The sequence below is a fragment of the Protomyctophum bolini genome (genome assembly GCF_963924005.1).
Source record: "Protomyctophum bolini genome assembly, chromosome: 14".
Classification (NCBI taxonomy): domain Eukaryota; kingdom Metazoa; phylum Chordata; class Actinopteri; order Myctophiformes; family Myctophidae; genus Protomyctophum; species Protomyctophum bolini.
The window spans coordinates 21,147,872-21,436,229 of NC_137875.1; the positions used below are offsets into that span (position 1 = coordinate 21,147,872).

Below are 288,358 nucleotides of genomic sequence, written 5' to 3' on the forward strand. Positions count from 1 at the left end.
GAGACCGAAAATCTTAAAACGTTAATAACTCTTGATCTAAATCATCCCGTCCAATTTTCCAACCACGAAACAGCAACCAATCGGTGCGAAGAGAGGCACAACCATGGAAAGGACTTGACAAAGGGTGAATTGGTCAACCCACTGATAAAATTGACATTTTGACAAGTAAATGATATCTCAAAATCTAAGCACTTGTCAAAATGTCAATTTTGATTTTGGTGACCTAGTTGTATTTTCTCTAGTCTAGTGCCTCCATTAGGACACATTTTCCACTTGCACAAATGTTGTGCAAGTGGAAAATGTGTCCTAATGGAGGCACTAGACTAGAGAAAATACAACTAGGTCACCAAAATCAACATTAAAAAAAAAGAAAAAAGCTATTGTACAGTACAGTACAGTAAGCTGACAGATGGGGAGTGACACGCAGCAAAGGTCGTCAGGATCGGGAGTCGAATTAGCGGCTTAGGTGCCCAGGCCAATGTTCACTATTTTAAATCGTAAACAAATAATCATAGAATAGGAAATGTTTTGGACTTGCAGTACAAGGTTTGTATTCCCGACACCAACCATACACTACAGTACATATACTGTATAAAGTGTATATACTGTGCTAACTGGTGATCTGATGTAACATTAATTAAATTCTGGTCGCTGCTGTGGAGAATATGGGTCATCTCAACTCTGCCTCCTCGGTTTATGGTGCCTATGAGGGCTGAGCCGGAGATCCAATAAAGCAAGTTTGAGCTCTAAGGGCGAGGGTGGATGTGAGAGAAAATAAGTGTGTGTGTGTGTGTGTGTGTGTGTGTGTGTGTGTGTGTGTGTGTGTTTGTGCATTTGTGTAAGAGAGAGACAGCGAGAGAGAGAGACAGCCAAGTTCGGGTATTCGATGTAATTACATTCCGTTCTCATTAGCTATACCCACCTGCTTCCTTTCTTGTGAAGGCTATAGGGAAAGTTTATTTATTAGCGGGGGCTGTGATTGTCATGCCTCTCGCTTTAACCTCTAGCCTGCCTTTGAATCAGCGCGGCATACGTATGTGTCATATATATATGTGTCAGCGAGCGTACAGTACTGTACGTACGGTGGTTGGAAGGCCCAACACGGCCACCTCCTCCTTCCCCATTAAACATTCATGAACTGCAGTGCAGTCGGTGGCACCAATGCAGAAAGGTCATTGAAGAATGATGGGTTTTAGTGGGCCGCGACGTTAGAACCCACCAAAGGACCGCATAGCAGCGCATGGCAGTAATAGGTAAATCTGCTCCCTGTGGACCAACGTCTGTTGTTCCATTTTCCTATGATAGAAATGAATTAAATAATCATCAACGTCGTGTTTATGGATTCTAGTCATGGAAACGTAGAAAGGCAGTTGAAGGATTTGCCTGCATGTGTTCCCCACCTGCGTTTTTGAGCGGTGACTCCAGCTCCATTACGCAGCTATGTGTATATCCACTTGTCTGTCCCTGTGTCCGAGCACGGATAGCTGCAACACTAACTCTGTCGTTTTTCGACCGTTTCAGACGAGGAAAGGCTCACTGGAAGCCTGGAACTGTCCCGGCCCCTAGGCACGTTCTTGACGGCCTACATGTTCCGGGGACCCCCATAAGTACAGTACAGAGTACAGTACAGTAACTATAACAAAGTTGCACCGCTCAGTTCACACAGGTGTGATTTTTGAATAAAATCTGCACTGCCACAATAAACCCTTTTTTATGTAGAGAAATAAAATTGCATTTGAGATTATGTTTGTGTTTGATATACAGTAGGTACGTATAAGCTTGCACTTTTTCTGAGCAACACATTTTCACAGCATTGTATTTTATTCTATGTAATTAATAATTTGCATGTAGGATTACAGATCTGTTCATGAATCTCATGAATGTATGATGCTGTGTGATCTTTAACAAGAATGTATTGCTTATTGTATTGCACAAAATATTTGTGCAGTACAAAAGTACTTCCACAGGTGGCTCGTGGGTTGAAAAGGTTTTGGAAACCCTGATTTAGTAGTGCCTTGCTCAGGGGACAGGTCACATATAGGCCTATAGTGACTTTTCAAGCCTTGTCGACCCCTCAAATACACTTTACAATGTACTGCACATTCACACACACTGCAATCAATGTTCCAGTCAGTGGCACACATTCACACACCGACGCTGGAGGCAACCAGCCTGTTCATCATGAGTGGTTAAAGTCCTAATTCATACTCCAGTTTTTGGTGATAAGGTGACCACAACCTAGAGATGTGTTTGGATGTGCGGTGAAGCGCTTACGTTACGTCATGTTGTAGTTTTCGGTGGTCACCTTATCACCTAAAACTGGAGTATGAATAAGGGTATCTTGCTCAATAACACTCTGGAGAAGCCAGACATTGAACCAGGAACCTTTGACTCCCAGACGGCCGATCTAACTCCTTAGCCACTGCCGCCCCATAATACAGCACACGTTCTAAAGTTAGCAGGCTTAAACAGTTCATCAATTCATAAGATCTCATAGCTTATCATAGCATTACACTCATTTTAACTTTCACAGTCACAGGTTGCCTAAAGACATAAGGCCATTAGAATGTAATCACAGGGGGAACTGATTCAATCGACTGAGAAAGGACGGGGAAAAGGGTGAACAAAACAAATCACATTACACCTCAATTAACACCACAGAGGCCTCTGGAGTCCACTCCATTTCTCTGAACTATCCAATATCTCTGCCACCTCCTTATCACTCTCTCTCTCTCTCTATGACTGTCCCTCTCTCTCTCCAGCATTCTGTCTGAACGCAACATATTGAGCGATGAAACAGTGTTGATTTTGACAGTAAATTTTGATTTTAGTTTTAGCCATAGTAGTCTCTTGAATAGTTTTCATTTAGTTTGTCACCTGGAATGTTTTAGTGTTAGTCTAGTTTTAGTCGTCTAAATATCATAAGATTTTAGTCGAGCCGTAATGACTTGCTGAAAATAGTTTTTAAATTGTCAATATATTTAGTCTTAGTCACAATAGCTAATTTTCATTTAGTTTGTCAGTAAAAAAAGGTAGTCGACAGGAGAAAAATAATTGTCATAGCATTAGTCGAGGAAATCAACCCTGTGGTGAACCGAGAGCATTATACTGTAGGTCAATCAGACGACCCTACGCGGTACACAGGTGATCCATGACTCAATGGAACGAGTCACTGCACCAACGGCTCCCTGGGTGACTCCCGCAGCTGGTTTCGCTTGGTTAATTATGGGGCTGTGAGGACGTGCGTCCGACTTAAAGGGCAGAGTAGCTGGTGAGTGTCGAGCAGGAGCAGCAGGGAGTCCACTGTCCCCCAACGCAAGACAAGGACAGTCCAACAGAGGCCAACGCACCCCGCTCGGGGCCAATTATACCCACCTGCTGCACGACTGCAGCTCAGGGGGTCAGTGGTGGAAAGTAACTAATTACACAAACTCTTAAGTACATGTACTTACTTGAGTATTTCCAATTTCCAGTACTTTTACGTCTACTCCACTATACCTCGGAGGCAAATATTGCACTTTTACTCCACTACATTTATTATTATTATTAACTTTAGTTACTAGTTACTTTTATTTATTATTAAAAAAAACATACATTAAACACTTCAGCCCTATACATTTCGGTCTTTTGAGAATCGCAACACATTGTGAGCTTGTAGATCTGCTCTTTTCAAAAGATTATTATACATTTGCAAACTTATAATGGCATATTCTGCATAATGAGTACTTTTATACTTTTGGTACTTTAAGTACATTTTGAAGGCAATACTTTTTTATTGCCAGACTTTTAACTTGTAAAGTAGTTTTACATTGCATTATTGATACTTTAACTTAAGTAACAAATGTGAGTACTTTTCCCCACCACTGCTCAGGGGTGTCACATCATGCTAATGCTCAGGCCTATAATTGGTGTTGTTTTCCCAGTTAAGAGGGTTATGGAAATGAGATCTTTGTGGGTTTTAAAAGCCACTTGAATTAGACCGTGCCACTGACTCGGGTTTGTTTCCGATCATTAGATTCGGTAGATGGAGTTACTGAGCCGAGCCTCTCGTCCCCCCCACCCCCTCCATCAGCTGCAGGCATTAAACAGTCATTAAAAACAGAAAACGGCCTTTTTGGACGGCATATTAATTCAAGATTATGGTAAATATCTCCGCGCAGGGCCGAAGGCAGGGCAGAGGTTATGTTTTCACCTCTGTGTGTGTGTGTGTGTGTGTGTGGGTGTGTGTGTGTGTGTGTGTGTGTGTGTGTGTGATCTGAAAAATGACTGGCCGAGTCAAATTTCTTGTACATGCTACTGGCAGCAGGCCAATGAACTCAATCCCTGAATATGTTTTAACATTGGTCACATTCTCACAGACAACTGTTATATTTGTGACTTTTTACTTGTTAAACTCATCAAGATTGCAGCTGTACGAAAAGCTTGAATTATCCTCTATCTCACTATCTGCAAAGTTTTTGTTTCATAAAAGTCCACCATATGAACGTTATGAGCTACTTTCTGTCAAGAAATGCCCTGCATTTGATTATTCTAAGTGTCTGAGTTTGGAAATGCTTGTTTTCAATAACACAATATTTTGCTGCCTCCTGCATTATGTGACATTTAGTGTCCTGATGGGAAAATCATGCATGTGCATACTCTCTATTCACCATATTCACACGTGAGGCCATTTTGCTATTATTAAGTTAATGAAATGGGGTGGCAAATATCCCAACCTGCAAATATGGACGTGTGAGAGAAAAATGGCCGCTATTAGAACTACAGTATAGCCTACTGGGTGAAGCCGTCCATGCAGCACATTATCATCTAAATATTGTGAAAAGTAAGCAAGGCAGAAAACACACAGTAGTATAGTAATAAAGATTACTCCCTCAAACCCCATCATCTGCTTTGTTAGTGCTGTCACTATCTCAAAATGTCGGCCCCCCTATAATTTTATGGAAAACTTCTGGGGGCATGTCGCTTTTTCCTTTTTACTCAGCTGTTATTTCCCTGGGGACAACGCATGAAGGATGCTGAGAGAAGAATACAAAGCAAGGTCAGAGGAAATTATAGATGCGGGGAGGCCAGAACTTGTATCGCATTATGGCCATCACCGTCCGTGGCATTGCTATTATTATGGGAATTATTCACTGGACTATTTGGTATGGAAGAGGAAAATTATATCACACCGGGCGGAGCTTGGTCTCACTGGTATACTTCATGAAATTACCCAGCCAATTAAACATACAGCTGCTCCATAGTTGAAGGAGACAGTATTGTGCTCGTTGGTATAGAATGACTGATCCTTTCTGTACCAACAGCTAGTATATACAATATAGATATTTGTCTCTGGTATAGGGCTTTTTGAGGGACGCTAGCCCCTCCTATATACAGCTTTTGTTCTCACACGTCTCAATATTTGCATGCCATTGACGATGAAAGGAGAAATTAGGTCAAATGTCTGCCAAATATGACGTAAATTTGTGGCAACACAAACTAATTAAATGCCATTGACAATGAAAGGGAATATTTACGTCAGTGGCTAACCAATCACATAAGTTGTCATCAGTTGTTCATTAGATGATGTATAATGATAAGAGCGCCCCTCACTTCATACAGGTGTGATTTTTTTATCATGAAACCTGGAAAAAATACAAAACATCACAGCATTCCATCTGTAAGTAATGAAAACCAGAAAAAAAGAACACTATATTATGATACCATCTACATCCACAATCCCGATTGATATCTAGTCTCATGTCACGATAACAATATAATATTGATGTATTGTATTGGCCAGCCGTCATACTAGGGCGTTTTCCCTTTGTGGTGAACTGGTGACTAATAACGCTGCTGTACACTGCAACCGACTGTCTCCTAGAAGTGAAGATGATGACGATGAGTGACAGGGACTCGTACATCCCCCCCCAATTAGCTAGTCACCCCCCCCCCCCCCACCCATATTTACCATAGGAGGGGGGTTGACACATGCCTGTCACTGACCTCTTCCTCTCCACCCCCCCCCCCCCCCCCCCATCTGCTATCTTGGAGCCTGTCGCCTGCACCAGTGTCACAGGCTGCCACCATCATTCCCGAAAAGTCTCAATTTAGCTCCTCAGCGGGAGCCGTCTGCAGCCGGACACGCTCAATCGCAGCAATCAGGAATCCCCATGGCAATAGTAATTGGAGTACAGAGGACACGCGGTGAGAGCGCATTATGCTGGATATGCCTGGCACATTAGCAGAGAATTATGACACCTAGAAAAGTGTGAGGTTTTTAGCACTCGGGCGCTTTCAGCATGCAGCACCAGTGCCAGCGGTCCGACCTACTAACCACGTTTGCTGTACGAGAGTGACCTGAAACAGTTCTCGCTGTGACATGAACCAATTAAAATCACTGAGCAGACCAGGAAGGTGATGGTGATCAATGGGAGTTCTCATTGGTTCTGGTGAGGAGGAGGCATCTGGCATCTTGCCAGCCAGGCGGTCGCATGAACACAAGTTCATGCACTTCTTACATCATGCAATAATAGATAGGACAAAAAAACAACGTGTCAGACATTTAAGAAATACTGTTTTAACTGCACCCATTTATTTTATTGATTCCTCGTTCCTAGGGTGAGAGACTGAGAATGAACCATTAACTTGCTTTCTTCGCTCTGGGAGGTTCCTGCATTGATCTGTTCCCTCTCTGTGACTCTTCTGAAGTGAGAGAGTACTGTGAGGCGGGCAAACTTCAGCCACAGGGATCAGCCCAGATATGGGGACCATAAGAAAGATGCAGGGTCAGCTAATAAAGTCGATCAATGCAGGCCAGGACGCAGGATGAACATGTTGGAAGTGACTCCATGCATATAGCATTTAAAGGCCCAGTAATATGACTCACGGACTGACGGACGGTATACTAGACATTACTCCCCAAGAAGAAAAATAAATGAAATGCAATTCATTATCATCCAAAACTACAGTACCTTGAGTGCCTGAAGCCGGATCATTTATGCCATTATTTTGTTCATAATTCTTCCTGTCTTTTTGTGATTTAGTTGATTTTCAAGGAAACACTGGATACATTATGATAAACACAGTTTTAAATGGTTTCAGAAGGAGCTGATTAATAGCAGATAAAGATAAAGAAAACGTTGTCCATTAAATTGACATAAAATGGAAATTCATCTTTGGCACACCGGCATTTTTGTAAAACATTACAAAAAATACACAGGTGCATTAAAATACTATATAAAATGCATTCACATTAACACAGCAACAGTGATCATGAGCAGTGGGGGACTATTTAAAGTTGTTTTATTTAGATTTCGATTTATTTAGATTACCACCCACCCTTGACCCCCACCAATTTGCTTATACTGACAAAACATCACAGGCCACAGACAATACCATAATAGCCACAACACTCCGCACAGCCTCTCTCCCACCTGCAGAAGATGATCACAGATGACGACGAGACAGCAAACATACAGGAGAGGTCGATAAAAAACCTGCCCTTCGACGTCAACAAGACCAAGCGCTGATTTATGAAAATAAAGCATGTCCCCAATGCATCTACGTCAACGAGCGTCTTAGTGAAGAGGTTCAGTGACTTCATTGAGATGGGCTGACTGGCTGCATCACTGCCTGGCATGAGAACTGTTCTCCCCTCGACCGCAAAGCATTGCAGAGGGTGGTGTGGACAGCCCAATACAGTATACAACGGACATTGCGTCAGCAGAGCCCGTAGGATTACTAAAGATCCTAGCCACCGCAACCACAGACTGTTTCAGAGTGGTTCCACATCAAGGTCAAGGGCAGTATATGTCTCTACAGAAGCTACTTCAAGCTACTTCAGGTCTTTGAACAACAAGACCAGGACCAAATAACCTCAGGGAAGCGTGCTACCTGTCTCTGCCTACCACATGTGCGTGCGACAGACAGACTTCATGCACGCACGCACGAACGTACACACGCATGCACGCACGCACACACGCACCCACGCACGCAATGACATTCTACTTAATATTGCTGCTATGCTTCATTATGTCTGTTATTATTGATTGTTACAATGTTGAGGAAACAAGACCAAAACCAAATAATTGTATTCTTGTGTACTCAAATACCCCATTGGCCTGAATATAAGACTATGTATGTTTTCAATGGAAATATCCTAAAAAACTGGTTCTTATTATAATCGGGACTATAGACTATTTGACATACAATGTTATTTTTCCACAAATTAGTCTTGAAAAATGGGGGTCGTCGGTCTTATAATCAGAGTCGTCTTATATACGGTAGGTACTCTATATGATGTAACTGTAACACAAATCACTTAAAAATAACACCCCAAACTCTATGGTAAATAAAGGTAAACTAAAGGGGAAAATAATATATTCATAGCCGATAGAAATTATCACTTGAATATTTATTGATCTCTAACTCTTATTTGCATAAACTCTTCCATCAGCAATCGATCTTTATCCATCTATAAAAGATGCTAACTCTGTGTGTTGCAATTTGCAAGAATGGATCGAAAGGGCCAAAGGCACGTGAGGAGAGGACATGCCATGACAGAGAGGCCAGAGGAAGAAGTGATTGCATGCATGGTGGAGGAGTCACAGCAAAATGAGAAAATTGTTCCAAATGAAATTCGGGCAACAATTATTGACCATGTCATCAATCATGGTTTATCCTTAGAGAGGCTGGACAAAGAGTCCAGCCCATTCTGAATCGGAGCACTGTGGAATCCATTGTCAGACCTTTTCGGAATGAGAATAGGTAGGTCACAATTGGGGCGGCAGTGTCTCAGGAGGTAGAGTGGCCTTACCCTTGCCACATAGCGACTCGGCCGATACAGTACCAGAATTCCTAAACACATCCGTTAACTCACTGAATGAAAGGCTCAATCTGACGAGAATGAAAGGCTCCATCTGACGAGAGTGTCCATTGAAACCAAACGGACCCACAAGGGTCTATTTGGTTTCATTTTACACTCTTGAGTTAAAGATCTAGTATAAGGGTCCATTTTTGGTTACCAACTCTCCATCACTTAGCTAGGGACCACCTGTAACCCCTTCAACGACCACTGGTGGTCCCTGGACCACTGCTTGAAAACCACTGATTCAGGACAATGCTCTTGCCTTGTGAATGAATGGTTTGCTTTGCAGCTCAGCTCTGTAAGATGATGACATAATTCTTTCCAGCTCTCCTTTTCTGAACCCAATTAAGGAATTGTTCTCTGCTTGGAGATGGAAGGTATATGATCAGATGTCCCTCCTGGAGGCAATGAATGCCGGTTGCCTGGCAAGATGTTGCCAGACTGCCAGGCATGGATACACCATGCAGGCCAGGGAGATTTTTTCCTCCGGTGCATTACAAGGGAAAAACATCCATTGTAATGTTGATAATGGAGTTTTTCCACCCATACATTTCCGTTTTGTTTGCTTTTATGTTTATTTTATTGTTATTAATAACAGTATTCAGCATTTCTGCGTTTGAAAAGCATGGAAAACTGCTTGCTCGGGTTGGGATCTCTGTCGGTCGGCTATGTAAAGTGTCTTGAGAAATCTTGTTGTGATTTTACACTTTAATAAAATGTAATTGAAACAAGACACATTCAAAACCTCATAGGCTGAACCATGTATGAAATGCTAGAGGGATTTTAAATTGAAATGACTCATACAGGAAGTTGACCGAGGCCAGTGATGGTGGCCAATGAATGTTGTCACTTCGTTACTCAGTCAGTTACAGACCTTGTGGTCCAGCCAAAAGGAATGACAAATGTGTGTAAAATTGATTGATATAATGAATTAATTTGACCACAAATTGTGTCGTTTGAAGGAAATTTTGTTCCACCCTTCAAAAATGTTTTATGGGTGGAACTATTTGGGGAAGGTAACTTCTGAGTGGCCACTGGCTTTTATTCTCTCTGAACTCTCCCAAAATAAAAATGTTGATGATTTTGATGTCACTAGTGTGATTCACACTAATGCGAGGGCAGAACATATCCTTCTACCCTAATAGAAAGGGGGTACACAAGGCCGTTTATCCGTGCTCCTTCTCCTATCAAACCACTCCGTTAGCACACATCTCTCCATGCACAAAAAATCCTGCACGCCACCCGAATCCATATGCACTACATCGCTTCCCCACAACTGCCATATTATTACTGTACAAATATTACTTTTGTCAGACACACTGTTATTGCGCAACATCTCGCTTAGTTTTTCACTGACGTGCGTCAGAACCTCAGACACATAGGGCTGATCAATGCACAGCCTCAACTTGCCCACTGTGAGCTTCTCACTTGCGGGTTGAAGTTGACATTGTGGGGTGTTAGGGTAACACTCCCGGTGTTAGGTGTGTGATATCTTTTTATGGATCTTATACCAACTGCAGGATGCATCCACCACATTGTTCCATCCACAGGCTGTTGGGAGCCACTGTTTCATGTACACTTGTACAGTATGAATTTACGAGTTTCCTTACATAATATTAACTTTTGGCTGTCATATGAATGTTTTTTATGTGGAAAAGAGAGGGGTACATCTCCTTGTGCTGCAGGGAGCGCTTGAGCCTGCGTGAATAGTCCGTCTCGGTCTGTTCTTCTCCCTAGTTTTATTTTATTTATTTATTGTTTGATTTATTTTTTTCCTCTTCAAATAACGCAGCATTTTTCTGACTGCTACATGAGGGTACAGACTGCTGCTGCGCCTGTTTTGCGTGTTTCTCTCTGCAGTAATAGTTTGTGGCTGAAGTGTTGCCGGTGCCGCTGTAACATTTATGCAGCACTGCTAGTCTCATGTTGCCCGTATAGGTGCGCACGATATGCACATTTTCGGTGCAAAAACTCCTCTAATCCTGAAACCGTCCCGGCTGAGATTAAGTCCCAAATAGATATTTTATAGTCCCGGGGCCGGGACGTAGGGACCCCCTTAGTCTGGAGCCCTGCTTTTATGTGTTCGAAAGACTATAACTGGACAGTGTAGTCAACCCTGAATTATGCAGGTAAGTTTGGTAATAAATAATGACTTTGGACAAAATGTTAACACAAAATCTAGTATTCGTACCACCACTGGCAATACATCTGTTTTTATTCACTGTTTTGGCCAATAACTTTTGAACTTTTGACTACTCCGAGCAAAAACGCAGGTCTCATTGAAAATGAACTATACAGTACTAGGAGCGTTTTATTTACATTGCAAGACACAATCATCTACACTACAATTCATATTCAGTGTCGGATCAATAATTATGCCATTGTAAAAGATTATCTCATTTGAAATAAATGAATTACCTCAGGTATATTATTCTCTCAGTCAGGCCATTAAGTATGACAAAGGGCTCAGATGCCATGCAGAGTATTAACTTACGCCACATTACCACACACACTGACTGATATATGTAAACATCTTAATCATAATCTATATTCAATTGTTGGCAATTACTCCAAATCTGCCATGGTTATTACAGTATACAGTCAACACATCAGCGTTCACTACCTCTCTAACCTCTCAGCTTCTGCTGTCCTAGGTTGTCTCTTCCTGGATTCACTTGTCATTTTCTTAACGTCTTTTAACAATGTTTGCCTACTGTTTTAAGTGGTACTTAATACTGGTTGCCTGCCATTTACAGAGATTAATTCCTAGTGACTAATGTCGTTTACATGCCATTAACCGATCGTTAACGACGACAGTCTGATTTGAACTTGTAGCTCTAAGTGCACTAACTGGTTACACCCGGTTTATAGTGATTCTGAATTTCTGTGGTTTACTTGACATTTACAGAGGGAGCAGGGAAGCTTACGTTTGAACTCTAAAGATACTTTTTTTTTAAAGCATCGTGGATTAAGTCTGCAGTCTTCTGCTTGCATAAATATGTCTTAGGGACCAGTTAGTGACACGGATATACAGTACAGTAGCTTAGTTGGCTATAATAACGACAAGTATCAAACCTGACTTTTTAAACACTTTTTTTAAACTCTTCAATTTAAGGCCTCGCAGCATGTTGAAAATGGATGGAAAGACATATGCTGTAACGTGGACATTCTCATAATAACTATGCTTGGGCTGAAATAAAATTGCCCATTTCAGTCTCTCACTCTTGTCATTTCTCCCCCCCCCCCCAACGCAAATTTGATCGCATATCAGAGCAGCCCAAAGCACTAGCACCAACCCTTCTGTCCCAGACTGACAATCTGATATGAAAGGTTGTGAATGAATGCACAGTAGACTACTGTGTACATACAGTGAGTGAATGGCTGTTTCCATGTTGCAACTAGCTTGTGATGCAAGTAGCAAATAAGTAGAGAGCGATTCGAGTAACTGCATGTGACATTATGTGAATTCTTGTCAGGAATTTGGAACAGGCTCTCCCGAAAAACGACAGAAATACAATTTGAGCGACCCCCATAAGAGAAGATTTGTACTGCTCTAGCAGTGATTCTCAACCATTTTAATTTCAAGGACCCCCAGTTTATATTGAGACCCCCAATTTATATTGTAAAATAAATGATACTTTAACTCTGAGAGATACATTTGTACACTCTCAGAGTCACAGACCCATAAGGGTCCATTTAGCTGGGGACACCCTGGAACTGCCTCAAGGACCCCTGGGGGTCCCCCCAGACCCCCAGGGGTAACCACTACTCTACACAACTCTACACAGTGGCCACTATGTCAACTGTGAGTCGTGTGGGTTCAATAATAGTCCACTAATGAGAATTGGTGAAATGGGAATAAGGGATAGACATAGATCATAATGTACGTATTTAGCCGATGATTTGATCGAGTTGATAGATACACTGCCGCTGTTCCTCATCAATCTTCCCGGCTGTCAAATTCCCACCCTCCTGGTTCTCCTCAGCAGTGGTGGTGGAAAAAGTACTCACATAGTTTGTTTTTACTCAAGTAAAAGTATCAATATCAATATAAGTCTGGAATTCAAAATGTACTGTCTTGGCATGAAAAACTACCAAAAGTAAAAGAACTCTGCGTGCAGAATGTCCCATTTCAAGTCATCAAAATGTATTAAAATCCTTTGAAAATAGCAATAGCATCGCGTCGCATTGTGAGCTTGTAGATCGGCTATTTTCGAATGGCCGAAATGTATATAGGGGCTGAAGTAGTTAGTGTATATTTTGTAATAATAATCAAAATCTACAAATATTTGCCTCTGAAATGTAGTGGAGTAGAAGTAAAGGTATTGGAAATACGCAAGTAAAGTCCAAATACTATCTCAAAATGGTACACTACTTAAGTAAATGTACTTTCCACCACTGCAAATTCCCACCCTTTAGTGCTCAGTAGGACACACACACACACACACACACACACACACGTGACTGTACTGTACCACGGCGTGCACACTGCACACACACAGATTGAAGTCACAGACCGACTCGCTGTCTGCCTCCATCTACCATTATCCATTCATTCTTGTGACAGGAGAAGGAAGGGATTCACTTCTCTCTTTTGCACCAGGAAAATGGCTGTCTGCACGAGTCTGCGTCTCATCAGCAATGCCTCTGCAAGACAACAGAACAGTCTCAACCCGCCGCCGCCTGTATCGCAGCTGGACTTCTATCCCATCCCCAGGGACACAATTGCTCAATTGTGTGACAACTGACAAGGACTTCTGACCAGCATAGACTGGGGGACGGATATCAGCCCTGTAGGTCCATACATCAACCACCCTGGAGAGAACTTAAAGCTCACCTTCCTTCCGGAGGCGAGGCCCCGCCTGGCTGTCGGCTGTGATATCTGGTTGGGCTGACTGGCGACGACAGGGAGATTTAGTGTATAGAAGCCCAGTTGGTGTCTCCGTGGACCTGGACAAGACAACCCCTGTAGATAGAGAACAGTAATTACAGCTCGGGGGGGGAGAGTCTGGAACCTTGCAGAGATTACATGTCATAAGGCAGATGGATTCCTGGGTCGCCTGGAACAAATAGCTGCTTTAGTAGGCAGCACACCACAGTAATACAGCAGCAGATCCAGGCAAAAGATTTACCAATTTGATTGTATACGCAATGCTAAAGGCTAAAATGAATGTCCTGATTAGTGATTCTTCTCCTTAATATGTCATCATGGCATTATAAAACGTATTAAGTAATGCCTTGTAATTCATTGTGCTTATCAGTGCCATATCTTTGATCAAATGGTATGCATAATGAATGACCCCTGTAATTTTATTGTCAATGTGAGCCTGATGGATGGGGAGATGGGTTGTACAATGTTCGTGTGCAATAGTGAGGAGACAAAGGGCAAAGTTCAACAACTGACTAAATAAAATATTGGAATCTACCACAAACTTTCAAGATGACACAATTATGAAAAATAAATCATGATTTTTGTATGCACAGTTATACCCAGATTCATATTTTGACAGTGACTTTAGGGCTCGTCTTGTGAATTACTTATTAGGCTTAGCTTTGGCCGAGTCCATTTCACATCCACAGACGGTGCAAACAAACTAGACTAAGTACATTTCTGCAGCTTAATAATCTTAGGTGTGGGCTCGTCTGTCTGCATTCAGAAGAGGCGTACGCCACTACGACGACATAGCGCTTCAGCTACTTGCAATGCATGGATGTGAAATGTAATGAGGGGCTTATTGATTGACAGGCAGGATAGAGAGCTTGGAGGAAGAGATAATGGGAGAAACAGTGGGCAGAAGTACAAAACATAAGAGGATATTCAACTACCCCTCCCGCTTCCATTAAGCTGCAAGCGGTTCTGCACACAGCAAAATCCAGAATGTTAATTGAACGCTGAGACTGTAAATAAGTTAAATGAACACTCCGAATTCCGTGGTGTACCCAGTAAAAGACATGCAAGTATTAGATGAGTCACAAACCATATCTGCCGTAATTAAGGTCAACACTGTCAGAAAACACCCCCAGACCAGAGACACCATGTTCCACCGACCCCTCCCCCTTTTTGAAATTAGCTCCTCGCCACTCGCCCCCTATACACACTTCTACTCGGTTTGAGCATAGATATATAAATAATAGAGACGGCACCGGAATTCCCCTCCCATCCACTTGCATTGCGTTATATTATATATATATATATATATATATATATATATATATATATATATATATATATATATATATATGCTCAAACCGAGTGGTGAGGAGCTAGTTTCAAAAGGGGGCCCGCCTGGTTCCATTCAATCACCCTACTTGACTACCTACTGTATAATGGCCTGGGTTCACCCAACATCTGCCATTCCCAGTCCCCTCTTACTTGAACCTTTCAAGAGACATCTGACTGACAAACCAGCAGGCTCTTTCTGCCTTGTTCAGCCCTGGTTCCGCCTTGTTTATATTGAATTTGCTAAAACATCTTTTTTGGAGAAAAATAACTAAAAACAAACATGATATGCCCAGTCACCATGCTGCACCTGTGATGTTCCTTTTTACTACAAGTTTAAAATAAGAATTGAGTGCACAGAATATCAATATGAAGCAACTGAAAAACGTTATTCAATAGTGGATGGAGAGAGGATTTTTGTCCAACCACGAAAGGGCAACCAATAGGTGCGAAGAGGGGCACAACCACGGGCGGGACTTGACTCAAGGTTAGGCATACTGCAGCTGTTGAAGCTAACACAGGGCTCCTACTGTCAAACGACGAAAGTGGAGACATTTTGTACGGTCCACATTCATGGCCCATGCACTGGGAGAACTCATTTGTCTCTTCTAAAAAAAGAATGTGAGTGATTGAATATTCTGTCAGCCTCTCTGCCCTCCTTCAAAAAGGATGTAGTGTACTTTTCGCTCACTCATGCCATCTCTGTGAAAGCCAAACATGCATGCCTCATGCCTGTAGCAACAAATGTTCATGATTTTCTCGTTTGTCCTGCTGAGCCTAATGGGGAGTTATGTCTTACGTAGCCGGTGTAGCTTAGAACACTTATCTGACAGACAACACGGACAAAACAACGAATGCATAATAATAATAATAAAACAGTACCACAGAACACACCTGCTATTCAGCTATTCTAATATAGGACTTAAAGCTTATTCTGAAATCACAGCCATTACGATTCTCTAGGAAAAAAAGAAAAACATCCGCCACTAGTAACAGTTAGGAGGTGTTGTGGAGAACACATTTCACGTATGTACAAATGCACAGTGACAAGTACAGTACACCACCACCAGCAACTAAACAGCTAGCTAAGACTAAATTATCATTCTTATTAGTGTTCAAAACTCAATAATCTCCTCTTCTTTTTTCCCCTTTCTCCTTGATGCTTTCTGAAGTGGATATTAAAATGAGGTCAGTCAGGCCTGATGAAGAAATTACATGATTTAATGGCACCCCAGGGGTCGTTTAAATATAGCACTGCATTAGCACAGGCCTGTAACCACAGAGCATGACAGAGTTCATCCATAAACACTTAATTCCTAGATGGCTCTGTGTCTATGCTTCAATGTTACTATGAGAACACATGTAGCGTCAGGCCGTCAGCGAAGCCTGAGTTATACTTGAGTTGCACTGAAGACGGCGGAGCCAGCCGCGCACAACTAAGTATAAATTCACCTCCCAGTGTATGAATGAATGAACCACTCTGTAAAGCGCTTTGAGTACTTAGAAAAGCTCTATAAAAAATGCAATTCATCACCATTATCAATCAGGCACGAGGAACTGTGCATTTATCAGAAGAGATATGCCTAAATAAAATACTGAATGATGTATTCTATAGTGGAAGGAACGTGTGTGTGTGTGTGTGTGTGTGTGTGTGTGTGTGTGTGTGTGTGTGTGTGTGTGTGTGAGATGTATAGACTGAATAAGCATTGTACATGAGGTAATTCCGTGTGCTACCACTAGGTGGAGGAACCATTCTTTCAACAGCTGTAAGGGTTGTACTCTAAGGTTGTAACCAAAATGTATCTCATGCAATGATGCAGCGAGGCCTATTTTAATCGTTCTAATGCGACTGGCAGTGATTTTGGGTGGGGGGGGGGGGGGGCTATAAAACATCCATTATACCATATGCTATAGTTCAAACTGCAGCAATAGCATCATATTCCAGATATCAAAGTACAGCAATGACAGACACTAGCTACTACAGGCCTATACTTTATTACAGCAAGTGCTCCACAACAACAGAAATGCATGCCCACAACAAACACTCCACTGAACATTGTTTGTACAGATAGCTGCTCTTATACTGTCATTAATAATGACACACGCACACGCACACACGCACACACACACACACACACACACGCGCGCAACTGGCGCAAACGGCAAACGGCACCGACCAAAATGGAAGATGCAAGCAACTTAATTGCAACTAAGGCACACACACACCTGCACGCACGCGCGCGGCAGTGGCGGCACCGAAACAACACTGACAACACGCACACAAACACAGCCTCTCTCTCTTAGCCTGGCTCCAGCCCCTGAATCGCTAGCCACATTAATGAAAATTCAGGCTGAGTGTCAGGCTATCTCTCTCTCTCTTCCCAACTCAATGAGAGCATTCAATGTGATTAAACCAGCTATTATGTTTCTTAACTTTGTGACTTGAATGAAGCAGGCCACAATACCTTTCGGGTCCGGTGTGGTCAGCTGTCTGCGTCTGCCCCAAGCAAGAATTTCAAACTCACAAAACGTATTTTATTTTGTCTCCTTGAGTCCTTTCCTTTTGTTATATCCAAAAAAAAACAGTCACTTAACTTCATTTTCCCCTCCACGGACACTAAATAAACTCATTTCATTTAAAATACTTCCACGTACCCGCCATTCTTTCACTGTAAACAACCACACACGAGCAGGTGCTGTGATTGGTCAATAGCCAATGACCTCACGGTCTGAGGCGGGCATTAGGGCTGAGCACAAGTAAACCAAGCAGGCGTGTCTTGGCAGCTGTCAATCATTCAACGCAATGAAAGCCAATGAAAGCCTTTTGGGCTGTAAATTGTGTTTTTCTTGTAACTATTCGATGCTGTTGCTGCTTTAGATTATACCAGCATATAAAAGTATCTATTCTAAAACATTTTAATAATAATTTCTCATCTTTACTCCATAAGATAGGGAGGGCTGAGCCTGAGCCCCACTTGCCCATTGATACAATTGCCACCCTTAAATTATTAGTCAAGCCTACTCAATCTGTTCAGTACATCTGACTGCATGTGACTGTGAGCAGAACATACATTATTTACAAAAAGTATGCAGGGCTGGAATTAATGTTTAAGCCGTATTAGGGCCGATTCATACTCCTATTTTAGCGCTGTTTCTGCGCTGTAGTGCCGAAATGATTTCGGCTCGTCCCGAACCTCAAATGACGTCACATTGTACGCTCTACAGCGCCGAACCGACTTTTATTCGGCTCTAAAATAGGAGTATGAATCGGCCCTTAGGCTATATCTTGCTTACAGTAGGTCCTATACTTTGTACTCTGAATAGGCCTACCGAAAATAGCTGATCTACAAGCTCACAACGTGTGACATCATTGTGAGCTTGTAGATCTACTATCTTTGCTGTGTGTGTGTGTGTGTGTGTGTGTGTGTGTGTGTGTGTGTGTGTGTGTGGGGGGGACATTAATTATTTTCTGAATATTTGCCGATAAGGGCATCAGGGTTAAAGTGGTTAAATATGGGAAATTCAGATAATGCAGGATGACCACTGTTCTACTCGGCTAAACCTCTGCTTAGGTGCTGAAGGCATGAGTCCACATGATACAAGACATTTCTGCACACGTTAGATCTATGCAGTGTTTCACTTTAATCTCCTCCATGACATTCAGATGAAAAGCAACATGACTGGAGGCCCCCCTGCTGGGCCCTATAGGCAGCTTACACGGCTATCGCATCAGCATTCCAGGTAGGGAGATTGCTTTCATGAAGCGTTCAAAACAATTTTCCACATCACATTATATTACACGTTATACAATTACAAAGTGTGTCTAATCAAGTTAAAGGCAGTGTTAGAGCAGGCAGGGCGATAAGTAGCAATCCGGTGAGGAAATGAGAAAGCATCTATCAGTATCAAATGGGATACATTTCATGCCAAGAAATAAAACAAGTTGTTAAATGAAGGGCAACGTTAAAAGGGCTTCTTGAAGTGTAGAATTTCCCTCCAGAGTTGGGCTTATTCTACAGATCTGCCTTAAAGACCGACCAACTTGAGTTAAACCGCCAATGTTCCGGTGCCCAGCAGCAACTTCATTGGCATTAAATCAGCACTAAATCTAAACTAAATCAACTCCAGTTGCCTGATTTCCATAACAAATTGAATGGATGGATTGAGAAAACATTCTGTCACGTCGCAATGAACAGCAATTTCCTGATTGACATCGCTAATGAGGCCTGACAGATTTAGGTTACATCTGGTCCCACTAGTGGAGAACAAAGCCTGCAGCTGTGACATCCCCACTCAAGACTGCTGCTGTAAAAAGGTGAGACGTACAGTAAAATTACGTCAATCTTGATTTGACGTAACTCCTCATATCTCTGGGCTACTCTGAAATGTGCATGTTCAATGCTGACCACTATCAGGGTTGCATTAATAAATAAACAATATGTTTGATATGTCTTGAATTTGGTCTCTCTAACTGACTACCAGCCACCCAACAGCATGCCCACTGTTGCATTTGTTTTCAGAGTCAGACAGAGGATGATTTGGGCTTTATAATTCCATGCTGTTGAAAAAGAGATTATTTGCCTTGATATTGCATTTTTCATATTGTCCAGTGACCATTCATGATGAGAAATCCTGCACACTGCTCTTGCTCAGCAGCATCAATTTTATTGTATTTACACACTAACGTTTCGGTCCTTCTGGACCTAACAGAAATGACACCAAATTATTCTTCTGCCTACACATGCGTCACGTGTGATGTTTCATCCAGGACCTGGTCTGCGCCAGTTGTTGCCACTTTCTGTTGTTAGTTTCATCAAACTGTTGTTTTATCGACTTTGTCCGTTTTTAAATGTCAGCTGACTTTGAAGGGCTTGTGCTAAGCGCGTTAGCTCGGTATAAACAAACGTTGGCGGCAGAGTGTCCCTATACGCACTCCTCGGAGATGCCCGTGTGTGCCTGTGCTCTTATATTATGTCCAGTTCCATTTTCGTGGCTGGCGAACAAGGAAAAAGTCAATTTGCATTCACAGTTCCCGACACTACAACACCTAACCATAGTGTCGCTGTAGGACGAAGAAAATCCATAACATGTAACAACCTGTAGGTTCCGTAATGCAATTCCAATGGTCTTTAAACAACAATGGTGGATTTGGCCACGCCCCGCAATACGCATATGTGTGTCTCAAAGAATAGATACAAGTATCTAGGAGTAAGGGGTGGAGTAGTATCTACAGTAAGTTTACTGTATATACTACTCCACCCCTTCTGTGTTCACAGGTGTGAGACAACCACACTCTACTGTAGGAGTTTCTCCTATCCCCAAATTCCAATAGCCAAAATCTCGTCACTCCAGCATGGCGGTGTTAAGGTGGTTGCACACTGGTCATGTTTTTCGGGAAACCGATGGAGAAACGCTGCTAAAAATCCGAAAAACACGCTCTGTGTGCAGGGACCTTTACTGTGAAATTGGTGACCTGCTGAAATATGTGACAATCTTGTGGACTTCACATGGAGGTCTATTTAAATATATGGCCTAAATACCACTAGGTTGAACTCTGCTAATTAACAAACGATTATACAAACAATAACAAAAGTATTTACATTCGGATGTGATTTTCTACAAGATTGTCACATATTTCAGCAGGTCACCAATTTCACCGCCATTCTTAAGTGACCAAGTTTGAGTGAGCGAGACTCAGCGAGTGGTCGAGATTTGGGGTATTTAAGATTGTCTGTGGCCTGTGTGAGAGTAATGACCCTAACCAGACTGTTCCAGACATGAACGTAATTATGTGACACCATGACCACAATGTCAACTCAACACAACATACTTGCACACTGAATTCATAATTAACTTTCCAATTTTGGAGGTCTGGCTCATGGACTAAAAACTGGTTCTGAACTGAACCGGTTCCCAACCGGTGGAAAAGGGCTCTCAGAGTGTACACACTACAAAAGGAACCAAAATGGACCCATATGGTTCCATTTGTACACTTGGGACCCCTGGTGGTCCCCAGACCTGATGTTGAGAAACAGTGATATAGTAGATGAGCTATGGCAAGGGTTTTGGGTTATTAGACAACAGCAGCCCGCATCACCAGTTTAGCGTGAAGCGAAGGAGACAGAGAGTGAAATTATATGACGCGTCGCAAGGCAAGTGTTTACAAGCAAAACACATCCTTATCCTAACTTCAGCTACTTCTTTGCAAGTTTTTACACTTTTGCAAAGTGTCAAGTGCCACAGTAGAGACAGCCTTTGCTGTAAAGGTGGGAGGAGCAGAATTAGATCTGCATTGATCTTGCACAGAGCACTGCAATGCCAGTCACAATGGTACCACGCAATCACATTGGTCTATGGCAACGATTCCCAACCTGTGGGCTGGGGCCCACTGGTGTCCCATGAGGGTATTGCAAGTGGGTCCAAATGATATATAACATTAATACATATATATATATATATACTGTATATACTGTAAAATGTTTAAAATAATAATAATAGCCTACATGTGAATTTTCATTAAAACCTTGAAAAATATGTTTTCATTGAAATACAGATACAAAAATAACTTAAAATATATTAAGTTGGTTCCACTGATCCAAGGCAGCCAAAACACAATTGATTGATCATTCAAATAAACGATGTCCTGAAAATGCACATTTTACCACTTAAAATTGACCACTTCTATGTCTTGTTAAGTGGCCAGCTGGGTGGGCCGCGAAAGCTTTCAACATTTTCAAGTGGGTCATGGTGAGAGCATGAGACATCATCAGGGATGGGGCACGTGACATCCCTGATGTCATCAATATTAAGCCCATAAATGGAGATCCCTGATGTCATCAAACTTGGCATCAGGGATCTCTACATCTGACCTCAAACCTCTTAGATCTCCAAATATGGAGCTGACCTGTTCTGACATTCAATATTTTGATCCTTCCCCATCCAGATTCCTTCCTCTTCGATGTCTCCCTTTTGACTGATACCTGTCCATTTAAACTCTAGATGGGTCTGCCCCAAAGTTATTAGTGCAGCCACGCCCGGCAGCCGGGCCTGTTGAGAGTTCTCAACAGGCCCGAACATTGAGATGATTACCCCCTATGCCAAAGCGCCCAGCAGTCTGCTGTCACCCAGGCAACTGGAACATAGGTCAGAAGTTTTCTGTTGTTATCTTTGCTTTATAAGGAGTAGAGAGATAGGAAAGCTATAGGGCTTGGAAGTGGAGGACGATTGGAAGTTCTGCAATGTGCTTCCGCAGTTACAAATGATGCACAACACACCCACACCCACACAGGACCTGAACAGATATAGGCAGAAAACAGTCTTTCTGTATTTCCCAACCAACTGGGCATGGTGCTCAGACATGAAATTGCATTCCAAACTGTACCAGCCTCTTTTCTTTTCCCTACAGTTAAGACTGTCTACTTAACATTATCTGCTGGTACATGCCCACCACCACCATCACACAACCCACACAAGCTCACCAAAACCAACACATTCAGCAACAGGGCTGCAGTGAGTCACTCACAATGTTAAAGTCATCTCTTTCTAATGCCTGTCAGAGTGCCAAGCACAACCTGGTATATTCTGGGTCTTCAGCACCACCGTGCTACAAGACCAACTGAGTAGGCACCGCTGACATTTTACAAACAAATCCTCTCTTTGTGTGTCTGCCTCGAGGGGACAATCACAACAATGCAGGCGGGCACAAATATGTCTACAGTCTGCAAAGTTCCAAAGCGGAGCCTATGTTGATAAAACATAAATGGCAGCGTGTCGGCACGACGGCACATCAACACTCGATAAACACTGTCTGAGTGTTTAAGTCAACAAAGCTATAGTTTGCGGTTTAATTGTTGCTTAAAACTAATTAGTGCAGAGAATGCTACATCAATGCATTTCTTATTTGAAACTCAGTCTTCAGTGGCCCCATTTACATGCAGAAATTCATTCGGACTGCATGGGTTCATTCCAGTCATCAGAATAAAAATGCTCATGTAAACACCTCAATTGGAATAGAATATCCCATTCCGAATGGATTTTCATTCCAGTCTGGAGGGGTACGTGGTATATACCGTTTGAATCGGTATAGATCACCATATAAACACTTTTATTCTGAATGCTACTGGGAGTTTGGAATACATGTATTATTTTACACATGTCTGCCCTTAGTAGTGCCATATCCAAGCAGGGATGGTCATTTGGAGACATTTTATGTGCACAGTGTATGGGTGTAGAGATGCTGTGTTTTTTTTTGTTCTGGGCTGTTCTGGGTGGAGGTTGCGTGTGGTTGCAGGGACTGCGCTTCAAAATATATTTTTATTTTATTTGATCAGATAATAGCTATTAGTGTTTGTCGGTTATTAATTTCTTAAGGGATAACGGTTATGGGTTGTCCATCTCTATAGTCCAAAGTTATATTCCGAATGAATGCTTTGGGCATGTAAACAATTGAGGAATAGGAATAATTGTATTCAAGTTCCATGTTAGCCCCATATGTGCCCTCTCCCTACGCTCATTCTGTAGCTCCTACAGAATGAGCGTAGGGAGAGGGCACATATGGGGCTAGTTCCATGTAAACAGTTGGGTATGTCTCTGTTCGGAATGAATTCATTCATTCTGAATACATTCTGTGCATGTAACTGAGGCCAATGGAGTTTCATAATCATACCATCACATGTCCTATGTAACTGTTCAAATGAGGCACTGCCTCAGGACAATTATCAGTGCATACAGGATCAACAGAGCAAAAGGCATAGGCCTATATAATTTCTTTACAGTATCTAGGGCCTATACACAGTACAATGAGTATCCTCATATTATAGTGTAGACCTATGATATTTTATTTGCAACTCAAAGTGTATTTTTACTTTTTTAGGTCTAAACAACTTGCCGTGTTGGTTGCAGTTTCATTTCTAGTCTGTCTAAACGGGGAAGTGAAAGACTGTGCACTATAAGTAGCCTACGTAGCCTAATCATTTTAAGGAAGATGATCTGGGGCTGGTGGTGTATTTACTTCTCTGACACAGGGGTTAAGAGGCTGTGCCAGCCAGCAGCTCCCACAGCGACGCACAAGACAAGTAGGAAGTCACCTTTGTAATGATCCTCCAAACCGGTTTCATACCTGACTGACACAAGACCAGCAGACAGACAAACACACACACAGACGGGAGTGGAGTCGACGCGGCCGGGTCGTGTGGATATTAAAAGAGAAGAAATGGCAAGAACAGCCAGAACACCCGTCCCAATTGTGCCTATAAACGGGAATCTGAAGTCATACATGGACCAGACGGGACATATTAAAAACGACAATGCAAAGAAAAACGGCTATCACAAGGTGAGAGAGAGAGAGAGAGAGAGAGAGAGCGGTGCATGCCTGGCCGCTGTCTCTTCGACAGATAGCCTAAAGCTATTACTCGGGCGGACAATTTTAAACTTATCTACGCTGCTCATTACCCCAGGAACATTCTGTGCAACAGGAACCATGTATAATTTGTCAGATAGGCCTACACTGCAAAGTTGTGATAGTGTGAATGAGACGATTTCCGTGTATATACAGACTCAATATTGATCTGTATGAACACGGAAATCGCGTTGAAGTGAAGACAAGTTTAGTGGCCAGTGGCGTGGGGGACCCTCATACTTTCAGTACAATCCTTCTCTGTTTACCTGACTGCACCTTTCTGCGAGAGTTCATGACGCCATCAGGTTCAGGTTCGCTGGCCAGGCCAGGGGTTATCGTTGTTATTAACGTCATACGTTGCTCGGTGCTACCGTAGAGCTCCAGCCAGCCGGGTGGCTGTCAAAATAGAGGAAACACCTGACCCGAGTAAAATACCTAAAGTGACGTAATTGTGTGTGTGTGTGTGTGTGTGTGTGTGTGTGCGCGCGCGCGTGTGTTTTAACCATGGTTTTTATTAACCCAGACTACAGTACCCAGTCTATGGTTTTAAGTAACACATTTATCATAGCCAATTTATTTTGTGATATAAAAATCATAAGAATAAATCTACTGCAGTAGGCTACCTGTTTGAAAAGTAGACGGTCTGTTAATTCATGGGTTCCCAAAGTGGGGTCTGGGGACCCCTGGGGGTACTTGAGGGAGTTCCAGGGGGTACCTAGCTCAATTAGAGATAGAAACCAAATGGACCCTTATGGGTCTGTAACTCAGAGAGTGTACAAATGGACCCTAACGGTTCCATTTGTACACTCTCAGAGTTAAATTAACAGTGGTTTTACAATTTAAATTGGCGTACCAGAGATAGAAATGCCATTAAATCGGGGGTCCGTAGCATAATGCGTGTGAAACTGGGGGTCCATGAAATGAATGTGTTTCGGAATCACTGCTATAGAGCTGTAAAAATCCTCCCCATGTTTTCAAATGGGGGGTCCGTGGCCTAATACATGTTGATTCGGGGGTCCTTGACACAAAAAAGTTTGGGAACCACTGTGTTAATTGTTTTATATTAGTGTGGACGACTCTTTTCGCAGATAAGTAAGCCTGGTACCGAGGCTAGTCTGGACTTGGCTGATATTATCTTCATTTTGCTTTATTCATCCTTCCCACTTTTTTGTGTCTTTGTACTTTGAGGTGGAAAGATCATGTAGCTATTCAACTTTGAAATATATTATAATTTTAAATGTATGCATTTATCTATCTTTAAAAACATATAATCAGTGGGGAAAATGTGTTGCTCCTTGTCTTTCATATACGGCTCTGCCTCTGCCACATGACATGGCTGGCTCCCTAGCTGAATGAAAGAGGACACAGTGGTTGAAGTTTAACCCGATGACCAGGTTTTATTACCCTCAAAATACAGGCTATAAATGGGGGTGGGAGTGGGTGGGAGGGTGGCCAAACAAAAGACCAAATAGCCTAAACTAGCTGGCGAACAAATATCGTAGTGTAATGTAGGGTGTCTCTCCTCGGAGCTTCTTTTTGAGTGGTGTGCTGTACCACTCCTATAGACGGCAATGTGTGTCCCTGGCTGGCTGGCCGTCCCTCCGAGCACAGAAATTGCGTGTCACTGTTTGCATAGCCTAACACACACACACACACACACACACACACACACACACACACACACACACAGGGCAGGGAGGAGGGCGGGCTTGTAAAGTACAGTACAGTACTACAGCAGTGTGCAGTACAGCAGCACTCAGTTCAGATGGGTCTGATTTCTTTTCCCGACACACTTGTCTTTTTAGCCTCAAACTCAGACTCACCCTCCCCTTCTCAGAACTTGACTACCCAACTAACTCATAACCCCAACTTGGAGCAGCGGCTCACTCTCGTGGTCTTATACATCGAGGAAAGTTCCCCAGCCTAGTAGTCCTGGTCTTTGATAGGCATGTCATAGCCTAGCTTTTGACTATCCCTGGCAGTACGCCTGTTCTGGCCTGGTGCCTTTTGCAGCTGTTGGCCAATGGCCAGTTCGAGTCAGACCGTCCTGCAACTGTCTGGGTGTCTGGACTCTGGTGGTGCGTTGTGTGGTCATCCATACTTCAGCTCTGGCTGTGTTCTCAGTTGTCCTGTCCAAGATCAACAATGCAAGGTGGTTTCTTGGGCCTGTTGTGCACTGCAGCATGCCATGAGAAAGAGAGATATCTGCAGGTCCCAGCTGGGACCGCTCCACCACAGTCAGTCACTTTGTGGGTGAAGCGGGGTGGTCCTTGTCTTCAGGATGTCTTCAGTTCCGCCCTTGGTCTTGGTGGGGCTCGACGGTGTTCCTAAACGGCTGAACATTCCTTGTATGAAGGCCTCAACCGGTTCTTGGTCAGGCCTCAACCAATAGCATAGAAGGGTGTGTGGCCGATCTTCACTTGGCTGTTATAGGCTGTATTATTCTTAGTGAGTCAGATGGAGGCTTTGACTGTATGTTGCCGTGTCTAACCAGCCACCATTGTATGATTGCACATCTAAACTAAAAACTTTCCATTAAGACAGATGCTGCCTGGCTAGCAGTGAGTTGGGAGACAAATATCAAGCCCACATGTGTGACCAACAACCACAACCATTAAACGGACTACAAATCTGCCCCCATTCAGCATGACAAGATCTGAATTCCACTTCGGCTAGCGATGGTCATTCTCCTGCATTTGAACATTTGTGACTAGGCCCACTTGTCGCTTGTAGTTCACCACATTGGACTTGATTGACTGTCCTTCATTGGTGTAAGACGCTTTCCTGATTGTTCATTGACTAGTAGTTTTGAACCACTTCTGTGGGTTTACACAATTCTTCTAGTTGTTTATATGTAGGCCTACAGAATAAGCAGATAAAACACTACATTTTATCGTGGTGAATTTTTATCATCAGGATAATTTCAAATATCATCACATGAGTGACTTGAAAAAGCTGTCTAGCTCACTATCATACTGTAGCAGTGTTCCTACCAAGAGAGTGTGTGGTACCAGTGGGCACTGTGCACATTCTCATTTTTCACACCTACGAGGCTATGAGCATAATTAAAGCCTGAAAAATGTAATAATATGCTGACATTCTTTTGTACTTCAAACTGTGTTGAAAAGGACCACAATTTTACCTTCACTAGAAACATTTCTGTCATTGCTATTTTACCAATTACCAGGCACCTGAATGTATAATGAAATTGCTCTTATCATATTAGGAATATACTATAGGACATATTTGATTTGTTTCCCTTTTTTTCTTTCCCTTTCTACTTCTTTGAAACTGGAGAGCTAGATTGTACAACAAATCTGGATCTTATATGATTACCATTTCCCCCCCTGCTATCCTTGCTGTACCTCTGTCTTTGTGATCTGAAAACAAAGCATTTACGAAAGCATTTACGAAACATAACTACTGTAAGTGAACCATGTGGAATGCTTGGATAGCATTTTTATTAATGGATTTTTCCCACCTGTTATCTCATCTGCTGGGTGTTGACAAGAGTCTTTCCACTAAAACGATGTTCACAATGAAAAGATGAGGGGTATATTATTTATTATTATTTACAATGTATGGTCAAAAGATCAAAGAAGGTCAAATAAATAATTTCATTAATCACAATTATTTAATCGTGATTAATCCCCCATAAGCGAGCCGTCTTGTGCAGTAATATAACTGTCCTACAGCTGTAAGATAACTCTTGTACCTCTCGTGCTTGTCTTTTTCTTCAGACAAATGGAAAAGAGAATGGAGTTGCCTCCACCTCCAGGCAGACTAAGTACGAGATCTATGAACAGGCGCCCATGTATTTGGCTGTCATGACATACCTGGGCTTTGGCATCCTCACCCTTTTTGGTTACTTCAGAGACTTCCTCAGGGCTGTGGGCCTAGAGAAGTGCCATGTTGCCCAGGAGAGAGAGGAACAGAAGGTAGGAATAATATGCATACAAAAATCGCACACACAGATATGACTGCAAAAGGTGTCAATTTAAACATATACGAACCCTAGCGCCCCTATTTTGGGCAAAATTTGACGAAAATAGCCGATCTACAAGCTTGTGAGCTTGTAGATGGGCTATCTTCGGCAAGGAGATTTGGTATAGAGGTGGGCTCTAGTCGGCTAAATACATTGGCCCCCGCGGTCAGTGAAGTAAATCATGTTTACGTTTTTTTATCAGAATGTAAAAACATATCCATAAGGTTTTTGTTGTTGTTGTGTACCACACACACACACACACACACACACACACGCACGCACATGCCAGTGGCCCCACTATGTGCATGTGTGCCTTTTCTTTTGTTTTATTTCTACAGTATAATTGCTGTAAGTTTTTACCCTCCCCCTTGACTTCACTTCTATGTTGCCATGGCTGAGACAGGGTACCATAGAGGATAGCTGTTGGAAGAGAGCTAATTAATTCCCTGTGGATTCAAGTTATTTCTATGCTGCTCTGCTTTTTGGATCCTTGATGAGGTCTGAGTGGTGTTTTAGTACAGGCGTACTAGTGTAGTGTTACTGTAAATATGAGGGGTACATTTATTGGAGATTTTACTCCTTAAATCCAGAATTCACAGAATTGGACGCTTTGTTTTCTCCGTTGGATATTTGTGTTTAAAGCCATTGAATATTGAAGTATTGATATCTTTCTGTGTCTATGTTTTTCTTGACACCAGCCGAAGTAGAGCTTAGATCAGACCCAAGAAAACAAGCCCAGCACTACCCGAGCCTGTGCGCATTCTGAAACATTTTCTTAGTATGTAAAAAGTCTGATTGATTTAATGTATGTTTATATTATAGTTATTTGCTCAAGGAGACACATTCAATGCATTATAACATTGTAACTACTAACTACAGTATGTACAGTAGGCTATCGACCGATTATCACATCAAATAGCTTACTAGTATCCACCCCAATTTAGAAAAAGAAAAGCAATTATATGACCGGCCCAAGGAAATGGAGAGAAATTCTTACTGGCCCCTGCCCCGACCCTGACCGCTGGGCCCGTCCGGTCTCAGGTCCGGTCCGGGCAGAGGCTCAAACCTCTAATTGGCATGGTTGATTTATTGTGTTGCAATTCTTGGGAAGTTTACTTTGAACCCTGTTGTAGTAGGGACCTGCCGTTTACAAGACATGTTCTGCTCTCTCTTTTTATTGTATTGTATTGTATTGTATTGTCTGTCACATGACAGTGACAGCTTGGACAGTTCAATCCAATCCAATAAAACTTGGAGAGAGCGACTGGAGGCTTAGAGTGGCCATCTGGGGAGCAGAAGGTTTCCGGTTTGATCTGCGTCTCTTCATGGCTTTTTGTTAAAGTGTCCTCAAAACACTGAACCTCTCTAACCACTTGCTCCACTGATGGGTGAATGCAGCACTTTTTGTTAAGTGCTTTGGATAAAGGGGCTATAGAAATCCAGACCATTTACCAAGATAACTCGGGACCTGTGCTTTTCTAATGTCAGTCAAACATAACCAGTTTGAGGCTTAGCTGAGATGCTGGGGCTAAAACTGAGAAGAAATAAATATATACTCTGTGCGTGTGTGTGTGTGTGTGTGTGTGTGTGTGTGTGTGTGTGTGTGTGTCAGTCAACTTTATTATTATTTAAAGCGGTGCTGTGTAACTGTCTTGTAAAGAATGACGTTTAATTTAGTCCAATCTGTATGGTAAATGGTGCATTTATACACCTTTATCCAAGGCACTTTACAGAGATTGTGCATTACATTCACCCATTATGATTTGCGCACACATTCGCACACCGATGGCGGCGGAAACCATGCAAGGCACCAACCTGCACATCGAGTCTTGCTCAAGGACACTTCGACACTAACTCTGGGGGAGCCCGGGTTTGAACTGGGAACCTTGCGGTTCCTATGCGGTCACTCTACCCCTGAGCCACTGCCGCCCGATTGTACATATTATTCAACTTAAACTTGTACAATCGGGGTGGTATTTTGTCTCCCTGCTCTTAGATCGTGTCAAAGTCACGTGTCACCTATAGACACAGGATCTGACACGAACTTTGACCTGATGGTCAAGATTCAATTTATTCATGAGCAAGCAGGTCGGCTATATGAGCTCAATGGTAAAAAGGTCAGCACTTGCTGAGGTAGAAGAGGAGAGTTTCACAGTGCAGCTTTAACGTCGTAACCACAGTCAAAGGACATTTACAGTAAATAATTTGACTTTTACTATAAACTTATGATTTGGCACTAAAAGTGAACCTTTGAAGTCATTTAATGCAAACCTCCAGTCAGAGACCTTTCAAGTCACTGAATTCTCGCCTCTTTAAACTCCACCTCACCCCTAGCACTACTCATTCCTTGTATTACTTTGTGCGGCCTATTTGTGATGGATGGCATGCTATGCTATAGTTATACTGGTATGCAGATATATGTTGGTTAATTGTTCACATTATGTTGTAATTTTGATAGCCATAATGTTTGCTTTACCACAAATGCCCAGTAATGTTATTTAGTTATGTTTGCCTGGTACCCTAGATACTTTGTAGAGCTTAATTATTTGTTTTGCACTCTGATTATTTAACTGACCATTTTTACACACTTTTTGTTTGTGCCATTCTTTCTGATAAGATGGTCTGCTAATTCTAAATGCTTAAATTGTGAGTGTAGTGTTTTTTTTGTTTGGAGAATCTGGCCAGAATAGTGATACCAGGGTTAATGTGATTACTGTAACTAATAGTACCATGCATTACAATGCTCCACGGACGAAATGCATTATACTAATGTACATGTATCCATCAATTGGTCTTGATGGATATTTTTCCTTTTGGTCACAGCACTTTGTGCCACTTTATCAAGATTTTGAGAACTTTTACACACGCAACCTGTACATGAGGGTACGAGACAACTGGAACCGGCCCCTGTGCAGCCTCCCAGGACCTGTGTTCGACGTGATGGAGAGGGTGTCCGATGATTACAACTGGACATTCAGGTACTGTACACTGTACACTGACTCATTATAATCATCATGCTTTTACACAAAGTATATTGTTAAATTCAAGAACTCTGTGGTTTAGCTCGACCAGAGACCCACTGACTTCCATCAGAATATTAACAAATATTATATTCCATAATCTTGGGGAAACAAATTAGTGGACGTACAGCACCGAGTTTGTACGAAACCAATTAAAGACAACATTAAAATTAGAGCAGGTGTTAGCTCTGGTTAGAGATGAACTAACAAATTCTTATGACCTACGGCGAGCGTCAAGTAAGTATTTGGCGAACTGCAAATGTATCCGCTAAAGCAGACAGATTAATGTGTAGCGATGTAATGTATTTGGCCTGGGTTGCAGCGGGGACACGGGGTTCTCAGTAGCGGATTAAGGCTGAGCATGGCATCCTCCTGCGGAACACAATTATGGGAATAGGATATAAAAAGGAACAGAGCTATGGGGGAAAAGTGGGATCAGGTAAGAGAGATACGGAGGCTTACTCTAAGATAGAGAGATTTCAAAACCCCTTTTGTGTCTTGGCCTCTTATTGTCAGTTATGCTTCCCTTAGTGAGGAGAAAGCAGCACAACGATACTGTTTTGGTGTGCAGGCTTCTGTGCGCTCGCTGTATAACTGTAGAAATCATGTCAAGAAAGACTATCTCTCAAACCTGGCTTACAATGTAACCTTCCGGGTCAACTGATGCAGAGAACTCCAGCTGAACCTATAGAATCTCTGACACTATACAGTACAATCCTCAGTGTTTATTTAACTCTGAGGGTGTATACTTGTACACAAAATTGATACATTAGCACAGATATTTTTTGCAGTGTACGTCTGCTGGTACTTTCTGGACAGTAGAGGGAGATTGACCTCATGAACTGTTAAATTGACTTAAGGTTTATATTAAATCAGTTTAATATAAACCTTAAGTCAATTTAACAGTAACCTTAAGTCAATTTAACAGTTCATGAGGTCAATCTCTCTCTACTGTCAACTGTTCCAGTTCCATGCCAAAGGAAACCATGCTTGATTGACATTGCTGTTCTTGGAGTGGTTGCACCACTCCAAAGAACAAAACCTAAAATCTACATTGTTGTCCATTCTAGCATTATGATTAGCAGTGTTTTCATGTTGGCAGGTTAACTGGGAAGCGAATAGAGAATGTCATCAACGTGGGCTCCTACAACTACCTGGGCTTTGCGGAGAACAACCCTGACTTCCTGAAGACGGTGGCTGACACAACGCTCCTGTATGGGCTGGGGGTCTGCAGCACCCGACAGGAAGTGGGTGAGTCATCTTTTGAAATGAGTTTCTCTTTTTATGCAGCCTGAAGAACGTTATGATTTCCCTCTTCACTGTGAACCACTAATAACTGTTAATTTTCTGAAGCGTAAAGGGGAAAAGAAGTCACCCATTTTATAGTTTTAATAAAAAGGTGCTTCGTCCACTCATATAGTAAGCCCTATATACTTTGTTGTACGACAAATAGGGGAAATGGCTGTTGTGTTTGACCTATTTTTGCTCATTTGAATTAAAAACACCTTTCGCCTTTCACCTTTCGCCTATAATGACATGCCCAATAGGGATGATTATGTATTTTATCGGTTCAGGTACAGAAATGCTAGAACACTGCTGTGCTGTGCTGTCGGGATACCAAAATGCGTAACCATCAAATGGGGAAACATGCACCATCATTTATTAGCTTTCTCATGAATTATACTGCTCGAATCTTTAATTATCTTTCCAGCGGCTGCAATGTTATATGAATTATTCACCCTTTGTTAAATTATGTACAGTTTGGGGCATAGGCAGAGATCATTACATACTTGCCCACACTGAGCGGTGGGGAATGGGGGTTATCATGGTGTAGTGTAACATTACGACACGCCTCAGATATAAAAATAGGCCATGGAAGATCTGAGCTATATGGCAGAGTTAGAAGGGACCATATCTGAAAGCATGGGTTTGTGGCGTCTGATGTATAGAATTTTAAATGATATACATTTTATTCTCTGAACTTTGATCCAGCCAAAGTCTTTGTGCTCAGGGTTCTGGAGAATCGTGTTCCAGTGTCTTGCTGTTGTATAAGGTGTATAAAAAAAAAAAAGATGAATGGCTCCCAACTGTGTGTTTATAGGTCAGGACTGGTGTTGGTGTAAACAGGTGTGTAGTGTACAGGGGAGGGAGAGCACACAGTGTCATGTACTCACTGTCACACATGCTTAGCAAAGTGTACCATGTTCCTGTTTTGCTCTGTCATTGTGACTTGTAGCTGAACAGCCTAGCTAGCACACCACACACTCAGTGATATATGAGCGCAGGCTATCTGACGGTGATATATGACTTGCTGTACTTCTGGCTCTCACACAGGGGAGTGGGTTTGTTTTTTGCACTGAGAGTTGCACGCTATTAGAGAATTGACAGACCTCAGAGTAATGGTGCATCAGCAAATCAAAGTAATCGATTTAATTGATTAGAAAACAATTATCAATTTGAATAAAATAACCGATTTTCTAATCACGAGCGACACATGAGCTTGTAAATTGGCTATTTCAAATATTATATATTTGTGCGACACTGTTGTACGAGTATAAAATCGATATAGACAATTATAAAACAAATCTATTAAAATTATCTATCAATTCCCCCCCCCGCCCCCCCCTGTTGATATGTTGATAGGCCTATACACCCTTGAATATTTGATTAATTTAAAGGGTATTGGATATAATTAGAAGACGATCAATAGTTGAAGCCGTACCTCAGAAAAGGAACCCGAGGAATAAAAGTACAGACAGTACATGAGTGCAAATATAAAGTCCCCTCCCTTGCACCATCCATAATTAATTTATGTTTATTTATTTATTTATTTATTTATATGTTTACTGTATTCCTCTTTCAAAATGTGCCTGTTTTTTAGTCCTTTGGCTCAGTGAGAGGGTTAAGGAATAACAAGCATGTATATCCCGTGAGACCTTATTAAGCATCAATTATTAAACACCCCAGTGTCTCTATTAGAGCAGCGACGCCATCATAGTCCATGAGTTAGTCCACATGCGGTACCTTTATTCTGGGTGGAACATACTCCAAACTTAAGTGCTGCAAAGCATTCTATTCTGGGTGGAACATACTCCAAAGTGCTGCAAAGCATTCAATTCACTCAAAGTGCAAGTTATATTTGGACATTAAACAAATTCACTGCCGCTCGTGTAGATTTACGTCAAGTCTAATCCAATGGTTAAGCGCCGATGACGTAAATTTACGTTATGTGGTCTTTTCAGCGATTTACGTTACGCCAACATAACGTATGCATTGTTCTAGGTTGTGACAGATACAACAGGAAATGAAACAGAAGTGAACATTTTGCCTGCCGTCCGCCTCCATGTTATCAGATCCGGATAAAAGCATTTATCTCAGATTATTTTTCCTACATCCGGTTCACATCTCGGGCACGAGTGGACCTTCAAATTGAGGGTTACACTGAAAAACATGGGGTTTTGGAATAATTAATAAATTAATACCTGTCAGTGAGTACGTTAGCTGTCAAATTTTTCATTTGGAAAAGTCCCCTACAAAAAAACAAAAAAAAACATTTGTGTAAATTGTTGCAGGGTCAAATGCGACGCAATTTATTTCACAAATTATTCAGAACTTGTTACTTTGATCTTACCAAAGTAGATCTCCTTACTAAAGCATACAAAGCCTTTCCCAACCTGTCTTACTTGCTACATGAACTGCTATCAGTTCCTGTGTCGATGCATTTATCTTGGGGTGTGGAGTGGACTCTCCCATGGCACAGAAAACTGTATGCGCTTTATGAATACATGGCATCATGTGATCGATGTTATTGTTGGAGTGAGTTTGAAAAGAGATGTGTTAAACATTCGTAGACGTATGTTAATGCGTAGCCAGCCCTTTCCTACTGTTCACACAATGATTAACAGAAATTAGACTGAGGTGCGACCAGCCAGTGTTTAATTATCATGACGGTAGTAGTGATGGCATGCACGGTCATGTACAATCAACTAGTCCAGTGATTCTAAAAGTGAGGGCTGCGGCCCCCAGGGGCCACCGGGAGGGATATATATATATATATATATACACACACACACACACACACACACACACACACACGTGATCGGAAATCGGTGCCCATCACATGATTTTCTAAAATAGTGCATAAGTGTTATTGGCATGTCTAGGTATCAAAAGCAAAAAACAAAAGCAAAAAACATGATATATGTATATGTACTGTAGATGGGGGGGCCGCAGCTAAAGGGGGGGGGGGGGGGGGGTTTCGCTTTGAGGTTTGCAAATACGATCACCGCCACCACCTCTCTCCACACTGCAGATGAACATTTGCAATATTTATTTGGCATTCGTGTCAACAACATTGGTTGGCAGACGGATGAACCCTGGTAATAAAACGGGTAGCGGCACCTGCTCTCTGGTCTGTTTGTTTAAACAGATGTCCATAATAACTCTAATTTCAGGTAGTTGTGATGAGGACTCTATTACCTTGGGTGTTGGGAACCAAAGCCCCCGTATGAAGTTAGCATATCAATAAGGAGGCAAGCCTGAGAGGAAAATGCCGTATAAAGAGACTGAATGTCAATGTGGTCTGATTTAAAAAAAGCTGCACATGCGGGCAGGGGCTCTGAGCCCGAGCGGTTGAGGAAATGTATGAATCGATTTGACTTGGCACGCGGCCTGATGGAAGGCAGCAAATGTAACACACCATAAAGGGAGAGTCGCCTCAGTGCTTTCTGTTTTTATACGCACCACTCAATAGCAATCCTCTCCCTTCCTGAAACTTCCAGGCTGTGGCTGTCTGTGGGCGCTGACTCTCTTTTTGTTGATATTTCCCTCCAGTGATGAACTCATTGACGTGCTATGAATGCACCGTTCACTCCAGGCCAGGTGGTGATTGCCCCAGTCAATGATATCAACCCATACTGTTAACTCTGCTTGGTCTCTATCTCATACCAGCTGGTGAAGCTGGTAATTTTAGCAATTATTTGATTTGGCTGTGGTGTTGTATTTTAGTAAGCTATGTACACTGGGATAAATAGAAAAAGGAAATGACGCTTGCAGACCCGACCCAAACCACACATTTTGTGTCAGTCAATCAGATCTTTTTAGCTAGACATTTTGGCAATACATTTTTTTTACCACCCTATTCTGGGGGCGAACATTCTGCGAAAATAGCATCTACAAGCTCGCAACGTGTCATCTGGTCTTTTATGGTGAAGATATGTGTAGAGGAAAAAAAAGGAGCAGACCTAGTATAGAGCCCAGGGGGACCCCAGTCACCCAAGTGTGTAACTTTTGGATAGGTTTTAGAAGGCGTCTTTAGAATCGGCCTCATGTCTAAATGGGTTAATATTATAGCAGGAGCTCAGTAATCCTGTTGCCAAGAGCCAGAAATAAGATCTATATACGTATATGAACCTCGCTCATCCCCGGATGGACGGACCGACTGACCAATGAACCAAACTCAATCCTTTGAGAACTGTCACCAGTGTTCTGGTCTTATTCCTGTTAGCAGAACAGTCTTTACACTGTGGTGGAATGACCTGGGATGAAAGACTGAATTAACAGGAATTTCAAGGCACTGATGTGACTCTCTGCCATGTGACTACTAATGCTATGGCTCAGAATGCAGTCACATGCACGGCTGTGAAAATGTAAGAATGCATAAAGAATGCTTACAAAACCATAACCATTTAAATACCATTGGGTCAGTCAAACACAATCATAACAGTGAAATACTGGGCTGTGTCCGGTAAATCTGACAAAACCATAACCCTGAAATACTGTCTGGACTGCACTGTGAGTGATATCATTTATCCCTATCTGTCTTGCAGGTAATCTGAGCATCCACGAGGAACTGGAGCAACTTGTGGCGCGCTTCCTCGGAGTAGAATCGTCCATGATCATGGGGATGGGCTTTGGCGCCAACTCCATGAACATCCCGGCACTGGTTGGCAAGGTATCCGTTTTTAAGCACATAGAATATCATACAGCATAGGAAGAAAAGCGCTTGCTCTATGGGCCCAACGTCCACGGAATAAGTTAATCTCATTAGCCTAGCTTTTGTTCCATGCTTGTATACGGCCTAAATTAATGAATAATAATAGTCAACTAAATTCAACTGCTAACAAATCCCCCACCCAGTACCATTAATTAAACTTGTAATAATTAAACATTACAGTAGCCAGGGGGACGGTTGCTGTGACATTCAGACACATGGACAGGAAAGGGCAGGGGTTGTTGAAAGGCACTGCTCAGTGCTCAGGGGCATTTATTACCCATACCCCCGGTCTGTTGGCACACCAGCACAGCTCACACACACACACCCACCATCACGTGTTACCAGGCAACACGCAGCACGACTATCACTGATTGGCCTTGATGGGAGCAGGGTGAGGTGAGGTTGAATGTGGTTTGGGGGTTTAAGTGCTGAGGATGTGGCCATTTATGCAGCTCAAGTGGTCGATGTACTGTAGCCCCTAAGGACCATTTTAGAGATATCCCACCGTGGGGGCAGGGGGGGTGTCCCAGAGTGTACTCTCTACACAGACGGTCAGTGGTATGCCGCAGAGACGGGCTGAACTGGGCCAGGCCGTGCTGGGCAAAACTAGAGGGACAGCTGCTGGCAGGCTAGGGACCTGCCAGCTGGACCCCAGGCCAAACTTGCACTGCAATGGTGTCCACAAATGCACAACAAGTCCTCTCGATGTTGGCAAATGTGTACAGTTTCAGTACCAAGCAGTTGTCATGATGTCCACGTTATCAGGGTTCATTAATTTGCATAGGATTTGTGTATAGGGAAATCTTGGTGGGAGCATATTGCATGGGAAAAGTACTCACTACAGATCTTACCGCGATTAAGACACAAATGATTTCTGCCATCCTGTACCTTCTTTTTGTGGTGACTGAGCACCCCTTCATCAGTCACGTTCATTCTGTACGATTGAAGTGCCAACGCCTCTTTGAAACATAATATAGTTCAACTTAAAGTAACACGCACTTTATGGTGAATACACACTTTTCTTTTTTTTGCTGATGATAGCAATTTCACCTCTCTTTATTCATTACATTATTTAGTGCCCTGGATGCCTCTGAGATGATGCAGAGCTATTCCACACTGTCCATAAACTACATTATGAGCATGACCTCAACTAACATAAAAAAGTCTCCAGGCAGAGAGAACGCCGTCAATCTTGTTCTCGTTGCAAAAAAAGTGTTTTGCAAGAAATCTGTGCGTTATTTTAATGGAATCAATGCTACTGCAGGGGCGTTTTTTGTTCATGTTTAAGTAACTACTTAATGATATTTAAGTTTGCATAAACATTTTTCTGTCCATTATTCATCATCATCATCATCATATTAGTGTTATTTTACAATGATAGTGAGAGAATTGCATTTGGCCCCATGTTTTTTAGCAGTATATTGCAAGATAATTTGGGAGCTTGAAGGTGATTTATTTAGATTATAATGACTCTTTGCTCTTTGCTGTTATTCAGGGCTGCTTGATACTGAGTGATGAGTTGAATCACACGTCTCTCATCCTGGGAGCCAGACTATCGGGAGCAACCATCCGGGTGTTCAAACACAACAGTAAGTACAGCCAGAGTCTTTCATTGTAAACACCTTACTCTGCGTGCCTTTGTCACCCCAGTTCAACACCAGTTGCGTTAAAAGGGCTGTAAGTGAAATGGTTTTTTTTGTTCAAATAACGTAAATGGGTTCAGTGACAGGGGTCTTCCTGTCTCTCCAGCTGTTTAGTAAAGGGATGGAAGGATACAGGATATCAGTAACATCGGAAGTGGTGAAAAACCGAAAAACTTTGCACTGGGAAACTATCAAATTGAAGTTGATAAATCATATTTGTGGGATCTCTCTCCTGAATGGATAAGAATGTGTATTTTCTGTTACTAAAGACCTGCAGAGACAGCCGTTACTGGCTAAACACTAGCAAATGAGTATCTGAATATAGAACATTTTAATCTATGTATGTACTGTACACCTCTTATAATGATGATAAGAAATACACTTAATGTAGTGTACACCCCCTTTAATGATAATTGATAATGTCATTCTTTTTTTTTACAAAGGAACGAGGAGAGGGATTTAGCATGAATAATATAAAACCCCGATATGTTCTGGCATTGGAAATCTCCCTCCCTCTCGCAGGAGACAAACCCCTGGCAGCAAATATGTACTGACAGGTACAAGCAGAGTCTGTCCTCCCTGCAGACTCTAGAGGCCAAGTGTCTGAAAGTAGAAGCCCTCGGGCATCTCCCCGGCCGACCCCTCCCATCGTCCCTGCCCCCCGGCGTTACACCCTGGCCTGCTCCACTCTCCATGCGAACACTCCTTTTATTTAATCTTAAGCACATGAACCCCATTTAAAAAAATGGCTAAAGCAGCCGATCGTACAAGCCCACACAGCGTCACGCAGTCGTGCGTGCGTGTGAGCTTGTATAATAATACTAATCTCTCTAAATGTCTGTGAATGTTGTTAGTTTTTAAATTTCTTTGATTTTTCCACCCACAATGACATGGCCAAAGTAGGGAAGCCAGGTTGGAAAATGGTTCGGTACAAGGCTTCTGTTTGCTAAGAGGGTTATACTGCTCAACTTAACAACAACAAAAGGCAGGTACAGGCATTGTGCAAACACAGTGTTGCAGAGTGCAGTTTTATGTGTGAATGCACGCCACACAAAGCATGCCAGGCAAAGCATTCTGATGATGAGTGATACTACACAGTTTGAAGGGGAGAATCTGTTTACAGAGATGTGACTAAACGGGTTTGCTCGTTCTCCTAAACGCACACACTGGAGAGCATTCCTACTGTATGTGGCGTGAAATAGTTCAAATAGATCTGGAAGAGATGATAAAGCTAACACTTTGAAGTGTAACGCAGTCTGTTGTTTGCATTTAATGCAAACAACAGACTGCGTTACAAAAAAGAAAGACGAGCTTTCAACACTTCATGGAAATCTCCTATTGAACTCCTATGCATACAACTTGCATAGGAGCGTATTAGTTAACATCAGTGACTTTACAGTTGGTATACATTCTAAACTACATTCCATGGCATAGGTATGCAGATTGGAAAAGCCACTCCTGTAGACTTCCGAGTGACACAATACTTTGGTTGTTGACATGGTCAGGTCATTATCTGTTTTGCCGTTTCCAGAATCGAGATAATATTTAACTTTGGGGTGAGAAAACTCACCCCAAAGATGGCAGTTTTCTATGCCCAAACTTGTGATTTGATTTGGCCATGTTAATACAGTCATACAGTTATTTGGGGGTTTCTTGAGGTGTGCATGTCTGAAGTAAAACATTGAAACCCAACTTAATGCCACAACCAATAAGTTGTTATGCATTTATTATGCTTCATTCAAATGGTTGTTGTAACCTGATTATTCCATTCCATTAATCTGTGTTTGCATGGAAACACTGAGTGAGTTTGCTTTAGTCTTTCCTGTGCTTAAATGTTGGCGTTAGATTCTTTTCCCCACCACCATTTGAAATCAAGATTCTACTTTTTAACAAAAATGCATCAATTAAAAAGTGGGACAGTTTACTATGCACATTGTAGCCAGCTATGAATTACAGTATTGTAAACCAGTGGTTACCAAACTTTTCATGTCAAGGACCCCCAAATTGACACTCATTAGCCCACGGACCCCCATTAGAAATTATATGCCAGGGAGGGACCCCCATAAGAGAAGATTTTTATGGCTCTAGCAGTGATTCTCAACCCTTTTCATTTCAAGGACCCCCCAGTTTGACCTGAATTAGGCTACGGTCGCCCCATTTAATGGCATTTCTATCTCTGGGACCCCCAATTTATATTGTAAAATCAAAGTTAATTTAACTCAGAGAGTGTACAAATGGAACCAGCTGGACCTGTCGGGGTTCATTGGGTTCCATGTGTACACTCTGAGTTACAGACCCATAAGGGTCCATTTGGTTCCTAATGATCATTTAGCTGGGGACCCCCTGGGACCCTCTTAAGGACCCCTAGGGGTCCCCGGACCCCCACTTTGAGAACCACTGTTGTAAACCCAATTACCCTATAGTGCAGCTGGTGCTCACAGGCCAATGAAAAACCTCATTAACTACAGCTGTTCAATACTGCCATCTCCTGGTTGGATTTCCGTGCCTGCAGCAAGGCATTATGAAAATCAAAGTGTGATCCAGGAACCCTCAGGGGGGTTCCAAATGGACCCTTAACCCCTTTTGGTGTTTTAAGCATTATGTTATAGTTTATCTGTTGAAATTTTTTGAAAATGTGGCGCAAATCTTTGAATACCGGTATATATTCTTTCACCGCGTTTTTAACTGAAATCTTTGCTTCCGGGGGGGTCCCTGGAACAACATATTTTCAGATGTGGGTCGGTGGCAAATTACATATAATTGTGGGGGTCCTTGACATGAAATAGTTTGAGAACCACTGATATAGAAACATAGGTTTTTCTGAAAACTGTCATGATTTAGAAAACATTTTTTAGAATCGTCCTCAGGTCTAAAAGATCTGTAACTCTTATTCAGTGGTGGGGAAAGTATTCCACTGTTTTTGCTTAAGTAAAAGTATCAATACTGCAATGTAGAAGTACTCTGTTACAAGTAGAAGTCTCATGGAATTCAAAATGTACTCGAGCAAAAGTACAGTAAGTACAGTAAGTATTGGCATCAAAATGTAGTAGCAAAGTTAGAAAGTACTCACTATGCACAATGTGTCCCATTTCAAGTTTTCAAATGTATACGAATATTTTGAAAATGGCAGATCTACAAGATCACAATGTGTCGCGATGCGACGCGTTGTGAGCTTGCAGATCGTCTATTGCCAATTTCCAATGTAGGGCTCAAGTGTTTAATGTATGTTTTGTAATACTAATCAAAGTAACTAGTAACTAAAGTTTTCAAATATATGTGGTGGAATAAAAGTACAAAATTTGCCTATTTGCCTGAAATGTAGTGGTGTGGAAGTAAAAGTATTGGAAATCGGAAATACTCAAGTAAAGTACAAATACCTCCAAATTGTAGTACTTACAGAAGTACAGTACTTAAGTAAATGTACTTAGTTACTTTCCACCACTGCTCTTATTGGGGTCCGTGTAGTCGTGCATTTGAGAACCAACCCACTACAAACAGCCAGGGTGGGTATAATCATGTCAGAGGTTAGATGTTGCAGGTGCGCCCCGTGCTGCGTAGGCATTTCCTGTTTTGTAGTTTGTGGAAGGTGTTGCTGGCAGATAAAGGTGTGTGTGTGTGTGTGTGTGTGTGTGTGTGTGTGTGCCCTGCGGGAATGATTGTTGGATGTGAACTCGACAAATGTTGACTTTGCATGCAGTGATTTGCTCAGCGTGATATAACTCTGTATTGTTTGCAAGGAGAGAGGCTCTTGTATACTTTATTGTTATAACTCTGTATTGTTTGCAAGGAGAGAGGCTCTTGTATACTTTATTGTTATAACTCTGTATTGTTTGCAAGGAGAGAGGCTCTTGTATACTTTATTGTTATAACTCTGTATTGTTTGCAAGGAGAGAGGCTCTTGTATACTTTATTGTTATAACTCTGTATTGTTTGCAAGGAGAGAGGCTCTTGTATACTTTATTGTTATAACTCTGTATTGTTTGCAAGGAGAGAGGCTCTTGTATACTTTATTGTTATAACTCTGTATTGTTTGCAAGGAGAGAGGCTCTTGTATACTTTATTGTTATAACTCTGTATTGTTTGCAAGGAGAGAGGCTCTTGTATACTTTATTGTTATAACTCTGTATTGTTTGCAAGGAGAGAGGCTCTTGTATACTTTATTGTTATAACTCTGTATTGTTTGCAAGGAGAGAGGCTCTTGTATACTTTATTGTTATAACTCTGTATTGTTTGCAAGGAGAGAGGCTCTTGTATACTTTATTGTTATAACTCTGTATTGTTTGCAAGGAGAGAGGCTCTTGTATACTTTATTGTTATAACTCTGTATTGTTTGCAAGGAGAGAGGCTCTTGTATACTTTATTGTTATAACTCTGTATTGTTTGCAAGGAGAGAGGCTCTTGTATACTTTATTGTTATAACTCTGTATTGTTTGCAAGGAGAGAGGCTCTTGTATACTTTATTGTTATAACTCTGTATTGTTTGCAAGGAGAGAGGCTCTTGTATACTTTATTGTTATAACTCTGTATTGTTTGCAAGGAGAGAGGCTCTTGTATACTTTATTGTTATAACTCTGTATTGTTTGCAAGGAGAGAGGCTCTTGTATACTTTATTGTTATATGCACTTTTATGGGGACCACGATTGATGCTTTTGTGTGTGTGTACTGACTGAGCTCAGATTTTAACTCGCTGAACCTTTCTCGCCCTCTTGTTTTTAAACTGTGTGTGTGTGTGTGTGTGTGTGTGTGTGTGTGTGTGTGTGTGTGTGTACGCTTGTGTGTCAGACATGCACAGTCTAGAGAAGCTACTGAGAGAGGCTATTTGCAGTGGGCAGCCTCGCACCCACAGACCCTGGAGGAAGCTACTTATCATGGTGGAAGGCATCTACAGGTCAGCAGCGCCGCCTACACACACACACACACACAGAGAGGTTTAATTATACCACACACACATCCTCTCTCTCTCTTCTCTCTCTCTCACATGCATGCATGCTCACGTGCACCCGTGCAGACATGTACATGCGTGCGGCCGGACGTGTACAATACCAACACAGCAGACAAAGGTCTCAGGCTATTCGATCTGTTTAATCAATCAGTGTAACTACAGGTGCGGTTGTTTATTGGAGTTCAGCTCAAGTGGCCTCGGACTCCACTAAGCGCCGAATCTTTATTTCTAACTCGAGGACAGCTCACTGCACTGCCTGTGTGCGTTTATCAGCCCTGTAATGGACTCTGCTACTTGCTTAGCTTTTTACCCTGTGTGTGTGTGTGTGTGTGTGTGTGTGTGTGTGTGTGTGTGTGTGTGTGTGTGTGTGCGTGCGCGTGTGCGCATCTTGGTGGGTACTCTTTGATTACTGGAGGGGGGTTGGGAGGTATTGTGTGTCTCCTGCCAGTGAGCAATCTGGAACCCTGGTGACCCTCTCCATCTGCTCGTTAGCTCCAAATCAAGGCCAAAAGAAGCCACAGAGATTGACTCCAATGCACCTCCAGCCCCCACTCTCTCTCTCTCTGTGTGTGTGTGTCTTTCACTCTGCCTTCCCACCTTTTCTGCTATTCTCTTTCCATTTCCAGCATTTCTCGAGCATTCGTTTTATTTATTCATCGCCTACTTTCTTCTTCGCCGCGGGGACTTAATAGTTTTGCATTGCAGTTTGCCTTCATCGCAAACCAATCCCGATGCTGAACTTCTGACTTCGTCTGTCAAGTGTTTAGCCTGAATTCACCCGACATATTAATCCAAATGATGTCTTTATTGCTCTTTATCACAACGATATAGCTCAGAGACATTAGAGGGGAAGCGGGACCATGTTGTTGCGGCTTTTCTGAAAGGGATTAATGCAGCCCGTATACCCTGGCCGGGAACATCAAAGGGCTTGGATAAAGACTGGGACATGTTTCAGCTGATATCCAGAGCCCCTTTCCCTTTGATGTCCACACAGGTCCTGGAGAACCTCTGTGGCCCCTTTTTACACCCGGGTTGAACCGGTTCACTTCTCTTTCCCCCCCCGCCTAATATTGAACCGGTTCAGAGTAGACTGTGTTTCCACTGAAAATGAATTGGTTCAGAACGTTGGTTCGGAACCGGAACACAAAAGAAAATTTGCCACCGGTTCCATGAAAAAAATCTTGAACGGAACCATGTTCTAGAGAACCAACGTTCTTTTGGTGGGAAAGGGGCCTGTGAGAGGGTTATCCGCTGTTGCAGGGACAGTATAGACACTTTGTATGTCTTTTTTAGTTTTAAATGTTCTGATGATTTGAAAATGGAGGACGCTGATGTAAACCAGTCCTGGTGCTTTTTCTGGTTTTATCCTCGTTAGCAGATTTTGTGATTAACTCTTGAGAATGTACAAATGGAACCAAACGGACCCTCGCAGGTCCGTTTGGTTCCATTTGTACACTCTCAGAGTTAAATGAACCCTCAGGATTTGACTGTGTATCGGGTCTGGAATGGCTCCGGGTCCCCAACGATGCCCCCAATCCTCTTGTCTACTTTGGAGACCTTACAAGGCCTTCCTCTGAGGCACGCCTTTTAAGGGCTGAATGATGGACTGCTGGGTGGGGGGGATTAAAGAGACGGGTTGTACAGTATATGCTGTCTGCAGTGAGTACAGCATAAACCAGGCTTCAAATCAACTGGTCAAATCCAAAAGATGTTGTTGGGGGTTTTTTTGTCCAGGAAAGTTGAGAATCTTTCACTGGAAATGGGTTTTATCCAGTCCACCACAAATGATGATTGTGTGGATCTGGGAATTGATGTGGACACCGTGTCTACGTCGTAGGACTGATATGTACATGGGCTGATACGACCGCTTTGGCTTCCATTTATGAAGTCCTACCCAAGTAGGCTGGCTCCTGGCCAAGTACATTAAGAACGATGCAAGTTGGGAATGCATGCACCACTCATCACACGTCATGTCTGACTGTCCGTGGGGCCGCACAGCGCACACACATATTCATGTTTTCTTTTGTTCTCAGACACCGTTGGTCCGACCAAATTCCCACTTAGCAATGCACACCACCGGTGTCATCTGGGACACAACGCAAAGTTTGAGGTCAATAGGTTGGAGTTATGCCCAGGAAGGTTCAAACATAATGGGAAGAAAGGCATGGAGGCCGTTTGGCCCAACGGTGGCAGCCCAGGCCATTACAGAGCCACATGAATAGATGTTACCATTTACCTTTTGAAATGGCTGAATTTAAATTGAATTTAGCAGCCAAATATCATTGTGGGGGGTCCTTGACATGAAAAAGGTTTGGGAACCACTGTTTTAATCCATGTGTGTGTGTGTGTGTGTCTCCAGCATGGAGGGCTCTGTGGTGCGGTTGCCTGAGATCGTAGCCCTGAAGAAGAAGTACAAGGCCTACCTGTACCTGGACGAGGCGCACAGCGTGGGCGCGGTGGGGCCGACCGGGAGGGGCGTGACGGAGCTGTTCGGCGTGGACCCGTCTGACGTGGACGTGATGATGGGCACGTTCACCAAGAGTTTCGGGGCCGGCGGAGGCTACATCGCAGGGAAAAAGGTTCGGAATTGGTTTGGATCTTTGTGTTTTATAGATTTTTAATACTTTATTTAACCTGTTTAGGACTGAGACCTATTCTTCTAAATCCTAAAAGCTTTCTGGAAAAACTATTGTTTCTATGTCTCAACCTTTTTCATGTCAATCTGTATTTGGCCGCGGACCCCCATCTAAAATATGTTTTTCCAGTGGATGTAAATGAATCCAGTCATTTCCGTCGGCAGACTTGTAGTGTTAGTGCTAATTGGCTAAACCTAAACGAATGGAACCACCTTCTGCACAGCCTCTAGCTGGATCAATTAGCAATTAGCGACAATGCTGAAGATGAATGACGCTTCACCTTACCTATTTCAGTGCTCATCTCATATGTCCCCCCCCCCCCAAACACACACACAGAGAATCAATGTGAAAAGTGGGGTTATTTAAATGAATACACGCCATCTTTACAAGTAGAATCATAGATGGACTCAACTGCGTGTAAAGAAGAGACTGATGGCATCGCATTTCGCACGTGTTCAGCGTTTAGTACAGTCTGTTGCCGTTGAGGTGATGCTAGTCTAATTCATGTTGTCCCCTGATTGTTCACTGTGTGTTATGCGTTATGCAGTAAATGCATAACTGGTTTAATTACGACAACAACAGACTCATCATGTTTTACTACTAGGGTCACGTGCTAAAAAAGGTGATCTATTTCATGGGACATGCAAATTGTGTGGTAGACGCAGTGGTGGAAAGTACATGTGCGCTTAGGTACAATTTTGAGGTATTTGCACTTTATTTGAGCGCTTCCCATTTCCAATACTTTTACTTGTAAATATTGTACTTTTTACTCCACTGCAATTATTTGACAACTTTATGTAATTACTTGTTAGATTTTGATTATTATTACAAAACATACATTAACCACTTCAGCCCTATATACATTTCTGCCATTTGAAAATAGCCGATCTACAAGCTCACAATGCATCTCGATACGACTCATTGTGACTCTGAGCTTGTAGATCTGCTATTTTCAACCAAAAATAAAATAAAAATATATAATTATACACTTAAACTTGAAATGGGTCATTCTGCATAATGAGTACTTTTTGGTACTTGAACTACATTTTGATGCCAATACTTTTGACCCTAACGGGTCCATTTGGTTCCATTTGTACACTCTCAGAGTTAAATTAAGTGTATTGGGGTCCCAGAGATAGGAATGCCATTAAATAGGGGGCCGTAGCCTAAGGGCCGATTCATACTCCTATTTTAGAGCCGAATAAAAGTCGGTTCGGCGCTGTAGAGCCTACAATTTGACGTCATTTGAGGTTCGGGGGGGCGGGTACCGTCCTAAAGTCGGCTCTTCGGTGCTACTGAAACTTTAGTATGAATCGGCCCTAATTCAGGTCAAATCGGGTGGCCCTATAGAGCCGTAAAAAGCTTCTCTTATGGGGGTCCTTGGCATGTATTTTCAAACGGTGGTCCGCAGGCTAATGAGTATCATTTTGGGCAGTGTTGGGGAGTATTAAGCTACATGTAGCTGAGCTACGTAGCTTAGCTACATTTTGCTGTAGCTTGTGGTATTTTAGCTACATTCATATTTGTGTACCTCGTCAAGTAGCTCAGCTACTTTTTGGGTCATTTTTTGTAGCTTAGCTACTCAAGTTACAAGCTACAATTTTGGGTCTCCCAGAGGGGAGGAGGGGTCTCCCAGAGGGGAGCAGGGGTCTCCCAGAGGGGAGGAGGGGTCTCCCAGAGGGGAGCAGGGTGGGGGGGTCTCCCAGAGGAGAGCAGGGTGAGGAGGGGTCTCCCAAAGGGGAGCAGGGTGTGAGGGGTCTCCCAGAGGGGAGCAGGGTGGGAGGGGTCTCCCAGAGGGGAGCAGGGGTCTCCCAGAGGGGAGGAGGGGTCTCCCAGAGGGGAGCAGGGTGGGGGGGTCTCCCAGAGGAGAGCAGGGTGAGGAGGGGTCTCCCAAAAGGGAGCAGGGTGTGAGGGGTCTCCCAGAGGGGAGCAGGGTGGGAGGGGTCTCCCAGAGGGGAGCAGGGTGAGGATGGTCTCCCAGAGGGGAGCAGGGTGGGAGGGGTCTCCCAGACGGGAGCAGGGGGAGGAGGGGTCTCCCAGAGGGGAGCAGGGTGGGAGGAGGGGTCTCCCAGAGGGGAGCAGGGTGGGAGGGGTCTCCCAGAGGGGAGCAGGGGGAGGAGGGGTCTCCCAGAGGGGAGCAGGGTGGGAGGAGGGGTCTCCCAGAGGGGAGCAGGGTGGGAGGGGTCTCCCAGAGGGGAGCAGGGTGGGAGGGGTCTCCCAGAGGGGAGCAGGGTGAGGAGGGGTCTCCCAGAGGGGAGCAGAGTGGGAGAAGGGGTCTCCCAGAGGGGAGCAGGGGTCTCCCAGAGGGGAGGAGGGGTCTCCCGCATGTACATTCTCAATTTAACGCTGAAAAATAAAAAGTAGCTGAGCTACTTTTCCTATGTAGCTGTAGCTTTACAAGCTACATTTCTCCAGGGGTAGCTATGTAGCTTGATCAAGCTACTGCCATGGTGAGCTACTTGTAGCTTTACAAGCTACGCTTTCAAAGTAACTTCCCCAACACTGATTTTGGGGTTCCTTTTGAGAACCACTGGTCTACATGCTGTGCATCATATTGATTGATTGATTAGTATATTAGACACAAATGTAAAACAGCAACAGAGTCAAAGTTAACAATTGGTCTAAAAGGCATAGCACCAAAAAATAGTTGTTTCCATTCTGGCCCTATGCAATCAATTCATAAACGTGACAAATGGTGTAGTTGCAAGTGAGTATTATTAGTATTATTTTAACTCCCAGTATGGCTTTGATGATGTCTGCTACAGTGCATTCCAAGAAAGGCTAAACGCAACGCACACCATTAGTGCATAGTCAGGTGCAGAATTCGGGCATTGATAATACTAGTAAGAACGAGAAAATAAATCGCACACTCGGAACGCTATAGACGCCAAGTCAATTTAATAGTCGTTTCGGCCAATGACTTCATCTGGGTCCATTAAATTGAGTTGGCATTTACTGCATGTGTGTGTGCGATATATATTTTTCTTCTTCTCTCTTCTCGCTTGCGTACGTCTGCTGTTGTCAGTCACAGAAAGGTTTACTACATCTTGACATTCAAGGCCTTTCCCATGAACATTAAAGCGCTCATTCATTGTCTGGTCTGATGTGAAATCGCTCACCCACCTGAGCAACCTGCAGGAATACACAAATATTGTTCGCGATGACTAACATTTCAGTATGATCCACTGAGTAGAGTAGTGGTTCCCAAAGTGGGGAGTTCCAGGGGGTCCCCAGCTATTAACATTGATTTTACAATATAAATTCTGGGATCCCGGAGATAGAAATGGTGTCCGTAGACTAATGCATGTCAAACTGGGGGTCCTTGAAATTAAACGGGTTGAGAATCACTGCTAGAGCCGTAAAAATCTTCTCTTATGGGGGTCCCTGGCTTACCTTTTCAAAGGGGGGGGGGGGGGGTCCGCAGACTAATTTGTGTCAATTTGGGGGTCCTTGACATGAAAAAGGTTTGGTAACCACTGCTATAGAGACGTATGTAATGTATGAGTGTCACTATCCTCCCCCCCCTCTCTCTCTCCTCTCTCACTCTCTCTCATAGCCCTCATATGTCCAACAAATGTGTCTCACAGCCTTTGTAATTCCTCTCGACTCCATTAAAAAAAGTGCTCTTTAGTACATAACCACACACCAGCTTTGCGGCAGTTGATTAGAAAGCAACAGAGGAAATGGCCATGCTGTTTGAATTAGGCCTCCTATAGCGAGGGACCCTTCCTGCCCGCCGTGCCCCATGTTGGGCTCAGCCCTGCTCCGCTCTGTCATAATAAGAAGGTAAAAGCTGGCAGGCGGCCAGCCCCTTCTTGTGGCAGGCATCGGAACTGCGCTCCAGATTTAACAGGATGGCCTTTAACAAGCATGATAATGTTTGAAGTATGAACACGCTGCCTCGTCTGACAGCTGGCTATAGTAAACGACACATAGAAAGAGAGAGAGAGAGAAAGAAAGCCTTTAGATTTTTTACTTATTTGTTGTTGTGGTTGAAAAGCCCCCAAATCTTGCATTAAGTGGATTCAGGTTGACCGACAAAAGACTTGGCAGATGTGTTCTGGAAAACAGTCGGAGCCATTTTATCAGTCTACCAAAAAATACGCACCCTAATGAATAGACTGCAAATCTCCATATAAAATCACTTGAACCTCACATGAGGTAGGGTTAGTTTATTAACCCCATTGCTGTGTGTGTGTGTGTGTGTGTGTGTGTGTGTGTGTGTGTGTGTGTGTGTGTGTGTGTGTGTGTGTGTGTGTGTGTGTGTGTGTGTGTGTGTGTGTGTGTGTGTGTGTGTGTGTTGTGTGTGTGTGTGTGTGGCTGCCTTGTGGTCTTTGCTGTGTCACATCGGTATTGCGGCCGAGCTTCGGAGAAAAGCGTAAACACTCGAAGCCATCGCTACCTGCCCTCCTCCTCCTCCTCCACAGATGTGGGAGGGATTTCGGACATGTTCCCTTAACCGGTTTATCTCGGTCGTACCAAGAAAAAAAGAAGAAAATCCCACCAGGCCCTAAAGCGGTGAAAATCCCACCCCAGCCCTTTAAATGAAAACAGATGTCGGGTCGTTGCGAGGCTCCTTTTCCGAGGTTTGGAGCATATCCCCCTCTCTCAAATCCCTTTCCTCTCACATCTGTGCGAGAGGAGTCCGTCACCGCCACCGCCCAGCGGAGACAGATGGCAGCGGGTTGGAAAAATGGTGGCCAGACGGCATCTCCGGCTACATGTCATCACCCCACACCCCCCCCACACACACCACCACTGGCCGCCACACAGCCACCGAGTGGCAGCTCCGGGCCAACTCCAACCTCAGACCACTTATACAGCACACACACACGCACACACACACACAGACCGACCGACCGACACGTGCTTTGGGGACCGTGACCAAAATCAGTCCGGTTTCCTGAATCCTGCTCTCCCCATACTTGACAAGTGATAGTGGAATAAAGTCTGCATGCTGACATTTGGGAATAATAATGAGACTTGGCCACTTTGTCCTGCTTGTGCCTCAGCGGCACGTTTCCAATTCCAACACTGGCCTGTCTCAATATGTGGCGCTCTGGCTGCCCTCTGAGAGCGCACAGAGCAGGAACAACAACCCTGGGCGTTCACACAGCCCTATCTCTGTGAGGTAAAGGTAGAGCAACGCCCTGGGAGGTGACGGAGAAACCACTCCTGGTGCCGTTAATTGATTCTCAGGTGTTGGCGTTGCACGTGAGCTCTCTCTAGTGGCCCTAAAGGACAAGTACAAGGCCAACCTTGTGCTTTTTTATGGATCTATTATGCCCCGTTGCCCGGGATTGTTTTCCATAGTCGATGGATTTTTCTATATTTGTGTCTTTTTGCTCCCATTTGGACTTCGATTGGCTTTAGGGTATCCCTGTTTTACAATGGGTTGGGTTCAAAACTCAACCCGTTAGAGTTAAGGGAGTGAAGGAATGAACTGGTGGGTTTAGCCACATAAAAACTTAATTTTAACACTTTCTGTATAATCAAAATAAAAGTATAATCATAGTACCTGATGATTTTTTCTTTTGGGGGGGGGCTCACTTCTGAGCATCAGAGCATCACTTTTAAAGCGATGCTCTGATCCAAAACATTTTCTCACACAGCACATTTCTGATGAACTGCATCATGTCATTATTCCAGGAGCTGGTGGACTACCTGCGGAGCCACTCCCACAGCGCGGTGTACGCATGCGCCATGTCCCCGCCCGTCACGGAGCAGGTCACGCGCGCCCTCAAGTGCATCATGGGCCTCGATGGAACCACAGTGGGTGAGGAGAATCAATGCTTTATTATTATTAAAAAAATTATAATTTTCCAAACATTTTCCAAAAACATTCCCCCCAAAAAAGAATTGAATGAGTTCAAAACACAAAGTAATTTTTTTTTCAGTAATTTCATGGAGAAATCAAAGGACAAATCTAAGGAATGCCATAAATTAGAAAATAAACATTTTAAAAAGGAGTGAAAACGGCAGATCTTGTAGATCGGCTTGTTTTCACCAGTTTGGGTCCTGGGGAGACATCGAATTTCTCTTTTGGGTCACGGGCTAAAGTTAACCACTAAAATAGCCTGTGTCTGTCCCTCCTGCTCATCTGCAGCAACCTCAACCTCCATCATACCTTCGCCATCTACAAAAGTTATTTGCCAAATTCACTCGCCGAATAATATTAATAATATGTATCCCACTTGAAGACACTTCAGTGTAATTATGATACTCAGTCTTCTCCTTTTCCTGTTGCCGAAAATAACAGGTGAGCTTGTAGATCTGCTATTGTTAACTGAATGTTCGCCCCGAGAATAGAGAATGGTAGGGTTCATGTGATCATGCTACAACAACTTTACTGGATATAGGACTATTTTGCAAATGGGAAACAAAATGGTGATGCCAGGGTTAAAACGGATGAGCATATCCAGAGGGCAGGAGGGCACGACTGCCAACGTCGAGCCTCATTTATGCTTTGTCGCACGACCGCGTTGCGCCTCGAAAAACCGTCCGTCCCACACAAACTCACAATGCGCCTTTTTTTATAGCTAAGTCCAGTTTCGCATTGGAAAGACAAACAGCTGCGTGGTCAGAAAATGTGCGAGCAATTACGGGGGTCCGTCAGAGGGGAGAGAGAAGGAGGACGTGCTGCCTCGGTGCACACGTGACCCCGGCCTCGCTGGAAATCAGTTTCACATGTGCGCGGTTGTGAGGAAACCTGTACCTCTGAAACGTCTCCGCTTTAATGGCTTCAGACACCAGGGCAGTGAAGCAATCACTGCTACCCCGCATTAGCAGACAGAATGCAACCCCGCTCTGCAGCACTCCCTTTCTCTCATTGAGTCGTATAGCGCAGTTTACTAATAGTGGTGGTAGTGATTATAGAATAATATAGAAGTAGTAAAACTATTGATCGTTGCGGTGGGAAAGACCACAATGAATGCAGTCCAAGTAAACCGGGCCCCATTCGGGACAGTAAATACTGCCCAATAGTGCATTTACTGTGTTGCCGGGGAAAGCTTTTTAACGTGTGTACCCCAGGAAGGGTAGCTGTTGCCATGCGTGGCATTTAATGAGGATGTAAATAAACTATAAACAACAATAAACTACTTGATGCAAATGGCCAAAGGGAGAGGATTATGCAAACTGTATGGCATCACACAACATGAATAAATATAATGAATGGCTTATATTGGTATGCTGGAATAGCTACAAAGGGTTGTACAGAGGACTTTTGCTGGCCGCGACACATTGACCTATTCTTGTTGACGCATCTTAGAGCAGTGGTTCGCAAAGTGGGGTCCGGAGACCCCCAGTGGTCCTTGAGGGAGTTCCATGGGGTCCCCAGCAAAATGATAGTTGGGAACAAAATGGACCCTTATGGGACTGTAACTCAGGGTCCATTTGGTTCCATTTGTACAATCTCGAACGGGTCCATTTGGTTCCATTTGTACACTCTCAGATTTACATTGATTTTGCAATATAAATTGGGGTCCCAATTTATAAAAATTCTATTAAATGGGGGCCCATAGCCTAATGCTGTTTTTAATGTGCTATATAAATAAAATTGACTTGACTAATGCATGTCAAACTGGGGGTCCTTCAATTAAAATGGTTGAGAGTTACTGCTAGAGCCATACAAATCTTCTCTTATGGGGGTCCCTGGCATACCTTTGCAAATTGGGGTCCGTGGGCTAATAAGGTTCAATTTGGGGGTCCTTGACATGAAGTCTAAGAGTGCTAATGAGGTTGCCACTGCGAAGACCGGAGGAGTAATGTGTCATAATGTGTGCACTGTACAGCTCTGCTCGGAGATGAGTAACCAAAACCATCCCCTCTAATGGATGCAAAGAGATGCCTTGCATCTGACGTATAGCCCAGGAAAAAAAGATTCTGTTTGTTGTGGAGAACATTTGAGAAATCAGACCTTTTGTCTCACAGAGAGGGGAGCGTTGCACAGCAAACGGTGCACTCCTTTTGAAAACATAGGCCCACTTTCTGTGGTGGAGTGAGTGGAGCACACTGTCCATCAGCAGATTAGTCGGACGCGCTGCGGGGTCAGGGGGTCAAGTGATCTGTGCGAGTATATGTCCCGATTGTTTGTTCTCTCTCAGTGCGTCTCTCACTTTATGTCTCTCTCTCTCTCTCTCTCTCTCTCTCTCTCTCTCTCTCTCTCTCTCTCTCTCTCTCTCTGCATCATGCCTGTGTTGTCCCTCTTGTTTGGCCAAACGCCACCAGTGCAATCTGGGGGGAAGTGGTTGTAATGTGTAAAAGCACTTGGAGGAGCGCAGCATCCACAGTTTCCACACATTGTAGTACTCAGCTGACAGCAGACGTATGACCTCTATCATGAAGAGGAGCACTTTACTAACTGGTTCTTGGCCTTTACACACATACTGAATAAAACCACAAACACTCAAGAACCCTTTTTTTTCCTCCTTGTTCATCAGAACTTTTATTTAGTTAACTCACTCGTGCCGATATCGCCTCTTGATGCCTCCCAGGCCAAATCCTTTTGACGCCTATTTTAATATCAATTGATTATGGTTCATAACTGTGTCCTGTACTCGCTCATACACCGTACACTCCGGTTGCGGTGCAATGGAAACAAAAAATGAAAATGAAAAGGCTTATGCTGTCTGCGGACGCAGTTTTTAGAATCGTAATGTATCGGATTTTTCTTTTTGTCTCAAAACAAGCATGACTTGCGGCTCATTTCAATACACGATATGATTCCCGGTTACAAAATGTATGTTTTGGGTGAATTAAATAACAATCGAGGCGCCCGTTACATAGCGATAATTAACTTCCTGGGTCGCGGTTTCCGAGTGAAATGGCTGGTATTAAAAGACTGGGAGTAGCCTTTTTAGACACCAGGTGGGGGTGCCAGCGGTCAATGAGTTAAAAAGAGTGTGAAAGTTGTAGTAGCTGATAATCTAGGCATGTAAAAACATATTTTCTTTTTACAAATGAATTCGTTATAGAGATCGCTATTTCCATAGAGCAGCCAGTTAGTTCATCAATGTTATGCTATCTGGATGTTTCCTGTACATTGCGGGCGGCTTCGCCACAGTAATGTACTATCGATGGCTAAATATTGGACTTGGAGGCCATGCTGTTATTAGACCATGCCTGCAGCCATCAGGCTCCACAACCAGAGCTCGACTCCCATAATGACGTAATGCCTGATGTTCAGTTGTGAGTGTGTGTCGTGCACCCAAAATAGCGGATACCTATTGACGTTTTGACGTGGATTCTGGCACTCTTGCATAAGTCGCATCTGGACGCTTCCACGCAAACTATAGCCATGTGCTGAACATTGACATACAGTATGTTAGTAAGGAGAGCTGTTGATAAACTGTTTATATTTCATACATGACAGTTGATTGAGACCATATATTTATTCATGCTATTACTAATCACTTATTAGTGATTAGTAATAGCATATAGTCACTGTTTAAACTAAGACAAGTTCTATACATGATACTCTTAGATCGATAGATTTTACATGTATATTTATCGAAAGGTCTTTCAGATATTTAGTGCTAGAATCTAGGTGTAACACATTTTAATTTATCTTATTTTATTTTAATTAATTATTCTCAATATTTTACTTCAGCTGAGAAATGGGAAATTAACCACTTAAGCCCTATTTCAAAAATATCAAAAATAGCCAATCTGCAGCTAAGCATAGATCAGCAATTTTCTATCTAAAAAAATAATGGCATGCCCAATGCCAGATTCAAAGTGGCAGATCCTATTGATTAAAATATTCTCCATTTATAAAATAAATGAAATATTTAAGGTGTTTTTACATTATTCTTAAGGCAAATTTGTCTTATTAGCCAGTGATCCTTAAGATAACATCTTGAAAGTGAACAACTACTGATTTTAGAAGGCATTCGTAGAATCGTCCCCAGGTCTTATTGGGTTAAAGAAAACAGTGGGTCCCAAACAGTAACTAAACTAATATTTTTTTATTAAGTAGTAGTGAAATTAATCTACTGTAAAATAACATCTGCTATTTTCACTAGTTTCGGTTCGGGGAAAACTTCGAATCTCTTTTGGGTCTCGACCTGAAAAGTTTGGCAAACAGTGGGTTAAAGGTCTCCTTACTCTCTCTCCCTTTGAGAGCAGCTGCCAATCTGTTCCCAGGTAATCGGAGGGAAACCGAGTTGTGTTCCAAGGCTGCCTTTTTGTGCCAAGATCTGTTGTAGCAGTCTGGCTCCCCACTGACTCACATCATTAGCCAGCCCAGGGGGTTTAATAGCAGAGAAGGTCCCTTTACTTCTGCTGAGATTTGATTTGTCTCTGAAAATATTTCTCTGAAAGAGACGTTATACTGTATACTTATTACTTAAGCATTTTTTGTTTTCGGTGTCTCTCGTGGCTGCACTCCAGTGGCAGTCCAGAGTCGGGGCCGTTTTGTGTGAAATCCATCATATCCTATTTGCGAGCCGTCGTCTTGGCAGCAATGCGAGCGAGTTTACCATACTGTCAGGCGGACAAAACCGAACCATCTGCTGCGTGCAGCTGAACTGTAATCATGATTGAGTCTGCGGTGACCGTTGGAACGGCACAGATGGAGGTGCGGGAATGGAGATGAGTTAGTTGCTACCTCATGAAAGGTCACAGCGCTCTGGCCTAAAGCCTGACAGAGGATGTCCTTCTCCCTGGCACGCTAATCTCTGTCCCTCCGCTTCCAAAATACTTTGGAGAGGAAACGCTGCAGCACCATGCATGCAAATTGTATCTTGTCGGCTGGAAACCTCATGTCCATAACTGTTACTTTTTAAGGATTCAAATTTAAACACGGCAAAAGTAGCTGAAAAGTGTATGTTCGCACTGCGTTTCGTGCTTTATACCAAGTAGGGCAAATTAAAGATCACACTTGTCTGGAGTGGTGCAACAACGCCCCCTGTTGGTACCCTAAACATACATAGGGACGGATGGACGGACATTGCTGGTTCTAGGAGTAGTTGCACCACTCAAAACCAAAAGGTTAAAATATGAACAGCAACGGAATGTAACGTTGAATGTACAGGTGCCTTGTACATTATATTAATGTGCAGTGGTGGAAAAAGTACTCAAATGTTTTACTTCAGTAAAAGTATCAATAATGCAATGTAGAAATACTATAAATGTACTTAAAAAAGTACATTGAAAAGTACAAAAGTTTTGGTATCAACATATATACTTAAAGTACAATAGTAAAAGTACTCATTATGCACAAGTTTTCAAATTTATAAAGATATTTTTAAAGTAGCAGATCTACAAGCACACAATGCGTCACATCGCGGCGCATTGTGAGCTTGTAGATCGGCTATTTTCAAATGGCCAAAATGCATACAGGGCTGAAGTGGGTAATGCATGTTTTGTGATAATCAAAATCTGCAAAGTAACTAAAGTTTTCAAATTAATGTAGTGGAGTAAAAGTACAACATTAGTAGTAGAGTAGAAGTATTATAGTAGAAATTGGAAATACCTATACTTAAAATACAAATACCTCAACATTGTACTTTTTCATGTCAAGGACCCCCACATTGACACTAATTAGCCCGCGGACCTCCATTTGCAGAGATATGCCAGGGACCCCCATAAGAGAAGATTTGTACGGCTCTAGCAGAGATTCTCAACCCGTTTAATTTCAAGGACCCCCAGTTTGACATGCATTAGTCTACGGACCCCCATTTAATGACATTTCTATCTCTGGGATCCCCAATTAATATTGTAAAATCAATGTTAATTTAACTCTGAGAGTGTTCAAATGGAACCAAATGGGCATTTGGTTCCATTTGTAAACTCTCAGAGTCACAGACCCATAAGGGTCAATTTGGTTCCAAACTATCATTTAGCTGGGGACCCCCAGGGAACTCCCTCAAGGACCCCTGGGGGTCCCCGGACCCCACTTTGGGAACCACTGCTTTACACCAGTGTCATTTGCAGGCATCAGACGGGTCCAGCAGCTGGCCCAGAACACCAAGTACTTCCGGGCCAGACTTCAGGAGATGGGCTTCATCATCTACGGCAACGATGACTCGCCTGTGGTCCCCATTCTGCTCTACATGCCGGGCAAAGTGGTGTACGTATCCCTTTAACCTTTAACCTTTATCAGCCCCCAAAGGAACCCTTAGCTCCCCCCACTATGTATGTATTATATAAAATTGTGTTGCGGTTTCAACTTTATCATAGATTTCATAGATGGCTGCTTCATAGATGTTGTGTTTTTGTTTTTTTACTTAGATTCATGTTATTAACGTGTGTATTCAGACATTTTACCACCTAAATCCTCAATACTTGGTAAACTTGACCTTTGGGCTGTGTGTACTTTGCCTGCTCTTTTCTCCCACTACACCAAACCCAAAATGACTGATCTACAAGTTCACAACGCCTCGTGCTGCGATGCGTTTGTGAGCTTGCAGATCGGCTATTTTCGGGTTGCTTTAGGGCGTCATCTGAACTTGTATTATACCTCTGTGTACAGTAATCCAAGGTATAAAGGTGGGTCTTTAAAGTCTTAATGGAGGGGGCCAGTTTGACATTGGGGATGAGCGCATTCCATAATGTGGGGGCTATGATGGAAAAGGCTCGGCCCCCTCTGGTCTTTTTAGATGTAGCTGGCCCGCAGACTGCAGTGACCTTGGGGGAGTATACGCCTCAATAAGATCCGACAGATATTGAGGTGCCAAACCATTCAGTGATTTAAGAACAAACGATACAAATTTTAAAGTAGTTGAGGTTTGTGAACAGTAGCTGTGTTAGATTGAATGTGTGATGTCACTCGTAACGCCACGGCGAAGCTTGACGATTGCGTACGTGGTTGTTTTGTTCATCAGGGCGTTCTCCAGGGAGATGTTGGAGAGAAAGATCGGAGTGGTGGTGGTGGGCTTCCCAGCCACGCCCATCACGGAGGCCCGCGCACGCTTCTGCCTCTCTGCAGCGCACACCAGGACCATGCTGGACGAGGTTTGATTGATTGATTGAAGTATTTATTAACAGTTTGCAGAATTACAATACATTTCAAGCACAACTCAATACAAAAACTGTTAACTGTGGACGACACCATAAAGCATTGCACTTGTTTACAATGGGGTCCACCATTTTCAAGTACAGTGATGGAAAAAGTACTCGGTCGCGATGCGACACATTGTGAGCTTGTAGATCGGATATTTTCAAATGGCCGAAATTTTTATAGGTTAATGTATGTTTTGTTCCCTCAGGTGCTGCGCAATCTGGACGAGGTGGGAGACCATTTGTGTCTGAAGTTCTCTCGACGGAAATATCCCCCTCGGCCGGAGCCCTGCGAGACGGACTGCTGAGATGACCCCTAACCCCTAGCCCCTCCCCTTTCACTTCACTCTGTCAGAATGGGCGTGGCCTCTGGGGTTTCCCATCATGCCACAGGAGGCACATCATGGACTTGACCATGTAGAGCGAGCGGCTCTTGGCACAATAAGAGTAATGTGTTTTGTGTATGTTTATATGAATCTGTAAATTAAGAAGAATGCTACTACACACGGGCACAACTATTTTCGTTTGTTCTCCGTTTACTGTATATAATGCTGAGTTCATTGCACATGCCTGTTTTCTTTTCTCCTTGTCTGATAAGATAACACATGAGTTACACCTCAGCACTCGGTATGTTTTTTGCTTTTTTTATATACATAAACAAGTCATAAATTATTTGCACTTGCACTAGATGTCAACCACCTTTTGTGCTTTATTTTGAAAGCAGATGTTGACTTTGGTAATGTGCTTTTGGGGAAAGTTTCTTTGTAATGCAAGACGGTGGAGAGCCAAAATATTTCTCCATTTCATAGAAGTAATGTTAAAGAAAACTAATCTCCTTAACTAATTTATACTTCTGAAAATAGTAGATGTACAACTTCACAACTTTAGTGGTGAGCTTGTAGTATTTTCACAGCGTGACACTGGCGCACAACTATGTATAATAATTTCAGCATGAGGGTTGGGTGCAACTCTTAGAGCTGTTATCCCATTGACTTCCACCAGCATTACTAACCATGTTGACGGGAGTTTGATGGCAATTTTACTATACGTGAACACATACCGGGGGGGGGGGGGGGGGATGAGATCCAGTCACACGACACCTGAACATTCCTTTTTGATATCTATTTCCAAACTAATACTACTGTAAATATAATTGATATTTTTTTAAAGAAATCTTTGAACAAAAAGTGGAGTAATATGTATTTTACTGAACCCAAATGTTTATTTTGTTTTTTATAAATGATTCTGCAATGCCATTTTTAGAAAATCCTAATGCTTTCATAAATAATAGATTGTGTACCGGTTATTACTTTGACATGCAATTAAATGTCGACACCCCTCACACACGGCAAAGGAAGTGCATTGGCTTGTTTTGTGGTAAGACTTCACAGAATGTAATCCATTCGGGCCCTTTTTTTGCACTCTCTGAGTCAAAGTAGCACTGAGGATTTGGACTGTGCACATTCACTGAGTTCTAACAGCGTAATTATTGCTGTTTTTTAAAGAGATGCTGCTTTCTTTCATAAACATACACACACGCACACACACTCTGTCTGAGATTTGTGACGGTAAGCATGCAGAGTATGTATCACCTGAGCCAACGCCAGCCTAAACCTAGCAATTAGCGCTGAACTCTAAATTCTCTTGGTATGGGGTAACCATTTGATTAATGCCGAAAGGAATGTAGACGGATGATAAATGCGTTTCACAATGTGTCAGATCGGGTCTAGTCGACACTTGTTTGCCCTAGAGACTATAAAATGTTTGTGGATTTTCCATCACACAAACAACACGGCAATAGCGCTTTTTTACAACATTGAATAAGAAGAATCACATTACAGCTTTGGCAGCTCAGCGCCTACTGCAGTCGTTGTAGAAATACTATTGTTCTTTGTTTAAAGGAGAATCCCAGTCAGTCGGCATGCACATGTGCAATTCCTTTGTATTGTATTTAAGAGTAAATATGAATTTCTGTGTGTCATGAATCAATGTGTTTGTCCTACCGTCTGAAAATGTATGTCATCATACCAAAGGACAAAGGTTAAAGCTGATTATTGAGAACACTACAATTAGTAAATGGAATGTCAAAGTTTAGACTAAATGGCTATGAATGCAAAAGCTGTGAATGGAGAATAATAGTGAAACAACAGAAGTGCCCTGAGTGTTCATTTAACTCTCATGATATGTGTTTGCAATTGTATCCTCTCAGAGCAAAATTTTCTGAAAAGTAACAGTTTTGGACATACTAGGTTTGTTTACACCCAATAGCGACGATACACACATGAACACTTAACGTGACTGCACGCATGAACACACACGCGTGCACAAACACACACAGCGGTGGCAGTGTGAGATAATTGGATACTCAAACTATAATAATTTTAAATTGTTGTGCAACTGACTAAGCCTTAGATAGTTTTGCATTGCTTAGTCATACTTTGTAAGTGGCTGTGCATAAGAGCTTAGATCTACTGAGTGCCTAAATTGTAAAAGTAAATTGAAGCCTTTTGTGTTTTTGCTCCAAAACAAATCACATTTTCACAGGCATGAAAACAAATGGACTTCCTGTTCTATATGTAACTACGGTTCCATTTGTACCCTCTCAGAGTGAAAGGAACTGTTCTATATGTAACTACGGTTCCATTTGTACCCTCAGAGTGAAATTAACTGTTCTATGTAACTACGGTTCCATTTGTACCCTCAGAGTGAAATGAACTGTTCTATATGTAACTACGGTTCCATTTGTACCCTCAGAGTGAAATGAACTGTTCTATATGTAACTACGGTTCCATTTGTACCCTCAGAGTGAAATGAACTGTTCTATATGTAACTACGGTTCCATTTGTACCCTCAGAGTGAAATGAACTGTTCTATATGTAACTACGGTTCCATTTGTACCCTCAGAGTGAAATGAACTGCGGATTGCCATTTTTATGAGAAAACCAAAGGCAGAGAGAGAGAGGAGAGACAGGCTTGACAAGATGGGGGTTGGATTCGAACCCGTGTCCTCACTCCTCCTGCACTAACTGAGACGTGCTTGTAGTCACACAGAGTATAATCACTTTCCTTACTTGCCTACATCACTTTAGAGGTGGAAAGTTACATCCAACTCATTCAAGCATTCATCTCTAGGTGAAAGGGGAGTGAATGGCTCAAGCGTAATACTGACTTACAGCAATGAATCAGGATTTTTTTTTTCACCAGCTAAAATTACTTAAGGCAGACTATCAAATTACCTACTTTTACCTACACTACTTTTCTGGGAGTGTGGAATTTCAACCAAACTCAGTCGTGACAAGTGTCCATTTGTACACTCTGAGTTACACTTTTTGTCACATTTTAGTTAAATGAACACTCAAGATTTTAGAAATGAAAAACAATAACAGCAATGAAACAACAGGATGTTAATTCAAGTTGAGTGTCAAGGCAAGGTGCAAGCACATGTCCTGCCAAAGCTTCCCTCCACATGGTCCTCAGCTCCAGTGGAAGCGGCAAATGGTCTGCACTGGCATTCAAAACATCTGTCCGGCCAGACTATTGGTGGCGAGGCCCCATGGACCTGCACCGCGCCGCTCGCGTTTGAACTGCAGATCCACATACATTGGACTTATTGGAATGGCATGTGGCGGCTATTCTGAAGGGGGGGGATCCTCTGCTAAAAGTCCTTTGATGTCCTCCACTGTGTCCAAGGCAAGGCAAGCCATTCTAACGGCTCTCTCTGTTTTCCATTTTGTCCCACATAGAAGAATGTTTTGAGGTGAAGAAGACTAAAGACAGATTTACATGTTTCAGACAGCAGAGCTTGGCATGAATGAAGAGAGATCCGAATTGATGATCGCTGCAAAGAGTTAGACTTGTGGTCACTAATCAGCAAGGAGGATTATTAAGTGGACCTGGCCGATATGTATTTGATGAGGACATACCACTTAGAGCCTGACATGAGATGAGTGTTTTGCAGCCTAATGCACACAAATGATGAATACCATGATCACAACTTTCCTGGGCAAACAAGACTAATGCTGACAAAAGCAGCTGCAAGGACGAAACGTTTGCGAACTAAAGGGAATTTCTTTTGTGGGATAATTAAATGCTAATCGTTGGAGAAGGTTTTTGCCACACAGGCTATAAGTGTTAAAGTATTGTTGGCTGACAGAAGGGAAATTTTTGCTGTGTGTCAGGAGTGCTTCCACATCACCCATCATTACCTTTCTGTTGCCTATGACACCACAGTCAAAACAGATAAACAAAATGTACTTGTAGGGTGGGTTTATATGTGATTGGCACTGATTGGGAAGATATTTTATCAAGCCTAATATTACCCCCTGGTTTGAAACCCTACCGCTCAACTCAACCACAAGGAATCCTCCATGGGACAACCACCATGTTAGGCTTATGGTCTTTGGACGGGACTGTCTTGTTACTCCCAAGTACTGTGGAAGTACTCACATTTTGTACTTAAGTAAAAGTATCAATACTACAATGTAGAACTACTACGCCCTTAGGCCTCACTCACACCTTCGCAACAGACTGATGTATGCTTGTATACAAAGGGTGTGATACATCTTTCCCCTACACAATATACACAAAAGCTAAGGCACTGGTGTCGTACTTCTGGTTTACCGGAACAGGGTTCAACTCCCTGCAGTGCCCTGCTCAATGTGTTGTATTTAACGGAAAAATTGAGTGTTGCGGAGGATGAGAAACATTACCAAATTTCGGAATGTTGCGGAGGATGAGAAACATTAGCAAATTGCGGAAATTGCGGAAATGGAAATTGCGGAAATTCCGGAAATTGTGAAATTGCGTAAATTGCGGAAATGGTAATTGCGGAAATTGCGGAAATTGCGGAAATGGTAATTGCAGAAATTGCGGAATTGCGGAAACGAGGCAAACTTTTTTTTTCAAAATTTCAAAAAACATGGGCTATAACCCATCGTTTTTTTCATTTTTTCATTTTTTTCAAATCCTCAAAAATGATGAAAAACAGCATGCTACAGTACCCTAACCCTATAACCCTTGATCGTAGGAGATAGTAATGTATGACTCTACAGATCGAGTGCTATCCAGTCATAAAGGGCGACCGTACCTGATTGATTGATTGATTGATTGATTTATTAACAGTTTGCAGAATTATATTTCAAGTACAACAACTGTGAGTGGACGACACCATAAAGCATTACAATAGGGCCCACCAATTTCAATTCATCGAAACTTATAGAGACGTACGAATATACACAACTATATAGTCAAAACAGGAAATCAAGGAGGAAAAAGGGAAAAGAAACATAGTGAGCAGGGGAAAAAGGGTAGGCCTACCTAAACAAATACACACACACACACACGCACGCACGCACACACACACACACACACACACACACACACACACACACACACACACACACACACACACACACACACACACACACACACACACACACACACACACACCTATATATAGGCCTATATATTTTTTATAATACAAATTAGTGCTGCACAATTAATCGGAAAAAATCTAGATTCAGACACAATATGCAATCTCGTTTTGTGAAGAATCGTGCTCAGCACTATAGCGCCCTAGTTGGCTGTGTGTCCAGTTCATTTTAAAGTTTTTTTTTTTTTGTTTGTTTTTTAAATGAATATTTTCAGGGAAAATCTTTGAATCGTGTGAGAAATCGTGATCTCAATTCTTGTGGAGGAAAATCGGAGATTTACATTTGAGCAAGAATCGTGCAGCACTAATACAAATACATTTCGAGTAGTAGTGTGTAGGCCTACTATTGATAAGTATACCGGTAACTGCAGTCAGAGACTAAGTTGAAGCCCCTGTGCCACGGGCATTAAAGAGTTACAAAAAGAAAAAAAAGAAAAGACAACTAGGGGGAGGGAGTCTTGACAGCAAACCAGCCGAGGGGCGTATAAAATCACTTCGGGAGCGCACAACAGGACCAGCATGTGTGCCTCTGTAAACCGTGCTTTGCTTTGGTACTACTATTTGGTTCATTCAGCAATCAGCAGCAGCACTTCATTTGAGACTCATGCAAGTAATCTGCAGCCGAATGGATGCACATCGCTTCTGAAGAGCACAGAACTCCTTTAAGTAGCCCTAGAGGGGACGATATTTTTGGTTTTGGCTGTGGACACTTTTTGTTCGAAAGGTATATAACTTCTTTCAAACCATCCTTTTTTTGCAGCGTTTTTCTTTTTCTTCTTTTCGGATTGGTGTCCATTTCTCACGTTGCGCACAATTATTCATTATGTGGACAAGTCAAAGAATGTGCACCGCGGTTGAGATGGAGGGACAGAACAGTGATTTGTCAGCCTAGAGGAGAATGTGGCGGGGGGATACTACGGTGGTCTCTTGAGAGTGGAAATCGACGGGGGCGCAACAAGAGATAGCCTATACAGTGCGTTCTGCCCTGTGCGCTCGAAGCGCTGTAAACCAATGCATACATTTTTTAAATGGGCAGATCTTCCTAGAATCTCGCTGATATGCTTTTAATGTATAGCCTACGTTTAAGCCTAACCTAACCTTTTGAGAGGATATATTTCAAGAGGGGGTAAAAGAAAAACATAAGATAAAATTAGCATTATACAGCCGTCGAGGATCTGGGCTTTCATCTCTGTATCGTGCTGGCAGTAACTTTGTGAACTGATTTGAAGGTGGTTACTTTTGTTTTGACCGATCGTTTCCAAAAGAGTGAACTTTTGGGGGAGAGAGAGATCGTGCCGACAGACCGCGCTGAAGGGGCCGCTGGACCTCGACCGAACCACTGCCCCCGGCCGGCCACCACCACAGTTCCCCTCCGTCCCAGCAGTGTGTTGTTCGATCCCCCCCCTATTCCCTTCACATTGTAATTCTGGTTCCCGAAGTGGCTCCGAAGTGGTGTTGCGGCTCCTCGTCCCCGGCGGATCCGGAGATCGGAGTCTCTGCGGCGGGAGGAGGCGGCGGCGTCGGGGCTCCCATCAGTGCCGCCACCGCGCACTGTCCAAAGAGCGGGCGCGTTAAGAGGATGGTTCGACTGGCCGCAGAACTCTTGCTACTACTGGGACTCCTGCTGCTAACTTTGCACATAACGGTATTGCGGAGCAGTCCACTGCCGCAAGGAAATGTCACTTTGAGCCTGGAGCAGGACACTTTACTGACTGAGGTGAGTTGATCTATTCTAAACCAAACCAATAACCATACTGCAACTGCACCACTTCTTCAGTCTACACCAAATCACTTCACAAGTTCTGTGAGTTTTTAGATCTGTAAATGTTTCCCCCCCAGAATATGGATGCTGGGGTTCGAAGTGGCTAGAGAATTATATTTTCTTATGATCTTATGCTTCTGAAGATAAATATACGAAAGAAACGCTTGCCAGCTGATATAAAAGGGTCTTGTTGTGAGCAGCCTAAATGGTCACAGATGGTTTTGATAAGATGCTCATATAAGCCTGTGGCTGCAGCAGCAGGTAATATAAAGCCTCCTTTCCCCGATGGTGCTTTTGGAGACTTTCGAGAAGAAGAAGGATGCTGTCTGTCTCTCTATATAGGTTGTCCCCTGAGAATGGCAGTCAGTCAGTGGAGAGAAATGGAAGATGAGGCAGGGTCAGGGGGTCGAGTCCCCCTACACACACCCCTCCATTGTTGGAGGTTAAATGCTAGCTGCAGGCACTTCTCTGTCATCATGGACTCATCACTGTCATCGTCCCAGCGCTCGGTTGATGAGACAAGGGGGGGTACCTCCAGGGGTTAAGATCTGAACCCCCGGCCGTAACCACGCCCTCCACACACACACACACACACGCACACGCACACGCACACACACACACACACACACACACACACACACACACACACACACACACACACACACACACACACACACACACACACACACACACACAGTCACACACGCACACGCACGCACACACACACACACACACACACACACACACACACACACACACACACACACACACACACACACACACACACACACACACACACACGGCCCTATACATGACTTATCTTAGTTGCGACTAGTGCGATGTCTGTTCTTGCATATAATGCACCTTGGTTGAAATGACCTCGGACACAGTGGAAACAAAGATGAAGATTGAGTCTATAAGCAGGTTAAATGATTTGAGAATGAAAGCGAGGTGGCTCGAATGAAAAAAAATAACAGACTGTCATATAGCAAAGATTCACAAGGGTCATGTGATATGTGTTGAAGTTGGTGTATATGACGACATCTGATCCTACTAGTGTAGAAAAGTAAATCAAGCTGCATCTTTAGAAAGAACACAGATGCTGAAACCTTTGTGTGTGTGTGTGTGTGTGTGTGTGTGTGTGTGTGTGTGTGTGTTGTGTGTGTTGTGTGTGCAGTGTGTGTGTGTGTGTGTGTGTGTGTGTGTGTGTGTGTGTGTGTGTGTGTGTACGGCTCTCCTTGAAAGTCTGGTTGGCAACTGTTTTTTTGGGGTGAGAACACCACAAAGCCAGGCCGTCACTTGTTAGCATGACGCTGCCTCAGACAGGTTTAATAGTTTAACTGCCCTTTTTAACATCAGAGCAAAGCATGCCTCCAAATCCTGACCCAAGGGTTAAGACGGGTTCAGGATCAACAGGCTTCAGCAGAAGGTGTTAAGCATCCTTCGGCTCCGTTTTGATGTATTTTTAGTGTGCCACTGAAATACCACGGCCACTCACGGACCACTGTGCATGCGTGAGCTAATGATACATGGCGTTCATACCTACTGGGCAGGCTTGGCGTGGCTCTTCCCCTATTAAATGGTTTAATTGGGATGCTGGGACATGATTGGAAATGTTGGGAATGGGAATGTCCGCTCACCGACCGAGTATACAGCAGAGCACGGTTTAGTGCCGTCATCATCACCACCACCGCAGGTGGACCTGAGAGTATGCAGTGGCGAGCACCACGTTCCCATTGGATGTCGTGACAGTGGCGAGCACTACGTTCCCATTGGATGTCGTGGCATGCGAGGCGAGGAGGGGGAACTATCCCAGGAATTCGCTAAGCATTTGTCACATGGCCAGAATGTTAGATAGAAGCAGGATCACGTGGGAGATCTTCCCAAGGAATCCTAGTATACAGTATCACCCTAACCGCGGCAGGGCGGCAGTGGTTCAGCGGTGGAGTGGCCGGTATAGAACAGCCGGATGGGAACTGCAAAGGGTCCCAGTTCGTTCCCGGTCTCCGCCCAGAGTTGGTGTCGAAGTGTCCTTGAGCAAAATGCTGAAGACCCGAATTGCTCCTGATGTGGAGGTTGCGGCCTTGCATGGTTTCCTCCGGGCATGAATGTGTGTGTGAATGGGTGAATGTAATGCACAATCTAAGCGTTTCTGGGGTTTTTTGCCCACGCTACAAGTTGAAGCCAGTAGCCACGCACTAGCGTCATTTCCATCCACCAGCTGTTTAAAAACCCCCGAAGGGACGCACGCCTGGAATAGGTGCTTTCTTGACGCTATACTGCCTGATCATACCCTCTGGATAAAGTGTTAGAAATGCACCATTTACCAATAACCCACCCCACCCCACCCCACTGACACTACACGTTAATAAGTGACCTTTATGAGTACATTTGGTTCCATGTTTACACTCCCACCCAAAACTCCACATCTCCCACGTCTCCCAATGAAGCCTGAATTGTTTTGTGCTCATGAATGGACTGCTCTGCACAGTCCATTCCAGTGAGGCCATGCTTCACTGGTCCACTACTGAAGACCATGATGTCACCTTTTGCCAGGGCTTGTCACGGCCCAGGGGGCATATTGTCATCTCAAGGTGTCATATTTAAAGTGCCATTCACCGAGAGACACACAAATGACAGAATGCGGCTGCATGCACCTGCAGAAAGAGAGAGAGCGATCATAGACTTAGCAATATTAACACTGATTCACAGAGGCTGCTTATCTTTAAGGGTGAGTTATACTTAATAAGCCTCACAATGAGTCACAGACAATGTGTTATAGATATAGATCGACTACCGTATTGTCATTTTTCAATGTGTGACACGTCACGCAACAATGGATATGCATCGTGTTGTTCATGGAAATACAGTAGAGTGGAGTTTCATCAATAAGTCTAGTTTCCACAGCAAACTAGCAACTAACTAGCTACTGTCTTTGTTCGCATAATGATGCCTCCGTTGTTGTCCCGTCCGCTGTGTGTGTGACAGAGCAAAATGAGCACGCATGCACCACACACACAGTATGTGGCGTGCCACGCAGGGGGAAGGATGCTTTTCTCTTTCACCTAAAAGTGTAAGAGTTGAAAAGCATCTGACACAATGTCCACTGCCTTCATTTCCTGCCAGTCTCCCTGGGGGGAAGCCCCCCAGCCCCCCCCCAGTGGCTCCCAATTGAAAATGGAGTCATGCTCCTTTAAGCAGGCCCTCACAAAGTGTAAAAGGGGGGACGGACGCGGGAATACCAGGACGTGCAGTGAGATGTGATGGGGTTGGGGTTCGGGGGGGGGGGGGGCTGCTTCATTCATGGCTTTTTCAGGGTAGGGGGGACATCCTGGGAGGCCCCAGATGAACTGAGGGAATGGCGTGTCACTTTTGATCTTCAAATTAGAGCACGTCCTATTGGTTGTGGAAGAGCTCTGATGAGCAGTATTATAACATAAGCCCTGGCCTGAAGTAGCCTGCCATTAAAAGGAAAAACCACAGAGCTTTTGTTTTTTAAAGACGCTGTTCCCACAGTACCTGCACTCATTACTGACTCCCATTTACAGTCCCACCCCTTAATAAAACATTCACTGACCGTGGTCAGTCAGGGCTCCATACTTGGTGCACTCCCGTCTACGGCATATCTCTTTGCCGAACATAGCCGATCTACAAGATCAACAAGCTATTCTATTTCTGGCAGAATGCTCATTCCCAGACTACAGGGATGCTAGGGCTCATGTGGTTGATGAATTTTGTATCACGCGTGTGATTTTTGTTTTTCATTAAACAATCAAAATTTCTTCCATTTCCCTTTTGTCTTCCGAGTGTTTACTGTGCTTTGTTTAATGATTTTATCTTTATCACATCCCTAAACTGATAGGACTTCTGTAGGCCAAAGGAATATCCTTTGGCCTACAGCAGTGGTATTCCTAGGGAATGTGTTGTAAGCCATTTGACATACTTTGGCAAACATAAGCAGTCATCTAGGAACTCATGGAAGGTGATGCAACAGCAATAGATATTATCATTTTAATGAGTTTCAACTGCCTACAGAAAGAAAAGAGCATACTTAGGAGGCAGAACAGTACGCAAGAAAGGCCACAAGCCAGATTCGTACGTACGTACGCACGCACACACGCACACACACACACACACACACACACACACACACACACACACACACACACACACACACACACACACACACACACACACACACACACACACACACACACACACACACACACACACACACACACACACACACCATAATAGTGGTAATGGCTGACAGTTAAGTACATTTCTCAAACCAACCAACTTATTGGTAACTTCACAGAAACTGTCCAAGGTGCTGAAATGACTATAAACCTATATTGTCCTGTATATTAATATTTCCAGTGGTAGGCTTTGTCATGAGATCATCATGTGGACATTTAGTTACTCAGCAGAGCACATCTACTAATGAATCACACTTATTGTCATAGAAGTGACGGTAGCTCTAGCACAATTGATGGAGATTGAAGTTTATCTTTAGGACAACACACTGTCAACACACAGCTTTGCCAGTCAGTTAAAATGATCAAATTGTCAGTAGACTACTGTAATTCCCTGAGCACTAATAGCAATATTCAAAACCGTTTGGATGAAGTAAATGGCAAGCATTTTGAGATTAGCATAAGCATTTGCAAGTATCCCTTTGTGATATTGCATAAAGACAGAGGTAAAACACTCATCTTGTGTAGGTACGGTTATGGCCAGGCACTAGAGTGAATTCAATTGGCATTGTGTGAACGTTATGCTTTCCTGGCGAAACATCTCGCAGCTGACAGATGTACTGTATGTAGATCAGAGGAGGCACATGGTAGAGAACATGCTCCTCTGGCCAACAGCTGCAACAGGGACTGAAGTACAAATGAATGGCCTGTTTTTTAATGGAACCAGAAAATGGAAACTGCTATGCCCTATAATCTAGAGCCAAATTCCAATGCCCAAAATCTCGGCCACTCACTCAACTCACACTCGGTCACTCCAGCATGGCAGTGTTACGGGGAAATTAGTGACCTGCCGAGATATGTGACCATCTTGTTGACTTCACATAACTTACATGGAGGTCTAAATACGTGGCCTAAATACCGCTCGGTTGAACTCTGCTAATAAACAAACCACAATCATTTATGTTCGGACACTGACATTATGTGATTGTCACATATTTCAGCAGGTCACCAATTTCACAGTAACACGCTGGAGTGGCCGAGTGTGAGTGAGCAAGTGGCCGAGATTTGGGGTATTGGAATTCAGCTTAGCCCACAGCCCTCCTTTGACCAGATTCACTCTTTCCCGGAGCATTCTACCCAATGGTTTTGAGGTTATAATTCTGTGAGGGTAGGGTTAAAAGGTTAGGGTTAGGCATAGTGTTTGTGTCTTTGTGAGGTTAGGGTCAGGGTTAAGGTTCAGGCATAGTTGTTGTGAGGTTAAGGTTAGGCCAGCTCAGTGGCCTTGTGGTTAGGGTGTCCGCCCTGGGACTGGGAGGTCGTGGTTCGATCCCGGGCCGGGTCATACCAAAGACTCTGAAAGATGGGACCCAGTGCCTCCCTGCTTGGCACCCAGCATCAAGGGTTGGATTGGGGGTAAGTCCCTGCGACATACTAGCATCATGTCCAGGGGGTGTACTTGTACATCAAGCTGCCTCACGCTACAGAAACAGGAGATAGGCTCCTGCCCTATGGGCCTCATGGCTCGGCAAGGCTAAGGTAGTCCCCCTTTGATGAGTAGATAATTTTTACCATATCATCATGAGCATTACTGAGGACCAATTATATGAAGATAGGTTGAAAATGGGTAAAGTCGTCCTTTAAGGCAGTGGTTCCAAAAGTGGGGTCCGGGGACCCCTAGGTCCTTGAGAGAGTTCCAGGGGGTCCCCAGCTAAATGATAATTAGGAACCAAATGGACCCTTATGGGTCTGTAACTCAGAGACCCCTAACGGGTCCATTTGTTTCCATTTGTACACTCAGAGTTGGCAGCGGGGGCAGTGTCTTCAGTGAACAGGGTTTGATGAGGGCCCAGGTTTGGCCGAGCCTTAAGTTTCGGGCCTGTTGAGAACTCTAGTTTTCGCCAGCTGCCGGGTGCGGCTGAACTACGGGTGGGTAAGGATCAACATATGGAATGTCAGAACAGGTCAGCTCCATATATGGAGATGGAGGTGTGATGTCACAAGGTGTGACCATATATGGAGGCGTGATGTCACGAGGCGTTACCATATATGGAAGTGTGGCGTGACACACGGAAATTCAGTAAATGTGACCTACAGTCGCAATAAATATAAAAAGTTGGGAAATGACTATAGTCTGGTTTCTTCTGGCAACCACACTAATGATTATTATGCTTAGTTGCTTACGTATGAAATGACCTAGGCGTAACATTGAAATGGCAAAATCACACCTGTGTGAAGTGAGGGGCGCTCTTATCATCATACATCATCAATCATGCATCACATTCCGTGCTCAACCAATCAAATCATCACAAATGTCATTCCGGCCAATCACAAGTTGCGTCTTCACTTTTCTGTCCTCCTCTTTGACTTCGATGTTTGTGTTTACACGGACACGGAAAGCTGGGCATAGGAGGGGATAGCGCCCCTCAAAAAAACAAACTAGAATGGACCCTTGTGGAACACCACACGTGAGCTGGGCTGAAGAAGAGTTATTACCAACAACAACAACAACAGAAAATGGTCCGTTGCTAGGGTTTAAGTGGTTCAAATTGCTAAGTGATGTATTTTAGCCTGTAGCACTTGCTGTAGCACTTGCCATAGCCTCGATAACCTTACAGGCCTATGCATATATACTAGGCTCAACTTATGTAACTTAGATAGCATTTTATGTAGACATAGCACTCTATAGTTAGTGTATACACAACGTAGTTTCATTATATGCAGTAGATATTCCACTGTTAGCTTATGTATGATTCATGATTTTTACATTTTATGTATTTGATGTAATTACCATGTTTTTTTGTTCTTGCTTACTGTAAATCGATCTGGATTTACAGTAAGAAATCTAAATTGTAATTCTTTGAATGAGAGCTGGGGTGGTGGAGGGATTATGTTTAGGGAAAAGCCTTGCCTGATCACACTTTAGTCACAGCTGATGAGCGACTTCAGAAGGCTGGGGACTGGAGGGTTGACTTATCACATGGACACCTCAAAGCCCAAGAGCCATGTTTCACATGGCTGATGTTCACATGATTTACACAGGGAGGCTAGTGCTTCAACCCAAAAACTATGCTTTTGGGCTGAAATGACCGAGTCCCAGTGTTCCATATCCTGTTTATCTCGGAGCCATAATTTGTTGGTCTCGGTCAATAACAGAACATTCTTTGTGGTAATAATTGGAATCTTAATTCCCTGAATGTTTAAATCACTCTCTCTCTCTCTCTCTCTCTCTCTCTCTCTCTCTCTCTCTCTCTCTCTCTCTCTCTCTCTCTCACTGATTTTATGATTTTGTTTATCTTATGAGGTGTACAGCATTCTTATTTTATTTGGGTGCACTCAAAAATGTTGAACTCATTTATTGTAACCTTTGGTCACGATTAGGCACAATTATAGATATATAATTATCTAGTTATATGGCCACTAAAAAGATCAATTCATATTTCAAGTTTTGAGGTATCGCATAATAAATGTATAAGCCACAATGAAAGGGATATGCAGTCGGTTTGTGCCTGTCTGTATTTTTTAAGATTTGTTTTTCTGCCTTCATTGATAGTATCAAGTGAAGACGGACAGGAAAGAGGGAGAGAGACATGCAGCAAAAGGTCGTCATGAACGTGACTAAAACTAAATGAAAACTATTCAAGAGACCATGACTAAAGCTAAAGCTGTAAAAAACAACACTGCCCAGAGCGCACCGTGGCCGTGTGTTGTCTGTGTGTGGGTGGGTGGGGGTCTTTTAACTTCCACCACAACGTGACTGAGCTGACACTTTTTGTCTGTGATATGGCCACCACAACGGTACTGCAGTGCTGCCTGCCATATTCTCAGTTCTCTCTGCCCCGGCCACAAAAACACTGGGGGGAGAAAGAAATGGGAGATGGAGTTTAAAAAAAAAAGCAAAAACAAGGCGCAAGATTGATGGCTGTCTTTGATCTTATTTTCTGCCACCCCAGAATGGATGATTGCCGGCTACTTATAGCTGTCTGTCCAATTGCGGAGTAATTGCTCCTTCTGTGCATATGTGACAGGGGACATATGCCTCCTCAGCCGTCCTTTTGGGACGTATTTACAACCCCTCGTCAGACGACGGGAGTGTTTTTCTGTCTACCAGAAGGGAGAAGCAATTATTTTGCAATGTTTGCTCAGGTTTCTGTCTATATAGCCCCGGCCATGGACATGGACACGGAACCGTCAGGCTGACATAGTTATTTTCTAACAACCAGTGCAAAGAATCATAACATGCTATATATATATGTCCACTACATAATACTATGGTAAAGAATCATAAGATGCTATATATATATGTCCACTACATAATACTATGGTAAAGAAGTCGAATTTTCTGTTGGTTAAAAATGGAGCAAAAACATTTTAAAAAGCTATGTGACATAGGTCCTGAGTATAGGCCTTCCTTTAGTGGTTTTATGGTTTGGAGGAAGCAGACAGCAGCAAATGTCTGTTGTTTGTCCTGCGTTTACATTGGCCGTAGGTGTTTCAGTGCCTCTGTCTTGCTGTGTTTGGGACATTTGACAATTAAGACTGTCCACATAGGATGTAATATGAAGAAGAAGAAGGTCATTGACACATGAGTGAACCCCATGCCAGCATGAGATGTCGGTCTAATGTTGCTGAGCTGGTAGATCAACTTTGGATCTTGAGGGACTATGAGACCTAGCAGATCATGTCTGTGCGTGCGTCTGTCTGTCTGTCCGTGTGTCTGTCCCGCTATCCAAATATGGAGTGTGTTGCATCAGCAATCACTCAGCTCCATATATGGGCACAAAAGGGGCCAGGTCCACTCAGCTCCATATATGGGCACAAAAGGGGCCAGGTCCACATATACAGTAACAAAAGGAGCCAGTGATTTGTTTGTTGTGGACCTGGCCCCTTTTGTGCCCATATATGGAGCTGAGTGCGTTCGCTTCCCGCGTTCGCGTGTCTTACTCGTATTAAGTAACTATGTACCGAATTCTGTGAGAAGGAGATCTTTATATCAGAAATATTGTTATCCGTGATGGGGAAACTGGAATAACTTAAACTTTGTTGTCACAGCACAGGTTTACAAAATTACAGGTGGATAAAAAGGGGGGTAAAATTATTACTTGTAGTATTATTTGCAGTTCAGGAAAGGGGAAAATAAAAGAGATAGGAAGAAAACCACCTTTACACAAACTGACCTTTATTCAATTGCTCTTTCAGTTTGGTTGTGCTTTGCATAAGGATGTCTGAGTTATCCCACAATCATAAACGCACTTCCCTAAAAAAACAGCCATTAGTTTCTGCAAATGTTTGATCTTTCAAAACAGTGGTTTTCAACCCTTTTCATATCAAGGCTAATTATTTATTCAGCATATTTAGCCATGGACCAAAATTCGATGACATTTAGCCTCTAAATAATAACCAAAGAATACTTTGTTATTGTTGGATAACAATTTGGCAACATCTTGGTACCAAGATGTAATGTACTGCAGATGTTTAACAATAATTTAGCTCTTGAGGGCTTACAGGTCCATTTGGTTCCATTCTACACTCTCCAAGAGTTAACAATCTGTAAGGGGTCCATTTGGTTATCAACTTTTCCATCATTTAGCTTGGGACCACCTGGAAGTTTGGAACCCTCTCAAGGACCACTGCTTTAAAACCCGCTGCTTTAAAATAACGAAATAATGCAATTAATAACATAACCCCATCATGTCCTTCTTTTCTGCCTATTTACAGAACAATATCAATGTAAAAAGCAGCTCGTCTGCCCAGCTGGCCCCTGAGGACCGGAGGTCAGGTCCAGAGCACCGGTCAGCAGCCCAGCGGCCCAGCGGTACCCTGCCTTGGAGCCAGGGTGCTGCTGCAGGGGGCAGCCTGCAGCCCGGCGGTACCCTGCCTTGGGGCCAGGGTGCTGCTGCAGGGGGCAGCCTGCAGCGGGACGGGCCCGGGGCCTTTCTACTGGACCTGCACAACTTCCCTGACTTCTCCAAAGCTGACATCAATGGACAGAATCCAAACATACAGGTAACCAGTTTCGCGCGCATGTGTGTGTGTGTGTGTGTGTGTTGTGTGTGCGTCCATGCACGCTAGGGATCAGTGGTGGAAAGTAACTAACTACCGGTAAGTACATTTACTTAAGTACAATTTTGAGGTATTTGTACTTTACTTTTCAGTATTTCCAATTTCCAATACTGTGGATGTGCGCGCATGTGTGCACCTGCATGTGTGTGTGTGTGTGTGTGTGTGTGTGTGTGTGTGTGTGTGTGTGTGTGTGTGTCTCCACCTCTCTGCGAGACATGGCTACTCAAGCACATAGGACAGGAAGAGCAAACAGGAAGGGTCAGAATAGCTTGGTGCACATCGCTACCCCCTTTCTCTCCCTCCCTTCCTCCCTGGGCTCCCTCCTTCCCTCTCTCTCTATCTCTCTCTCTCTCTCTCTCCATCCCCCTTCACACTCTCTCCGACTCTGAGCGAGTGCAGCTCAAGATAGACGCTGAGGTCAAATCTCACGTCCATCATAATGACAGCTGAAAGGCAGACACTAACCACCAATGCCTCACTGCTAACCAAATGTGCAGGGAGGGCTGACTGCAGCTTATGTAAATGTGTGGCGAGGCCCTTTGCCCCGTAAGTCCCCTTAGTGTGCAGATGGCGGAGCAACCGCTGCCATGTTTAACCCATTTAGGACGTGAACGCGCTTAACCACTTTAACCATTCTTTTTAAACTTTAGCTGTTGAAAAATAGCAGATCTACAAGCTCGTAACGCGGCACCGAGTGCCGCGTTACGAGCGTATAGATCTGCTAAAAAAAATTAAGTCGTGAAAATGGGGCACAAATCTTTGAATATCTATTCTTTCACAGTGATTTTTTTTTAATATATTTTAGTTTTGGGGCGCCCCTGATATTTTCAGATGGGGGTCGGCCGGCCACTTTAACTTTTGGGGTCCTTCACATGAAATAGTTTGAGACTGACATATCAAGACATTTAGAAGACGTGTAGAATCTGGCCTCAGTCCTAAATGGGTTAAATCATTCCCACTGTTTAATCCGGCGAGGGGGTCTCCTCCTTTTCCCATTTCTGAGAGCATCGCACTGCTAAACCCGAGCACGGACAAAGTGAATTAACATCTCAAGATGTGGGAAGAGAGAGCAGGGCAAGCAATTGAGCAAGAGAGTGAGGGTCTGGGTAGAGGGTGGTGGTGGTGGTGGGGGTGGAGGGTGGAGGGGACCTCTTTGATCCTGGGATTCATCTGGCTTTCATGGTCTGGAGGAGGCTGAGCAGCCCTTTGAACTCACTGTTTAGGTGGAGAGAGCCAGGGAGTAGGTGGGAGGGTGGCTGTGCACCAGAGTGGAGGTCTCCCCCCCCCCCCCCCACCTCATCTGTGAGGCACATGTGTTAGGACATGGAGGGGGGGGGGGGGGGTATTGGCAACAGAGGGGATCAGAAAGTGTCACCCACCCCCTCTAGGCTTGTCCCCTTGTAGTCGAATAATCAATGAATTGGTCGGTTTGGTCTTAAGTCAACCGCGCACACGCACGCACGCACACACACACACATGCCCAGAAGAATTTCTCTCCAAATTATTGTCACGTGCGTCTCAAGACAAGTATAGGACCCAAAATGCTGAACAGACAGGCAGGAGCAGAGAAGGTCGAATTCAAGTATTTATTATACTGAAAACACTAGGTGAACAGAACACCATAACAAACATCTATACTCAAGCAGGGAAGATAGGGATTAGGGAACATAAGGAACTGAGGGTTTAAGTAGACTCAGGGATAACAATACACAGGTGAACAGAACTAACAATCAACACAGGGATTGGCTGGGAGACTTAACAGGACACAGGAGGAGAAAACTAGTAATCACAGGGGAGGTGCGACAAGACAGGCAAACAACTAGACAAAATAGGAAACACTATAGGACAGCACTACATAATAAAAGTATACAGTACAGTTCATGACAATTATACTGTATAGAAGCCTCTCTTCTCCTGCGTTAACCATGGATTGGATTTCTCTCTCGTGTGTTCCTTCCTGAACCTATAGGTGACTATCGAGGTGGTGGACGGCTTGGAGGGCTCTGAGCCAGAGAAGGGCCTCCACAAGGAGAACAAACCCAACTGGGCTGCTACCAACTGGAGGAACTGGTGGCCGAACACCTCCTCTGCCTCTTCGGCCTCCTCCTCCTCTGCGTCGGCCTCCACGCCCCATCGGACACAGGAGGACCAGGACCAGGACCAGGCCTTCGGGACCAAGTCCGAGGACAGCAACTTCCTCCGTCCCCTGGGAGACTGGGACAGGAGAGGAGGCACGGGAGGAGGCAGCAGCAAGGCTCAGGCAGAGTATGGTGAGTGTGTGTTACCCGAGTACTGTATTTGTGCCTGTTTGTGTTTGAGTGCTGAAAATAGTCGATCTACAAGCTCACAACGCGTCGCACTGCGACGCATTGTTAGCTTGTAGATCGGCTATTTTCAGCATGCAACCAATTGTAAAAAGACTTTTTACGTATACCTGATCTCTTGTGCACTAGTCCCTTCCTAACATTTTTGTCTAGTTTTTATTTGTTGATGAAATTGGGAATATATTTAGTCTTAGTTTTAGTCACCATAGCTTAGTTTTCCATTTCGTTTTCGTCAGTGAAAAAAGGTAGTCGACGGACATTTTTCGTCATAGTATTGAATCAAAAAGTTACAGATGGTGGCCGTTCGTAACTTATTTTTTCCACCGGAAATGAGTGTACACTGAGTGAGCAAGTCATATACTATTTACTCGGGATCCAGGGGCTCTCATTTGAACGCCGGTGGACACAGCATTGCCACAGACGGGGCATAGTTTGATGTGGAATCTGTAATTTGCAGATTTGCTGATTCAAGCTGTCACCATAATAAGTACAGTCATTCCAGCCCGGGCCTCTGGGAGCCCTTGATTGAAGCCTTTAACACTCTTTTATGAGACGGATTCCTCTGCGGTGCGGCCCTGGCTATGTGACACAGTTTAAACGCCTCCCCGACATCAAAGTCCCACAGCCGGAACGGGGCCAGGAGAGCAGCGATGGAGGCTGCCGTACTCATTCTCACAAGCCTCTCCAGAGAGGAACCCCGCAGATAAATCTGCTACGGAAGAATTCACATTCATTCTCGTTTACAGTATCCCATCCTCTCCGTGTTGCAGCATGCCCAAACCAACATGGTTGAACAGGAATGCATGGGCAATTTCATCGACTCCGCTTATGGCTGCTAGGAATGAGCTTTCGTCAACTGCTTCTTGTCAATGTCAAACCATTGACCACGTTTAGTGCATTTGGCTTATCAACTACGGTGAACTCCGGCTCGTCTAGGTTCCACGCCACGCCAGTGGACCAGAACATATTTTATCCTTGTTTTTTCTCATGGTTTGAAACGTTATAATAGTCAGAAATACAGGCTGGGCGGTGTTGGACTGTCAATCAAACATGTTGCGTTCGCTCAATTGCGTCTGTGTGCGACACGTTTAGCTAACAGCAAGTTGCTCCTTGTCTTGCTATGCTTGGATGAGTTGCCAACAGCTCTTTGGCCATAATACTGTACATGCAGAGAGGGTTGAAGAGGTGGAGCTAGATCACAATCTGGCCTCGCATTCATCTAAAATGCTCATAATGAGGGGCAGATGTTGGTGCGTGTGTGTATGCGTGCGTGTCAACTTGTGGACATTTATTCTGCTCATTATTAATGGGGTCAATTGCTTTCAAGATTTGAAGGGGGATCGGAAGCCTGGATTGATCACACTGTAGCTGCTTCCATGCATATACATCCATTACAGTGATCTGCCCAACGGTAATTAGAGTTAAAGAGGATTTCTTACCTTCAGGTCCCGTTTTTATTAAGTATATGAACAACAGATAGACCTCTGACCTACTGTTGGCAGTGTGCCATTATCTCAGAGCAGGTTCTGTACAAATCTGTAGCAGTGGATAGAATTTCAGTCTCGCAGTTGTAATCTGCCAAATGCTCCCTGATCAATTTAGCCCCTCTAGAAAGGGCATGATCACAATAGGTCAGTCAGATGGGTTCACTGGCTCTAGTCTAGAGGACACTGGTGGGGCTTTTAGATTCATAAGGTGCATTCTCTCACTCGTTGGAAGAGCACTCTGGACAATGATGTTCACTTGCTATACAATAACGTGTCGATGTCGATCGGCTAGTTGAACTTAAAATCTTTTAAAAATGGTAAAAAAAAAGGAAAAAAAGGCCATCCCTATTTTGGGTATGACAATATAGGGGAAACTTTTATTATTATTATTTGTCCTATATACGCCACTCAGGCGGACTGTTGTAGAGGAGAGCGTCTCTCATTCTTCATGGGTTCTCTCTCTCTCCTTCAGATTACATCGATGGGGAAGGGGATTGGAGTAACTGGTCTGCATGCAGTGTGAGCTGTGGGAATGGAAACCAGAAGAGAACCAGGTCCTGTGGCTACGCCTGCACTGCCACAGAGTCACGCACTTGTGACATGCCCAACTGTCCAGGTAAATGGAACATATACTGTACACACTTCCCATTCTGGGCAGAGAACCCCTTTTGGTGTTTTAAGCATTATGTTATACTTTAACTATTGAAAAATAGCAGATCTACAAGCTCATAGCGCGGCACCGAGTGCCGCGCTACGAGCTTGAAAGTGTTAAAATGTTAAAATGGCCACACCCCCCAGTTTAAGTATGCCTGGTTTGCCTGGTGGGTGGTGATGGGTGGTGATCCACCCAAATGAAGGGATGATATTGTGATGTCACTATAGCACTGTCATTTTAATTGGGCCTTTTGACCTGGGCCTCGATTGGGCCTTTTGAGAAACCAAAAATACACAGGGAAGACATATTTCAATATTATAACCACACCTGGGTGTCTATTAGAGTAATATAGACACAGAAAAAGTAAAAAAGATATCACGGCAATCCATCTTTAAATAATTCCATCTGTCAGAGTTTTCGGGAGAGTGCATACATATTTGGGCCAGCAAGTACGGTACTTTCCAGAACAGCGGAATCCCTGAACATTAGAAAACATGTTGCTTCAGAGGACATAATATCCACAACAGATTTACCAATACCAACATTCTAGTTAATAGACCATAACCGTTTAGTTAGAAACCAGTCGAGTGTAGAGTCCTTGTCTAACGTTAGCTTCCAAAGGTTTCCAGCCTGCGTTGCTACGACCCGTGAATTTGTTTTGTCACTTTGCTACTCAAGTGACAAAACAAATTCACACAACGTAGCGAAGCGAGCTGAAAACCAGGCTATTGTTCCACGCTAGCTGCTGCAACATGTTTCGCATTGAGGTGATGCCGGAGGCTTGACGTGCTGCGGTGACAACTGAAGCTAATTCTTTATTCTATTGCATAATTTGTACACAACAGTGCTTTAATCCACGCTATCGAATAGCTTTTAAAATCAAAATTTCCCTTCCATGGGGACAAGCAAAGCGATCTCAGCGTCTTCTTCATACATTCGTATGGCCTTGTGGTTAGAGTGTCCGCCCTGAAACTGGGAGGTCGGGGTTCCATCCCCGGCCGGGTCATACCAAAGACTAAAAATGGGACCCAATGCCTCCCTGCTTGGCACTCTGAAAGGGTTTGGATGGTTGGATTGGGGGGGGGGGTCATGATTCCCGAGCGCAGCATGGCTGCAGCTCACCGCTCCTTGGCTGCGTCTCACCGCTCCAAGAGATGGGTCAAATGCGGAGAACAAATTTCACTGCGTTAACATGTGACACATCGTACGACTTTGACTTTGTATTGGGTGCACCACTGCTACTCTTGGGTTTGTTGCTGTCTGTCGTCACTCAATGCACGTTGGTTTCTGGTTTGGTGAATCGGTCCGCCTGAAACTTGTCCAGTGAGGAACGTTCCGGCGGTGAAAACATGAACGCGATTAAAATGCATATTTTCTTTAGCAAAATAAAGCGTTAAAGTCCCGGCATAGTATAGTATAGCACTGATCTGGCAATACATTACATTGAACTACACGTTTCAACATGTGGTGCGTCTTCGACTCGACTCTGAGGAAGACACACCGCGTGTCTAAACGTTTGTCTTTTGTGTTGCCTGATATGTGTAAAAAGAAAAATCGCTAGTATCGTCACACTACGTTACTAAAGTCACAATAACAATATTGAGGTATTTCATTTTGTGCATATTGGCCAGACCCAGTTGTAAGTACCTACAGTATTATGTAGTACCAGCGTCTCAAACGAAATCTTTTGCTGGACCAATCATCACTCTCCATCCTTCCACAGGGATTGAAGATGCCTTCAGGACAGCAGCCACTGAAGTGAGCCTGCTGGCTGGAACAGACGAGTTTAACGCCACAGAGCTCTTTGGTGTCGGTAAGAACCCTCTCATCATCACTCCACTCCTGCTGGGGTCGACCACTCGGGACTATCGGTCATTCAGGCAAGACGGCCTCGCGCTGTCCAGTATGGACCGTCGATCTGGCATACGTGTAATAAGACCGGCTTTGCTTAACTAGACACAACGTTCGTTGTTCATTGAGCGTAGTAACCTTGCATGGGGATGATGGGAAACACAGCAGAACACGAAGCAACTTTACAGGCTTCCCTAGTTTGGGCATGTCATTATGAGCAGATATTTTCAACACTGTTCACAATATTCCAACACAAACTGCAGATATATACAGTAAGCTTGGAAATATTTCAAACATTTTTACGATAATACGAGAAAGTATAAAATTGGCCTTAAGTGGTTAAGAGCGCATTCGGTCTGTCTGTCTGTCTGTCTGTCTGTCTGTCTGTCTGTCTGTCTGTCTGTCTGTCTGTCTCTCCTTCTGTGTTTCTGTCTATCTCTCCCTGTCTGTTCCCAATCAGCTCAGATGTCAACCAGCACGGAAAAACACCCCATACAGTACATACACCTTCAGTCACACCACTCATCTTCCTATTTTCATCTTCTAACGCTAGACGAGAAGGGGGGGGGGTTATGCGGGAGTTATGGCGTTTTGACGCTCTGCATGCCCTTAATGTCTTCCAGACACCGACAGCTGCGAGCGCTGGATGAACTGCAAGAGCGAGTTCCTGAAGAAGTACATGACCAAGGTGACCAACGACCTGCCGGGCTGCCCGTGCCAGTACCCCACCGAGGTGGCGTACAGCACGGCTGACGTGCACGACCCCGCCGCGCGCCGCCCCTTCCGCTGGAAGGACGCCAGCGGGCCCAAGGAGCGGCTGGAGATCTACAAGCCCACGGCGCGCTACTGCATCCGCTCCATGCTGACGCTGGAGTCCACCACGCTGGCGGCGCAGCACTGCTGCTACGACGAGGCCATGCGGCTGGTGACACGCGGCAAGGGTGCCGGCACGCCCAACCTCATCAGCACAGAGTTCTCGGCCGACCTGCACTACAAGGTGGACGTGCTGCCCTGGATCGTCTGCAAGGGCGACTGGAGCCGCTACAACCAGGCCAGGCCGCCCAACAACGGGCGCAAGTGCCCGGACAATCCCCAGGACGAAGACTATTACAAGCAGTTCGAGGAGGCCAGGGAGTTCTAACTTATAAGCCCGCTCCTCGGCTCTAAAAAGAGGGGAAGGGGAGAAACGCAAAAAATGAAAATAAATACATAAAAAAAAAGAAAAAATCGCCTATGCTTCACGAATCGGTGCTGAAACCATTGGCTCTTATTATAGTTCAGTTTCAGGTCCAGTGACAGTAGGATGAACCTTTTGGGCTCTGGCTGAAAACATACCCAAGCAATGGAACTCCCCCAAAACAGAGCCACATCCTTCCCTTATTGGACCCAAGGACCAGAGACAAAGTATAGTTTTTGTTTTTCCACTAAAATACGCCTCTTAAATGATGAGTAAAATCAACGATGATTTTTTTTTGCAAATAGGTAATTATTAGTCAATGATAATTCTTTCTATGTTGGTTACTAAAAGGGAGAACTTGCTAAAAGGGAAAAGTAACTGTGTGTAATGTTCTGTGTAGATCGTCCCCGCTTCTGTAGATCGTTAATGTCTGGTGAATTTTGAGAGGCCAGAGATAATGGGTGGAACAATAAGAACCACCATGTTTTTAGAATGGTTGTAATGTGGGCCCCAAGGAAATAAGAAATGCATGGGGGGGGGGGGAGCGGGTGGGGGAGTAGACATGGATCCCATCCATAGCCTGCAGAGGAATGGGAACGAATTCTACCCCATATTTGTTCTACCCCATTTTTTTTACCCCATGTTGGTTTGGTTAATTGTAATAATCGGGTCCTCATGTATGCTTGTATGTTTATTTAGCATGCACATTTTTTTTTAAATTCTTTTAGTTTTTCATGAATAATTTACGACCATGCTCTTTGTCCTTGATGCGTCAATCTTTTTAGTGTAAAAAAAAAGAACTCTTGCGTTATTTTTGTAAAGTATTTATTAAGTTGTAGCTGTGTCCCCGCGTTGGGTGTCCATGAGTGTGGTTTCCAATTTACTTTAGCCTGCTTTATACTTTTTGTGCACTGGTGTCCTGCTCACACAATAGTTGATCCAGCCCGATCTCACCCAAACACAGTAGTACGGACATAGTATAGTCCGTACATAGTATATATGGAATTGCCAGTCCGTGCTATTTCACCGTGTTTGTGTGAGATCGGGTTTGACATTATTTATGATTCTGTGCTATTGGGTCACAACTCGGACGGGGCCGAGTCGGCTCTACCGAACATCGCAACGTTCGACGCGGCAACTTGTGCGCTTTAGCTCGCTCTGCGGTCTCTCTCGTGGCTCAAGTTCAGTAGAGACGGCGCTCCTCCGTCAAAATGTATGGGGGAGGATTTCAGACTAATATGTACGGATTTTGGGGTTTTCCTAGGCGTGTATGTACGGAAATGCCAATCCATGCTTTTTCACCGGGTTGGCTGAATATTGTATGTAGATGTGCCATTTCCGGCGCAGGACACCATTGTACGACGCAGTATAAACCAGGCTTCATGGCTCAATCAATGCTCAATGCTAACTTGAGATAACCTGTCAAATTTACTGCCATAGCTGTGAGGAGCCGCCTTATCTCAAGTTAGAATTAAAGAGCCGTAGAATATAAAAGAATGTGTGAATACAGTTGTATGGAAAGATTCTGGAGATATAAATGTTTAAATAAAAAAGAAATTCTAATTGTGTCCGCTGGAGAAAGAAAAATCACAGACTTTGATTTACGAGGTCGTATTATGTTAATCTCGCAGAAAGATCACCGCGATAACAATTCTAACTCTCTTATGTGGATATTAGCAAGCTTAGTGGAATATTGCCAGTGGACCCGGAGAAGGATCAGCTGCTATTAAATTACCCTCCCTGCTGTCAGAGAAAACAGAGAAAATTCATCCAGGGAGAGAGATAGAGGAGGAAGGGGAGGGTGGGGGGGCTTCCAATTAAACTCACCCAACAACTTAAGCCAGTGCACAAGACTTCCATTAGTTCCATCCAGTATGGCAGTAAGGCCCAGTCTTTTGATGGGATTGTGATATTCCTTGGGAGAGGGTGAGTGAGGAGGGTACGGTTCCCTTGAATGTGACTCAAATTCTTTGTCTTTGGCATGCATCCTCACATTCCTGGGTAATTTCTCAGTGTGTGTGTACACATGCGCCCACACACACACACACACACACACACACACAGGGACGCAGAATGCCGCCTCCTTTTCGATAGCGGGGGACCTCTGACCATTCCCTCTCCGCTGAGTGCAGCGTAGTCATTGTGACACAGAGAAAGCCATTCATGGCGGTGCCCTCATTCCCTGCAGCGTGGCTCAGCTGGCCCTGGTGCTGCTGCTGCTGGGTCTGTCTTTATAGCAGCATGCAGGCCTCGGCATGCAACGTTCCGCTGCTGCAAAGCCTCCAGGCACTCCTTTGCAACCTCCGAGCTGCTTGTACTATTCATACAAAACATTCCTCGCTATACACGCATCCTTCACTGTATCTTGGCCCGCTTTTTCTTCTTTTTTTAATCCGCCGCTGAATACATTTGTCAGCTATACTCGCCGCCCGCCGGCCTCAGATGCGTGCTTTATAATCATGGGGTCTTCAACAGCTAGGGGGCTCAGGAATGTCCACTAATAGGTCAGTGTCATGGTCAGCACAGTATCATCATCATCAAGTATATCAGTATTATCATACATCATGTCACTATGAAGCTATAGAACACAATCTTATACAGTATGTAGTGGTGGTCCCTCCCTGCTTCATCTGTCTCAGCTACTAGCCAAGTCAGCGGTTCCCAAACCTTTTCTGGCCATGCTCCCCCTGTTACCTCCTGAGTCCTGACCTAGCTGACGCACCGCCCACACATGGAAATATGAATTGCATAAGCTATATATAGAGACATACTGTACATTTCCTATTTATCCACATGTATTTCAAATAAAACCATAGCACCACCATTAGCCTTTTCATGTCGCGCACCCCCCTAGAAGGCACTCGCGCACCACAGTTTGGGAACCCCTGAGCTAAGGGGTCCATGAAGACCCCTGGCCCTGTCTTTATGTCATTCATTGATTCATTCTTTCTTTCATCATAAGCGACACATTTCATTCCATGAAATTATAGTACATCGGTCTACTGTTGATTTATTTATTGTAATATTAAGAGTTTAAAAAAGAAAAAATCACTTTCACCCTGCATGGCGTACCATATTTTAGCCATGGAATTACAGGCAAGCTATCTTCACAAATGTGGGAATAATAGGCCATAAGTGGTTGGTTATTATAAGCTGCTGTCTGGTCTGTCTCCGGCAGCACCCTCAGTAAAAGTGCAATGCGGGAGAAAGATTATAGTAACCAGCGAAGATCCTTCTCTAAACACTGTTTTCTGCTGAACAGGCCATGAAGATCAAAGGAAACGTGCTTGTTTTTTATTTTCAAACATCAGGCTCAAGTGGTGCTGTAACACGTACACCCTTCCTGCTCCTCTTCCTTCTCCTTTCCAGTGTTGATTTTGACAGCAAAGTTTGATTTTGCTTTTAGTCAGAGTCTCTTGAAGAGTTTATTTAGTTTTAGTCACATTTTAGTCACCTGGAATAGTGTTAGTCTAGTTGTAGTCGACTAAATAGCATAACATTTTCATTGACTAAATCTACAGTTGATTTAGAAGACTAAAATGAATTTTGGCGGGCCTTGATGCCGTTGTAATGACTGATTTTACACTTGCGTTGCAAGCTTGTAGATCTGCTATTTTCAGCAAGCAACTAAGTGTAAAATGACTTGTGTCTTTTACTTATACTGGATCTCTTGTCCACTATAGTCCCTCCCTAACATTTTAGTCTAGCTTTTATTTGTTGACGAAATTGTCATTTAGTCTTAGTTTCGTTTAGTTTTCGTCAACAAAATCAACACTGCCTGGCTGGCACCTCCTTTCCAGACAGGCTGCATGTGTGTGTCTTGGTGAGCCGGCAATTACACATACAACCTTCGCCGTTTTCATCCCTCGGATGTTGTTGTTTCCCCCTCCCCTCCCCCCCCGCCCTCTCACCACTTTGTACTTCCTGCGTCCACCGAATAAGACATGCAGGCAGGTGTGTTTATTCCCTAAACACACTACAAATAGATGTTCCGTCCACCGTTGGCAGGCAGGCGTATCACAGTATGTCTAAAACAAGGTAGTATAGCCTTGAGGATTTGGAACTACGTCGTGGGCGAATAAATTATGTGAGAAGCTACTGTGTCATCAAGGTGGGAATTACAACTCCCAGTAGCAGAGAGGCAGGGTGTGTGTGTGTATGGGGGGGGGGGGAACTCAACCTCAAATATATTGCCATGGTGGTTAGCACTGTTGTCTCCCAGCAAGAAGGTGCTGGGGCGTGTGTGGAGATATCGTACATCTTTATTCCCGGGCCGGTTTCCTTGCTGGGCAGCCTGTGTGACGTCATGTCATGTGGGGCGGCGGTGGCTCAGGGGTAGAGTGGCTGGATGGTAACCGCAAGGTTGCCAGTTCGAACTCGGGCTCCCCCAGAGTTGGTGTCGAAGTGCCCTTGAGCAAGACACTGCACCGCTAATTGCTCCTGATGTGCTGGTTGGCACCTTGCATGGTTTGCGCCGCCATCGGTGTATGAATGTGTGTGTGACTGGGTGCACAATCTCTGTAAAGTGCCTTGGTTAAAGGCGCTATATAATTGCACCATTTACCATGTGGGTCAATCAATAGGAATAGGAAGACAGAGAGACGTGGTGTGGGCCAATACATCATCATGGAGTATAATAGGGAGATACTCTAGCCCTCACTGTTTCTTTAGGAACAGTATTTTCTAGTTATTATTATTATAAAGTGCCATACTGTCATAGTAAATCAGAATAGATATAAATAAAGTGTATTCACAGGTGTTATTTCTATAGCTCATGTTCCACCAAACCACTAGTTTTCATTTTTAGATTAGTAACAATTAGGTCCATTTGTCTCATGCAATACAAAGAGTCTATAATTCTGTAAAGGGTTAGAACAGGAAGCTGTCATAATGCTTTTCAGGCCGAAAGGGTATTTCACCATTTGCAATAAGTGTTCACGGGAAATGTGTTGAGCCTCATATAGCCCTGGTGTGGGGTGAGCATTAGCCCTGGTGTGGGCTGAGCATTAGCCCTGGTGTGGGCTGAGCATTAGCCCTGGTGTGGGGTGAACATTAGCCCTGGTGTGGGCTGAGCATTAGCCCTGGTGTGGGGTGAACATTAGCCCTGGTGTGGGCTGAGCATTAGCCCTGGTGTGGGGTGAACATTAGCCCTGGTGTGGGGTGAGCATTAGCCCTGGTGTGGGCTGAGCATTAGCCCTGGTGTGGGGTGAACATTAGCCCTGGTGTGGGGTGAGCATTAGCCCTGGTGTGGGGTGAGCATTAGCCCTGGTGTGGGGTGAGCATTAGCCCTGGTGTGGGATGAGCATTAGGCAAGATTGGGCGGTCTACAAGCTCGCGATGCCATGTGAGCTCAGATCGACTATTTCGAGTGAAGAGATTCAGTGTAGTTTAAAAAAAATCACACCCGTGTGAAGTGAGGGGCGCTCTTAACACCGTACATCATCATGTTGATTTGCTCAGACTTTGTGTAGGACAAAAATAGCCGATTTGCTTTTAATATTTTTTATGTTTGTGTAAGACGAACATCTACACCAGTAGCTGAATATAGGAGGGGCTAGCGCCCCTCAATAAAGTAGGGGACCAAGTAGTAAGTACCCCTGAGGTACCCAGGTTATTTAAGTGGTTTAAAATAAATGTGTTAAAATAAGTAAAATTGCTAAATGGTAAATGGTGCATTTATATAGTGCCTTTATCCAAGGCGCTTTACATAGATTGTGCATTGCATCCACCTACATCCACCCAGCTAGATAGGCTTTGAATAATCACGTTTCCAGTAGATCAGAGACCTTATTTATGAAACTACACAGCCTGGGGAAACGGAAGTGAGGGCTCAGGGGGGACGACGACAACGACATCTCCTTTAGTTTCTACAAGCTTCCCAAATACAGACAGATGTTCACACTATTTATATATTTCTCAGAACTTTTGGATCGGTCCAACGCCTTCAAACTATATCTTTTAATTTGGCTGTCACTATGACGTCACATTGAGCAGTGCACACAGTTTCTTCTGATACACCGTTCTAGTTTTTACTTGAAGATAACCGATTTTCAACGGAAAAAACCCAACTCATTGGCGGGTGAAGTTGTTTCCTCTTCCCTGCGGTACACAGTGAAAAGTCACCGGGCTGAGAGGCTCAGTGCAGTGCATCGGGGCTACAGGAAGGCCTCACATTTAAGTGCTATTTCCAGGGTTCTCTCTCTGCCGTGTCTCAAAGGATGCAAAGCACCACATTAGTGGTATATTGTCAAGGATCTGAAAGGGATCATTAGCATCACCCAAGATATCATTGTTGGTATTTTTGCCTCTATTTTGGTTATGAGAGGGAAAATTACGTCTGACAGTATTACACTGTTTTAGACCCAGTTTGACAGGAAGAGAGAAGAGTAGAGAGACTTCGAGAAGAACACTTGGACAGTGAATGAACCCTATAAACCCTATATATATAAGTATTTTTTTGGTATTTGAAAGTTTTACCTAGAATGTCATGTCCAACATAGGGACGGCAGGGTTAACACTTAAGTTAGAGTCGCTAAACGTCCCCTAATTGCCCTATTTTTATATGAATTTTCTTACTGTGAATAACAGGTATACATACTGTATAGTATAGTGTATGGTGATGTATGCATGGTATTTCAGGATTGTCACCAATGTGGTTCCTCACTTCCGAGCGAAGACCGTGACGCGTCGACGCCGCGGCGGCACGACGGGCTATAAATCAAGCCTGGCTCTCACGCCGGCGGTGCAGATGTGGCAGAGACATTTTTAGCTCTCCCTTCTCGCCCTCTCGCTCCTCTCACTCCCTCGTTCTGCCACTTTATGGGTGGTGCAGCGAGCACATTGCAGGAAGTGTCTGGGCCACAATACCGCCAGGCCCTCGCTGCAACGGCAGGCCTAATTAAAAGGTTGTCTCGCAATCCTCTAATCTGGAATAGAAGCAGCCGATCTGGAGCATGAGGTCGCTTATCTGGGTGCCCCCACCCCCCCTTAACACCCACTGTGCTCCATGCAAAGCGTGGGGTGTGTGTGTATGCGTGTGTGTTGAGGGCAAAATTTCATCTCTGGCATGGAGATGGTGGTGTGTGTGTGTGTGGGGGGGGGGGGGGCGGGGGGACACACACCGCATGGCGTGACATGGGGTTGGGGTTCAAACGTGCCCGTTAGCACAGCTGAACAAACAGGTCAAGTGGCTGTGGAGCTCCTGAAAGGTCACTCGCTGCTGCTGCTGCTGCGAGGGAAAGAGCCCTGAGAGATGCTGCTGGTCTTTCAGCCAACTCCACACTGCACCCATGGGAACATATAGTGCATACAGTGTGCAGCAAATGTTGATTTAACTCTGAGTCTACAAGTAAAAGCTGTGCTTTAAACCTTTTTGCAGTGCCCCGAGTTCTACCTGCCTCTAGTATACAGACAGAAGGCCATATAAAAAATGTGGCCAGTCATAAAATAATGTGCACACAGCTGTTGGACAAATGAGGGAGAAAAAGTACTGTTTTTCACGCTAATAAAAGAGTTATGATAGCTAGCCATGTCTTTCGCCCACACCCTTTAATATTGCCATGATGTAAGTGTTAGCAATAATTCTCTAAGTGTCATGCGCTCAGCCACTAGAGGGACATAAGTATGACAGGTACAGTATAATACCTAACAGAAATATAAATAAAATGTTGAGTTATGGGCCAATGGATACAAGACGATGCAATACATATCCTGATAGTCACATATGGCCCTAATGCAGGATATGACTCTAAAAGAAAGCTAGGAACTGGAACTTGGCTGCTGAGGATCCAAAGTGGAGATGTGCCACAGACAAGACTCATTGGTTGTGCCGAAGAAGACGGAATGTACCCGTTGTTCCTGAAATGGCAAACAACTGTATCTGAAAGTGATGAGGCAGGAGGACCCTGCCATTAACTTCAGAAGAGATGAACAGGTTGTTTTTGTTACTTGAGACTCGAAAAATAATCTCTAGTACACACAGCAAGGTCCTAAATATTAATTCAACTGGAATTTGGCCATGGACCTGATCTCTGCATGAGATCTGACCAATTTTCTCTTCAAACTGACCCTTATGGTGGTCCTCCAATGTCTTTACTGTTCAGATGAGATCAGTCCTGGAAGAAACAAGCCAAGAAGATCAAGAGAAAGAACAGTTCCCTAACAGATTAACACATCCAGTACGGGAACCTAGCTTTAGCTATTGAAAAATCTACAAGCTCATAGCGCAGCACCGAGTGTCGTGCTACAAGCTTGTAGATCTGCTGTGAAAATGTGGCGCAAATCTTTGAATATATATTCTTCCAGAGCAAACGTTTTGAACTCAAATCTTTGCTTCTGGGGTGTCCCTGGAACAACACATTTTCAGATAGGGGTCCGCGACAAATACAGATAATTCTGGGGGTCCTTGACATGAAAAAGGTTGAGCACCACTGACATAGAAACATGTTTTTCAGAAAACTGATTTAGAAGACACGGCGCTGAACGTCTGAGCGATGCACAATCCACTTTCACAATCAATGTCATGTGCCGTACTAGCCTCGCATGGCGCTTTAGAAGAAGGGAAGACAGTTGAAGTCATAGTCGAGTTAAAGGCAGTGGTGGAAAAAGTACTCAAATGTAAAAGTATAAATAGTGCAATATAGAAATACTCTGTTACAAGTAAAAGTCCAGAATTCAAAATGCACTTGAGTAAAAGTACAAAAGTATTGGTCTCAACATTTATTTAAAGTAAGAAAGTAGAAAGTACTCATCATGCAGAATTTCCCAAGTGTATAGAAATCTATTGTGGCATTGTGAGTAGGGCTGAAGTGGTTAATGTGTGTTTTGAAATAATAATCCAAATCTACAAAGTAACTAAAGTTTTCAAATAAATGTAGTGGAGCAAAAGTATTTTTGGATCCAAGATGTAAAAGTATTGGAAATTGGAATTACTCAAGTAAAGTACAAATACTTCAAAATTGTTACTTTCCACCGCTGATAAAGGGGGAATGTTTGAGCTGGGATCAGCTCAATATGGACATGAGCTGCCAGGCAACTTGATTCATGAGCACAAGAGAACATGACAAAAGAGACAGTACGAACCGTCCAGTGGCCATGACAGTGAATGAATAAACCACTACAATGTTGACCGCTATCAATCGTCCTGTTACAATACTTAGAGCATGGGTTTTCAACAGGTGGTCCGTGGACCACTGGTCGTCCGTGGAGGTATTGCATGTGGTCCCTGACCATGCATTTAGTAATAGTAATAGTAACTAGTTGAGAAACCGTGAACTGAATGACCTGGTGACCTATGATGAGTCCATCCATGTAGTAATTTACTGACAAGTTGGAGTTCAAGAAATTCAACAGAAAAAGGGAGTTAGAATCTCAAGAAGGGGGAAGTGCACCGGATTGTCTGGTTGAGTCATTATTATTAGGACATTTTACCAGTAGTAGTCAACGGTTGAGAAACAGAAAAGGAACTCGATCCATGCATGCACTTCTCAGAGTGATTAGCCTACTAATGATTGACGCGACCATGGTTTTACCTCAGTAAAACTATACCTAAACCTAACCCTAACCCTAACCTTAACCTCAGTAAAACTATACCTAAACCTAACCCTAACCCTAACCTCAGTAAAACTATACCTAAACCTAACCTCAGTAAACTATACGACGGCCTTTACTGAGTGTCATCCCCCCTCCCCCCATCTCTATCCCCATTTCCTGTCAGCCTACTGTATACCTATCCCTCTATCAAATAAAATAAAGGCGAAATATCCCGATCAATGATGCTGAACGAACAGTAGAAATATCCCGATCAATGATGCTGCACGAACAGTAGAAATATCCCGATCAATGATGCTGAACGAACAGTAGAAATATCCCGATCAATGATGCTGAACGAACAGTAGAAATATCCCGATCAATGATGTTGAACGAACAGTAGAAATATCCCGATCAATGATGCTGAACGAACAGCAGAAATATCCCGATCAATGATGCTGAACGAACAGCAGAAATATCCCGATCAATGATGCTGAACGAACAGTAGAAATATCCCGATCAATGATGCTGAACGAACAGTAGAAATATCCCGATCAATGATGCTGAACGAACAGCAGAAATATCCCGATCAATGATGCTGAACGAACAGTAGAAATATCCCGATCAATGATGCTGAACGAACAGTAGAAATATCCCGATCAATGATGCTGAACGAACAGCAGAAATATCCCGATCAATGATGTTGAACGAACAGTAGAAATATCCCGATCAATGATGCTGAACGAACAGCAGAAATATCCCGATCAATGATGCTGAACGAACAGCAGAAATATCCCGATCAATGATGCATACAGTAGGCATACAGGACAGAAGATCCTGATCAAAGTTGGACTTGTTGCTTTCATCTCTGTGGGTTATTTCCAGCTCGGTCCACTCACTTTTGTCAGACAAAGGCAAGAGTGTCCCTGCCCTGGGTTGAGTGATGATTGTTTGTTTGTGTGTGTGTGTGTGTGTGTGTGTGTGTGTGTGTGTGTGTGTGTGTGTGTGTGTGTGCGTGTGTTGTTCCTCGTAATGTTCGATAGCGGCACAGCGATGGCTGGTAGGGGCCCCAGGGTGGTGTTGAGGTGGGGAGGGGGAGGGGGCGAGCATGGAAGCTGCACGGCCGTGATTCACTCTGACAGCAGCGCCTGGCATGTGAGGACAGCAGGGCCCAGGCTGCTCCCCCTTTGATCTTTATTTGCTCCACCGTCTGTTTTGCATTTAAGAGTCTTGCTGAGCGAGAGGCATTGGATACACCTTGAATGGCTCAGGAGTCCCCTGTCCCCTTTTTAAAGACCCTAGGATCCTTTTTCAAAGCTAAGAGGGGAGGGGGGGGGGGGGGATCCAGGGCCGGAGAGAGGGATGATATGCGAGGGAGGGCTACTGTGCTGAATGGGTACCGAGCGAGGGGTCTCCCCGGCAACTCAGATTAAGTCTGATGAAAGGGGGGGACACTCATCAAGCCGATGGGGAGTGTGGGTGAGGGGCGAGGAGGAGGTAACACGTGTCTCCTCTCTAGATGAGCCTGCATGATTCAACTAAAGGTCAGGATTCTTCAGCAACCAAAACAAACACCTCGGCGGCAATTCTTTCACCAGCGCCCTCCCTCCCGCGTTTTGAACATTAGTGGCGTTAGCCACTTAAGCCCTATTTTATACTTTGTTGTTCCGCATGAAGGAACAAGGATGCAATGCAATGGAAGAAAGCAGTTCTGCAAGCTCACCGTGCGTCACGTCACATTGTGAAATTGTTGAGCTCATGTTTGCCTTTTTTTATGTTTAAAAATCTTATGAAAAGGAGATCCATTCCCATCTATAACATAAACATACCCAAAATGGGTTTGGATAGATTGAACTTGCTTTCTCCCGATTCTGAGCAGAACATTTTGACCAAGATAGCAGATCTACAAGTTGTATACAGTATCTGCTATTTTCCCCAATGAGATTAGGTATAAACCTACATTATACAGGGTTTAATAAGTGGTTAAAAGGTGGTGTGACATATTCCACCTGAGAGGTATACATTTGCTGGCTGTGTGTGTACGGTCCACACGGGCACAGAGCAGTGTTGTTTTTTATTTTAGTTTTAGTCATAGTCTCTTCAATAGTTTTCATTTAGTTTCAGTCACATTTTAGTCACCTGGAATGTTTTAGTGTTAGTCTAGTTTTAGTTTTATACTAAAATGTATTTTGGTGGTCCTTGATGCGGTCGTAATGATTGTTTTTACACTTGCTGAAATCTACAAGCTCACAGAAATGACTTATACTGGATCTCTTGTCCACTAATCCCTTCCTAACATTTTAGTCTAGTTTTTATTTGTTGACGAAATTGTCAGTATATTTAGTCTAGGTTTTAGTCATCATAGCTTAGTTTTCATTTAGTCAGTTTGTCACTTTTTCATTCGTCAGTGAAAGATGGTGGTTGTGGTTAGTTTTAGTCGACGAAATCAACACGGGCACAGAGGCATCTCTTACCCTAGAACAGAGACTATAAACATCTCTATTCCACATTCAGAGGCATCTCTTACCCTAGAACAGAGAATATATTTATCCTCCTAAACATCTCTATTCCACATTCCCCCAAGACACTGCAGTGGCTGCAGTCCAGAGCCGGCAGCTGGACAAACTCCTGCCCCAGAGACTGATAGAATTGTTAAAAATAAATCGCTCTGGCTCGTCTCCGGCTATTGCCTTCGACTTGGGCCATTGCATTAACCTGGAACCAATCTGGCCCCATGTTGGCTCTACAGAGAGCGCTTGAGGAAATGGGGTTCCTCTTAGGCTGAATGCGGGACCCCAGATGAGAGAAATCACACACAATTACGCCCCATTTGTGAGAAACGTGAGCACTGGAGGTTCTCAATGATTAGCAAACATGACAAATGAAAAGGAACGCCGCTCAGAAGATGACAAATGCTCTGGAGAAATCGCACACGTCGCGGTCGAGTCAACCAGATGTAAGATGTTTTATGGAATTAAGTAATCTGAAACTAAAACCTAAAATATCATAAACAAGAACTTTTCCAGAAAAAATAACTCATTGTTTGCATGCATACGTGCGTACGTGCATGTGTGTGTGTGTGTGTGTGTGTGTGCGTGCGTGCGACTACGCAGCGGTCACCAGGGTACTCAGGAAACAATCAAATTCAGTTTAAAGATCTTTTCTCATTGGAACACATCTTTCAGTGTGCTCACTTCGGTCTAAGTTAGCAGAACTCTATTTTCACTCCAGTTATTGTCCAGCATGTAATTTATTTCTAGACTATAAATCTTTGGCAGCCCACAGTTCAGATTATATGATATGTGCAACTGAGAGAGGAGGACAGCCCTTTAAGGCTGTCTGGTGGGGCTTAAAACAGATGCTACTCTCCAAATAGCATTGTAGGTTTTCTTTTTGAAATAAACAAGGGGAAATAGAGGCAGCGTAATACTCAGATCATGCAATTAAGGGAACTAAAACTAAAAAATGTGTAACATAGCATTTATTTGCTTTTAGAGGACTGTAATAGAGATGTACACATTATCATTTCAAACAGCTTCCGCAATTTTATATTAAATACAATTCAAGTAAAGACACAGTAAGCTGTGTTATAGTATTTGTTTTAAATCAAATCTAAATCTTATTAATAACTAAAAAACCTTTTAAACAAAACAAAAATGAAAGGAAACTTTGATTATCCAAAGAGAAGCACACAATTAGACCCTTACTTCGTTTTCAAGCACAATACTTAACAGCACCATTTCATAGGCATTACAAATGCATAAAGTGTTTCTTTGTCGATATGTTTCTCTCTCGACAAGAAAATACAGGTCTCTGACAACGTGACTATACAAATATAAACTGCTTTTTCAAATGGCGACTAACAGTCGTGGTGAAGGGGATCAAGTACTGTACGTCTACCTGAGCAGCATCACATTGGGAAGTGCATATCTCATATTTCAACAACCAATCCTAAACCTCGCTAACAGAAAGTGGCGTAGGTTCTTAGTTTTGCACATGCAGCTCTTGTTATAATAGCTTTGTATTCACTTTTTTTTTGACAATTTGGCAAAGCAATATCATCCTATGGCTATGGTCAACTTCACGATGATCGTTAAGCAAAAGATGCACATGACAATTAGAGTTCACAATATGCTCAAGTTATGAATGGTGGTCTTTATGCTATGCTTTCTAAAATCGCTTTAAGCGTTGATATTATTAAACATTCACATCTACAAAAACACCCAATCACACATAATTTACAATTATCTGGGGTAGTAGGCATTCCACCATCTGCATTCTTGACATCCTCTGAAACTATAAAAAAAAAGTGTCCGAACAACAGAAATAAACAGTCTTGCATTTAAAGCACGTTTGAAAATAGCCTTATATACTAAGCAATATAAAATAACGTGGATATCCACCCTGTTTCCTTAAGAAATAGCTTATATACAGTAGGAAGGACAACGCCTTTAGCTAAAAAAGAGTAACACAGAATTTATACTTTGTTACGTGCAGTGTCACACAGCAGAAATAACCCATGTAGTCGCTGGCATTGTGTCAGGGCAGTGGCACGTTGTGAGCTTGTAGATTAACTGTAGTTGTGTGACACCGGCGCACACCTAGCCAACAGGCTTCTTTTGTTTAAAGTGGGACATTTGGTATGTTGTTTTCTTTTATTGGCCTAACATATTGTCTGGCCTAACATATTGTCTGAATCCACTTGCTGACCGGTTGTTGGTATTGAGCAATTGTTTTGTTAATGTTGTTAATGTGACCATACCATTAACAGCCAATATAAGGCAAGGTTTTCATGATTCTGAATACATTCCAAGCATTAGTTTTGCACAAAAAACACTCCTTGGGCTAAAAACGGCCATAGCCACTTGCCCTTAATGTGCCCAAAATGTGCTGACCTCATCACAATTGTGTAGACCACAAAATGTGAAAACCTTGCCTTATATTGGCTGTTAATAGTATGGTCACTTATAAACCCCAATAAAAAAATTGCCCAATACCGACAGCAGGTCAGCAAGTGGATTCATGGATGTATACATGTATATAGACAATATTTTAGGCCAATGAAATAAATATATACCAAATGTCCGTCCGTCCCTCCGGCTACCAGACTATCGAGTATATCTCGGGCTTGTAACAAAGAAAAAACAAAAAAATGGTGAGGTCAAGGCAATGGTGCGTCAAGTCTAAACCAACAGGGAACCTGGTAGAGCTAAGGGGGCAAAGGGGGAAGTTGGCATAGATAGTTTACATGCTAGAGGCAGACAGAGAGGGGGAGGAGGTCCTTTAAGTGCACTATGCCAAAGTTCTATAAACCCCTCCCTCCTTCACTGGACACCTGTAAAAAACAGCTAAAGCTTATTACGTCTGGGCTTGTTGGGCGCGGTGGCCGAGAGAGTGTGGTCGGTCGGGGGAGTGGTGGAGGATATGGTGATCGTGTTTACACTGCACTCGCGTACGTGCGTGTGTGCAGTGTTGATTTTGACAGCAAATCTTGCTGTCAAAATGTTGCTTTGTTTTTAATTTTAGTCATAGTCTTGAAGAGTTTTCTTCATTTAGTCACATTTTAGTCACCTTGAATGTCTTTAGTGTTAGTCTAGTTTTAGTCTTAGTATTTTAGCGGGCCTTGATGCCGTCGTAATGACTGATTTTACACTTGCTGAGAATAGCTATTTTCAGCATGTGTAAAATTACTTGTCATTTACTTATACTGGATCTCTTGTCCACTAGTCCCTTCCCAACATGTCTAGTTTTTATTTGTTAACGAAATTGTCAATAGTCATCATAGCTTAATTTTTATTTTCATTAGTTTTCGTCAGTGAAAAAAGGTAGTCGACGAAAAATGTTCGTCATAGTATTAGTCGACGAAAATCAACACTGCTGTGCGTGTGTGTGTTGGTTTGGGGGTAGGTTGGGGGTATGCTGCAGAGTGTGTGTTGGTTTGGGGGTAGGTTGGGGGTATGCTGCAGAGTGTGTGTTGGTTTGGGGGTAGGTTGGGGGTATGCTGCAGAGTGTGTGTTGGTTTAGGGGTAGGTTGGGGGTATGCTGCAGTGTGTGTGTGTTGGTTTCGGGGTAGGTTGGGGGTATGCTGCAGAGTGTGTGTTGGTTTGGGGGTAGGTTGGGGGTATGCTGCAGAGTGTGTGTTGGTTTGGGGGTAGGTTGGGGGCATGCTGCATTGTGTGTTGGTTTGGGGGTAGGTTGGGGGTATGCTGCATTGTGTGTTGGTTTGGGGGTAGGTTGGGGGTATGCTGCAGTGTGTGTGTTGGTTTGGGGGTAGGTTGCAGAGTGTGTGTTGGTTTCGGGGTAGGTTGGGGGTATGCTGCATTGTGTGTTGGTTTCGGGGTAGGTTGGGGGGTATGCTGCATTGGAGTATTGCAGAAGAAGCCCACACGAGGAAGGTGAGTGTTGTAGTTCACTCCACTGTGGGTGTGTTGTAGTTCTACTCCACTGTGTTGGTCAGGCGACACACGCCACCCTCGATAGCCAGCGACTGGCCAGGAACTGCGCCGGGCGGCAGTCTGGATATGTGAGTCTGCAGGGCGACAGGTGGGAGGAGAGAGAGACAGTGAGATATACGCAGGGCGACAGGTGGTGGGAGGAGAGAGAGACAGTGAGATATACGCAGGTCGACAGGTGGGAGGAGAGAGAGAGAGACAGTGAGATATACGCAGGTCGACAGGTGGGAGGAGAGAGAGACAGTGAGATATACGCAGGGTCGACAGGTGGGAGGAGAGAGAGACAGTGAGATACTGTATGCCAGTACAAACTGTTTAGCCCGTGACCCAAAAGAGAGAATAGATTTTAACTTTCTAATTTATGGCATTACTTTATGATTTTTCTTTGATTTCCTCATGAAATTACTAATTCACTAGTCACTAGTGTGGATGAATACCCCTGTACGCGTCTATGGGGATAGAAAGGAGTGTTTTGCTGTGTGTGTGTGTGTGTGTGTGTGTGTGTGTGTGCGCACACGCGGGGGGAGTTTTTGTGCTGGATAAGAGGGGACTTTAGAGGGAGGGGAGGGGTGCAAACACAGCTGTGAGATTGGGAGCAAAGCTTCCACTGAGGGATCAAAGGTGGCCGGCCGCCTTAGCCCTGTGCCAAGAGACCCGCAGCCAGCCAGCCAGCCAGTCAGTCCTCTGACCGACACACAGGTTGAGAAAGAAGCCCCCCGGCACTGTGTGTGTGCGTGTCCGTGTCTGTGTGTGTGTGCGTCTGACCAAGGCACAGAATAGAACAACAAAAGCGTTATAGGTGAAGGCGCGCTCTACTCAGGGAGAGTCTTAATTAATAGTCTCTGTGGCTGATGGGTGCAGATTCTTGAAGATCAATGGAGGGGAAAAAAAGGGGAATATCCGCACTCGTGGGTAGTTTCTTATGAGTTTCTCTCTCTAGGTGGACCGCTGCTGTGATTTAGTTTCATAAATAAAGAAACCCATAAGAAACTTTACTCAAGAGGGCAGCACTGCGTATATTCCCTTCCCCCCCCCCCCCCCCCCCCCCCAAGTCACAGAATAGGCCTGATATCACTCCTCCAGCTACAGGAGGTGTCATCTCTAGCTGGGACCCTTTAAAAAAAAAGTTGGACTGCACTATGGTCCCTGCAGGCACCCAGAGGGCAGCTGTCACTACTGTGGGAATGGGACAACAGCCAGACAAGGCCAGGCACACATGGCAACACTCTCAGGGGCCATTATGCCTCCTTCCACTGGCCCTCCACTGTGTTCTTCGTCTTCTCTTCATCTTCAGAGGAACAGGGTTAAAGAGAGGTCCCGTTTAAACGGACTCAGAGTGAAGACCCATCAGTGAGTCACTATCGTCTGAGGGTGACGCGCTAAATGTTCTCCTTTTGATGTTCGCATGGCATGACAGGAAACAGCTATCCACATGCATTTCAAAATGTGTACCAGCTTGAATGCGCAGATGAAAAAAAAAAATCACAATTGACCGACTGCGCCTTGTTAACAGCCATTAGAAAGTCAGTAGATACATTTATACATGTGTTGTTTGTCAAAGAGATATCGTTGGAAGACGTGATGTGTGCCATCAACCGTCATGCCAACCAGTCGCACCCCGAGACCTAGAGTTTCTGTTCAAATGCAGGAATATCGAGTTGGCAAGGGCTTTCTACCAGTGGTTCCCAAAGTGGGGTCCGGGGACCCCTAGGGGTCCTTGACGGAGTTCTAGAGGGCCCACAGCTAAATGATAATTAGGAACCAAATGGGCCCTTATGGGTCTGTAACTCAGAGAGTGTACAAATGGAAAAAAATGGTTCCATTTGTACACTCCGAGTTAAATTAACATTGATTTTACGAAATTAATTGTGGTCTCAGAGATAGAAATGCCATTAAATGGGGGTCCGTAGCCTAAGTAACGCATGTCAAACTGGGGGGTCCTTGAAATGAAAGTGGTTGAGAATCACTGATAGAGCCATATAAATCGTCTCTTATGGGGGTCCCTGGAATATCATTTCAAATGGGGGGGCTAACTAGTGTCAATTTGGGGGTCTTTGACATGAAAAAGTTTGGGAACCACAGTTCTACAGCACACATGCAGAACACTATTTGCTGGACTATTGCACTAGGGTACCGTCCTTAGCTTACTGCACTACAGTACTTCACATTTACTGCACATCTGTAAGCTAAGCCGTTATAAATGGGAAAGGGTGCATTTATATAGCGCCTTTATCCAAGGCGCTTTATATAGATTGTGCATTACATTACATTCACACACCGATGGCGGAGGAAACCTTGCAAGGCACCAACCAGCACATCAGGAGCAATTAGGGGTTCAGAGTCTTGCTCAAAGACACTTCGACACAAACTCAGGGTCGAGGCCCAGGATCGAACTGCATGGGTTTCCAACCGGCAACTCCCTACCCCTGAGCCACTGCCGCCCCTTATGCCTTATTTAGACTAAACGGAATATAACAGTGCATGTTATGGTCGGTTTGACGGAAGTTGTGCGAATGCTATCCCAGTAACTCACTAGCCTGGAAACTGCCACAGGAAAAAAGAAAATGCCCTGCGCAGATATTAGTCTGGCCATGCCAGGCTGGCCACTGACAGGGATGGCTCGGCGACCATTGCAGCCCCCTCTTGCTTCAAGGTGTCCATCATTGCCCGCGCACCCAAGAACGACTCCCCATCTGGCCTGAACGACTAAGCGCCCGGTAGCGACCATGACCTCAGCATTCACAAGTTCTTCGAGAGGCTAGTATAAAGACAAGACAAGACCACATCTGCTCTTCCCTCCGCAGCACACGACGTCTGCTCTGGACCCATGGCAGTTTGCATACTGCTCCAACAGACCCACGGATGACTCCAGTCTCACAGGTGCTGCGCGTCACTCTTTCCGAGATAGACAACAGGGGGAGGGGGATGGGGGTGATGTCGATGTGTCAGGCTGTTACTCATCAACTACAGCTCGGCCTTCAACACCACAGTCCGTGTATGCTGTCCAGTGTCCATATGTCTATGACTTAAAAAGTACCAGAAGGACTTCGGAGAGCTGGCTGGCTATTACTTTCTTACTGTGTATAAATGGTAAATGGTTTTATATATATATATTTATATAGAATATTTATTGTGCATTTACATTCACCCATTCACACACTGATGGCGGAGGAAACCATGCAAGGCACCAACCTGCACATTGGGAACAATTAGGGGTTCAGAGTCTTGCTCAAGGACACTTCGACGGGAGCCCGGGATCGTATGCATGACTGTCCAGGTCCTGGGCCTAACCTGGGCACCGTTGGCACGTTTGTGCCATTGCACCAAAGTGTACAATGGAACTCAGTAATAATAATCTGTAATATATATATATATATAAGGTGTGCTGAAATGTCAATATTGCGATATATATATCAATACTTATATACCTCCAACGATAAATAATCGATACACCGCCGGCAAATAAGAGAAAATCCCAGGAGGAAAAACGGGATGCGTAGCGTCCGTAAGACATGACAAAGTTACTTGTTACTAGTAGACTAGTAGCCTTTCATGGCAACGAACTTCCGTATTTTTTTTATGTTTAAAAATTATAATAAAAAACAAAAACAAATAGGAAACCAGAAATGAAGGGACCCATATAAATGTTTCCGCGACCCACAAATGGGTCCCGACCCACTGTTTGGGAAAAAACGGTGGCTTTACACTGACCACGGTGGTCAGGCTGCAATGCTCTCTGTCATCAGGGAGCAGGTGTCCTGCCGCTTCCGTGCCATCGGCTGGAGGAGGGGAGGGGGTCAGAATCTATGCATAGTGTCACTACGCTGTAACACCAGATGTCACACCACCGGATTACCAATTAACATCCCCATGTTGTGTGTGTGGGTCCGCCTGCTCGCCGCATGCCACAGTTTTCCGACCCGTTTCAGGAAGAGAGAAAAAAGGGGGGTTACCTTGAACAGATGCTTTCTTATACGTTCACGACTGGCACACATTTTACAACTCCACACCAAGTTTACCCTGAGAGCATGTCAAGTTTAACGTTGTCCTCTTCCTGTCCTGAAGGGTGTCTAACTCTCTAACTATGCACAGCCTAGGAATGTCGAGGGGGGGTCTATTTCAGGATCCCCTTGTGACTTTTCGGTACGACTCCAAAACTTCTCGTATTGAGAGCCGAGACCGGGAGGTTGTTGCATCATTTTTATAGCCTCTCAATGTGAAGTCCTTGTGTAGGAAATGCCCCTGAAAGCCAGACCACTTTTTGTTTGCTCATCATGGACAATGTGGGTTAGCCGTTCTTCGTGAGAACTGAAAGCTCATTGGCTGTTGACTCTCACGGACATGCGAGACCGTCCCTAGGAGGACCCGGTGAGAAAATCAAACACGTTTGTCACACTAAACAAGTGACGGTCTCACAGGGATCTGATGCCTGGAAATGCTGTGATTTTCTGTATGTATGTAAATGAATTTACATTGTAAGGAAAGTGATGTGGTCTGACTCTGTGCCTGCTTTTAAAACACTGTGTCAACATTGAATTCATTATTCAGTTAAGTTAAGCTATTTTTTTACGACTGGATAAAATGCAAATGTGGATTATTATTATTATTTTAATAATAAAGCCATTCATGGGGATGTGTATGTAAAATGTACTGTATGGCCGAAGCTGTGACAATGTATCGATGCTACTGTACGTGGTTCATGTAAGGGATAATATCTGGCTAGGTGGTCGTTGTCGGGAGATCATTCACCACAGGGAGTTTAACCACTGACGCGAAGCAGGTGTTTAATCACCCTGAAGGTGAATGATATCCCCACAACGACCACCTAGTCAGATATTATCCTTCTTATTACACAACAAAACGAGATATTTCCTTGTTTGCTGTAATGAAAGTATTCCATACATTTAAGTGGCCGGCGTCTGCCCAGCTGCAGCACTGTCCGAAAACAAGGAAGTGAAAATAGAATCCATTTTCGGGTACTGCTTCATCTATTTCTCGCTCAATTGTTTTCAAAAACATTTTTGAGAGCAATGTTTAGCTGTAAATGTGTGTGTGTGTGTGTGTGTGTGCAAACACAGCAGCAAGATTTGTGAGTTGCTGTGATAGGAGAAGGATATCAAATGGAACACAACCACCCTAAAGACTAATCATTGTGTATATTCCTGCACTATACCTGCATTGAGTGACCTTGGTACATAGAATTTGATCTATTGAAGATTCTGACCTTCAAATGTCCATCATTTTTGTTTTGATTGTATTGCTGTATTGTTGTATTGTTCTTTCTGCTTTGGCAATGTAAACGTATGTTTTCTCATGCCAATAAAGCCCTTTGAATTGAATTGAAATTGCGTGTGTGTGTGTGTGTGTGTGTGTGTGTGTGTGTGTGTGTGTGTGTGTTTACATGGCTGTCATGTTGGAAAAAGCAGTAATGTCAAGCAGGGAACAGCAGGTGCTCCGAGGGTTTGATTAGGCATCTCTTATAGAGCGGAGCGGTCTGTTATCAAGAAATAACACACCGCTGAATTCCGTGATTGACCAATCAGAATCAAGCATACAACCAAGCCATGTAATAAAGGCTAAGTAATGCATGGCCTAGAATCCATATCTATATGAGCCGGGCCATCAGACAATGGGGCTGACAGAGTGGAAAAGGACTGGAGAGTGGAGACATGAATTAGCTTTAGCTAGATGCCCTAGAAAAACACAGACGCAAACCTTCTTGTAAGTCTGTTGTCAGCTTGTTACCCTGTGACTGAAGTAACCACATGACAGAACTATGGCCGAGTCAAAACACGACATAATGTCCCTTTGTATCCTTGTGCAAAAAGAAGAAGAAGAAAAAAAGAAAGACAACAACACAACCCATGCGTTGGTGATATGAAAGTGTTTAAGTGCTGGAAAAGCCACACATTAACACCACAGACAAGGCCTTAGAATAAATATAGCTCAACAAGAATGTAGCTGCTTTCATGTTGTGGTTTTGCACATTCTATTCTTATAAAAAAAAGTTAAAAAACAAAAAAAAAACAATCACAGGGCATTTATTCTCCATGCAAAATGGAAAAACTAAAAAAACTAAACGTGCCATAATAAAATACATTTGTCATGAGACACAGACCGAGCGGCACAGACAGACAGACACACAGCCAGGAGGCACAGACAGACAGACACACAGCCAGGAGGCACAGACAGACAGACACACAGCCAGGAGGCACAGACAGACAGACAGACAGACACACAGCCAGGAGGCCCCCGAATTGCGAGCCGCGTTTGAAACGAATTCTTGGCCTTATATAATTTGTGCGGCCCACAAGCTTTATAGTGGTAATGATGTCCAGAGAGGGGGCTGTGTCTGTGTGTGTCGCTGCGGCGGCCGCTTCCCTTTCATCCGTCCCAATCATCACGGGACAATAAAACAATAGCCTGACTGTTTGTGCAGCGACACCCCTGCTGCTCGGCGCGCAGCCCTGTGATCTGCACGCCGTGACTGATGATGAGACGCGGCGCCGCGTCCCTCTCCTGCATGCCATGCTGGCTCATCTCGACCAGTGCAAGACGGAAAAATCACGTCCTGCATGGTGGTTCGTCATCCAGCGCAAATGTGCAGACAGCCAGTCGGTCACACACACACACACACACACACACACACACACACACACACACACACACACACACACACACACACACACACACACACACACACACACACACACACACACACACACACACACACACACACACACACACACACACACACACACACACACACACACACACACACACACACACACACACACACACACACACACACACACACACACACACAGGTGAAACGGCTATTTTCACTACTTCTTAAACATTTATTTCCTAATTTGTGGAATCTCTTAGATTTTTCTTTGATTTCTTCATGAATTTAATTCATGAACAATTTAGCTTTTTTTGGGGGGGGGAATGTCTTCTAGGGGACCCCCCAAAAAAAGAATTGTCCGAGGCCCACAAATAGGTCCCGCCCCAGTGTAAGGGAAACAGTGGTATACAGTATGTACATACATGAGGTGGGGGGGGGGGGGGGGGTAGGTACACTACAAATCCATCCCGACCTCTGTCCTAAATACCCCTTGCTCCCGTGTAGCTAGGCCTTTCATGTTCTTATCACACAGGGGAGCCGAGCAGAGCGAGGAGGGACCCTGGCTCAGTGCTCAGTAACGCCCAGTGGGATGCCCAGAGGAATGGGAGGAATTTAGTGCAGAACAGGAGCTACAGTGAGCGCTGTGCATCGCAGCTCACTGGGTCCTTCTGTTGGCTCTGCTGTCCCTCTGGACAGAACACGTCCATTCTGTACACAGAGCGCCACTTTTAGACCAACCTGCCCCACGCTTGCTTTCAGCACAGTAGCCCTGCAGTCTCTGCAGTGTTAGACCATTTCAAAGCACGGACGATCACGACCAAACACTCATGATTCATCTAACACACTTTTTTTTACTTGAGAGCTACTTTCTAAATGACTCAACAAGATCTACCCAGTGCCCATCAAAAATGATAAAGAATAGTTAAACAATGTACCTGAAGGGGCAACGCACTTATACAGGGGGACATTTTGAATTGGTAGGGTTTTCCTTTTTGATGTCAATCAATCAAGTCACCTTAATTCAAGTGGCAGATGCAATTTTCTTTCTTATTACATTAAAAACTTCTGGCCTTTGTGATCTACTGGTAGATCACAATCTACCTTTTTGGCACCCATACCAGATTTTTAGGTCCGATGCCGATTTCAAAGGTTCCTAGACCACCGCTACATTTTTGAAAAACATTGACTTAATTACTGAAACTCAAGTTTCTATTTGATAGTATAGGCTTCGTCCACACGTACACTCGTCTACACGGCTGTTCTAGTTCCAACCTGATAGGCAGAGAGAGCACTTTCCCTGACCACCACTCAAAGTGGCTACTGGCCAATCACAGCGCGTGCTTGCACAGGTGCACTGGCCAATCACGGCGCCTCCTTACACAACCCGTATAGGCTTTCGCAGTTATGCCCAAATATGTGTTGTCTTTAACCTCAATGTGTCGCCATGGCATCAGCAAACAAATCAGTCAAATATGGGCACAAAAGGGAGCATGCCCATTTATGGGCATACTGTACTGTACTGAACATCAGGGATCTCCATATATGGGCAGATCAGCAGTGCGACGTAGGTGCGAGGGTCGCGTAGCGGCCCAAACCTCAACTTCAATATATGAAAAGAACATGTATTAATTATTAATTACAGAAATGCATCAGGCGATTCCACACAGTTCCACATTCTTTCAGTTCCAAACACGTTGTAGTTGCTGTAGTAAAACTGTACGGTTAATCCAGTAACATTTCAAAGCTCAACAGGCAAATGTGATAAAATTCCAAATAGGTACAGTCTGCACTATATATATATAAGTGACGTGAATCGGCTAACAAGCACTTGTAATCAAAATCAACGTTTTGTGGCCATTACAGGCGCTCCCCCAAGAAGGGGATAGAGTTGTGCAGAGCTCTGCCCATGCACCTCGTTATGTGAAACCAGAGCTGGCATGCTCACATTCTGCCACCAAGGGCCCGGTACACACGGAGCACATTCTGGCCAAATACGCCCACTGACACCGATATCCCCAGTGGAGCGTGACTTACTGTAAACTCACTACGTGGGCTACTTCAGGAGCAGGTAAGGCCAGGCCGGTGGAACGGAGCCAGAGGGGGAAAGACAGAGGCTGTGTGTGTGTGTGTGTGTGTGTGTGTGTGTGTGTGTGTGTGTGTGTGTGTGTGTGTGTGTGTGTGTGTATGTATGTGCGTGTGTGTGTGCATGTATGTGCGTGTGTGTGAGAGAGAGAGAGAGATAGAGATAGATATGGGGGGGGGGGCTTGTGTGTGTATGTATGTGTGTGTGTGTGTGTGTGGGGGGGGTTTGGAGGGCAAACGCTTTGAAATGTGAACCAGATTTGCTTGAACAAACAGTACCCTCTCTTCAGTGACAGAAGTACATCCATACAGTACCCTCTCTTCATGAGCAGTGACAGAAGTACTACCCTCTCTTCATGAGCAGTGACAGAAGTACATCCATAAAAGAGAGATCAGCCTCATGCCTAATTTATGCTCGGCACAGAACCATTGGTGTAGCCTGCCAGAGATAAATAAAGAACAGATCTACAAGCTAAACAAAGCTCGTTACTTTTTTGGGGGGCGGGGCAAGACCCCTTCGCCCAACGCGGACTCGGACTACACTTTTATTTAACCATGCTGTCGTTCACATGCCATCTTAATTATTTGAAACATTACAAGTCCTACGTTCACAGCCCACATAACACATTACAAGTCCTACGTTAAAAGCCCACGTAACACATTACAAGTTCCACGTTCACACATTCAGCCCGTACGACGTGTGGAATAGCTAATCCAACAGATTGATTGCGACAACGTGTGCACACGTCCTAGCGCTTTTTGAGTGGTGCAACCACTCCTACAACCAGCAATGTCCGTGTTCACCCATGTATGTACTGTATGTATTAATGAGCACGAGCATTACTGAGTACCAGTAGGGACGCTGTTTGCCAGAAACAGAGAGAGAGAGAGAGATAGTATTAGTACTGCACTGTTGCCTGCTAATGAGAGAGAGAGAGAGAGAGAGAGAGAGAGGAGAGGGGAGTTTGGAGTGTGATTTTTCATTGATATCAAACGAAAAAAGAATATTCAGATTTTTTCTTTTTTTTGGGGGTTGTCCTATCCTTCTGCAATGTACTCCTTACTTTTCGCGCATGCACGCTCCCGTTCACTTCCCTGTTTAGCGCTCAGAAAGAAAGGCTCGCCGCGCGTAATCTAGGGAGCCCTCTGTGGTTTTGACCAGATGGCTATACTTCTGTCTTCAACATGCCTCTCGCCCGGAATATTAACGCTTCTAGAGAGACTCCATCGTAATCATAGTGAGGTAAGCGAGCAACATTATGCCTCCCGGTTTTTGTACGGAACGGAAGCCCCCGGCTTTCAGAGTAAAATCTGCCATATCTGCCCAGCACCCCGAGCTTCTATTTTGAAAGAAATCCCGGCGCTGATTGTGTTAACACGTAACACATTACAAGTCCTACGTTCACAGCCAACGTAACACAGGAAACAGGTCTGTATCTGCAACAACTGAATTCCATGATGGATTGAAATATAATAATATAATATTAGCGTGTGTTTATTTTGGGGGACATAGAGAAATGTATCATAACTACATAAATAATGGCACACACATTTATACTATACAGTACACGACAGGTACTACAATACACACACTCACTCGTGTGCATTATAAATACAATGGCGCATTTGATTTGACCCATCATGAAGAGACGACAGTACACAGTGTACACTACTTCCTTTCATTTGCATTCGCGACCGAGCCCAATTTCTGGGTTTATATAATACAGCGAATTGGGCAATTTGCTCAGGAGGAATATGAAAACATCCGTATGAAAGCTGTTTCCTTATTGTGCAGTTTGACACGTTTCACTAACCTGTTCCATCACAAGAACCAGACAAGATTTATTTTTTTTTCTTCCTGGAGACTAATTTGTTTCCTCGGTCACATTTTTCTAATAAGCAGTCATACATTCTGGAAAATTTTATGTAAAACAACCTTCGAAATGGCTTGAAGCAAATCTATGACTCAAACCACAGTAAAAAAAATAAAAAATAAACTCCTTAAATTATGAAAACAACATGTCTCGAGTAACTTCAAGCGATTGGCTCCAGAGCCAACGAAACAGTAATTACCATTATAGTTTGTTTACGTGAATTAACGTGTCAAAGTGTAACATTGCCACAAAGATTTCAAGCCATTCCTGTACGTGTTCGGATAGAGACGGCTGTGTCTATAATAGCCGTTCATGGGAAGGTAAACTTTGAAAAGGGATGTTTCTTGTTTGAGAAACTGATTGGCTGATAGCTCACTCACCTTGGCTTTGCTGTCCTGGGCAGACATGTAGCCGACACACATGCTCTCCGTGGTGTGACTCCATAGGAACTCCACTGTGGACACACAGAGACACACAGCTTCAATCACCACCTCTACAATTTAGTAAAGTTTTAACCCATTTCGACCTGAGGATGATGCTACAAATGCCCTCTAAATCAGACAGTTTTCTGAAAAAACTCATGTTTCTATGTCAGTAGTTCTCAAACATTTCCATGTCAAGGCGCCAAAAATGTATGTAATTGGCCGCCGACCAACATCTGAAAATATGTTGTTCCAGGGACAACCCAGAAGAAAACGTTTTCAACTCAAATATTGCTTCTGGGGAGGTCCCTGGAACTACATATTTTCAGATGGGGGTCCGTGGCCAAATACAGATAATTCCGGGGTCCTTGACATGAAAAAGGTTGAGAACCACTGACATTGAAACATAGGTTTTTCAGAAAACTGATTGAGCAGCCATTTTTTTTCAAATCAGCCTCAGGTCTAAATGGGTTTATCCAGAGCGACAGTATAAGCAAGAATACCACTCACTAGTGGTGGGAAAAGTGTACTCAAGTAAAAGTACAAAAGTGTCTGCATCAAAAAGTTCAAAATGTGTACAAAATCTTTTGAAAATAGCAGATCTACAAGCTCACAATGCGTCACATCGCGAGAAGAGAGGCAGTAGAAGTGTTGTCTCTACATCAGTGGTTTTCAACCAGTGGTTCTCGAGGGGGTTCCAGGTGGTCCCCAGCTAAATGATGGAGAGTTGGTATAACCAAATTGACCCTTATTAGATCTGTAACTCTTGAAAGCGTAAAATGAAACCAAATGGACCTGTTAGGGTCCATTTTACGCTCTCAAGAGTTAAATTATTGTTACATACCTGCACCGGCTACTTAATTTACAAGAAGTCTACACAATTAGAGCATGTCAAATAATAGTAATTTTGATAAGGTTTGCCTTATCTCTCCTATGGTACCACATCAATGGTTTTGGGTTTTGAGGCTAAATCTCATCAAACGGTGGGTCGTGGCTTAAATGCCGAACAAATAATGGGCCTTGAGATGAAAACCACTGCTCTACATGCACAAGGGACTTTATGTATATGGTCACTGTCGAGCCCCAAACCACTGCTCTACATGCACAAGGGACTTTATGTATATGGTCACTGTCGAGCCCCAAACCTCTTCTATTTGAACTATTTGTAAATGAACACCCTACTTGATCACACTACAGCGTCACACTAAAGCATCAAAGGTAGCCAATCCACAAGCTGGAAACGTGACGCACCGGGGACGGACGGGGGTCTTTTCTTAAAGTGCCGTGAGTTTTGTATCTTTTTTGTTTGTTTTTCATGTGTTTATGAGGTGACAGTACTTCAGTACTATCACCCCTTGGTACCCATTAGTACCCCTTGGTGTGGTTGTTATGTGCAATGATGTCTTCCTTTAGTATTTAGGGTTCCTTCCTGGAGGCTGAAACCGTGACAGTCAAAAAAGAAGTGATATAGTGACATCAAAATATCATCCCCTCCCCTAAACCCCCCCCCCCCCCCCCCCCCTTTATCATACAACAACCCACAGCTGGGTGAGGCTTTAGTTTAGGTGGATCACCAGCCATCACCAGGCATACTTAATGAACTGGTGGGCGTGTCCACATAAAAACGACATTTTAGTTAACACAGTACACTTTTTAAAATTATATTAATACCTGATGATCATGTTTTAGGGTGGGAAATAATCACGGCACTCAATCTTTAACCACTTAAGCCCAGTATACGTTTTTGTACGACAAAGAAAAAGAAAAAGAATGTGTGCACTTGTAGTTTTTGTAGGTACAGTATTGTATTTCTACTATACTGTATATACAGTATTATTTTTGTCTTGTATGTTAATCATAGTATGGTATTTCTACTGTGTTGTTGTAATTTGTTTTATCTCGACACATCTGGCCAAAATTGGGATGCCAGTCTTAACGTGATTAACATACCGGTAAGTCTTAAATTAAATTGTGAACGTGTGACATTACCGAACAAACATATCAGACAAGACAGTGTACATTTCCTGGCCAGGGATAAATGTGGGTGAAGGGTGGGGATAGCACAGGCACGACCGACACCCGGAGGAGAAGCGGTGTGCTTGTTGTCGGCAGGTGGCAGGAGGAGGGCATGCTCACGATGTGCCATGGGGTCTGTGTGCGCCCGTCATACTTCACGGAAATACATGGCATACGATGTTGCAACATCGCTGTGCGGAGGAAGGGGGAGGCTGCACTCGTGACTTGGATGCTAAACTTAATTACAGCGCCAGGGGATGTGGTGGACATGCCGAGGGACTGTTTAGTCTTTAGTAAATCAACGAGAGACTTTATCCCTGTCCGCTGCAATCTGATCCGCTGGTTGACTGGAGCAAAGTCTGCACTATTTCGCAACGGGGGGCGCCAACAATAGGCTCGCGCCAAGTGCCACAGCAGAACGGTCAATCACTCTGCCCCCCCGCCGTGGTGGTATTTTGGGAAATGTCATCGATGGGAGATGCATATACGTAGATGCCGTGAATGAATGGACCTTCACTGGTCGGCAAGCGTCCGCGTCGAACATTAATGAAGATGTCTTGTCCTCCTGTGACAGAGAGACATTTTATTCCTCTTTAGTCTACTCTGAAGAAGGCTGTTTGCCGAAAAAACGTGCCAGCGTTCTCAAATAAACAGCGTTCACAAATAAACTATGGGATAGACAGCTCCCGGCAGGATCCGCTGGGAGAAACTAGGCACAGCTGCTGGACATGAGACTAATTAATTAGAGCGACAGAGAGAGACAGGAGTGTGTGTGTGTGTGTGTGTGTGTGTGTGTGTGTGTGTGTGTGTGTGTACGTCAATTTAACAAAGGTGCAGACAATCATAAATCAGCAGAGAGTGAGCAACATTTGCGCTACTGTATGCCGAATTGAAGTGGACTCAGACTTTCTTTTCCTTCTCCCTGGAAATAAAAACGTCTGGGTTTCCGAGGCTACCACTGTGTTAACCAAGGGAAGTTTCTAAAGGCAGTGCACCTGCTTTTCCTTCTTCACCAGTTGTTTATTCCTCTCTCTCACTGAAGTAGAACTCTTCCATTGCTTGCTGTGTAACCTAAAGCCTTCATTTAATCTCAGTTTAAGATATTAGTTGAATTAGCTTTTTCTGCCCGAGTACGGTAGACTGACAGGAAATGGGGGTGAGAGAGAGAGAGAGAGATGGTGAGCGACAAGCCGGGATCGGGACTCGAACCCGCGACCCGCTGTCAGGCTGGATCAGCAGGATGGATCAGACCGTCATCTGGGGACCCCTCCAAAATCCCGTGTGGACGCTGCCAATACTAAAGTCAATACTAAAACTTCTACTTTGAAGACGAAACCCCAAATCACTAAGACTACCACTAACACTACCAACTCTCCGTCATTTAGCTGGGGACCACCTGGAACCCCATCAAGGACCACTCAAGGGTCCTCCATTTTCAATTCATCAGAACATTTAAAGACGTTGTACATGTTCTATGAAAAACAGGAAGTCTTGTAAGGTCGAGGCTTGGCGTCGTGACTCGTGGCTGCCCGGCAGACGAGATAAACGAGGCGTTATCATCGCAATAACACATTTTGGGCGGGAACCCCTTTTGGTGTTTTAAACATTATGTTATACTTTAGCTATTGAAAAATAGCAGATCTACAAGCTCATAGCGCGGCACTGATTGCCGCGCTACGAGCTTGTAGGTCTGCTATTTCTTTTATCGTGAAAATTTGGTGCAAATCTTTGAATATATATTCTTTCAGAGTGAACGTTTTTAACTCAAATCTTTGCTTCTGGGAGGTCCCTGGAACTACATATTTTCAGATGGGAAAAGACAATTTTTGAGGTTATTCAGAAAACTTTCAGGATTTAGAATCGTCCTCGGGTATAAATGGGTTAAACAAGTTAAGTGTACAATCTGCTCAGATAGTTGCGGTCGTGACTGACGACTGTCAAGGACAACTTAATCAAGGAAAATAATCACGGAAAGTAAAATAAATGAAATTTGGCTTTAAAAACGGATACTGGTGGCTTATCACATCAGCAGCAGACGAAAAGCCTGCTGAGACACGATGAAATGGACCGATATGGGTGCACTCGGTTAGATTTGTACCATCTAGTTACGAATGGAAGATTTGACATTGCACTGTGCAGTTACAGTACTTTGCAGTAAATTCATGGCGTTGTGAAGAAGATTGCAATGAAAGCACTGGTACTATAGAGGCCCAACTGACTGTCTAGTACAGGGGTTCTCACAGTGGGGTCCGGGGACCCCCAGGAGTCCTTCCAAAATTTGATTGGACATTTTCCCATTGTTTTGACATCCATTGCTAGGTAAGGTTTTTATTTCCAGGGAGAAAAAAAAAAAGTCTGGGACCGAGTCCACTTCAATTTGGCATACAGTAGCGCATACGTCGATCACTCTCTGCTGATTTCTGATTGTCTGCACCTTTGTTAAATTGACGCACACATTTTTCCACAAAACTGTCTATGCACGCACGCACGCACGCACGCACAAGCGGATAGTGATTGATCACAGAGTGAACACAGTGCCACAGTCATGTTTCCAGTCAAGTACAGCCAAAATGTCCGACACTGCCAGACCTCCACCATAGCCTATCGCGGCACGGATCAGCCGCAAGACGACCGTTCATGAACATTGAACGGTGTTTCTGCCACGTTCATCATGCTGCAATGTGAACATTTCATCTGGGCCGTCGCAACACATCGGCAGCTTGTGGATCTGCTATTCCCCGCAAAAAAATAAAAAGTTTATAAAATGGATCATTTTCACCTATGCCCAAAATGTGGACGTCAAGTTTAATAAGTTATATAGAAATAGTATAAAGTCTGCCTCTGTATTGGGAAATGAGCGCACACAAAGTACTGACATATTAAATTAAAAAAAGTATACAGTATTAACTTTAATGTATAGTGGTATAGTCTGATATTATATATTATAATAACGTGTGACCGTTTTGGGGAAGCACTGATCATCAAGCCCAACACAGACGCCTTGTTAATCAGAGACAGGGAGTTGTTCCCAATGACTTCACAGGTAGAGAAACCAGATCTATCCACAGAAGGAGAGAAGGCCTCCCCACTTATCTTAAGATTAGCGGTTGATTCATCAGTGGGAGGTCTCGGTTTGAACCTGAGACCAGGGGTGTGAAACCGGACCCTGATTGTGTGAGGTAAAAAGAAAAAACACACACACACACACACACACACACACACACACACACACACACACACAGACCACCCGCAAAGGACGGCCACAGTCAAAAGCCCCCCTCTCTTTTGCAGACAATCTGCTGATGGATTTGTAAATATCCACCAGTGATTTCCCCTACCTAGCGGTAATTGGGACGTGTGGTTTCTTTGTGTGTGTGTGTGTGTGTGTGTGTGTGTGGTTGGAGCTTGGGAGCTGATTGATGTGTGTCCGTACCCAGTATGGCCTGGATGCCTTGCGATGGCTGGGCCTCCACACATCTGCAGCAGCGCAGCACGATGACACCGCCCAAAACACGGTCCTCGCTGGCCAGGAAGGGGGAACCTGAAACACACACACACAGGGAAAACAAACGCCACTTAACGATAACGAGACGTGACACGATCGTGGCAAATAACGCACGCACAATTAATAATAGTTTATGTTAAGCAATTATGTCCCGAGACATCCACACAACAGATGTAAAAACAAAACAAAAAAACATCTCCGATAAACGCTAAATCTGGACAGAATGCAGACTTTTTGTATTAATCATAGGAAGGTGACCATGAACAATTCCTTGTTCCAATATCCTTCCATATAATTCCTCTGACTGGGCCAAGTGAAACAACTGAAACCAATTACTCTGTCCACTGACTTTATTTTATTAGCCAGGCTGCAGTGAAAAGATTGTTCAAGCCATTTGCATGGGAAGGTTTTAGCACATAATAGGTTAATGACAGGTGGTGAAATTATGGTTCTATACATTACATTACACACTGTATATACAGTACATTACACTACCACAATAGAGACAGTCACTTATATCTTTTAATCTCACTTAAAAAATATACCCACACAGCTAAATAAAAAGTCTGAAATGATAAGTTTCCATACTGCCCAAGTAAACACCAGTGTATTTGAGGTGTCACGTGTACAAATAAAATTGGATTATGTGCTTAGCGATAATATAATAAAGGGGTGCACGATTATGAAATTATGACCGATATCCGATCTCCGGTTATTTGCAGGCCCTAGGCCAAAAGCCTGTTAGCCCACAGTGTCTGTTTTCACAACTGAATGACTACTGAATGAGATGAGTACACAAATTAAATGTAGAAAAATGAAATGTTTATTTTGATTTGATTTGGCTTTTGTTCTAGACTAGAGGTACTAGGCACTTTTGATGTACCGGTATATTGAACTCATTGGTGAGGTTTAATTTTTTTCCCCGATTATGCTACCGATGATCTGGTGCATCCCTAGAGGGAATGCTTACTGTAGTTTGGAACGAAGCTCATTGGATGCTATGTCTGGGGAGTTAAGGCAAAACAGGACCAAGTAGATAAAGTGCCCATCGGCACAGGTCTCCACCAGGGCAGGTCAGGTTGTGGCCTCCGGTTGGCGCTATAATAGGCCAATGTGAAAAGGGTGCCATTTCTTCTTGCCTTGGATGGCAATTGGATGATTTGAGTTTTTTTTTTCAAAACGGGGCAATCCTGCAAACGTTGAAAGCCAATGTTAGCCAATTAGGATGGAAAATGATATATCGGACAGATCCGTCTTGAACACATGACTATAGTGATAGTGTGTAAGCCAATCAGTGTAGAATCTGACAAATCCAACAGACTCGTCTTGATCACATGACTACAGAGATCATGTGGACCGATTTGCGTGAGATTTGGATGAAATCTGTGCGACTAACATTAACCTGTTATAGTGCCACTGTGAGGCTGATTTGGGGGGATAATTTGTGGCATGTCGTCCTCTGCCTAGTGAAAATGTGCATGTATAATTTCACGGAAATTGTGAACTGTGATTTGTGGCATCTTTTCGAAACGGACCAATCGTGTGAGCTTTGGAAGCCAATCAGGATGGAAGATGGGAAATGGTGCCATTCCATGTTGATCACATGACTATGGAGATAGTGTATACCGAATTGTGTGATGTATGGATAAAATGTGTATGAGTAATCTACAGAAATGTGTTTTGCCTAAATCGGCCTCATGGTGGCGCTATAACAGGCCGTTGAGGAATATTTGGGGCAGAGGTTCGTCGTTGGCATCCACAAAGTTTGGCATGGATCGGGCCAACGGTGCCGGAGATTAGCTGATAACGGACGGACAGAAGGACGGACGGACGGACACACGAACGGAGACAGAGTGCAAAACATACTCTCCACACATGCCTTCGGCCTGTTGCAGACAATCACGGCATTTCATTAAAATGTTATTGTTGAATTTTGCACGCCATCGTTGCTTTTTTTGCATTTCACGCTGATTTTGGTTCCTTAGTAGTAATGCCCCCCTTTTTGCTCAACACACAATAAAAAAAAGAGAATTGAATATAGCTTGGAGCACTTTCACACAAAACCTCTGGTATTTATGCTACATTTTAAAAGCCTCTTAAATCTGTTTTTGTTAAATATTCCATAATGAATACAAAGAAAATCTCTAGACACTGTAAACATGCCAATTACAGTCTGCGTTTTCCAGCACGATTTCACCCATCAATAACAATCGAGAAGCAGAATAACTTTAACGAGCTCCCTTTGTGGATATATTTGTCTAATGTACTTTTATGACAGGTGTGTCTACTCCATGAGACCTTTAAGCCATTTAGACCTGGAAACTAGTGTTGATTTTGACGGGGCCAAAACTGTGTTTAGTTTTAGTTATATTTTTGTCATCTGAAATGTTTCAGTGTTAGTCTAGTTTTAGTCGACTGAAATGTATTTTGGCGGGCCTTGATGGGAGTCGTAATGGCTGTTTTTACACTTGGTTGCATGCTGAAAATAGCAGATCAACGCGCTGCGACGATCTGCTATTTTCAGAATGCAACCAAACATAGGCAATGACTTGCCTTTTAGTTCTACTGGATCTCTTCTCCACTAGCTTAACATTTTAGTCTCATTTTTATTTGTTGGCGAAATTTACAGTATATAATTTTAATCATCGTCAGCTTAGTTTTCATTTAGTTTCCATTTAGTTTTTGTCAGTGAAAAAGGATAGTCGTAGTTTTAGTCGACAAACTCAACACTACTGTAACTGGAAACGTTGTTATACATTTCAACCCGGGAACACCTCTGTGTCACACAGAAACCTCTCGTCTCCATGTTTCAACCTCTGTGTCACACAGAAACCTCTCGTCTCCATGTCTCAACCTCTGTGTCACACAGAAACCTCTCATCTCCATGTTTCAACCTCTGTGTCACACAGAAACCTCTCGTCTCCATGTTCCAACCTCTGTGTCACACAGAAACCTCTCATCTCCATGTTTCAACCTCTGTGTCACACAGAAACCTCTCGTCTCCATGTTTCAACCTCTGTGTCACACAGAAACCTCTCGTCTCCATGTTTCAACCTCTGTGTCACACAGAAACCTCTCGTCTCCATGTTTCAACCTCTGTGTCACACAGAAACCTCTCGTCTCCATGTTTCAACCTCTGTGTCACACAGAAACCTCTCGTCTCCATGTTTCAACCTCTGTGTCACACAGAAACCTCTCGTCTCCATGTTTCAACCTCTGTGTCACACAGAAACCTCTCGTCTCCATGTTTCAACCTCTGTGTCACACAGAAACCTCTCGTCTCCATGTTTCAACCTCTGTGTCACACAGAAACCTCTCGTCTCCATATTTCAACGTTTTGTGTTTTTCCGGGTGCAGTACTTAGTTTAGACAGTACTTACTACTTGGTTTAGACTAATCATTTGGTTAGACCAGTCATTAGTCCTACCTAACTCAAACCCTCACCCTAACCTCCCACGGGGCAGCACACCTAAACCTAACCTCAACCCATGTCTAACCAATGACTAGTCTAAACTAAGTATGCACCCTGTTTTTCCGTAAATGAACTCCATCTTACTGCAGCGTCACACAAAAGTATCAAAAGTGGCAACGCGGCGAGAAGCTGGTCGATCTGCTACGGTACATTTGATATTTCTGAATTTGAATCCTGAGGTCTTTTCCAGAAAACTTCAGGTCAGAAGGCTTTTTTTTGTTTTTAATAATCGACCTCATATCTACATGGGTTAAAAACAACTCTAATGCTGCTAGAATATACATTAGTCTATCATGAATGCATTAACAACATTCAGATTTATGATGCACGGCAGCATGGGGGAAAACTCCTGATCGAGTTACACCAAAATAGCTGATATACCTTCATTATGCCAAATACTGACAGATAGTATAACTGGAGATATTCATCAACCCTCCTCACCAGAGCTGGATTTATGAAGCTATTGTTTGAACTTTAATGTGTGTCTCGAAGGAAAACAAAAGAGGAATTAAACATCAAAAAAGGACTCCTCTCGAACCCTTCTAAATGTCTTGGTGTCACAAACGTCCGTGACATGGTAAGCCAACCAATGGGAACAGGCTTCTAAGAAGGAAGACAGAACAAGACTCAAACCGCGACGTGTTTGTTCCACCAGTGTTGATTTTGCAAATTCAGATTTTAGTTTTAGTCAGAGTCTTTTGAATAGTTTTCATTTCGTTTTTTACATTTTAGTCACTTGGAATGTTTTAGTGTAAACATAATTTTGTCGACTATAAATGTATTTTGGCAGGCCTTGATGCCAAGTGTAAAATTACTTGTGTCTTTTACTTATACTGGATCTCTTGTCCACCAGTCCCTTTCTAACATTTTAGTCTAGTTTGTATGTGGACAAAATTGTCAATATATTTAGTCTTAGTTTTAGTCGTCATAGCTTAGTTTTTATTTAGTTTTAGTCAGTGAACCCTAACCCTAACTCAACCCCAGTGGTCCCTGCATCAACCCCAGTGGTCCCTGCATCAACCCCAGTGGTCCTTGTGTCAACCCCAGTGGTCCCTGCATCAACCCCAGTGGTCCCTGCATCAACCCCAGTGGTCCCTGCATCAACCCCAGTGGTCCCCAGTGGTCCCTGCATCAACCCCAGTGGTCCCTGCATCAACCCCAGTGGTCCCTGTGTCAACCTGGTCAGTCTCACTTACAGGTCCAGAGAGCCAAACACAGTTTGTCGTTAACAAGACTTTCTAAACACAGACCACTTCAGACCAAAAGACCAAAAGTCTCCCTCTCTCTTTCAAAAATAAAATAAAAAAAGAGGAGAAAGAAAAAAAAGAACATCTTCACATGAATCGTCAACAAAACATTTATGTCTTGTCCCAAAAATAACTGCGGCTGTTAAAGGCCTTGTTTGAACAACATGAGAATGATCCATAAATCAAAACGCTGTCTGTTCAAATCCCTTTGATTCCTCGTGTTTCCAGTTGTTAGTTAGGTCATGTCTTATGTTGCATTTGCTTTTGTTTAATTTCCTCCTCCATGCATAGCTGGGTGTCCCAACAAACCATCCGCTTGACAAACACATCTCTGGGGTTCATGGAGAGTGGTGGAAAGTAACACGCAAGTACATTTCTGTACATTTACTGTGCTTCCAATTTTCAGTACATTTACTCCTACTCCACTACATCTCAGAGGCAAATATTCTACTTTTACGCCGTTACATTTATTTGAACACTTTAGTTACTAGTTACTTTGTAGATTTTGATTATTATTATTACAGAACATACAGTAACCACTTCAGCCCTATTTTCATTTTGACCATTTGAAAATAGCCGTTTTACACGGCTACCCACATGTTTAGCTGTGTTGCTCAACGATTTAAATGATATAAAATACAATACAGTGAGGGGTGCTCTTATCATCTTTTTATTTTACCCTGACATACAACTCGACTCGATCGCATTGCATTGAGATACAATACAACTATGAGCTTGTAGATCTGCTATTTTCCAATAGCTAAAGTATAACATATTGCTTAAACACCAACAGGGGTTCCCGCCCAGAATGGGTTAAGCTATTGTTTCAACTTAATGTACAGTATGTCTCGAAGGAAAACAAAAGAGGAATTAAACATCAAAAAAGGACTCCTCTCGAACCATTCTCGGTGTCACAAACGTCCGTGACATGGCCAAGCCAACCAATGGGGGACCGGCTTCTAAGAAGGAAGCCAGAACAAGACTGCGTCGTGCATTGTGAGCTTGTAGATCTACTATTTTCAACAGAGTTTTTGAAATTTGAAAACGTTAAATGGGACATTCTGCACAATGAGTGCTACCACTTTTGATACCTTAAGTACATTTCGATGCCAATACTTTTGTACTTTTTCCCACCACTGCCAAAGAAGACACGTTGGGGCGTGTACTCGCTGATGAACCTGTTCTGCAGAGCCTCCATGAAGCGATAGATTCAGCCGACTAAAATCGTATGAAACTTTGACGACTAAAACTAGACTATAACACCAAGACATTCCAGGTGACTACTATACAATGTGACTAACACTAAGTGAAAACTATTCAAGAGACTATGACTAAAACTAAAAATGTGCTGTCAAAATCAACACTGTCTTGGTGGGCATCCTCAGACTGGTAGTTAGTTAGTAGTAGTAGACTGGTAGTTAGTTAGTAGTAGTAGTAGACTGGTAGTTAGTTAGTAGTAGTAGTAGACTGGTAGTTAGTTAGTAGTAGTAGTAGACTGGTAGTTACTCACTGATGAACTTGTTTTGCATAGCCTCCAGCAGCGCTGTGTGTGCATCTTCAGACTGCATGGCCGCAGAGCACTCCCTGGCCAGCATGGTGCGAATCAGATGCTCTCCACAGCCTGGCAACAAACAGAGAGAGAGAGAGAGAGAGAGAGAGCGCACTGTTGATTTTGGCAACACACTTTGATTTAGTTTTAATCCCATGATTTTAGTCACCTGAAATGTTTTAGTGTTAGTAATATCAACTAAATATCATAAGATTTTCGCAAACTAAAATGTATTTGGGCGGGCCTTGATGACGTCGCATTGGCTGACTTTACACTTTACACTGCTGAAAATATTTTCATCATGCATGCAACCAAGTGTAAAATGACTTATAGTGGATCTCTTGTCCACTAGTCCCTTCCTAACATTTTAGTCTAGTTTTTATTTGCTGATGAAATTGTCAGTGACAAAAGGTAGTCGACGAAGACTTTTCGTCATAGTATTAATATAGTCATCGACATCAACACTGCAAGAGAGACATCACGGGGCAAGAGAGAACAGTGCAGTCATTGCGGTTGCATTTGCTCTGTGTTTACACGCCTCCCCATCAATCAAAGCCGTTGTACGAGGTCAGAGCAGAGGCAGCACGGGGATGTTTTGTCATGTATATAAAAGGCGACGGGACATTTAAACGCTAATCAGATTGGACTTATTGCGATGCTTGGCAGGATATTGTCATTTTCCAGTCTCTCTATGTGGATTATGCACTGCAACTCAGAAATGGCCCCCACGAAGCCCAGTGGTTCTCAAAGTGGGGCCCGGGGACCCTTGAAGGGAGTTCCAGGGGGTCCCCAGCTAAATGATAGTTAGGAACCAAATGGACCCTTATGGGACTGTAACTCTGAGAGTGTACAAATGGAACCGAATGGACCCGTCAGGGGGTCCCCAGCAAAATGATAGTTGGAACCAAATGGACCTTATGGGACTGTAACTCTGAGAGTGTACATATGGAACCAAATGGACCTTATGGGACTGTAACTCTGAGAGTGTACATATGGAACCAAATGGAACCACTCTCAGTTAAATTAACATTGATTTTACAATAATTATAAATTGGGGGACCCCAATTTATATTTATCTTATTTAGAGATATAAATGACGTTAAAATGGGCGTCAAACTGGGGGTCCTTGAAATATAAGCGGTGGAGAATCACTGCTAGAGCCGTTGTATTTTATGCACCATGTTTTGTTCTTGCTTACTGAAAGTCGCTCTGGATTAAAAGCCTAAATTGTAAATTGTAGCATTCTTATAACGTGACCATTCTCAAAGTCAAAGCCAGTGCTTTGGGAAAAGGAAAAATAAACCCTAAATGTGAAAACAAAGCATGCTTGGCAAAAACTCAAGATAAATCCCATAAAGACTAAAGACTATAGCCTTGTTGGTTCTGTGTGAACATAAACGAAGGCCCTATAAAATACCAGGTAACTACAACAAAACGGAACGCAGGTTGGTTACTGTGGCCCGGAGTCATTCAGAATACACTTTTTTTCTTCTTTTAACGAGAAGTGAATGCGGAATTGGCCGGTGTGGTACGGTGTGCCCTTTTGTTTGGTATTTACCGTAAACTGCCCTGTCGTTTCCGGAAGGGGAGACGGGGGGGGACGGGGGGACGTACGGACATCATGGTAGCAGTAAGACCACGCTGGAACTGTTGCTTTAACGGGAGTGGTAGACATTCAAAAAAATAAAGCACCGAGGCCACAGAGTAAAAACATAAATACTATAAAGCAAACTGAGGCACAGTTGTGTGACAGCCAAGTACAGCGAGAGGAAACACTGCCGACTTGTGAACCGTGCTCGTGTCAGCCACAGCAGAGGAAAGGCTGACTTAGAGGTCAACACGTATATTAAAAAAATACCCACATAAGCCGCATATTAGACACTGGACCAGAACGGGGGGGCGGAGTGAGGGTGGGGGACCGGCGGAGGAGTGGGTGACATATAGGGGGAGAGAGAGAGGACCCAAACGCCCCAGTGTCAGAAACAAAATGATTGTTTTTCTGCTGCTTTTGATGGGAATGCCTTTCAAGTTTAGGAAATTAGAAGCAGGTGTCGTACTGGAACACACATTATGCTTTTCCATCCCCATAAGGAAAGAGTTTTCCATTTTTTTCTGACTCAGATGAAAGGCACGGCGGCCACGATATATGGGACGACAGGGGAGGAGGAGGAGGTGAATAAACACGGAGGGGCAAACAACCAGCGTGTCCCTGCTGGGATCAAAGATGTTAGGATGTAGCCAAGATATAACCTATAGCTGTGAATGAGCGATTCATATACAAGATATAACCTATGGCTGTGAATGAGCGATTCATATACAAGATATAACCTATGGCTGTGAATGAGTGATTCATATACAAGATATAACCTATGGCTGTGAATGAGTGATTCATATACAAGATATAACCTATGGCTGTGAATGAGTGATTCATATACAAGATATAACATATGGCTGTGAATGAGCGATTCATATACAAGATATAACCTATGGCTGTGAATGAGCGATTCATATACAAGATATAACCTATGGCTGTGAATGAGTGATTCATATACAAGATATAACCTATGGCTGTGAATGAGTGATTCATATACAAGATATAACCTATGGCTGTGAATGAGTGATTCATATACAAGATATAACCTATGGCTGTGAATGAGTGATTCATATACAAGATATAACCTATGGCTGTGAATGAGTGATTCATATACAAGATATAACCTATGGCTGTGAATGAGTGATTCATATACAAGATATAACATATGGCTGTGAATGAGCGATTCATATACAAGATATAACCTATGGCTGTGAATGAGCGATTCATATACAAGACAACATGTATCTGTGACATGCCAGGCTGGTGAATCTGGTAAAAATTCTGTCATTCTTCAATATATATCAGTATATATATACTTTTTTCCCCCGAAAGATATTTTTTGGGGGCGTTTTTGCCTTTATTGACAGATGTACAGTAGTATTCTCAACTCTCTACTCTTCAGTAATATTAACGTAGACATGATAGTCGTCTCTACAGTACTGGGTCGGGACCCATCTGTGGGTCACGGACCAATCTTTTATGGGTCATGACTCGGGTAAAAATCTAATTTTCTTTTCCCACATTTAAATAAGTATATATATTTCAAAAGATCTATCTAAGAAATTCCACAAATGAAAATATATATATAATTAAGTAGTGAAAATAGCTGATCTACAAGACTGCAACGCAGCGCCAAGGGACACGTTATATACGTTATGTAGATCTGTGTAGATCTGCTATTTCCACTAGGGCAAAACGTCTAGTCTCTCTTTTGGGTCTCGACCTGAAAAGTGATCTACAGAATGTGGTTGCTTCATCCGGCACATATCAATATATAGTCTGATATACAGTAGCTCACAATAATGTAGATTTTGTGAGCTATTTTTGAGACGCACCAGTGGTGCGTTTCATCTTCTAGTGAAATAGTCACTGTTTAGTAGGGCATCTTTTACAGTATAATACATTCACATGAATAACACACAACACATTTTCTGTGCAAAATAGCCTCTATAAAACGTGGTAAGCTATGTATCAATCTGAAAAATAAAAAGATAAATAAATAAAAGCAGTATATAATTTGCCTCTGTATTGGGAAATGAGTGTCCACAAAGTACAGATATATATAATGTATTAATACATTTATTTTTTATAATTGTATACTGTATATTGCAATGATCGCAGACCATGGCCAAAGCATTTCCGGGGGCCCCCAGCCAAAAACGCTGAGAACTCCAGCCCTACAGAATAAATACAACTTAATTTACAGATTTGTGGTGCTCTTCTAACTGCCAAGGCACGATGACTGGAGCGCTGATGTGGTGATTATGGTCTAATGTTATGGGAAATGTTCAAGCTCCTCTAAAAGAAAAATCAAGAATAGTGGAAAAAGCTTGATTTACAAGCTCACAATGCGTTGCATCACGGCGCGTTGAAAGCTTGTAGATTTGATTGGCTATGATTGGTTGCTGGGGATCGAACCAGGGACCTTCTGATTCCAAGACGGGCCGCTTTACCCGAGTCTTCCTTACTGAGCCACTGTGTCTCATGCAGTGGTGGAAAGCAACTAACTACATTTACTTAAAGTACTGTACTAGTTACTTTTTGAAAACTTCAAATGGGACATTTGACTACTTTCACTGTTGGTACTTCTGTAAGTACATTTTCATGCCAGTACTTCTGTACTGTCAAGTAAATGTTTAATTCCGAACTTTTAGAGTACATTGCAGTATTGATACTTTTCCTTGTCTCGTTGACACATTCATTCACCTGTATGTCACAGTGAACGCCGGCGGGCGGTGGGTCACGATGATGACAGAGTCAAGTGAACGCCAGTGATGAGACACTTGGGATACAGTATGTTAGTGGCCCCTAATACTGCGGCTTCAGCCTGTCCGATCCAATCACGTCCTACGCATTGAGACGCATTGGGCTGCAGATCCACATCAAAAGATTTTTTTTTTTATGTCCCCCGGCAGCTACATACGAAGCGGCGTCGACGCATCTTAAAGGAAGTGGGCCAACATGCTGTAGTCTCTTTCAGAAACGTATCTCACACACACAAAGCCTACCAATGCGTGTGTGCCTTTCAGCTATAAGGGGCACGCACTCCTTTCTCTTTTTTCTATTTTTTTCAAAGACCGAGGCATGCACATATACACGGCATAAATATGTTCGACAAGAATGCCGTTGCTTTGTTGAAAATGGCAGATCAGTCATGAAAGGGAAGGGGGCGTCTCTATTCATGTGACAGCCTGTGTTAGCTTAAAATGTAAACACACAGCGCTTGAGGGCTGTCACAGAAGAAGGAAACAGCAGGCAGAGCAACATCTGATCTGGTTTCCAGAGTTTCTCCGACTCTCTCCAATAATACATGTGGCGGTGTAGACATTTCACATGGTTGCAGAGAAGGCATTGAGATGTTTGGCACCGAGAGCTTAAGAGCAATAATAGGGACATTTCAGAAGAGTGTTAATTTAACTCCAGGGTTGCAAATATTTACCATTGTGTACACTGTACACTATCAGGGTTAAATGATGGCCTGGGTGGGTAACCCTTGATTTAAGTATGGTATCACAGGCCTGAGCCAAATAATAAGCCAAGGAATCATCTAACAGCCTCTCTGGCAGCCCCTAGAGTTCATGCTGCTCCCTTACATCCTAATGCATATTGGCCCAAAAATACAGTTGATTTTGACAGCACATTTTGATTTTAGTTTTAGTCATAGCCTTTTGAATAGTTTTATTCAGCTGGAATGTTTTAGTGTTAAGTCTAGTTTTAGTCGACTAAATATCCTAAGATTTTAGTCTACTAAATCTACAGTTGATTTAGTCGACCAAAATGTATTTTGGCGGGCCTTGATGCCGTCCAAATGACTGATTTTACACAATGATTTGAATTGTAGATTGGGGGGGGGGGGGTCACCAATATCAGCAGGGTTCACGTAGGCGCACGGATCGACACAGACATTGCTGTTCCTTGGAGTGGTTGCACCACTCAAAAAGAAGAAGAAATAATAAAGTCCATGATACTTCACAAATGAACACCTGCTTAAATGCAACCTATCGCCCAAAGTAAAACGCTAACCCTGCTCTATGAACGGACTACACCGCACGGTCCCATGTCTTGAACATCACCTCCACCACGGATGCTTGCGTCTTCGGCATGATCACGATAAAATGTCCCGTCTGACATCTCTTGTAGTTATAGACTTTGAGAGAAAGAACCAGAAAATTGGTGTACAGTGTACACCGCTTACTCATTTCTGCGTGTTGGGGACTACAATCTTAGCTTGTGTGAAAGGTTGCTATTTTGGCCTGAGAGTGGCACTACAGGATACGTCACTAAAAATAGTTACACTTCATCTTCCAGGGATCATGGATGTGCACCGAAAGTTCCATATCAATCCAACCAGTAGGCTTTTTTACATATTGTTATGGTGAACAAATGGACAGATAAAGAATGGACCTCTTCAAGGAGTAACCACTAATGCTTGAAGGAGAATTCCATACTAGAAGGCTTTCTTACCTTTATTTCTAGTTGTTACATCCCCACCAAAGAGATCCAGGTGTTATTTTGTGCAAAAGTGCATTATTGGCTATTTCCCCTATAAGCGAATTAGCACAACACCCCATAGCCCCATTCAATTCAATGCAATTCATTGAGGGCTTATGGTAGGGGAAATAGCCAATAATGCGCTTTTGCACAAAATAACACCTGGACCTCTTTGGTGGGGACGTATGGGCTTCTCCTTTAAGCCTGATTCACACTTAGTTGCGCGGCGGTGTCGTGCAGTGAAAATAGCCGTTTTGAGAGAGTTGAGAGATTCTCTGAATGCCTCTCCTTCCTCCATCCCTGCCTCCGTTCCCTCGCGGCTCAGACATCTCAATTCATCAGAGACATAAAAGAAATTCCTCGCCGGCAAAAACAAAGTTGCGTGAAAGTTTTTTTTTTTATGTGATTGAAGAGCAATGTGAATCAACGTGACAATGAGAATGTGAGCTAGCAAAATGCCCATCTAGCAAATGTATCTGTCTACAATATAAGTCTCCCTTTTTATTATCTTGCATTAAAAGAAAGGGAACCAAACCAAGCTTTATTTTCCGACCGGATTGACGTGCTTTCACACTCCCAGCAGGTGTCTCCTGTCACATGCACCGACGACAACCCAAACGGACTCGGCAATCCACCTGGCATGCAGCTGACTAACAACAACGAGCCAATCAACCGAAGGGAAGTGACTGTGATGAAGATCACGCAGTAGGAATGCTCGGAGGGTCACTGGAAAGTATTATCAGTTTTTTGAAGCCTGACTCACTGAAACAAAAATATAGAGGCACCGCATTAAAAACTCGGCGTCTGATTCATATCATCACCGGGAATGAAACACAGGCCCAGCAGTGAAAAAAAACCTTCACGCTGGGTGGAAACAGATTATACAGAGTACAGACCCACGTGTGCGCGTGCGCCAACTGCACATAACTCCAGGTTACACACACACACACACACACACACACACTCAGGCACGCACGCACACAGACACGTGTTGATTTTGATAGAATTTTTTTATTTAGTTTTAGTCATAGTCTCTTGAATAGCTTTCATTTAGTTTGAGTGACATTTTAGTCACGTGGAATCTTTTAGTGTTAGTCTAGTTTTAGTTTTGACTAAATATCATGAGATTTTTTTTTATATTTGTGTATTTTGCCTTGATGCCGTCGTAATGATCTACAAGCTATGCAACCAAGTGTAAAATAACTTATACTGGATCTCTTGTCCACCAGTCCCTAGTCTAGTTTTTATTTGTTGACAAAATTGTCAATATATTTAGTCTTAGTTTTAGTCATCACAGCTTAGTTTTAATTTAGTTTCCATTTAGTTTTCGTCAGTGAAAAAAAGGCAGTTGGCGAACATTTTTTGTCATAGTATTAGTCGACAAAATCAACAAATTGCAAAAAGGTCTAAAATAATTCACAGATTCAGATTGAACAACTATATACTTCGTTGATCCGAGTACCCCCAGGGCTGTATATTGTACTTGGCCCATTCCTTTATTGCTTCTACGCCAAATCTCTTCACCGAAAATAGCCGATCTACAAGTTCACAAAGCGTCACAACAATGTAACACTTTGCCAGCTTGTAGAAACCCCAGAATAGGAACTTTAGGGTTCATGTGGTTAAATGATGAATGCTGAACATGTTGCGGTGCACATACTAAATGGTGTGTGTGTGTGTGTGTGTGTGTGTGTGTGTGTGTGTGATGGTATATACCTGAGGTACTCACTGCAGTAGCATAAGGAGTCGCTTTACAGGCATTCTCAGCCCAGCAGCCACATCCATAATGAGCAGCCTGGCAACAGAAAACAGTCAAATCCTCAGTGTTAATGTAACTAGGAGAACGTACAACAAACAGAACCAAATGGACCTGTAACTGGGCAGACAGGACATAATGTAACTAGGAGAACGTACAACAAACGGAACCAAATGGACCTGTAACTGGGCAGACAGGACATAATGTAACTAGGAGAGTGTACAACAAAAGGAACCAAATGGACCTGTAACTGTGCAAACAGGACATGACGTGGTGCGAGTCTAAAGAGGTGGAGTACTTATTTAGAGTTAAAAATGCACATGTGTGAGGTAATGTGGAAAAATTGTACATTGTATTGTGAAGTATGATGCACTGATATGCTTGAATGTATTGTCTATTCAAAATAAATTAGCAGATATACAAGCTCACAGAGCATCACTGGGTGCAGTGCTTCGAGCTTGTACATCTGCTATTTTATAAACTTTTGGGGGGAAAAGTCGAAAATGTTTTGAGAATGTTGAATCATTTTGAATTGAAAGTACTTTTAAGTAGATTTTAATGTATCTTCTCTTCTGGGATCCCTGACACAAAATAATTTCAGAGGGGGGGTCCACGCCACGGCCATCAAAGTAAAATAAAAATCTCACGAGTGAAAAATGTTGATAGGGCCAAGTCCTAATTTGTGAGTCACCACACACTAGCGCCGTGTGTCCTACACACTTAACACAATATGTAATAGTATGATGTTTGGCAGCCATAGAGCTTGTAGGCTCGTTGGCCCAATAAGCAGCTGGAAATGAGCACAGAGTCAGGAGGTAAAATGCAACCACACCGTGATTTATTCCCAAAAAGAAGGTTACAGGCATGAAAAATGGCATGGCACAGGCAGCAGAAGAATAGGACATGTTGGTGTGCAGCTCCACCATAATCCTCTCATTGATCTAACAGTGAATGTGTGTGTGCTTCTGGCGGTCTTTTTATAGGCAGCTGAACCAATCAGAGCGGACTCTACCATTACAGGTAAGGTAATACATTTGCAGATTGAGGCGTACAAGGCGATTTCACTTAATTAAAAAATCACATATATTTTTTTGTTTTGTTGTGATAATCCTCCCTACTATAGAGTGTGCTGACCATAAGGAGTTCCTCCATGTCCCCAGTTGGGTTAACTAGGGCCCAGCCTTCATCCAATCAGAATAGAGAGGGGCCTTCCGCCAATCATGATTGAGCGGGGGCGGGCCTTGGTGTGTGTGCTGTTGGCCTGGCGCGTGTCCCCCCCCCACTGTAGTGCGTGCATGTGCACATCTTGTTAATCAAATCACTGAATGCTCCTTTAACGATTGCGGTTATGAAATATCGGACACCATTTAGTGTTTGCTGGAGGACTGAAATAACTAATAACCAAAAATAGGCGATCTACAAGCTTACAAGTTTATAGATCTCCTATTTTCTGTGCAGGACACACTTCTATAGAAGACACGCCGACTTCTATGGAATCCAAACTCTTGTCCACTAGTCCCTTCCTAAAATTTTAGGCTAGTTTTTATTTGTTGACGAAATTGTCAATATTATTTAGTCTTAGTCATCATAGCTTAGTTTTTAGTTTCCATTTAGTTTGTCAGTGGAAAAAGGTATGTCGATGAACATTTTTCGTCTTAGTTTTAGTCGACGAAAACAACACTGCGTGGCGACTGAGAACGTTAATCCATGCAGGGTCCTTGACTTGGAAAAACATTTTGAGAGTCACTGTGGGTCTAACCTGGCCAACTCTGCCCGGGTGTTTCATGGCTAAGCCGCCACTGGACACTGCGGCGGCGACATTCCCCTCCTGGTCAACAACAATGGCCCCCACTGTGTCCAGACACCCTGAGCCATTCTCCTACACCGCAGAAAAGAGACACGGGAAGAAGAGCAAAGGAGAAAAACGGTCAACAAAGGCCCCCACTGTGTCTTCTTCTTCTTCTCAGTGGTGGGGAAAAGGTACTCAATTGTTTTACTTAAAACTGTCTCCATGCCACATGACGCCTCCCCCTAATGTTAAAAGTATCAACACAGCAATGTAGAACTACTCCGTTACAAGTAATGCACTTGAGTGAAAGTACAAAAGTATCAGCATCAAAATGTCCTTAAAGAGTGGGTGAAATGGTTAAAGGTGTAGTGAAATAAAAAATATGTTTTTCACACTTTTAGACCATATCTGTGGTCATCATATGGGCATACCTAACCTAACAATGGATGCTAAATGAATGGCAATTTGTGTGTTTTATATCAAAAGTCCATACAAATATTTTTTGTATCACTTCCTGAAAACGAAAACGTGCTGCGTGATGACGTGTAGAGATACACATCGATAAAAGCCAATAAAAATGAAGCTCACCAGTTTGTTTCCCATGCTTCTTGTCCTCCTCCACACAGCTGGTTTTGATTAAAGAACTACTCCGTTTTTAATCTCATTCAAGATGACATCCAGACAGTGCATTACTCGCTTTAAACTTAATCATCACGCTAAAATATGTACATAGGTTGTGTATAGGTTAGAAATAATCCGCTGACTTGTCCTCATGTCTCTCTGACACTTTGTTTACAAACGAAATTCACGTGCAGCTGAACCACCTGGAGGGATGCGACGCTCTGATTGGTTCAGAAACTTCAGAGCCAGCGTTTGAAGCTAAAACTTCAAAATAAAATGTCCACCATTTCCGTTGCCCTACACCTTTCATTTGGGCCATTTTTAAGTTTTAGCTTGAAACTCTGGCTCTGAGTTTCAGAACCAATCAGAGCGTTGCATCCCTTCAGGCGATGGGACGGTACTTCTGCTACACGCACGATGCATGGACTTTGTTTCCAAGGCAGTCGGACAGCTCTACCAGTTTACTGCTATGTGGCTTATTTCTACCCTAGAATGTTTTCAGATACCTATTTTAGCGTGATGATTAAATTTAAAACAAGTTGATACTGTCTGGATGTCATCTTGAATGAGACTAAAAACAGAGTAGTTCTGCAATCATCAGCAGCTGTGTTTGGACAAACGCGCAGTGATGGGAATAATACAGGTGAATGAAATCAAGATTCATTAAAACACACTCAGTGCCACCTGTTGGACAGGAATTGTTGTGCAGGTGCCAGAGATTTATTATTTAATAAATAAGCGTGTGCGCGTCCGTGTACACGTCATGTGCAAGTCGGATTAAAAAATAAATCTAAAAAATAAGTAAAAAAATAAAAAGAAAAAAGTAAATACATTTTTGAATAAAAAATATTACGTTCTGGCACAGGAGGGTTGTGCTGCTAAAAACGGCTAAAACATTTGGCACAGAATGTGTGCATGTGAGCCTCTACAAGTCATCATGCAGCACGTTTTTAGTAATTAAGTAATTAAAATTGGATTTTATGGACTTTTGATATAAAAATACACAAAAATGAAAATGTTCCAATTTGTTTGGCATCCATTGTTCCATCCATATGATATTTTTCATTTCACTAGGTCTTTAAAGTACCAATAGTAGAAGGTAATCTATGCAGAATGGCCGTTTCAAGTTTTTAAATGTCCAAACATATTTTGAAAATAACATAGGATTAGGCTATCATTCATCATTTATTAATTAAACTGTGTAGTCTAAAAAATGATATGACCCGTTTTAAGCACACTCTTAGTGGGTGAAAGATCCCTGGTTCAGATCGTACTCCTGTCGCATCTGCCCTTGGTTTACTGTCTCTCTCTACAATTAGGAATAAAAATGTCAAAAATAAATATATTTAAAAACTATATATATATATGACTGATGCAGAGCCAAATCTCACATTCTGAAGCGGAGCGCCTCTTTGAAACGGGACATTTCCAACATTAACACGAGCACATTGTATGAGAAATTGATTAATCGCTCTTTCATCTCTCGCGCATCTCGTCAAAAATGTATTGTTGTTCTTTCAAACATGTTTTGGCTTCCCTGATTACGGTTCACTTAGAAATTAACTTGTTTTTGGATAAAAGATGACAAAAAAGATGTGTGATGAGTCAAATGTTTGTGGCAAGATCAACCCTCTCAGAAGAACAAAACATCTCTGCTGTACTGGCAATATAAAAGCCTGGGCAAAAAGGCTAGAGTTCGCTAGAGTAAAATGTACTAAACTTTCTTAAATACTGTACGTCCTGCCTAGAGCCTCACTGTGACCGTCATATCACAAAAGATAAATCAAGTTTTTGTTCGCATAGCAATACTTTTCAGTGCCCAAAAGATCATAGTTTATGGGCCAATTGGAACAAAATTATAAACATTATAAACTTGTATAGTCATATATACAGGGGTTCTCAACCTGGGGGTCGTGACCCCTCGGGGGGTCCCAAAAGTATTTTGGGGGTCCCCAAATTATTTTCACAAAAAGAAAAAAGAAAAAACGTTATTTTGTTTTTGCTTTGCAACTGAATGGCTGGGAAAATGGACATTCAAGGTTTACATAACTATACACATAGTGCATGCATAAACTTTCCTTAATGATTATATCTGGTTTCAGAATGTATGTATAATGTATTTGCTCTATTATTAAGGTTATTGTAGCGCTCAATGTGTATTGGTGGTGGGGAGGGGGGCGGGGGTTGCGAGACATGGCCAAAGCATTTTCGGGGGTCCCCATACAGCCAAAAACGTTGAGAACGCCTGCACTAGTGCAATGCCACTAAACCACTATCACATCAGATTTAGTGTTTTTCCCCCAACATATGAAACAGGTGCTTGTATCTATCAAAGAACAAGAGAGAAAAGAATGGGAACATTTTTACAGCCTGGCACACAAGAGGGAGAAAATTAAAACCAGAAGACCTGCTGCAGTCAACACAATCCATGTGGTCCACGTGACATGGTACGATAATTTTAAAATAAATTGAGGTTGTTACATTAATACCTGTACTGCTTGACTGAGATGTGAAGGAAGACGACGAAGCAACAATGGGTGGCTTGTTAATGTTTGTGATTTCAGCACAGATAGCCGTTTGTAGTGTAACAGACCATCGGTAGCTGCCATACTTATAAAAGTCTGGGTGAATTTGGGTTTGTAGTTTGTTGAAAAACAGACGGTGAGTTCAACCAGCCAAAACAGCAACATATTAATCATTAATAGGTCAAGTGGGTTTTACATAAACACGCGAGAACCGAAAAAGTCTTTGTAATCCTAATTAGGGTAGAAGTAGCACTTTGACACCTAAATCAATCACACGAGACACCAACTTGCCCAAGAAAACAAGCGGCTGACCTAAGTTGTTATTCTGGGTTCTTTTTTAATGAATATCTCCTTCAATAGTGAGGATTAATCAAATGTAACTGCGTAGAAACGATAACAATGTGCATGAAACTAAACCCTGGGTGATGTGCCAAGCCATGGTCTTTTGTACGTTCTAATCCATTAACTACTAGGAGCATTCCAAGCTACATAAACACTCCCTCTTATGATCCTATTAAGGCAATGGGAAAACGTGTAGGTGATTAAAAAGACTAAATCCTAGAATTCAGAAAACAGTATAGCCGTTATTTCGCAGAATATTTCTGTGTGTGTGTGTACACTTGAAAAAAGGAGAAGCAAGCACTCGGATGAGCATAAGTGTATAGAGTGCACAGTTCTGGTAGAAATAGTCAGTGGTGGAAAAAGTACTCAAATGTTTTACTCAAGTAAAAGTATAAATACGGCAATGTAGATGTTTTTGATTAATTGAACATGGTGGACCCTCTTGTAAACAAGTGTAATGCTCAATTGGGTCGTCCACTCACAGTTAACAGTCTTTGTATTGAGTTTGTGCTTGATGTACTGTAATTCTGCAAACTGTTTTATAAACTTTTGGGGGGAAAAGTCGAAAATGTTTTGAGAATGTTGAATCATTTTGAATTGAAAGTACTCTGTACTTTGTATTTTTAATGTATCTTCTCTTCTGGGATCCCTGACACAAAATAATTTCAGAGGGGGGGTCCACAAAGTAAAATAAAAATCTCACGAGTGAAAAATGTTGATAGGGCCAAGTCCTAATTTGTGAGTCACCACACATCAATCAATCAAAACTCCGTTACAAGTAGAACTCACGTATTCAAAGTGTACTCAAGTGAAAGTACAAAGGTATCGGCATCAAAATGTACTTAAAGTGCTAAAAGTAAAAGTACTAATCACAGAAAGTCCCATTTCACAAGTTTGAAATCTTTTTTGAAAATAGCTGATCTACAAGTAGATCGGCTATTTTCAAATAGCCGAAATGTATAATAGGGTTGAAGTGGTGAAATCCAAAGCAACTAGTAACTAAAGTTTTCAAATAATTGTAGTTGAGTAAAAAGTACACATTAAAGTAAAAAGTATTGGAAATTGGAAATACTCACGTACATTACAAATACCTCAAGATTGTACTTTAGTACAGTACAGTACAGCATAAGGTTATGGCATAATTTTCATTCTTTTAGGTTTTATGACCTTACACCTAAAAAACCTAAACTTTGAACATTCAGGCCGCTTTTCCACCAAAATAACTTCGGTTCAGAACCAGTGCCGTTCCGAACCATGGTGCTTTTTGCGAACCGGTCGCGAACCGGCTGCATTTCCACCAGATTGACGGCCGGTTCATTTGGTGGCGCTATTATACCTAAACACAAAATGTTGAAAAGGAGATGGATCCGTCATGCCCGCAGACGCCCCGAGGGTGTTGCACAACACAAACCGATGTAAACAGTATCCACGAGGTTGTGATGTCAAGGTTACAAGTTATTATAACGCCCCGCAAGTCTCAGCTGGATTCTGGATCGTGATGCATCCGTATACGTTTGGATCGTTTCATGTTTGCGTTGGCAATTAATGTAAACGTATTTTTGTTCAAAGATGGTTGATCGCATCGAATATCTGTTGCGTGTGTCACTGTGTCTGCGTCCTCCCAAGTTACAACCCACTGACAAGTTCCAACCTACTGACACACGTCACACACCCACTTATATCGTCTCGGTTCACAAAGCGCTGCGTGCAATTACAAAGCTGAACCACCGTTTTGTGGTTCACATTGGGAACGAACGTTTATGGTTCGGAACCAACTCATTTTCAGTGGAAACACTCTGAACTGGTTCAATATATAGCGGGAAGAAAGAACCGAACCGGTTCAACACCGGTGGAAAAGGGGCCTCAGTGGATTTGCTGTGGCCTGGAGTTTTCTCTGGGGTTTGGAAGCCTTTTGAGTTGCAATGAAAACAGGCAAAACACTAAAAACAGTGACATCTGCTGGCAAATCCCATTGACATATATGGGATTGGCAGGCTCTTACAACACAAACAGCAGGAACATCAGACCACTTGTTTGAGCCAGAAAACCCCAGACCACAGAAAATATACTGAATGTTAAAAGTTCAAGGTTTTTTGGGTGCAATTGAGCTCAGAAAACCTAAAAAGAATGTAAGAAAAATTACAAAAAGTTTTTTATGTCACAATTCCTTAAAATCTGTCAGCCTGCGTGTGTGTATTACGTGTGCAAGTGTGTGTGTGTGTGTGTGTGTGTGTGTGTGTGTGTGTGTGTGTGTGACTGTGTGTTTACGTTTGCATAATTGAGTGTGTCCACACACTCCTGTTACATCCAGGGTCATTATTATCCCTCCCAGAGGCTCCCCACACCGTCAGCTTTTGGATTAGAGGACTTTGCAGATGTTAGCCCTTTTCTCAGTGGCGTAATAATGTCAAGACAAAATGCGTCCGCCGCACACTGCACTTAGGCCCAATTAAAGCAGGGCAGCGGATGGGGGCGGCGGGAGGACAGTAGATGAAGAGCCTTTACTCAGTTCAGTGGTGGAAAAAAAGTACTCAAAGTTTTGACTTAAGTCAAATTTTAGACCCGAGGACGCATCTGTGTCACCTTATAGCTTTTAACCACTTTAATCATCATTTTAAACTTAGGCTGTTGAAAAATAGCAGATCTACAAGCTCATCTACGAGCTTGTAGATCTGCAATTTTTGCAAAATCGTGAAAATCTGTAATATAATATACATCCTTGACATGAAAAAGTGTGAGCACCACTGATATAGAAACATAGGCTTTTCAGAAAACTGCTAGGATTTAAAAGACATTTGTAGAATTATGTCCTCAGGTCTTAAAGCTGCTATAAGGAATAATATGTAAAAAAAATAATTGGTATTCAGACAGCCAGCAATGGGGCCGCAATCTGCATTCAAAGATTTTCCTTACTGATTGGTTAGTCATTGCGACCAGGTTTATTTCGACCAATGACAAAGCTTCTAGGAACATCTTTGAATGCAAATTGTGGCCCCTAGATGTGTCACAGAGACTAACATTTTTGGGGGGAGCGTTCTACCCATTGCTGGATGTCTGGAAAAAGAATTGGACATAATATTGCTTATAGCAGCTTTAATGGTTTAAGACATGATATTGTAAACACAAACGCCAAAATGTGGTCACACTGGCAGAAAGGGCAAACACACCGAGGGACATAATGATCACAGTAAGCTGAGCCCCGAATGCTTCCACTTAAAAAATAAATACAAATCGCTTTGAATTTGTTATCCTTACTTACAAAACAAGCAGATCAGTGAACAGGCCTCTTTTTTCTTTGACAAATGTTGAGCACAGAAACATTTTGTTTGAGGTTTGGCACTACTGTAATTGATTTTGTATAAAGAATTCATGCATTTTTCCAGACAGAATTGGATCGGGAGCAAAAATAAAAGACTGGATATTGTCTGTGATTTTGGATATTATAGTAATTATACTATTGTGATAGTGTTCTATAAAAATATACATTTCGAGGAAAAATCGAGGCAAAACTATACAGTAGTATAATGAATCAGACTGTAAGTATTGATACTCACGTTCTCGTTTGATTGTCGTCTTTTCTTTGTCTGGTTAGGTCCTGTGTCCATCTTTTCTGCCAGCTCCATCTTGCGTTTGTTCCTCTTGTAAGCCGATAAGCTGAACTCTGTGAGAGACAGATGGATGGATTGATTGATTGATTATTTTATTCACTGTATATAGAATGGCTATATTTCAAACGAAAGCACAAGTAAATACAAAACTGCTACGAGCGTGAAAACGGAGACTTCTTCACATCAAGGTCCTCCATTTTCAATTTATCCGAAACATGAGAACATTTTTAGTAAAAGGACATTCAATAATCCTTTTTTTTTATCCCACGATTTTGGAACCCATTTTTTCACAAAGTGTCAATTATCTAATGTAATCCTGGGCGCTACACTTCTTCTGCCAACCTGGGGAGGCAGCGGACTGACCTCATACTACCTTCTATGCATGAGGAGTCCAAGCTGCTTCTTTTCACCTGACAGGGAGGAGTTTCCCCGGCCGGACGTAGCACGTGGAAGGAACACGTTATTCCGACCAGTTCCTTTCCCCTCCATCAGGCGCCCTGGCTGGCCAGGGGGAGGCAGTTTACTGAACAGAATTCTACATCAATAATTCTGATGATTTTCTACTTTGTTGTATGACGGTATCGCAGCAAAACAATACGACACGTTGCAACATGTTGGGAGCTTCCATTTTTGACAATTTTTTTAAACTTTGGACAACCCGACCACCCGTTTCACTTTTTAAACGCAGGCCAAAAGCCTAGCAGCCACAAACTGTCTCGACAATGAGATAAAGAATTGGAAATACAGTAGGGATAGATGATGATATATCCACAGAGGGTTGATCAGTGTGAGGTATTTAGAAAAAAACAAGAAAACGCTCACACACTGAGGGCTCCAATGCGACAGATGCTTTATTTGCACCAAAGACATTTCACGCTCAAAATGTCACATACGAAACCATTTATTTACCCTCAAGTAAAATATAGTACATTTCTGGGCATTTGTCCTTGAACTTAAGTTTTACTTAAAAGGAGGAACTAATGTTCACAAATGCTTACTAGTAGCCATCTTTTCGGACAGGCATGGTGGTATTCCATGGGTCACAGCCCAATCGTGTGCTCCTCGTCCTACTAAAAAACTGACAATGGTAAGAAGAGAAAGTGAAGAGAAGAGAAAGTGTGTCAGTATGGAAATCTGGCAATATCAAACTTGTGGATTAATGCAGTGGTTCTCAACCAGTGGTCCGGGGACCACCAGTGTACCTTGAGGGGGTTCCAGGTGGTCCGCAGCTAAAGGATGGAGAGTTGGTAACCAAATGGAACCTTATAGAATTTAACTCTCGAGTCTTGAGAGCATAAAATGAAACCAAATCCAAATCCAGTCCATTTCGTTCCATTTTACGCTCTCAGGAGTTAAATTATTGTTCAAAAGATGATTTAGTTTTGGGTCTGAGAGAGGCTACCAAAATCTCATCAAATGGTGGTCCGCGGCTCAAATACTGACTACATAATGGACCTTGATATGAAACGGGTTGAAAACCACTGTATTAATGTATTAATAAAGTAGACAGTCACCAGGGGGGTATTCTCCCGGCTGATAGTTTTCCTTTCTGTGCTTCACTCAGCAGACGGTTTGCCACTAAGACTGGGTTCTTGATACCTGCAGGAAAGGCAGGAAAAAGGTATCAGTGTTGTTGTGTTGTTTTGCTGTCAAAACCAACACTGATGATGTGTAGCACCACTGCCTGCAGTAACATGTACTGTATGTAGACTAGCTAGTGTGTGCAGGAACATGTTTATGTGCTGCGTGGAAACAACCAATTCCAGTTCAGTTAGGAACTATTTGTAATGGAGAACTGTTCTTTGAAAGCAACATGTCGCACTCAAGTTCATGTTCTTGTGCTGTGTTGTATTATGAGCACGACTGTGATTGTTTGACAGAATCATGTGCATCATAGCAGCTTATGTACTACATTTTAAAAGGGCATAGTTTAAAAGGGCATAGTTTAAGAGCAGCTTTACTGAATTGAATGAAGAGAAAACATGGGATGCTTGGCTCATATATCCCATCTAGCCTCTAGCATTCATCAAGTCTAAATGTTATAGCTAAACTGCACTGCACGGTAAGTTCGGTAACAAAAACAATCTGTTGTCTTTTTGACTAAATGTCAAATGAAACCCTAGGCTTTCTCTCTCTCTCTCTCTCTCTCTCTCTGAGGCCTTAGACGCAGAAACACTCAAAGCCCTTTGCAAGTATCTGCCGATGTAAGCACATTAAAGCAAATAGTCCTCAATATCCTCCAGCCAGGTAAAGACTGGGTGGTCCTGCTATAATACACTTTCATGATGCCAGCGGGCTCCTATAAAACAAAAGATATGGCAGAAGCTGAATCTTGACGAACATGAGATCCATAGCAGTTTTGGGCTGGGCTTGACTTCTTTCAGGTGATTGTACAGTATCACAGCAAAGATATGAATATATTGACAATTTCATCAACAAATAAAAACTAGACTAAAATGTTAGGAAGGGACTAGTGGACAAGAGATCCAGTATAAGTCATTTTGTACTTGGTTGCATGATGAAAATAGCCCATCTACGAGCTCACAATGTGAGCTTGTAGATCTGCTATTTTCAGCATGAAACCAAGTGTAAAATCAGCCATTACGACGGCATCAAGATACATTTTAGTCGTCTAAATCAACTGCAGACTTAGTCGACTAAAACTAGACTAACACTAAAACATTCCAGGTGACTAAAATGTGACTCAAACTAAATGAAAACTATTCAAAGGACTATGAGTAAAACTAAAATCAAAATTTGCTGTCAAAATCAACACAGCAAAGATACAATATATTATACAAGATATAATATTCCGTTACGCACCACTTATAGAGCCGACGGCTCCAAAATGCAGCGACTTCCCATCCATGATGCTCGCGTCACACTCGATCTCTCCCGACAGATTCAAATTGGAGCCCATCCCGGCATTTGTGAAAGGAGAGTCCTAAGTAAAGAGCAAAAACAGAACAAAACGACAGCTAAATTGAGCGTACCATCTGCCTCCATAAGCTCCGTGTTTATACATGCTTTGAACAACACACAAACAATGTTTGACCATTTAAAGAAGTTCCTACTAGTTTAAATCACCATGCCCAAAATGTCCAGCTCTGAAGAAGGGCCAGCAAACTAAAGCAACACTGACTCCACATTGATCATTAAACACATTGATCAAGGTGTTACCTTATCGTATGCACATGCAGCCCCCACCATCACTTAATGGAACTGAATTGTAACAGCTTAAATCAATAATATATCAATATTCTATAAACAATCAAAACCAGCATAAATGGATGGGGAAAAAGAGAGAGAGAGAGAAAAGCTCACTCTACATCTACAAGGAATGCTTACATAAGCGTAAGCAACTGCTTACCTCACTGCACATATCTCATATCACAACTGCTTACCTCACTGCACATATCTCATATCACAACTGCTTACCTCACTGCACATATCTCATATCACAACTGCTTACCTCACTGCACATATCTCATATCACAACTGCTTACCTCACTGCACATATCTCATATCACAGATTTTTGCAGAGCAGCTGCAGAACTAGTCAGTACATCAATGTCATCATTTCAGCCCAACTTGCCCTTGGGAAGCTCATCCCTTATATCATATTCTGTAGTGTATATTATCAAAAGAATGAATATCCATACTTTTTATTTCTGTCTGTTAAGTTGATCTTAGCCTGAAAAGAGTTTAATATATTTAAATATATATATTTTTTAATTAGACACCCTGTGTGTTCACTACGGTTTGTGTAGATTTGGGACAGGGGGTTGACAACTTGACATAACCAAAAGTGACCAACCTCAAGTTCAACCAGGGCTGCAGCCACTGCTTCCACTGCAAGAGCACCAGCCTTGAGTCTATCCACAGCCTGCACACAGCAACATATGCACAATAAATAATAACAACAACAATAAAGGCTAAATTCTGCCAATTGATTTTTGCCTGTTTTGTTTGATTGATCGGTCAAAACATATTGGTAATCTCCAAAATCGGCAGAAACCAAAATCTTGCATCATTCAGGCTCTAATAAAAAGCATATTTCACAAGACTTTGTAAAAGGTTTAGTGACTTTTTGTGGGGAAATATTGTGGAAATAACTTACTCTCTGGCAAGCTCTTTTGCACACATGCTTGTACTCCTTGGCTTTGGACTCTGAATGGTATCCCGCTCCTGAAAGCACATATCATGATTAGCTTTTTTTTTTATGCTTTGCGTTGTTGTGCCCCTCTTGAGCACCTGTCGTTGATCCAGGCGACAACGTCTGCGTTCATCGCTGCCCGTTTGAAAGGACCTTAAGAGCGGGAACGCGTCTGTGTCACCTCATAGCTTTTAACCACTTTAACAATTATTTTAAATTTAAACTTTAGCTGTTGAAAAATAGCACAAGCTCATAGATCTACGAGCTTGTAGATCTGCTATTTTTGAAAAAACTTGAAAATGGGGCCCAGATCTTTGAATATATATTCTTTCACAGCAAACATGTTTAACTCATATCTTTGCTTCTCAACTCGCGGACCCCAAATATTATTTGGGGACCTTGACATGAAAAGGTTTGAGCACCACTGACATAGAAACATAGGTTTTTCTGAAAACTGTCATGATTTAGAAGACATTTGTAGAATCTGTTCTCAGGTCTAAATGGGTTAAACCATTAAAACAAGGGAAAGCATCTGTCATTTTAGATTTTTACTTTGGCTATTCAAAACGTAGAAGATATAGAGCACCAAAGTCTGATGTCAATATCTCGAGAGGGCGCTATTCCCTGGGGTCGTATATATTTTTTTATTTTTATTGCAATTCCCATAGGGGGATCTTAGATCGCCTCATATAAGAACTGTGTTTGAAAAATAAACAAAAAACGTCCTGGCTTTTCCGTCATTGTGCATCATTTAATATGTTCATTCATATTTGATACAGCCTGTTTCTGGAGAAAATTGAATTAATTTTGCCTTAAAAGTCTTAAAACAACAGTCTGAAGTCAATGTCACTGCTAAAATACGCCACGCCCTGCTGTCAATACATTCCTGAGATTCTGAGTCAGATCACACTCTACGTAATGTAACGAAACATTAAATATCGATAAGATAACAAAACCTTAATGAACATTTTCTGTTTTTTGCCCGATGGTAAATTCATGTGCAAAAGCTTATTTTGTGTGCGTCACTGTGCGACAGGTACCACCCCGCCTACCTGGATTATGTAGTCTCTGAGTTGTTTGACTCGATTCTAACTCTTTGGGTATATTTGTACATTTCCACCTTCAGTCGATGCTTCATGTCTATATGAGTAATATTGCCAGGATGATTTGTTTGAACAGATTTCTTATATGAGGCGATCTCAGATCCCCCTATGGGGATTACAATGCAAATAAAAAAATATACGAACCTGGGGAACAGCGGCATCTAGTGACCATGACGTCAGGAAATTGGTGGTCTATACAAGCAATTTTCGCAGAAATACTGAAAGTGTGAGAAGTTTGTAGTATCTGCCTCAGGTCTAGTACTTTTAAGTGGTTAAGGCAAAACAGTAAAACATAATCACTACATTGTCGACAGTCAACGTCTGTGTGTACATACCTGCATGCACTAACACAAATCCACCCAGAGTGGTTGGCTTTTCCTTCTTGCTCGATACTGTATCCTGCTGACTGGACCATAAACTGGCCAGAGGAGGACAGCATGGCTGCTGTTCGTCTGCACAATTCATTAGATTCTCCATAACCCCAGCGGAACCTGTCAAGCATCATGGCCAACTGGACTCTGGCACAAGACTCATTCTGACAGGACACCTAATACAGAGAAGAGAATGCAAAACAAAGAGTCTTTAGTTTAAAGCACTCGACTGAATGGAGACCACAAAGTAAAACTTAGAAGAGTGTACAAATGCATGCAGCGTTTGTACACTATTCAGAGTTGAACACTGATGACTTGACTGTGCATATAGGCTAACTGAAACTTGAAAGAAGTCAAATGCTTATGCTACTATAGGGGCTGTACTTACTTAACTTTCATAACTGAAGAGCTTTATCTCTGCAGTGTTTAGCAGTCTATGTCAACTGGGATAGTATATTTAAAAAAATTATAATATAAATTATCATATCATATTGACCCTAATATTGATCCTATACTAATTATTCTGGGTTTGTCAGACTCCATTTCTATGTTGACGAGAACACAGAAACAATTCCTCTCATATGGTCGGATTGCAGCAAAAACTAGAAATGCACTCTGTCGAGCTGCCAACTCTCGCATTGTGCGCAAGCAGAGCGTGCCATGAGGTGCACTCACCACTGCTGGTACGAGTCCTAAAGCTCTCTGCTGCTGTCTAGGTTTGAAATACAGCCTGGGCCATGGCTGAGCGGTCCAGGCACCTAATCTAGGCCGGACAGAGTGCCGCTAGATGGATGGATGGATAGATACTGATAGCTAGTTGCTCTGGTCCATAGCTCTAATGCCGTTGGCATAATTCGATTTAGATATCTTGTCATTTATGATTTCCCCAAGTTCATAATTGTATATAGTGGTGTAGCCCTAGAACGGCTCTTGTTGTTACATACAGTATGTACAGTATTTCACATACATGAGCCATAGATCACATCCATGATTTCTCGTAGAACTTGTGAATGTGCGGCCTAAATGTGATAAATGCTCCGTTTGTACTCACCCATTAAATAATTCCAAAGACGTGGTGTGAAAAATGGTCCTCTAGTTTTATATCCATGTGAAAGTTCTGGCACAAAACGCGTATTTAGTGAATTATCTCCACATTTTCAAGAGATGCACACGGACGCCTTTCTCTCTGCGAGGGGGGGCCGGAAAGATCGATGAACTGATTTTACAAATACGTCCTGTTTACCGCAGACGTCATCACCAATTGACCAGGGAAACACAAAAGTTTCACTCCACGTCTTTGGAATTATTTAATGGGTGAGTACAAACGGAGCATTTATCACATTTATGCCGCACATTTTCATATCTACCAGGAAACGGTGCAAGCTATCTATGCCTATGATACATGAAAATTTACGAAGTATAATTAAATGATCACAGGCATTCTAGGTCTAATAGTGGTGCAATTCTGGGAAATTGCAAGTGTGTGTGTTTATAGCTGGCTATACAGTATGATGATGATGACCCACATGATACATGTATATGGAATAAATAAATAATACGGTTGCCTACTGCAACCACACTATAATTAGTCTCATTTTAAGGTTGTAATAATTAACCCACTGCAATCTTTTCCAAAGGAATCTTCATAGATGACAGAACAGTATTTCCATTAAACCTGCCAATGAATGAAATATAGTGCTATAGTATTTGGTGTCATCGCAGCCTTCGCAGGTCTTTTTCTGGTCCATAATTGGAGCTATGGACCAGAGCTATGTTCTGCCTAAAAACTACAACGTGACAAGACAGGAGATTTTGGGGGAAATAAAGTCCATCCTCACAACTTCGTAACATCAACACAAACCTGAATCACATTTACAACGCCAAGAAGACATGCAGTTCATCGCCTCATTTCTTCCTCTACTACGTCGGCGTCTGAAAAGAACGGGTCTACAAGCTGACAGCGACGCGTTGTCATTTTGAAGATCAGTCTTTTTCCGTGCAATGGATTGTAAATTAGGCAAGAGTTAGCTAATAGCAGTAGCTAAATGTAGCTAGCTGTCAGAACAAATTCAACTTACTGTTTTACTGTTACAACTCTTCTGTCGTCAACAGCACCAGCCGAAGCCCACGGATGTACTCGACATTCTTTTATTTGTGTGAGTGATTATTATAAGCGAAGATATCTATAGTGATCCTAACTTTCCATAGGTACACTTTCTTGCTAGCCAGAGCCAGTTAGCCACAGCATGAATGAAAATCACTTCCTGGTTCGCATACACGTTGCTAAGGAAGTGCATTTTCTTTTTTTCTTCCTCCAAACCAAACATTGCCCCACGTGTTCAACACAGAATACATAAATATTTTATTTATATTTTCAGAAAAGAAAATAAAATAAACATGGACCGAGACATACAACAAACAAAACAATTATTAATATCAAAATCGCAATCAACCAATCAACTAATTACTATGCATGTACACTTAGCCTACTGACTGTATCTTTATTTCTAGCATAGGCCTACTCTTCTGTTCTGTAGGCCCACACCTCCTTGATTTCAAAAATATTTCTCAGAATCATCTTTATTTGTAAGTAAAAAAGCGGGTGAAATTCGTTTTTGTGCATGACTGCAAAGAAAGGTGAATAGGGGGGGGGGGGTCAATGCAATTAAGAAGGACATTTTAAACTCGTTCCACACACAAACAGCACACTCGTGGGGTCCCTAATTTACAAATGGCACAGCCGTAGTGTCTCTCTCTTATCTATTGTCTGTCTGTCTGTCTGTCTGTCTGTCTGTCTGTCTGTCTGTCTGTCTGTCTGTCTATTTATATCTATCTATCTATCCCACCACTGCATACTCCTGCCTGCCAGTGCTCTTGACCAAGTCTGGCATTAGTCTGGAGTTGGTCCCCAGGCTGTGGCTGCTCACTGCTCCTTAGGATGGGTCAAATGCAGGGGACACATTTTCCCAATCGGGTAATAAAGTTTCCTTACCTCATGTAAGCTAATGACTGAGAACAGCAATTTATGTTTGAAATATTTTCCTTAGATTGGGCTACATAATAATTTATCAAACTACATACAAAGTGAAATAAAACGTAAAAGTTACAGTAAAGGCCTCAATAAAACACAAAGCTCTGCATCACATATAGCTATGATTTAAAAGAGCTGACAGTTGTAGCAGACCTGCAGTTTTCTGGGAGCTTGTTTCTGATGATGATTCACTGGTGAATAAAAACTGAACACTGCTTCTAGTCGTATAAGAGAAGCTTTCCTCAGGGTAGTTTTAACAACTGCATGGCTGCAGCATGCAGTCTATACCACTCAAACTCCAACTTTACTTTTATTTATTTCTCAAGTGCACCCCTGAAGTAGTGATTAGATTCAAGAGGAGGGGGTGAGGGGTCAGGCATTTCCATTCTTTTTGATATGGTTGCTCTGTGCTCCGCTTGTCAGTCAGCATGTCATTAAACTTGGCACAAAACATTTAATTAGTGCCCCTATCTTTAGAATGACTCTGTACTATAAACAGGGGTCCTCAAGATGTACCATAATCGTATGCTCTCAAACCATGAAAAAGTGAGTTTCCAATCATAACTATATACAATTCTCTGGGCATTCTCTATTCTGTCTAGACATTAATAGATGTTTTAATTGTTATGGCTTCTTATAGAGTAATGACAGGAAAGAGCAGAGTGGAGCATGAGTCAAAACGTAATCATACTACCGGTAATCATATATTGCACAGAGATTACAATTCCCTCAGGAAATCTCGTTTAAGAAGTGAAACTCAATTGTGTTCAAATAAACAGAACATGTTAAAATGTTCTCTTCCTGTGAGGCATCTAGCATATGTATGCCTTTGTTTTATCTTGTTATTTCGTTGTTCCTTACTGGGATCCAAGAAGCAATCATGATGAAGGTGGCCTTATAGCCTCTGCTGGGAGTTAATGTTTTAATGACTTTACTACTCAGCCAGATAAGACCACAACAGAGAAGCTAATCGGATGAAATAAGCCAGTGACTGAAAAACCCCAGAGAAGCAATAATCACTGAGAATGTTCGGAAGAACTCTCGGAAATAACCACTACCAGTCGACACATAGTCCAACATCATCATTGATCTGAAACAGACACCTCTTGTGTTCATGATCTAAGTGGAAGTTTGCCTGGGCGTTCCAAACCAAGCACAAATTCTTCAATCATAATATCTACTGCGGTGTTGTTTGTTTTGGGTCAGGTCAACAGAGATGAATCAGAGTGGTTGAATCATTAAAGAGCTGGCCTGGGGCGTTGTCGAAGAGGGGCCCGGTCAGTCTGTAGGGGGTGGCTTTAGCATCGCATGCTGTCCCATCTAATCTCCATGGAAACTATGTTTTTATGTTTTGGATGCTGCAAATAGAACCGGGCCTGCAGTCATTTGGACAAGTCCGGTTCTATCAATATGATAGAGCTTGTTGTATTTATACATACAGTAATACTCCACGTGATAGTTTAACTCTGATAGTGTACAAATGTAACCAAGTGAACTCTTCTCTCAGAGTTACAAATGTATACATGAAGGCTAAGCATTTTTTAATGTGTATGTTTCTGAAGAAGCTATACGTAAGAAATATAGATATTTTAAATTTCTTCCAGGCAACTGTATAGACACAGTGGGATATGTATGTAATATGGAACCTATATACCAAATAGCTCAACATTTTATTGCCCCCCTTGTGCTGCATGATTTCATGGAAAAATCGTATAAGTCCAATTCCTGCGCTACGTATAGCATCATCTGCTGTGAAGACTGCTATTAACGCAAAGATCCCTGGGGAAGATGACCTAAAATAACTCATGGAACTACAAAGGTTTTCCACGCGGCTGCTTTTATTAAAATAGAAACATGAAACCCCGCCCCTCAAAGGCCCAGTGGATCATAGATACAGTACAATGTAATTTTGTACAGTAAAGATACAGTAAAATGTAACATTTTGTCTTGGTGCAAAAATCAACTTCAAGTATACATTTGGCTTTAGCCATGTCTGGTATATTACAACAATTTACAATTTAGGCATTTAGCAGACGCTCTTAATCCAGAGCGATTTACATTAAGCAAGAACAAAAAGGATGGCAATACATCACATACATAAAAAAGTAGTTATCAAGAAACATGCGTAAGTTAAGAACGTAACAGTGGAGTATAATGAAACTATACATATAAACTATACATACTATACATATATACTGTATACTATAAAGTGCTATGACTACATAAAATGCAATTCTAGTGCTGTCTACGTAACAATCGTAACATGCTATAAGTCTGTATAAAATTATATCTAAGTCTGTATAAAATGCTATCTAAGTCTACATAAAGTGCTATCTAAGGGGCTAGGGCAGGTGCTACGGGCCATCTTGGAGTCTGAACAGGTGGGTTTTCAGACTACGACAAGTACAAATAGGCCTAATCCAAATATATTTATGTTTAAAAGTCAGTCGACTGTGCCATACCAGCAGTAGAGACATAATTACAGCAAGGCATCAATGAGGTACTCTATGCTGGTTGATGCAGAGTACAAGCACTCTGGTGTGAAGAATAAAATAAACAGTGGGAGTCATTACAACATATTTTGCCAAAGCAACAACCCGCTGGAATCTAATTCCAAACCCATATATTGAGCGAACCAAAAATGCAGATTACCGGGGGCATGGCTCATGAAGAGCACTGTTAAAGAGAGAGATAGCCAGCACTCCAAAGTCCATTAACGGTACATTTATTGCATATTGTGCACGGACAATCACAATACGGACGCATTTCGGCATAAAGCCTTCCTCGGGAGGCATCCATAACAGCTTGGAAAATCAACAATGGTGGGCATTGTAAACAAAGTGGAAATGCAAATTTGGAACTGAAGACTGAAGAGGGGCAGGCATTATACAAAGTAGGATGATATTGACATCACGCGTACGACCAAATCAGTTCAGCTGTTCCTGAGAGCAATTTCCATAAAAGCCCCTATATGATGAGAAAGCCTGATTGTTCAAAATTGCGGGGATAGAAAACACAAAGGGGAGCACAAAACAAAAAACACCAACAAATATTGAAAAGTTGAATTTCATGTTGTAGGACCTTTAATGAACTGGTGTGGCACTGTGGCCACATAAAAACATGTAATTTTAACACTTTCTGTACACTTTTCTGAAAAGAATCTTTCTCCTATAAGTGTAATCACCTGATGATCATGTTTTAGGGGGGGGGGGGTCACTCCATCTATAAGTTCTTGTAGGCTATGTTTGTTCAATATAGAGTAGCCTATATGAGACACTTGATATAGCCGTGAATTACTGTACAACATGCACACTCACACTTGGGGCTTTTAATCCAAACTTTTAATTTAACTTTTTCCATTGTCTGATAAGTAAGAAATGAACGAAGCATATGCTAATTAAAACATTACAATGTGTTTAAAGGCGTGAGAGACTAATAACAGTTCAGGCTTTTGTTTATTATTGACATGTTTATGTAATCCCTCTGGGGCAATGTAGGCCTACTAGACCAAATAGTCATGAGTTTACTAATACTAAAACAAAAAGAGTTTACAGCTGTTGGTACAAGATCAGCTATAAGAAATAATTGCTGTAATTATAATTGCTATAAGCTCAGGGCTCAGTTTAATTTCTGACATATTTCTTGTGTTTTAGTAGATAATAGCCTTGTGGGGTGTAATTATGTTGCTATGATCGTGAAAACACATCATCATATCAACAAAGACCTAGTTTGAACCGTCTCATAATGTTATTTGGGGTGGGGTACATGGCTACTGACATCTAACACTGTAACCATGACAATAACACGCACACACTGATGTAGCACTTTGAGATATGTTTTAAATATAAAGTGTGTTATAAATAAAATGTATTATTATTATTATTAATAACAATGACCTATATGCATTACATTCTGGTTGGAGGAGATACAGACAACTACCTGTCTGCTAGATAAAACATTGCATCTTAAAAATGTCAAGTTGTCAAGAATAATCCTGCTGGAGAGTGACATGACTGGAGAGTGACATGAACCACAACAAAGTGTGTGATATCATGTGTATATGTGAAATGCCCTGGTGTCTTGCTAAATAACTGTGCGTGTGTGTGTGTGTGTGTGTGTGTGTGTGTGTGTGTGTGTGTGTGTGTGTGTGTGTGTGTGTGTGTGTGTGTGTGTGTGTGTGTGTGTGTGTGCGTGTGCGTGCGCGCGCGTGTGTGTGTCTTCTTTTCTGTGTTTTGGAATAGCAGAAACAGGTAATGCCAAATATTATTAAATAACATTTACTAATATTATATGCACAAATAACATGGTACATAGCCTATACTTAACAAAAATCTAGTATACATGTCTAAATTGTTTCTAATTGAATTTTAATTGAATTTATAAAGTAGCACTTTTTGACAATGTTGCAATAATGACATCTAGTGGTTTGACTTGACTGTACATAGAAAAGCCCTTCAAAGGCCATTTCACAGACACCAGCACCCCCATCTGAACATATGTTGTTCAGATGCAAAGATATGAGTTAAAAACATTTGCTGTGAAAGAATATATATTAAAAGATTTGTGCCATATATATTCACAATATATATTTTTAAATGGCTAATGTACAGTAGGTCTAACATAATGCTTAAATGTAAAAAAAAAAAAAATCTATTTAAATGTTTTGTTTCAATTTTGTAAATTCCTGTTAACGTGTGTGTAAATAATCATTGTTTTATATTCCCATTAAAATTGTGTTTATTATATTTATATAATTATTTGCAGCCTTTTAATGTTTGACCAGGGGTTTCAGCAGTTCTTGCACTTCTCTCTAAATATGGCTTAATGTCTGAAGTATAGTCACCTGCAGTGAATAGCCTGGCCGCTCCTCTGCTGACCATCTTTCATGAACTGCAATATCTGACCTAAAACCTCAATTGAAGTGAGGGGCGCTCTTATTATTATACATCCCCATACATCATCTCATGAACAACTGAATTTATATGCGATTGGTTAGCATGTGATTTGCTCGTCTACATATGACGTAAATTTTCCCTTCATTGTCAATGGCATTTAATGTTGGTGTTGCCTGCCACAAAATTACGTTATATTTGAGACACATATGACCTAATTTCTCCTTTCAGTGTCAATGGCAAATATGAGACGTGTGGGGACAAAAGCTGTATATAGGTGGGGGGGGGGAAATCACACCCATGTGAGGAGCGCTCTTATCGTCACACGTCATCATACATCATCCCATTGGTTTATAATGCCACAATGCTTTTCCAATGCGAGTCACATGGTTTGACCAAACATTTGTGTTTGATGGTGTTCTGTTTGATGGTGTTCTGCCCCTCCCCCCCATCAAAAAAAAGGTTGGTTAACCATGTTACTTGACTTACTTCCATTGGAAAAGCATTGTGGCGACCATTAAAGAAATAAAAGAAAAAACGACAAACAACATTTGTTTGATGGTGTTAGACATGTGTATGAGGCCTCAAAGCTGGAATTGGTATAGGGTTAGCACCCCTCAAGAAGTACAATATTTTTCACTGAGGTGTAGACTAATTGACAGATATATAAAATCACTACAGTATGCATAGGCAGTAGATATTACAAAATTATATAAATAAAAATAATATATAAATAATTTACATTATTTGAAGTAACCACTTCAAACACAAATATACAAACACATATGCAGTAAAAGTAAACAATAATAAAAACATACACTATATTTGAAGCAACCACTTCAAATATAAAAGCACGCTTTAAAAAAAGCTAAATGTATGTGGGCGTAACTAGTATAAGGCATATAAGCTAAATATGGATTTTCTGTTCATCATTGGTATATAAGAAGCACAGCACTAAAGATAATCAGTTTTCCCATTGCTATTGTTCCTGTTTTTGTTTTTTTCTGTTCCTTTTTTCCCTTTTATTATTTTAATCATTAATAAGGTGGGCATAATAAGCTTCGGCTTCAGCCCAAACCTTTTCAGTCAAACTGTAATTCTGTAACCCTCATTCTGAAATGTACTGTACTGTAAATGACTGAGATAAATAAACTAACTAACTATAAACTAACTAACTAACTAACTAGTGGAGTGGAAATAACAAGACAAGTCAATCCATATGCCCATATAGTTGTCTCTGGCAGGTGTTTGTAAACAAACCTATTTATTTTAGAGTCAGACTAGTGTTTGTTCAGTGAAGGGGAGACCTGTTTCTCCAGCTCTTTAGTAGGCTGAAAAGAAAATGCATTTCAGTTTGGGATACCAAGTTTATCCAATCAGCAGAGAGAATTACCCCAACCCCAAATCTGAAGTGACAGCATGCTGCAGACAACATTGAAACTGCATTATTGGAACACAATCAAATGTAAGCTGATAAATGGGTACAGATTAGATGAAATTGGTGACCCACCTGAAAATCTCTCTTCGGTAGCACTTCACTTGAGGTGGCAAATTCATACACACTAATTAAAGCTTTATTAATGTCAGACTGTGATATCTGGCTGGTGAGTGAACCAACAGCTCCATCTGCTGGTCATATTGCTCTACGCTCTTCTAGCTAGCAAACCGTGGAATGTTCACAAACCCATAGATATTATATAGGGCTGGACTGTGACAATTCACGGGCGGAGGGGGAGCTGTGTTCTCTCCAGCTCTTTAATAAACAGAAAATAAAATGTTATGGTAGGTGACAACATTTCAGCCAAATAATTTATTTAATTGTGTCATCACTTACAATTACAAGCAATTACAATTAACAAGCTTAAAGCTATTGGTTTTGATAGCACATCAGTGAGCTGGATGCAATCCTACCTGGAGGGGAGAGAACAGATGGTGGAAGTGAACGGAACACTGTCCCCCCCCCTCCCAGTGAGCTGTGGCGTCCCACAAGGAAGCATACTAGGGCCTTTACTGTTCCTAATATATGTAAACGACATGACTTCAGCTTGTGACTGCAACTTGTTCCTGTTCGCAGACGACTCAGCACTGCTGGTCTCGGACAGGAACAAACTGCAGGTTGAAAAGACCCTCAGCTCTGAACTCGGTAGAATCTGCACCTGGCTCGCTGATAACAAACTATCCTTACACCTGGGAAAAACTGAATCCATTCTCTTCGGATCAAATAGTAATCTCAAAAAGGCAGATGGCTTCTTGGTTAGAGTTGGTGATGATATTATCACACGGAAGGATCAAATTACCTACCTAGGTTCCATCCTGGAGGCCAATCTTTCCGGTGATAAGATGGCCACCAACGTAATCAAAAAAGTCAATCAAAGAACAAGATTCCTCTACAGGATCTCCTCACTGGTCGACAAAAACACCTTGAAGACCTTAACAGGAGCCCTTGTACAAGGTTTCTTTGACTATGCATCCACCTCCTGGTACCACAGCACCTCAAAGGCCCTTAAAACAAGGCTCCAGACCTCCCAAAACAAACTGGTCAGGCTCCTACTTGGCCTCACCCCCCGAACCCACCTCACCCCTGCCCACTTTGACAGGCTGGGATGGCTTAGGGTCGACGACAGAGTACAGCATCTTGCAATGGGTCTGGTCCACAAGATTAGATACACCACCAAGATACCCATGTACCTGTCTAAATACTTCCTTAATGTAAACGAAGTCCACACCCACAACACCAGAGGGAGTGCAACAAACCATGTACAACCCAGATTCGGCACAAACAAGGGACTAAATTCTTTTCGCTCCTATGCGACCAAAATGTGGAACGCCCTACCAACAGTCATTAAGACATGTGAATCCCTTGGCTCCTTCAAAACTGCTCTCAAAGGGCACCTACGGATGGCTGCAATTCGAAACTGGCCTCTGTAAAAGCTGAATTTGTATCTGGATTGTACTATGTTTTTGTATGGACGTGGTGTTGGGTGCCTGCACATATGCACACATGGCATCAACGCATGGTGTTGTGTGCAGGCGCCCTACACTCTGTCTTTGTACTATGGATTGTACTATGTTTTTGTATGGACGTGGTGTTGGGTGCCTGCACATATGCACACATGGCATCAACGCATGGTGTTGTGTGCAGGCGCCCTACACTCTGTCTTTCGTTTTCTTTTCTTTTATCCCCCTGTTCCCCTCACTGTATATATACTTTTTTTCCCTTTTCGCTTCCTATATGATGAATTCCTGTTCTGTTCTTTAACTACATAGAAGTGTCTATTTGTTTGTCTCTAAATGTTTTGATGAATTGAACAATGTGGACCCTGTTGTAAACAAGTGTAAGGCTTAATTGGGTCGTCCACTCACAGTTAACAGTCTTTGTATTGAGTTTGTGCTTGAAATGTACTGTAATTCTGCAAACTGTTAATAAAGATTTCAATCAATCAATCAAACACTTGTTTAATCCAGTGGTTCCCAAACTTTATCATGTCAAGGACCCCCAAATTGGCACTAATTAGCCGAAGCGGAAGCTTATGGAGACTCCTGTTACTGAACTGAACCAAGTATACTACAGCAATGCCAATGAGTACTATCACAAGAGCTTTTTATCACTTATTTAAAACAAAGAAAAATAACTAGCCTAGTCTATAGGTATACTAGCTATACATTGAAATTATATAATAATGTAAGTTATGTAACATTACATATATAATATATTATAATATATAATATGAAAAGTTGAAAATGTCTCTAATATTAAAGATGTAATTAACACAATGGCTCGAGAGAACATAAAACATCCTGGCTGTTATAATATTACATACAGCGAGCATGCATCACGGGGGCCCATCGTTGCTACCCTACCGCCTTCGGTGTCGCGTGCCAAAAATAGACGATCTACAAGCTCACCAGGCGTCGCATCGCGAGCCCTGTGTGAGCTTGTAGATCTGCTACTTTCGGGCGCGCGGCACCCGGCGCGCGACGGAGCACTTCAAAGCAAAGGGAAACCAACCTACACACTGTCGTAGGCGGGACGTCTAAACTGACTGACACGCGGGGCGGACCAATCGCGACCCCACTTCCTCGTCGTCCGCGGCCAATCGCGTGGCTCAGAATCGTACACATAATTTACGGCGCAGTCAAGGTAGGTTGAACGAGCGGAGGTTCATAGAAATCTGACAGCTTTCACAGGTGAGACATCGTGCAGAAGAGAGCCTGTGTTATACACTTTCTATTTCAGTTTCCTGGAGCCACATTCCGCTGTGAGCCTGGGGTTGCCACAGTCCAAAAACATCCATTCGAAGTCCACTCATTCCGGCAGCATGAGCAAAAAGAAAAAGGACTGGAAGACTGAGAAAGGTAAGGCTTGTTTTGGGGGGTATGGTGGGGGGGATGTATACTGTGTGGACGCTTTGCTATCACCATGTCAGAGTCAGACAGCATGAATCACTCACTGTGCTGTCCCCCCCCCCCCCCCCCCCCAGCAGCGGTGTTTTGTTATGGTTAGTGGTGTGGCAACAATGCGGTTGAACCCATGATGATTTATATACAGATGTTATTGTGTCATGGTGATGCTGTGCATCTGTTTATAGGTAAACCTCCTTGTTCCACGTTTTTTGACATTCGCAGTAACACTGTCAGTGCACTCTATCCTACCACTGGATAGAAACACTAGTATCATCCTACCTATATTGTGCACAATCATGTTAGAGTGCATCCAATTCACTAGCATGTGCACAGTTGGGATATACTGTCTGTGACCATCATGATATTGGTATGGTTGAATTGAAAGAAGACACAGCTCTGCAACTGTTCCCATAATAAACTAGAACTGCACTCTGTCTACTTGCTTGTTGCACACAAGTAGGCCTACTAGTGCGCAAGCAGAGCGTGCATGTACAAACTTTCAAATCTCAGCCTCTCTGTGAAGGAACGTTTGCAATATTTAATTATTAGGTTTAGCTATTTGCTACGTACCTTGCTTTTGGAGGAGAAAAAGTAGTATTTTTAAGTATGGTAATGATGACTTATGTCTGTTATGGCAGTGGTGTCAGATTACATACATAGGGGCATTACCTTTAGTCCACCCGACACTGAAACATGTCATCACGTCACATGTCTATATGTATGTATACTGTATGTAATTTCGGAGTAATTAGTGGTATAATGTGGTTACTCGGGTGGTTTCATGCGTATGTCCCTGACACTGAAACATATCATCATTACGTCACCATCGTAAACCAATTATACCCTGGCATTGGTACATAATCTTCATCACGTCATCTGCGGAAAACATACCTGCACGATCTGCTTCAGCATATGACATATCATATGCATTCTAAGGGACATTGGTACATATCTTCATCACGTCATGGGACATATGCTTCGTAGCATGACGGAAAACATACCTGCACGGTCAGCTTCGTGCCAGCATATGACGTCATATCATATGTTGGCCCCGCACCTGACTGATAACATTACTTGCACGCTCTGCTTGCGCAAGTAACAAGCAGTATATACTCTCACCACTGTAATACATAAAGCTGTAATGATGGGGGAAGTAAATAACAGTAGGACACTTTCAGGCCAGTAGAACCATTAGGCAACATTCTCCTCCATCTGTAGACAAAAAAGAATCAATCAAAGTCTTTACTTTATTTTGGTATTTATGTTATGCCCATTTCATCAAAGCAGTGGAGCAGTAGTGGGCTACTGGGTTTGTACACAGCTTGCTGTCTCTATCGAAAAAAAGAAGAAAAACAAGAAATGTCATTTTGTCAGGTGAAAGAAGCGCTGGTTTCTTTATTTAGTAACGAACACTCCTCTCAACCGGCCGGTCTCAATTGGGGGTCTCTAAAGATTTCTGTGTGACCTGAGTAACTAATACATGACAAGCGTGTGTGGCAGCCAATCAGGACTAGGTCCCGACTAGGAGCCAAAGTTGTCAGTAAAATTGACTAATTCACATGCCAGGTTTCACCTGACAAAAAAAAGCATTAGTGTGAAACCTCAACCTGATCTAACCCGATGTGATTTTTACCACGTGGCTGGCTGTAGTGGCCAAGGCGTCTAGGACAGGCTTTGTCTGTATTTTAATTTACTGTAGAGTATACTGTATGTCCGTGTAAGACTTCACAAAATCCTGAAGTTCCTGGTGAAGTGAAACTGAACAGAACTGGACTTCAGTGAAAATGAAACTGAAGATGAGCAAGATAGTGAAGTCGTAGTTAAGGTATTAGGTAGGTAGGCCAACGGTCGCCCCTAAGGTTTAACCGTTTAAGCATACTTTTCTTAGGTTTCTTTAGGAATACCAGGCCGCACAGTTCTGCCCGCTGTACGCCCGGGGCGAGTTGGTAAAGGGGTGTCTGGTATTCGTAGTTAAAGACTAGAAAAGAAAAACTATAACTACCGGTAACTCAAACTGTATTGTCTTTAGAAAACGAACTGAATTGATTGACAAAATGCCTTAGTTTAGATTTTGTCAATTTATTCATATAAGCTTAATCTGTAACTGAATATATATTTTTTAAATGCTACACCTGCACCTGACGTATTCATCAGGTGCAGGATTGAAAAGGGCCAAAAAAAATAAAAATAAAAACTAGCAAACTCGCTTTAAAAACGAACAAAGTTTAAAACTAACTGAATTAGAAAGAAATAAGACAAAACTAACCGAAACTATTGCTCACTGCTCTGCAGTGCACCACACAGAGGGGTGGTGCAGACTAGAGTACCGCCAGTGCATCTGAGCCCAAAAGAGCACTATTGTGTTTACAGGACCCAGACAATGGCTTTTATCCATCCATGTAGAATGAATGCAGGCTGGAACAGAGACTCCAGAATAGATGGGAGAGTTATTTCTGCACTGCAAAAATGCCAATGGAAGACTGAATCTAATGCAAGACTGAGCTACAAGCCCAAGGATGACCTGAGGAAATGAATGCTTTTCTTCTCCAAACATAGTTTAAAAAGCAGGTGGCTTGCGCACATCCAGTTCCTGGCTGGTGCTGTACAGTGAAGAAGTGTTCCACACACAGGCTGTTTTATTGTGTTAAAACACCATAAATGAAGACAAACATAGTCTTATCTTTTTATATAGAAGAAGCCTACGCCAGTAAACTCTTGAGTGTTAATTTAACTCTGAGCATGTCCAATTCTATTATACAGTGATGCAAATAGCCTGCATCCTGCATCCTAAGACTCGCTAAATTGAGAGAGGACGCAATCATGTCACCCTCCACTCCTCCAGGCAGGGGTCCTGGGATGCAATTGGGATTGGGATACAGTACTGTACTCAGTACTGTACTCTAACGTCGTTGAAGTAGGACGTATAAAATGTCCCTGGAACCCATTACATTGAAAACCTATTTGCATCACTGACTATCCATTGTAGTGTGTGTCAAATCTTCAACTTGACATTGAGATCAAAGCAGTATAATTAACTAAAGCACAGGAAAGCAAATGCCCATAGAATCTTGTAAATTAGAGATCAACAATCAAAGTCCATGCTCAGCTGTAACATTGAGTGGGTTTAGCAGTTGTTGCATAGAGAAAATTAGATCCACAAAAAATATAGGTTGATGATTTTAATAATATCTGACTAAATATCTGTTGGTGCACTGGCTGGCTGCAACAGTGTTGTTTTTGGCAGCAAATTTTGGTTTTAGTTTTAGTTATAGTCTCTTGTCTTGAATAGTTTTCATTTAGTTTTCGTCACATTTTAGTCACCTGGAATGTCTTAGTGTTAGTCTAGATTTAGTCGACTAAATATCATAGGAGTTTAGTCGACTAATTCAACTGTAGATTTAGTCGGCTAAAATGTGTTTAGCTTTCATTTAGTTTCCATTTAGTTTTCGTCAGTGGAAGAAAAAAAGTTTTAGGCGACGAAAACAACACTGGGCTGCAATGAGCATCAGCAGGGCAAGATTCTAGAGTTATGAAGATGGAAGAACTATAGTGCAATTCCACAGATCAGGGAGCGGAGATAATTGCAGAGCCAGCGGAGAAGTGGAGTAGAAGAGATGAGGATCTGTTGCATGGTCGCCGATTTAAAATTGAAAAGCCAGGTCAGAAACCAAGCACGCTCTTATATTCATCATCAACTGTGTTCCACAGAGAGACTGCTCCGTCTAGACCGGGAGGAGAGACGCAAGGAGTATCGTCGCCATGACTTCACATCCCTGGACAAGATTCCCTCCTGGAGACAGGGAAGTAAAGGTACTGAAAGAGAGGGATAGCTCAGTTGTAGTGGTGGAAAAACAACTAAGTACGTCTGACGTCGAGAAAGAAAAAAAAAGTCTTCTAAATCCTGACAGTTTTCTGAAATACCCATGTTTCTATATCAGTGGTGTTCAATATTTCATGTCAAGGACCCCAAAAATTATATGTAATTGGCCTCTGACCCCCCCATCTGAAAAAAAATTGTTCCATGAACCTCTCGGAAGCAAAGATTTGAGTTAAAAATGTGCACTCTGAAAGAATATTGAAAGATCTGTGCCGCATTTTCACAATAAAAAAAAAATAGCAGACATACAAGCTCGTAGCGTGGCCGCGAAATGAGCTTGTAGATCTGCTATTTTTCAATAGCTAAAGTATAACATAATGCTTAAAACATCAAAAAGGGTTCCCGTACAGCATGGGTTAAGTACAATTTTGAGGTATTTGTACTTTACTTGAGCATTTCCAATTTCCAATACGTTTACTTCTGCTCCACTACATCTCAGAGGGAAATATTACACTTTTACTACACTACATTTATTTGAAAACTTTAGTTACTTTGTCGTTTGTGATTATATTATCACAATTCTGATTGGCTGGTTTCTGTTGTAAATCTCACGAGAATCCACACCTTCAATCATTCCCAGCTGATCCCGCAGCTCTGTAGGCGAATTGGGGAAGGGGAGCACTTGATTGCCTTACACACCCTGGCCGTGCGGGGCGTCTAAGCACCACCCACGCTCATATGACTGAGAATGTGTGGCTCCGGGCGGACTCGTAAAGACATCAAGCGCCTCCTATTTCCCCGTCACAGAGACGGGGGAATAAAGAGTAAAAACAAGGAAGTGTGGCTCGCTCTGGTGGGCACAAACCGTAGCTACTTTTGTGAATGTAATAGTTTTATGAGGTTAATATTGCTATATGTTTGTAACCGTTCGCGAGGTCCCAGTTTACCGTGTTTTTTAATATGTCTGACTGCTACGCGTCGGGTCTCACTACGCCTCTCAGCCATACCCGGTATCCTGAGACCTCTTGTGGCTTATTGCTTTATTACCCACTTCGGCCCTACATTTTGGCCATTTCAGCGATCTGCACGTCGGCGATCTACAAGCTCACATTGCGTCGTGATGCCATGCATTGTGAGCTTGTAGATCTGCTATTTTCAAAAGAGTTTTATACATTTTGAAGACTTGAAATGGGACATTCTGCACAATACTTTTGGTACTTTAACTACATTTTTTGTACTTTTACTCAAGTGCATTTTGAATTCGGGACTTTTTCTATTAATTATTTAGTATTTCTGCATTGCTGTATTGATACTTTTACTTTACTTACTAGTAAAACATTTCTCAGTTGTGCATTCAGTACATTTTGAAATGGCCATGCCTGATAAACAGACTCCAAAATTTGTGCTTTTAAACGTACAATATCTGATAATATTGTACTCTGTTATATTACCGAATAACAGCTACAGTATGCTGATGTATACAGTAACGGCACAATCTTGAGCGTGTTGTTGCTGTTCTACTGTAAACTATTCCTCAAGTATTGAATGGGACACCTTTTCAGATTTTGATATTTGTTTAGCTCTGCAAACACATTCTTAAGTGACCTATGAACAAAAATGCTGCCAACCTACATGTTAACTGTCAACCGTAACTGAGTAAATGATTGAGTTAGGTAGTAGTAACGTCCGGGCACAGTGAAAAGTTGTAATGCTTGTACTGCATAACTATATAACATGGAATGAGTGCTGATAATAAAACTGGAATGAAACCACTTATATATGAGAAGAAAATCCACTTCTCATATATTTAATCGGTGTAATAGAGGGTATGCGCATGCTTAACACCCCGATCGCCCAGGACGATGTTCACCGTCCTTTCAATTAGTAGCGCCCAGGACGAAGTTTTATCAAAAAGACGGAGGTTATTGATATCAAGACCGATCGCATCGCTCCACAGCCTGGGAGCGCCTGTTGGCGCAGTGGGACGTCATCGGAAATGTCCCCCCCCTGTTTTGCCGACGAGACCGAAAATCTTAAAACGTTAATAACTCTTGATCTAAATCATCCCGTCCAATTCTAAGAAAAGATCATGTCTTAGACGGCCCACCGCAGTCCCGTTGCTAGCCGAGTTAGATTTAATCATACCTCCCGTTGTTGTCGATCGGCTCTAGAGTGTTTTGGCTACATTTAGCTGCTACAGCCACATCCGGGATAACATCCGGTCTGTCGGTAAAAGTGCTCCGCTGCTATAAATCGCTGGGTGCTATGATTTAAATATTAATAATAATAATTAAATAACCCCAGGCAACTGTGATTTCATTTCTTAAAGGTACACATTTATGATCTCGAACCTAAAGCCCAATTTTCTGAGTTCAAGAGATCTCGTATGGTACTAAAACAATTTGACATAGTCTACGCATTTCTCCGCAATACAGTATATGGAAATGTCTGCAATAATGTTCGATGCAGGGTCCATACATTTGTTAGACATACAACAGTCCGACAGGACCCGTGGCTGGGTTAAAACTCACCCGTGGCTCCCGACATTCACAGCAGGTTAAAACTAACCTGTGGCTTCCTGTGACGTTAGTTTTTGGGTAGGGTGTTGGACTCATGACTTGACATTAGTACGTCGGACCAAACATGCACCCGTCAGATGCGCAGTAGAGTGCACATTTCTTCCAGGAGGCTTGCCCTAATTATAATAGCATTGTATGCAGTGAAATTTCTGCTACAGCCATGCATGTACTGTAGCAGGGCATAGCATGCATGGCTGCATGCACTGTAACTGTAGCAGGGCATGTGATTACCAGTTGTACATCATCTTTACTGTCTGCCTCCTTCTCTCTCATAAACATTCATTGCTCACCTCTCTCCGCATTTCTTTCGGATTTCTGTCATTCAAATTTCGCTGTAATGATCCATACGTCTATAATTGTTAATTTCTTGTGTCAGTCAGCAGTCGATCAACGGTTGCAATAGACTCTGTGCAGTGTCATAACTATAGTTTCCTTTTCCAGAAGGTGACATGATACATATTCCTTGTTCAGGTCAGTTTCTCATAATTTCATTGGATAGGCTCAGCCGCAGATTTGAAATGGAAATGCATGTCGCCTTAAGTTCATATTATATGTGTTTCTGGTTCGGCCTGGTTCTCGCCCCACACCTCCATTAGAAGAAACAAGCACTTTAATGAATTGTATATCAAATTGAAAAGTAACGGCATGCCATATAGGATGAGATGTACACAGCTTCATATCTGAAAGGTGGCAGACCGTTGCTGCATACTAGTCTCAGGATAAAGACCTCAGATATGTGTACATGTGTGATAATATAATACTGAGAGCTAAATGAGGTGAGAGAAGGTCGGCTTCAGCTGGGTATTGTACCCAGCCACAGGCAGTTTGCCGTTGCAATGTGCATACAGTATGGGTAATTTAAGCAGTCACACCTGGCCTGCTCTGAGTCAAACTAATTGGAAGTTCTCCGTCATCGGCGGTGAAGCGTTGAATTAGACTTGACGGAGATCTCTGTCAACGACAATAGTTTTCAAGATGTCATTTGTCATTTGTTAAACAAATGGTTGGTAACCAAGTATTTTAGATTGTGTCAAAAAAACTCAAATATAATTGAACTAACAATTACAGAGGAGGAACAATTGCATTAATCCTTGATTAAAAATTAATGATCAAAGCCATGTGAGCCTATAGGAGCCTACATTGTGACAGTACTGTTCTGTAGAAATGCAAACCATTTACCGATTGGCCAAAGGCAATGTGAGCTGCTAAGCACATAGATCACATCTAAACTTATTTCTGGAGACGCAGCAAAATGACGCTAAGCTACAGTATATTTATACCAATGCACCGGATTTGATCCAGCTAGATTTTTGATTAATGCCAAAATGAATGTACAAAATGAATGTACAATGTGTAGAAATCTGACTTGGATGTTTTAGAGGAAATGGGAAATGGAGTTATTTATAAAGAAAATCTGTCAATATTTTTCTTCTATAAAGCTGATTTGAAAAAAAAAGAAAAGCGATTATATGTACAAATCCTTTCTTAAGCACCTGCACTCTGGCTTCATAACTAACATTCATAATAATACAAATAGAAATTTATTTGTATGTTTTTCTATTCTATTGGAACATTTTAAAATTTACATAATCCTATAGAATTCTATTGGAACTTTGGAAAGTCCTATAGGATTGTCCAAAGTTCCAATAGAACCCTATAGAAATTATTTTGGAACATTTTAAAATGTCCATAATCCTATAGGATTCTATTGTCTCTAGGTCGTCCTCAGATTTGCACTCCTGCGTCTTTCTTGAGCTCATCCACATAATGTTATTGTGGGACGTTCTCATGCAAGTGCCTTCCTCACTTTAAGATGTTGTTCCGTTGAGTTGACCCATGAGCCCAGCCAGGTACTTGAAGTCCTTGACTTCCTTCAGAGCAGTGCCAACGGTTGTTGTCAGAGCTGGATGCTAAATTCCAATAGAATCCTATAGAATTCTAGTGGAACCTTGGAAAATCCGCAAAGTCCGCTGAAATCCGCAAAGGATTTCCCCAATCCTGTATGATCCTATTAGACATTTTGAAAATCGTATAGGATGTTTTTGACAAGGGTATACACGTACACTTACAAACTTCTCTTCAACTGTGATTTCAGATAATGGTCCATAGATTGTGTGTAGAACGTTTCACACAAATTGCTAAAAAATCTCTGCAGAAAATCAGGTTTAAGCGTTTTTCAAAATGGTGGACAGTGACTGGTCAAAGGGACAGACATGTGTAAACAAGTTCCATGGCTTTTGGCCAAACGAGGCATGAGTTATGCCTGTTCAAAGTTTTAATTTTCAAACTGCATGTATGTACTATGTATTAGGGGCAGAAGAAAGTTTTCATAAAACGATATTCAATATTCATTGGCTCATAAAAGCTTGATGGGAGATCTAAGAGGTCACAGGTCATAGGCCCCATACCACATTTGTTCCTTGTGAGGAGACACATATGTGTATTGAAGGTTTATTGCTGGCGCTCAAGTGGTTCATGAGTTATGCCCGTTTGCATTTTCAATTGATCGCTGTAGAGCTACCCTTTGGCCAATGGTCGTGGGCTTCGCATCATCACCGTTTGCTATAGCCCTCTACCATATTGCCACCGACTGCACGTTTAAGCCAGAACTGCTATTTTTGGAGGAAAAAAACAGACAAATACCAAAGTATTTGTCCAAGGGAAAATACCAAATGGACCAAAGTCCATTTCGGGCTTGGACCCTTAAAATTGCGGGCAAATACAATAAGGGACGACAGTCCCTTCGGGCTTCAAGCTTCTGAGTGGAAAGGTGCTACAGTAATGTAATGTAATGTATTCTTTTGCCAGTGATTATGTGTCCTGAAGTGATGCACTGTGATCAAACACATGGGACAAAAGTAATGATTACAAACTATAAAGCTACGTTTTTAAAGCACAAGGTGCATTTTGAAATCAGTTTTTTTCATAGTTTTCACCACTTTGTTAAAGTTCATTCATTCCACAACTGTTTTCACCAATTCATTAAAGGAGATATTTTATAGTTTTATCTGTTTTTACCACGTAATTTAAATATGTACTGAAGTACTAACAGTACTCAAGTAAATGTACTTAGTTACTGTATGTGTTTTATATCTAGTGCATGGGTGGGCAACTGGCGGCCTGGGGTCCACATGTGGCCCCCATATTCACTTAATGTGGCCCTCAGGTTAATATCAGAATAGTCTGATATATTATTGATTTCAGCTGTTGCAGTTCCAAACATGCAAACATGACCCGCTTTAATTAATGTAGCTTAATGACTAGTATTAAAATGTTATTGTAATTTTCTCTATATCCAATGTGTTTGTATTTAGTTCATAAAGTTAACATAACTATAACTAAATGCATTTGAAATTAAATAAAAATTTAAGTTTTCAGGATTCCAATTAAAAAACAGCAAAAATAGCTGATCTAAAAGCTCAACGTGTCGCATTGCGAAGCGTTTTGAGCTTGTAGATCGGCAGTTCTTTTCTACGACAGCAATATGCAAAGTGGCTCTCTGGAGTGTGTGTGGAAATATAGTGGCCCTCTCTATTGTCAAAGTTACCCACCCCTGATCTAGTGTATGATCTGCTGACTGTTACAAACACATCACTTTATCATCTTTAACCCTTTTTAGACCCGAGGACCATTCTATAAATGCCGTCTAAATCTTGATAGTTTTCTGAAAAACCTTCGTTCTCAAACATTTTCACGTCAAGGACCCCCATGTAATTGCCCGCCGAGCCACATCTGAAAATATGTAGTTCCGGGGACCCCCCAGAAGCAAAGATTTAAGTTAAAACTGAAAGAATATATTCAAACATTTGGGCAACATTTTCACGATTTTTCAAAGATATCAAACCCACAAGCTCGTAGCGTGGCACTCTGTGCCGCCCTATGAGCTTGTAGATGTGCTATTTTTCACAGCTAAAGTACAACATAATGCTTAAAACACAAAGGGGTTCCTGCCCAAAATAGGTTAATATGATCAAATACAAATACACAGCAACACACATCACTGTCGCATAGAAACTATAGAATTCAAACTTGATCCATAAATGACAAACGGTACAATATAATTGTTATCAGTAATAATCATACCAAACACGTCACCATTAAAATTACAAATTGATCGTTTATTGTGACTGTAGGTGCTGGGCAGCAAGCACCACATGTCTTGTGTGGAAGAGGACGGTTGTTCCACTGCAGCTAACCCATTCCACCATACTTCCACGGCGCAACCAGTGGCGTTTCCAGGAATTACATTTTGGGCAGGCAAGAATTACATTTTGGGCAGGCAAGATGTGTTAATCAGTAGCACTAAAGGTTTTCAAAGAGATATACCTGCCAGACAGTAGGATACAAAGGCTGAAAGGCATGCATTTGCATTCGAATGGGTGATTGAGGGTCGTGCTCTACCGCAACGGCCAGTCCGCTGTCCACTAATAGTTCTCAGGTCTTGTTTTTGTCCTAAGTGTATGGATTTTGGCCAGGCAGAAAATGGATTTGGACAGGCGGACGCCTGTCCTCGCCTTATTGTAGATACGCCACTGGGCGCAACCATGGTGCAACCACCTGTCACGTCTCGGCCCCCTTACCACCGTGGCCCAGTCAGTTTAGAGCTTGCCCAGTCTTAACTTCAAAAAGAGGGGGCGAAAAAACAAGAAAAACAACAAAAGATAGTCTACTGTACATTGGCAGCCCTTGTGCATACAAATTTTGGTTAGGAGCAAACTACCGCATGTATGTGTTTTAAATTATCCCCCATTAGCAGCACGTCGGCAAAACCGTTCACACCTATCACCTATCGGCTGGAGATGCGCCATCACCCCCCCCCCCCCCCCCCCCTCATTCAATAATGTAATCCACGCTACGCGCCTGGCCGCCTGCCCCTTATTGTATAGCAAGCGGCCCATGACGTCAGCTGCTGCGGCTATAACCGATAACAGGCTCGACAAGCCAAAAGCTTATTGATACTCAGGTCTTGATAAATGCCGAACCGGGTTTGTAATGGACCCGATTTTCAGGCTCCATCCCTAGTCATAGGCAGACCTGGCTCCCTTGAGAAGACAGACTCTGCAACCATTGCACACAAAATGAAGTGGAAACTGACTGTCCAGTGTCCACTGTACCAGGAGATCAGAGACACATACTTCCCGCAGATTAAAATCACCCGTGATGAGTTTGTAAACATGACAAAAACCTCCCATATCTGCTTGCAATAAGCAAGATTCATGAGCTGCAGTGATGGAGAGGGATATCAAATGGAACACAACCACCTTAAAGACTACTAATCATTGATTTCTTAAATATTCAACTGTTTAGATTGATTTGTGATGATGGTTCTTAGTTTACTTATGATCCTAGATTACTATTTCTATTCATTTGATGTATTACCTTGTGTTTTCCTGGATTAAGAGCGTCTGCAAGAAAAATAAAAAACAACAACTATATTAGCAGTGATAAGATGGGACCAAGCCTTTTAGGCTGCTCAACAGTGCCACTTTAGGTCACAGTATTGCTGCTGTTGGTACCCCAGGCAGACAGACATGAGGCATGAGTTACAGTATGCCTGTTCAAAGTGCATGTTATCGCTGCTTGTAAATTGTTTCAAAGTCCTGGCAGGTTTAAGGTCACTCAGTGGTATTGCAGCTGTTCGTACACCAAACAGACAGTCAGACAGAGAGACAAGACGATTCATGAAATATTTACACAATATTCGAATCGTGGTCGACCTTTCAGGAAGAAAAGGCAGTATATGGCATTTGATCGGTAAAAGCAGTTTGATTTTCCTAGTAAAACCCTATTATACTTTGGTGCCCGGGCTGTATAATAGTTCCACTCTTTTTCCCCTCTACACCAAATCTCTTCGCCCAAAAATTGCAGATCAACAGGCCTCTAGGACGTTTTGACAACATGCATATTTGGATGTGCATTTTCAATATTCCCATAGCGGTTTTGGCTGCTCCACAATATGTTACTTCCCCCTGAATCTTTTTACAATCTTTTCCCCTGTGTCTTATTACAACATGCACTAGTAGAAACAAATTATGAAATAGATCGCTCCATTTAATCAGAATCGGAATCACATTTTTTTGTTTCATCACAACATGCAAACTAGTGGGTGGAATTTGTATTTGTGCAAGTTCCATCGATTTAGATTGTTTCCAGAAAGAGAAAGTGTGTGTGTGTGTGTGTGTGTGTGTGTGTGTGTGTGTGTGTGTGTGTGTGTGTGTGTGAATGGTAAATGGTGCATTTATATGGCACCTTTATCCAAGGCACTTTACATAGATTGTGCATTACATTCACCCATTCATACACCGATTGCGGCGGAAGCCATGCAAGGTACCAACCAGCACATCGGGAGCAATTTGGGGTTCAGTGTCTTGCCCAAGGACACTTCGACATGTAGACGGGAGGAGCCGGGATTCGAACCACTAACCCATGGATCATTGGACGACCTGCTCTACCTCGTGTGTGTGTGTGTGTGTGTGTGTGTGTGTGTGTGTGTGTGTGTGTGTGTGTGTGTGTGTGTGTGTGCGCGTGTGTGTGTGGCATATCCATCTGAACATTCTATTATGCATGCACATGTGAGGTATTATTAAATAAGGTACATGAGCGTAGCAGCTTAGCTGGTATACTGTTCATAGACCATTAGATATTAAGGTGCAAGAAGAGTATCAGTGCGTTGTGCACATATACATTCCACTGATAACACACCGATCATTACACACGCACACGCACAGCCTTGTTTACACTGGACAGTAATGTGACCCATTATGCAATAAGAGCATGTTTATTCAAGGCATTGTCTTAAACCGGGAAACTGTTGAGCGCTTTTTGTCTCCGTGTGGGCATTAAAATCCCTTGTCTCATTTTGTGAATCAGACTTATTTGAGTTCCCCATCATGGATTAAAATGTTGTGTTTTGTATTTCAGTGAATGACGAGGAGGAGGAGGAAGGAAAGGAGATCACAGGCGGTGGCGCAAGAGTGACTGACAAAGTATCTCTCTACAAAGGAGACATCACCGGCCTGGAGGTGGATGCCATCGTCAACGCTGGTAAGGAGAGGACGCTGCTCCCTCAACTAACTTTAATACTGTTTGCTGCTCGGAAAGCCTCAGCTCTTAAATTGTGTTCGGCTGCCCTCTGGTGTTGCAATCCAGGAATTGCTGGTTCATCATGAGACATTGCTCACTCACAGCACAGTACACAAGCCATGAATAGAATGGACTGGAATGCATGGCAGTGTTGTTTTTGGTAGCAAATTTAGATTTTAGTTTTAGTCCTATACTATAGTCTCTTGAATAGTTTTCATTTAGTTTTAGTCACCCGGAATGTTTTGGCGTTGGTCTAGTTTAAGTCCCTTCCTAACATTTTAGTCTAGTTTTTATTTGTTGACGAAATTGTCGGTATATTTAGTCTTGGTTTTTGTCATCGTAGCTTAGTTTAGCGTAGTTTTCATTTAGTTTCCATTTAGTTTTCGTCAGTGAAAAAAGGTTAGTTGACGAACATTTCTCGTCTTAGTTTTAGTCAGACTCTCATATGGAGATTTGATGGCATTGATCACTTCCACACACTGACTGGACCACTAACTATGCCATTATTTATTTTACTTCTTTTTGCTGGCGCGGTGCCTTTCCTGAAATCACTGAAAGTAACTTCCCCTCTCTGTTCTCAGCGGTGACAGAGTAGCGAATAGTCATATTGGAAATAATCTCAGGAGACTGATTTGTTGGAGTGAATGCTGGAGAACTGCTTTTTTCTTTTTTTTACTTATTACATTATTACATTTTTTGCTTGGTTGTTCACACAACCTCCTTGCAACGCAAAAAGCTGCTGAGGGATGTGTTGCTATTGATGACTTTTCTCACTATTGATGACAAAGTAACAGTGCAAATAAATGTTGCTTCGACCACTGGGGGGGGGGGGGGAGGGGAGAGAATAACTCCAGACCATTAATTAGATTTGCTTTTGGCATTCAATTTAATTTGCAGCCGTGCTGGACAGATACACGTCTGTGCTGTTGTAAAACCCACACATAATGAATCGTATATTAATCAAATATTCTATATTGTGTTGCTTGAGATTGAACTAACACTATCAGTGTGGACTCTGTAGTGTGCGTGCAGGCTCTGCTCACAGGGTGTGTAGTGATGCGTCTAGTGCATCATGCTAGAGAGACAGGGTGTGTAGTGATGTGTCTAGTGCATCATGCTAGAGACACAGGGTGTGTACTAGTGATGTGTCTAGTGCATCATGCTAGAGACACAGGGTGTGTAGTGATGTGTCTAGTGCATCATGCTAGAGACACAGGGTGTGTACTAGTGATGTGTCTAGTGCATCATGCTAGAGACACAGGGTGTGTAGTGATGTGTCTAGTGCATCATGCTAGAGACACAGGGTGTGTACTAGTGATGTGTCTAGTGCATCATGCTAGAGACACAGGGTGTGTAGTGATGTGTCTAGTCTAGTGCAGCATGCTAGAGAGAGACATTGCATGTGTGCAGGGGGGGTAGACTTTTGATTTCGTCTTAGTCTTGAATAACACACCATTTAGTCATTTCTGAAATTCTTTAGTCTAGTCTTTGTCGACTAAAGATAAAATCTTGTAGTGTTTTTAGTCTTAGTCTTAAATGCAATGTTAATTTTGCCAGAACAGATTTAGTCTTAGTCTTTTGAATATCACACCATTTAGTTTTATTCCCATATAGTCTTCTGAAATAGTTTAGTCTTAGTTTAGTCTTAGTTGACTAAATATCAAAAAACTTTGTCTTTTAGTCTTAGTCAACAAAATTAATACTAGTGTGGGCGGCGGTGGCTCAGGGGTAGAGTGCCTGGATGGGAACCGCAAGGTTGCCAGTTCGAACCCGGGCTCCCCCAGAGTTACTGTCGAAGTGTCCTTGAGCAAGACACTGAACCCCTAATTGCTCCCGATGTGCTAGTTGGTGCCTTGCATCGTTTCCGCTGCCATCGGTGTGTGAATGGGTGAATGTAATGCACAATCTATGTAAAGCGCCTTGGATAAAGGCGCTATATAAATGCACCATTTACCATTTACCATTTGTGTGTGTGTGTGTGTGTGTGTGTGTGTGTGTGTGTGTGTGTGTGTGTAGACTTATTGTACAGTAGATGCAATATATGTTGCTGTAATCAATAGTGCATAATCTGTGATTTGGAAATATGTCGCAGATGCATTGCATTGTGCCAGAGCCAGTGTATTACAGATTCATATAAAACAAAGAAAACCAACGTAAATCATGCTTAAGTGCGAGATAGTGCAACATGTTCTCACGATTATCTCACTTTGCGATGGATGCCTGACTCCTCTGTGGTGATTTGGTTTCATTTGGAGCCTCTTAAGCGGTTTCACTAATTAAACGAGTACCGTAGCCTGGGATGAGGAAAAAAAACAAAACATTTGGTCTCAGAAAAAGGTACCATTTTGATTTGGAATGTTTCATGCTGCCAATAAAGAGTGGGCTGTGAGAGTGTGGTGTGACTGTGAGCCATAAAGGTTGAGAGCGCCAGTGATTTAATTAACTGTGAGGAGGCCTTTGCGGCCTAATGAATGGTAATGAGGATTGAATATTACACTTTTTTTTGTGTTGTGTGGACTGATTAAAGGCTTGTAGAGCACAGCCTGTCATGCGAGTCCTGATTGAGTTATGTGCTGGTCAGCTGCCAGGCCGTTCTGAACGTCGCGTTGTGGCGCATTGTGTACTTGTAGATCTGCTGTTTTCAAATTATTTGTATACATTTCGAACTTGTGATATGGGGCATTCTGATGCCAATACTATAGTACTTTTACTCAAGTCTATTTTGATTACTGTACTTTTACTTGTAACGGAGTAGTTCTACATTTCAGTATTCATGGTTTTAAGAAGAAGGTCCGGAGGGACCGAAATGTTGCATTAAAAAGAAAATACTCATGTGCTGGTGTATTCTATTCAAATACACAGTGTGTATTCTATTCCTTTCATTGATGTCCACTGGCCTACGCAGTACGCACCTGTGCAGACGCCTGATTTTTAGGTGTGCAAAAGTTTTTTTCCTACAGTTTACTTAAGTAACAAAAGTGAGTACCGGTACTTTTTCCATCACTGGTTGGCGTGATTGCTGCCTGACGATTTCCAGAGTGTGTCCTCCTGTTGAAAGAGATGGCGTGGTTTTGGTCTACAGCAGTGATTTTCAAACTTCACGGACCCCCAGTTTGATACAACAATGTTTATCTCTGGGACCCCAATATTGACTGTAAAAAAAAAAACTGGTAATTTTAGTATACAAATGGAACCAAAGTCCATTTGGTTCCATTTCTCTCTGAGTGACAGACCAGTAAGGAAAGGGTTGGTTTTTATTCATTAAGTTTCCTGGGGACCCCCTAGAACCCGCTCAAGGACCCTTGGGGGTCCCCTGATGCCACATTGAGAACCAGTGAGCAACATGTATAGTATTTCCATATGTCTTATGTCATATGCACTGTATACTTTATTCATATATTCACTGTAAAAGAATAAAAATACCACTGCTATTATTTAGTGCTGTCCTTCCAACCACAGTGCAAGCAGTAGTAACTCATTTTTAATCACCACATGACGGTGACCTTTTTAAGGGGACAGAATGCACCGCAAATGTCAATTCAATTAAACATGAACAAATAATGGCAAGCTTTTAGATTCTCCGGTAACACAATCTAGGGACTGTCTTTACTTGACAATGATCGGTTCCCATGGAAGTCACTGTGTAGCAGAAATAAAATTGGTTTCTTTAATCTTTAGCCACATGAAATACCATCTAAAAATACATCCAATATTAGGCTTTAATAAGAATATCAATCCTTTAAATGAGTTTTTAGTGAGTGGTGGTACTGCTCAATAAATCCTGTACGTCTGCACCAGACGGCTACTTTTGAAAGTATGTCAGATTTCCCACTTTTCATCTGTCTGTTCTTTTTTTCTTTTTTCTTCTACTCCCATATTATAAAGCTGTGTCCCTTTGAGACCTGGTGCCACGTTTGAAGTAGCATTTGAATCTGTTATTCTCTTCATTCTTGGGCCATGCAGAGAGTCATTGGCCAGTAAGCCAATATATGGCCAGCACAAAATAAGAGTCTGAATATAATGGAGGTTGGTTTTGGCGTCGGTGTAGATTGAGTGAGCTGTATATGTACGGTATTGTTGTTTTTCTATTCTCACTTCTGGTAGCAGCATAACGTTGCATTTTAGTTGACATTTGCAAATTGGTGGAACTTCTCTTTGACCTTCCATTTACTCAGATGAAACGGAAGGGTCCAAGTATGCAGTCTGGATAATTGCGTAGCAGACAGTGTCTGATTAAATCCAGACAGCCTTATCTTGGTTATTTAACATTTATCGCCAAAAGGGAACACAAACAAACAAAACAAAGCTCTGGAGTAATAAAATGGCATTAAAAAAAATGACTCGAGCAAATCTGTGATCAGAATCAGATTGGATCAAAATAATAATAATGAAAATCCAGCGTGGAAAAAATAAATATATAACATCCTGCTTTATAAAAGCCGGCGTACATTTATTCCAACGGAGGGCCAGCGTGAGCCTGCATGTTTTATGGCGGCAGCCCGTAGATTTTTAGATGGTGTCAGGGTGCTTTATGTTTCCTATTAAAGTTTAATTATTGGGCTCATTGAGTTCCTAATTCTTGCTTAACTCTGCTTGTGTCCGGGGTTGGACAGGAGGTGCTCCCGCTGTCACCTGGGCGAGAGCCTGAAGTGCGGCGGCCTGGTTGACAATCGGAGAAGCGCGCAGGGGGGAGGGAGGGCAGGATTGACATAACGGGACAAGGTATCTCGGGCCGTGCCATCCGGTAGAGGCAGATGGCGTGGCCTCGGCCTGCTGTTTGAGACTAGCAGCCACCCCCACCCTCTCTGCATGTGTCCTCCACGACCACACCACCACCACACTCCATCAACTGGAGATGGATGGAGCTGCCCTCACACACACACACCCTGTGTGACCTGCTTATTTGTTGTGTTTTTAACCACGTACAACCTGGCATCTCTGTTTTTTGGCATGTCAGACATACTGTGTAGTGGCAGGTGAACGTGATAAAATAAACTAAAAATGTCGAAACATTTAGTACTTTAGATGAATAAAAAAATCACACTCGTTGAAGTGAGGGGCGCTCTTATCATCGTACATCATCATACATCATCTCATTCTGGCCAATCACAATTTGCGTCCTCACCTTTGTCATCAATGTTTGTGTTGTTACGCAATGTTTGTGTTTACACAGGCTGATTTTTAAACCCTCCTTGCTGGTTTTACTGCAGTCTGTTTGGGTTCCTCCTCACGGAGGAAGTGGTTTGGGGCTGCCAACCCTCACCACCCTAGTCTCTCTGGCCGTCCCCTGTCTCTCCAGACTGTCACTACCCTCTTCGTGGTCACCCAGTCGGTCCCTGGTTGTCCTACTGGTACTGTCTCTCCCAGAGTTATTCAGTTAATTAAACATCTACTGATGCATGAACTTGGACACGTCATCAGTGTTGTAAACCTGGAATCGTTGGGTGTTTCTCGGTCTTACAACCGACACCCTCCTCCAGGTGACCCGGCCAAGGCTGGGCAGACCCTGGGCCTGTGTCCAAGAAGCCCCCACTGTGTCCCCAGAGACTTGGAGAACAAAAATAAAATGGCGTTTAAGCCGTTCCCTGTTTTGCTGCATGGGGACCCCCGGGAAATTGCGAAGGCCCTCAAGGACCCCTGCAGGCGTACCAGACCCCACTTTGAGCACCAGTGGTATTGATTTAAAAAAACAAAGCGTTAAATGGCTGTGTAGTAGAGAAACAGGGACTTGTGTATAAGATATGTGTACAACAGATATCAGGGAGTGCATGCCTCGTCAGTTTGCATTCGGTACGCCGTCTGAATTAACTTGTTTTTACCTCCAGAGAGCAGACGGAGCTGTTTGGTATTGATCCACCGAGTTTGAGTGGCAGACGGCTCTGGATTCATATAGAGGATAGGTTTTTCTCATTAGTGTCTGTCTGAGCCATGGCATGCATGATCAAACGGCCGTAGACGCACTGTACGCCTGTCATTTTATCTCACAAAGACCTTGTGAATAGCAGGCAATTTCAGTGATTGATAATCCGTTGCATTTTTTGTGTGTATCTTCTTACCGTATCTCTTTCAGCATGATATCAGGCAGTATCTGAGAGGAATGCCGATGATCGAGCCGTGTTGAATAATGAAAAGAAGATCTAGCAGGACTAGTCGGGAGTTAATCCACATGATTTATGTTGCCTTTACATTTTAAACAATTCAGGACGGGAAGCCCTTTTGATCTTTTTAAGTTTTTAAGTTATACTTTAGCTATTGAAAAATAGCAGACCTACAAGCTCATAGCGAGCTTGTAGATCTGCTATTTTTGAAAGGTCATGAAAACGTGTGCAATTCTTTGAATATATATTCTGGAACAACATATTTTCAGATGGGTGTCGGGGGGGCCAAATACATCCTGGGGCTCCTTGACATGAAATAGTTTGAGAACCACAGGACACAGTAGAAACAGGGTTTTAGTTTGAGACCCACAGGACACAGTAGAAACAGGGTTTTAGTTTGAGACCCACAGGACACGGTAGAAACAGGGTTTTAGTTTGAGACCCACAGGACACGGTAGAAACAGGGTTTTAGTTTGAGACCCACAGGACACAGTAGAAACAGGGTTTTAGTTTGAGACCCACAGGACACAGTAGAAACAGGGTTTTAGTTTGAGAACCACAGGACACAGTAGAAACAGGGTTTTAGTTTGAGACCCACAGGACACGGTAGAAACAGGGTTTTAGTTTGAGACCCACAGGACACAGTAGAAACAGGGTTTTAGTTTGAGACCCACAGGACACAGTAGAAACAGGGTTTTAGTTTGAGACCCACAGGACACAGTAGAAACAGGGTTTTAGTTTGAGAACCACAGGACACAGTAGAAACAGGGTTTTAGTTTGAGACCCACAGGACACGGTAGAAACAGGGTTTTAGTTTGAGACCCACAGGACACGGTAGAAACAGGGTTTTAGTTTGAGACCCACAGGACACAGTAGAAACAGGGTTTTAGTTTGAGACCCACAGGACACAGTAGAAACAGGGTTTTAGTTTGAGACCCACAGGACACAGTAGAAACAGGGTTTTAGTTTGAGACCCACAGGACACAGTAGAAACAGGGTTTTAGTTTGAGACCCACAGGACACGGTAGAAACAGGGTTTTAGTTTGAGACCCACAGGACACGGTAGAAACAGGGTTTTAGTTTGAGACCCACAGGACACAGTAGAAACAGGGTTTTCAGAACACTGTCAGGACTTAGAAGACATTTTGTAGAATCTGGTGTCAGTCCTGAATGGGTTGAACAGAACTTAATGCCTGTCGTTTTTCTCTGCTCAAGTTCACGTGGAGTTCAGGCGAGTGCCTGCGTCCCACTCTCTCTCCGACGAGAATGAGGTCATAAAGATAGCGACGCGAAGTGCAGAGGAGCACTTTTTCCCGCCTCTCTCTCTAATAATGTCTGTGTGGTAATTATACACAGGGGTTGACTCCCCATCCATTACCCGTTGTAAACCTTTCACATCTTTCTGCACTAAAGATCGCTATTTTATTTATTTATTTCGTTAGTTTTTACATGAGCCAATTTAGTGTGCTGTGTGTGTGTGTGTGTGTGTGTGTGTGTGTGCGTGTGTGTGCGTGCGTGCACAAGGAATTGTGGTTATGAGCGCTATTAAAAAAACCAACTAAAGGCAGAAGAGGTTTGAGATGAGCATCAGAGAGAGGTTATAGGTTTCTCTCAGTCCGTATTGGGATACTTAAGTAACGGCCACATCAACAGATGTGATGATGATGAGAGAGTACCCTGCAGTAAAATAGAGTGATCTCGGAGTGCACAATTGGTCCATTTGGCTTTATTTGTACACTGAACTCTCTGAGTTATGGATCCATTTGGTTCCATTATTTGTACACTTGAGTTGTGATGATGAGAGAGTAAGAGTGACCCAGGGCAGCGGTGGCCGAACGATTTGCGGAGCGGTCTTGATATCGGAAGGTTGCTAGTTCGTATCCCGGACCGGCACGTTAAAATTACCACCGCTGAAGTGCCCTTGGACAAGGCATTGAACCCCTACCATGAAATGTTTTTTTTTTTTTTTTAACTTGTTTTTATTTATTTTTTTCATTAAACGGATGGGTCACATTGGGCAACACAGTACATATCGTAATTGTTACAAGTCTTTTGTTACATTTCTTGTCATTAACTTTCACAGTGTAAGGGGTCTTTACAGTTCCAGGAGAGTAAGGGAACCCTCTTTGAGTAGTTTCAGAATGTCTTAGTTCGTTCGTTTCCAGGTATAGGTTTCATGGTAATCACACATCGGTAGAATAAGACAATAACTAAAGTAAGTAAATTACATAAAAAATTAAATAAAATACGAAACGAAATTAAGGGTAAACAAAAGACAAAGCAAAAACATGAGCGCAACAGATACATTTATGACATCATTAAATGTCACCTCTTATTCTTTCATACAAAAATCCTTTACAAAATATCTATTCCCATATAATAATATCCGTATAATATCCATTTCATCCAGTATCTGTAAAACTTTTCTGTGCTTATCCTAACGGCGAAAGTAAGTTCCTCCATTTCGTATATGTTTCGTACAATGGCTGTCCACTCTCCCTTCTTAGGCGGGCTTTTATCTAGCCACTTTTTGGTTATTGCCTTTTTTGCTGCCACTAGCAGTATTTTAAGAAGGTATTTGTCTGTATGTTACACAGAACCATGAAATGTTCTATGAGCAGGACCTGGCTGTAAACAAGTTCTTGAGCTTAGTCCAGTTACCCTGGGTAAACATAGTACCTTTCCTTTTTGAGTGGTGCAACCACTCCTACAACCAGCAATGTCCATGTACCTGTTTGTGTACCTGTTTGTGTACGTCAATGAGCACGAGTATGTTACTTATTTATACCAGTAGGGGGCGCCAGAAACAGAGAGAGGGGTAGTGCTGTGTCTCTAATGAGAGAGAGAGAGAGAGAGAGAGAGAGAGAGGGGGGGGGGGGGGGAATTGCACCACTCAGTTCACACGCGTGTGATTTTTACCCTTGCAGGTTAGAATACAGTGGCATTCAGTTTAAACGACATTAAACTGACTTTGCCACTCGATTTGCCATGCCACCTTATGCATGTGCATACCCAGGCCTCTATATAATTTTAGTTGCATCAAATGTATTGCTTTAAAATCAGTTACTTGCGTACGAAGGAATATAAATCAGGTTTGCCATTTCTCCATTGTGCACTGCTTTCACTGTCATAATATACTCTATAAGCAGGATATAGTACCGGTATGTATACAGGAAGGCACTGTGTACAATACATGCCCTGCCGCCAGCCTGTGTTTAGCATTATCGTATATGTACTAGTCCATACCTGTTCGGGGTGTATGACATACCCAATCCAATCCCTACCTCTATCTGCCGCGCCACTTATTATTACACTTGGTTGAATGCTTTATTCTGAGTGGTCAATCACCAAATCCGTTGGTGTGTTATTCCTGGATAATGACCGCTCCGCTCCTTTCTGAATGCTGATGTCATGCGGGTAATATCAGACGGCAATGGCATGAAATTAAATCCTCGTATAGCAATTAACCTCAATTCTGCTTAAAGCCTCCCCTCATGTTGTTGAGTGAGGTGAGATTCAGGGGAAGCGACATGAGTTGTGAAAATGACTTTACGCGTGCTATTTCAATTGTTCGGTTGAAACCAACGCCTTGTCAGTGTGGTTAGTTAGTGAAAATGGCAACACTAATTGCTGCGCATATGTGAACTCCTCTGTGGCATTATCAGACTCGTATGAAAGGGCTGAAATTTGAATAATGAAATGAAACTAAAAGGGTAACTCAGAGGGTGTTTTTTTATTATTATTGAAAAGCCTGCTGCAGCAGTTACGAGATCCAGCCGAATCCTTAATATAATTCTGAGATTGTAAAAATTGCCCCAAATGGAACCCAGGAGAGTTCATTTAGGACTATGTTTAGACTCACAGTTACATGGACACACATTTCTCTGTATATACCGTAATTGTGTCAAGTAAGTCCAAGGTACATTATGTGCCTCTTTTGTCACAAGTCTTAAAATGAATAACACTGACTGTCTAATTTGTTTGAGGATAACCTTCTGAGTACTACTGTAATTTATTTTCTTTCTATTTTTAACCCGCTAATATAGAATAGAAGTTCAGAAAGAAAAGTAGCCAACCATGACACATTTTCTTTCACTTTCACAAACTTTCATCTGATAGGAACTAGAAAGTATGGCTCTACAAAGTTAGACCTCGCATTGTCTGTCTCGACAACTTTAGGGCACGTCTAAAGGTCTTGTTGCCATATTTCACTTCATATTCTCATCTCCGTTTTGCACCTAGAGGGCGAACCGTCCAGAAGAGTTTCCGTGTGTGCAGCCTATCTATCTCGCAAACCAACTACTGGACTGACATTTCTTGTGCACGCTCACTGCCATGTTTGGGCAAGACCGACGCCATCTGATCAACAAGACATCAGAGATCCTCAGGGAGGCTGTGTTGTTATTAGACCCCATCTTGTTTACACTGTCTTGGAACAAATATAGGCAAAATTGGTGTTCATTGCATCCGTCTATATCTGTGGTTCCCAAACTTTTTCATGTCAAGGACCCCCAATGCTCAACAATTCTCTACTAATTAGCCTGCGGAGTGCGGACCCCCATTTGAAGAGATATGCCAGGGACCCCCATAAGAGAAGATTTTTACAGCTCTAGCAGTGATTCTCAACCCGTTTAATTTCAAGGACCCCCAGTTTGACATGAATTAGGCTACGGACCCCCATTAATGTCTGAGACCCCAATTTATATTGTAAAATCAATGTTAATTCAACTCTGAGAGTGTACAAATGGAACCAAATTGACCAGCTAGGGTCCATTTGGTTCCATTTGTACACTCTCAGAGTTACAGACCCATAAGGGTCCATTTGGTTCCAAACTATCATTTAGCTGGGGACCCCCTGGAGCTCCTTCAAGGACCCCCTGGGGGTCCCTGGGCCCCACTTTGAGAACCACTGGTCTTATATAATTTGCACTGTGGTCCAGTATGTTACCGGCAACGCATTATGTCTCACCACCACCATCGCAGCCTTTTAGGCCGACATCCTGGCATGAAGTGAAATTGAGAGCCCCCTTTTTTCTTTTTTTTTTGGACAGGTGGGCTTTTCACCCCTTTAGTAATTCATGAAGTCTGGGAGGCCGTTGGCGTGGCGTGGCATCCTCCTGTCGGCGCTGCCGTAGCCCGGCCTCTCCATTACTTTCTGTTAGACCGTGACAACACACAGCCCGAGAGCCCCAAGAGAGTGTGACTGCACCAGTCGATCTGTCTCCCTCTCTCTCTCTCTCTCTCTCTCTCTCTCTCTGTAGATTCACACCCTGTGCTATACTGTACCTCCCTGAGAGATGCAGCCGCCGCTATATGGCTGCAATTTATTCTCGCGCCGTTTGAAGGTCCCCCTCTCTCTCTCTCTCTCTCTCTCTCTATCTCTGTCTCGGTCTGCCTCGCTCAGCCTCGCAGTCCATCACGGCGTACTTTCGCCCTTTTTTCTTTTTTTTTTACACAGCCACGTACGCACTCTTACAGTAAGGGCCTTTTGCACCAATCACCGAGTCCACGCCACAACCGTAACAACATCATCAGCGTGGATGCTCACATAATTAGCGTTATTGTTATATGGTTATAGTTATCGTGTTTGGTGTGGAAAGGCCATTATTTTCTGTCCGTCTGTCACATATTGGACATGTATGCCTGTTGAGACTGGCGAACCTACTGGGCTCTATTTCGGTCCATGCTAAACCCCTTATTCCTAAGCCAATCTACATCGACACGTTGTGAGTTTGTAGATTGGCTATTTTAACTATATGTTTTTCAAAATGTTTTAAAAAAAGAAAGGCAAAGTATAGTTTAGGGATAAGGGGTTTTAGCATGGACGACAATATGATGTGTATTTACATGATGCACACACAGCACAGCCCGACTGCTAACTTCTTGTGCAAACTTGTGATGGTTGCACTGTCACACGAGGAATGAAAATCGATGCCCCTTGTCTGGAGAGAAGTTGCTGCTCTGTTGAACAGTGAAATGACTGCAGCGGGGGCGAGTGGACTGCACTGAATCCTGTTCCTAAAGGCCCGGGTCAATAGTACCAGCTTCATGAGAGCCTCCTTACGACACACACACACACAAACAAAATCCTCAGTGTTCGTTCGCAACCAAACGGATCCGTGAAGGTCCATTCGGTTAAATATCGCACACGGGTTGTTGGTCTCCAACAAAACCTGTGTCCGGGTCCTTGCCGCTGTGAACAATTCCACGCTCTCTCCCTCGCGTTTAGTTTATTTTTCCATGTTTGTTTACCTGCATGATGTCCGTGGCTGACCACAGTATACGTGTTGTTTACCTGCATGATGTCTGTGGCTGACCACGGTATACGTGTTGTTTACCTGCATGATGTCTGTGGCTGACCACAGTATACGTGTTGTTTACCTGCATGATGTCCGTGGCTGACCACAGTATACATGTTGTTTACCTGCATGATGTCTGTGGCTGACCACGGTATACATGTTGTTTACCTGCATGATGTCCGTGGCTGACCACAGTATACGTGTTGTTTACCTGCATGATGTCTGTGGCTGACCACGGTATTCGTGTTGTTTACCTGCATGATGTCTGTGGCTGACCACAGTATACGTGTTGTTTACCTGCATGATGTCTGTGGCTGACCACGGTATACGTGTTGTTTACCTGCATGATGTCCGTGGCTGACCACAGTATACGTGTTGTTTACCTGCATGATGTCTGTGGCTGACCACAGTATACGTGTTGTTTACCTGCATGATGTCTGTGGCTGACCACAGTATACGTGTTGTTTACCTGCATGATGTCTGTGGCTGACCACAGTATACGTGTTGTTTACCTGCATGATGTCCGTGGCTGACCACAGTATTCGTGTTGTTTACCTGCATGATGTCTGTGGCTGACCACAGTATACGTGTTGTTTACCTGCATGATGTCCGTGGCTGACCACAGTATACGTGTTGTTTACCTGCATGATGTCTGTGGCTGACCACAGTATACGTGTTGTTTACCTGCATGATGTCCGTGGCTGACCACAGTATACGTGTTGTTTACCTGCATGATGTCTGTGGCTGACCACAGTATACGTGTTGTTTACCTGCATGATGTCTGTGGCTGACCACAGTATACGTGTTGTTTACCTGCATGATGTCTGTGGCTGACCACAGTATACGTGTTGTTTACCTGCATGATGTCTGTGGCTGACCACAGTATACGTGTTGTTTACCTGCATGATGTCTGTGGCTGACCACGGTATTCGTGTTGTTTACCTGCATGATGTCTGTGGCTGACCACGGTATTCGTGTTCGTTGGCGCAGCACCCGGCCGGCGCCGCCTCTCTCCCCAAAACGGAGAATACTTTTTCATACGACTCGGCGGGGCTAATGGAAAGTAATCATGTGGATCCGTGTTGTCGGTGTGTATCCGTCCGGCACTTAGGAAAAATGTCCCCCCTATTGCCGCCGGGAGTGTTAATGGTGTATGACCGTATTGAGTGTTTTAAGCCCCGGCCTCTCGGTGTGTCTGCATTTTTGTGCCGTAACTACATAACCCTCACCACACACACACACACACAGCACAAACACAGGCTGCACGTGCAAACCGCACAACTCGACTGCATACGACTCCTCGCGTGGTTGAGGAGGGAGGAATGCTTCGGCAGTGAAATTGATGTAGTGCTTCCTGCGCCGTGGCCAGTGCTCATGACGAAGAGGCCCCTCGCGGAGGGGGAGGTCGGGTCCCCTCGCGGAGGGGGAGGTCGGGTCCCGACTCGTTCTCCTCCTCCTCACCTGGTCGAACGTGGAGACGTACAGTATAAGTCATCTTTGTGGAGGAGGAGAGGAGATGAGAGGAGAACCGCTGACCTGGCAGCTCCTGCATTGTTTTGTAGGCTATATTCAGCAGCTATAGCAGGGGTTTTCATCCCTTTTCATATCGAGGCCCGTTATTTATTCTGCATTTGAGCCACTGACCACCATTTGATGACGTTTAGCCTGTCGGCCACAAAACGTAATATTTTGTCCACAATTCCATGCTGTATTGATGTTGGTACCATTAGGAGAGAATTATTTTACATGCTCTAATTGTGTGGACTTATTGTAAATTATGTAGAATAATGCAGGTGTTTAACAATAAATTAACTCTTCAGAGGGTAGAATGAAACGGGTCCATTTGGTTTCATGTTGCACTCAAGAGTTTACGATCTAATAAGGGTCCATTTGGTTCCCAACTCTCCATTTATCTGGGTACCACCCCCTTCATGGACCACTGGTTGAAAACCAATGAGTACTTTTCTTTTGGTACTTTTAGTACATTTTGAGGACAACACTTTTATACTTTCACTCAAGCCCCCCCCACCCCCCCCCCCTCTCCATTCCTGAAACACGCATGGTAGAAAACACCTTGCCGTAGTTGACCCCCCCCCCCACCACACCACCACCATCACTCCCCCACATCCATCCATCAGGCCTCTTGAGTAATTGTGAGTGTTGCACTCAGACAGGGACGAGAGAGGCTTTGTCTGCAGGGAAGACAGCCTCTCTCTCTCTCTCATATAACCCTCTATCCCTCTCCTTATCCTTCCTTTGTCCTTTACGTAGCGGGGACCGTAACTCCTACAAATAATGACAATTTTTAGGTGAAAGACATAAACAAATCAACGCCCTAGAAAACTAAAATAAGGGGCAATCAAGTGTGGAGATTTGACATCCCTCTTATAAGTCAATTGATGTTTTAGTATATAATAGTATTTATTTTCTCATTCCTTTTGGGTTCTAGTTCAGTTATCTGCAGGCTGTGTTTATTGAGCATGAAGCGTGAACAGTGCTTTCCGTGATCGGTAGCTCTGACTGCAGAATAAAACAATGAACAATAACACACCTCAGTGTGTGTGTGTGTGTGTGTGTGTGTGTGTGTGAGTGTGTGTGTGAGTGTGTGAGACTGTGTGTGCGTGCTGCTGGTACAAGGGGTGCTGGCAGCGAGGCCACGTCTCCACTCTAGCAGAAGGAAATGAAATGTCTCTGTTTTAGCAGTGAGAGGTGCAGGTAAAGGTCCCATAAAAAAACCACAGGTGTCAGGAGGAGTTGCTGGGCGAGAGAGCCAGCCAAGTCATGACTGGACGTGATGATGGAAAGCTCCTACAGGGGGCACTGTGGCTCCGTGGGTGCCTAATAATGGCTGAAGTGGCTGAGAGAAGTGGAGTGGGCTTGAGATGGGAGGGATGTGTGTGTGTGTGTGTGTGTGTGTGTGTGTGTGTGTGTGTGTGTGTGTGAGAGCTGCAGTGGCGGAAAAAGTACTCAAATGTTTTTACTTAAGTAAAAGGATCTGCAATATTGATGTACTCGGTTACAAGTGCGTGAATTCCGTTTGTGTCCGAGCATAAGCATGGCTGAGGCATGGTAACGCCATGCCTGCCTGTGATTGGTCTACTGACATTGACTGTCGGCTACAAGAGAATGACAGCTTGGCACGGATTTGGGTGTGTTTTAAATAAAGTGCTTGATTATCGTGTATTAATCTAATTATAGTAAACTAATACTATTACACTAAAAAGGATAAAGATGAAGGGAAAATAGACCTTTTTATAGTACAATAATGTTTCAAGTTTACACATACAAACCAATTACACAATAATCAACACAAACACTTTATTTTAGAACACACCCAAATCATATTATGGTGTGCATGTTCAATTAATTATTCCATCAAAGAAAACGGCATAAACAATATTAATTTGCCTCTTCTACAAAAATAAAACGTACAAGTTAGCGTTCTCTTGTATCATACCATATTATTTCCCACCACGGAGTAACCTCGCATCAGACTATCCAGCATATCCACCTCGGAGGACAGTCAAGACGGGCAGTGTCGGTAGGCCAATCACAGGCAGGCGAGGCGTTACCATGCCTATGCTCGGACACAAACGGAATTCACGCGTTACAAGTAGAAGTCCCGTATTCAAAATGTACTCAAGTAAAAGTACAAAAGTATTGGCATCAACATTTACTTAAAGTACTAAGAGTAAAAGTACTCACTGTGCAGAATGTCCACATTTCACAAGTTCAAAGTGTGTACAAAATCTTTTGAAAATAGCTAGAAGTAAAAGTATTGGAAATTGGAAATACTCAAGTAAAGTACCTCAAAACGACTTAATTAAATGTACTTTCCGCGTGTGTGTGTGTGTGTGTGTGTGTGTGTGTGTGTGTTCTCTGCAACTACTAAACCCTAATTTATACATCGTCGCCCAGCGGTGTCGTTCACCATAAACAACAGATTTCCAAGCGATAAGCGCACGACACGTCGCATATTTACGGCGGTGCAATGAAGTATAAATGAGTGCTTTACTGTAAATCCCATTCTCTGCTCCCCTCTGACATATCTTCTCCCCTCTGACATATCTTCTCCCCTCTTGGCAGATATGTCTCCAGGGACTTGTTTTGGGCTGCAAATGTCAAGCCTTTAAACACTCTCCTGCACCGTCGTTGGAATGCTGCACTTCCACTAGTGTCTGGCTTTTCTTTTTGAAAGAACACAGATTACATGTGGACAAAATCTGGTTTGTTTTTCCCGCAGTCTTGAGAGGCTTTTTGAGGACAAGATGACTTGTATTTGATTTGACATGTTAGATGCATTAAAGCAATGCGTGGGAAAAGAGAAATTGGCAGCAGAGCATCTCTCTCTCTCTCTCTATGGCCTGTGTGGTATACACGCCAATCTGCACATTTTGTTTGTGGTCGTGTGTGTGCATACAAGCTTCATGCATGTGTTTGTGTCTTTACTCTGCAGCAAAGAAAGAAGAGAGAAAAAAAGGTGTCAGTGTGTTTTATAGAGATGTTTGGAGGGAGAGTAGAAGGAGTTCTTTAGTAGCAGAACGAAGGCAGTATGAAAGCAGAGGGATTGGGGGACGTCGTCGAGCGGTGACCGGTGACTGTTCCTCTGCACAATCCCCTCTGGTTGGCCCTGAAAAGCCTGAGTTATATACTCTGCCGTACGGCGGTGTTGCCCACCAGAAATAGCCAATCTGCAAGCTCACGACACATCGATCGCCGGCTCTCCGCGGCATGCCGTCAGCTTGTAGATCTGCAATTTCTGGCAAAGTCTTGACTATATGGTTGATTTGGCCAGCTGGCGACCCACACTGGCCCTTTTTATTTTACAATACACTCTCTTTCAGCGCCAGTTTCATTCTGACTGCTTCTGTTCTACTTGTCCCCGGGTTTTCTTCCTCAGTTCCCTCATTTTTTGGCAGTTAATCGGTACGTTCTGTGGATGATGTAAACCTCTGTTGAAACAAGTGAGAGCGAGGCATCGAAGGGGCCCCGACTAGAAGTGTGTGCCTTTGCAGAAATGCTGATGAGGTACTCGGTTACACAGGCCTGCGGTTGGCAAGGTTTTCCTATAATGGCTTTCTATGTATAATGCCCCGCCTAGGTAATGAGCAGTACATTGTAACAAATCGGTGAAATGTATAAAGCCACACGTTATGTGACTGGGACCATGAAGTGGTGTTTGGCTTTGAGGGATATCATTTTTCTCTCGACTTATAATTCCATTCGGGTACATTTATGATTTACTGTATTCCATGCGGAGGTGTTGCACCGGTTGGAACTACGAGGTCAAAAATATCAAGGGGCTATTAATGCAATAGAAATGAAATTAATTATAACTATTAATGCAGTAGAAATGAAATGGCCTCCTTGACTAAAAAGCACACGTATAACCGCTATCCTCTTAGAAATGATTAAATTATTAAACTACGGAATATTAAATGATTATGTTGGCTACTAAATATACCGGTAGTACAATCTGGTGCTCTCGTGTTTTGTTGTATCCAGTCTAAATTAAATAACCCCTCCAAGCAATGGAAATGAAAGACGGTCAAGATTTGGAAGTTAAAGGCAAGATTTGGCTTTAACCCATTAAGAACAGGAACCCCTTTTGGAGGTTTTTGAGTTGTTGCTACGTACAGTATATAGCAAAATATAATTTTTTGTTCGCCGGAAGTTCGCTGGGGGTGTGGATGTTCCAGGGACCCCCGCACGTTAACTCTGTCATTTCTCGACCGTTTTGGACGCGGAACCGGGCCGGCACCCTGGGCATGTTCCTGGGGATCTGAATGATCCGGGGACCCCGCGGGACCCCCACACAGTACACTACAGTACAGAGCACAGTACAGTACAGGATTCAGAAGTTTTCAGAATCGGCGTCGGGTCTAAGTGAAAGGAAAGCAACCTGATTTTATTAGGCCTATATCGTTCTCGCATGACCTTGAGTACTGGCAGTTTACCAAAATAATATTTAGTAAACTGCTCATTTCATTCTTTGCTGCCCAGTTTGAAAACATTAATATATATATATAATTTTTATACTTTTCTTATTTCCCATGGGTTACATGCATGGCAGCAATGACAAGCCTTACACTCTTTTTTTTGCAAGGTCAAATAACTACGTGACTACTGTATACTGTACTGTGTGTGTGTGTGTGTGTGTGTGTGTGTGTGTGTGTGTGTGTGTGTGTGTGAAATATTCTTAATGCATATGTGTTTATTATGTCAATGAAACCATAGGCGATTGGAGGGGGTGCAGGGGGCCCCCCCTGGTGCCCCCCCCCCCCAAAAAAAAGAAAGAGAGAAAAAAAGTTAAATATATATTTCTTTTCAATATTGTAACTTTATACTCATTTATATTCATTTCAGTCATGCTTTGTAATGAACATTACATGATTGACATTGACATGACTCACATGCTGATTGGCTATAGCTCCAAAATGAGTAAATAAATCCCATAGAAAAATACTTGCATGTCTTTCATATGTAGTTGTTTATATTCTATAACTTAGCCATGGAGTTCTCACAGATGTGTACCCAGATATTGTATAGGCTATTTTAATTATTATACCACCTGGAATCCTTGTTGCCCCCTTCATAAAATAAACATACCTGGATGAACTCTGGCCTTAAGCCTATATCAATAGTTGATGAGGGTTTGTTTTTTAATTAGGAGCTTACAATAACCTTTTAACTTGATACTTAAGTGGAAAACAACTTTGACAGTAGACTTGGACAGTAATCTGACGTAAACTCAGAGCTCAGTGTTGCTCCTTCTGTCAGTAACTCGGATAATCATTCTCATCTTAGTTTAGAAATAACAAATGTAGCTAATACCCAATATATGATGGTCAAAGACGCTCTTACAGACGGCTTGGACGTCTTTTCAAATGGTACTACAGGGATATATATGGTGGCCATCAATTGCTGTACTCGACAAAAGATAGTGGTCAAATACATCATTCAGCTTCTAATATTAAGAAAAAATACCCCAACTAACACAAACTGAACTGGAAGATGCCAGAGTTTAAACAAATTAAATACTTTCAGTAATTCAGTAATATTCCCTATTGTATTAAAAAAAACTTTTACTCTTACTGTAAAGCAAAGCCAATATTAATAGCTGAAATTAACACATGGTGCCGAAATAGAAATGCACTCGCACCGTGTCAGTGCAGTTTGAATTGCCCCCCCACGTCGTTGCTCTAAAAAAGCAATTACATATCACAGCGTTGCAGAATTGTTATGATGCCGTACGTCAGGCTGATAAAGCGCCTTGTGCTGATGTTTTAATTGAACACGGTTTGCTTGTTGTACAGTCATAATGAAACTGCGGGCAGCTGCACTGGACTCCCAACAATCAGCTGGAGCTCTATGGTGCTGCTGGGGGTCTCTGTAGTAGTTGCCTGTGTGCATGGTAATGAACCTCTAACTGGACGCCTTGATGAAATGGATTTCCCTTTTGTTGACATAAGTGATTGTGTGGCGGTTACTGTAGACTCTACAGTGTACAGTGTAGAGCTTTAGGGGATTGGGCCCTCAGCTAATGCCCTCTGTTCATTAATGTCAGCTATTGGGCTATGCTGCGTGACGGACATATGGGTACTGGGCGTTTATATGAAACTGCCTTTGAGATATGATTCCATTCAATGTCACAGAGTTATTGTTTGGGTCAGGGCCCTGTGGCTTTGAATTCAGTCCATCCGAGTCCATTCTAACCACAAAGAGCTGGCGTTCCCTCAACAAACTTTTAATGTCCTCATTTTACTGGCCAATAAATAGGCGGCCACCGAAGCATAACTTTCGAACGCTATACGATTTCTAAAATCACACCCCGTTTCTGGAGCAAAGGGGAAAGGAGTGCGCAAAGTAATTAATTTGGTTTTGTGCATTCGTGGCAAACGCGGTGTAAAGCAGGCTTTGTTTACTGAAGATATTCATTGAAAATCATTAACTGGTAAATTGAGACAATTCATTGGCCCCTGTAAGAAACGAATGATGTTAAACGGACGGGGGGGAAAGAAGAAAGACAGAAGGAAATAAAGCGGTTGAATTTCATTCCTATCTCGGGAAAATAATAAATGCAGTGAATGAAAAGTAAGATGGATGAAGACAATGCTTCTGAGAGGGAGAGAGGGGGAGGAAGAGAGGGGGACTAGAGGGGGGCGAGAGAGGAGAGCTGGTTAATGCACCGAGGGTTCAGAGGGCTGCGTGTATATAGAGTAGATATAGACAAGCTGATGATTTGTTGTGATGTAAGGCAGAGAGCAGCCAAACCTGATTTAAAAAGTAGTGACCTCAAACAAACGCCATTTGTTTAACCCCACTCGGCTGTGAAGCCATAATGGGATGATGGGCGCCGCCATTAGCATGATGAAATGGACCAATAAGTGACTTTAGCGAAGCCCATACTCGAGTCAGGGGTTGCTATGTTGTTGGTCTTTGATGCCGAAGTTGGCTATGGAAACAATTTAATCTCTTTAATAGAACCGTAGCACCCCCACCCCCACCCCTCCTTCTCCACACACAAAGGAGATTAAAGTTCCCGATAAGGAGAAGGACCACGCAGTCTTTTGTGATAGAGAGCATAATTCCCAGTACTGTGGGTGGCATAGGGCCTGGGGCCAAACAGACAGTGTCAGCCTGGGGCCAAACAGACAGTGGGTCAGCCTGGGGCCAAACAGACAGTGTTGTCAGCCTGGGGCCAAACAGACAGTGTTGTCAGCCTGGGGCCAAACAGACAGTGTTGTCAGCCTGGGGCCAAACAGACAGTGTCAGCCTGGGGCCAAACAGATAGTGTCAGCCTGGGGCCAAACAGACAGTGTTGTCAGCCTAGGGCCAAACAGACAGTGTTGTCAGCCTGGGGCCAAACAGATAGTGTCAGCCTGGGGCCAAACAGACAGTGTTGTCAGCCTAGGGCCAAACAGACAGTGTCAGCCTGGGGCCAAACAGATAGTGTCAGCCTGGGGCCAAACAGACAGTGTTGTCAGCCTGGGGCCAAACAGACAGTGTTGTCAGCCTGGGGCCAAACAGACAGTGTTGTCAGCCTGGGGCCAAACAGATAGTGTCAGCCTGGGGCCAAACAGACAGTGTTGTCAGCCTGGGGCCAAACAGATAGTGTCAGCCTGGGGCCAAACAGACAGTGGGTCAGCCTGGGGCCAAACAGACAGTGTCAGCCTGGGGCCAAACAGACAGTGTCAGCCTGGGGCCAAACAGACAGCCTGGGGCCAAACAGACAGTGGTGAAAAGCTTTCCCTCAACACAGGGACCAAAATAGCTGTTGTTCTTAATAGCTTTCATCATAATTGTCTTACTTAATTCAATTTGTTGAACCTTTATTTAGCCAGGGTTGTCTTGTCTCTGTCATCTGTATCTACAACGAGGCCTGGCCAAGGCAGCAACAGAGCATCAAACTAGAATAGTGCACTCCTCCTCTGAGCACAGATCTCTGTTCAGCCCTGGGTTACCATAGCTAGACCCTGGGCTGTGTCAGTCGTGGGGCAATCTGAGAACACATCGTCAAAAAAAAAAAAGGAAAAATAGCGCCCTCTTTTCCTTGAACGTCAACAGTCTGTCTCGAGAGACTATAGTCGTGGGATGCAGATATCAGTGTCAGGGGTGGTTTTCAAGTAGGGCCCAAATGCAAGGAAGTCGGGATCTTAAAAGGAAGTCTTTATTCAACAAAGGTTTGCAGGAGAGCAACACTAGCAAACATAAAACAGACTTGGAACTCAACCACAACCCAACCACAGGGATTAAACAGGCACAAGATTAACAGGACACAGGTGAACTCAAATCAAATTAATCAACACAAGGATTGGCTGGGGAAAACAAGACACAGGTGAAACAAAGAACCCTGTAATAGAATCCTGCAATAGAGGATATATGGATAATCTACAGGCATTCTACAGGGTTGCCCACCTGCCTCTAAATAAAACTTTCAGGCAGGTGGAGTTTGCTTTCAGGTTGCCTGACCGGGCAAGTGCTCGTTTGAGAGGGGACGCAACCATGAACCGTCTATATACACAACACAAGATATCTGTCTAAACACCTGAACATGGCCAGAGCGCTCTGTCTTCTGGTCAAGTGTGAACCCATAGTCATATTCATAGCATGTACAGTAGGTATTTGGCATAAAAATGTAGGTATGTGTTTTATCACACAGCCACAGAAAGTTTTAAAAAAAAGTGTTAAACTGAACGGTAATTCAAAAATGTATAATGGATGATTTACTTCCCGGGCAAGTGGGCATGACCTTTGGGCAAGTGCCTCAGTGTCAACCCCTGCAGAATGTGACTGTGATGATTAATTATTCAGAGCCGAGATAGTTGTAGCCTACCTGAGGTAAGGCCAGCTTGCCTACTATACTAGCTAGCGTTATCTATTGAAAATGGTCTCACATAACAACGCTCTGAGGGTGAGTGAGTGAGACAGTTCGCATCCCACATGTCTTTCTGATGGATTTTCGTTCAAAAAAGTGCTCTGAAAGTGATCCAAACAATATACCAATCGGGGACTAGACCATTTGACATTCAATGTTCTTTTTCCACAAATGAGTCTTGAGAAATGGGGGTCTTCTTATAATCAGAGTCGTCTTATATCCGGGACAATACGGTAGTTTATAACTATCCTTGTTATAGTTGTGGTGTGGACTCTGCCTTCTACTTCAGTTCTACTTCACGATTCTTTAAACACGTTTCTAGTAATTGTTATAATTATCATGCTTAGTGTGAACGGCAGATGGATGGATAGAGAGAGATAGTAGATAGTTAAAATTAGACTATACTTCATCAGTGCAGCAGTGAAATTACTATGTTAATACTCTATCTAGGCATTACTTTGTTGTTGTGCTTCAGTGTGATAGCAAAGCTAATTATATCCCCAGAATAGTGGCTGAAACTTACAGGCTGACTGATGTCTCCTGAACATTTTCCTCACAGCTATCGCTGTTTGCAACGAGAGCGCAGGCGATGCCTCTCCCGTCCTTTTATTCCCCCCTTGTTTTTTTTCTGCCACTCCTGCCGGGAGCACGTGTTGATTGATGCGTAACAATGTAATTTGCTATAAGAACGCGAGAGAGGAGAAATTTGGGATGTATAGGTGGAGGAGAAATTCTCTCATTTTGTCATCGTGGTGTTCTTTGTTTTATTGAATGTTTCAATAAAACAAGAGTAAAAAGTCATGGGCTGTGTCACTCAGGCAAACACCACGTCAATGTGCAGAGAAGAAGCCGTATATATTTATAGTCGTTCTTTGAAACACTGCCAGGTGAGCAGGAAACGACAAAAAGGGAAAGCGGGGAGGGCGTGGAGAAGGAAGGAGGAGAGATTGGAGGAAGTTCTGACAGCCAGGAGACTCTTGAGGAGGATGTTGTTGTACTCTCGACAGATTTAATTACCTATGTTCCCTTTGGATAATCAGGCACCACAGTGGCTGTCCTCCAGCCACGATGGTCCTCGGGGGGGCTGGAGATGAGACGCGTCTCAGCCACAGCTGACGTGTGGGTGCAGTTATTGTCTCGTTGGCGAGGCTGCTCGTCCCCGGAAGGCTGTTGGAGAATATCGGATCACATTGTTAATTTTGGAAAACATAAAGATTGTTGTCTGTACTAGTGTTAAGCACTTATATTGCCTGTACTTTTCTGTAGGATCATGAATCATAATCTTTTTAAATATTTTTTTTAAACATTTTTGACATTCCTTCTTTAAAGATGCTAGGTCCCACCAGGTCGGGTGTGGCGCGACCTGGCACAGCACAAACGGGACAAACCGAGGCGAATATTTAATTTAAAGTCTGAACGCACCTTTAACACAATCATTCCCGGGATTCCTTCAAAATAGGAGCTCTGGGATGCCGGAAAGACATGGCCGCTTTTACTTGACTCCAAAATATTCTTCTCTTGCCTGATATCATTGAGGATGCGCTAGGACGTGTACACACGTCCTATGTATGCGTGGGTTGGATTCCCTATGACGTTTCCACTTTACAGACGTCCTATGTATGCGTGGGTTGGATTCCCTATGACGTTTCCACTTTACAGACGTCCTATGTATGCGTCGGTTGGATTCCCTATGACGTTTCCACTTTACAGACGTCCTATGTATGCGTCGGTTGGATTCCCTATGACGTTTCCACTTTACAGACGTCCTATGGATGGGATGTTAGGCTGTTGGAGAATATCAGATCACTCACTGTTATTTTTAGAAACATATATATTGTTGTGGTCAGTACTAGTAATAACCACTGATATTATATACTTTTTATTTTTATTTTTTATTGTACAATGAATTGGTGATCTCTGACATTTCTGACTATCTTTTTTAAAGGAATGTCAGCAATAATGGGGACGTCTATTTGCCCTCCCCAAACGGGAACGCCGGGTTAGAAGTGTGGTTTAAAAGTGGTTTAAAAGTGTTTAAGCATTTGTAGGTATTACAGTAGGTAACCATTGGTGCTGTTCGATTGTCTCTTCCTACTGTATCTTCCTTCCTGTAAGATCACTCCCTTCCTTTTGCATCTCAGGGCATCATCATAGACGTTAGAGGCATTTCATATAAAGAATGGATCCTATCCTATCCTGCGGTGCTTGCCGCTGAGTAGAATACATTAACCCATTTAGACCTGATGGTCAGATTCGAAATCATTTTCTGAAAAAAACCTATGTTTCTATTTCAGTGTTTTTCATTTTCATATAATGGACCCCAAAAATGATATGCAATTGGCCGCCGAGCCCCATCTGAAAATATGTTGTTCCAGGGACCCTAGCCCCCCCCCCCCCACCCCAGAAGCTAAGCTTTGAGTTAAAAACGTTCACTCTGAGAAATATATATTCAAAGATTTGTGCCACATTTTCACGATTTTTCAAATAGCTAAAGTATAACATAATGCTTTAAACACCTAAAGGAGTTCCTTCCCGTCCTGAATGGATTAATACGTTTTATATAACCAAAACAACACGGAGGTCCCTCCCGTGCCACTGGGATAAACACCACTCTAAAAGCCTGTATGTTCCCATCCTCCTATGAAGCACCACCTCTTGAAGCGGTTTGGAGTCACGATTGCTGCAGGCAGGCTTCCTCCATGCAGGCTTTTTCTTACAGAATTCATAAGAACATTGCTGCTGCTGCTGCTGCCATTGCTGCTGAAGCTCCACGGGCTGCGACAGTCGAGGATTTTTGATGGATAGCCGAGCTCAGGGAGTGGACGTGTTGTTACTCATGCATGCCCAGACAGCCCGTGTTATGTATTACACCTGATACTTCCCAAGTATATACACTGGAAAATGTGGAGTTTTCATTTACTTGTAGAATTGACAGAGACCCCATCACGGGTTGTACGGCTGTACACAGCCTGTAAATGAGATGAGAGAGAGAGAGGCCCCACGGTTGTGCCGTTTGTGAAACAAGCTTGTAAATATCTGGAAACCCCTTTACTTGTACTGTAAATAAGATAAGAGAGGCCCTATGGCTGTGCTGTTTGTAAATGAGCTAATAACCCTATGAGTGTGCTGTCTGTGTGTGGAACAAGCTGCTAAAATGTCTTTATGGCCTTGATCCCCCCCCCATTTGTTCACTCTAGTCTAGATTCAGTAGATGTTATATGTCTTCGTTTGTACCCAATTCCTCATTCCTGTAATTGTAATTACTCACATGTGTGTGTACACACACACACACACACACACACACACACACACACACACACACACACACACACACACACACACACACACACACACACACACACACACACACATCCTGTAATTCATAACCTTTAGCCATACTGCAGTACTGCAATGCCAACTGGATTTCCCTTGTGGGGTCAATAAAGGTCTATCTATCTACTGTATCTATCTTGATGGAATATAAGCCAGTCTAGTACAGTATAACCTAATCTGTCCCATATAGTGGAAATGTCATTGCATTGAACAGCAACTGGCTGCATGTTGGCCGAGTATCGGAGATGGAGATATCAGCAATCTGGTCGCATTGACAAGTTGAAAGCATACTATATTTATGTTATGGCTTTGTAATGCCATGTCCTTGTGTATGAGACTGTGCATTCTAGCCCCTCAAACATACATCAGAATCACAATGTCCATGCAGCGGGAAAAAACAACCAAGAATGAATGTCACCCCTGTGTCCACTCCAACTGCTGCTGTTGTCAGTATGTCAGATTCACTTCTGTTCTTCTGTTTGAAGGAAAGGTAATTTGAAGCGTCCTTCCTCCGTTTCCGTGTGTTGGCTGTCAATGACAATAGCAGTGTCATAAATGAGCTTTTTGTCCGCTGGTAATGGAGTCGTCACATTTCAAAAGTATACGCTAGTATTTACGTCTGTCTTGTTGTTGGTGCTTTCTGTATGTGGTCGTGTAGCATCCTTTGGAAGCTCTTAGCCCTCTACAGTCTACACATTGTGTTGTACGACGAATAGCGGGAATCTACAAGCTCACAGCGCTTTGTGAGATTGTAGATTCTGAGCTTGAGCATTGTGAGCTTGTAGATGTGCCATTTTCACTATTTTACAAATCATTGAAAATGTTTAAAAAATATTTTCCTTTTATTAGATAATTATTTATTTTAATAAAATAAATGTCTATTTATTTTGCCTCTAATTACATGCTCAAAATAGGGACATCGGGGGTTAAAGTGGGAGGATAGGCAATACAACCTTGTGAGATATAAAGGTCTCATTTGGTTATGAGAGGAAAAGAAAAAGCTCAGTATAATGAATTTGCAACTGCAAGGAATTACAACTCAGTTCAGTGCAGTTTAACATTTTATTCAGGGCCTCTGCAGAGTAGACACACATTGTTTGCATGGCGGCCACAGAGTGTGGCATTCTCTCAGCATTGTCCCACGTACAAAACAACCCATGTAAATAACAAACATGTTGTACAGCGACTGCACACAGGTGTTGTCTCCTGGGCGCTGCCTTGTAGGTTGACTGGAGCTGACAAAGGTATACAGGTGATAATTGTTTCTTTAAGTGTTGTTGTTGTGCATTGTGAGGCAAACGCAGGTGCTATGTTGTTCACAAATACAAGAACTCAACTGGCTAGACGGTTATTTCCATTTAGATGAGAACTCAATTAACTGCCGGGGCCAAGTAATGCCAGCCATGCTGCTGAGGTTAACCACTTAATATGCTTGCTTGTATGAGGGTGACAGTAGCTCTGGAGGTACAGAATTGTGGCTGTCTGGGAGGCGGAATGTTCCCGGGTTCCATCCCTGGCTCATCCTGGCTTTATGTCAAAGTGTCCTTGAGCAACACACCGCACCCCTATAACTGCTCCCGATGAGCAGGTTGGTGCAATGCATGGTTTCCTCTACCGTGTGTGTGTGTGTGTGTGTGTGTGTGGGGGGGGGGGGGGTGGGTGAATGTAATGCTGCATACTTGTAAATTACTTTTGAAAAAAGCACTACACAAATAGGCCATTTGCAATATAGACATGTGGTGTGGTGTGACGTGTGAGTCTATTTAATATTTGCTGATGTAGGCAAAAACACACAAAAGCCCTAATTCATACTGTAGTGGGTGTGGGTGATGCGGGGCCGGGGTATGGGAGTGAGAGAAAGAGGAGTTGACAGGTGACGAAGCCTGTCGGCTGGATTTATCAATACGTACGCGTCAGCCCACTGAACCAAGCGATGCTCTTCCCCCACTCCTTGTCTTTTAATTGTTCCTTTAATGAGTATGTGACAGTTGTCAAGGCAGGGACCAGCAGAAGAACACAACATGTTGTTTTAACTAACGTTACACCTGAAGAGGCCAGAACACAACAGTTGTTGTTGTTGCTGAGAGATAGACATGTTTCTTTCACGATAATGAATCCACCGGCCCTATGTAACATGATCCAAAACACTTGTTTGTTAACAACGTATGAGTTGCACTGTCATGGGGGGGAGTGTGCCACCATCAGTACTGGGTGTTGCAATAGCAGTTAGCTATAATATGGTAAGCACATTTTAACTGACACATTTTGACTGGAGTTATTCTAGGAACAGACTTTTCCTCCCCATGAAACAGATAATACACAAGCAAATAAACTCTCTGCCCCACAGAGAAAGATGAACATTCTATTTACACTTCCACAGACAAGTTGGCACTGCAAAAAGAGCATAATATTTCCCCCCTTGTTTTGCCAGGCTTATCGTGCAAGTTAGCATCATGGCATCGTCCATCATTTGCTTAGAAAAGCCCTCAGAAGTCGGGTAAACACGCCCGACCCAGTGTCCCTTTGTAGCAGTGACTGGGGAGGTCTCTCTCTGTCCCTTTGTAGCAGTGACTGGGGAGGTCTCTCTCTGTCGGTCTCTCTCTTTGTAGCAGTGACTGGGGAGGTCTCTCTGTCGTTCTCTCTCTGTCGGTCTCTCTCTTTGTAGCAGTGACTGGGGAGGTCTCTCTCTGTCGTGTCCCTTTGTAGCAGTGACTGGGGAGGTCTCTCTCTGTCGGTCTCTCTCTTTGTAGCAGTGACTGGGGAGGTCTCTCTCTGCAGTGTTCCTTTGTAGCAGTGACTGGGGAGGTCTCTCTGTCGTTCTCTCTCTGTCGGTCTCTCTCTTTGTAGCAGTGACTGGGGAGGTCTCTCTCTGTCGTGTCCCTTTGTAGCAGTGACTGGGGAGGTCTCTCTGTCGTGTCCCTTTGTAGCAGTGACTGGGGAGGTCTCTCTCTGTCGTTCTCTCTCTGTCGTGTCCCTTTGTAGCAGTGACTGGGGAGGTCTCTCTCTGTCGTGTCCCTTTGTAGCAGTGACTGGGGAGGTCTCTCTCTGTCCCTTTGTAGCAGTGGCTGGGGAGGTCTCTCTCTGTCGGTCGCTCTCTTTGTAGCAGTGTCTGGGGAGGTCTCTCTCTGTCCCTTTGTAGCAGTGACTGGGGAGGTCTCTCTCTGTCGGTCGCTCTCTTTGTAGCAGTGTCTGGGGAGGTCTCTCTCTGTCCCTTTGTAGCAGTGACTGGGGAGGTCTCTCTCTGTCCCTTTGTAGCAGTGACTGGGGAGGTCTCTCTCTGTCCCTTTGTAGCAGTGACTGGGGAGGTCTCTCTCTGTCCCTTTGTAGCAGTGACTGGGGAGGTCTCTCTCTGTCGGTCGCTCTCTTTGTAGCAGTGACTGGGGAGGTCTCTCTCTGCGTTTGTCCCAAAACTCCCTGTTTGTACGTTTCTGGTTTGGAACTTCTACAAAACCAAGTGAGGCAACATGGCATCCGGAATGCAGAGAGCCTCCCTCTGAGGACTTTATTATGGTAAACTAGGTTTAGGCTCTTACTCCAAACACCAGCTGGCATCTCAATCACAGCCGTCTGCTGCGGTCTGTCAACATATCAAGACGTTCACACTTTCATTTTTCATGACAACTGGATCGCACATTTCTTTTCTCTACTTTATTGTGGCTATCTGTGTCAACCATACTGTAGTACCCAAAATGCAATAACTTAACAGTGCATATAACTTGGATTTCATGAAGTTGGGGTAATTGCTTAGTACTTACATTATGGATCTTAAAAATCTGTTATGAGTAACTGTCAATTTAAACGTAGCAGTGACAGAGATAAATTGTTATTTATTCTTGCACAGATAACAAGTTGCTATTGAGTTTGTTAAACGCTCTAGGCAGTGTACAACATGACAATTGTGAGGGCAATTATCTTGAATGCCTGCTACAATAGCACCGGTAAGTCGTTCTCAGTAATGAAAGAACAACGTTACAACGAGCGTTGTTGATAGCCAGCTGTGGTTAGTTTTGCATAAACGCTGTACCACTCCATCTCATGCCAACTTTCTTAAAGGCTTCTATAGTGATGAATTATCTATTCTAATCTGGAATCGGAATCTTAGGTCATGTGTATTATCTTTTTGTTATTTAAGGGGGTTTTCTGAGCCTTTATTGTATAGGTACAGTGGAGACAGGAAACTTGAAGACGCAGAATGACGGCCAGCCGAGAATCAAACCGGGGACTTGCTGTCAGGCATTTGAGCCCATGTGGCACACAGACCCTAACCACTCAGCTATTGGGTCACTCTCAATGGGGATACCTTTTGGGATAATCTCAGTTACATTCATAAATGAGTCATCTTTCATGAATTACACAAACGTTTGTATGTTGTTGGCTGATATTTACAATCGCCTCCGGTTGTCATCAAAACTAATGGTTTCCACGGTGAAAGATCATTTCACATAGGTACTGTACCATATTTTGAAATGTAATTTCTAAATATCCCCTCAGATCTCAGGCTTGCTCTCCGTTTATTTTATTCTTTCCTAGTGAGGGTTTTTAATAAAGAGCCGCTGTGTTGCTGTCTTGGCAGTGCTACTCTAAGTCATATTACTCACTCTTCTGTTGTAGGAGGGGGGTGAGAAGGTGTGGTGGGGAGTACATGTGCTCACATTGTTGTTCAACCTGATCCCTGAGTTACTGCACACAGAGGCCTTGAGAAACCTGGATGGAGATTAATCTTCATAAAAGGAAACATGTCGGTGCTTTATTCTGGAAAATTTAAGGTTGCCTGGGAGAATGCGCTAGTCTAGGCCGGGCACCAAGGACCTTGTCAGAAGAACATTCTGTGCCCACATTTTCCCATTCATTCTTTCCTTCGGCTTTGGACTAATTCATAAAGGAAGGAAAATACAATATTGATAATTCATATGATGCAGCCCCCACTGAAAGATCTCTGCTAGACATCTATACTAGTATTGACTGAAAGACCACTTTGTGTTACCACTCCATTATTTTCTCCACAAGGCCGAATTAAGGCATGGGGAGAGATGTTTTGCACTCCATCCAGCCGTGTCTTTGTCCGTCTGTGATCACAGCCAAACTGTGCACACACACTCCTTAGATGCCACAGCTAAACCTCTGCCCCAAATCTTTCACACGGGCCTGTTATAGCGTCACCAGGAGTCTTTTTTTGACAGATTGGCAGATTTGGCTTCCAAATATTGCTCCGTTTTGAACAAAATCTAAATGTCTCAAATATAATGTGCCTGATCTAGACCAGGCACATTAGCTTTTTTAGAAATGTCCTAAATGTATCTTTACCAATTATTTGTGTATTATATTGACGTGTGGTAAAGTTTGTCTTGCATGGTTTATCTGAGGCACATACTGCTATCACTGTCACAGGGGTTTGCACATACAGTACTGTATATGAAATTCCCACGTGAAATGTTTTGCAAGTAGGCACACATTAAGGTCAGGTCTAGGTTTCATTAGAGAAATGCACTCAGTCGTAATAAGCAGTAAACATATTCTTCCCCGCCCTCACCCTGTGATTGTTTTGTTATTGCACAGAGGCAAGATAAATGGTCATATATTTGATGTGATGTGCTTTTTCAATTAGTGAAGTTTTCTGGCTCTGTGGCTATCTCTCCCAAGGGCACAGTAAATGGAGACAACCTGAGGACTCTGAAGTTTACTTTGAATTCATTACCAATTACACTGGGAAGACATTCGGCGGGTACAAGTGGAGATCTTATCGTACAAAAAGTATATTGGAGATTCTTCTTGTCTCTATTGGTATCCATTTTACAAACCCACTAAAACACCCCTTGAGATCAATGATGTCCAGTTCAAGCCAAGCTTGCTGTTCCAAATACTTGCCTGGAGTGGCAAGTATTGACATATCACTGACGAACAATGATGAATCTATTTAATCCATTCTGACCTGAGATCAGATTCTAAAAATGTCTTCTACATCCTGACAGTTTTCTGAAAAGTCTGAAAAAGCTATAGCAGACCTACAAGCTCGTAGCGCGCCACTCAGTGGTGCGCTATGAGCTTGTAGATCTGCTATTTTTAAATAGCTAAAGCATGACATGATGCTAACACCAAAAGGGGTTCCTGCCCAAAATGGGTTAATCCCTCTGATGGAAGCTGAAATACAAAATAATTTGCATTTTCAGCCATGATGATGTTAATAAACCCATTTATGGAAGTTGTTCCGGAGTGACAGGAGATTTTAGCCATTCATTTATTCATTTATGACCATGAGGCTGGCTGCCTTCACCCAGCCAGGGCCACACTCAGAGGCCAGGAGGCGGAAGATGAATATCTGATGGCTACACTCCCCAGACATTACTAAACGAACAAACTGGCAGTTTACTGCTACCTCTCAGCGTAACCTGCATGTTTTATAGATGAGGAGAATCTCACTAACTGACAGAGAACGAAAGCACTTCTCAGGGGCGGCACCATAATGGCCTCTCAGTAAAATGAGTTGAATCTTTATGGATGTTTATCATTGCACATTTCACCAACTTTCCTTTATTGCCCAAAAGGACCTGGCAGCCTTGAGTGAACGTTGGGGCTTTTATTTCATTAGCCAACTATTTTTCATATGGACCAGAGAGCAAGATTGCTTTATAACTCATTCAATCAAAGGGAATATGATTTAGAGAACCAAGTACATGTAAGTACTAACTGGATAACAAACCGCCCGCTTCCCTCACAGCCATTAATGTCCTGATGTTTCCTGTGATGTTTACTTGTTTGTGTTTTAGGATTGTGGAAGTCTTGAGTCGTGTGTAGTCCTCTAGTACTCTAAATTGGAACCCTGGAAATGTAAGCTACTTTATGTCCTGTGCTGTGAGGGAAAGATATGCTGTAGATCTAATCAAGCTCACGTTGTAATAGCACCATCATAAGGCATGTGTGGACACTCGACACTTGTGGCATATAGTGATTAATCGTTTTCAGAAATAATCAACCTCACATGAAACAATAGAATGGAGCGCCAGGCATTGTGCTCAAATGCGGATGTGAGATATGCTTTCTTATAAGCTTCAGGCTTCTGCAAACAGAAATCCCACCACATTGTTCTTTTGCCATCGGTAGTCATCAGGAGCTCATGAGCCATGTGGAAGGCCCGTTTTCCTTCAGGGGAATAAAGGCGGAAGCTTGTGAGGAATTAGAAAGTAGGTATAGAACAAGAGAGCATACTTGGAAGGAACCCGGGCTCATCAGTTTCCTAGACTACTTCGCTGCCAGCAGAGAGAGGGACAGAACCAACTTTGGAAGAGACTTCATTATAGTCTGTTGGAAATTATACTGGTTGGAAATGAAGATGGATTCAATCTTTTTCATCCTTTTTTAATCAGCAGATTCTTTGTTTTCTTGCACATAAAAGGACTGCGTGGGTGTTTAACACCCCTGACTTACACTTTTATTAGACTGACAGGAGGCGGAGAGAGGAGTGAAGTGGAGGCAAAGGACAATACTGGTGGTGTTTTGATTCTAAGTATATGAAGGTCTTAATACTGTGACTATCAAGGGGCACATTGCAGATTCTGGTGAATACTAGCTTCCGGCATTTATGTTTATTTTTACATTTTAATATAATATTAAGGAACCTTTTCTCACAATGAACAGGTTTGTGATCATGTCATGTCAGGAGAGATTGGCAATTGATATTCCATATTTGTCAACTTCTATTTAGTTGAATCCTTTAATTAATATTTCAGTTTTTGCTCAGACTTGAGTTTAAGCAGCTGTGCTTTGATCGGGCTGTTTAGCACAACAGCTCAGCTACTCTGGTCCCAGTGGTATTATGAGATGGGGGTTTGTGATTAACGTGTGTGCACGTGTGTGTGGGGGGGGCAGGTGTCACACGCCTATGATACAGACCAGGCCCCAGTGGGAGAAAGAGGAGAGCCACTGGGCCTTCCCATCGCCTCACAAATGCCCCGGGCCGCCGCGCAAACATTAACAGTAACCCAATATCCCTGCTCCGCACCAGCCTTCAACGTCTCAACACCTTCCCGGGGTGAAAAATGTCTCACACCAGCTTTGCTCCCCGGGAAGTTGACCCTGGCGGCAGCAGGTCATCACTCCGAGACAAAGAGATTGTTATCGCGGCCCATTCGTCCCCTCCGTTCCTTCTCGCCCGCTCACCGTCTCCCCTGCAGAAGCTCGGACGCTGAGCGATGACTTCTCTGAAACTTAATATCAGTGATATCATCAAGGTGCTTCTTTACCTCCTCTTCGGATTGAGAGGGGGTGTCGTTAAAAAGTACCACCACCAGGCCCTTGGCTGATGGAGGACGCCCTCCAGGGAGCAATGGTCAGTTTGGTGCCATTAAGTGGTGTGTATTACAAGAGTGAAGAGAGAGAAAGAGAGAGAGAACTGAGATTGGAATGGAGAGGTTAATGCCCCATAACTCATTTTCCTCTTTTCTCCCCAAATAATTCAGTAGCAGAGAGGAATTACAAGGTACCCACGTTGCTCGTTCCATTAAGCTTTTTTTTCCTTCTGAAAATAGTTTTGCATTCTTTCTTTTCTTAATCCATTCTCCTCCACTTCTAACCCCTTAAAACCTGTATGCTGTACTGTGTAGAAAAACAAGGTCACAACAATGTGTCGCATTGCAGCGTGTTGTGAGCTTGTATTGTCTATTTTGGAAAAACTTTTAAAGGTTAAAAATCAGGACACCTCGACTGCATAATGACAAATTCTGATGTTGTCAGATAATTGCCATTATACAGTATTGGTCCGGTAGGTACTAGTTTTAAAATGGGTCAGGCAGGCAAACCTGTGTACTAAATCAAACAAGTAAGCATGCTTCACACTCGTTTCATACACTACTTCCATCTGGGACCACTGTAGCCCAATGGCTGAAGAAGGCGGGCCCTTTTTTTCAAGCTACTTGGCAGGTGATTGGCAGATCCCACCCATATAGCTACCGCTGATTGTTCCGAACCGCGGCCAGTTCGGTTCACCACTACTGTGTCCGTGCGAGGGCACATCAGGCGTCACTTCCTGGTTTTTAAACTGCTGGTGGATGGAAATGACGCCCCCAGCACGGCTGCAAGTTGACACGGAACCGCTTTGCCGACGCTACAAGTTGAAGCCGCGAGCAAGCATCATTTCCATCCACCAGCTGTTTAAAAACCCGGAAGAGGCTATCTGGCAGAGTCGGGTTAATAATTATCACAATTTTACACATTTTATCATTGGACATTACATAAGAAATCCATGCATGAATGGAAAAAGAAATCACACACGTATGAACTGAGCAGTGCAACTATACTTTTATTGCGATAGTTACTGTACTGTACTGTACTGTACTGTACTGTACTGTACTGTACTGTACTGTACTGTACTGTACTGTACTGTGCTGTACTGTACGGTACAGTTTGATTGTTAGTTATACTTTTGTGATTATAGTTATAGTGCTCAGTGTGAATGGGCCTGTAGGCTGCTCAACAGTGCCACTTTAGGTCACCCAGCAGTATTGCAGCTGGTCATACCCCAAACAGTACATGGAGAGATAGACACATAGGGACACACGAGCCAGTCATTGGAGCGGTGTGCACCGCTCAAAAATACTATACCTTCTGTCTTGCCTGCTTTGGGCCCCCTGGTGGCCACAGGGGGCCCTACAGTGTCCTCCGCTTAGTTCACTCGTGCCTCGGGCTGGCCCTGGGCTCAACCGTGAGCTGCCTCACATGCACATTTATATTCAGTCCCTGTGTCTGTGTGTGTGTGTGTGTGTGTGTGTGTGTGTGTGTGTGTGTGTGTGTCTTAACTTTTCATGAGGGGTGAATTCACTTAGTCGTTGCAGCCTGTACTCTGGGCTGTCAACATCAATCCAAAGCAAATTGGAAGATAATTTCTAAGATAGGGCTAATAGGTCTGACTCATTAGCGACCGCTGGGTACTCGAACTCTTTTTTTTATTACACTCCATCTCATTGATGGGATTTTTTAGATTGGTGTCAAGTAGACTGTTTACATAATGCACCAAAACGTGACCTACTGCGCTCGAGTCAGATGTGAATGTTTTGCTCTGCAGCTAAATGTCTTTATTTTATTGTTCAAATGTCCTGTTCAGGGACGTGCAGAGAGTGTTAGAGGAGCAGAAATCCTGTAACAGGGCACTTTTGGACAAAAATAGCAGATCTACAAGCTCTCAACCGCTGAGAGCTTGTAGATCAGCTATTTTAGTGGTGCAACCCAGCACTCTCTAGCTAGTGGAGAATGATGCGGTGTACGACATGGATTTCAAAAACACATTTGTTCAATGCAAAATACTGCGTTCCAAGTTCAGGAGAAAAAAGCAATTCTCCTGAATGCTGCCTTCCGGTATGGCATGGATCATAGGAGTGGCATTTGCATTTCTTTCACCATTAGTAAATGCTGCATTCATGGTCTGGAAACTGGAAAGGGCAGTTGTTTTACAGACGGGGTAAAGGGCCAGGGACGTGTGCACGTCCCTGGCCCTGTTTATGACCAGCCCATCTATACTGATGAGTCCACTGTCTTATCGTCTAGTCAATCAGTCATGGTCCACAGTGTTTATCCATCAAAGGGTGTGCCTCTTCAACCAATCAGAGAACTGTCATAATCAAAGAATCGATAACCTATTTAACCCAGAATCAATAGCCCACCTTCTGGACCTGCCAATTCACTCGTCCATCTATCATACTGTTCAGTCACTTCAGTCAATGTAACACCCAATTAAGATATCTACCCCTAATGACTTGGTCAAGCAAGGCCCATTATTCCTGCCAGCATACTAACAAGATCACTGTCATTAGGCAGCCCATCCATTCTTATGTCGCTCTGGCAATTGTGCACTCCGTAATAATTGACAGTCTCTTCGTTCGTTGTTCTCTTCAGAGAACTAATGTATTATAATGGGACTGTATTGGCTGAGACGCACAGGGCTTTGTATTCATCTGACACTTATATCGAAAGCTACGTACGCAGTGAGTGCAAGTGAGCCGTTCTAAACTCCTATAGGGCCTCATTTAGCAACTATTTTATAATTGTTTAATGTAACTTTAATTGTGGATGTAAATTGCAAAAACAAAAGATGCAGCATTTACCAAACATTCAGAAGTGATTAATTTGCAGGGACATCAGAGACCTCCATATATGGACATGAAAGGGACATGGGCACATACACAGTATCTGTTCTCAACATTTGGGCGGGAGGCAGACAGACAGACAGACAGACAGACAGACAGACAGACAGATACAGAGATATTTAGATATCAGTTCTCATTCTGTTCTTTGTGCTGCCCAAGTTTGAAAGTGATGAGATTCTGTACATGCGGCTACTGTATTGATTTATCGATTGAATTGTTAGTCAAAAGAAACTGTAAACAGCACGACGTACAGTCAGATATTTGGTCTAAAAGGATACTACAAAAAGGCATGGGTACTCTTCTCCACCTATGTATATATTCAATTCATCAACATGGCATAAAAATAACAAATACATATCAACGAAATGAACGAATATAAAACACTGTGTGCAAAGGAGTAAAATGCCGGCAGTGAATGTCACCTCCTTTCTAGGGGAAAATTTAGTTTACCTCCCCTTGTGGTCTCTTCATAGATGGATTTTCAGGCCTGTTTTGAAAGCATCGAGTAGAGAAACAGAATTTTGCTACCTCGGTAATACCATAGAAGCTTAAGCAGAATACCCTTTACTCTGCTCAATACAGTGGACACAGTCCTCTGTCTCTGAAAGCAAAGGAGAGGAACCCGACTCTAATAATGTAATAACAATGTTAACAATAGTCGAGGCGCGAGACATGGCCAAAGCATTTTCGGGGGTCCCCAGCCAAAAACGTTGAGTACCCCAGCAGTACAGTACTACATCACGATTACAGTACAGCGCCACTTAGTTCAGACGGGTCTGATTTTGTTTTCCATTGCAGGGCTTGAACACAATGAACACGGCTGTCTGACTCGGTCACAGGCTTGGAGGTGGTGTGGCGTGGTCCAGGGTTTCATTAGCCGGGGCCAAGAGTCAAATTTCACGTCTCTGATGGACTGTGACTTTGAGGGCTACGTTTTTTCTTTTCTTTTAAGCAGTAGCATGCAGGGCCTGAAGTCTGTGGAACTAAGCCCCTGGCGGTCCAGATGGGGTCCGGCCACAGCAGATTACCACTCCTTCGCTAGGCTGCCTATGTGGCTTTGAAAAATTATTCAGGAAGTAATACAGTGTAATCCTTCACTTCACCATGACATTTGCCATGCAGGGCCACTACTGTTGTCCTTTACAATCCCTTCTGACACATGTCCATCGGCCCCAAAACATAATGGTGCTACAGTAAAGAATGGCTGGGGCTATTCCATTTTGTAGAAGTGCTCTAAATTATCTCGGCAGGCAGAAAATAATAAATTACTAATAATTCGGTTTTATACAAATGATAACTAAGCCTTTTCAGTTGTAGTACAATAAGTACACGATGGCAGTTGTTACTTACACATTTAAACTTGTTTTCCCACTGTCGGTCCAGGTGGATTTAGATTTAAGAACGTTGCACACATTATGGCTCATGTTTGGTCAATGCGTTAAGCCAAGATTGAAGGCAGTGCTGAAAATGCCTCATTTTATTGTGCCCTTATTGACACATTATGTTAGATTCTATTCTTGTATAAACATCACCGAAGGGTCTGTGTTTAAGCTTTTCCAAAACAGATGGCCCAAACAAATCTGCCCCACTGTAGGGGTTAAGCACCTTCTTTAATTTCCTCAGGTACCCTAAGTGGTATTTGTGCTCTAAAGAAGCTAATGACAGTAGGTCCAGCCTTTAGACACGGCTGGTGTTTGCACATGCTTTGCTGCCTTGAGGTAATCTCAGCATTTATTCCCACACCTCTTTGTTCCTGAGGCCATATGGTTAGGGAGAAGCAACCAAGCTAAATCCAGGAGAATTGGATCTGGGGGAAGGTGGGGGGGAGGGGGGAGGTGGGGGTTGTTGGGAGATCTTGTACCCTGGCTAAATACCACCCCTAGCCTCGAAGAGGTGGAGAATAGTAAATTGACCGCTTTCCTCTGGGGATTCTGGGAAAGCTACTCTCCTGCACACAGGAGGGGTTGGGCATGGAACAGTGAGCGGAGCGCCTCAAACGTTGGAGGGAGGGAAATGGGGGAGGGGGGGGGGGGAGGAAGTTAAGGAGGGCGTGCATGAGCTTTTACACAGCCCAGGCTTGAAGAAAAGAAGCTGGCAGATTTCAAGGGAGCTCCTCCACACTGAGCGGTCCACTGCTTCTTTCTGGCAGCAGCCTGTCACTCAGAGCAGAGGCAGCTCGATGGACAGCTGTGGACTGACTGCACTGATAGGTGGGAATGAGATGGGCTGTGAAAGAGAGGTGGGCCGAGGCAGACTCATGCTAGCCTGCAGCCCGGGGAAGAAAGGGGAGATGAGCAGGGGAATCAGAGGATTTGTCAGAAAGGCCATTAAGCTCAATTGAGCCTCCGCTTTGTCAATAAGTATGATTGCTAGCCTGACCCTTGAGCATGCGGAGTGACAGGGCCGTGACCCGTTCCACTGCCTTGGCTAACATTAGTGATGTTTGAAGAAAAGCCAAAAAAAGCACATTCTGAAATACTTCCTTTTTGGGTCCTGACTCCTTTGGCAGGATCTGCATTGAGTTTTCATTAGAATGTCTTTGACTGATCCTAAATGACCTGTTCTGTTGAAATCATTAGGATGTACAGTGGTTGGTACCCATATAAAACCCATATAAAACCAGAAATGTGTTGGATATATATATATATATATATATATATATATATATATATATATATATATATATAATAAAATTAATTCCTGGCTGTTTCAGATTTTGTCAGAGATAAAGCCTTTCATTACTTTTTTGTTTGAATGTCTTTGCCCAGTTATATTAAACTTTCTAAATGTGTGTTAAAATGCCAGCAGAGAATATTTCGACAGTAACAAGCTTACACATTTATCAGCACTCCTGCATAGTTTGGATTTTTCATCTTTCCCTCCTTGAAGACTTGTCTGCAGAACATGCAGATACTGTGTAGGTGTACGCTAGTAGCATAAAGGTACGGTATATGCAATACACACATAAAGTATCACGCATGGTTTTATATCATTGTGGGGTTGGTATTCATAGAATGCCTCTGTCACAGTGTCACCAGTTGTAGATGTGTTCGGCGGGAGTTGTGTGAGATGTGCTTGATGCTTATGCTTATCAAGCTGATGGCTGTGGGCCCCGGAGAATGATGGGAATGATGCAGACGGGTAATCTGTCGTGGAACATACATCATGTCCAATGGAGCCCTGACAAATGTCAGACTATCCTAGCATTGCTTGAGGTGGAGAAGTGGAGGGTTGTCAGGAAAGGTCCCTGCCCAGTGAATTAAATAAATGTTTCATGAATTTTAAACGGCTTGCTGTTTGTCTGCCTGCAGTTTTAAAAGACCAAAGGTTTTCGGGGGTAAAAAAAGGGTAGAGGCTGATGGAAGAAAATTAAGGTGTTGCAAAATGTATGCAAATGTATGCAGATTCCTTCTATCTCTTAGAGGTACATGCAGCGTCTCCTGCCTCTCTCTCTCTCTGCACCGTGTCTCTATATTAGAGACCAAAATCGTCTTGTTCGCATGTTTCTTGTGCTTTTATTTTTTGCCTCTTTCATTTCTTTAGTCTTGGTTCCTTTGATGTGTTTGTGATTTATATACTCTGTGCTTTATATTTGGCTGTTTAAAAATCAGCTTTCCTGTGAGCCAAAGAAAGCCTGGCTTGCTCAAGAAGAGCCGGTCATTTCCTGCGCGCAATTATGCTGGCTCCTGTCTCAGACAGTCATGCAACTTCCTCTCTTTGATTTCTTGAGAACATTGTATTGTCGTATGACGTCCACTTTTCATTAGAAATGATCTGAGATCTGACACCTGAGTTTCTCCGTTGGGAACCACAACATACACCTGGTCTTTTGATCGTGGTGGGAGTTTGAAGAAATGACAGTTTCGCTTATTGTCTCCACCAGATTTGCTAATGATTTCATTCCACCATGTCCAAGTACACTAGCTGACCGTGTGAAGTAACACAGGCTCATCATACCTCCCCCATCTCTCCTTCACTGAGCACCGTGGCCTAATTTGTAGCCACAAATATGTAAATTGTTTATTTTTTATTTAAATTCAAAATCCTCGTTTTTATACAGAGAATAGCCATTAGTAATTCACTCTGAGATAATTAGACCCTTTAAAAGAATGCTTTATAAACTTTCAGATTTACTTAACTTTACTGTATTTTCTCCTACAAATACATATTATTTATACCAGCAGATATTTTATTTGTATCTGCTGATATCATTATTTAGTGAATGAAAGCCTGCATATTGTGGATGATAAGTGAACTGGGCTTGCCAAGCAGCCCCGGGGAGCAGCATCATGTACCCTGTATTTAAAAGGGCGGCTGTGACACTTGTGGCGGCAGAAAGGAGAGTTCTGCATATGAAAGCAAAAGGGCAAGGCAGCTTGATCTACTGATTGTTCGCTGATTACATGATCCGTGGCACCCAGGTGTGACCCGCTAAAACATGACTGAATAAATACAGATGAGGCATTCATCTAAAATAGCAGTCATTGTGACCCGCGTAAACCCTGCTTTGATTTCACTGTCAGACAAAATACAAGTGTCACCTCTCTTTGATATTGATTTAAATTCAAACTGTGTGATTTGGAATTGACTGCAGGTTGTGTCACTTTCTGTGCCTTCTATTAAACCCTCGGGACAGTGGAGAGCTGTTACATGGATCCTTGACTCATCTTGATCTCATTGGGTAATAACATGGGACAAGCCTGAACGATGCATCGTCGAGTATGAGCGTTTCATTACTGACCTTGCTGTTGACTCAAAGATTGCATATATCAGTGGGGGCTCACTCCATTTTTTCCGAGAGACTCGGGTAATGGCATATTTGAGAGGAAATAACGTGACACACAGTGAACCGCGGGGTTAATGTAACAGTGAAATGTTTTACATTGACAGCGCCTGACACTATTTTGTTTGCTGCTGTTGACCTGACGTCTGAATAGATTCGGTGTCTGGCTGTCTGCTTTGCGAGGTTCTAGCCAGGATTAACTTCGGAGAAATGCATGTTGAATGCATACTGTACCAATCGGTTAAAGCTACTGTCCGTACCTTTAATGTCCTACCCCAATTGGGTCCTGACCCACTGTTTGGGAAACACTGATGGGCCATTATATGTATTTTCACTGGGAGTTCTTGCCCAACATAGTATAGTAGTCTTCTACTTTCCAACACTGCAGTTATGCGAGTTATATTGTTATACTGTTAATCTCCCATACAGATTGGCCAGAAATAGCATTTTATTTAAAAAAACAGCTCAATAACATTCAATTCAGCACTTGTTCAATACTACTGTATAGCCATAGACTGTTTTCAGAGCAGCCTTCCACCCACCATTTCTATGCAGTTGTCAAGTCGGGATGCATCTCTCACAGCAAATAACTATCTCTTCAACTGTTCCAAAATTCAGTGACGGTTTGTTTTGTCAATTCTTATGGGTAAGCTAGTTAGCAGCTAGCAAATATGCTCACCACAATTGTCAGGCTTGCGGTGCATCACATACATCTTTTGAGAAATAGACACTCGACTTGATACTAATTGCCTATGTGATCTAATTCAATGAACAGCATCCTGGGGCTAGAAATAAAAGATGCCAGTGACAGTGTTGAGACGATAAAAAAATACAGGAGGTGTTGGCAGGAAGTGTAGACTACTTCAAATTTATGTCAAAGTTGGAAGCGAAGAGATGCTTTTCTCTTGAGTAACACAAGCTGTATTATTGTCTGTCTGTCCCACCCGTATTTTGAGCAGGTTATATGCAAAATGTTTTACATTTTCAAGCATACCGTTGCGAAAATAGCACATCTATAAGAGTAGACCGGCTATTTTCACAATTCGCTGTGGTTTAATGCCTATCAACAAATCACTTTGGATTTGCAAATGATCAATGATAGGTGTGTTATATAGTAGCCAACCATGGCAATGGAATCTAATGTATTTGTATAGTTCTTTTATAATTTTCACTCCAAAAATAACCAAAATAATTAGGCTACAAACTAGTGAGTGTTGCGCCATCCTGTGAGAGGGTTATCTAATAGTCCAATAAACAGGCTGTACACTCAAAATCATGGATTCACACGATCTGGCATTTATTGATTGCCCATAATTATCTCAAATTGAATGGTCATGTGATATACATATGAACAGCAAATACACATATGAAAGCAGATACGACCTGTATACATCACGAATCAGATTCGATCATATCAGTCCGCAGATCGAAGGGCCCCTCGAAGCACAGTGCCGACGCGTGTCGTCCCTGGAGAATTCTGACGTGTCACTCTTTTTCCCAAAGCTATATACTAACAATCTTGCTTGTCACTCCGTGACCTTGCTGCATGAGCACAGCCCCTGCACACTCTTAAAGTAATGGTGCTTATTTAAGAGGTGCGAAATATCCCAACAGCCTCCCTTGGTCAAGACCTGTCATTGACCACACCAATCAGGTCAGGGATAATTGCCTACCCCACTAAGGTTATATCATTCGAAGGGCGCGCCGCATAATCACTTACCACACGAAATTTGAAGTAGCCAATTAACCTAATGTTATCATACGTACGTTCGAGGGGCACGCCAATTTAGGGACTGTAGAACACTAGGCTACATGTATTTAAGGGTTAGTGGTGGGCAGACATTGAATTCCAAAAGATGAAAAATAAAAAAGGTTGACAATTAATTCTCAGGTCAATCATACGAATAGAAGTACATTGCGTCACTTATGAAAATCAACTCAGTCATGAATCACATTGTACATATCAAACTTCTTGTAGTATTGTCAGTCATCATTTTTGAAGCCTCGTGCCAGTGGACACTGGTGAATAGGAAAACCTGTGGAAAAAACTGAAACAGTAAAACCACTTATTTCTAGGCGAAACCTTCACTAGGGAATTCATTTTGTCCCTGCCATTTAGCTCTGGTCCATTTCCTGCACAATGAATGACATTTGTGAACAAATATGGGCATTTTTACATTCCCCAATGGGAAATCTGAAAAGAAAACATGTTATCGAAAATTGTTCTCCTGGTTGCCCTTGGGGGGCAGTGTTCACGCGCAAAAGTGGGATGGGCAATTGTTATGATCATCGCGAGTCACAACGCGATGTATCGGCCATAGTGTTCCCGCCTGTGAGGGAAAGACATGGGGGGTTTGTTCTAACCTTCCAGCCCGAAACTGGGCTCGCGTCACGCATTCGAAACAGAGAGATGCATGTTCTATCCTTCCTGCCAGAAACTAGGCTCGCGTCACGCATTCGAAACAGAGAGATGTCCGTCTCTGCTCCGAGGTTGAAGAGCTATAGCAAGCTCTGATGCTGGAACGCTCCTCGTCCCGCAGCGTCCCGCAGGTCCGCAAGCCTGCAAGCCTTTCCACGTGGAAGTTGTTGTGGAATCACCCCTGGTGTTTGCGTATATGAACTCTGCATGGCATACTCTCTGATTCCCATTCATCTGTGTGGAAACAAACTCAAAGAAAAGTTCCCCTCCCCCTTCCTCGACCGTATATCTCCTTTTTCCCTAAACATAATATTCTATAACTCCTGGTGTGTCAGTTATTTATATATAATATTTGAATATTTGAATTTATACTCCTGGTGTGTCTAATATTTGAATATTTGAATTCATAACTCCTGGTGTGACTGGGCGCGTTTTCATACTTACCCTTTTGTTGAGGGACACACAACAAGGACAACAGAGATAACAGAAGCACACAACATTCTTTTTGCCTGCAGTATAATCATTCAAGACAGTTATGGTGATTGGGTTTTTTGCATATGTTAGTAAGTTAGTTATTTAAGTCGACTTCGGTTTGATTGACATACACCCAGAATCACATATTTAAATCGACTTCGGTTTGATTGACATTACACAGAATCACATATGAATGCATTTAGTATCAATAAAACAGAACCTTCCTGTGCCAGGCCAATTGACATTATACTTGGCCTTCTTCCAAGGATGCCCCCTTGGAACAGATTGGTCATCCTACCCAATGACTTGTTGAACCCAACCAGGTGTCCCTCCTGGATATGAACTTGACACTTTGTGGTCCATGGGGGGGTCTTAATTTGGTCTGTAGTCCCCTTAAGTAACATTTGGACAGTCTGGGTCTGGTGTTGCATACCGACCTTGTATGTGAGTGTCGTCCGTGCTGTTGCCCTGTGGGACTGTTATGTTTTACACTTCACACACACTCAGACATTGACATCCAAAAGTCCCTGCTCCTGTGGAGAATTATTAGGGAATTTATTAGGGTTATGCTCTCTCCCTCCTTCATGTGACATTTTGTATGACACATTAAAACATATTTTTGACATTTAAGTCTTTCAGACCTCCCTCCTAGTCCGTGGACACTTCCTGTGGGCAAATTTGTTAGTTACTTTTGATTATACATTTTGGCAAGTAATTCATCTGTTGGGGGGAATTGGTTATTTGACTCAACCCAAACCTTTAAAACCAATTGAGCTTCCTGCATGCTCTCTGTCCCTCCTAGTGCCCAGTGTAGGCCAGAATGGCCCTTGATTTTGTTCATTATTTTATTGTGTGCCATATTATATATTAATTTTTATAGTTGGTCTTTCGCTGATATACCCTTTTACTGGTCATTTTGTAACTGTCACTTATTTATATTGACCCCGTGTTTTGTGCTTTTATTTTAGTTTCCCCTTGTTTTTATAATGACCCACCCCATACCAATCGGCTTCCCCCTAATTTTCCCGCTTGGTCTGCTGCAGACCCTTAAATGTATTTGTTGTAGTCAACAACTGTTTGTATTTGTATTCAGGCAATTATTCTCATTAATTAATTCTCTGTATTTTGGATCCCCGAGGGAACATTTTCTTCCCCGAAAATAGCCGCTCTACCTGCTGCCGTGTTAACATGGCATTCCCTGTTACGCCCCAGTTGCGCATCCTTGGTCGTTAATGGTTCGACGTGCATTCATACCACACACAAACACTCCCCGTTGTTAATAGTATGAAAGTCTATGGTGCTGCTCTCCTGCCTCAGCCTCCCCCGTAACCTCTACGGCTTTGTGCCCAAAGTTCACAGGTGTCGTATATTATAAGTAGCCCACAACTAATCTAATTAAACCATAGAGAAATGAGCTCTCTAAAGCAAACTTCCGACTGTACTGTAGTGAAAACCCTTGTCAAAGCATTAGATCGGTACTGACTGGACGCAGCCAGCCAAGACTCCCTATTTCATTGACAACCTGACACATTCAAAACGCCAGACACAACATTACAGTACAGAATTTTCCCCAAAATGGTTCAGCTCCATTGCTACGAGAGCATTTTTGATATGCAATAACCTACATGTTTTTTCACTTAAACTCTGCTATTCCAATGCCAGTACATAATAACTTGCAATAAAAGATAGAAAAGAAATAACATTGATCCGCCAGAGTTTAACTATAATAACACATATCTCTTGATATCTCTAGGAAACTACCTCATTGACTCCTAATCAGGCTACTTATGACTCAATCGATCTAACTACACGACAACCCCACCTGAGGCCTACCAATTCATGTTGAAAACAAACGCGATTCCCCACTGCTCCCAGAACAGTATCACCGGACCACTCACTAATCTCCCGGTCAGGGCGCCTGTACATACAAAACCATGTTTGACTCACTCCACCGTACCACCATACAACTAGAACGGGCACTTACTTTTGAAATTTGGCATTTTTCATTCATGTCAATGGGGAAATTTTATTCACTCATAATTTTAATCTCAATTGAACTATAGCACATTTCTCTTAACAAAATACAAGCATACCATTCCTTTTGAAGCCGGCCAATTGCCTCCTGTCTGCTTATAAGTCAACTTTCTCCCAGAAGCATAACCTCACCGATTGTGCGTAAGCACCTACTTATTTATTCAATATTTTCGTTTATTCATTTATAATTGTCCTCTTCGCATGTGGTGACTGACCTCATTTTAAACTATACTGATTAACTTAGAGAAGAGTTCTCTAAAACAAGCCAGAGACTGTAGACCAGGGTGCCCCAATTAGCGACCCCCCGGGCCATCTGCTTAATGTGTCCGTTGACACTTGTGGGACATTAATTTGAGATCGTTATTTTGTGCCTCCTCTTGTTGCTTACTTAGTAAATTATTAATCTTTATATCAACAAGTACTCTGTGCTAATTGCTAACTGACTCCTAAACAAAAACACACCACATTTAAATTTTACAGGGCTAGTCCTTTCTAATTCACTTTATCTATTTCCGAAGGTTAAAAAAATTAAAAAAATCACACCCATGTGAAATGAGGGGCGCACTCATTGTCCAAATTGTCCATACATGGCCATTTACTGTTTTTTATATAAGAATTTAGGTTCAGCCTTATGTCCCGGCCCTCCAAAATAGTGAACGCATAATTTATATATATATATTTTTTTTTTACCATTTTGTTTTCTTGCATTCTGTTTTTTTTCCTTGCTCCAATATCTATATATGAAGCAACCTCCCTGGCTGGCTGGCTGCAACCCTAACCATAGTGTTCCTCGTTCCCATGCCCTGTGACCCCATGTCGCCCCAATCAGTTACAGCTGTCAATGGACCATACTTCGAACAGACAAGCCTAAACCCCTGGTCAATCATTGGAGCGTGACACCGCTCAAAACTGGTCGAAGTGGTTTTTACTACGTGCTACACAGTGTAATACGTTGTTACAATAATTGTCACCCTGGACCGAAACTACTATTAAACTTATGTAATCAAAACAAATGGTTGGCACAGTTGACGGAACGAACCTGACAGGGCTTTACTCTCTCCAGATACCTTAATTCTTTCTAATTTATTAGTCTTATTCTAGTGTTGTACTCCTCCATTTAATATTTATATGACTTCTGGGTGTGGTTACTTATTACTTATGTCAAATTCTCACTGAAATAGCCTAAACAGGACAACTACACTATAAGTGTATGACATAATGAGCCTATAGCCCTTTCCAATTGTTTCCAGTTAATGACTATTATATGAAATCATTACCCAAAGTAAATGTAGACCAACGTAGTATTTGCTTTTTTCTCAATATTTACACTTATTAAATTTGGCGTTTCACTTAAGTATTGGACACTTTGGAGTTATGTTGAAGTCATCTGATGACACTTACATTTGTTATTCTATGTTATCTCACTTTTCTGTTTGCTTATGTTGTAGCTGCGTACCCCTCACCTATGTTCGCTTATTGTTTTCTGCACTTTTATGCTGTAATCACTGACCTATAATTTTGCACTTATTAAGAGATTGGTGAAACACTACATTGACACAACTCGTGTATTTTTAATATCACTTAATTAATATTTATTTTGCTGAACGTACCCCCCCCCCCCTCAGTTCCATAAATGTATTTTCATGAAGTACGTGTATCTCTCCTAGATACTGTATAGGCCTACAACGGGGAGGGATAGGGGGATGATTCTCTGTTCAAACAATTACTCTACACTATATTTTTACACAATTACATCAATTCCTTTTGAAAAAATATATATATTTTTGATTGTGGTACTTTAATTACACATTACTAGCCTTTTTCACCACTTATTTAGTTGTCTTCTCACTATTACATAAGCTCTTCAATGGGGTGTATTGTTTAGAAACTTCCGCTTTCTGCATAATCCACTATTTTACTATATGATTTCCTCATTAAAATAATTAACTTAATATATATATTCTATATATGGCATTTTCCTTTGCTGGAGGGTTGGATGACACAAGGTGTGAGTATTGTATCTGTACTAATGTTGCCCATACATACGCAATCTCGCCTCATTTACAATTTGTTATGCTAGTGTGTAATTCCACACACAACTGCGGCAGGTCCAATATTTGATTTTAAATGGCTTTGGGCCTATAACTTGGGCAGAGGGGTGCGGGCATCGCACCCCTGGCCCATGACCTTGAGCAGTGTGGTCAGTGTCTTTGTGAGTGACTCCCCAGCACCCGGAACAGTTCTTTTCTCCATAGCAGGTGGCATATAGCAGTCTGGCGGCTGTGTGTGGCTGCCCCCTTTTTACCCCGTGCAGCACGGCCAATTCAATGTCTCTCGGCAAGTGGCCCCCCAACTCTGGAACCCTTGTGCTGGCTGGTTGCTGCAGTAACATTCGGCAACAATGTCTCTTTGGTGGAACAGAGTGTACAACTGTCTCTGGAGATACGATAGGCTCGTGCATATGAAATAAAATATTCTCCCACCTTTGTTGTTGATGATTTTGGACTGAGACATTCATGCCGCTTCCTTCCGGGTCCCATGTTTGCTTTTTTTTTTTTTTTTTTATGTTGCTGGCTTGCAACATTTCTATGCTACATTAGTACAACTACAAATCACACTCTGTCTTTCCTATAATTTGAGCTTCTCACCTTGATGGTGGAATGGGGGGTTACTAGCAGATAGCGTCTAATACCACATCAATCAATTGGATTCGGGGGAGATTAATCACTTAGTTCGATCAACCTCCTGATGAAAAGAAACTAAAATAATAAACTGGAGAGGGCGATGTTCCTATATTAACTCAATTTAAGGTCAAATGGTGAACTGTTTACAGGGAGGGATATTCCAACTTAGGGGAACTATGAATCAATTATGAAATTAAAATTTAAATTTCACTTAAAATGGGATACTTCCGTTTAAGTAATATATGTAATGGGCCCAGATCTTATTATGGAATAGAATGGATAAAACCTTTTTATTAAAAGTAAAATAACAGTCAATTGAGTCATATGTCACCTACCTACCCGTCAGGGTAAGCGAGCAATCAGTCCATGTCCTGTAGCTATCATTTTCCTACCGTCAGGGCTGAGGGAATAGCTGGTCAACATATCTGTCTACTGTTAGTAGAGGAACATGGTCTATGTTTCAGTCAGTCAAAATAAAATTAGTAAATATTAACTCAAATCAAATCAAAATTCCCTATATTTTATTCACTATAGGGGAGAAGGGATGATTAATCTGACCTTATGTGTCTACATTTGAAACTAATCACCATTTGGTGCATTGGTTGCCCATTATATTTCACTTGTGGAAAGTAAACGCGTATATTTCCTTAGCTCAATTAAGTACAATCTTGGGATCTTTAGATAGTAGTTTGAATATTGCCAATGGTTTCAACCCCTTACTTCCACTTAATTCCACTTAATTTGAAACACTTCACTTATTTTTGCAAATATCCATTATCCCGGCCGTCTGAGCTTGTGGATCAACTCACTTAACACTAATTTTAAATAATATCTCCCTTAGGCATTCTACACAATTCTTATTTTTTACACAAGTCTTATTTTTTACTTTGAGTAATTTGATTACCGAACAGGGCAGGGCACTTCTACTCTAGTGCATTTAATTCGCTTACTTGTGTACTTTCATTAAGTATTTTGAATTCTGGACTTTATATATATATACTTTAGTGGCCTTTGTATGTATTACACTTTGGAACAATTGAGTACTGTTTGTCCCCCCCTTCCAATACCTTTTTCAGTTGTGGAAAGTACCTTAACGTATTTACTGTCACTTTTCTCACTTAGTTTGAGTATTTCCTTTATAGTTTATAGTTTATAGTTTATAGTTTATAGTTTACTTTGGTTATTATTACAAAACATGTATTGCTTCTCCCTTTCCGCACAATGAGTACCACTACTTTTAATACTTTGAGTGTTATTTTATTTTATTTTATTTTGATTGATTTATTTTTCCTCTCCGTAGTTGCACCTATGGTAAAATTTGACTCGCTACAAGCTTACAACATGCATGTGAGCAATGCCTACAAAGTAGTTTTTTTTCTGGGTGGTGTAACCCCCATATTCTAACCAGGGTACCAGCATCTAATCTAATTGAGTAGGGCTAAAATATGCTGTACATGGACATACAGTTTTTTATCACTTATCTAATCGCCTCCATTCGGAAACATTACTAACCCGTTTTTTTCTAAATTATGATAACGGCCAGTTGCCATTTTGTCCTGATGTACACTATTCAAGGGGGAGTTTCACTTTTTTACTGGGGGCAAGTGTCTGTCACATAAGTAGTGTCATCTTTTGGGACACAGTGTAACTATATTATCAATTTTGTTTTCTACACAATATTTTATATTCCCTGTGGACACAATTTACAGGGAAGGCCAAAATCAGTCCCTGTATTTTCCACAGTGACCTACACTTCAAAGCCAACACCACGACCCTGCCCACTTTTACTGACCCACAATATCCCCTTATTGAACAAACGACAGGCCTTCAGTCAAGCACTTTCTCACCACTGCCCAGACACAATACAATGATCATCTGTCTAGTCTATGACATGAGAACATTTAAACTATATAACATACCAACCCCAACAGTGCTCAGTTAACAACTCTCACCAAACAACCAAACTATGACATGAGTCTCACTCGAACCTCATCCACACACACCCATGCACGCAGCGACCAAGCGTGAGAGTTGGCGACCAAGCGTTCTGTCCCCTTTTAAATACTCTAACCTAATCATACGTCACACCCCCCTTTACCTCTCTCTTATGGAGGGAGGTATTACCAATATTAAACACTTACAATATACATTTTAATGTAAACCCCGCTTCTTAGGCTACAGTGTTTTATTTTATTTTAGTCCGGTTTAAATGTATTGAATCCCCTGGGGTTTTCCCCTGACCTGAATTAACCCACCCTCTTTATTCTTGACCTTTTGTGATTTGTTCACAAAACTACAACGCAACGTCGACCTTCGCCCTTGATAGTATTGCTACCCCCAGGCTGTATTACCTATTATGGTTTCACGTAAAAGGTCTATTTCACATTGGTCAACACCTAATTACCTACAGGAATAAATTTAAAGCAGTGGGCTGTTATCGGGCCATTGTGCCATTATTTTTTGTAATTATTATTACTATTATTATTATATATTTTCCAATTGTAGCTGATATCTACAATTTCACACAACCTTTGTTTACACAACATTACCCACTTCCCTGGACCTCCGTTATCTGACTCCATCTTCCTCTCTCTCTGACTAATTTGTGTTCCTCATGTCACTATCTCCTGTCTGCCACACGGAGTATTTTATTACCACGTGGCAGTCAGGGTAGTTTTCCACTGTTCAAACTGTCACATATGCTTCCACAAATGCTTCCACATATGCGCGTGCGTGCACACACGCACACATGCTTGGCCAATATTATAAACGACATTCACCAGCAACCATAATAATTATATGTGCAAGTAAGTTTACAAAAGAAAATAATCAAAAATGTACAGTTATTTTTATATATTTTTTTATATTTTTTATGGATCCTTTTTCTCTTTTTGGTCATGACCGTCTCTGTCTTCATATATTGACAGCTCTGCCCTCTGGCTTTGCCCTCTGGCATCTGTGTCTAAGAAACAGATCAAAACTTAGCCTAATGGCTTTGCCCTCTGGCATCTGTGTCTAAGAAACAGATCAAAACTTAGCCTAATGGCTTTGCCCTCTGGCATCTGTGTCTAAGAAACAGATCAAAACTTAGCCTAATGGCTTTGCCCTCTGGCATCTGTGTCTAAGAAACAGATCAAAACTTAGCCTAATGGCTTTGCCCTCTGGCATCTGTGTCTAAGAAACAGATCAAAACTTAGCCTAATGGCTTTGCCCTCTGGCATCTGTGTCTAAGAAACAGATCAACACTTAGCCTAATGGCTTTGCCCTCTGGCATCTGTGTCTAAGAAACAGATCAAAACTTAGCCTAATGGCATTGCCCTCTGGCATCTGTGTCTAAGAAACAGATCAAAACTTAGCCTAATGGCTTTGCCCTCTGGCATCTGTGTCTAAGAAACAGATCAAAACTTAGCCTAATGGCTTTGCCCTCTGGCATCTGTGTCTAAGAAACAGATCAAAACTTAGCCTAATGGCTTTGCCCTCTGGCATCTGTGTCTAAGAAACAGATCAAAACTTAGCCTAATGGCTTTGCCCTCTGGCATCTGTGTCTAAGAAACAGATCAAAACTTAGCCTAATGGCTTTGCCCTCTGGCATCTGTGTCTAAGAAACAGATCAAAACTTAGCCTAATGGCTTTGCCCTCTGGCATCTGTGTCTAAGAAACAGATCAAAACTTAGCCTAATGGCTTTGCCCTCTGGCATCTGTGTCTAAGAAACAGATCAAAACTTAGCCTAATGGCATTGCCCTCTGGCATCTGTGTCTAAGAAACAGATCAAAACTTAGCCTAATGGCTTTGCCCTCTGGCATCTGTGTCTAAGAAACAGATCAAAACTTAGCCTAATGGCTTTGCCCTCTGGCATCTGTGTCTAAGAAACAGATCAAAACTTAGCCTAATGGCATTGCCCTCTGGCATCTGTGTCTAAGAAACAGATCAAAACTTAGCCTAATGGCTTTGCCCTCTGGCATCTGTGTCTAAGAAACAGATCAAAACTTAGCCTAATGGCTTTGCCCTCTGGCATCTGTGTCTAAGAAACAGATCAAAACTTAGCCTAATGGCTTTGCCCTCTGGCATCTGTGTCTAAGAAACAGATCAAAACTTAGCCTAATGGCTTTGCCCTCTGGCATCTGTGTCTAAGAAACAGATCAAAACTTAGTCTAATGGCTTTCCAAGTATTTACATAATATACATTTCACATTTTCACACATTTCACATTTTCACCCATTCACACATTTCACATTTTCACACATTCACACATTCACACATTTCACATTTTCACACATTGATTATGTTCAGATATTGATTATGTCAAAATATTACTGTGTGAATCACACTCAATTAAGTGGTATCAGACACACTATATACACTGATTTATGTCAAACACCATCGGCGAACCACTGCATGTTCTCTCATAGATATATCCCAAAAATACACACTCAGGACCTTGTCAGTAACTCTAATCACCATACCCATTGTAGGTGGTTGGGAATTTATTAATAATATTATAATTTTTTCCTATCCTTGTTATTATCCTACCTATATTTATTCTATTATCATGACTATTCTTTTTTTCTCTTCTTATTAGTATTATTGTTAAAATTTGACTTCTTTCCATATATCAAGCTTAATTTACCTGTCGCACTTCTCAGATATTAGAACCACTTTTGTATTATTAGTTGTTATTGTTATTATTCACTTAAGTTATTCTTTATCTAGTTCCCCACTGGCCAGGTGAGAAACTGAAAATATTGTGGATATTATTATTATTTCACTTCATACACTTGATTGATTCTTTTTTTTTTATTCTTTTTTTTATATTTGTATATGCATATATATATATTTTTTTTTAATCACCTTCTAACCTCATTTTTGTAGAAGCGCACAAAAGTGCACAAAGCGCAGTCTTTTTGAAGAAAAATCCAGACCGCCAAAAATGTTCTATATGCATGTGGGCGTGGCTTATCTGGGGAAACGCCCAGGGAACACTTGAGAAAAGGAAATTATGATTTTATACCTACCGGTTCAACAGTTGTAAAGCAAACACCTTACCCGGCCACCGTGTGGCCACCTTGTGCACTTTCCTTTCAATTAATTTTCCTGAATTATTATTAGTCTCCTCTCCAATGTTCGTAGTTGTGGCGCTTACCCGGCAATAGTTATAGCGCAAACCGTAAAGTGGGCTGTTATAGTGCCACCATGTGGCCAACTTGTGTAATACTTTTGCAATTAATTTTCATAATTATTATGACACTCCTACTATATTTTTTTTTGTAACCATGGTGCTTACGGTTTCCAAAGGAAAAATGTTTGTTGCATTTGAAGACGGTCTCGTCTGGAGCGGTCAATGTGTTAAATGGCAATAGTGAACTCTCATGTTTGACATGTTTGTAGGGTTAAGCAATGGCTTCCTGTTTTTTCCAATCAGCACCACTCAGCAACGTTGAACATATGGAGGGGGATGGTAAGGTATGGTGTATGTGGGGGGGGGGTTTTGGGGAGGGTATTTAACCAACATTTACACAACATTAGACAATTGACTGGACTTCGCTCTGACTCTCTCTGACCTTTCTCTGACTAATTTGTGTTCCCCATGTTAAAATTTGTGGGGGGGATGGGGGGGTTTATATTTTATGATTTATATTTAATTATTCCACAAAGGGACAAGTGACTGCATACTGCCCTCCTTGTCCCAGGTTGGTTTCTTGACCCACTCAATGTCGCAAATCTGTTATCTGAGCTGCATAACAGTGTGTTCTTTCGAATATGTAAACATCTTGACACAGCCGCCAAGCATAGACACCACAAACGATGTTCCCATCGCATTCCGGCACACACGCACACACACACACACACACACAAATACGCTCCCCTGCACAAACACTGACGCTGCGCACACACACTTCACATGTACCAAGGCACACGCACGCACACACACAATACACTCTAGCACAGACATACATGAAAACACGCCCCTGTTTGCGCACACACCTTGCACCCAGCCGTGCACGCCTGCACACACACGTATGGGAATTAATAAACAACAGAAATATTCTCCTGACTGCCCCACTGAGTACTTTTACTTAATTACAAGATACTTTGAGTATCTCGATGGGTGTTGGATCTACGTGGCAGTCAGGGTATATTTCCACTGTCTCACTGAAACATATGTCTGTGGTGAACACCCACACACTGCATGTACCGAGGCACACGCACGCACGCACACACACACACATACTCTCGCACAGACACTCAACCGTGCACGCACGCCCGCACACACGTATGGCAATCAACAACAACGCTACAGCAAGCTCTAAGCAGCTACATTTTCCAACAATCGCCATATCGTTTGCCCAGCACAGCATCAAAATCAACAGCGCTATACCAGAGGGTAACCGCTTATAGGATAAGCCTTATTTCATTTATGTAAACACAATACAGTTGGCACCAAGCAGAATATAGGCCTGTCGCTGTTCATCTGATATCACATCCCATTTTCTCACTAACATTTGGTTGTCCCCTTTTGGTTGCCCCATTTAGTCAAAACTACAGGACAAGATAACCGCTTCTCACTAAACGTCGGGGTCACCAGCTGTTGCGCCATCCTGTGAGAGGGTTATCTAATAGTCCAATAAACAGGCTGTACACTCAAAATCATGGATTCACACGATCTGGCATTTATTGATTGCCCATAATTATCTCAAATTGAATGGTCATGTGATATACATATGAACAGCAAATACACATATGAAAGCAGATACGACCTGTATACATCACGAATCAGATTCGATCATATCAGTCCGCAGATCGAAGGGCCCCTCGAAGCACAGTGCCGACGCGTGTCGTCCCTGGAGAATTCTGACGTGTCACTCTTTTTCCCAAAGCTATATACTAACAATCTTGCTTGTCACTCCGTGACCTTGCTGCATGAGCACAGCCCCTGCACACTCTTAAAGTAATGGTGCTTATTTAAGAGGTGCGAAATATCCCAACATGAGTGAAATACACAACAAGATGACATGACATGGCAGATTCTACAAATGCATTCTAAACCAGTAGTTTGTCACACTTCCAGTTCCAACATTTTTCAAAAATAGCAATGTACAAACTCACAACTCTGCCATTTTTGAGTAGCCAGTGCAACAATCTAAAATGATACGGATGTATTCCCGGGTTTTAACAGGTTTGGCAAACGAAATGGAACGTGACATGCTTTGATATCTGTTGCAAGAAATACAATCTTAAATGGCATCAAAGGTGCAGGTCAGTTAAATTTAGCTATACTGTGCCAGTAACAAAAACGGCAAATGACGACAAGTTTATTATGTTGCACCACCAAACAATGCCCCTTAGCTGTGAATCAGAACATATAAATAATATACCACTGCCTTGCATTGCATTTTTGGATTATGTTTTGCGTGATCCAAGATCTGTCTGTTAAAGACTAGTCTATTTCTGTCATAATTTAAGGTAGAGATGAGATGTGTGTGTACATCAACAGCCCTAGCGGCACTTAAGAGAAATTCTGAGGGAAACCCTGATTTTCATTATCATTTTGATGATGATATATATTTATATTATAAACTGAAAGTGTTGGCACTGAGAACAAGCCAGTCAACAGTATTAAGTGGAATGCAAGGCCATAGTGGAAACTTGGCTCCAGATTCTTTACGTTGATTGCTAAATTATTTGGTGGAAGGAGTCCATTGACATCTGCCTTACATCCCCTTACCATCAATTCAATGAGTTTATTCCAAGCAGAATGGTGGCGATTCATTTCAGGCAGTATTTTGAGGCCCATTTGGTAATAAAGGCGAGGGACAGCAGGTGTTAATGAGACAGAAATGTGTCTTGTCTCGTCTGGCTCTTTGGCAGGGTAATTGTAGGAGGCCTTTGAGGACCGTCCCTGGAGGAAAATTGCAGCGACCCTCTGATGCCTGTGCAGTCTGATCCTATTACCTGACTCCATGCTAATATCAGCCTCAATCAGCAGGTAGAGAGCTCAGCCGCACGCTCGCTGCTTCTTTGTGTGTCTGCCAGAACAGCCAAGGGCCGGTATTCTGTACGGAACAATGCATGTAGTCTGTAGTTAAAATCCCCAGTGTTCATTTACTAGACTCATAATATATTTATTTATTTATTTATGTTATTTTATATCTTGGCTTGGAAAGAAATGTCCAGTTAATTTAAATGAACATTATACAGCCAATTTTCAGTATGAACCCCCTATAGACGGTTCTCTAAACACAGTTTGTTTCTAGTACATACACTCATTATCCACTTCAAGCCCATTCTGATAGATGGCACAAAGTGTGTGAGAAACAGACGGTTGGCTCTTATTTGGGCTGCAGATTTTTGCTCACTTTCCCTCCACTTTTTTTTTTTTAAGCGAATAACTCTTTCGCCCACGCTGTGTGAACCTTACATAACGGCAGGAGGGAGCAGTCTTGTCTGAGTGGGTGACTGCATATATGCTCTTTGCGATACGGAACTTCTTAAATGTCCCTCTTCATGACTCCTCCAAATCCCAACATTAATCATAAAACCCCCTTCATTCTTCTGATAGATTAAAGCTGGATGTAGTTGGTTAGTGTTAGAGCGGTGGTCCTCCTCTGGTGTTATCTGGAGCTTACTAAGCATGGCCGTCGTTCAAGACAAATGGACCAAGGGGGAGGGGGAAGCAAAGTGCTTGATCAGCCATGAGAACCAGGTTTGAAAGAGTGAACTGTAATTAAATTTGACCCGGCCTGATGAGAAGTTGAACGGCAAGGGTAGCCTGAAGAAAGACTGCACTGAACAAAAATAACAAAAAAATGAGAGAGAAAAAGTCTCTCTCTTTCCTCCCCAAACCCAAAGGCAAAAAAATTCAATGCATCTTTTACGGGTGTCGTGCCTTAGGCTGAAAGCCTTATAAATTAATAATAATGATAATAATAGCAGTGGAATGAACTGGATGAACCTGGCAAAGGTTAGATATTAAAATATATCTCTGTTTTAAACCATATATTGTTACTTTGCAACTTCTTGAAGAGGCCATGTAGTCTTTCTCTAATATCTGTAATATCTTCAGCATGCACTACTATACCTCATTTAAATGCATTCAGTCCTGGAAATACATGGCTACGTTTGTCTCTTCGTGGGGATGAGTCAGTTAGGCCAGTAATTAAGTAATCTTTTCCTCACATTTAGAATATATAAGTGTGAGAAAGGGAAATCAATAATGATATCTGGTGTCTAGCATCTGGAAGTGGAAGTGCCTCCTTTGGCCTTTCTGAAGCATTTCCACCCACCCTCTGCTCACAAAAACACCCACTCTCTGGTGTTTATCATAAGTAAACACACTTAAACAGATGAAATACTGTATTAACTTAAATTTTGTCAAATTCATGTGGGATCCCACCAAACAGGGTTTGCATTGTTTCTGGCCCTTTAACCTTTATAGAAGTCAATCACAAACTAGGTTCTTGTTAGAATTATATATTTCCCCATCTCTCTTCGTCATGTTTTATGCAGATGCAGCGTTTCCACTTAAGTCAATTTGGCACCGAGCTACGACAAGTTGGCGTGCCGATCGAATGAGTTTTCACCGAAATGGCTTAGCAAGCTCTAACATGCAAGCCCCATCTGTTGATGTGTCAGTTGGCCCTTTCCCACACGAGCTAATGGTTGAAGAACAGGCATCATACCATGGCTCTGGTTACAGCCCCTGTGGTAGCTGGGGGAATGTAAATCAGGAGTAATGGATGAGGGCCCATAAAAGCACCTGCACATGTGATGTTAATGCTCTGCTTCACATGATCTAACATCTGAAAGGCTGAAACTGGAGGCCATGAATAAATCACATGCTCTCCGCCAGGAAGATCTTTTATTTTTTCCCCCCCCATTCGTTGTCTTTTCATTGCAAGACGGGGCCAGGCATGTTTTGGTTGTCTGCCTTCACACAAGCCATAAAGCAGAACAGGAGTGCTAATGTGTGCGGGTAAGCTGAGCTGATGCAGGCAGCCCCGGCAATGATGTTGTTTCTAACGTGAAAAGCGATACAGAAGACTAGCAGATATCCTTTTTTGATCTTTATGGCAGGGTTGGTTAAGTTATTGGGAGACCCCAACCACTGTATCAAAACAAGACGCTTGTCTGAGAGCTCTGAGAAATATGGATGATTCAAGTTTTAAATACCCTGTTTGTTTTGCATTGGGTGCTTGGCATTTTTTTCAACATAGCAAAATGGTATTTCACTATAATATTTTGAGAACACTAGGCCTATATTGAAAATGACATCTGTACTGCAGACTGCTTTTCACCCTTGATATTTTCTGATAGATGTTGGTATATTATTCTGCTCTCCACAATAACTTTTTCAACTGGAGGGATAAGACTATTCTTTTATATTTCTCTCTCTATATCTGTATCATTGCACGTGCAGCCTGCTGTAAACTACAGTAAATGTACAGCTGCATAGGCTGATCTTGTGTATGTCCTGTCATATTTATCTACAGTATTTGTTTGCCTTTGACTATGTGCAATTGGTTGGGAGACATTTTGCATTAATTTAAACAGTAGCAGACAGCAAGCTTCTTGTTAGTGATGGTCAGCCATAGTATTAAAATGTATTCAGAGCTTACAGTAAGTGGCCAACTTGGAATACAGCATTGACCGGCATTGTGCTACTGTCATTGGGGATTCACACGTTAATATCATCTACTCTCATTTGTCTCTCTTTGTTTTTTATAGCTTGTAGTCGTGAAAAAGCTGAAAAGCTGTGCTGCGGTATAGCTATCGCATGCCATCCAAGACACGTTGTCTATAGGCTACTCTCATCCATACGAACAACGGACATTATATTTCACTGAGCCGCAGGGCTGTTTAAGGCGCTAGAAAAGCCCTTGCCAATATATGGAGGTGACACAGTATAGCGAATCAGGCGGAGGAAATTAAAAGAGGGCAGAGGCTGAACACTGCATATCTCCGTGTGTCAGCCCTCAGTCAGGCTGCCCAAGGGGGAAGTTCAGACACTCACAATGAAGGTTCTCTGTCCCTCCCTTTTACCTCTCTCCCTTTTTTTCTGGCTCTCTTTTTCTCTGTGTCTTTGTGTCCTATCATCCTACCCCTTCACTCCTCTTGTTGCGGGGCTCTCAGTAAGTCCACAGATTCAGGTCAGGGGGACCCTGACAGCCTGCCTTTAGCAGCTATTAAAGTGGAGTTCAACAGACAGCGGCCTCCGAGGATAGCCATCCATCAGGAAAGGTAAAGGTGGGGAAAAGTCCGTTTGGCGCTCCCCTTGAAAAAGGTGGTGCTCGTGATTGGTGGAGCTGGAGGAGGGAGGAAAAAAGCGGGGGGAAAAAAACTGCAGTTGAAATGTCTTGTCCCCCCAGAGTTTCAAAAAAAGAAATCCAGCCTTTTTTTTCAATCTGGCCACCTCTAGCCCAGTGGAATATACATACCTGAATGTCATTATAGGCCTCATCCACTGAGCTCCACCTCCCCATCTCCTCCTAGGGGCTGTGTGCCTTAGCTGGGGGATCTGGGGGGACTTTATCTCCTACCCAGGGGACTGAGTGAGGTGACTCCTCCTTACTTTCCTCCGGGCCAGACGTTAACTCAGTCTTCTCTATCTGACTAAACCCAATTTCTTCCTCCACTGCCTTGAAATGCATCATCAGAGAACGGGCCGGAGCATTATTCCCAGTGGCCAGATTTACATACGTGCTACCGTTACTCCTTGAGAGTGGACCCATGGCTTCTTTCATTCCACCTCACTCCCCTTCAGCTGCTGTCCTCTTGATTTCTCACATCCACAGATAGGGTTGTCAAAAGTACCAATATGATACTTTCATACTTAATAATAGTAATAATACTACATATTTGAATTGAAGTGTCAAATGTGTGGGGCCCATGCCAATTGCCAATCGCGATTTTGAAGAGTGGTAGACCACCATTACAGATGTATTGACTGATATTTTGGTAAAGAAATGTGCAAACTCTTGAAACATCTTTTATTTTAGGTTTCTATTTAAGAGCGTACTTACTTAAAAATAAATACAAATAAATATAACTTTTTAATAGTTAAAGCCACACAGAAGAAACAGCAGGGACAAAGTTCAATAGGTCCTATTACTTTTTTTTTTTATCTGTAAAGATTTTCACTGTGTGTCCATTCATTCCATTAATAAACTAAATAAAGAAAAGCACATTATTATATAAATGTAAAGTAGTGGTCAACATCACTATTAGACATTTTAATTGTGTAATAAATGCATGCAATTATAAGAATTGTATCAGTAATTACAGACTGTCTTTCATGTAGAAAAACAACAAGAATGTCTCCTATTTCGTGTGCCTCTAGGGCATTTCCTTTTCACAATGGTATGAAAAGGGTTAATGTGTATCGTTTTATTTTATTTTGTTAACGTTTAGAATTCTGGTATCGTGACGAGCCTAGTCCACAGACTCATGTTTCATGCATAGCAGATCATAACTTTAAGCCTACCTGAGCGGGTTTGTGTATGCAGCACTTAATCCGTTGGCTACCGTACGGGAAGCAGATTTTAGCAAGCGAACAGCAAAACAGGACGCGAGTAAACGACAATGTGCAGGTGCCGCGCTGGGCGGTCATTGTGCGGCATGTGGCCAGTAGCCTGGGAAACCCCCTCCCAATTAACAGCTATAGAGCCCTTTAATGCTCAGCATATCCTTCAAAGTGCCTAAACGCCCGAGAACTGTTTTTGGAACATAGGAAGGAGTGTTCAACAACAACAACAACAACAGGCTCACAGTCTGACTTCCTTAACTACAAACTGCACACACTGTGGCACAGAGCTGTCTGTCAAAACGCTAATACATAAATATCCGTGTTTCGTTAGTCTGTTTGAACAAGATAATTGTTAGAATAATAGGCTAATAATAATAATAATGATTGTGATTATAGTACACCATAAAACCCTCACTGTTAATTTTACTCTGACAGCGTATAAATGGAACCACATGGACGGACGGTCCACTTGGTTCCATTTGTACGCTCTGAGAGTTAAACCTCCACTCAGGATTTCCCTGTGTAATAATACTGGGGCAGACGATCTCCATTACACTCATGCCATGTTTTCTGCTAGGGCTTTGCAAAAGGCTGTCTGTGCTTGCTTGTTGTTTACGGCCTGTCTCACCCCTGCTGCCGCACGAGTCTAAATTTAATTTTGAAAAGAGGATGCCTATTCAAAGAGGCATCCTAAGAAGCATCCTTTGAGGCAAAGCAAAAATTGATAGACCATGAAAGGTAATGCAATTTAACCCGTTCTGGGCGGGAACCCCTGTTGGTGTTTCAGGCATTATGTTATACTTTAGCTATTTCAGATATGGCGGCCAATTACATATATTTTTGGGTGTCCTTGACATGAAATATTGAGAACCACTGACATAGAAACATGGGATCTTCAGAACTGATTTAGAAGACGTTTTGTAGAATCGTCCTCGGGTCTAAATGCATTAAGCGGAGGAGCTATCACTTTGGCTTAGTTCTCTGAAGATCTCCAAAGCTTCAGCCTCAGCAGCATCTCCATTTTCAATGCATGAATCGGGAAGCTCAAAACAAAAAGGCTGTGAATCATATCTTACACGCAACGAGGAGGACTGCTTGTCTTCAGGTATCGACATTAAGCACAAGTCATGATCCTTATGTCTGTTCTCCAGTGTTGGATTTGGTGCAATTTAATTCAAACTAATCAATGTCATCGATTCTAAAAAATATATCAATAATACATCAGAAAGTAGCAGATCTACAAGCACCCAATGCATCGCAATGCAATGTCACTATTTTCATATAGTATACTATAGTTAGACCCTCCAGAAAAACACAGGGAATGATTCCTTGATTATTTGGGCTAACATCCTTGATTATGCGCACTAAAATCCGTTATTTTGCAATGAAATATGCAGGGTTTTATTTGCGGTGAAATATGTGTGAAGTTGCAAAATATGCGGTTGCGCGATTATGCACCCTAAAAAAAAAAGATAGGGGTCTATATAGTATAATATCGGGCTTATGTGTTTAATCTCAGTAATCATATATTAAATCAAGAAAGTTACCAATTGAATAATCACTAAGAAATGAATATATTGTTGCAGCCACCCCACCAAAATGAAATGAGCATATATGTCTTTGCGTCGCAGTCGAAAGGGAGAGAGAGAGACAGACAGGATATGGGGATGGGATCAGTCTTTCACTAACACACAGACAGACAATGATTGCTACATGGGTGGCAGCGGTCTCAGGCTCACTCATATTTTTACAGCTGAGCCAACATGCCATGGTTTCCGTTGAGCAGTTGGTTGAAAACAGTCTTCAAAGCCATTCAGTTGCCATTCAGCCGCTCACTTTGAACTGGAGGGGCTTCTTGTAGAATAGGAGATGTTACGTATGTGTTTAGGATGTTACTTAAATGCTATTGGCTTCAGTGTCTACATTGCTGCCCTATAGTTACTTTGTAGCCTATGCTGGACCTTGTTTTCTTACGTACGTTATAACTGTTATTTATACCTTGTTGTTGGATGGGTTCATGCTTAGTTATGTATCTAAAATCTAGTAACTAAAGTAAAAGTAAAAGTACAATATTCACTCTGAAATATTAGAGTAGAAGTGAAAGACTCAAGTAAAGTAGAAAATACAGCAAAATTGTACCTTAAGTACATGTACTTGGTTAGCTTGTAGATCTGCTATTTTCCAATAGCTAAAGTATTAACATAATGCTTAAAACACCAAAAGGGGTTCTCGCCCTGGCCTAAATTGTGAATTGTTGTAAAAAACGCATGGCATTTCATGACATTTTTGTTTGCCACCATACTTTTGTACGAAGACGACTAGAACGGTTGACATTTAGTGTTACACTGTAAAAAGGAAGACTAAGGCTTAGCTTAATAGACAACTGGATACAGGCTATTTTTGTGCTATATTTGAAATTGCTTAGCGCTGCAGCTCAGAAGGACACATTTTGAGCTTGGTCTTCTTTCTCGTCGGATCCCCTGGATAATTTATGCTGTATCAGGGACTGCACAGAAAAGTCCTCTGTGTTCATTCAACTCTGACAGTGTAAAAATGGAACTAGTGCTAGGTGAGGACAAAATCAAATATCACTATGTTTTTGATCAAATACTTCGTATTGTTACAATAAGGTCAATTTCCTTTTTAATAGTCCATGTAGATTTTGGCAATTTCTTGACACGTTTTTTAAAGCATAGAATGGGGCTTAAGTGATTAAAACCACTTAACACTTTTTCCCATATCATGATATTATGTTATGCAAAATCCCAGGCGATATTAATATCGATATGGATATATTGCCTTGTGAAGTTGCGAGTACTTTTCCTGATATCTGATGTGGTTGTAAAGGTGCCCTGTTGTTTCTTTGAAGGAACTCCCAGGCTCTCCTTCTCTCTCACTCTCAATGGGATGTGAGTGCAGGCAGCGGAGACTGAGAGATGAGCTCATAAGAGATTAAAGCAGGGATATTCAATTGGCGGCCCGCGGGCCACATGTGGCCCGCGGAGCGCCTCCTTGTGGCCCCTGGAAGAATTTTGAAAAAAAAAAAAAAAAAAAAAAAACTTATTTTTTTTTTTTTTTTTTTTGAGAATAATAATAGGGCTAATAAGAGTTACAGGTATGGTGTGTGCGATATTAAATGTGAGATTACCATAATGACAGTAATCATTAAAGGACCACTTTTCAACCTATCTTCATATAATAGGTCCTCACTAATAATCATGATAAAATGACACGTTTTTTTCTACTCTGTCTGTGTCACATAGGAGGGCTGTGGGCAGTTCAGAAACCCACCCAACAGTGACATCAATGGAGAATCCAAGCTAATAGAAACTGCAGGCTTTCTAGTCCTGAAAAGTTGCGAAAATGGAAGCCATCATTCTCACAATAATAAACCCTGTTAGGGTCCATTTGGTTCCATTTGTACACTCTCAGAGTTACAGACCCATAAGGGTCCATTTGATTCCAAACCATTTCCCTGGGGACCCCCTGGAACTGCCTCAAGGACCCTGGGGGTCCCCGGACCCCGAACCCCACTTTGGAATCACTGCTCTATGTAATGTTTGTGTGTGTGTGTGTGTGTGTGTGTGTGTGTGTGTGTGTGTGTGTGTGTGTGTGTGTGTGTCCGTCCAGCTGATGGTCGTTAATGTCAAAGCAATGCTGTTTATGCACTGTCAAATAGGTCTAGGCCTACATCTATTCTAAGGTGGCATATACCTGTATAGACATATTACCCTGCTCATTACTGTGCGGAAATATACATAAATCTTCGTGTTTGAGCACAAAAAGCATTTTGAGAACCCACAAATTTCCGCGCTTCGCGCGCACACAGTGCGGCCCCCCACACACAATCATTCTACAGTTGTGGCCCCCGGCCTAATCTAATTGAATACCCCTGGATTAAAGTTTAGTATATTTGATTGTCTCTCTTGTACGCCGAGGTGCTTCACAATGAGCCCTGGCCAGACGAGTTGAGTCTGAATTAGCCTTAGCAGGAGGGAGAGAAGGAGCTGGAGCTAATCCCAGGATATTGAGCAGGATTCCTGGACTGTGGCTGTGCTGGCCTTGCTTTCCCAAGTGTGACGACGGGGGGGCGCGGGGGGTTGGAAGAGCGCAGGGAAGAGGGATGGATTCGGGGTCCCCTTTTGTGGGAGAGTTTTCACAGTTTAAGGGCACAGTGTCTGGGGTTCCTCTGCCTACTGGAGTGAGTCTTTCACTTTAGGGAGGGGGGGGGGGGGGGGTGGCACAGCCAGGCGATGGCGGCCTCAGAGGATTAGGGCCCACTGGGATAATCGGGATCGGTTCACAGCATCCTAGAAGGGGGTCTTTAGTTTATGTCCAACAGAGTAGGAGAAGGGACGCCACTGTCCTGCATGACGACTGACCCCCGTTCCTTCATACACCCCCCCCCCAAAAACCCCACTGACATCTGCTTCTCTCGTCTCTTGTTCACACTGCACTGGATGACACCTCCTCAGGTTCTCAGTGAAACCAAGGCTGACAGGCTGTTACCTCCCAATGTACCATGGAGGAAGGAGGCAGGCAAACACATTTTAATGAAGAGGCAATAATGTACACCGCAAAGAAAATGTCAGGGAGAAGAAGGAACACGAACTGGAGCCAAGTCAAATAAAGCAAACTGAAGAAACCTTTTTGCCATTATTATTGTTGTCTTACAGCAAAGCAGATGTGTAGGCCAGGTTTAAAAAAATAAACCTTTTCTCTCCCAGTACTTTAAGCTTGTTAACTGTGAGACGAAAATAGGATTTCAAGTATCATTTAGATGTGCACAGATGGTCAGTTCAAAGCAACATTGTAGCTTCTTTCACAGTAGATAGAATTTAGAAAGAAACTATTCTTTAATCAAATTTGAAAATGCAGGAAGGGATGTTATTGTTCAGCTGCTTCCTGTCCGGCCTACCTTTTGCGGATACCTGATTAGAGCTCAGGTGAATGGAGTTGTGGAGACTGAGCAATAGACATCCTGTCATTGAAACACAAATCATATCAGCTGCTCTCATTCCTATCCGGATAGTTTAGTTTTCTTCTTTGGTTTCTTTGAACTGCAGAAGGGGAAGAAGTAGGAGGTAATGATGCCATCTTGTTGCCAGAGCCACATCTGCTTCCCACATTTAGCAGGGAGATTAGTTTTTAATATAGTTTGTGACAAACCGAAGCTAAACAAAAGATGGGGAAATGGGTGGAACTGAACGAGACAGTGGCAGAGCTTCTACAATGAAGGGAACGCAATTCTAAGCGGATACCAAGGTACTGGGACCATTCTGTCATTTACAGCGCCCTTCCTTTAATGTAATACGCACATCCAGAGAGATCGAGGGGAAGCACAGCGTCATGCACTGCCATTGTTTTTCATTGGGAGGGGGGGGTTATAGCCTGAAATAGTTAACATCCTATACTATAAGAAAAGCTTTTCTCTGTCGCTCGCGGTCCGCAGTGTGTTCTCTCCATATCTCTGCTCCTTCTCCTCTTTCTATACAGTAAGGCTCTCCTCCGCAGATGTTGCTTCACCCCGTGCTGTTACTAAGATACCCACGCTAACAACTGCAAGTATGCGGCTAAGCTGGTGAGCAGCTCCAGCACGCGCACAGGCAGAACAGTTCACTGCACAATAGCCAACAAATAAGCGCTTTCATATTTGCTCCCCCCCCTTTTGGGACAGTTTGGGGTGGGGGGAGGGTGGGGAAGGACAGGGGCTCCTGGGCAGTAGGGAGACCCAGCCTATAAGGAACACTAGAGTGATTCTGTTGTGGCGATGAAGGGTTCTCAGTGTTCTTGTTCTTCTACCCTGTTCAAATCAGATTGCCCCGGGTGAAACGTGACTGTGATGAAGAAGACGCCTCTGGGTGGGGTAGGGTAGGGGAGTAGATGAAACTGACATTTACTGCAGCTTCATAAGCAAGAGTGTATTTTTGAATCGTTGTGTCAAATTCAAATTTGCAGTGATAAAGTGGTCATCGGAATTGTCCAAAGCTCAGCGAATTCTCTGTCGTGCCATGATTTTGCATATATACAGCCTTTATACATTGTAATTGCATTAACCATCATTTATTTTCCTATATGATGTTGTATTACTGCTTACTAGAAAACCAAACTATTAGGACTCCATTTTACCATAACCTTTCTCAAGCTGAAGAACGGGGGGGGGGGGGGGGGGGGGAAGAAAAGAAACAAAGAAGTGTGCGTCACAGTTGCTTAATGCAGGTGCATGTTTAGCCCGCTTGTTGCTGACATCCATTTGGGGCCTCCTTGCGTCGTGTCACAGTCTAGGCGCGGAGCGCTGCAGCTATCCTGCGGGCCAGGTGTAAGAATATAAGCACAAAATGGCAGCGTGCTATTAGTCTTCCAGCTCTGCTGGCAGGTACTCTGTCTCAATAGACCCCACTGCAGTCAGACAGTGCAGCTCATGCGGCAATGGAGAAAAGTGTTGTGTGCTTCTGCAACACAAAACATGTGCTCCCCACGGTCCAAAACCCAATTCCACTTTACTGGCTCGTGTCAAACTAAAAACTTCCACGGGTCACAGCTGAAAAACTTTTTTAGTTTTAAAGCATATTTTATTACGTTTATTTTTCATATCATATTTTCATATCATTATTTTTTGTGCACGGATGCCAGGGCAAACGTCTGCGAACGCAATTAGCATGAATCTCATCTCCTCTCCTGAGCTCTGCAGGAGGTCTCACAGCATTGTATGACTTTCTTCCGCAATAATACTTTTTTAATCAAAGATTGCAGAGTGTGCGCCCTCCCTTGATGAGTATTTGTGGGCAACATATGATATTGCATTTTTTTGCTACTTACAGCTCTGCCGTAATCTATACCTTTTCAGACTCCATCATGGCCCATAGCACTTACCCTATACCCTTGGATAGAACATAGCACTTACCCTATACCCTTGGATAGAACATAGCACTTACCCTATACCCTTGGATAGAACATAGCACTTACCCTATACCCTTGGATAGAACATAGCACTTACCCTATACCCTTGGATAGAACTTTATGTAGACTCAGATAGCATTTTATACAGACTTATAGCATGTTACGTAGACAGCACTAGAATTGCATTTTATGTAATCATAGCACTTCATAGTATATAATTATGTATAGTATATGTATAGTTTTCATTATATAGAAATTCTTCTTCTTGTCTTCTTGTCCCTGGCCCTGTTACCCACCCTCTTCCCTTTGTCCCTGGCCCTGTTACCCACCCTCTTCCCTTTGTCCATGGCCCTGTTACCCACCCTCTTCCCTTTGTCCCTGGCCCTGTTACCCACCCTCTTCCCTTTGTCCCTGGCCCTGTTACCCACCCTCTTCCCTTTGTCCCTGGCCCTGTTACCCACCCTCTTTCCGTCAGTAGAAACAACTGGCAGAGGCCACATTTTGTGTCGGCCGTGGTCCACGATGCACAGCTGCCGCTCTGCAGCTTTATTAATGGGTTTCGGGAGCTCATCTGAGCGTTCCGATAATGGAACAATGCGAGCGAGGGCTGCTCTCACAATCGCTCATCTCCGAGACGCTCCAATTGATCAGCAACTCAATTGCTAACTGTGGAAAATTGAATTTCTAGTCCTAACATTGTTCGTTAACCACGGTGCCGATGAGATGCCCATCCAGATTAATGATAATGGGAGGCTGGGATGGCTTCTGAGACGGCCTGTGAATTTGATTAGCTGCAGATGGCTATGGAGACGGAGAGCAGCCAGTCAGACTCGTATGGGGAAGTACTTAATGAAAACCCCACATGGAAGGTAATTGGGAAATGTTTGTCTGTCTGCCACATCTCAACTTACTGTACGCGACCTATGCTATACATTTTAAGCCTATCGTTCTGTACTCAATCTCACCACATTTCCAGCTTTCACCAAGCATGCATGCACACATATTTTCTTTTTTTCTTTGTATATCACTTTTCTTTGTCTATGTTGTTCATTAAAGGAAAAATCGATATTTGAAAAATGTGAAACCTCAGACCACACTAACACCCCGGCGAATAAGCACACGTGCGCTCACATGTGTGCGTGTGCGCGCATGCGAGTGTGTGTGCACAAGTGTGTGTGTGCGTGGGCCTGTGGGATGTAGAACACTGTACAGTGACTCATGCCGATGGCAGTCTCATAATGTCTCAGTATGAGTCCTTGTCAATGCTCTTAGGACTGAGTGCTCTCCCACAGTGGCTGCTAGTCAAACACTCAGCTCATTAAGACGGTGTCAGGTCATCTGCCACTGTCCCCTTGTCACCTTAAATGTATTTAAGATGTATTCACTGAATATGACAAATGTATCAACAGTTTGTTGTTGTCGATGGAAAAAGAATGTGTTAGTCAAGTTACTGCACTCAAGCCCTGGTAGTTTGACATGCACTCAAGCCCTGGTAGTTTGACATGCACTCAAGCCCTGGTAGTTTGACATACACTCAAGCCCTGGTAGTTTGACATGCACTCAAGCCCTGGTAGTTTGACATGCACTCAAGCCCTGGTATAGTTTGACATACACTCAAGCCCTGGTAGTTTGACATGCACTCAAGCCCTGGTAGTTTGACATGCACTCAAGCCCTGGTATAGTTTGACATACACTCAAGCCCTGGTAGTTTGACATGCACTCAAGCCCTGGTAGTTTGACATGCACTCAAGCCCTGGTAGTTTGTTTGACATTCACTCAAGCCTGCACAGCCATTAACAGTTTTCGCACCTTGCTAAACTCGCTAACACAACCTGCCGATCGATGCTGAGCATCACAGCTTGAAAGTAACAGGAAAGAGTGACCTTGGATGCATATGGATGGTGATGGCACTGAGCCTACTGCTGTAGGTGTCATGTTCTGTCTGAAGTAGCCTGTAGTCTAAAGAGTTGGATAACAGCTGTGGCTGATCATGGAATAAGTAAATTACAGAGGTGACGTTTGCAAGGTAATTGCAAAAAAAAAAAAAAAGAATTGCAAGGTAATTGCGTAATTATGACCAGTAAGAGTAAGGTTATTTCAGTCAGTTTTCACGGCAGGATCCATAATCAAGAGCCACGGACCCAGGGACACGTGTGTGTGTGTGTGTGTGTATAGGAGTGGTTGCACCACTCAAAAATGCGGCAGCACCACACACACACCTCTGTGAATATATTACAAGTTGCGTCAGGCCACCCGATACTGATTGGCTGACCCCTTAACCCTTTTGTTGCGGCATCGTTAAAGCACCTGGATGAGCCGCGTGACATTGAGGCCGCCGCAGCGGAGATAAACAAAGCTCAACAACCCGCGAATGCTCCGAGACTCTCTCTGACCTCTGATTATTACAAGACGCTGGGTTCTCTGCTCGGAGATTAATTGTCTTGTTTAATTACACCTTGGTGATTAGAAGAGGGAGGCACTAGAAATCCCTGTTGCTGATTCCGTGTAATGTATGTACCCTTCAAAGTCAACACCCCCCCCCCCCCCCCCGCCAATTTAATGGACAGAGACAAGGCTGCACCTCTGAGGACCAAAATAAGTGTGTAGATGAGTTGTGTATGCGTGGTGGTTGTGTGGGTTAATGTTTGTGTGCTGATGACGCAAATACACACTGTGGGGTGGGGGGATTGTGGAGAGGGTGCACACTCGGAGACCCCCACTGATACTATACCAAACATCCTGAGATGAATGTGTATCTCCTCCTCTGAGCCTATAGTTGTGGTGTAACATTTGAGAACCACTAGTACTAGTGTAGTTGGACACCTTACGTGCCACAGTGTCATAATAAATAATTGCCATACATATTCTGAGGAAAACCTGGAGATTGACATTCAGTAAGTGGGTGTTATGATCAGATACCCTGAAGAAGGCACTAAGGCAGTTGCATCTGCCGAAACTCTGCAACCTAATAAATAATCAGCACTTTGGCTATCAGTCTGTGCGGCCACTCTTTTGTCTTTTTTTAAGACATAACTCTTTAGATGTTTCTGCCGTGAGCTGGCACCACTACTAATACTGTTGTGCGTTTAGCATCCTCCTGCACAATGAGAACATTATAATGGTGTTGTCCGTGGCAAAATCTTATATTTTCTGTTCCATTTGTCCGTGTACGGACAAATGGGGTCACTCGCGGCGGTGAACTGCCGATCGGACTATTATCATGGTTAGGGCGACCTCGAATTAAGGTTTTATTAAGCTCCCAACATCATACTTTAATTTGAGCCCAGGAGTTATCTCGGAGTTACAGACCCATACTGTAAGTGTCCATTCGGTGCCTAACTATCAATCATTTAGCTAATGACCCTCCCTCCCTCCCTCCCTCCCTCCCAAGGTGACCCACCATTCTAGAGCATAGTGCACACCCCCACCACCAGGATTCAAGCCCCCAGTTAGGCTATCCAACGTTGAGTTATAATTGAGTTATAATTGTACTTCCGGCAGTCTTCCGGGTGCTTCAAAACGCTACTGAGCAACTTCCACTGAAATGAATAGCTTGGGGGCAGGGCTAGCATTCCGGTTCGGTCTCTATCCTTTATAGCTCTATGCCAGGATTCCATTCTTCTTACAGTACATTGACAAAGTGAGCTGTGGTCTGTCCGTGATGGAGAGATGACGGTGTTCCCTTCCCAAGGGAACGTGCATCACCCGACGGCTTTTGGAATGTCTAATGTGCACATTTGTGGTGCGGAGATAACAGCCCTGATTGCCTGTCGGGGTGCAACTCTTGTTAAGCAGCTTTGCTCACCGTGTGAATAAATTCCTACAGTGCTGAAAGTGATTGGGAGCCTGGCTACGTTCAGGGCAACGGGAGCCAGCCAAGGTTAATTTGTTGGACGAGGAGAGTGTTAAAGTCCTTCCTTTAAGCATGCCTCCTCGCTGGCCCATTTAAAATCCCCCTTGAAAAGCACACGTTAATTAGGTATACCAATTGAAAAAAAGAAAGTACTAAAAAAAACTAAGGCAGGGCATCGGCTTTTATTTTGTGGATCAAACGGGGAAACAAAAACTAAAAACAAACACTGAATAAACAAGTATTTACGTTTTCCTGCCGTTTTGTTTTTGAGGTGCCCGGTTTTGACACTGTGCTTTGTGCAAATTCAATTGCACAGGCTGACACCATTAAGAAGTAAACACAATAGCAGCACCTCTTTGTTCGGCTAAATCTGTTTCTAATTAACAAAGTGCAAATTTGAAATGGGAATTAGTGTATGAAAGGCGGTCTATTAATGACGTGTGGGGAAAAAAAGGAATAGAAGAAATAAAGCATGCTGCTGTCACTGCTGGAGAAAGGTTAATGACTGTATGTAAGAGGTGTGTGTGTGTGTGTGTGTGTGTGTGTGTGTGTGTGTGTGTGTGTGTGTGTGTGTGTGTGTGTGTGTGTGTGTGTGTGTGTGTGTGTGTGTGTGTGTGTGTGTGTGTGTGTGTGTGTGTGTGTGTGTGTGTGTGTGTGTGTGTGTGTGTGTAGTGCAGTCCTCAGGGTGGCTTCTCTTCTTTGTTCGAAATGAACAGCATCATTTCATAACACCCCACACTATAGCCAATTGTTAAAATCTTCATATTAATTACATTGCCTCCGTGTTAAATCGTGTGCACTTCAGACCTCACTTTCATGGGTGACTCATAGTAATGCATTTCAATGGAGGAGGAAGTATCATACAGTGTGCATGCGGCTCTCCTGAGCAAGCTGTATGCAGTTCTGCCTGGTTTATACTTGGTTGCGCACTGTGTCGCACAATGGGAATACAATTTAGGCATTTAGCAGACGCTTAATGCAGAGCGATTTACAGTAATAAGAACACATGGTAATACATCAAATAGTCAGCTAATAACCTAACATCCATCTAACGGTAGAATACCTGTGAGCTTATCCCCTATGTCCTTTGAGCTTGTAGATCTGCTATTTTTGTTGCACGGCACTGGCAGGCTATCAAGTATAGTTTTCTCTCGTTTGATATCAATCACTTGAAAATGAACAGAAGGGCAAAAAAAAAAAGAAAGCTGCACAACTTTTGACAGTTGAACAATACCGATCAGCTCGAGTGACAAAAAAAAGCATTTTTTTGTTTTGTCGACGAGACTGAATTTTACCTGCGGTTTACACCGTGAGACCATATGTTCTCTGCACACTTCTTTGCACACATTTAATTTTCCCTTCTGCTTCTAAACGTCGACGACGTCGACATGGGAAGCGTGGCTGGCTGCCGGTTTGGCAAGCGTTAGCGTTGTGGAAGCACGTAGTTCACACCACACGTCAATTTAATGAGATTGTTAGAAATGGTATGTCTGAGTGTGTCTGCACTGTGACGTCAGTGCCGTTTGAATCTGACATTAGTTCTGACAGACGGATGGAAGCGGTCCATCCAACAGCTTCCTTCCTAGCAGGCTGCTACTAAACTCTTTTGATGCCCCGTTCCCATAGGGGGCGATAGGCGCAGAGTGCCAGCTAAATGTGCAACATGAACAGATTAGAAGAGCTCTTGTTGTTCTGTCTGAAACTGAAAGTACTCATAGTTACCCCCTGGTCTACTGAGGCTCACAGAGGCCTACTAGCGATGCGATCATTATTTAGTTTAGTGCGGAGCTCGAATTAATGTTTTATTAGGCTCCGATCATGGTTCTTCATCCCATTATGAGCCATAATGTCACTAAAGCCATCTGGAATCTGGATTAAGGCTAATTCATCAAATCTCTGGATCCCGTCCCTGGCTACCGTGCATTATTAAATTAATCTCGGGCATGGCTTCCAAAGAGTTAGCTAATACAAAAACCAAATCGTGATAAATACAGCTGCTCTTCTATTGTCATCACTGCTGACAACTGAGCTGGCTGCAGTATGGTGTAAACCTCTTGCAGAAAAGTAAAACCGAGTGATTAAAAATCCTTGTGGAGACCCGGGGGAGGGGATGGGGGGGGGGGGGGTTGAGATTTTGCAAGCTGCATATGAATGCTGGCCTTGTGAGTGATATGTTTTGTTGTCAACCTGGAGAGACTAATTTATTGACTAACAATTAGGAAACTTTGGGCCTCCTGGCAATAAATGACTTTCACTTTCCCGGTGGCAAGATAGGTGACACAATTAAAATGCATTTGGAAACCTCATCCAATTCCCCCTTCCACTGTATTAGTTCTACAACATGGTCCGTTTAAATGAAAGCACTCTTTGTCAAGACGTAGGCTCCTCTGCTCGTTGGGTACACGGTTGTAGTGTTGATTTTAGTTTGAGTCATATAGTGTCTTGAATAGTTTTCATTAACGACCGAGCTACACCAGGCTTTTCGCGTGCGTTTATGTGCACACGCGAGCCTCGCATACGTGCACTTAAAACAGGACTGGAACTATGTATAAGTGCATGTGCGTGCGTGTGTGCGTATACGCGTCAACGCGCGCTGAAAAACCTGGTGTAGCTCGGCCGTTATTTTTAGTTACCTGGAATGTTTTAGCGTTAGTCTAGTTTTAGTCTACTAAATATCTTAAGATTTTAGTCAACTAAATCTATATACAGTTGCTTTAGTGGACTTGCTGCAAATAGCCGATCTACAAGCTCAACGCGTCGCAGCGCAACGTGCTGTGAGTTTGTATATCTGCTATTTTCCAGAAATCTCCAGAAATGGAAACGCCTTTGGTTGGATGAGTACGTGTTATATGATTCATTTGTGGGGCAAAAGACACATTTTAATTCATGAGAAACATTGTCACATGAAATAAATATCATCATTATTGAATGTGAATTTTTGGTGTATCCTGACCAGAATTAGAAACCGGGACATAACACTACAACTTCCCTCATTAAAGGTAAAGGTACTCTTGCCTACTTTGGAAATGGATGCCCCACCCAGTTATTATGTCTGTGTCCCTTTTCATCATCATCATTTTCCGACTGCGGTCGAGATCATGGGTTTCACAATGCCACGCCAGACTTTCCGGAACTTCATTGCAATCCCCAGTTCCTGCTTACTGATGCATGTGTCCCTAGCGATAACATCAGGGAACGACAGTTTTCTACCTCTGGTCTGCTTTGAGTCAGGATTCCAGAGAAGAAGGGAAGATATAACCTCACTGTCAGCTCTGTAGCAGTGTCCAACTGTCCATACAGTATATGGAGTTCTTTGTCAGGCATAACCAAATATGGATTCTATGTCAGAACAACATTGTGATGTCGGACCATTCATTGTGATGTCAGAACAGCCCAGCTCCATATATGGATATATATATATATATATATATATATATATATATATATATATATATATATATATATAGGGGTGATCAGGTCCAGAGCCTAGGCAGAGGCCACTCCCTGTGGTGGGGTGGAATGCGTGTGTCAAATTGGGAAGTCTGTTAGGGCTTTTTAGGGGTTAGGGGTTTTCAAGTTACCTGGATTACAGACGTACACACGTACGTACACGTACACACAGAGACTTGGTGCATTTATAGATAATATTTTTTGTGAAAATACAGTTGCTCTTTTAGTCACATCATCATCATCACTGCAAAAAACAAAGCTGTTATCCCCACAACCTGTTTTCTCCGAGAGGGCTTTGCACCTCATAGACCAACAAGCTGCCAAAAATAAGTTCATGCTGCATTTTTTTCCACAGTTCCCTCCAACGGCACAAAAGTTCAGCAAGGCTACAAAGTCACTGAGCTCTGCTTGCTGCTGTGTGTCTGTCTTGCGAACCCACCAACCGCACTTCCGATAAATACTAGCATTATTACCGAGTGTAAAAATGTGTGTGGGGTCACCGTCACTCTCAGAGTTAGAATAACACTAGTATTTTACTGTGTGGTCTGTGATTGATTGATACCAGGTGCCACATGGAACAAGGATGCTTTTTGTCCACTGTTGGCACCATAGTTGTTACTGTAGTGAATATTCTCCACTTGTAACAACAGGCCCAGAACTATAGTACATTTTTCCATTCCAAGAACAAGACCTGAACACATTTTGACCTGTAACATTTCTGCACAAATTCATAATCCCATGATGATAGAATTGCTCTTTGCTGCATTTTATTTCTTAAATTTTTGTCTTGCTTCACATGTGCCAAATCCCTTGTTCTTGGATTTCATCCAAGGAAGAAATTCTTGAGATATTGTCTGACACGAAATTGAGCTCTTGTCTTTTCTGCCTCTTATGATCTCTGCGTTTTCAACAGTTGCACTGTACTGTTTGGACTCACTCTCTAAAGACATTAAGGACATTACCATGCAATGCAAATGAACAGGGTCAGAAGCCCTTAACTGTGAATACTGCAAGCAAGCAGTTTCATAATCATACTGTTCTGTACACTCACTGTCACATTTAGCAGGACACAATCTTAAAGTGAACACATTTGTTTGCCCTGGATGCAGTCTCATCTCTCTTTCCGGCGGGCTGGCCTAGATGCTCTGTCTGGGGCCAGATACTCTCTTGGCCTTAATGTCTGCTCAGTAGGGAGTTCTGGCTTCCTTCAGGTGAGACTCAGGTCCCCAAGTTTAAGGCTTATACTTACTGGGGCCTTTTCTTGCATTTTTGGCCCACCTCCCCATCAACCCAAAATAGACTCCGTAATTCATCCCGGCCAATCCGGCAAGAATGTAAATAAAGAACAAAAGTTGCTTGTTCTACACATATCAGAGAGAGGGCCTCCCTGGGAACGGAGCCTGCGTGAAGCTGATCCTGCAGCAAGCTTGACCCCATGGTCATTTCTCTACGCTCCATTTTCCAAGGCAACGGCACAGGGCCGAGCGCCATGGTGGCCACGACGCCTTTATCTCACATTGGCAGACACAGGGTCTCCACATACAGTATATAGTCTGGAGATCTGCCGGTTGGAGCTCTGTCATCTGCACTGGCCATCTCTTCCTTCATTGCCTCTCCAACTAATTGACTTTAACTCATTGAGACCTGAGAACAGATTCTACACTGGCAGCAAAAGTGTAGCTAACCTTTATCCTCATGTTCACAGTCCGTTGAGCAGCCCCCCCCAGACCGCCACTGTAAGCATCGGCACTCATTAGCATTAGCTCGCGCTGTTTACCTTTCGCCGGAAACGTTTACATGTCGGGAGCGATGCGAGACAAAGTCACAAATGACATCGGAACTTTGGATGGACGGCGATCACCATGGACAGATTTATAAGGCGTTGGAAATCCTACTTTGACGTTTGAACAGAAGTCTATGGGGCCGTGTGGAAAGATCCCACAGCTGGGGGTGACGGAGGCGTTGCTTGGCAACCGGACCAATGTTACAAGCTGATTCTCAGCCTAAAGCCGCTTCATAATATGGTGTAAAGGGGGGGAGGAGAATATGTTCGTACCTAGCGCATAACGTCCCATAGCTGGGGGGTACAAACATCTTCTTAGCAGAGAAAGAATTTAAAGCTATAAGGTGACATGGACGCGTCCTCAAGTCGAAATGGGTTAATTTGTCTTTTCCTACCCTCCTGCAGCGCGGTCTATCTTTTGAATCCATCAGTTGGAGCGAGCGTCAATTAAAAAGGCATCACCTAATAAACTTTGTGAGCGACTGATGTTAATTAATATCTGAGGTTTATGGTGCATGATACAGGTCCCGGCATGGCCCTTAGCACTTGATAACCATTTAGCGATGCGGCGTGAGCGCCATTTTGGAGGCTGAGAGACTAATGAAGCTTGTCGCCTAAAATGAAGCCAGACTGTGAAATGGCCTCATCATCAGGTGCATTGTCTTAACACAATCAGTCTCAGTTCTCTCACTCTTTGAATGCCACTGAGACGACACAAAATGAATACTGAAAGCCTGTGTAAAGAATCCCCCAATCTAATTTCTCATAACAAATGTTGATCTAAAAATCTGTTTTGGTCCGAGGAGTTATTACATGCCTTTCAAATGCAACCAGTTACCATGTTCTGAAAAGTGTTTTATCTTTTACCCATTTGAGCCCTATTTTATACTTTTTAGTTTTTATACAATTGCTGTTGAGCACAACAGCAGAATTAAGCTCTGAGCTTTTGAAAGGTGTCCGGTTGAAATTGGTTCATTTCAATTAAAAAGAAAGTTTTCAATATTTTTCCATTTAATGTGTTGACTCCTCAGTTTGATTATGTTCATTGAATGTATTGAATGTAGAATAGATATTTAGAGTAGAGAAAAAAAACAAGAGGGCATCTAGTACAGAGCCCTTGAGAATCCAGTCAGGTCCAGGATAGGGTTTAAAGTGGTTAAATAAATGCACTTTACTGTGACCGGTTTTTTTAAATAATCTGATTACTAAATACAAGGATTACATTTAGACTTCTCACTGCCCCGGCAATGCATTTATTGTGCATTGATGCTGGAGAATGCTTCATTGAGAAGACATCCTACGGAATTAGTTCTGAGTGCTTCTATCTACTTTATAAATAACTCACTGGCCGTCCACCAACTTATGTGATGCACTTGACTAAAGACTGACCGAGGCATTAGTCACAAAGGGTCTGTTTTTAGCTGCAGCCTGAAAACATCATTTTTCATTTCCCGTTAGTTCCGTGAACAACCTTGCCAACTCCAACGCTGTCTCATGACTCGCATTCCTCAATCACAAGAAAAGATAGTGGCAACTAGTACGTAGCACGTGCCATCACGCCTGGATGATCATCCTCGTGTCCTGGCTGGTCCACTGTTTTCAGCAGATGGGCCACTGTTAACACTGTTGATTATGGCAGCAAATTGTTATTGTAGTATAGTCGTGGTCTTTTGAATAAAATGTAATTTAGTTTTAGTCATATTTTAGTAATTTGAAATGCCTTAGTGTTAGTCCAGTTTTAGTCGACTAAATGTCATGCGACTTTAGTAGACTAAATCTGCAGTTGTTTTTTGTCGACAACAATGCAGTTTTGCAGGCCTTGATGCCGTCGTAATGGCTGATTTTACGCTTGCTTAAAATTGCCGATCTACAAGCAAGTCCTAGCTTGTAGATCTGCTATTTTCAGCATGCAAACAAGTGTGAAATTACTTGTCTTTTACTTATACTGGATCTCTAGTCCCTTCCTAACATTTTAGTCTAATTTTGATTTGTTGACATAACAAAAAGGTAAATATATTTAGACTCATAGTTTATTCATCATAGCTTAGTTCTCATTTAGTTTCCATTGAGTTTTCGTCAGTGAAAAAAGGTAGTAGAAGAATTTTTTTCTGACCACATCTTGGGCCACCATGCCCTTCTACCCTAGTATAGAGCGTCGCAGTCCCTCCCCCTTTCAGAACAACGAGTGGCCCAGGAAATGAATCGCAAATGCATTGCGATTAATTTCCTGTCAAGTCACCTTTATTTTTATAGCACAATTTAAAAAAGTTGTATTGTGCTTTTAATTGATACCTTTTCTAGTCTATTCTACTTTATTTGTATACATGTATGACACATCTTCATGTGAATACCTAAAAAATGCAATAACAATATTATTAAAATAAATAAATCAAATAAACTAAATCAGAAAAGATATAATTCCTGTGCACTTCAGAAGGCTACCCAAATGAAAATACTCTAGCACTCCACTGGTCTGCACGCTCCTTGTTGTTTGGCAGGGGGGACTGATGATTCGACTTTCGTCTTCCTCAGAGTCAAACAGAACAATGGAAAAATATATTACATTTTTTTGTTTATACACCAAAGCCTTGAGGTATATTAAATAATTGTATTAAATATTTTCAAATTTGCATCACTTAATTTGTTGACTGCTACAGAATAATGGTTATGTTTTACAATTTTAAATGAGTTGATATGGGAATATTATGCACCTCATTATTCACAATGTGAAGATGAGACCATATAGCACCTTTTGACAGCAGCTCCAGTTTTATTATGCATTTTTAATGCAACACAGAAAGTGAGCTGAATATAGATATGGAACGAAAACATTACACACACACACACACACACACACACACACACACACACACACACACACACACAAAAGAAAATACCTACCACATTTCATTACGTGACATGAATTGAACATGTTATCCGGAAAAGTAATTTTCACAGGCCTGTAAGGAAGCATCTTTAACTTTTTATTAGGTGACACAAGGTTGTGATTGTGGTTTATTTTGTGTGTGTGTGTGTGTGTGTGTGTGTGTGTGTGTGTGTGTGTGTGTGTGTGTGTGTGTGTGTGACTGACTGTGTTTATGTATGTCTTTGTTGTCACCACCTTCCATGTCTATTCTCAACCTGTACCATCTGCTGTCTCTCACCCAAACTGAGTGTGTCCTCACTTACATGTTTCACTTGCACGCACGCATTCACTCATGCACGCGCACAGGTAGCTCCGCAGTCTTTCGCCTTGCCAAGTAGAGTCAGGAAGGGATTCTACACACATGGTTACCGCTGTACACTGTCAGTGCATTAGTAAGAGTTCCAGCTCTCAGTCTGTTTTCCCCACTCTGTTCATGCTGTGTCTCTCATTGTGTTTTGGGGCTTGGGTTTTTCTGTGCACCATAAATAATCATTCTTACACATTTGATTCCCCAGAATTTGAGAACTTCCAAACAGAAGCACCGATTGGGGAAAACACCAAACGCACCGCGATGAAATAAATCCAGTCTCTTGCTCTCTGATCTGATCTTAAAACACATTTTCTGCCTAAAATGACATTGGATGAGTTTTTATTAAAAGTCCCAGATCGCCTAGGGCGACATTGAACAAGCTATTAGTTTATAATGCATCCAGCATCACTAGTATAACTTTTTACCGGTCTCCGGTGCCTGGCAACACTTTGCTTTCGCGTTGTGACGTCATTGCATATTTTCCCTCCGTCCACAATATCTTTAGTGATGATCTTTAGCTGTGTTTTTCTCAGAATTGAAGCTCAGACTGAGGTGATCATTCAGAACATTGATGTTTTAGGAGCTCAATAAAACATCCCTGCGACCTCGTGGTACTGCATTAGCGCTTCTGATGGAAGCGAAAGTATCTACCGGCTGCCCTGGAAATGATGGGTTCACCCATTCAGCTGGTGGCTCTTGAAAATAGCGGGCTTACGGCTGAAAACCTCTATGGTGGCACGGAAGCCATTAAACTTGATGGTCATGGAAGGGGAACCTTCTGAAAGCTTCATGGGCAAAGATAATCAACTTCAAAATCTAAAAAAATAGGTCAACATGACCTAAGTCATGCTAGTGTTCAGCACAACACTGACAATGCTTACACACAGCACTTTGTGGTAAACAGGAAATCTGCTGAGAAAATGCCTTATTGCCCTATTTAGACTTAATTATTTGGCCCCTTGTCCAAATTGACGGATCATCCTCCCATGTAGCGATGGCCGCAACGAGAGGAATCTCCTTTGTAGTGGCTCCTGTTATCTGTTACAGAATTCTTAATGAAAGGAGTCCAAAGAAATTGATTCCCCTGGCATTCCAAATTACAATCAATACCTAAACCATTCTACTGATTGGCAGTCTCAGTCAAGGCTCTAGTCCAGCACATGCCCTGCAATTTTGATGTGTTTATCTCCTCCCTTATCCTCTTTAAGTTTTATTTTATTAAATCATTTGTTTTTTTTACTGTGCTCATCAAAATTCCTTGCATAGACCAGAGTCAACTGAGGACATAAGGGACATTCTGGTCAATTTGGATTGTTTTGTGTGGTCAGGCAGTAGGCGGGTGACCTCTGATGAAGCACCTGTCCAGACTGAGGCCTGAGGCTTGGCCGCGGTGGGCCTGTGTGTTGGTTTGGCAGCGCCATGCCCCCCTCAACGCACCCCCTGTACGACAGACACCAACTGCCAGATCCACTCTGTCATCTGAGGAGTAATTAAAATGCTACACTGTAAAGGTATTAGAACCCTTGGGGCTTTGGTGCACGTGCGCGCATGTGCACGTGCACACACACACACACACACACACACACACACACACACACACACACACACACACGGTCCTGGCTGACCCAGTGCCAGGGTGGTTTCGCCACCTCAGGGGACTTCTAACCAAATGATCACCCCTAGTGATGGATGGACAGACCTCACCTCAGCATCACATTTTTCCCCCCGCATATGTTCTCTAATAATGGTCTGACCATGCTTATAATGTGAGATATTACTTATGCTTGGCTAACTGAATTTGCCCCAAACCATGGCCATCTGGCTTTTGTTGACGATTTGCATTCGCATTTGCATACTCTTCTGGCAGTGCACATCCTCAGAAGTTCCAAATTACCTACCCCTCATTGTTGTATGTAATTCATGCTCTTTCCATAAGGCACACTATTCATTGGTGGGGGGGGTCACTTATTTCCTCCTGGAGCCCCACTGATGTCCTGGCAGACGGACAAAGGAGGTGAGGGATACTAAATGAATTCTGTTGTGCTGTGTGTTATCCCTGGCTATCAACATAATTTGATTAGTGACCTGGTGACTATGAATGTGTGGGACCTCTTCATTGGGGTGCCTTAGGGGCTCCTGGGGTGAACGGTCCATGTTAGAGGGATCAGGCCTCTTCCATGGCGGCCCTGCCCTCGTGTCATGTATGGACACAAGCGGGCGTCTGTGTGATTAATGACCAAACTCGTGGTTGCCATTGTCAGCTTCTGGTGACTTCACACAAAAGCCAAATGCCCTTGTCGCATTAGCGCCAGTGTCTGGGAACACTATGGCTGTAGCAGTGTGCATACATACTATACCGGCCGGGGACTACACATGCAAAACACAGACAGTCACTGTCCCTGCTTTGCTTTATTAATTTGGAGAGTCTCCGTCTGTCACATTATTCGCGTAGCATGTTTCTGGGCAGCCTCCGTAGCCTCTCTGAAATGATGTCACCTGCCCAGTGTGCACCCGGCTAATTTGATTAGTGCACCACCGATGTCGTCCATGTACCCGTGCTTCATCTGTTATCTCCCTCTGCTAATAATAATGTGGCATATTATTAGGAAATGAAGAATAGGCCTGCCGGCGTACCCAGCAGTGTTTTCTGAAATGGAGAAGTTTTTGTTTAAATGAAATGTCTGCATATTTTAGTAGATGAATAATTAGAAGGCTTTAAAAGCTTGTGGTAATATAAAAATTTCATTTGACTCTTGAAGGGTTTTAATTTGGGAGGTGCTCACAGAATCCTTTGGCTGGCATCGGTGGAACAGGAGGAACGGTCGCCCCCACAAGATTAATTGTTCATTATTATCTCAGCAAAGCAATCTTTTCAATGCCATTCCTAGTTCGGAGAGAGATTAAAAGGGATTTGACTGACCTTGTTAACAGCACAATTATTTCAAACAACTGTAAATGTATTTTTTGGTTTGATTTAATGCCTTTCTGGGCCCCGGGATAACGTTCCAAAAGGTCACAGACAAAGACACAGACACTACAGATGTAGGCTTGCTGCTTTTGTCAATTCTGACTAGAGCATGATTTGTGGATTATTGGCCTATCACAGAATACAGCTGTATAATATGTTGCAGAAATATGCTTAGGATAATGTATCTGTTTTCTTAAAGATGGAGTGCCATGCTTTTTTTCCACCCAAAAACATGATCATCAGATATTATTATTATTGTATAATACACCAAAAAGTGTACAGTATTTGTTAAAATGTCATTTTTATGTGAACACGCCCACCAGTTAATTAAGTATGCCTGGTTTGCCTGGTGGGTGGTGATGGGTGGTGATCCACCTGAACTAAAGCCGCACCCACAGCTCTTGTTGTATGATAAAGGGGGAGGGGTTAGGGGAGGAGATGATATTACGATGTCACTAATACTATATCACTGTTTTTTTCATTGGCTGTCATTTGACTGTCAAGGTTTCAGCCTCCAGGAAGAAACCCTAAATACTAAGGGAAGACATCATTGTCCATAACAACCACACCAAGGGATCTAATGAAGTACTGTCACCTCATGAACACATCAAAACTGGAAGAATACAAAAATCACGGCACTCCATCTTTTATACCGGTAGTTGTCTCAGTGAATTTGACTGTGTCAGACTCAACAATAAGGTGTATTGTTAAACTGCCTCCCTTTGTGTGAGGGATAATTAAAAAAGTGGTTTTGAATCTGTATACAGTATATAATATCGGCTGATGTATCAATATCAGAATTGATTTCAGCCCTAATATCGATATCGTTTCGGGCCCATAAATCCAGTACTGGTTGACTTCCACCGACGTGTGTGTTGTGTTGTGTGCAGGAACAGGAAGCCTTCCCTACTTTCCTTAGACTGAAGTGTGAATAAATAAGTCCCACGGCTCTCTACGGTGCCACCTTATCTACAGCTAAATCCTGTTTTCACCAAAGCTATCACCTTTAATAAGAATCACTGCTAATTACATCTGTGGCTGGGGTGCAACCCTTCGCACTCCAAACCTAGAGTTGCCGCATACTCTCCCCCCCCCCCCCCCCCCCCCTCCACACACACACCCATATGCCCCAAGCACAGCTGGATTGTCTGTCACGATCCCCCCCAAGACAGACATATCTATTTATTTTAATGATTAACTTTGCAGTGGGAGGCACTGCTGTTATCAGTGATTTCTAAACAGTGAGGCAAAACGATGTGCTAGAATCTGACAACTGTGTACTGTATGTGGCTGAGAATTTTTCTAATAGGTGTCAGCATTTGGAAGAACTTGGCTTGTGCCTCAGTGTTTGTTTTTTTATTTATTTATTTTTTGGAGAGGGATGGTGGTTGATTTATAAATGTTTCCATACATTGTTTTAGAAGAGGAATCGAGCGAATGCAAAAGAGAGAAAGTGGTACGGCCAGATGTTTAGTTTAAGCCGTGCGGGAGTCATAGCGTCCATAGCGTCTACGCACACATTGGCCCGGAGACTTGAGCAGGTTTTAAGCAGTTGAGAGCTTAGGATTACAGTGGCTTACATCCTTTGACCCCCCCCCCCCCACACACACACACACACACACACACACACACACACACACACACATACACTGCAGTGAATCTCCTGAATGAAATATACACAGTGGACTTTTATTTGAAAAGAAAAAAAGAATCTCTGCTTATCTTCCTCCAAATGAAAAATGATTCTCTTTCTTGGTTTTCTGTACGACAGACGGTCCCATTTTGTCACCCCCCCCCCCCCTCATCACCACCCATCCCCACCACCACGCACCACCCCCTTCCTCAATGTGGAAGGAAATGAGTTGAGGGAGCAGATTCCTCTCTCTCACACACTGAGATCTCAGTAATCGTGTGGCTGCGTGTCACCAGCATGCCACAATGACAGCAGCATTTAATTAATCCCACATCCCACCAACCCTGCGCCTGCCTTCTACTACTGGTGGCTTCTCGCTCAAACTTCTCTTTCCTCTTCACTTTCTCTGTGTCTCTGTGCAGCTGCGTGTGTGTGTGTGTGTGTGTGTGTGTGTGTGTGTGTGTGTGTGTGTGTGTGTGTGTGTGTGTGTGTGTGTGTGTGTGTGTGTGTGCGTGGGGGGTGGGCGGGCGAGTTGGGTGTGAGTTGTGGTGTATCTCCAGTCTTCTCGGCGCTGTGTGCATAACTTGTGCAGTCACCAGGCAGACACCGCTGTCACTTTCCCACTCTTCTCAAAGTGGGAAACTATATGGTCATACAGTGGCATATGTGTGGTCTCAAAACGTGCGATGCCATCACTGCCAAACTTGTCTGGTGGCAACTCCAATTGCGACCCTGCGAATTAAACGCATGCACAGACTCCAAATGAAACGTTGTGCGTGGAAAAATGCGTGTTCGTTTAGGCCTAGATGATCTTGTCTTTCAGGCGATGCTGTCGACTGTCACTTTCGCTGAGTTACGGCGATCTTCCGTGTGACACGCCTGGTGTCTTATGGGCAGGGCAGTAATTAAAGGCCTTGAGGTGTCTGGACTCTCCCTCGGGCGGCCCAATAAATGACGACAGCTTGTATTTTACAACCCTTTAAAGGTGCTGATATGGCGGAATTGTGCCTCCCCGAGATGTCCCAGAACCATGATACCCTTGGGCTGGACCACCGGTTCCCAAACAGTGGGCCGGGACCCATAACAATGGGTCCCTCTATTTTTTGTTTCCTACATTTAGTTTTTAATTATTTCCACAAAAAAAACATTCCCCAAAAAAAGCTAAACCTTTCATGAATTAAAAACAAATTCAATATTTTTTATTTTTATAAAATAGGAATCAAAGAAAAATTAGAAAACAAATGTTTAAGTAGTAGTGAAAATAGCTGATTTACAAGCTCACAGTGTGGCACGAAGCGGCGCGCTGTGAGTTTGTAGATCTACTATTTTCACTAGTTTGGGTCCCGGGGAAACATAAAATGTCTCTTTTGCGCCATCTCTAAACTACCTCCCCCTAGCCAACCGGGGAGCCTGATGGTGGGAAAAGGACGTAGAGCGTGGAAGGAGCGTTCCTTCCACTCTCTACGTCCAACCGGGGATACTCCCCCTGTCAGGTGAAAAGAAGCGGTTTGGACTCCTCATGCATTGTGAGAAGCATGAGTCAGTCCGTTCGTTGCTCTCCCCAGGTTGGCAGAGTGTAGGAGCCCAGGATTATATTAGCTAATTGACACTGAGGTGTGGACTGTGGAGGAGCTTCTGTCTGGTTGCATGAGGAACCATGGTGGTCCTCCCTGGAGAGAACCATGTCTTGCCTGAAGATTATACTGTCAAAGGGGTAATGTCTTTGAGCTGTAAAAGCCAAAGTTTTACTCTCCCGTTCAGTCTTTATACTTGACACCAGAGGGGTGTCAAAATGTATGTTATAAATGTTGTACATTTCCTCTGTTCTGTTTCGTAGTTCCAGTCCGCCAGAGAGTCGGTGTGAAACATTGTGGAAAGACGTGCGCTCGTGCATATTTCACGTCTATCGACAGAACCACGCATTACGTTCGTAAACCAGTGTTTTCTTGTAACACAAGTGTTATTTTCTCCTGTGACCTCAGGCAGTGTAACAATCCAAGCTATTCATTCCAAGCTAGACGAGTTCCATTTGTACTTACTGTACACGGAGGGTTTGACTGTGGACTGAATGACTGTGGAATGGGATGGCTGCAGACGGACGCGGCAGAGAGCTGACCTTGGGATGGCTGCTCAGTATGGTGCGGCCGTGCCGAGCATTAGGTTAGCAAAGTGGGCCTTGCACAGGCTGCACTTGCATGCGATTAGGCTGTCAACATCTGAAAATAATGAGCTGCAGGCCTGAGGAGCCACATTGGCATGCAAATACTGTACTGACATTTAAAGCTGGCTTAACACAAATGAAAGTGGAGAATGGATCGAAGAGGCACTCCTTATATACCTCCCACTCAAGAGACCCTGCAGATCTGCTGGGGGTAATGGACGCGCTGGTACGTTCAGGACCTTTAGGAAATAAATAATTATTCCCCGCATCAGACTTCTTGGACAAATGGGGCTTAGGGTCGATTAAGTTCTGTGGTGGGGGGGGACGTGGTGTTGATCTCATAAAGGGCATCAGGAGATGTATGGCCTCTTACGAGATCATTTAAACCACTTAATGGGAGACAGGAATTAATGGGTGCCATTGAAGAGAGTCAATTATATAGGGATTTTCAATAACATATTGTGTATAATGTATGGTGTAATGGCACAAGCGGGCCCTCAGCTTGTCCTGTTGTTGTAGCCCGTATTAAACGAGGTTATTGACTCTGCTTTGGGCGGGCGGGCGCCAGGCGCGCAAGTGTCCGTCAGCGATACAGGCGCAGTGTCATCACGGAACCATTGCCGGGTTGGGCACCGTCTTGCCGGCGGTGGCTCTTGTTAATTTGTATTAATGTCAGGTAATTTGGAGCGCGGACGGACGCACGTGAACGCTGTGTGCTTTGAGGCAAAAAATTGGATTCATTAAGATGACGGAGGAGCTGGTTGAGTTTTCGGGGGCCCTTCTGGTTTCAGGTCACTGAGTAATGTGAAGAGATGTAGGGAGGGTCCTGGCCTGGAGGGGGGGGGGGGGGGGGTGCTGGTCGGAGACGGAGGGGAAAGGACAACACCCCCGCGCGGGCACACATCAGTCACTCTTGACGCATCTCTCCCACCGGACGCGGCACATTCACCTCCCCTGGTTTACAGCACCAACAGGCTGTGAATGTGACTCGCAGCCGGAGGAGTGAGGGACACACACAGAGTTACAGGACAAGCTGAGGGACGAATTCAGAGAAAGGAAGCAGGTTATATTCTGCTCGCGTGCGCGCCAATGGGCGTGGCGACTGCTGCCGTCGGAATGGCAACCATGTGCTCGATCTCAATCTCTCTCTCTGCGGCTGTATTGGTCTGTGTCTCTTCGTCTTACGCGCGTTTGCACGCAAATGGCCGTTCCCACACACGCAGGCGTTTGAATGTGGGAACGCCATGAGGCTTTGATTGTCAAATAAAAGCTGATTAGTGACTCTGTGGCTTCCCTGCTTTAAGAATGTATGGGAATTAACGCACCGCTCTTTCTGCTTGAACCACCGACTGTCATTGTCACCATTTATGCCTTTTCGTTGTTTATGAAGTATGTACACAGATGGTGCTAGTAGGTGCACGCACGCACACACACACACACACACACACACACACACACAGTACATCAGATCAGACGTCTACACCCACAAGCACGTTTTGATTATTTTAAACATCAAAACCACAAACTAATTTAGACTGAGGGGTTGGGAGGTGTGGTTGAGTGAATCGCATCATATCCAGAGTATTATATTGCATTAGCCCAGTACACAGCATGTCTTTCTTTTAGTCTCTCTCTCTCTCTCTCTCTCTCTCTCTCGCTGCCATATTATTTACAAACACACACATGTATGCAAACATTTAAACTTTGGCAAGATTGCAGGCATTATGGGAGGCCCAGAGCGTGGGTTTGGCTTGGGACCTCAGCACGACTCAGCATTTAAGAAGCTGTTAAATAAGAGGCCTGTTTGATGTGCAAGATGTTTATAGTCGGTAGGAAAAACAAGCAAGTCCTAAATAGAATCTGCACATATCTGAATTAGATGTGTTTTTTAGCACAATGTATCTAAATTTACAGTATATGAGCACAGAGTATTTGCAGATGCTGTTTTTTTTTTAATACCTTGTAGTAACAAAGTACCTTTTTATTCTAATTCCCTGTAAGAAATAGCTACAGCTTTTCCCAGTTGATCGGAGTACCGTCTGATTAGTTAAGTTCTCTGTGGTGTTTTTAACTTTGACTGAACATTAGTAATTCTAATTCCGTAATACAGCCATACACGTTTCCTTATCTTTTTTTCCAAAGCCCACGCTAGCCTGGCATGAATAATGAATTGATAAACCATTTCACTGGTTTTTAAAGAACAAAAAAGTCAAACGCACCCTCTCAGTATCAGCTCACAGGCTGTGCCTAATGCTGTAAGCCTTTTTATGGTCCAGAAGACATTTAAGCCATTAGCTGCACATTATAACCTTTCATTCCTTGTGTTTTTCACCATTTTATAATGTCCCTGATAGGAATGTACCATGGAAATGCCCCTTAGCCACTTTCAACCTGGTGTCCCTATTTCGGGCATGTCATTATAGTTGAACATTACAAAAATAAAAAACGTCCCAAAGAAGGAACAAAGTGACGCACTGTGAACTTGTAGATCTGCTATTTGTGCTACTTTCAAACATTGTTGAACGTATAAAATCGGACTATTGTTGGGACGTTGACCCTGAGCACGATACACACCTGGGACGTGAAGAAGCAATCCAAAATAAATCAAAACTATTCATGTCGTTGATACCTCATTCTTAGAGGTCGATGCCTTTAGTTGTGACGAATCGGCTATAGCGCAAACAACAGTTTGAAGAAACTATATTTGGGCAGATTAATTGCACGCAAAAGAAAGCCACCCCCGGTATGTATAAGTCCCTTTCTTTGCACTGCGGACAGGTTTAGCCATCAAAGGCCCTGTTGACCAGGGCCCACATTGACCTCTATAGGAAAACCGCTCATTTTTTACCTCGGAAGGATCCTTGAACTGCTACTGACCTGACCTTATTGACCCCTAATCAGTCATAGGGCCACATGGGTTTTGCCTTTTTTCGATCAACACTAATGGTGCCGATGGAGAAGAGACCCTGGTCTGGTCAGCTACTGGCCATGGTGATGTCATGCTGGGAGAGCTTTGATACTGGTATCTATAGGAATGCAAATGTGACCAACACATTACAATTGGAGTAACAGCAGACGGGGGCAGACACAGCAGCTGCCCTCATTAGTGTTACTCACTTGGCAATATATATATATAAAAAAACATGATTAGGGTGCGATTGACACACCGGAGAAAAATGCATGCGTCATCCTGCGTTGTGATGACTTTAGTGACCTCGCTGATGGAACATGTGAGTGATTAAGGCATTGTCTAAAAGGGGAGAGATGAGTTTGGGGTCGTCAGAGATCGCTAAGGTCATACGGGGTCACCAGGAGTCTGGTTCATCAATTTTTGTCTCGTGCTTTAGTTACCCAGATTGTGACAAAAGGCCGCTCTGCTTAATGTATGACGCTTAGTTAAGTTTCTCATTTGTCTAAAGAGGAATGCGATTCAGTTCACTATAACAATAGCACGTTCAATTCAGCACATTAGGCTAAGTTGCAATTCATCACGCAGGTGAATTATCTCAGTGGGGTCTGCTTATTCTCAGAGCTTTCAAATGGCCAAAATACCTCAGTCATTTTGAGACCGTGGACGTAATTGATTTAAAACAGAGAGATCATCAATAACACGTATAATGGTAAGCAGAAGGTAGCTTTTAAAAGGTTGCCGTGTTTGCTAATGAAATGGCTGTGATGTCATCCATTGGAATAGTTTTGTGGGGTCTTTTAGACCAAAGTGATTGGAAAGGCTTCTCGCTAATCAGTAGGTCATGTGGACGCTGCTGCGACGCTGTTGATTTGGTCCACTAATACTATGACGTTGACTACCTTTTCCACTGACGAAAACTAAATGGAAACTAAATGAAAGCTATGAGTTGATGACTAAAACTAAGATTAAATTTAAAACAATTTTGTCAACAAATAAAAACTAGACTAAAATGTTAGGAAGTCAATAGTAGACAAGAGATGCTGTATAAGTCATTTTACACTTGGTTGCATGCTGAAAATAGCCGATCTACAAGCTCGACTAAAACTAGACTAACACTAAGACATTCCAAATGCGATTAAATCTAAATTAAAACTATTCAAGAGACTGACTAAAACTAAAATCAAGATTTGCTTTCAACACTGGGCGCTAAAGACACTTTACAATCTTTGAACGGTTAAAAAAGGTAGCATATTCATCAGCCTGTCGAAAGGAGGCGCGGTGAAAAGAATGGAGCCGAGATAAATGCAAACAGATTTTCATTCAGGCTTATTAGGGATGAGTAATCTTGAACCTTTTTTATGAGCGATTTAATTTATTATAATGATGGAACATTTGCTGGATTTTGCTGCATTTATTTCACTCATGTCATTTTGTTTTGCGTCCATAAAAGACCGCCATGTGAAAATTGTGTCAGCTATTAAGTATTCACTGTAGAGCCTTGGAGCTGCAAAGACTTAAGTGAATATGAACACAACCCGATGCCAAGGCTTTCTCATTTAGGATTTTCATGGCTTTCTTTTTCTCTGTATTTAACCAATTTAGGTCTGATGTCGAAATTAAAAGAAATGTATGTATTTAGCCGTGGACCCCCATCTCATAGCACTCATAGCGTGGCACTCGGTGCTTTGTAGATCTGCTATTTTTCAATAGCTAAAGTATAACACAATGCTTAACACCGAAAGGAGTTTCCCTTCAGAATGGATGAAACTCATACAAAGTTCTGACCAAAGCCCAGGCAAAATATAGAACATGATAAAGAAATCACACGTGTTTGAAACGTCACTGAGGCGAGAGACCATTCTAAAAGCGGAAGAAACAGGTTTACTTTAATTCCAAGCTGATCTGGCATAGGGCATAGGGCAGCGTTAGTCTATATTTAAGGTTTGGATCACTCCTGCAGCGTTTAGCGGCTCCCCTATACTGTAATTAAAGCTTTCACTGTGTTAAAGGCCTGCGTGTGTGTGTGTGTGTGTGTGTGTGTGCGTGTGTGCGTGCGATATGATTTTGTGTCGGGTCCTTATGTGCATTTGTGCAAGTATGATGGATGTAAACTGTCTTCTTGGGTAGTGTGACCTTGAATGTATCAACAGCAAGTTACCCTGCGTGATATCCCATCCATGTCTATTAATGAAAAGGTTGAGTTGGCTATACCATTTGAGTGTATTTGCGTGCACAACTATATCTGCGGGTTCCTGCTTGAATGAGCTGCAACCACATTATTAAGCGTGGTGCCTGCCTGGAGCCAAGTATATCTATTTTGTCCTCTGCAGTGACTGGCATCCCCAGCAGGGCCCAGCAGGGTCTCCGTGTACCACCCTCCATATGGTGGCTCGTCATTAGTTTTCTGTAGCCTCGGTTGCCTGCGAGGCTCATCAAACCCCAGAGTCCAATCTCTCTACAGACCTCATTCCACTCTGTGATATATATTTTTTGTCTCTGGCCAATCCGATAAGTCACACATGGCTTCACCGCACGAAAGAACAACAGCAGCCCGAAGCAGATGTTGCTCCGCGGACTGCCCGTGGAGTGGAACACTGGGTTTTCCAGAACAATATGAGAGTTACTGTTAAGGAGTTCACTGTATCTCGCAAGGGCGTTTGTTTATGCCTGTGAGCTAGCTAGTTCAGAGCTCACATCCTTGAAAAGAATGGGAAATGTGCTAGGATGTGCATGTTATCTCCAAATGTTGGTGTGTGTGTGTGTGTTGTGTGTGTGTGTGTGTGTGTGTGTGTGTGTGTGTGTGTGTGTGTGTGTGTGTGTGTGTGTGTGTGTGTGTGTGTGTGTGCGCACGTGCGTGCAAGAGAGAGATGGAGTATAGTTTTTATATAAAAGAGTAAATGGGTCTTATTTTTTTTTCACCCGAACCTGTTCACATTTGCACAAAGCAGGAGTCTCCTGAATAGATAAAGATAACGGAGCAATTACATAAAAGATTTTAGAAGTTGCACATTGCTAGTACTGAAATTGAAAGTCTTGTGATATGTGAGATAAGAGAGAGGAACCCGTTATTTTATCCACTTTTATTCTGCAATATGACCAATATTTTTCATATTCAAGTGTGTATGAAAAAAAGTCACTGGTTTCTTAAAAAGCTAAATACAATAAGCATTGGATCAAGGCACATACAAGACTGGCCAAAGGGCATACAATGCACTTTGGTTTTCAATTGTAAAGAACAATTAACTTTAAGTTGTGGCAACATAAAATTGTGTTCAATTGGAAAATAATAGAAAATAATACTCATAACAAGGACTTGCTGACACTGTGGAATACTAATGGAAGCCAACACGTCTTTTTTTTGGCCTGGTGTCTAGAATAACGTATGGTACACGGTACTGAAGAATGTCACCATTGTACTTTGGCCTTTGTTGGCTTGTACAAATAGATAATTGGGGGGATCCTCTGTGTCAGCCTGCCTCTCCTCCACCCTCACATCATCTGTGTCAGCCTGCCTCTCCTCCACCCTCACATCCTCTGTGTCAGCCTGCCTCTCCTCCACCCTCACATCTGTTGGGAGCAGAGAGCTCCTAAAGGTCGGTGTGCTTTTTTTTGTGCCCTGTGCTGTGGCATACAAGCCTATCAGAGAACACAGGAGCCCTACTTGGGTTGCTGTGCTGCTGTGCCTTGCTTCTCGCAAAACACAAAACAAAGAATTCACACACGGAACAAAGCAGAGAACTAAAGCGTGGCACTTCACCTCTACTCGTTTCTAGTCCATGCCAAGTAAATACCATGAGCAGGCGTCTCGGTCTCTATATGACATGGATGCAGCTGTTTGTCTACTCGTCCTTAAAGGGGGCAAACTCGCCTGCTTTGCCGCTTTCGGTTGAGCTGTGCCTTCATTCGTTTACGTCATGTGTGTTTTTTTCCTTTTTTTGCCTTTTTTTAGTTTTTTCCAGACAGCCACAAAGTTAAAGAATGACCTGTGTGCTTATACTACAAGGTTCTCTAAATTCTGATTGTTCAACACAGCAATGAAAACCCACTTTCACAGTTGACAAGTCATCATATCTCAGTAGAACACAGAGTTTCTTTTAGTTGGTCGGTAACCTTAAGCAAAGGAAATACAGTACAAATTACTACAAATCCCTAAAATATAGAATTGCAGTTAGTTACAACACCCACTGATGGCTCAGCGATGGCCTGCAATCGGAAGCGATCTTCCTCTTCATAAAATGTCCTTAAATATAAATTATATGGCAAATGTACAGAACATTGCTTCCTTAGTCTTTTATAGATCCAGTGTTTTGTAAAAGTCTTGCCACTTTGTGTTTCACGTCACGCACTCAATCACATGAATGTCCGACACGCCGTATCATGAATGGGAATGGTCTGAATCTGGTATTCCACTGTCTCTGTAGCTCCTGTTGTTAATACTGTTCTCACTGTGCGGGCTCTTGTACAAGCCCAGGCCATTAGGTGGGAAAATTGTGTGTATCATAAACTCCTCTTTGGACACGGGGAGGTGGTTTATGGGTATCATTTGAAAAGAGGTCTCTCGTATCTCGAGGATGGACGTGTCCTTCTTGGTGCCCGCCTCTGCGTAGTCGTCCTTCCTCCGACGGCCCTTGTTGTACGTGCAGTTCCTGGAAAAGAGCGAGCCGTTCCTGTGGACGTACCAGCAGATCAGTGCCAGCATGATTATTGCCAAAAGTGCCACGGCCCCTCCGATGATGGCGGCCAAAGGCAGACTGGGGTTTTTGTACGGCTCCTTCTCCTGCTCCCGGTTCAGCGTCGTCGTGGGGTTGTACGACTTGAGCGAGCTCGTCTCGGTCTGTATGCACACGGGCGACTCGTCGGACAGGTAAATGTTGCTGGTCTCCATGGGAACCATGCATATCCGATAGGAAGACTCGGGTTCCAGCGCGGTGAGCAGGTACTCCGTCCTCTCTCCCTGCACGATGGTCTCGGTGATGGATCCGAACGCCGGGCTGTGGCCCAGCTTCAGCCAGCTGAGGCGCAGGGCGGTCATGGGCTGCGACACCCTCCAGGATATGTGGACCGTGTCCGTGCCGCTGGACTTCACGCTGATGGTGATGATCTTTCGGCCCGACACCGTGGTCGTGCTGTGGTAATTTCTACCTATGTCGGGCCCCTTCACTACGGGTCTTTTAGTTACAAACGAGGGCCACTGGGGCTGAGAGGGGGGTAAAGTGTTGGAGACCGTGCTCGTCTCGTACGTGGTGCCCAAGTCTGACTCTGTGCAGTCAAACATGTCCGTGGAGAGGTCTTTAATGGCCATTCCTTTGACCTTGTCGGGGCCCTGGCACATGAAGCCCCGTACGTTCACCTTGCCGGGCAGCGACCGCAGCCAGTCGCGCACCCACTTCATCCGGCAAGTGCACTGCCAGGGGTTGTTGCGTAACAGGAGCTGTGTGAGATTGTCCAGATCTTCGAACACGCCCTGCGGGAGGCTGCTCAGGTTGTTCCCCGACAGGTCCAGGCGATAGAGCTGCCTGAGGAAGGCAAAAGCCCCAGGCGGAACACGATTAATGTGATTATCCTGCAGCTGCAGCTTCTCCAGGCTGGTGCCCGGCAGGTTGGCCGGTGGCGATGTCAGGGAGTTTCTCACCAGCGAGAGCTCGGTCAGGTTGATGAGGTTGATGAACGCCATCTCCCCGATCCCCCGGTTGTTGAGCAGGTTGCCGTCCAGGACCAGTCGCTTGAGGTTGATGAGATCCTGCAGTGACTGCTCCGAAATGGAGGAGATGCGGTTGTCGTCGAAGCGCAGCTCCTCAATGGTCATAGGCAGGCCTGACGGGATAGTACTCAGGTGGTTTCTGGAGAGGAAAAGTAGCCGGAGGTGGTTGCAATCCCTGAAAGCCCCCTCCTCTATGCTGACCGCCGACACGGAGTTGTCGTCCAGGTGCAGTTCCTCAATGTAAGGAATCTGTCCTAAAGAAGCATGGGTGATCATCCGAATGTTGTTCTCCTGCAGGTGGAGCTCTTTGACCCCCAGGGGAAGGTTGGTGGGGAACTCGTCCAGGTTGTTGCCGTACAGGTAGATTTTCTCCACGTTGGAGAGCCTGCGCAGCTCTGTCGGGATGCCCGAGCTCCTGATGCGGTTGTTTTGCAGGAAGAGCACGGTAGCGTTCAGGGGCATACCGGTAGGGATGGAGGTCAGGCCACGGTCGTTGCAGTAGATGAAGGTCCTATCGCAGCGGCATGCCGAGGGACACGAGGCTGAGGTCACCAGGGGGTTCGCTAGGCCCAGCAGCAGCCCGACCCTGATGAGGAAGAGGATAAAGGCCTTGCTCTGACGCACCATCTTGAATCCGTGTTGTCTGGCAGGCTAATCACTCAGGGGCCCCTGGGGAGGAGACACAAGGGTACATTTAATGCACAAGGCCTTTAAAGGAGAGCCAAATTCCTGTTCTCATAATTGGTGTTTGTTTGAAAACGCTGCCCGCAGCACTTTCTAGATTAAATAACCGCTGAAAGAATCAACTTGTGTTCCTCCAATACAATTAGATATGAATTGATTATTAGGATTGGCATTGATTCAAAAGAAATTGTAAGCTGAAATTATCAAACCGTCTTGGCATCAGTTTTATCTTAAGATAGCAATTTGGATGGTAACTTGTGTTTCCAAGTTGAACAACTTTTTTCATTTCCGCCGTGTTGATAAGAATCCCTTAAACTTCTGAGCTGTGTGGAATGGATCCTTGTGCTTGGGGCTTTTGGGCCTTGGATTTTGAAATCTAATCGCATTCCCTAGTTGTTTTACACATTTCTGTATCTCAACTCTTCCTTTCATTGTGACGGAATATCAGAGTGAACAAAGTCAGGCCTTGTTGATGAACAGTTGTGGAACCGGCACGCTCTTGAGTGCCTTTTAGATGATCGCCTATCTATTTCCCTATTCATATTCTCAAGTTTATCTGGCCTTTTACTCGGCAGGGAAGAAAAGTCTCTCTTTACGGAAGAGATTACATTCTTTAACAAATTAACATCTTGGACCATGCCTCTGAGGGATTCTGCACATTTGTACCTAATAATAGGATCACAGTTATTTGTACCGGTTAAAACATTACTAATAATAATAATTGCCATTTATCTCGGCACAGCTCTACCCGATTGATATTCACTGTAGATTTGGATGAGCGATGGGGAGGGGGGGAACAGTATATCCCTATATATGGACAGTATATCCCTAAGCTTTTTTAAATAAAATAATCCAAATCTTACATTAACAAATATGTGCCTTGAGATTACAAATTTAATTAATAACATCGAGTATTTGCCAACGCAGCTGGGTGCAAACTAGATGTCTGTCTTTTTTCCCCCTTTTTTCCTGACCACTGAAGTGTAGTTCCCTTTTAATTAGGCTAATACTGATTTATTGCTTTAATTATGCATTCCTGTCATGACCTCTCTTACTTGCACGTCTCATTAGAAATTGCGGTGTGGTCAGTGAGGCAGAAAGAGACATTGCCATCCATATGTGTCATACCTGATTTATAAGATGTGTTAAATCCTCAGCAGCCACCAGAAATCCAATCAAGATTTACTCTTGAATTTGATCTTATCCTCTCAGAGGAGAAAAGTTTGTCGGTGGGGGGGGGGGGGGCTTCTGGTGATATCCTGACCCACTTGTTTGCTGAGCCGATCCTTATTTGGACGGTGACCTCCCCTGTGTTGTCAGGCGCTCATGCCTTCAAAGCCTTTACCATGGCAGATAAGCCTGCAGATAAAGCATCTCCTCTCGTCGACAAAGCGTGCAATCTCAGGGAATATTTAAAAAAAAAAGTGAGCAGGTCTTTCCGTCTTCGTCCGTAACCCCAAATTAGATGTTTTTGTGTGTCATAGAGGCTCCCGTGCAAGAAGTGCTTAGTTCCGGCAAAGGCTCCTTTCTGTGTTCAGGCCCAGCGCTCATGAGTAGCGTTAAAGCTGGACTGAGCCACTGTTCCACAGGCTCAATCCAGGCTTGTTCAATCACTGGTCTACTCCAGGTCTGCAGGTAGCGCAGAATCCTCTCCTCTCTTGTTGACTCAGTGTACACATTAATCCACAGCTCTGGTTGCTCTTCCTGAAGCAAGTAACCAATGTCCTTTCCCTCCAAAGAACCAAAAAGGGCAGGGCAGCGTATCCTTTGCGGCCCAGCCTCCTTCACTCATCTATGGCCTGGCTCATGCTGCTGTCTCCCCTTACTCCTGTCCTCACAGCTGAGATGGCACTCTGGAAAACAATGGAGAGGTAGACATATTTAATGCTGGTGTGCAGTTTAGAGTGAGGATAGTGGAGAGCAGGCTACGTTGGTCAGTTCAGTGCATTAACAGATCATATATCATATTTGATTGACTCTTGATTAAGAGCATCTGCTAAATGCCATACATTTGTATCGAGTATAGACAACACAAATTAAGATTTCTGCACAAGTAAACCCTTTTATGGTTTCAATAGCATGAAACCGTAGGAAAATAGAGCTTCTCTAACTCCTAACATTGTATTGATCTTATTTGCCAAAATAATTGCTTTGTTTTCTAAACTAGCTTATCGTTTTCAGTCGAGAAGAAAACCCCTCTACCTTCAGTGACCCGTTCAGCTACGATTGTGTCGTTTGACCTTTGACAACCCCCCCCACCAGTAGACCACCCTTTTTTTCTATGGTGACACTACAAAGAATGTCTGTGCATACGAAAGGCTACAGTGATCTAGAGTAGACCATGATACAATGGCGGTGGGTGGAACCCAGCAACCCTCTGTTCAGCTCACTGTTTAGCCATTTCTTCAGAGCAGGTTCTATGATTAAAAAAAGGAAAATAAAAAGAATGCAATCTGCTTTGGTTTTAAAACAAGACTATTGTGAAGTCTATAGAAGAGGTAGAGACATTTCCATTGAAGCCCACATTTGTCTCCCTCACCCTCTCTCCTTAATGAAACACCCACACACTGCTAAAGGATATTCATGACAGACGAAACCCCATTTGAATTTCATATGGCGGGGGACAGACGACGCCCCATCAGTGCAAAAACCTTGTCAGTCCCCAGCCTTTACCTAAGACCCCACCCCCACCTCACCCCTCTATCTAATTGTATGCCAGTGAAGGCTGCTCTTGTAGCGCTGCCTGCTGTTTGTAAAAATAGAATTTCCTTTGCCAAAGAAAATGTTATGTTTCCTCTGACAACACAATGGCTTTATGCCCTCACATGTAACTCTGTGTGGCCTCCTGACTGTGACAGTGCGCTGTAAAACATCATGCAAAGGTGCATGGGGTGGAGGGTGGGGGCATTTAACAGTTGTTCTCCATGACAAGCTGGAGATTAGAGAACTGAGAGGCTTGTAACTCGATTAAGACTCCTGAGATGCTCTCTAATAATAATGCATTACTGCCATCCAAACACGGGCCCTCTGTCCAGTATTACATTAGTAATAGATTAGTGTCTGGGGACAAACGACACATATGCCCTATACCGACTTCTGGAATCGAAGACTGACATGGCAGAACAACAAATGTGAAAAGCCGTACTAGAGTTTAGGGAGTAGGGGGCATCACCACCTCATGCCTATACAAATTAACTTTCAGTGCAGTGCTTAGTCAAGCTATTTCACTTTCTAAAAGCCCTTTTCAACTCATTTTGTAAAATGGACTGCTATTGGCACTGGGTCTACTCTGTAGTCTCCCTCCAAATATTTCAAAATGTCAAGATTTCATTAAAAAGAATAAGTGTCGACCTCTCTGTTTATCAAAGAGGACCCAGCCAGGCCGGGCCTGCACTATGAATAATGGTCTTCCAGGGTTCCGAGACAGGACCGTTCTCACCATAAATAGGTCTATATATCAACATTCCAGAACATTAAGCATGTTTTCGTGCCTACCTATACAGAGTAGACTACACCTCTGTCACCTAAAACAGCCAGTCACTATTGACAAAATGTGACTCAATGGACCACTGCTTAGAAGACAGGAAGACAAACAACCGAGTCGACATGGTTCCTCTCTCCTGCCTGTAGACGACCGACAAAGAGTAAACGCATCACTGAAAATCATAAATCTTATTAATGAACACGCTGAGGCACACCATTTTGAGATGTGGTCAGACGGGATGTTGGGCTCTGCTACTATGTTGCATTTACTGGTTGTGGGTGAGTTCTTATTTGGGGGGGGTTCTAAAACAGGACAGATCGGGCCTCCTTCACAGTGAGTGCAGTGAGCATGAGGGCCTTTGGTCCGCTGGCTTTTTAAAAAAAAAGATTTTCATACTCATCGGATTTCACCAGCAGGCCCCCCATTCTATTGTTCCTTACAAGGAAAGCATGTGTGTCTTAAAGCCTACATAAATCATCTTAAAAGTTCTTATATTTGGGACTGCCTGTTTTTGTTGAGACTTTCTCGCCACATTCAAGATATATTGCATAGTGCACGCGCACACACACACACACACACACACACACACACACACACACATACATTCTTTCTCTTTCGAGAGAGAGGGCTGTTGGGTAAAGTGTTTTTTAGTGATGGATGTCTTTCTCCATCGGTCTAATAAGCTGCCCCGGCCTCCAAGAGGTCTCTTCTGCAGGGCGAAGAGGCTTCTGCTTCATTTAGTCTCAACTGGCCAAGTTAAATTGAGCAGCCTGCTAAAATAGTGAATGTGTGTACAGCCAGTTACCTTTCAGTTGAGACTTGAGAGTGTGGGAGGCTCACATAATGCTGGACACTGATAGCCATATTACACTTTACAAGGGTAAGTGCACATTAGTGTGCAATAACAGGGCCTAGTAGGACTATGTGCCCCACAGCCATGGGCTGAAGGAGAAAGTAAAAGGCTTTGTGAAGAAAATGGCGGAAAAACAATTTCATGCCTGTCAAAAGTATTCCAGATTATAATGAATCTCAGTTTTTTTTAATGTAACGAATAATATTACATGGGTTGCAATTTAGGGTGGAAAGTGCAGTAGAAATAGTAATGGCTCAATGTTAAATTATTCATGAGTGTGGAAATTAATTTTGAACAACAGTGCAGCTCTCCATTGGGAAATCATTGTGATGTATCTGCTCTTGATTATGTTTTCCAGATCGCATTATAGTTTGGAAATTTCTGACTGTCTTTCAGTTGACGGCTAGCCCACGTTTCTGGGCACATCAAGCCTGAAAAGATTTCTAAATTAAATAAGTAGGAGATTAGCCCAAAAGTGCAATTACAAATTCAAAAGATGGGGGGGGAATTAAACGGCTGACCGGTGTTTATATTCAGTTCATGAAAGTTAAAACGCAATTTTGGCTAAAGAAGATCACTCTCGCCAAACGTGGATGCAAAACAGTGTCAACTCGTATATTATTCACCCTTTATGTTGCTTTTTAGTTTCACATTTCATGGCTCTGGCAGACTTTGATAGCAGGGTTATCACAGTGGGTGTTATCACAGTGGGACCTCGCGGCATATGATTGTTGTGTTCCCTGGCCTGTGTTTTGTAAACGAAGTCCAAGCGCTCGTCACATGGGTCCGCGTTGCATTAAGAGAGCGGGGGGGCCGAGCAGGGGCCTACTGTGGCGCTCCCGACACAATGGAACATTGATGGTCACATCTGAGTTCACAGAGACACAGGGGCGCATTTCATTTCGGAAAGAAAAGGGGGAGAAAATCTATAATAGTTTCGCAGATTTTGGGGTATGAGGCCTCCCTTTTTGGATGTGGCGAACAGATGATACCACTGCTGGCCCATTCGGGTCGAGAAGGGGGTGTGGGGCGGACAGGGGCTCTGTCTTTTGTAGCAGTCTGAAAGGAGAGCTCTGTAGCAGCTGCATGTTTTTTCCCCACATGGGGGTGGTAGGCACTGCAAGATGAGCCGTGGATGTGTGTGACAGGCTCACTCCAACACACACTGTGAGGACTGGTGCTTCTCCTCCATGATTATCACCCAGGAGCAGTGGTTTTCAACCAGTGGTCCTTGGGGGGGGGGGGGGGGGTTCCAGCCAGTAGTCCACAGCTGAATGAAGTAGAGTTGGTAACCAAATGGACCCGGTCCCTTATAGATCTTTATGATACCAAATGGACCTGTATGGGTCCATTTACACTCTCAAGAGTTACATTATTGTTAAACTAACATCTGCATTACTTAATTTACAAGAAGTCTACGCAATTAGAGAATGTGGAAGAATTGATATCTTGATCAACGTTTGCCAACAACATGGAATTGTGTGTCATCGATAACAAAATATTCTTTAGTTTTGGGTCTGAAAAGCTAAATGTCATCAAATGGAGGTCCGTGGCTCAAATGCTGAATAAATAATGGGCCTTGATATGGAAAAAGGTTGATAACCACTGCCTAAAACCATCCAGCTCACTGCAGGCCTGCCTTATTTAACTTGCAACACCATCTAGCTAGCAGCTTTATGTATGTTAAAATGTCCTTTACATACAATTAAGGGTATTGGTTCGTAACTTGGAATAGGTGATGAGACATTGTTGTTCAAGCCCTAAATATATTAGGACATGAACTGAATTAAGTGGCAATTCAGGGTTGGAAATTATAGCTGATAATTGGAACAATGGTTCTGGAAATTGCTGTTGCATTAATTGCATATTGTGAAATCATTTGTTTTAGTAAAGACAGTGTTATATGCATTGTTTTGTGTATTGCTCAAGAGAATACTGCATGTCTCTAGTGATCTCTGGTTAGGTGTTAATCCGAAATGCAAATTACCCCTGAAAGCAAATTGACTGGTGTCTGCTGCCTCAGGCAGCCTGATAATGTGTCCACAACTCCACATGCCCACCATGTTTATCAGACTATATTCATTTTGTTTTTGCCTCTAAAACAATAATTGCTGTCATTATATTCGAACTGGAGTCTTGTCTAGGCTGCCTGAAAATGCATTGCAGTCTGCAATGACCGCAGTCTGGCTGAGAATTTAAGGCCTATGATTTTTGTACAGTTCAAAGATTGGATGGCCCTGGTCAGTTTTAGTCAGCCATGGCCATGTGTTTTATAATACCCAGGTGAGTTAAAGCACACAGACAGTACTGCTACTGCTGCATACACAAAACGACCAATTTATTCTCATGTGTAAAGACTATAGAGACTGTATCAACGCTGGGTGTCATAATGTTTCATCGCCAGCTCTACTTGAAATGCGTGGTGTGAATCTGCACTGTAGAAACAGTCGCATTAATCGGCGTCGTGTAAAGAATACTAGGGTGTCGTATAGTGCAAACCGCGCTTTTCCAGCTAGGCTGCTTATTATTATGGCACTTAATTATCACAAAGCTGTGCTTGTTGTACATTGTAGTAGGTATTTTGCAGCTGTGTTAATATACATGCCATGCATGTGCTGTTGAGTACAATTAACTAGGCCTTACTATGCCGTCTGTCATTTAAGGCTATAAAATGATTATGAAACTCGTATTTCCATATGAGTGCACCGCAGTATACTAGCCATACCTTCTTGGCTGCGCACAGAGCTTATAGAAAACGTATGGTGCTGTGGTGTGGTGGGCGCCTGCTTCGTTTTATACACGCTTTAAGAGTATAGGCTGCATGGCAATTTACAGTAATTGGGAATTTATCTAAAAGAGAGATCGGTTGTTGCGGTTGTTTTGACGAGGAGGGAGGGAGGGAGACACAAACGCCCACCGGCTGGGCTGTGAGAGACGCATTTATCGGAGTTTCCCAGCTGCCCTTCACGGACACAAACTCCGCTTTCCTTTCCCGGATGGATCAGCAAGCAGCATTTCAATGTGCGCCGGGGCGTCTTCTCTCTCCTCCAACTGTATGACAGCCAGGGAGGGAGCCGCAACCGCACATTCCCTTAATCTCATTAGTCTTTGAGGCATTCGGCACCATCTTCATTTATTTTTCCTCTGTGGTTTGAAAGGATGGGGATGATGAGATGCTATATGGGGAATGGTGCGACTTCCACGTCACTGTTTGCTTTATGCCACTATATGTATTGACCGATTTAGTGAGTTTTGTTTTATTTTAAATAAACGCGCTCCAAGTATTCATGAGGCAAAAAGACGGGGGGTAAATCAGAGAAGAATTTCAGATAAAAAATCTGCACTGTCTCTGAACGTAGCCTACGGTCCGTAATGCACAGGAGAGGGACGCAGCACCGAAGCCCAGTGCATGACATGGGTTTGAAGAGAGGAAGGAATAGGCTGTCTCGATTTGATATCTGGTGAACTGCACATCAAGATGTCCTAATGTAAACAAATAGGATTCTCATTTGGGGTTTTTTTCCAGAGAAAAGTAGGCCATTTGATGCAAATTCTATGCGATGCCTACTTGATTAGACTGTGATCCAATCGCCTCGCAACAAGGCAGATAGGCTAATCTTTTGCGGCAGGACCTAGAATAAAAATGAGGGCAACTAATTAGCTAGCAACTACGTTATCACGTATGAGGTGACTTTTTTTTTCTCCCTACAAAAGAGGATCCAAAAAAAGTGAATACAGATTCCAGAATGACTAGACCAGCCGAAGACACACTTACCTCTAGAATCAACAACAACAAAAATAAAGTAATAGGTATCCTTAAAAAATGCTTTCACAATGTGGGAAAAAAAGTATAATAATCCAATCCAGGTAAAAAGGGGGGAATTTCAATTCAGATCCTCCAAAAAAAAGCACCACCACTCAAAACGGTTTAGAACTACGATATAGTTCTGTATCTGCACTGTATGTTTACTGGTATCCGCACACACACACACTCACATAGACATTCTTTTGGCCGTGCGACCAAACCAAGGACACAGAGAGAGCAGGACGACAGATCGCTTGGGTAGAGCTCAATACAAATGTGGAGTTGTATCTGCTTCTAGCTCTGCTTCAACAGAGCGCTGATGTCATCAGGGGGAGGGGCTTTCGCTCGCTCTCTCTCTCTCTCTCTCTCTCTCTCTCTCTCTCTCTCTCTCTCTCTCTCTCTCTCTCTGTCTCTCTCTGTCTCTCTCTCTCGTTCTCATTTTTCTCCTTTCTCTCCGAGAGAGATGCAAAGAGAGCTCGCAGTGCTCTCAGGCTACACTAGAGGGAGTGGAGGAAAGGGGAAAGTCATTAAAATCCCTTGTCAGACATGTGCAGTAAGGAGAAGTGAGTAGTCACACTAGCTGCTTGGAAATAAAGCTCATATATGCTCTTTGGAAAGGTGTCCTGGTGAGACATTGATAGTGATTTTGATTCCTGTTTTTGTCTTGTGGCTGTTTGGTTAATTGTGCATATAACAGGGCTGTGTTAGAATTCAAGAGGGTTTTGGTTTGTCACTGTACAAACAGCGGAATGTTGTCATGGCATGTTTGCAACAACAATATAATAATAATAATAACTAGAAATACACTCTGTCCAACTTGCGCCTTGCACACAAGTAGGCCATACATTATTACAATATATTATTATAATAATATAAAAACAAGTTATAAATAGTACAAGTCAAAGGTAAAACAAAACAGAGTTATCTGAATAATTAAATTTGGATGAATATTGATATATCATTATATACAATCCCAGGATATCACAACTATAATGTTATTTTAACTGATCTGTATGGCATGTTAATACGCTATAACTAGCACATCTGAAGTGGTTGGAGGTGGTCTAGTCTTTCAATGAGAAATCTATATCCAAATGTTTGACCATATCAATAAAGTTATTTGAAGCATTCAAATAGGCCTACTGGATTTGGCACTAGATGAGACGCCATCTTAATTGTAAACCTACTGATTGTAGTAGGCGTTTCACATGCAATACCGTTTACGTTCGACAATCATGCATGCAAAGTTAAACTTAGCATGTTTTGTCTAAAAACACCAAGTGTGCATAACAATGATAATGCAACATACATGCACACTTTGAAAGCGTAATATGTACTGTCAAAGCTGTCTTTTACCTAGGTTACCCCAGCTTTTATTTGCAGAAAGAGGGGAGTATAGTAATAAATGGATAAATGGACAAGAGAGGGTGATTGCCCACCTCAAGCTAAAGTGCTACCATATGCTTAGCTGCCAATATGAGCCACCTCGTTGGATAAGGACCTCACCATGTCAAACATGGACAAAACCTGTCCGCCAAACGCAGGTACAGCAGCTGGTCGGGTTGAATTAATCACTGAAGAGGCAACTAGAATTTATCCGGACACAAATTTACCAAAACACAGAGCAGAAAACAGCTACAGACTCTTGGGAGAGTTCATGAATGGCTGCGTACAAACAGGTTCAAGGCCCACTAGCCTTGAACTTGTCCCAATGTGTTCACTGGGGAAGGTCCTCGTTGACAGTTAATGTTGATCTATTTATTAAATCAAATGCTATTTCCTCGTCCTTGTGAATAAATAAGGCTATGGACACTTTCAGGGCAATTGTACCAATGTTCCTCCCACTTTTTGAGAGCAAAGCAGTTGATTTCCTCTTTTACATTATTCTAGATGGTTGAGATTTTGTATTATGTGAGCTTGTAGATCGGCTATTTTCAAAACATTGAAATGGGACATTCTGCAATATGATTAGCCTACTTTTACTTTGAGTACTTTAAGTACATTTTGATGTCGATACTTTTGTACTTTTACTTGAGTGCATTTTGAATACGTGACTTCTACTTGTAACGGAATATTGCACTATTGATCATTTTACTTAAGCAGAACATTTGAGCACTTTTTCCACTACTGATCACATCAGAGGCGTTAAAAAGGGTTTGGAGGGGGGGGGGGGGGGATTTGGCTGCTTGATTAGTTGATTCCACATTGAGAAAGTAACATATTTGAAAGGTGACCGATCGTCAGTTGTGTTAATTTCTCTGTGGCTTCATACCTCAACATTGATAGTGTGGATTGGGGATGACACATTCAGGCTAGGTGACAGGATATGTTCATTAGGTAATGTGGATTTGACGACTAAGCGTTAGGGACATTCTTTGTATTTTATTTTTTAAATCAAATGGTAAAATAAACTGCTTACACACTTTACAGTGTGTTTTTCATTACAGTGTGTTTTTCATTCACCTTGTCACACAAACATTCACACACTGATGGCAGAGGATTGATTGATTGATTGGTTGAATACTTTATTAACTGTTACAGTACAACACATACAGCTCTGTGGGCTTGTTTCCATTGTGGTCTTATATATTAAATTCATCAAGACATATAAAGATGTGCAAACCATGCAAGGGACCGACCTGAAGTGGTTAAGTGTCCTGGACACAAAGCCGGTGCCACCCCAGGGGTGAGGTATGGTAAATATGGAGGGTGTAGTATTGTACGAATATATTTAGTTATTCTGTCAAAACTATGTTAAACAGCTGTGACAACTGTGTGAGAAGGAGTGTCATTGTACAAGATCCATAGACCACTTATGTATCCATTTATCTGCCAAGTGAGCCAATACCTTTTCTTTTTAATACAGGTCTGATTGACCACTAGGTGCCACCTATTTTAGAGTATACGTTTCCAAATCAAAGCTCATTCGTATACCTATGATATACTGAAGATTTAGAGCATACAAACCAGTGTCACACACATTTTGAGATGTGCTCATCCCCATGTGTTTTCCATCTACACAGTACACGTTTGTATGCTTGTGTCTTTTGATGGACTTGCAGGAACAAGATGTTCTTTTGTTGACACAGGCGCACATGTGCACACGCACGCACGCACGCATGCACACGCAGTTCACAAGATGTACTTGCCAGATACTCCATTATGTTTCCATCGTACTTTATATTTGGACCCAGTTTAGTGCTCCATTTCATGTTTAACTGAATCCAAACAGCGGGTTAATTTGCTCCCCCAGAAGCCCTAGAGATCAAAAATGAGTCACCGGTTTAAGTGTTGTTGCACCACTAGAGCTGACCCAGCCAACAGCGCCCTGCGTCATGTCCTCCTGAGCCACCTGAGTAGGCAGACAAACACCTTAGCCCTGGCCGGCAGCACCACTGATTGAAGCACCCCACTTCATCCTGTTCTGGATTATTAGCCCACTGACCAAGTGGGATCGCATACAGTGGTGGAGGGCAACTCAGTACATTTACTTAAGTACTGCACATTTTGTACTTTTACTTGAGTGCATTTTGAATACGTGACTTCTACTTGTAACGGGATATTGCAGTATTGATAATTTTACTTAAGCAGAACATTTGAGTACTTTTTCCACTACACATATCAGAGGTGTTAAAAAGGGTTTGGGGGGAGGGGAGGGGGGGATTTGGCTGCTTGATTAGTTGATTCCACATTGAGAAATTAGCATATTTGACAGGTGACCGATCGTCAGTTGTGTTAATTTCTCTGTGTCTTCATACCTCAACATTGATAGTGTGGATTGGGGATGACACATTCAGGCTAGGTGACAGGATATGTCCATTAGGTAATGTGGATTTGACGCCCAAGCGTTAGGGACATTCTTTGTGCAATGTCACTCAACTAGAACAGCCTTGAGAAGTCACAATATTACGATGACCAGAATGCTGTGTGTATGATATCAAGTCACTCATATCACAGGATCAATTTTATATCCATTTCCATATCACCCAGCTCAAATTGAGTTTGGGGAAATTCAAAACATCTTTGTTTTGTTTTTGTTTGTTTGGCAGTATGTATGGTTCAGTATAGTGATGGGAGATTAATCTGCAAACACATCAGTATCGGCCGATTCTGTTTTTAAGTGGTTCAACCACTTCAAGAAACAGCAATACTTATTACATACATAGGGACGGCCCTATGTATGTAATAAGTATGTATGGCATCAGTCCGATCATTCAATCGGACAGATTAATTAATCGGTACGATTGTCTTTACAGATAAACAAGGCCAAAGTAACAGCTTGAACAGATCTACAAGCTCGCAATATTAAATATAAGGTATTAAAGTTAAATCTGACTTGCCTAAGACTGCAGTGCAGATACAGTACCCTGTTACATGCATTTTTCAGAATGGACAAAATTATTATATATTTTTAATTTCAGAATGAGATCATAACGACATCGGTAATATCGGTTATCGGCCATAACGGCATTTAATTATATCGGATATCGCCCAAAATGTCTCATCGGCACCAATAATGGATTAAGTTCAATTAATGAGTGAGTGAACTGAGTCAATGCATCCATGGCACCCAGCAAGGCTTTGATAAACTTAGCTATGCTAAGAAAAGATTAAATGGAAAAGTGCAACTCTGAGTATATCTTTACTTTCTTCTGCTGTTACTTTGAAATCCTATCTTTCCACCTGCTCCTCTCCTGCAGTTGGCTCCAACCCCCTCCTATAGCAACTGTTATGTCTTCAACAGGAGGACAGCTAGACACAAGTGAGTGTCCAAGAAGTGACTGATGTCTGTTGTGTTGACCTCCCAGATCCACTTAAACTGACAAGACCGTCAGATAGACCGACACCACATTGAATGACGACACGTCAAAGCACTACACCAGCATCATTGCCTTCCATTGTATATTCATAACTGGACATGAATCTTACATAAACATAGACCATTTTCACATTAATTGTTATAATATCTAACCAATTATACATAAAAAATACTATACAAATTACTTGGCGCTTGTATACATTTTGTCCAAAGTTATTCAAACCAATTCTACCATAATACTTGAGTCAATTACAGATATAATTGTGAGTTTAATAATAAGTTAGAGTTTTGTTAGTAGGTACTAGGTATTTGTATTTTCAGCTAGACCTTTAAATTCAGTCCACATTTAAAATGCATTAAAATGCAACGATAACATAACTCTGGCAAGAATTACCATGCAATGAAATTGTGTGTTGAACTGGCTCTCTTAAGCAAATGTCTAGTCTATTCATGGATTCTCTTACTATACTGAAATAAATGGAATCCTATGGCCTCCTTGAGAAAATGAAACACAGTATGCTTTGGACCATAGTCCTTTTTAGCCAAGCCCCCTTAGCTGAGAGATGAAGCTATTGGATTCATGTTAAATGTGGGTTTTCAGACATTTAACGACTTAAACACTCAATACTTTGTCAACTTGACCTTTGGCTCGGTGCTTTGTCTGCTCTTTTCCCCCTGTACACCAAACCTCACTATTCTTTGCTAATGTTCTATTCCTAGGGATGCGAGGGCTCATGTGGATTATGTAAAAATACAATAATATTATATAGCTGCAAGCAGCGATAAGACGGGGTCAAGCCATAAAAGCCCCTCTATTATTAAAAGAAAATAAGGTCCTCGTCAATTCCCGTCAGTTCTTTAGCGGATGCCGCCAGTCTTTCTAATCTCACAGCGTCTCCTCTCGAATGAGCCATACGCAATATGAGCGCTTTAAATAGCTGGTTTTACGCTGATTGGTTGAAGGGGTTGTCTGTCAACGCTGTACTCCAACCATGCATTTAGCAGGGTCCAGACAAAAAAAACAGAGCGAGAGATAGTGTTGCACTGTTTCCTGCTAATTACAATGTGGAGTGTGCATGAGAGATGGAGAGAGAGAGAGAGTTGTCTGCTAATTCCCCCACACAGTCAGGAGTGGATAGAGCCGAGACCTAAAGCTCAGTCGTCCTTTTATGAATGACTGTGAACTTTCACCGTTTCCCATGAGCCTCTACCATATTGCCGAATTTTGAGACGGCACAAAACTGCAAAAAATGGCGGAATCTGAAAATGCGTTACACAAACAATAAGGGGTCTTCTTCGCCCCTTCGGGCTTGACCCCTAATAAAGTGTCTGTCACACACACATCGCCCCCTGCGATATCTTTGAGGACCCCCTAGTTGGTTAATTGAACATCCATTTAAGCTTGTTTGCTCAACGGCTGAAGTGGTGCTTTGTTGTTGTTGTTGTTTGCATGGAGGGACAGTTGGAGACAAAATCAAATAGACTCAAATCAAAATAGACTTTCCATTGTGCAATAGTCTTCACGCGAGGCTTATAGCCTATACGTTTTCTATTGCGGAGATGTGTTATGCATGTCTTCCAAAGCAGTGTTGATTTTGTCGACTAATACTATGACAAAAAATGTGCGTCGACTACCTTTTTTCACTGACTAAATGGAAACCAAATGCTTGTAGATCGGAGCTTGTAGATCGGCTATTTTCAGCAAGTGTGAAATCAGTCATCATGACGTCATCAAGGCCCACCAAAATACATGTTAGTCGACAAAAACCCTATAGATGTGTTAGATGTGTTATTATCAGTGGTCAGGTGTAATGTAACTATGTACATTTTCTCAAGTACTGTACCTAAGTACAGTACTTGTACTTGTACATAAGTAAAAAGGTAGAGGTATTTGTACTTTTTACTTCTACTCCAATACATATCAGAGCCAATTTCTTTACTTTTACTCCACTACATTTTTTTAGTTACTACTAGTTACTTTTATTTGGAGATTTTAGAAAACATGCATTATCAACCACTTCAGCCCTATACATTTCGGCCATTTGCATTGTGAGCTTGTAGACCGGCTATTTTCTAAAGGTTTTGTACACAATTTGAACTTGTGAAATGGGACATTCTGCAATATGAGTACTTTTACTTTTAGTACTTTAAGTACATTTTGATGCCGATACTTCTGTATACTTTTACTTGAGTACATTTTAAATACGTGAATTCTACTTGTAACGGAGTACATCTACACTGCAGGATTGATTTTTTTACTTAAGTAAAACATTTGAGTACTTTTTCCACCACTGGTTATGATATTGGGAAGTTCTGCAGCAAGGTGAGGAAAAGGTCAGCCTGGGACATCCTGCCCTGACCCCCGTCTCGTCTCCTACCAGGGGCACACGGCAGCACCCTCTGTGTATGACCTCACACAAGCTTCCTCCCTAAATCCACTGCAGACACATCTGTCAGCGATGGCTCTCAAACGTACAAAGAGCCCCGCTGGAGGACTAGGGTGTCTAGTTTCTGTTATCTCAAGACCAAGGAAGTCTGTTGCCCTGTTCGTCTTTTGTTGTTTTTATGGGGAAGGGACAGGACAGAGACCCTTCTTTTTGTTCTCTCTCCCAAGGATGCAATGTGCTTTATCTGAGCCATCTCAGTATGTTTTGACAACAGACAGGTCATTGACAGCTCCTGATGACCATCCTGCTTTTTGCCCTCGTCTCTCTAGGTCAGTGGAGCGCGACAGCATAGCTAAGTTTATTAAAGCACTTGATTCACTTAAGTGGGAGTCTGAGAGCTTTTTGGCACTGTTGACAGCAAAACAACTGTTAAGTGCAGAAGTGGGCCTCGGCTAGTCCTGTGGCTGAATCCCCCCCTCCCCCATTTGGCCCGACACTCGACCAGGCCATTGATTTGATCCGTGCTGTTGTAAGGGCCAATAGACGGGGCTCATGGCAGCCATTGCCACACTGCCCTACTTTTCAGGATCACCTGCCAAAACATGCACATCTGATCTGATTGCTCTCACATCTGTGAGGTGTTTCTGGTATCCTGTTATTTTGTCTGTCATTTCAGTTTAGCACGTCTGTGTGCTGAAAGAGACGACCGGTTGTGTGAAATACAATCAGCCTCCAAACTCAAGAGCCCACGGGGCGGAATGGAGGGGGAATGATTTAGCTCTCGTATCTCTTTCCTTTCTCTGACCGGAATTCATTATTGATGGTTTTTAGGGTTTCTTGCACATGCCAAATTAAAGGGAACATGAAAAAAGGCATCCTGCCAAAGCCCGATGCTTTGTTTTCCACTGACCTGCGTCATTTACATAGTCATCGTCCACAAGCAGATCTCTGTGCTGCGGCTCCCTGCCAACCTGACGGGGAACTTCCTTTCATTTATTTTTGTTTTTGTTTTTCCTTCATTTTCCGCCTAATTTAGTCATTGCCAATTCCACCCAATATAGTCCCTGTCACTGCCAACCCCTACTGTTTGGTGTCGGGGAGCGTGTAGACAACCACATGTCTCCTCCAATACACGTGGAGTCGCCAGCCGCTTCTCTTCACCTGACAGTGAGGAGAGTTTCATCAGGAGGGCTTAATGCATCTCTCTCAGATCCACTCCCTGTTGAACAGGTGCCCTGACCAACTTGTAGGAGTTTCTAGTGAAGCAACAGAGATCGCCCTCCCTCCCCCCACCGACGACTTCCCAGCCAAGCAAACACGGATAATTGTGTTCGCTGGACTGCCCGGCCAAAGCGGCGGCACTGCAGAGGAATGTGGTGGTTGGGCAGGAGCTCTGTGCCACCAGCAGGAATGTGGTGGTTGGGCAGGAGCTCGGTGCCACCAGGAGGAATGTGGTGGTTGGGCAGGAGCTCGGTGCCACCAGGAGGAATGTGGTGGTTGGGCAGGAGCTCGGTGCCACCAGGAGGAATGTGGTGGTTGGGCAGGAGCTCGGTGCCACCAGCAGGAATGTGGTGGTTGGGCAGGAGCTCGGTGCCACCAGGAGGAATGTGGTGGTTGGGCAGGAGCTCGGTGCCACCAGCAGGAATGTGGTGGTTGGGCAGGAGCTCGGTGCCACCAGGAGGAATGTGGTGGTTGGGCAGGAGCTCGGTGCCACCAGGAGGAATGTGGTGGTTGGGCAGGAGCTCGGTGCCACCAGGAGGAATGTGGTGGTTGGGCAGGAGCTCGGTGCCACCAGGAGGAATGTGGTGGTTGGGCAGGAGCTCGGTGCCACCAGCAGGAAAGCCCCCTGACGGGCATCTTCTCTGTATCCCAGCAATTTAACGGGGGCTGGTGGTGGTACAGTAACTGCTTCGGTATGCTAAGTTATTCATATCTTTTTCTTTTTTAAATTGCAGAGCATCTAATCTAATGTGTCACAGGGATTGAATAAAGGAAAAATGTGGTGGATTGTGGGTACAAAAACATGTACTGAATGGGGAACTGTGTAGGACGTTTGTGGCGGTGTAGGTTTCTGTGGGCATCGGCATGTTTCCCCGCTATGGTAGCCAGCCAGCCCACCCTTTTCTTTCAACCTGAGGTGGCTTGCTGTCTCTGTGCACGCATATGAGACGAGTGAGGTTGCTGTGCGCACGATCACGATCATTAGGCCAAAGCAGAGAACTAGCCTTGCCCTTTCTGATGCAGATCCCAGATGTTGACAGAAAGCCAATCTCTTTCATCTCCAGGGACTTGCACACAGGGCAGAGGGGGGGAAAGAAAAGAGGATCCCGCCAACAACAACAACAGAAGAAGAAGAAGTGGTTGACTTCCTGTTTCTTGGCCAACCCTGCAGGGGCCCCGCGGTCAGCGGTTATTTGCGCTAGTCGCTTTTGCGGAGGAAAGACAAGCCGTGCAAATAGCGCCCATCGGCTGTTTTTCTCCTCATCCTTTGTTTTCCTTTGTTGTTTTTTCTAGGTTTCTCTTGTCTCGGATGGTGGGGCGCTGGGCTGAGTGAGCGCAGGGGGCGCTGGGCAGTGGGTGTTAGTGCCTGGCTTGTCAACCTCTGGACCCCCCAAAGGGCTAATGACCCGGTGAAACAATGTGCTGTGATCAGATTAGATGGAGCTCTCCTTCCCCCCTGAGCTAATCAGCACCATAAAGGAGAGAATTATCATACAGTGCGTTCACAGGCCAGCATACTCTAATGTAGCAAATCTTTTTTCCTTTCTAACTGGTTTACTGTTTCAGCACTAAATCTGTAATTAGGCAACTCAGGAGCTTTCCTTAGTTAAGGAGTAGCATTTATCTGTGTAATGGACTCAATGCAGTAACAATTCTCAGTGCTAATGTATCCATTTGTTACTCTGTGTTCAAATGTAACCAAAATAGACCCATTGCATGTGTGCCCTTTGCAGTGTTAAAGGGACATGAAACAGCAGTCTGATTTATATAGTTTGTTTTGTGGTCTGTGTTAAAAACTACAGGAGGGTAAAAACATGGCAGGTTGCATAATACTTAATTAGTATAGTACATCATGGTACAGCTGCTACATGTCATATTATAATGGGTGTGTTAAATGTAGGTGTGCTAACGTGCAACCATGGACAATACCATTGACTACTAACGGTCCATCTATGCTTGAGTCAAGAACGTCCTTGCCCGTCCGTCCTTGTCACACTGCAGTCTGCATGTCTCACAACATTGCAGCGTTCATATTGTCTGAGACTTGCCGATAGCATCACCACAAAATTGGAAGTGAATGTGATTCTGAATCTAAATGTGGTCTTGTTGTACATCTCTGATAACAGAGCTTACCTCTTCTTCTCAACCAATACGAGTGCACAACAGTTTATGAAGCGATATCGTTGCAGAGTTACGCAACAACGTCTGTGAAGGTCCTCCACAACACATTTTTCAGTTATTTTTGTCGTGCAACACGGCATTGGTCATGCAAAGCATTAATTGGCCTATGTTTTTACCCGCATGAAGTTTTTAACCTCTAGAGGAAAACAAACTACAAAATGGTTTCATGCCCTTTTAATGGAACACTGAGGAATTTGCCATGCATATATGCATGTCCAAATGTCCACACTAAAGACGACCGCATCGCTTTGATTCAGCAAAATGATCTACAGAAGGGCAAGACTCCTGCTTCAAACACTGGAGATTAGTAGCTTGCAAGCCATATGAAAAGCCTGACTCTGCTTTTGTTTTATGCTGAGCTGCAGTGAGCTCCATGGAGAGGAAGTGAGAGCTAATGCTATCCCCTGAAACAAACCAACAGTCTTTGCCACTCCAGATAAGATAAGATTATACAATACCTCATGGTCCTCAATCACACTCTTGGTTTGCACACACACACACACACACACACACACACACACACACACACACACACACACACACACACACACACACACACACACACACACACACACACACACACACACACACAGGAAGTGGGCATA

General features: G+C 42.9%; 5 protein-coding genes and 1 long non-coding RNA gene across 9 annotated transcripts in view; 4 read left to right on the top strand and 2 right to left on the bottom strand.

Moving 5' to 3' along the window:
* Positions 1 to 24,103: 24,103 nt before the first annotated feature.
* On the top strand, positions 24,104 to 61,664 carry sptlc3 (serine palmitoyltransferase, long chain base subunit 3). Its single transcript, XM_080781725.1, has 12 exons — positions 24,104 to 24,399; positions 28,206 to 28,403; positions 31,274 to 31,428; positions 32,573 to 32,721; positions 37,299 to 37,423; positions 38,961 to 39,054; positions 43,891 to 43,996; positions 46,410 to 46,629; positions 52,336 to 52,462; positions 58,624 to 58,759; positions 59,514 to 59,643; positions 59,898 to 61,664. Exons 1-12 carry the CDS (start codon positions 24,280 to 24,282, stop codon positions 59,994 to 59,996), a joined length of 1,659 nt encoding a protein of 552 aa, XP_080637851.1. The 5' UTR covers positions 24,104 to 24,279; the 3' UTR covers positions 59,997 to 61,664.
* A 3,965-nt stretch (positions 61,665 to 65,629) lies between these two features.
* Positions 65,630 to 86,194, top strand: ism1 (isthmin 1). Its single transcript, XM_080782310.1, has 6 exons — positions 65,630 to 66,836; positions 76,793 to 77,080; positions 79,107 to 79,407; positions 81,421 to 81,564; positions 83,327 to 83,416; positions 84,078 to 86,194. The coding sequence occupies exons 1-6, from the start codon at positions 66,699 to 66,701 to the stop codon at positions 84,593 to 84,595; spliced, it is 1,479 nt and encodes a 492-aa protein (XP_080638436.1). The 5' UTR covers positions 65,630 to 66,698; the 3' UTR covers positions 84,596 to 86,194.
* Positions 86,195 to 97,631: 11,437 nt separating this feature from the next.
* LOC308328185 lies at positions 97,632 to 100,568 on the top strand. The gene is made up of 3 exons (XR_013965268.1): positions 97,632 to 99,655; positions 99,692 to 100,433; positions 100,464 to 100,568. It is a non-coding gene; the product is annotated as an uncharacterized lncRNA (long non-coding RNA).
* Positions 99,700 to 147,991, bottom strand: tasp1 (taspase, threonine aspartase, 1). Its single transcript, XM_080781918.1, has 14 exons — positions 147,841 to 147,991; positions 145,727 to 145,938; positions 144,253 to 144,320; positions 143,950 to 144,018; positions 142,956 to 143,076; positions 141,647 to 141,731; positions 141,131 to 141,210; positions 140,079 to 140,185; positions 133,007 to 133,126; positions 131,208 to 131,286; positions 123,368 to 123,478; positions 117,067 to 117,174; positions 111,576 to 111,649; positions 99,700 to 100,688 (listed from the first exon to the last, which is right to left on the bottom strand). Exons 2-14 carry the CDS (start codon positions 145,866 to 145,868, stop codon positions 100,596 to 100,598), a joined length of 1,257 nt encoding a protein of 418 aa, XP_080638044.1. The 5' UTR covers positions 145,869 to 145,938; positions 147,841 to 147,991; the 3' UTR covers positions 99,700 to 100,595.
* Positions 147,992 to 157,836: 9,845 nt separating this feature from the next.
* The window catches only part of macrod2 (mono-ADP ribosylhydrolase 2), a 646,577-nt gene continuing 516,055 nt past the window's right edge, over positions 157,837 to 288,358 (top strand). For all 3 annotated transcript variants that reach the window (XM_080781639.1, XM_080781641.1, XM_080781640.1), the window contains exons 1-3: positions 157,837 to 158,041; positions 161,798 to 161,899; positions 171,407 to 171,529. In XM_080781639.1, coding sequence (XP_080637765.1) covers positions 158,005 to 158,041; positions 161,798 to 161,899; positions 171,407 to 171,529 — 262 coding nt within the window. In that variant the 5' untranslated portion in view covers positions 157,837 to 158,004. The remainder of the gene's footprint in view (positions 158,042 to 161,797; positions 161,900 to 171,406; positions 171,530 to 288,358) is intronic.
* On the bottom strand, positions 265,702 to 277,393 carry flrt3 (fibronectin leucine rich transmembrane 3). 2 transcript variants are annotated; one of them, XR_013965237.1, is made up of 4 exons: positions 277,116 to 277,393; positions 270,132 to 270,856; positions 266,127 to 268,988; positions 265,702 to 266,094 (listed from the first exon to the last, which is right to left on the bottom strand). XR_013965237.1 is itself a non-coding variant. In XM_080781638.1 (3 exons), the coding sequence occupies exon 3, from the start codon at positions 268,944 to 268,946 to the stop codon at positions 266,994 to 266,996; it is 1,953 nt and encodes a 650-aa protein (XP_080637764.1). In that variant the 5' UTR covers positions 268,947 to 268,988; positions 270,132 to 270,856; positions 277,116 to 277,393; the 3' UTR covers positions 265,702 to 266,993. The 2 variants fall into 2 exon arrangements, 1 of the variants encoding a protein (XP_080637764.1); XM_080781638.1 differs by having other exon boundaries at positions 265,702 to 268,988.

Coding starts and splice junctions, on each gene's coding strand:
- sptlc3 (XM_080781725.1), top strand. CDS start 24,280: ATGGCAAGAACAGCCAGAACACCCGTCCCAATTGTGCCTATAAACGGG. Junction 39,055..43,890: donor CCGGGTGTTCAAACACAACA/GTAAGTACAGCC, acceptor CTTGTGTGTCAG/ACATGCACAGTCTAGAGAAG. Junction 46,630..52,335: donor GCTACATCGCAGGGAAAAAG/GTTCGGAATTGG, acceptor TCATTATTCCAG/GAGCTGGTGGACTACCTGCG.
- ism1 (XM_080782310.1), top strand. CDS start 66,699: ATGGTTCGACTGGCCGCAGAACTCTTGCTACTACTGGGACTCCTGCTG. Junction 77,081..79,106: donor GACAGAATCCAAACATACAG/GTAACCAGTTTC, acceptor CTGAACCTATAG/GTGACTATCGAGGTGGTGGA. Junction 83,417..84,077: donor CACAGAGCTCTTTGGTGTCG/GTAAGAACCCTC, acceptor AATGTCTTCCAG/ACACCGACAGCTGCGAGCGC.
- tasp1 (XM_080781918.1), bottom strand. CDS start 145,868: ATGGAGAATCTAATGAATTGTGCAGACGAACAGCAGCCATGCTGTCCT. Junction 141,211..141,646: donor GCCGGGAGAATACCCCCCTG/GTGACTGTCTAC, acceptor TACCATTGTCAG/TTTTTTAGTAGGACGAGGAG. Junction 117,175..123,367: donor TATGCAAAACAAGTTCATCA/GTGAGTAACTAC, acceptor TGTGTGTTTCAG/GTTCCCCCTTCCTGGCCAGC.
- flrt3 (XM_080781638.1), bottom strand. CDS start 268,946: ATGGTGCGTCAGAGCAAGGCCTTTATCCTCTTCCTCATCAGGGTCGGG.